Below are 282,322 nucleotides of genomic sequence, written 5' to 3'. Positions count from 1 at the left end.
GCCATTTTATCATCTTCTAAAATCATTCATCCATAGCACAAATTGTGTGGTGTACCGTAAGTTAAGGAGAGGGGGCAGAGGGCCTGAGAAATATTAGACAGGAATTAATTTAGTGGGATGGGAATGCAGAAAAGCAACATTGCGCAAGATCATAACAGACATGCATCAAGACATAATTACACAAGCACCTTCATCAAAGGACGACACGGCTGGGTGGTGCTTGTCTAGTGGTTCAGGGTCTGCTAACAAAACACTAATAGATTTAGTGCTGGTGAGCCCTTTCATTAAAGCTTGAACTTCCAGGTTTTCTCAAGAGAGGCTACTAACAGTCATTTTAATGGGAATCACTTTGAATGAAAAGCATTGAAATTACACATATGACTTCAAAATATAAAAAGTTTATTTGTGGAAGATGTGTGTGTGTACGTACATCATTTGATATCATTTTTATACAAAAAGTCACCATATTGTTTATTCTACAGTTGTCCATTTAAAAAGAAAAAGTGCATATCGGTGGCTAGCAAAACATTTTTTGCTAATGTTCATTTTTGGGACATCTAAGCAAAAATAAATGCTTCTAATTGGCTCATGAGATTTGAATGCGCAGAAGTTAGCTTGTATATTATATAACACATTTCTAAACATAAAGAATGGAAAGTAAAAGTATAAAAACCCAAGTCTGCTGGTATGAAAACAAGATGAAAAGAAAATGAAAATTTGACGACTGATGAACAGATGACTCTTCTGAAGCAAGAGGCCTGCTTTCCAGGTTAATAAAAGTTTAATTAAAAAACAAAAACCCAAAGCTGCCTGGGGGACATGAGCCAAATATGTGTGTAATAACACTTGGAAAAAAAAAAGAAAAACAGGGGAAAAAAACCCTGAAAAGCAGAAAATGCTAAATTCACCCTTTAGCAAATTCAGCTAACAAATCTACAAGATTTACCTTGAAAGGTTGATACAAAAAAATCTGTGATCAAATAAGCTTCATATTTGCACATGCATTTTAATGCTATTATTTTTGCTGAAGCACCATATTAAAATCCCATGAGAAAGCTATGGAATGATAAAGCATATGGCAATACAAATGCAATTAAAGAGAGTTTAACGTTAATTCTATACAATTGAAGGGATTATTAGGTATATGTGACCCGGGACCACTAAACCAATCATAAGGGTCAATTTTTTTAAATTGAGATGTATACATCATCTTGAATAAATAAGCTTTCCGTTGATGTATGGTTTGTTATGATAGGACAATATTTGGCTGAGATACAACTAAATCTGAGCGTGCAAAAAAAAAAAATCGAAATATTGAGAAAATCGCCTTTAAAGTAGCATTGCATATCCACTCACACAAATACATTTTTGATATATTTACTGTAGGAAATTTACAAAATATTTTCATGGAACATGATCTTTACTTAATATCCTAATGATTTTTGGCATAAAAGAAAAATCAATCATTTTGACCCATACAATGTATTGTTGGCTATTGGCCATATGCTTGACTGGTTTTGTTGTCCAGGGTTACATATCTCACAAAACATATCAAGAACATGATCAGGTCACATTTCACCCCCAAAAAAGAAACTTCCTCATTTCTTAAAGTAATACTGAAGACTGGAGTAATGGCTGCTAAAAATCATAAGAATGAATAAAATGTTAAACTATATTAAAAATGAAAATGGTTAAGTTCAACTGAAATAATACTTCACAATATTGTTTTCACAATAATTTGATCAAATGAATGCAGCCTTAGTGAACATAATCTTCTTTCAAAAAAGATTGTCTTTTCATAAAAAACCTTATTGATCTCCAGCTTTTGAACAGTAGTGTATATATATATATATATATATATATTATGGTGAAATGTGAACTGGATGTTTTTGTACGTTTTGTGCTATTATAAGGAGAACTGGCAGAGAATATCCATGATTATATCAACTCCATTAAATTTGTAAAAAAAATGACAACCCAAACCCCAACCACCCCACCACCCTTGATCATATAAACTTTAACTGCACTAGAAAAAGCCTTAATGAAATATTTTCACACAACACTACATACATACATACTACAAGAATATATGCATGTTCATAAAAACATTTTAGTGTGAAATCTTCAGACAACTGGACATATGACATGGTGTTATCCAGTAATACAGCTGTAGACGCACTTCCTTCAAATGAATCCAATGGAATTCAGTGGAAGGATAAGATCTCTGTTAATGCCTCATTCTCCTCCAATGGCTCATTGAAGCGCTCATTATGAATCTCCTCATTATGAAGCGCTTGTGTCCTGCGAAAGGAACCTGTTCTCAATGTTGTCTGCACAGTTAACCAAATACATGTCCCTCAGTGTTTCGATGAACATCTGGATGCGGTGATATGGCAAAACATTGCTCCCTCCTCCACTGCCACTGTCACTCCAAACCTTCAGCATCTGGTATTGGGCATCCTTGTACTTCCTGTGGTCCTGTTCTGCCCTTTCAATGTTCTGCTCAGAAACGCCAAGCCGACGTACAAATTCTTTAAATCGTCCGACAGGGACCTCATCCAGCACAAAATAGAAGAACTCGTGAACTACAAGAGACAGAAATGGGAAGAGAAAGACAACAGTCATGAATCATCTTTAACCGTCATTACTCAAGCCTCAAGGGATTTGTGTGTAGAAACAAATACACACAGACATACTTTTGATCTCTCTTGGGACGCAGTCTGGGAGTTTTCTGTTCTGTTCGGGTTCGCACGGCTGATTTGTAGAAGGAACACTCTCATTTATTTTGTCTGGTGGTATGATAATCAATGTCTGTGGAGAACATAAAAAAGAATGATAATTACTTAATAACATGCATAAAACAATCATTCATTAACCATTTCAGTCATATCCAACTCTTGGTGATTCTATGTCTATACACACACACACACACACACACACACACACACACACACACACACACACACACACACAGTCCAGTCACCAGTCAAATAAGATATAACACATCACATGATCTTGAAAAAAATATACATTGGTTCTATGAAGGTACTGCAGGGGTAATCTTACTCTTTTAAAAAATTTACAATAATTAATATGCATTAAACAAAAATCCAACATTCAAAGTTAACTTCAACCAAAGCTCAAGTTAAAGGATTAGTTCACTTTTAAATACACTTTTCCTGATAAATTTACTCACCCCCATGTCATCCAAGATGTTCATGTCTTTCTTTCGTCAGTCGAAAAGAAATGAAGGTTTTTGATGAAAACATTCCAGGATTTTTCTCCATATAGTGCATTTCAATGGCTACCAACAGATTGAAGGTCCAAACTGCAGTTTCAGTGCAGCTTCAAGGGCTTTAAAAGATACCAGATGAGTAATAAGGGTCTTATCTAGCGAAACGATCTGTCATTTTCGACAAAAATACAACCGTTTATGCTTTATAAACAAAATATCGCCTTGAACGTACTTTCCGCTTCCGCATTCTTCATAACGCTTACGCTGTATGTCCTATGCCTTCCCTATTCTACTTACGGAACGAACGCGGCGCCAGTTTCGTTTTTTACCGTAAGTTGAATAGGGAAGACGTAGGACATTCAGCGTAAGCGTTATGAAGAATGCGGAAGCGGAAAGCACGTTCAAGGCGATATTTTGTTTATAAAGCATAAACGGTTGTATTTTTGTCGAAAATGACTGATCGTTTCGCTAGATAAGACCCTTATTCCTCGTCTGGGATCATTTAAAGCCCTTGAAGCTGCACTGAAAATGTAATTTTGACCATCAACCTGTTGGTAGCCATTAAAATCCACTGTAAGGAAAATAATACTGGAATGTTTTCATCAAAAACCTTCATTTCTTTTCGACTGACGAAAAAAAGACATGAACATCTTGGATGACATGGGGGTGAGTAAATTTATCAGGAAAAGTGTATTTAAAAGTGGACTAATCCTTTAACAAGCTAAATGGTTCATTCTCCACCCAAATAACAAGTTAAGTTAACAACTCTCAGAATAGTTTTAGCATGTTATGTGGCAATGCTAATGCATTTGGTCTTGGGGGACTAGATCTGCTACACTGAATTTGCATTTCCTTCAGCGTGAGGCTTATTCATTTCACTTTTGGTATGACAGGGCCTTTACATTAGCCAAAAATAGAACTTTTTTGTTGTTTTAAAAACAAACAAACAGCCCAGATGAGAAAAAGTAACGCAAAAGCAACATAATGCATTACTTTCCATAAAAAAGTAACTAAGTAACACAATTAATTTTTTAGGGAGTAACGCAATATTTTAATGCATTACTTTTAAAAGTAACCTTCCCCAACGCTGTAAATAGACATACATAAATCCTGTAGCAGATCTAGGCAGGTGGAGCTGGGGGAGGTGGAGGGTTTCAGGGGAACCCCGATAGCATGCTGCAGGACTAGCTTACAGCAAACAATGAACCAGACTATTTAAATATTGAACAAGCAATCTCATTGGCTGCAGGATCAGCAGAGGCCAATCAGCTTGTGTCATGTGGTAATGATGTGATTGCTTGCAGATTGCATGTAAAGGATACAATACATACTTTTATTTAGCAAAAATGCATTAACTGCATATTAAAACTGAGAGTAAAGACATTTACAATGAGACAAATGATTTCTATTTCAAATAAATGAAATAAACTTTCTATTCATCAATGAATCCTGAAGAAAAGGCATCATGGTTTCCACAAAAATATTAACCAGCACAACTGTTTTTAACATTGATAATAATAATAAATGTTTCCTGAACACCAAATCAGCATATTAGAATGATTTCTGAAGGATCTTGTGACACTGAAGACTGAAAATTTAGCTTTGCCATCACTGGAATAAATTATAAGTTATTTTCTTTTAAAATAAATTATCTTATTTATTTATTTAAAAATATATATTTGTATATATTTGTTACTTAATAGAGTAAAATAAGCCTTGGTGAGCATAAGAGGCTTCTTTCAAAAAAGTTTTACAGACCCCAAAATTTTAAATGTTGGTCTGTATGTACTGCATATATAGTACCAGTTTAGCATTATTTATTAAAGAAATTAGTGCTATATTGTTGTTATTAATTGTCTTTATTTTTATTATGGGAAATTAGGTCGGTTGAGAGTCCAAATGTATAGGAGCCTTGCGAAAAAGTATACGTATTAGTATTTATCATGAAAACTGAATCATCTTCTGAGAAAACAGCAGTACAGTAATTTTTGTTTGTGTTTAACATAAAAAAGTGAATCATTCATGCTGAGGAGAAGAACGGTGTGGTGTCTAAGCCAGTGTTTGTCATAGGTTAATCAAGAATTTTACCTGTCCTTCGGGAGCAGGTGATGATTTCTGCGATGACAAAGCATGATTCCTCTTCCTCCAAAGTCTGAGGCCTTCATACAACATAAACACTCCCAAAGCTACTACCGTGATACATGCACAAACGGGAACCAGTATTTGAGGTAATGTGTCTGAAAGAATAATGTGATGAGAAACACACAAATTAAAATTACCTCTCAACATGCCTGAAGACACATGTTGTTTTTTGGACCGCAGATAGACTTTGCTTAGTCACGGCAGGGCAAATTCAAAAGAACATGAACGCTAGGGACTTCCCAAGATTACTCATGTTTTTCAAAGATTTGTCCTGGTTCTCTTTATCGATACATTCTAAATTCATAGTTTCCAAAGAGTTGCCTGTTTGGCATTCTCAATATGTGGAAAGCGCTAACAGACATCAACAACTGACTCATAATTTCTGTCTCTGAGGGATACAAATTTTGGATGGATCGGACATTGATCAGTACTCACCTGATGGAGTTGTTGGTTTGGCGGATTTAATGGGGATTATTGGAGTGCTGGATATGCACAAGTGTTCACAGCCCGTCTGACATCTATAGGGCATAGAGAAAACTTTACTAAACATATTGATTATTATGTTTAATGTTATTCAGATCTCTTCATTTTTCTGTTAATTAGCCTAAAAATATTCTTCATGGGCTAATTCAATACACTTCAGTGCTTGATGGGACATATATGTGCTGGAGTGTATGCGGATGAGCAGCAACGACATGCAGGGAATACTCTAACATAAAATTTGACAAATAAAACAAGTGCCAGCAGGGCTGAAGAGTCCGACTTACTTGATGCATAGTTCACAGGATTTATTATTCTTGGTAGGGTAATGATTTTTTTCGCACTCACACTGTGTATTCTGTTCTCCCCCACCTGACAAAAATAGAAACATTAACCAAGGGTATCCTATAGTGTAAATACAAGATTAATATATAACTTTATTTAATTTATAAAGCTTTATTAAGCTTGAGGAACTTACAATCTCCAGTTTTCACCTGTCCAGGTCCACACACCGGCTTACAGCGATAACATTCCCAGTCCGTATGGCTTAATTTCATTCTGTAATATCCTTTCATACACTCACACCCCCTATTGGTTTTGTGCGTACATTCTGATGACTCTTTGGAATTGTCTGTGGATAAGTCACAGATGAAAGACATATAAAAACATAGCAAAAATCAAATTAATTGGTTGTGTAAAGATTTTAGGTCACCGGATACTTTTGTCAAAAAATGAAAATTCTGTCATAATTTACTCACCTGCATGTTTGTCCAAACATTTATAACTTTCTTTCTTCCGTGGAACACAAAACAAGATATTTTGAAAAATATAGGTTTTTGTCGATAAAAAGTCAGTGGATGTCATGCCAATGTTGCTTTGTACCCCTTTGACAATCATTGTAAGGACAAAAACTGTTACAACATTTTTCAAAATATCTTGTGTGTTCCACAGAAGAAAGAATGTAATGCAGATCTAGTAAATGATGACAGAATTTTCATTTTTGGGTGGACTATCGCTTAAAACATGAAATACGAAAAGTTACAATGGCATTACGTTTGCACTTCTGGCATCTGAAGCAGTTTGGAGAGTAATTTGGTTGATCTAGGTAGGTTCCATCCTCACATTTCACACATTCTGACTTCATGCCTGGTTTAGGGCATTCCGCTTTCAGCTTAAACCCTAAAGTAGGAAACATAAAGGAGGAGAAAAAAAAACATCTATAAAAGCTGAGCAAAAGATTTCATTGGAAAACACACCCTGTTGCTATATTATCCATATAACCTGTTTTAAATGCTAACAGCTTTGATTATATGACAAGTGTTCTTCAGTCACATCATTTAATAATTAATGAAAGGACATAATCTGGACATAAAGAACAGTTCTCTTTACACATTACAGGTCTATAACCTAAAGTGTTGAATTACTTTTGCTTTACCTGCATGACATTTATTACAGCAGAATCCATTCTTACTCAGGTATTCATCTTCAGGACAACTTTCATTCCTGGCTCCACTAATTGATATTATATATGATTGACTGATTAGAATCTGCAGGGAACATAAGATCATTTGGGTTAAGAATGTCAGGGGAAATTACTCTTGCTGTGGTGAATAAACCAAAATCTCACACAATTTTAAACTGCCTTTTTTTTTTCTTTTTTTTTTTTTAAATCATCATTTGGTCAGATTGTGTCTTCATTAAGAAAATAAAAATGGGATAAATGAATGGCTATGTATGGACAGTCTGCAGCCTACACATTTATTTTATACCAATAATGAGTCATGAAAGAGACTCAGTGGAAGTATGAACTATGTGTACAATATAAAGCGACTTCTCTGATTGGTGGATATTTCTTCAGGATTATGGGTACGGTAGTTCTTCATCAGGAAATATTACTACAGATAGTAACCAAGTAACCAATCAAAATATATTTCATGGTTCATGTCGTTTAACCAATCAAAACACCCAATAACGAAAGTCAACCATGATGAAAATCATACCAATACAACCCTTTAAAGAGTTATTTTAGATGATAACCTGGACACTTTTGAAAATGACGGATTACTGCTGAGTAAATGCTTTGCAAATCTTTTCTTACCAGCAATGCACAAGTGCACAGCATTTGACATTTCCTCATGGCCGCTGCAGAGGGCGCTCTCCTTCTTACTTAACACACTATCCGGAGAGGCCGGTGGGTCAGTGGATGAAAGAAGAGGGGGTAAGTGCAGGGAAGAGTTAGTAATTGCCGAATTATTCATTTCACAGCATTATATAGTCAAGTAAAAGCAAGTTTTCATGAACTCTGATTTCCTTGTATATCAAGCAGAGTATCCTTACAGTAACCTGTTGCGAAATAATGCCTATGAGAAACTGACAATCAGATCTAAAGCACACATCAAATATAGATTTATATTGTTAATGGCAGCTGAGAACCCCACGGACATGTAGACTACTAAACACGGCAAATTGGGGAGACGATTTAACATTTTCCCCCGCTTTAACCCTAAGGTACAATCTCTACGCCCACACTTGCATTTGAAAGCGCCACATTAAAGATAGCAGATAACAATCGTTCCGTACGGAGATTTTACAGTGAACAGCGAGTTACCTTACCTCTGCTCATGGCGATCAAACGTTCTCCTTTATTATTCTCCCCAAAGTTTTTATTATCCTTAGTTGAGCAAAAAAAACCATAGAAAAGTGTTTTAAAACTATGAGATTTGTAAAGTATCGCTACCGTCCATTTCCTCGGAGAAGAAGGGCAGTCTCTAACTGGAAATGTCATGCGTCACAAACTAGTCCGTTCCTTCTCGCGTGCCAGTTCTCGTGAAGGAAGGAATTCGAGGATGAAACCGAAAGTAGCCTACTTGAACCTGGCCTCTATTACAACAATGAGAAAGGCACAGGCTTTACGCAGTGATGGCGCCACATTGCATGAAATAAAAGCTAAACGTTCATAGAGAAAGTGTTTAAGCAGCCCTATGCTGTAGTCTCTTGTTGTGTGTTGGAGAATACACTTTAGCCTAATACATAGTCTTTATATCAAACTCTCTGTGCTTCAAACTAGAGTTAAAGAAAAGTCATAATTCACCCAAAAATGAAACTCAGCCTCATGTCATGACTTTCTTTCTTCCCAAAACATTAGAAGACTTTTTTTAAAGAATGTTTTGGTTAATGGTTGCAACTTGCATCTGGGTTACTGATTAAGTGATTTGAACATGAGAACCAGGTCAGATCGAATCTTTAAAAATGGTTTTGTAAGTAGGATCAACCGATTCATTGAAAAGATCTGACTCAAATGCGTCAAGGCATATAATTTGCTGGAATGTCTTTTACCCTGAATAGCAGCTGGATGAGTTGGCTCCGGAAGTTGGAGCCAGCCTGCAGATTTTGAACAGTCAGTGTCGATGATGGACATAAAAAAAATAATGAGCTTCAGACTATCCTGTCCAGTTAAACATGTCTGATATTTTGAGCCAGTTTTGGAACACATATCGTAGTGTATGATGTGCCTGTCTACTCTCATGAAGAGTCACAATATATCTTAAGAAAACCAGTCATATGGAACATTTTTATCATAATTATGTTATGGTGGTTTTGTGTCTTTCTTAAGGCTTGACATCTTGAGTCACTATTCATTGTCAATGCATGCAACGTGGAGTACAGTTCTTCAAAAAGGCTCTTTTTTTGTGTTCCATGTAAGAAAGAAAGTTAGAATGACCTGAGAGTGAGTAAATGATGACAGAATTCTCATTTATGAGTGAACTATCCCTTTAAGTAATGGCACATTCTCATACCACTGCAGACCGCACATAAAAATAAATGCATGTGTCATACATGCTTTTTTGCAATGCATAACAGCTGAGGAAATATTTTCATAGCTCACCCTGTTACAAGTTTTGTCTTTAATTGTAGGTACAATATGAGGTAAGGCTCTTAAGCTGTTCACTGCTTAAAGTTAAAGACTTTTTAAAATTATTATTATTATAGCAGACAGAATGTTGCGCTTAGCTGCTGAGGTGAAGAAAAAAACTTCCTCACCTCTTAAACCACATCCTGTCTCCATTTCCCCTGTGACCTGATATGTAACCATGGAGATTGTAAAAAAAAAAAAAATGCCCACGAATTGTTCTGTAACATGGTGCACTAATTCTGAAGACTAATTAAAAAACAAACAATAACAATAAAAAAAGTGCTGCTACTTGTGTATTAAAGTTAGGTGGTTGAGTTTTTTTTTTATTTAGCTTTTTTTTTTTACTTATCTGTATGAAAAATTAACTATGTATGTGCAGAACCAAAGGTCTGGTGAATAGCATGTTTTTGAAAGGTGAGTTCTCACTTCAGCACATGACTGTATAAATAGCATAACTGATTCCAGTCTTGCAAGGTTGTTTAACTACAGACACTTCCACACAGCAAGATCGTGCTGTTTCATTAGCTTGACCAACAAGGCCACACTGCACCCACAGAGTTTGCTGCCAGAGTACACCATTATTGTTATTTTTAATATTGAAAGTATCTCTGACACTGTTGATGTCACTGAAGCTCCACCCACTGCTGACAGCAGCAGCCTGTTTTGACTCGAAAGTTGAATTAGTGGCCTTAAAGAAGGGCTGTTTCAGTAGAGCAGTAGTTTGCTCTTTGTTTTTGTCTTTGCTGCTCTGAACTTTTCATATGGTGCTGTAAGTTATATTAGTTTGACTTGTCTGATTATATATTGTATAAATTGTTATTTTGTTTTGCAATTTATGATATTGTGGATTTACTTTATATCTTTGTTTATTTATATTCTTTAGGGCTTTTCACACTGCGCTTAACTCCAGGTTATCTTCGTTCTAAACACCACTTTTAACCCCGGGTAAAGGAACATTTAAAAAGCAGCTGTAAAAAGACAAGTGTCACTATGCAGCTGACATCAGTTCAGTGTTGATTCAGTTCATTTAAATAAAGTTAATCAATTATGAAATGAGCTCAATTCAGCTGTAAAGCAGCTCTGGAGACAACAATTGGTGCGTTTACATGGAGCATTGTAATTGGTTTAAAAGTCCAGTCAGAATGAAAATTCTCCATATAAACACTTAAATTGGAATAAAAATGCCAAAACTGAATGAAATTGTAATCGGTAACACTTTACATAAAAATAGCGTGCATAAGAAATAACGGAACTCCATGTTAACAGGAATAAAAGGCAGCAAACAGGACATAGGCTAATGTGCACACGTCACAAAGTCATTCCGATTGAAAGTGCCGGCACATGTAAACACCATATCGACAACAAATAAACAATAAACAACATGCTCAGGGTTCATATATTAGACAAAATTTAATTAGACAAAAAACTTAATTATGACAAAAAACACTTTCGTTTTCTCATAATATACAGTACATTTAATTTCACCTGAGTTTTCAATCTTTTATAAAGGATTCGTTAGAAGTAGTTCAAAGATCAGTCTCTCTAAACCAGGGATGGGCAACTTCAGTCCTGAAGGGCCACTGCCCAGCAGAGTTTAGCTCCAACCCTAATCAAACACACCTGAACCAGCTAATCAAGGTCTTCAGGATTAGTAGAAAGCTATAGGCAAGTGAGTTATTATCAGGGATGGAGCTAAACTCTGCAGGACAGTGGCCCTCCAGGACTGAAGTTGCCCATCCCTGCTCTAAACCCTAGTCTGGCTATCACCAGACCAAGCTCAATTTAAAATTGAACGTTGGTCTGGGGAGTTTGCTATGTATTTCCTACTGCACAAGAGGCGTGATCAACAAGCATTAGTTACGCAATTGGATAGTCCTTCAACCAATCAGATCAACGATCCGGGTGACGTACTTTGCTTTCGCGATGCGAAAACTCCAGACAGGTTTACCGTGTGTCTCAATCAGCTCCCTAGTTCAGTAGTCAGGGCACTGATCAGGGAATCAGCCACATTCACTTTCATGATATACTGATTCACGACCTAGGGAACTAGGGAGCTGATTGAGGTTTAGTTTGTATTGGTTTGTATGGTGGGGCAAATTAACCAATAAACAGACAACAAGATGGGCGGGGTCAAGACAATCGACAGGAGAGCACATGACACAAGGAAACAAATGAAAATGGCATGTGCCATGTGCAAATATTAACACAGAGTGTCAGAGCTCCCAAAATGTGAAAGTATGCATCTTTCAAATCCATTGCTAGAAGCAAGTCCCTGGGTTGAATATGTGCAAGGATCTGTTGTACAATGATCATCTTAAACGAGAATTTTGCCAAAGTTTGGTTTAACGGTCTTAGATCTAGAATGAGACGCAAGGGCTGTACACCAGCTGGCAGCAACTCACCGCTTAACATGGGCTGGGCAAGAGACTGGTTCACAGCTCATAGCCCGGGAACGTTCTCGCCCATCATACTGAACTGCATGGAGCTTGCACTCTGCCAAACACCATCCATAGGAGGGATTTTGCTTATGTCATGCAAGAGCAATAGAGAAGGAAAAGATCTCTGATGTTGATTTATGTTTGGTTTTGCATTACGTTTATTAACTCATTCACATGTGGTAAAACAACACACAAACATTTTTCTCTGCCCACCGCAACTGGCAGGGGGACACAAACTCTGGCTCACATGAAGTGCATTATCATTTGCAACTACTTTTGGGCTTCCTTGATTTTATCAGAGAATGCTCTAACTGCAGGCCTGGGGTTTATAGGGCGTTGAGCAGCAGTGCCTTATCTCCATCATGGATCTCTGTGAGGGTGAGCCAGAGATGCCGCTGTAACACCATGAGCCTGACCATGCTTCACCCAACTCCTTGAGCGACCTTCTTTGAAACACAAAGGGCGAGGTCCACCGCTGTATGCAGTTCATGAGTTCACACTTACAAATAATCGGATAGTAAATAGTATGTGTAATAGTATGCGTATTTGCCATACTGTCCAAGGAGAGGGCTTCGAGCTTGGCATTTGGCCCGAACCCAGAGTACTACCCCCGTATTTCTGGTTAGGAAAGTAATCAGGCGAGTGTGAGGAGACAGGATGGTGGAGAGATACTGAAAAAACTGATGAGGAATATAGGTGAGTCGACTGTCTGTATATAGGCCTTCACTCATGTTGATTGGGTAGATTGCTGACAGCTGGCTGAAATGACATGATTAGTCAGATTATTTGAACGTTGCTCCTTCCGAACTTTGTTAATAAAACATAATTTCACCAGTTCACACTTACAAATAATCAGATAGTAAATAGTATGCGTAATGGTATGCGTATCTGGCGTGCTGTCCGAGGGGAGGGCTCCGAGCTCGATATTTGGCCTGAACCCAGAGTACTCCCCAAAAATTGCAAACCAATGCAGGACACATTACTGATGACCCCCAAAAATTGCAGTGTGCAGGCTGATTGTGCTGTTTGGAGGGTTAGTTTGAAGGACCGGGAGAGTTCTCGCCACATTGGATGAAGACATTACTGCTGCGGCAGTGAAGGTGAGTTTAGACAGAACTGAGCTCCTGCGGGAGCAGAGGTGACATTGCTGCGGCAGTGGAGAAAATATCCAGAAGATCTGAGCTGTGGGAGCCGAGGTGACTTCACTGCTGTGGTAGATTCCACAGCTGTTGAATTTTGTGGGAAGGGAGTGAAAGGAGTTTTTTTGGGGGGTATAGTATTAGTAGGAAGAGAAGCCGGGACCGAAGCCGTTAGCGGAGGCAGCCTCACGCTCGGGTCGGCCCCTGGAGCCTGGGGGGGAACGAAGATGTTAGAAAATGAGGTACTCTGAGAAGGAAAATAATGCACCTGGGTCTGCGCTGCTAGCGGAGGCAGCCTCGTGCTAGGGTCTGATGATGGGACTGCAGGCCATGGACAGGGAGTTCACGAGTTCACATGGAAATTTTGGCTTGGAAATTTTGGCCTGAACCCAGAGTACAGGTACTAATAAAAGTAGATAGAACCGAAGGGAATGAAGTGAGGAGATGGGGTGGAGGAGGGATGCTGATGAACTGTTAGACGAACGGAGGTACGTCTGCTGTATTTATACCTCCTGTCATTGGTTTGCATTGATTAACTGAATGCTCTCCACCTGAGATAATTAGGTTCATTATTTGAACTCCTTGATTATTTCCTCCTGAACTATGTTATAAAACATCATGAGGATTAGAGACAGAATAAGAAAAAGGTTGCGACTGCTGGGCCCGTGCTTCTAACGGAGTTATACTCACGTGAAAGGAACTATACTCACGGATAGGATGCTCATTAGTTTGTCATCCAGAGCTGTGGGAGGAGCTCTGGCCTTTGTAATTGCTTCTGACCAATTGCCTGGTTCAAAGGCATTGGTAGACATTGCATCCTCTTCACCAGAGCCGAAAGATATCCTGTGCTTCAGGGGAAGGGCGGCAGCTTTCATCTAGATAAGACATCGGCTGGGTTAGCTGATCAAGAGAGCCTCCGGATTGAGATTGCTGTGACATCCCAGCTCAATGGTGGCGGGAAGGGGAGGTAAGGGTGGATCATTGAACACTGCAGAAAGCCTAGCGTGGAGAGTTTTTATGAGTTTTTCACAGAATCTGCACTCTGTTATTTTCATTGCAGCCTCGACATGGGCACGGCACTGACACAGCAAACACTCGTTCTGCGAGTCAGATGACTCAAGCAGCATACGCGCCATCCTCGCAGTGACATGCTTTCCTCACCAGATCACAGGAGGGGAACTTCTTCTGACTTCGTCCACTCAGAATGAGAATCCATTCCGAAAGAAACAGGCAATGGTGCTCAGCGCGGTCTGATCTAGTGGCCAGCCTTTTCGTGCTTGAAAGCCATTGGCTATTGCAGGTGCAATAGCGTGATTCAATCAAGAAGAAAATTAGTTTCCCCATCACATCAGCTTAGATGCAGTGTCGAGAGCATTTTTAGATCGGGGCAGCACATCTTCTTCAATGCTGTTACATCTGTACACCACCTTTCATTGATGTAGAAGCATGTCCCGCCACCATGCGATTTCCACGCTAATTTTGCATTGCGATCTACTCTGCACATCTGGAAGCTCACCAGGCTTCCATGAAACACAGAGAAGCAGAGTTTAAAATGTCCTTATTGGTTTGAGACAGCAGAAAAAGTTTGTCCGTTTTGTTGGGTAGGAAATGGAGATTTGCCAGATGGATACTAGGCAGCGTGGTCCTAAAGCTGCGATATCTGAGCTTGACTAGCGTGCCGGCTCGCTTCCCACGGTTGCGCGCCCTGGAGCGCTTCAGCAGCACCAACTAAAATCTTCAGCAAAACGTCAGAATAGTCGAAAACTGGTGAAATATTGGGTTGTGTGTACTGCCAAATTTTCAGCAATTCGTTCCTGGTAAAACTGATTGTAGGGATATAACTAAATACAGGACAAACTAACAAATACAGTAAAACAGCTGAGCAGCAACACACCGAGGCAGCTGTAGCAAATTAGCTCAAAAAGGTAAATATTAATAATAATCATAACTTGCTATAATTAATTATAAATATTTGGATCATTTCATCAATTTAACTTCATGTAGCTGAATTAATATTATGATCAATTCATCTGTTTGGCCGGTAAACACTCGTCTGTCAACTCTTCACAAAGGATATTTTCCATAGCCACAGAAAAATCACTCTTTCTTAGAATGTAGCAATGATCATTAGCAATGGTTTAACTAAGTCACAAATACATAACTATTCTAACAGACACATACACACAACTCTAGCAGAACCGGCGCCAGGACGCACAAACTGAGGGCCATTCATAATTCTGTAGGGGGCCAGCGGGGGCCCCCTACAGCTATATTATAGCTGAGCCCCCAGTATGAGTTTTTTTTTTTTAAGGCAATGCTTTAAGGCTCATTTTAGAACGTTATTTTAGAGCGGCTATTAATTCCTTGCCGATGCGTCATGCAGCCACACTATGACAGGTATCGCGTTTATTTCGTTTTTCCTTTTTTATTCAAAATATTTACAAACCTGTTCACTATATCATGAATTATGATATATTCTGATTGTCAAATATGTGGAAGTGAATGTGTTTTGTCATTTAAACACCTTTATAATGATCATGTTAGTTGATATAACATGCTTTGAGTTTGCATATGTTGGATTTACATCACGTAAATTTATCTATTTTTTCCCGAAATACATGTTTCATACACAATGTATCTGATATGAATAAAACACTGTCAAATTATAATTGTAAGGATTATTGCAGCTTCCATATCAGTGTATTAGAATTTGCATTTAACAAACTATATATGTCTTTTTTAATATATAGCCTATAATTCATTTAAATGTCTATTTAAATGTCTGAAACCTCAAATAAACATTATGGGGTTGAAAACACTGAATAGGTGTGAAATATAAAAATCTCTGAGCACGTCCGTCTCTGGCTCAGCACCAGCAGCGCAAAAGCAGGTTTGATTTTAGCAGTGACGTACTGAACGTTCTAATCACACCAGTGTGACCGTCAAAGCATTAAAATTGATTGAGTTTTGGGGGTGAAGGGAGGATAAATTGAAACTGAGGGGGCACAAATCAGATCTGAGGAGGCAATGCCCCCTTTTGCCCCCATCATGGCGCCAGGCCTGAACTCAAGCATACCTAGGAAATGAGAAAGTGGAGGCGAATGAAACAGTAGCATAACAGAGTAATGGAGCTATGAAAATAGTCATTTAACAACCTGAAAGAACCATTAGTTTTTACTATAAAGCACCTTTGTTACAAAGGGGTTTACAACTTAATCACTGAATCGCTGTTTAGTGTTCAAATATATGATACATGCAAATGCAGTCTCGGGTGAAATTCTTGATGGTTCGGTCCGATGGTGCTGAAGTTGTAATCAATATCTTCTCTGTTGAATGAAGAAATGATGACAAACTTGCGCTGTTAATTTGGCCCTGTTGTGGTCAAGGAAGTTGCGCATGACTTGCTGATGAGGTCAGGCTGAGGGCCTGGTGAGGTCTCATGTGAACAGCAATCAGTAGACACAGCAAGGGCAGAAGGAAGGAACTGTGTGTTGACTTTTAAGTTCCACAGAGTCCACACCTTTGAGTTTTGGCTTGAACAATGAGAAAGGTACAGTTCTCAAGCTGGAAAGTTCCTTTGTTTGAAAGCGAACTCATTTGCCTGAGAGGAGAAAGCTGGGAGTTTGTGTCCATTTATACTCTGATAAATATAACACACGCACTGCATTCTATGAGAAGGTAATGTCCACCAAAGTGTGAATCATTAAACGACGAGTATTTTGAAATGAGACACCACCTAGATGGGCTACATTCTAGTAGTTCTAGCATCGGGCATGCATAACACTATACAATATACAAAAGAACAAAATACAAACAGTAATAATACACAAAATGTACTGGGGAAATACATGTTCATTCATTTAGGCAGATTTGTCAATAAATTAGTGGAAAGGATTCCATTTCAATGGGAATGCATGTCTGTTTCTGTACTTTTCTGAGCTGGCACTATCTCATAAGTGTCTTTGAAATGTATGAGGGGAGCAAATGGTGATAGTTCTAAGTGGGGCAGTCAGACATCACGGAGTCTGCATGGGTGAGGGGTTGTAAATATATGAACTAGATTAAATTATGTGTCTGATCGATCCAGTCGTTACACAGCTGTCCACGGCGCAATCTTGTTAATTTAAACTCTGCCTGCAACTGCATGTATTTGACTATGGAAGCCTCACAGAATGTAACCTTTAGTAATAATACAGCAGATGAAGTAGATCTCCTCAAAGTGTTCTCTGATTGGAGAACCATTCATTGGTTCTCCAATCAGAGAACACAGGCAATGTTCAAGGCCCTGCAGATGCTACATAAGCTTGCCAGAAATTCAGCCAAAGATGAGGATAGAGAGCAAGCTGGAGATCTCCAAAACGTGGTGACGGATAGGGATAGGGTCTCCCTATGTCTTCTATGAGATTTTTCTAGATCCCACCCCCTATTGGAGCTCCTGCAATCCATCAGACACCATCTTGAGGCAGGCTCTTTAAAAATAACTATTTGAAACACATAACACATTAAAAAAATGCTACTCAGAGTGCTGAACTCCCATCAAGCCTTGCCATTTTCTTCTTAAAAAATATGTTAGTAGGTTAATAGGTTCTCTGCAAGAGATGACAATTTTACTAAAATGACACTATAAATGCTAAAAGAAACATTCCAAAAGAAAACATTCCATTATCAGTCAGGGTTTTCATCTTTTCAGTCTTTAACTGAAAAGGACATCAGTTATATCTCAGTTCACACACACACACAAAAAAAATGAAATGTCACTTTTAAAGGAAAGTGTGAAAACATTAAGAGGAAAAGTACTGAAATTCAAAGCACTGCCACACCTCCTAACAGACTTGTGATGGAATAGAAATTCAATTTGATCTAATATGACAGCATTGAAGAGAGGTCTCACTCATAAGGGGAAAAACTCTTTGACTTAAAGACTAGAGTTCTTTAAGGTTGCATGCCTGTCAGCAGGTGATGTTATCTGCATGAGCCGATGTCGCAATATTTTAGCGGTTCTAGCGATGTTGTGGTAAGCCCTCCTTTTACTGTAAACACTAATTGCTCTAGTGTGTGTGCACGTGTGCTGTGGTTGCATTTCTAATTTACAAACTACGAAAAGGACATGACACTTCACTCATTGTGGTATCATCAGTTCCAAAGAATAAAACCAATGAGTTGACAGCTCGTATGTGTGAGCAACAGTTGGGGAGAAAGAGTGTGAATCTGATTAAGATAAGACAAAGTGAAGATATGTTTTGGAAAATAAACCCTATAAAAAACAACATTGAGGCAGATCTCAGACATTTTTGTCTTTGTCTTCATTTTCATTCATCTGAACTCAGGATAAAATGATGAGCTTCATGGATTCTGTGTGATTGGATGTTATATCAGCATCGACCTCACTACTAATCTCATGTCTCAGAATGAGTAGCTGTTCTTTAGTAGCTAGTCTTTTTTTTTACTCATGTGTTTACTCAGAATGAGACCCTTTTCATCTAGAGCGTTTTTTGTGCGCATGTATTTGTTTCAAAGAGAGATGGAGAGAAAGAGAGAGTTTGTTTTGGAACTAGTTAAAAGTTAAAACAAGACAGGAAACATTTAATGGAAAGTTTGGGGTAGAGGAAATTAAGGCATAGGAGAAATATTGACAGAGAGCAGAGCTGCTGCAGTTGGGGGTCCTTAGGGCATAGTCATCCATAAAGTTCGTTGAACGTTATGACTCATCGTGACATTTCTGATAAAGATTTAATGCTGAAATGTTGTCCCCTCATCTTCAAAGTTTCAGAGGGGCCTTACTAATTCACATCTCCTGTCGTTTTCTCATTGACTCTCTGCTTCTACACAGCCTCAAGGTAAGACTTTATTCTATCTCAGTGTGAATTTAAAAGTAGGTATGGTTTAACAGGTATAATAAAAATAGCAAGCTAGTGACCATGTGATGTTGCAGCACAAGCTATAATAATCTTATCGTAAGGGTACAAATGTTTATAAGTTAAAGAGAACAACAATTATAGCTTCAAATATACACACAACTAGGTCAAGCTCAATTTAGTAAGAAGTCAGCGAGGGGCCGGATCTGTCTGGTGTTTATTGTAACCATGCTCGAAATATCGTTGTATAATCATTGAGATTGTTGCACCCTATAATATTATTCCACTCACTTATTTATACAGTAGAGGAGAAATAATGGAGAAATACTAACCTGTTGTTCATTATAACAACATTTTTGTTTTGGAATGAAGATAAATTATTATATCATAATGTAGCAAGTAAAAACACATATCATCTTTTTTTCATAAATCATCAGGTATGTTCAACTTGAAGTGGTGCTGCACAGACTGATCAGTGAATGACATTCAAGTACCACAAGAGTGATTCGAAAGCATACGGAGCCTACTTCTGTTCGCTCTCGCGGTAGCCTACTTTGATGTCAGTCACCGATCAGTCTTTTCAGCTTCGCTTCCAGTCGAACACACCTATTGGTCACCCTTTACGTCTGCCTGTGGGTTTTACTTCACAAATATTTAACCAATGAGAAGTATTAAGTAGAGCTTGTGACTAAGCCTCATAACTCCATTTATACTATCCTCATTACTCCACCCAGCCTCCAAGAAGTGCCGCACGCAGTTTGGTTTGTCTCTGCTTGTTTACAATGCAAGGGTAAATAAAGAACTGTTTGTTTCATGACTTCATCTCCTTAATGAAACCCCCGCGATTCAGCAACTACCTAGTAATGCATTCGGATTCACGTAAAGTGACAAGTTTGGGCGAGTAAAGGCAAAAAAAAAAAAAAAAGTTAGGTGCCACGCAAAATGTAATGTTTACAAAAAGTAGGCTACATTTAGCCTACTTGTTCAGAAATGTAGTCAAGTAGAAAGTAAATGTTGATAATACCTTTGATACACGGTACAACTACAAAGTAGCCAGAGTACAGTTACTAATTAGGCTACATTCAAATACTTTACACCACTGATAAGTTTGGCCAAATGATAGAAAAAAACTGAGCACCTACATAGCTAGCTACAGTAAACTTTAACCTAATGAGATGCACTTACTGCCTCAGACGCGGCCATTCTAATGACGGTCAAATTCTCCGAAATTCGCTGGTCAAAAACCTTGTAGCTTGATTTTGGTAAAATGTTAATATAATGACACATGCAAATGTCTGACCATATATAAAGCCACAATATCAACTTTGCCAATGCTGTGTAATTTATTATTTAAAAAAGACTTTTCTTTTTTCTTCCATTTTCTGAAAAGTAGCGTTTTTGGAGGTTTCCGCCTGACAGCGATGATATGTAGCCTATAAAGTGGTAAAAAATATGTTGTTTTGTTGAAGATAATATTTATGCTAAATGCAATATGTGCGTGTCTGTTGAATTTATGTAATTGATCATAACTTAAGTACTAAACTATGTTGAAATAAATGAAGAACTTTAATATAATGGATAAGATATTTATCAGTAATTAGTACATTAAGCATTTAACCAGTAAGGCCGTCTTTATCAGTCATTTACAGCCAAGTAATGCATTTATGATTTACATACTCTGCTAACACATTTAAAGTCATTCGAGGTGTCATGTGTCATTCTGAACCCTTTTCTCTTCCAGTAAGATGTTTGCCCTGCTCAGTGTCCTCCTGCTTTCGTCACAAGTCCTTCCTCTCGTCCAATCAGAGACGTGCAATGAAACAACAGAGTACCTTGAAGTCAGTCAGTGCTGCAAAAAATGTGAACCAGGTAAATAAAATGCTGCCTCATCACTGTGAGTGCAATAGACGGTTTAAGGGAAATGAGCACAGCTGAGTCAGAGTTGAACTTAAGAAGAGCTATCATCAGATAAGATTAGATAGCCTGATGATAGCCATGATATGCATTAAATGGAGTTGAGTTTAGAGGGCTGCAGTGAGTTAAACAAACATGTATGAATCAAATACATGTGTGATAGCGGAGGGAAATCTCTATGTTTGTAATAGGACCAATCTAATTTTAGAGACAAAATTGATTGCAGACTGTTTATGCAGACTTAATCAAGACAGTTTCAACTTTTTTCATATTTTTGAGGCATATTTCAATTGAAAAAGACTAGATCTACTCTTTCGACATATCAAAACTGATTGCAATATGTACGAATATTTCAGTTGATGTATGGTTTGATGACATTTACCTGATGTCTTAAATGACACATCTTTCTCGTATGAGGATGACTTGTTCTCTGAACTCAACCTGGTAAAGTCTCAAACTAGTCAGCGTTGAATGCCACACTGTAATCATTTCGCCTGTACAGCAGCAGAGTCAGCGTGATTCCGCCACACTCATGTCTCATTACACGTGTTTCTCTGCCTTTGTGTGTGTTTGTACAGGACAGCTTCTGGTAGAGAGATGCAAACCAGGCTCACCTGATACTCAGTGTAAGCCTTGCGGAAAAGGCTTCTTCATGGAAGACTATAATACCAATTTCGGCTGGTGCAATTATTGCAAAAAGTGCACCAAAGATCGTACGTCCACTTCATTTCTTTGTTTGTGATGTCACATGTATATGTTCATACAATGATAAGTTTGGCTGTGTTCTGAATCTTCAGATGAATCAGTAATCTAGAAATACCAAACATGACAGTAAAACAACATGGGGGCTTCCCCTTCAGCAGAGCTTGGTGGGTTTTCAGTACGGAGGTAGGTGGGGGTCTGAGAAACGTCTGAGTGTCTGGTAACAAACATGATATGGGACAGCAAATGATAAAAATACACGTGTAGCTCTGGAAAAAAAATGACACCTGAGCGACGGAATTTATTATTTGGAACGGAAATAACTGCCTACTGAGATGTCTGAGATGTTTGATATGCAGATGCCTGCTAAATAGATTCAATCTCAAACAAAATATTTGTAAAAAAGTAGTAGCAAAAAAAGGAGAGGAAGTGCAAGTAATGTTTGAAGCAACTGAACAAAGAAATGTTGCTGATATATTTAGGACCCTGCTGAAAAGACAAGGATACATTTCCATAGACCAAAGGCAGACTTGCTAGTTAAACTAGATAAACTATGCAGCAGTATCCCATGCAATGCCACTCTTTTTTTTTTTCTTGTTCTTACAGTGGAATTGAATTCTGTACTAATGTTGTTATCGAAGTTACAATATGAATTACTGCTGTATCCTGTAAATTATGCAGAAAGTTTGCACATGATTCTGTGAAACCTGTGCCAAATGATGCTTTAGCTCAGATTGTAGATGCTTAAGGTCACATAACCAGGCTGAGTCTTGTGATTAAAAAAAAGTGATGAGTAGAAATGAAAAGTGAATATCCTGAGGTGACTCAAGAAGTTAATTGTGAGTCAGCAGAAAAAAAAAAAAAAACGTGTGTTCGAGCTTGCTGTTTTATTTTGACACTTGTGTCTTGGTGAAATGACTGTGACTTTAGTAAGCAATCGCATATGGGTACATGGGTACGCTTTTATGTCTTTGGGGTTGGTTTTGTACTCAGACTAACAGATATTTAGGGCCTGAACACCAATGGTGTGAGAACCCTATTGGAATTGCTCAGCCAATTATTCTTCTTCTCCGAAATGAATTGCATTTTTGAGGGCCTAAACTGAGGGCCCTTTCATCGCTGCTTGCAGCTTTAATTTGTTTTTGTATTTTTAATATACTTTTCAAATGTGTTTTGGTCTTGTCCCAGACCTTAAAGGGTGTGTTCACACAAAAATGCAAATAATGTAATTTATTACTCACCCTCATGTCATTCCTCACCCAAAAGACCTTTGTTCATCTTCGGAACACAAATTAAGATATTTTTGATGATTTAAATCAGTTCATGTGAGTTCAGTGGTTCTACCTTAATATTATAAAGCTACAAGAATATTTTTTGTTCGCCAAAAAAAAACAAAAAAAAACTTTTTAACAATATCTAGTGATGGCCACTGTACTCACATGGACTGATTTAAATATGTTTTTAGTACCTTTATGGATCTTGAGAGAGGAAGTACCATTGCTGGCGATGCAGGCCTCACTGAGCCATCGGATAAATAAAGTTTGTGTATTTGGTTACATACGTGGTTAAAGCTTTTATAATTTTACTACTTTCCCAGACCCTAAGTTTAAATTATAGTATGAATCATAGAAATAATATTAATTATTGCATTTTGATCCAAATAAAGAGAAAATCATCAAAAAATCAACAAACTATATTGTGTAAATTTATTTATATTTAGTTTAGATCATCTTTGAGATGAAATGTGATAAAACCAAAGAAAAGTAAAGGCAAATCTGAATATTGCATATTGAATATTTCTATTGTGGGTCATTTCCTGTTAAACTCTGGTTTCTGGCAAATTTTGCAAAACTTGTGAAATGTTTAATTCTGTGTATAAATAAAAACGAGCAAGATAGAAGCAATTTTATGCAATAAAATAGAATAAAATTAGGCAAGATAGAAGCAATGTTATCCACCACCATCATTTCCTCAACAAAAAGAATAGTGATTTGATATAGTCAAACCGAAATGTATTCAGACACCATTTATTCAGACACCAGTTTATTCACTATAGTTTAAACAAATGGTAATAAAATATGAAAAGATCTCAGAATTAAACTGTCAGAAAAAAAAATTATCTTAATTATGTCAGATTACACTTAAAGGGTTAGTTCACCCAAAAATGAAAATAATGTAATTTATGACTCACCCTCATGCCGTTCCACACCCGTAAGACCTTCGTTCATCTTCGGAACGCAAATTAAGATATTTTTGTTGAAATCCGATGGCTCCGTGAGGCCTGCATAGCCAGCAATGACACTTCCTCTCTCAAGATCCATTAATGTACTAAAACATTTAAATCGGTTCATGTGAGTACAATGGTTCAATATTAATATTATAAAGCCACGAGAATATTTTTGGTGCGCCAAAAAAGCAAAATAACGACTTATATAGTGATGGCCGATTTCAAAACACTGCTTCATGAAGCTTCGGAGCGTTATGAATCTTTTGTGTCGAATTAGTGATTCGGATCGCATGTCAAACCGCCAAACTGCTGAAATCACGTGACTTTGGCGCTCCGAACAGCTGATTCGACACGCTGATTCATAACGCTCCGAAGCTTCCTGAAGCAGTGTTTTGAATGTACCACAGTTGGAAAAACACAGATGGACATATACAGTTCTCTATAATCCTTTTCACACTTTCGATTTTGCAGATATGAAGTATAACAAGACCTGTACGCTGACAAGTGATGCCGTGTGTACATGTGATGAAGGCTACAGATGTAGTGGCGACAAATGCGAGACGTGTGTGAAAGTCCCGACAACTACTCTTTCCCATACTTCTCCTACTACTGCTCCTACTACTTCTACTAAAAAAATACTGCCCACCCATGGTGAGTGTCCGAACCCAGATGTACTGTTGTCATTTTGTCTGTTATATTCATTTTATATCCATTTACATAAATTATGACTGTTGTGGTATTTCCAGAAGACAGGCTGTCACACACACAGTTCTCCACTGACCTGTTTACTCTTTCTCTCTCCTTTTCTCCATCCATTTGCTCCCTTTCTATCAACCTCTTCCAGATAATGTGTGGATCTCGGTGAGTCTGTGTTTTGCATGTGTGTGTGTGTGCGTTCTGTTCACCTGTTTCCTTCTCACCAGCAGACATGCACGATCATGTGGAAGGATCATGTCAGCATCAAAGGGTCAGTGTCACTATAAAAAAAGCTCTAATACAAAACCACAAAACTGTTGTTTATACTCTTGCATATAATATAATAATATAATATAATATAATATAATATAATATCAGTGGTGGACTGACCAACTGTTCAGTGTTGTTTATAATATGTTTATTAATAATATAATATAATATAATATCATATAATATAACATAACATAATGATATCAGTGATGGACTGACCAGCTGTTCAGAGTGTTGTTTATAATATGTTTAGTAATAATATAATATAATATAATATAATATAATATAATATAACATAACATAATGATATCAGTGATAGACTGACCAACTGTTCAGAGTGTTGTTTATAATATAATATAATATCAAATAATGATATATCAGTGATGGACTGACCAACTGTTTTTTTTAATTTTTTTATTAGAAATATAATATAATATAATATAATATAATATAATATAATATAATATAATATAATATAATATAATAAATATAATATAATATTGTCAGGACACAGACGGAGACAGAGAGGTGAGTGAAACACACAAGTTTATTAAACAGAGGCACGAACACAGGCAGATGGTGGATGCAGGTGAGTAAATGAACAAGCACTTAAAGTGGAGATTTAGCTGGCTGAATAACAGAACAGTGTCTTTGCAGATGCTAGAGAACACAAGGAATGGAGAACTGGAGATGGAAGACGACAGGATGGGACACAGCAAACTCAGGTGAGTAGCGGGTAAGGAGTCCAGAAACGTTGATGAGACCAGACAAAGGAGTGAGGGAAGTGAATGTCTTTAAATAGTCCATGGGTGATGAGGTGCAGGTGATTAGTATTCAGGAGATTGTGAATGAGTGGGTGGAGCGTGGAGATCCGGTGACGATGCGTGGATGTTGGTGGGCGTTGGCTGTGACTCCATGACAGTACCCCCCCTCCCTTCACGGGCGGCTCCTGATGACCGGATGGGGCGACGACGACGGGGTCTACCTTGACCCCGTGGAGCAGGACGGTCCAGATGTTCGGCATGGAATTGTGAGAGGAGCGAGGGGTCAAGGATGTCGTTACGGTTGACCCAGGAACGCTCTTCTGGGCCATAGTCCTCACAGTTGACGAGGTATTCTAGTTGTGGACCCCGTTGTCGGGAGTCGAGGATCGCCCGTACCCGGTAGATGGTTTCCTCTTCAGCGAGCTCGATAGGAGGAGGTACCGCATCGCCACCAGAATCAGTTGAAGGAGAGGGCATAGGATCAGTGTGGGGTTTCAACAGTGAGACATGGAATGAAGGTAAGATGCAATACTGTGCTGGAAGATTGAGCTCGTTGAGATGCCTCTGTATGGTGAATGAACCTATGTACCGGGTACTCAGCTTGCGGCAGGGCAGTCGGAGACGGATGTCCCAAGTCGAGAGCCACACCTTCTGGTCAGGTTGGTAACGAGGAGTAGGGCCCCTTCTGGCGTCCGAACTGCCTGCTGGAGATGGACGTGGGCTGAGTCCCACACTCTCTCACTCTGCTGGAACCAGGGGTTGACACTTGGAACCTCCAAGGGCTCATCCGACTAAGGGAAGTGAGGTGGTTGATAGCCCAGGATACATTGGAACAGGGTGAGCCCAGTAGTGGTCTGTCGGAGGGAATTCTGGGCGTACACCACCCAGGGGAGAAACTGGCTCCAGCTGTCCTGGTTCCGGTGGCAGTACAACCTCAGGAATCTCCCGATCTCCTGGATCTTGCGCTCAGTCTGGCCATTGGTTTGAGAGTGGTATCCGGACGACAGGCTGACAGACACTCCTAGAAGCTTGAAGAAGGCTTGCCACACACGGGAAATGAACTGGGGTCCATGGTCGGAGACGATATCCTCTCGGTGGCTTCAAATGAGGGGTATAAGTTTGCAGGCTTTGGAGAAACGGTCCACGATTACCAGAACGCAGGTGAAGCCATTAGATGGTGGTAAGTCTGTCATAAAGACAATTCCAAGGTGTGACCACGGTCTGCGTAGTACAGGTAAAGGAACCAGCTTTCCTTCTGGGAGCTTCATAGGAGTGTTGGCAACGGCACAGATTGAGCATCCTCTGATGTAACGGGAAATATCATGAGTCATGGAGGGCCACCAGTAGTGTTGCCACAGGAGCGAGAGGGTACGTGAACTGCCTGGGTGTCCAGAGCCCAGAGAGGTGTGAGCAAAGTCCATGAGGGGCTTACCTCCGGCTTAACCAGTGGAACATAGAGAAGCCCCTCAGGACTTCCCGGCAGAGCTGGTTCAGAGCGGTTAGCTTAAGAAATGCGTTGGTTGATGGACCACTGGATAGGGCTTACGATCAAGGCTGGAGGGAGGACAGGTTTGGAATCTGGATTCCCAGGATCAGGCTGGTACCGACGGGATGAGGCGTCAGCCTTGCAGTTCTTGTTTCCAAGATGATAGGAGACAGTGAAGTTGAATCTTGTGAAGAAGAGGGTCCAACGGGCTTGGCGAGGGTTAAGTCTTTTAGCTTCTCTGAGATATTTGAGGTTCCGGTGATCTGTAATTACCTCGAACCAATGATTCGCTCCCTCCAGCCAGTGTCTCCATTCCTCCAATGCCAACTTGATGGCAAGAAGCTCTCTGTTCCCAATGTCATAGCTTTGCTCCGCCGGGATAGCTTTTTGGAGAAGAAGGCACATGGATGGAGTCGTGGTGGATCACCCTGCCGCTGTGACAATACCGCTCTGACCCCAGTGGCTGAGGCGTCAACTTCGACGACAAACGGGAGGTGAGGGTCAAGATGGACCAGGATCGGAGTGGTGAGGAAGGCTTCTTGGAGCTGATGGAAGGCTTCTCAGGCAGATGGAGTCCAGGACACAGACTTCGGCCAGCCTTTGAGGAGCAAGGTGAGGGGTGCACTGAGGAGGCTGTAGTTGTGGATGAAGTGACAATAGAAATTGCCAAATTCCAGGAAACGCTATAACTCCTTCACGTTGTGGGTAATGGCCAGTTGCGGATGGTTTCCACCTTCCTCTGGTCCATCTGGATGTCATGCTGGTTGATGAAATAGCCCAGGAAATGCACGGAGGTGGTGTGGAACTCGCTCTTCTCCAGCTTGAGGTAGAGATGGTGTTCACGGAGCTTCTTGAGGACCTGGGAGATGTGTTGGTGATGTTAGTACAGAGTTAGTACACAGTACAGACAGAGCTGTAGTTGTACCATTAACTGCTTTATGTGAGGATTCAACCCCTGGCGGAAGGCCGTTATCAGAGCTGTTTCGTTCCATCCACTAGCGGCTGCTAGCGTACGAAATCGGAGGGTATACATACTCACAGTCTCATCACCTTGACCTATGTTGAAGATTTGGTCGTGTACCGACAGATAGGTGGTACTTTGACCGAATACCTCTCGGAAATGGTTGAAGAATGCGGAGATGGTGGCTGTTACTGGGGTGTTGGATTCCCAGAGAGGTTGAGCCCATTGTAGTACTTGTCCTGAGAGTAAGGAGATGAAGAGAAGAGTTGAGACTGGGCTTCTAGATAGAACGACCACTGCAGGAGGAACCCACTGCAATCCTCCGCCGCGCCGGAGTATGTTGCTGGTTGGGCCATGGGACTGACAGAGGCAGCTGGCGAAGAAGCGGTGGGTGCTGGTTGAAGGAGTGCTAGGCGGATGGCATGTACAAGATCATCCAGGACAGTAGGTGAAGTGCTTGTGGATAGTTGTTGTAGTGCTCTGCATGAGGTCTGGTCTTCTGTCAGGGCACAGACGGAAGCAGAGAGGTGAGTGAAACACACAAGTTTATTAAACAGAGGCACGAACACAGGCAGACGTGTGGATTCAGGTAAGTAAAGGAACAAGCACTTAAAATGGAGATTTAGCTGGCTGAATAACAGAACAGTGTCTTTGCAGATGCTGGAGAACACAAGGAACGGAGAATGGAGACAGACGACAACAGGATGGGAACACAGCAAACTCAGGTGAGTAGTGGGTAAGAAGTCCAGGTACACTGACAAGACCAGACAAAGGAGTGAGGGAAGTGAATGTCTTTAAATAGTCCATGGGTGATGAGGTGCAGGTGCAGGTGATTAGTATTCAGAAAATTGTGAATGAGTGGGTGGAGCGTGGAGATCCGGTGGCGATGCGTGGATGTTGGTGGGCGTTGGCTGTGACTCCATGACACATATCATATCATATAATATCATATAACATAATGATTTATCAGTGAGGGACTGACCAACTGTTCAGAGTGTTATTTATAATATAATTATTAGAAATATAATATAATATAATATAATATAATATAATATAATATAATATAATATAATATAATATAATATCAGTGATGGACTGACCAGCTGTTCAGAGTGTTGTTTATAATATGTTTATAATATAATATAATATAATATAATATAATATAATATAATATAATATAATATAATATATGGAAAGTAATAGTGAGAACACATTCAAAACAATATTGTCTTAACTGATCAAAACAATATTAAAGCTTGTTTTTTTGGAAACATTTGAGTAGAACATTGAGTGTGAAGTACAACTCTTGGGGAGATAAAAAAACATTTAAATTTAAAATTTCCAAATGTAGTGAAATTATTTATAATGCACCTCTATAGTCACTTCACTGTAATATGTGATAAAATGAAGAGTCATTTATGTGGTTTGCATATTTATACATTTTGATTTTAATATTTCACTCAATATATTAAAACATGGCATGAAATTGTACTGCATAACAGGAATGAGCCTTTAATAACGTGTACCGTACTGGGTCTTCAGGTTTTTGGTTCTACAAAAAGAGCAACTCTGGAATCAGTCAGTGCACAGAGAAAGATAAGATGCCAGTGCAGGAGATGTGTGGAAAGACAGAGAAAATGGAGGATGTCTGAGAGAGGAGGAGGAAGAAGGCCGCTGATGCGTCTATGGATTGAGTATTTACTCTAGAACAAACCTGCTGCTGCCATATACTCAAGAGAAGAGTGAGACAAATCTGCACTCATGTGGTTCATCTGAAGTATCCGTGAGAATGACTGTCCATCCATCCATCCTGAGAAATGCTGACAGAGAGAGATTTGACTTCCCACTGCACATAAAGACACACTCAACATTCAACATAGAGATAATCTTTTTCAACAAATATTTTCTTCTCTGCACACTTGTTTGTATTTATAATTGGGTAGTTAATGGACTTTAGGTTAACATTTGTATGAATGTACTGTACAAGGGAAAGTGTATATGTTAGGTCATGTGACCGCTCAACATTTCTTTTCGCTTTTTTAATCGCCTTTTAATCGTCATAGAAGCTGCATGTATAAAAATATAAAAGAATTAACTAAATATGTTGAAAATAGTTTTTGATGGGAATATAACATGTCGCACCACGGGCATGTCACTTCCCAGAAGTATTTAATGTATTCAAGTATTTCATCTATCCAGTTGCATAAAATAGAAAAGGGAATTATATTTGTACAGTAAGTCCATCTTGCAGTGAAATTAAGTACTCGGAGAAACATACCAAAAAATAAACTTTTATTGATTTCTATTGCACTTAACAATCCATATCAGGTATATAAAACGTGTATTACAGTAAATATACAACATAATACATGATGACACACGCTCTGAGCGAAGAAACAATGTTGACATTTCCAGACCACCATCAAAATGTCAGGGCTTTTTTCACATCACAATCCATCATGCCTGCCACATAAAAACCAAAGAAATGAGGAAGAACACTGACAACATCAACCAGGGACTTAACATGATTGAACAATGATAAACCGCGTGAGAGCAAAAGCACTTTTTTTAAGATATTAACAGTAACAGAATTAATAACGGTTATAAATAAATAAACATGTTTACTATTTAATAACGGTCTAAGTCAAGACTCAGAATGCCCCATAAGTCAGTAAATTAGATAGATAGATAGATAGATAGATAGATAGATCTAAAGGAAATTATGGGGCACACTGCAGTAACAATAAATTCAACAAACTTTATTAAAATAAATATCTCAAATATGTGAATCTTCTGAGTGTTTTAGAGCTTCTTTTGGCCTTCAAACACTTTGAAAAGAGGCACTGAGATTCCGCTTTGCTCCTGAGGGTCATCCAGCTATCATAAGACCTGCAGTGAACTGAAAGCTTGTGGTAACGACTCGTCACAAAATCAGCATTAGGATCCCACTGCTGTTCTGATGGTTTAGAGTCAGTGGTTTTGCATAAACGTACTGTATGGGTGACATTTGAAAGCTGGCATGAACTGTGAAGCTCGTACGCAACATCTTTGTCATCCATACTTTCAGTCACACAGCCAGGTCTTCCCCTAATGCAGCTTCTCTCAATGAAATCCCCTGCCAGGGTTAGAGTTTTAATACTAGGTACTCATGAAGCATCAGTTAAAACAAACCACACAGCAGTTGAACAGTGCAGACGAAGAATGGATACAAATTTCCCATTATCCCTCAAAGCACCTCTTCTTTAGATATGTGGCACTCTTTCCCTTGCTCCTGAGACGGGAAGAAGATAAAGTCGTTTTCTCTGCTCCGTTCCTCCTCAGACAGATGGACGGGTGGAGACTGAGGGTAGGACGCGGTGCTGTTATTAAGCGATTCTTCTTGGAGTTCGTGTGCTTTTTTCTCTCCTCCATCCCATCCGAACTGATTGAGCAAACTAACAAAAACCGTCTGGGGACCGTAGATGTGGAGAGGGCCTGCGAGAAAGAGAATTTGTGAACTTTCACACTATTTGTGCATGTTTTTCTTTTTTTTCATTAAAAAATGGGTCAATGACAAGAAAAGGAAAACATTTTTGGAAAATTTTAAACAGCTTAAAGTTGTTATAAATGTCTGGTTTAGAAATGTTTATTATCATATTGGTTTCATGTTATTTTGAAAAACCTTTAAAGATTTTCAAAAAAAAAAAAAAAAAAAATGAAAATGAAAATATTGGATAACTAATGTGGTGGAACCGTCAAGTCAAAAGAATGTGTTATACATTGAATACATAAGAGTGTACCACACACACACACACACACACACACATTGGTTTTTCATGTTTTATGGGGACATTCCATAGACATGATTTTTATACTGTACAAACTGTATATTCTATCCCCCAACTATAACCCTACCCATAAACCCACCTATCACAGTATAATACATATAGTCAAACCAAAAATTATTCAGACGCTAGATATAATTTTTTAAATATATTTTTACTAGTGGGTACAGGACACTATAGTTCATTTATGTAAGTGAGGATAGCAAAATAAAGTAAATTGTGACATATTATACCCAAAAATTCTTCATACAGTGGACCACCAGTAAAACTGATAAAAAATTTGGGGCCAAAAATAAAGTGAATAAACTGAATTAATGAATGAAATGTTGGTGTCTGAATGTCTGAAATTTTTTTGGTTTGGTTTAAATTTTGGTATTTATATATATATATATATATAAACATGATAAAATAATTCATTTAATTTTGGGGAGTCGCACCACATGACATTTTACAACCTGGACTATAGTGAATAAACTGAATGTCTGAAGTCTGAAAGGTGTCTGAATACATTTTGGTTTGACTGTATGTATATATATATATATGTGTTTGTATAAATATATAATAATTCATAAATATCATATCATTGAGTTTTGGGGAGTCGCACCACATGACATTTTACAACCTGAACTAACCTTGCTTTGTCATAATAAGGTCAAATTATGTCAAATTATATATTTTAAGAAACTTATTGACCATGTGATGCAGTCATGAAGGTCTGCAGGGGTCCTCTTTATGATATCATTTATTTTTTGTTGTTGTTGTTTTTTTTACTGCATGTTTATACATATTGGTTTGACCACATGACAAGATTTCACAGACAAATCAAAAATATTAATATGCAGTGAATCAGTTTTGTTAAATAATAAAAGATTATGCTAAATAAGGTTTTCTTTTCAAGAATTGCATTCTTTTAATGTTCTTTTCAAGAATTTAATTGTTATGGTATTGTACATATTTTTTAGTGCACGCACTCACTTTACGCCATAAAGCTATGTAATTTTAGGTATTATTTTTTTAAACAAATAAATAGATCTGGGAAAAAAAAAGAGCATCGTGTGTTTGACCCTTTTCATGAAAGACAAAAATCACAAAAATCATCCCTTTATATAGTACCTAAATTTCCAGCTGGAGGCACAGCCTGCTCTGAGCTGACTGGCTTATGAAAAGAGCAGTCTGTGCTGTGATTGGTGGGTGTACTGCCATGTGACAGCATCCCCTGTGGGTGGGGCTGCTCATCTGGTTGGCTGGAAGGAGGTGGGGTCTCGCTGTCCACCTTAAGAAATCGAAGGACTGTAAGTCAGATAATTCATGACATATATGTTAAAATACTGCAAAAATGTGCACTCACTCATTACTTACCTCTATATTACCCAAAGAGCACTGCCTGACAACTGATGAAGAGGAGAAACAATGAGAGATAAGACAGAGATTAACCCAAAAAAAAAATTTAAGATGAAATGTGTTTGTATTCATGTGTGGATGTTACTCACAATGCTTAAAACATTCTTTCTCTTTCTTTCTGCACAGCCGAAAGAAGAGTAAAAGGACGATGACAGATGTCATGACAGAAATTAACCCAAATAAAATCCACCAATTATTTTCACCTGTGAAATAAGCACAAGGAAGCATAACTATTTATGTTGAGATGAATAGGTGAGATGAAAAAGTTGCTATATGGGAAAGAGCTCTGCAAGAAACAGTGCTCTCAAAGGGTGCTATCATTAGTCTAAAATCTAAAAAATAGGCAAAAATGAGTGCCCTCTATTGAATCCTATGAATATCCAAGTTGAAGTGACAGAGACTTACTTTGCCTTCCTTTTAAAGGTGCAATATGTAAAATTTTCTGTCTGCTAGAGGTCGCTAGAGGCCTATTCAAAACAAAGGTGTAGCTTGATGACGCCATTTTTTAGCACGGAATCTTGGGACATGTGGAAATAATCGGGAAAGGACTCGGGAAGAAATCATGTTCATGGATGTGATTATTAACGTTACTGTAGTATGAAGCAGAGCAGGACCGAATGTTGTGGGAGCTGAACGAGGCCGCTGGAGCGATTGCGCAACAAACGCCTCACGAGCTGCTGAACTTTTATTATCCCGCAGTCGCCGGCGCTGCTTCCGTTTTTACGGTCATGAGTATGAGGTAACGCAGCTCTGTTTATCATATTGGATACATTTGAGTGTGTTGAAAATGATGTAATATTACGTTACTCTGTGCGTTTGCTCGGTGGCTGCTGTGAGACACTTGTTTGAGACACACTGAGTGAGCTAGATTGATTTTAGATTATCATATTAAATGCTGGATGGCTTGTGTTGATAAATCGCATGGAATTAATTTTAAAATGTATTGTATGATGGAGAAAATGCTGTATTACTGTTACTAAACATAAAGCTGCATCTGATTATGCTATGTTAGCTACTTCACAAAATAGTGTTTTTCTCTGAGGCACGGTAAAGCATGGTAAAAGAAAATTTGATTTAAACAATAAGAACACAGTTGTTCCCATGTCTATTAAAACATGAAACAGAAACCGCGGGTTAACGCGGGTATGGCGCAATTGACAGGCGACTCCTCACACGTCCCGGAGCCTTGGTTAAAATTGCAATTTTCTCACGATTTACAAATATTTGCAAACATTTGGGATATTGTAAGTACTCAAGTGAACAAAATATATAACACTGGCCTAGTGGTTTTTGGATATTTTACTGCAAATTTCTTACATATTGCACCTTTAAAACAAATAGAGTGCAGCAGGAATAAAAAAAAAAAACAATAAGTCCTAAAAAACCATAAACGAGTTAGCATTTTTCAACTTCTGGTTCCAAAAGATTTTTAATTAAATGCCTGAAATAAGGTCTGTGGTGAAAACAAGCTCAAGATATTTTGTCATGTTTAAAAGGCGGTTGCTAACAAGTGGCTAAATGACAAAATAGAGGTCGTCGGAGACATTAAACATCAAGCATTTTCAAAAAAGTTTCAATAGTAAAAAAATGATTAAAAACTGTAAAAATGTCATGGTGTCAGCTGCTGCCATTTTGCGACTATTGTTTTGTTCACTGTAATGGATTATAAGAAAACAAACAGGTATGTTTTTAAATCAGTTTCATCTCAGATCAATATCTCTTATCCCCATAATTATCTAAGTGGCGAAATGCCGTGTAATATGTGGTATGACTGTACCGTAGCTCTTAAATGTCAGTCTAGTTTGAACTTGCCGCACTAGCAACTACTCTCTCCCCGGAAGCTTTATTTTTCGACAATATTTTATGTCTAAATTATTTACTTATGTGGCAAGTAGCCGTGTAATAACCGGGATAATGTACACCCAGCCAGTTGTTATCTCAAAATAAACCCCTTCAGGCTGATGCAAGACTGATCACCCTGTCGGGGTTTATTCTGAGATAACAACCGGCTGGATGTACATTATCCCTTACATAAAAATAGTCCACCGTACAGAAAATCTACTCACGAGTCTGCATTTACAGGCTTGTTGTGTTTATACTTGCACTCTTGCAAACTTTTCAATCTATTCTAACTCCCACTGGCAGATTTAGAGTATTTATATTTAAATGTGTATCAAAACTTTAGAAGGCAAATAATACTACAAAGAAAACTATATCCAAAATAATCTTCTCTCATTAATGCACAGTCTCACATTCTCAAAAAAAAAAAAAAAAAAAAAAAGACGAGACGAGAAAAAAAAAAGGTGTGGGTAGATTCCTCCACTATACCACAAAAACAACACATTAGATCCTTATCAGGGAAGGTGTTTTTTTAAATATAGATTGAAAGAGTTGGCAGAAGTTTAAAGGTGGTGATGATGAAGTCATGTAAACGTGGTGTAGTTTGTTTACTTTATAACCTAACTTCAATATTTTACTTCAGACGATTGTGTAACTTCCGAGATCTTAAAAGTTGTGAAGATTATCATGATAAACGAAATGTGTATGAATCATAAACTTTCTGCAATAATCTAAAATCTTAATATCTTTTTAGCTTTATGTGGCAGGAACCAGGGTGATGCTAACTTCTGGATTGGCCTACAAAAATAGGTCATCCCTGCAGCACTCTATAAGGATTCAAGCCCACCTCCTGCTCCCCCTAGTGGCAGACCCCTATTTGGCTAAAACACACATGGAAAAGCATGTTTTGATGGGCTAATTTCAGATAATATGAGTATAAATAGCTGAGGGTCCTAGTGATCAGTTATCGACTGTGGGGACTGAGGCTTTGGAAGGCCTTGACAGTCTGAGGCCCTGGGCAACATCCCCATTGGCCCAGTCTTGATTCAAGCATACTACTCTTCCTTAATTTCTTATTTTGGAATGAATTCAAAATACTGCATAGAATACAAGTGTACACACATCATGGTTTGCAAACTTTTTTGTCAGCGAAACTTTTAGATGTAAAATATTTACTTAAAGGGATAGTTCACCCAAAAATGAAAATTTGATGTTTATCTGGTTACCCCCAGCGCATCCAAGACTTTGTTTCTTCAGTAGAACACAAATGATGATTTTTAACTCCAACCGTTGCCGTCTGTCAGTCAAATAATGCTAGTGGATGGGAACTTCTACTATAAGAGTAAATAAAACTTCAGCACTCGGTTAGTGATGTCTGATCGCTCTCTGACAGCGGCAGTGATATCTCGCTCTCTTTGAAGTCTATGCGCGAGACATCACTGCCGCTGTCAGAGCGCGATCAGACATCACTAAGCGAATGCTGAACGCGGTTGGACATAGTGGTGTATTAGAGTTAAAAAATGATATAAATACTGTTCGGTTTATCGCACAAACCGATCGTTTCGTGTCTTAGGACATCAGTGTGTCGTCACGATCCGCAGGGTTTAATTTGGACTTGTCTATGCAAGTTTTATTTACTCTTATAGTAGAAGTTCCCATCCACTAGCATTATTTGACTGACAGACGGCAACGGTTGGAGTTAAAAATCATTATTTGTGTTCTACTGAAGAAACAAAGTCACCTACATCTTAGATGCGATGGGGGTAAGCAGATAAACATCAAATTTTCATTTTTTCATAGTTTTGATTTTGTTTTGGGGTCTACTAGAATAGGTTTTCATGCTTGAATATTAAAAAAACACATTATTTTCCATTCTCTCTTCCCAGTCTGTCAATAACACTCCGTTTAGATTCCTTCCGAAAAGCGCAGTGTGCTCTGATTGGTCAGATGGACCGGTGCGTTCTGATTGGTCAACTGTGTTTCTGAAATCTCACACCCCTCACCATAACCACGAGTTTCAACCATAGACTGTAAAAAAAAAATATGGACGACGCACCTTCACTCTCTTCTATTGTAGTAAGTGAAGCCGCCAGTGTGTCAATATGGCGCTGACATCTTGAGTCTCAAGTCTGCGCATAGTGAACTTGAAACCCGAGTCTGCGCAGTAGTGAGTGCGAAGTGGAGCCGCAATACTCAGAACAACTCATTATTTCGGTGTGAAATGAACAGTTATGGAAATGTAGAAATGAAAGGAAAGCTCCAATCACCTCGCGTCTGTTGACGCATTAGTGACTACTTCAAATCAAGTCAAGTCACCTTTATTTATATAACGCTTTTTACAATGCAGATTGTGTCAAAGCAGGTTTACAGTGATAACTGTATATAATTGTGTCTCCACAGCAGCTCTTAAACAATGGAGTCAATGCAGGCAGACTCAAAGAAGCTGTCAACCTCAGCTGTCAATCATGACGTCACACCCCGTTTTTATAGCATCAAATAACTAACTAAAACCAAACTTTTTTAAAGAACGAACATCTGAACTAACACCAGAATGATAAAAACTGCCTAATATGACAGAAATTATCCCACTGGAATACATGGATGACCTATTCTGCTTCCAGCCACCAGTATAGGTCATAAACCCCGCCCTCTCCATTAAATGTAATGGGACGAGACACAAACTAAAATCAAATTAAACTTAACATTTTTTTTTCCAAAGACAATTTTTAAAGTTTTCATCATGCTGGTGTTAGTTCAGATGTTCGTTCTTTGAAAAAGTTTGGTTTTAGTTAGTTATTTGAAGCTATAAAAACTGGGGTGTGACATCATGATTGACAGCTGTGGTTGGGCGGGACTTTGATATCGCGGCTCCACTTCGTACTCACTATTGCACAGACTCGGGTTTCAAGTTCACTATGCGCAGACTTGAGACTCAAGATGTCAGCACCATATAGACATCTTCAACGGAAGAGAGTGAAGGTGCGTCGTCCATCTTTTTTTACAGTCTGTGGTTTCAAGGCACTACTAACGCAACTCAACCAGGCCTTGCCCCTTTTTTTGCATATACCGTGGGCGGGAATAATTTAAATGAGAAATATTGTGAGGTGTACGTTCTGGAAAAAAGCTCAAAACTACAATCCAGGCGTTTCAGCGACTTCATAAACATACTGCCTTTGATGTGGACTTTGTACTGTGTTACTTTGCAGACCTTTTTCAGGCTCAAACAGCAACATTACACACTTGACAAAGTTGAACATTTACATTTACAATGTAATTTTACTCTTTAATATTACAATAATTTAATGCTCATGGTCCTCTAATGTCAATAATATTATAGTAGTAATAATAATCATACTTATAATAATAATTATTAGTAGTAGTACTATGTTTTAAATTGGAGAATGAATATTTGGTATTTATAATAATGAAAAACTATGAAACATGCAGCGCACCAGACTAGCCTATGCAATTATTTAATTAAAATGCAGCCTTTAATTTGTTTATCGCACTAAGCTATATCACGATTATCTTGCAGCCCCATTTATTTATTTTCATTTAACATTCAGTATAATTCATTATTAGCTTTTCATCAATTCACGAACCCCATGCAGTTTCCCTGCAAATCCCTGTTTGGGAAACCCTGATATAGAAGAAAAAAAGCCATGCTTACCCAGCAAGCTCTGTGCACTTATGGATGAAGTGGTGGATGAAGTGGTGGATGAAGTGGTGGATGAAGGGGTGGATGAAGGGGTGATGGACGAGCTTGTGTTGGTGACAGGATCGCAGTTCTGACATTGTCTTGAGAATGGGTCCATCTTGGTACATTCATATCCCTTCCGACAGCGACACACTACATCTGATGTACGCGTACACTCCTTTTCCACCTCCATATCGAATTCTAAAACACACACACACACAAACGTGTTTTCAAAATGAAGCACTTTTTGCCATACTTCCTGTTTCTATTCTCACTTCATCTTGTTTATACTATCATGGGTAAATTAGGTGTAAAGAGCTTCATACCAGCATTGCAGTTCTGGAAGCAGCGGTGACAAGATCTTTCTCTGTTCTCCTGACTGGTGAAGAAACCAGGGTCGCAAGGAACACACTTACATTCTGACAGGTAATAATATCCTGAGAGATGATGGATGGTCAGGAAGAAAGAGAGGAAAAAGGGGAAATGGAAATGTCACTTACATGACATCACAGCAATAGCAAACCACAACCATCCAATCAATTCCCAACAGACAAGTTCCTCCCTACATTTTTTCTTGTTGGAGAAGTCATTTTTTACATGTATGGCTTCTGGTGTAACCAGCTATTTATTTTAGCAGTCCAAAAATTGTCCGTTATGCTGCTTTATATTGCAAACTGGTATTTGTTATCATGTTATTTTAATTAAGTTGGCTTGAAAAAGCCAACTTACTGATCTGCTATATAAACTTATTATTATTATTCTTCTGACCGAAAATTTGAACACTATCTCCTCCTAGACTGTTCAAGCTACAACCACCAAACTCAGCCCAGACCTTCAGACTGTTCTGACTCGGGTTGCTATATCTTTTCAGACTGATCCGACTTACGGTTTTCCTAAAAATGCTGATCAAACTTGGAAAAAATCCCATTGACTTTCATTGACGGAATGTTCAAATGAGCCAAGACTTTCAAATTCCAACTGTCAAAATTCAAATTTAAACTATGGAAGCCCATTAGACTCAAACCCAATTAGACTCAAGTGCCATTCTATGTACTATTTCTAATCCATTGAAACTCATTCAAAATCATAAACCCATCATCTATCTATCTATCAAACTAAATATCTATCTATCTATCTATCTATCTATCTATCTATCTATCTATCTATCTATCTATCTATCTATCTATCTATCTAACTCATTCAAACTCATCTATCTATCTATCTATCTATCTAACTCATTCAAACTCATCTATCTATCTATCTAACTCACTCAAACTCATCTATCTATCTATCTATCTATCTATCTATCTATCTCATTCAAACTCATTTATCTATCTATCTATCTATCTATCTATCTATCTATCTATCTATCTATCTATCTATCCATCTCATTCAAACTCATCTATCTATCTATCTATCTATCTATCTATCTATCTATCTATCTCATTCAAACTTATCTATCTATCTATCTATCTATCTATCTATCTATCTATCTATCTATCTCATTCAAACTCATCTATCTATCTATCTATCTATCTATCTATCTATCTATCTATCTATCTATCTATCTAACTCATTGAAACTCATCTATCTATCTATCTATCTATCTATCTATCTATCTATCTTTCTATCTAACTCATTCAAACTCATCCATCTATCTATCTATCTATCTGTCTGTCTATCTATCTATCTATCATCACTGGTAGCTGCCAAGCCACTCCCTAGCAACCAAATGGAGTACCCTAGCAACCGTTTTGCAAAATCTATATCTCTGCATCAGAACATCGTACAGACATGGGGGTTGGTTTATATTGTCAAGCAGCCTTTGGAGTATCATCATTGGTAGCTGCAAAGCCACTGCCTAGCAACCAAACAGAGTACCCTAGCAACCGTTTTGCAAAATCTATATCTCTGCATCAGAACATCGTAGAGAGATGGCGGTTGGCTCTTTTGACTCATGCTAGCAATCTGGACTTCCAACATGATACACATGCTAGCAGTGAATAGCTACATGCTAATAGTGATTAGCTAAGTGTTAAACTGGGCTAAGAACATGCTAACAACTCTATAAAAACTTGATAGTAACCATCTGTGACAACTACTAACCACTTAGCAACATCATGGCAACCACCCAGGTTACCATAGCAACCGCCTAGCAACCACCCAGAACACCCTAGCAACTGCCTAGCAACACCTTAGCAACCACCCAGGTTACCATAGCAACTGCCTAGCAACCACCCCGAGTACCCTAGAAACTGCATAGCAACACCCTAGCAACCACCCCAAGTACCCTAGCAACCGCATAGCAACATCTTAGCAACCACCCCGAGTACCCTAGCAACTGCATAGCAACACCCTAGCAACCACCCCAAGTACCCTAGCAACCGCATAGCAACACCATAGCAACCACCCCGAGTAGCCTAGCAACCGCATAGCAACACCCTAGCAACCACCCCAAGTACCCTAGCAACCGCATAGCAACACCCTAGCAACCACCCCAAGTACCCTAGCAACCACATAGCAACACCATAGCAACCACCCAGAACACCTTAGCAACCGCATAGCAACACCTTAGCAACCACCCTGAGTTGCATAGCAACACCCTAGCAACCATGGAGATTACCCTAGCAACCACATAGCAACACCCTAGCAACCACTCAGAACACCTTAGCAACCGCATAGCAACACCCTAGCAACCACCCTGAGTACCATAGCAACCTCATAGCAACACCCTAGCAACCACCCTGAGTACCCTAGCAACCGCATAGCAACACCATAACAACCACCCTGAGTACCCTAGCAACCGCATAGCAACACCCTAGCAACCACCCCAAATACCCTAGCAACCCCATAGCAACACCTTAGCAACCACCCGAGTACCTTAGCAACCGCATAGCAACATCTTAGCAACCACCCCGAGTACCCTAGCAACCGCATAGCAACACCCTAGCAACTACCCCAATACCCTAGCAACCCCATAGCAACACCTTAGCAACCACCCAAGTACCTTAGCAACCGCATAGCAACACCCTTGCAACCACCCTGAGTACCCTAGCAACCGCCTTAAGTACCCTGAATCTATCTATCTATCTATCTATCTATCTATCTATCTATCTATCTATCTATCTATCTATCTATCAAACTAAATCTATCAAACTAAGTCTATCTATTGAACTAAATCTATCTAATAAAACTTAAACTTTCAAACTGAAAAGCTTCAAACTTTTAAAACTCCTTCAAACTTTCTGGACCGGCTTTTTCAAGCCAACTTAAAGTTTGTCTTCAAACTTTTTTATCTAGTTATTATTGTAATCATGAACACATTCGCTTTGTTCGAAATCGAATACGCCAAAAGAGTATGTCCGAACACATAGTATTCGAAAAAAAATACCTCTGCTCAGATTCTGAAGTGTGCATTCGAAGACCACAGGAGAGGATTTATGAATAAAAGTGAAGTGACGCAACTGATGCTGGTAGGTCATGTGACAGTAACAACATGGCGGATGTAGAACATCTGAATTTCATTCATACTACCCATATTCATTCTATTCACACTTTTTTTAATGGTCGGAAAGTAAATTCAAATACAAATGTAGTACCTACTCAGACAGTACGCGATTTCGGACGTAGCAAATCTGACTTCTAGCGCAAATAGATTTAGTGTTATTCCTGTAGTTCTTCACCTATAGCGGCTAATGAATCAAAGGTCTTGCACATACACAACAGCTTACTTTTACATCGAAAAATACGGTGCACTGAAATATAATTTCAGGGTGCAAGTAGCCCACCTTATTGGCAGAGGCTATTTAAACTAACTCCGCCCACCAATGTCTGATAAAAGAAACGGTGGTGACGAGAGTAAGGTGGGTGACTAACTTCTGACGCGACCAACCCAAGATCTGACATTTTGCAAACTCATTCTCTCTTTTCCCATCATACATCAGCTTGCGTCTATTTTAAATATGATGAAAATATTCAAAAAGTGGAATTAAATTGCCTGAAGGAAATTTAATAGTGGGAATAAAGTGTTTAATAGGCATAATACGATTAATGTCCCAATAAGGCAGTATCAATTTATGATTTTAATAAGTATAATCATATACATTAAATAAGTTAGTATTATTATTACATTGTTTACTACAATACACTGAAGTGCAAAAAAGACTATAGAATGGGAGAAGTGCAATGAGCAATATGGCAGAATAAGTCCCGCCTTCTAAATAAGAGCCAATCGCCAATTGACCCTTTGCCTGGAGTTTGATTGATAAGCGATCTAACCAATCATAACGCCGAATCCGCAATTTTGTCCGACAAAGCAGTCAGGAGTTAGAAGATTAGCCTCGGTGGACTTGAAATTGAAAAAGGTGTGTACTGATGTCTTTCTGCGTTTGAAACAACATTCCTTCTCATGTTCATTCATGTTTATGTGATGCTATAAATTAACTAGTAGGAAGAGATGATCGGTTCACGAGCCGCTTGAGCTGAGGCGCTACAGCAATCTGTCACGACACATTAAAGAGCCACAAAACCATTTTTATTGTTCGAATTTCTTTAAAGAAATGACACAATTTGAAAGCTAGGACTTTAATATCATAAGTAACTTGTCTTTGCAAAGAGTCAATTGGTAAAGTCATCACGTCACTGCAGTGGCCGTTAGAAGCTCCGGTTCCTTTAGAAAAAATCAGACACTCGCCTCCGAAATGAGGCACGACACTAATTGCGCATGCGCATTAGGTTAATCCAGCCTGAAAAATACCGTTTTTTGTCATGATTCGAGCGTTTAGAAACAAAATGTATGAGACAGTTGTTGTCAGATTTCATTGGTGATTTCAAATATGAAACTGAATCAAAAGCTTGGTAAAGAGCTTTAGAGAATTTAATGTTTCCCCATTCAAAGAGATAGAAGCTGCACTTGCATGCCCAAGAGGCATTTCAAAGATGGCTGCCGAGTGAAATGACTTGTCTTAAAGGGACTTTGGGTGCAAGTAGTATCTGACACTGTTTGCACTAGGTATAAACAGCATCTAACAACTATTTACACTTAGTGCAAAAAAATTCTGCTATTTTCACTTAATGTAAATAGCATCTATGGCTGTTTGAACTTAGTGTAAATAGCATATTTTTTCTCCTTAAAAAGGTAATTACACCTAACTTACAAATTGCATGCACACATAACTGACAAACATGAATGCACGGAATAGACAGATGTAAAATGACTATCATAACATATTTAAAGGAGTAATAACTAAATTTGTATTTGACTGTGCACAGTCTACAGCTCAAAAGGGCACATTCTGAATTTCTTAAAGGCGGATGTGGGTGCTTGCGCACAGACACACTCACGTACGTGCACACACACACACACACACACACTTATATGCACAAACTCATACTTGCTGACTGAGGTCTCTTAAGGGGAGAGATGAGAAATAGCATCAAAAACAGGACGTTACAAAGACGCTCAAACAGGCAGTGGCATTCTAATGAAGGAAGTGGTTGACGCTTCTGTGTCAGAACATACCATTTCCCATCACGAGAGAAAAAGAAAGAGAGGGAAAGGAAGAAGAAGAAAGAACGATGAAGAAAAACTTAATAAATAACCACTGATTTCTTGAGCAATTTCTTGCTCAGACCACATAAGTAATACTGGGAAGTGTGGTGACAGAAAAGTACGCTCACGCACTCCGCACAAACAGGGATCGAATTCAGAGAAAGTGATGGCAGATATGAAAGGCTCTGAGAAATATAACGCCCAAACATGCGTTCTCACCTGCTGGACACAAAGAGCAGTTTTCTAAGACGGCTCCGGGATTTCTCACTTTTCCGTCCTGTTCAATGCAATCGACAACACCAAAGAAAGTTAGCAATGGATGAGTCCAGTCCAGTTATGCTGTACCTTTAAAGTGCACATTAGAGTTTGGTTCTGTGCTGCTTCAGATCCCACACTGAGATCTGAGCGTGCAGCGTACTAAAAGTCTGCACAACACGGCGTCTTATGTTAACACAATATATCATACACATTATAATGTATAGTATAATCATTTACCATAGGGAGGCCGTATATATGGTGACCTGTCAGCATCACCATGGCTACAGATAACATTGTCACAAGCATCTGTAAATGATAACATTTTATCAGACAAGAAGTGATCCATATACACAACATATCACACACCCTACATCAGTCACTCACTGGAGAACATAAAAGCACACGCAATCAAACTTTTGAAAAAATTAGTGTGATGTTAAGTTTCATATCACTATTCACACGTCCAATAAAATACATTTTGCAACGGCTGACTTTGCCAAAAAATAAAAATAAAAAATAGGGGAAGCGTGAATCTGACGCAAACAGCAAGTAAATTCGTGACTAGCTTTTTGTTTAGTTTACTTTTACCAGTTTTACTAAATTTTACATTTCAGTCAGCATCTTATAACAAAGACCTGCATTTTAGAAAGTGAAAAACACAAAACAGCATAACAATAATTGCAGTATAAATGAAAATAGCCAGTACCTCACAGTTAGTAGAATCCAAAATGTCATTAAATGCTTTCAAACTCAGTTTCTGTGTCTTCTGCCAGTCTGTATTCAGTTCTGCTCAATACATCTCATTGTTTCCTCACCTGCTGTGTCTTCCTGTCATTCTCCTCCCTCTCTTTCTCACACTGCCCTTCACCTGCTTACTGTTTTGGAGAGAGAGAGAGAGAGAGAGAGAGAGGCAATAGCTTCACATACTGTGCAGCTGTCACGGTTTCATTGTTTCATTATTACTGGTTTGATTAAGGCTTGGACACATTCAGAATGTGAGTTCTAATTGGAGTAGTTTTGGAATGCCTCATAAAAACATACACATTCATCTGTTTGCACGAAGCTGCACACAAAATGAAAATAACTTTATTTTATGTAGAACAAACTCCCTTTTAGGAGTACATACCCAGACCTAAAGCTAACTTCATGAAGCAGTTTAAAGACAAAAGGTCAGACTGAGTTATTTTAACTCGCACGAATGTCTGTGGCTTTGATCTTAAATGTCTTTTCAATTTTCACCATTTGGCCTTTTTTTCCACTATCACCTTATTAAGCAACTAAGTGCGTAACAGACTGGCAGATAAACAGATACTTAAGAGGAAAAAATGACCTATAGATTGAAAAAGAAAACGCGCACACTATGACACAAAAACTCCACTCGTCGCGATGTGTTCAGCTGTAACCTTTATTCTGAAATCTTTTTTAAAGCTCCAGTCTTTCTGTACACTTGCAGTGAAGCGAGCAATTCCTGTTCTGCTTTGGGTTACACATACATATTTATATATACATATAGTCCTGTTACTCTTTAAATCAAAATACACATGTGACATTGTTTCGGTCCTCGTCCTCCCCGTAGACACTCAGAAGGGTTCTGCTGTCACTGGACAGCATCTGATAGGCTCAACCACAGTGGCACATGTGTACATTTAAAGAGAACCCATAAAAGATAAACATTCATACAATTCCACAGTAGGAACAAGTTGAGATTCATTCCTGTGAGATGTTACAGAATGACACGGAGATGCTATGAATGACTATGAGATCATTCAAACCTTCTTCCAGACTCTCAATGAGTCCCAAGCGATCATTTCAAATGTTGTAACTCTCTTGTCAAGGTTCAGGACTTGCTTGCATAGCCAGCATTTGAGCATTACAAAGACTCTCCCTTTGACTCTTCTAGGTTACAGTATCATTGCATTCATACATTTATTGCAAATAAGCATTCTTTCGAAGCACTTTTCTCTTTTTATTTTTCTTTTTCAAAATCTGTTATTATTTTGGTGAGGATACTGTGTGGAATTTACTCATTGTTTGTAGCCACTGAAAATCTGAAGAATCTTTAAGAAAAATTCAGTCAGTTCCAATGAGTCATTTTCCTGACTGTATATAACTATTGCCGTTTTCATACAAGACAGGATTTGTGGTTATCGAATTAAGAGAATTCTCGTAAAAGACGTTTGCTTTAAGGTCATATAGCAACAAACAAGAAGTAAATTGGTGTAGAAAACAACCACTTACTCGTTGCAGAAACCTGGAGTGCTCACTCCATACATATACACATGCATACATAAGTCTTACACACATAGTTCAGCTCAGTGCTGCAAAACAAAAACAAAAAACTCAAATTAAAAGATTTTCTGTGGACGAACAATGGCTTAGTTGTTTGCAATGACAACAGAAATGTCACAAACCACCATGATAAGCAATGTTTAGTTCACATACAAAACCTTTTCCTCAAAATCAAATTTTAACATTTCAATGAATCATCCTTTGATTTTTCAGGGCTAATATTTTTTCAATGATTTTTACACATTAATATCATAAGTTTGTACCCATAGAACATCTTTGAAATAATGTGAAATAACTCAAATATTCAGCAAAATCAAATGAATCTGCAAATCCCCGACAGAACTTCACAGTGGTCAGAGGGAAAAACCTAAGGCAGACACACAATGTTGTTCCTCAGTCAGTATGCAAAAAATAGAAGAAGATGAAAAGAAAAACAACCTGAGGATGGTTCATAACATATTGTTCAAATGAATAAATTCTGTTCTGGCTCGTCATAGAAAGTGATATGTGTGATATGTTTATTAAAGCTTTCACTCTTTGTTTTTCAACAGCGAAAATTTACATGCTGGATGTACAGCACCATGTTTTCAAAAGCATGAGGTTTTCATTTTCACTGTGTGCAGTATCTTTCCTGAATGTTTTATTTCACATTTGGCACTGGAAATGTCTTTGTCAAAGAGTTTTAGTCTCTGTTCTTGAATTCAAGCTGTGGTTTTACGCTCAGACTACAGATATGAATGACCAACAAACATAAAGTCGGTTTGCCAGTTTCTTCTAGAGCTACTATATTAGTTCCTGTGGGCGTTTGGTTAGAATTAGAAAGTGCTCTCCCAAAAGAAGAGCTGATTATTACAAATCACGTGAGGTTCTTAAGAACTTTAGAGCTCTCTAGAATCAGATTGCACGTTAATTTGCAAGATAATCACTGAAGGATCATTCTCTAGTAGATCTAACCCAAGGGTATCCAAACTAGTTCCTGGAGGGCCACTGTCCTGCAGAGTTTCGCTCCAACTTGCCTCAACACACCTGCCTGGAAGTTTCAAGTATGCCTAGTAAGATCTTTATTAGCTGGTTCAGAATTTCCCTCCAACTTGCCTCAACACACCTGCCTATAATAAGACCTTGATTAGCTGGTTGAGGTGTGTTTGATCGGGGTTGGAGCTGAACTCTGCAGGACAGTGGCCCTCCAGGAACAGGATTGGATACCCCTCAGGATCTCACTCTTGTAGGTGGAAAGGAAAGGAAACATGCTCATCAAACAAATTCATGGGGTCTTTAGATCATTCTTCAATGGGTCTTCTAATCCATGAGATCATTCTTCAATTGATAAAACCCATCAGGCTCTCGCACTCAAATGCAGGGGTGTCCAAACTTGGTCCTGGAGGGCCACTGTCCTGCAGAGTTCAGCTCCAACTTGCCTCAACACACCTGCCTGGAAGTTTCTAGAATGCTTAGCAAGACCTTGATTAGCTGGTTCAGATGTGTTCAATTGGGGTTGGAGCCGAACATCTGCAGGACACCCAACAAATCTTAATCCTTGTGAATCCTGCAAATATTTCCCATTTCCACCTCAGAGTACAAAATTGAAAAAGATAAGTAACAAAGTCGCAATTATGAGAAATGAAGCGATTGTTAGATATAAAGTCATAATTACATGAAACAATGTTGTGAAATATAAAGGCGCAATTACTAGAAACAAAGCTGCAATTGTGAGATACAGTCACAATTACATAAAACAGTATGAACAACATGAAGTTGCAATACTAAAAAAAGTGGCAATTGTGAGATATAAACTCGCAATTCCTAAAAACAGTTGCAATTTTGAAATATAAAGTCACAATTATGAGAAACAATAGCTGTGTTTACATGGACCCTAATAATCCGATTGTAATCAGACTAGTAGCACAATCGGAATAAAAAAAAGTCAAATGTAACCACATCAATCGGAATGAATTGGCCAGATCTGATTAAAATATCATTCGGATTGCAAGGGGTGGTTTATTAATTTTGTAATCCAATCAAGAGGACATGTAAACACTTGATTGGATTGAAAACCGAAACTGGAGAGTACTGCGCATGTGCAATGACGTAGAAATAGCGTAATGACGTGACGCGCAGAACAAGCTGTTCTTCCCGTTAAATAAAGTGTCATAAATAAGTGTCCTGTTATTCTGAAATTCTCTTTCCACTCATCGTCTGTGAAATGTAGCAAGACATGGAGCAAGACAACTGGTTTTAGGCACAGGAAAGGGCGCTTTTATTGCTTGATAAAGACAAGCAGCATGACTCAAAGGTTCCTGTGCTCGTCGTCGCCTAATTAGGACCCGAAATAGATAAATATTAATTCTGCTTTTTAAATCAAAGAAAAGGAGGATGGTTAGTATGCAACAACAGCGGGAAACTCTGTATATTTGTGCTGTGAGCACACGTCAAAAGATTAAAACCGATCAGAAGCTTGTGACATATAAACGTGCATCTGATCACTTTATTTGGCGTTCATGTAAACAGTACATTCGGATTCATCAATTGGAATAAATTCTTTCAGATTGAAGCAAGTAGTGTCCATGTAAACGTAGCTAATGTTGTGAAATAAGTCGCAATTACCAGAAACTAAGTAAAATTACGATTTAATGTAAAAACAGTAAGAGATGAAATTGCAATTACAAAAAAACAACGATACAAGTGAGAGATATGTCAAAATTTTGAGAAATAACGTCGAAATAGTGAGATATGAACTCATAATTCTGAAAAAAAAAGTGGCAATTGTGCGAAACAAAGTAACAATTGTGAGATATAAGGCTCCATCCACACGGAGACACTTTTTGTGTATACGCACAAATTTTGTATCGGATAGGCGTTTCGTCCACACGGCATTTTCAGAAGGTGAAACCGCTATTTTTGTGTCATCACCACACGTGTCGACCCTATTCAGTCACTACTAACAGCACAAAACAACAACAATAATAGCGTACTACATGCTTGTGTTCGTGCTGCAGAAGCTACCGTGCCTAAAGCTTTATTAAAGGTGCTCTAAGTGATGTCACGCGTTTTTAGGCCAAAACTTTTTTTGTCACATACAGCAAACATCTCCTCACTATCCGCTAGCTGCCTGTCCCCTGAACACACTGTAAAAAAAAACGCGGTCTCTGTAGTCGCCACAAGCTCAGAAAACGGCAACAAAAACAAACTGGTGCAGCCTGGACCACAAATCATAATAAACATGCTTCAGCCAATAACCGACAAGAATGATTTTAAATGCGCGTTCATGACTGTTTCAGGAAGCACAGAGGGGAGGGGGAGGGGGAGGAAGAGGGAGGGTCTAGCTAGCCTCTGTTTTGTTTGACAACACTTCGAACGTCAACAGGAAGTTACTCCGCCCAGGATCACTTAGAGCACCTTTAAAATAAAGCTTTATTTTAAAACTTTACTAAAGTTTGTATACAGCGCGCAAGGTTTATGCGCATGCTCCAAGTCTTCTTCTTTGTTTTTAGTGTATCTCTATTGCAGAATTACAGCGCCATATACTGAGCTTGCATGTATACTACATCGTTTTGAGTCATTTCAGTGGTTTCGTGTGAACGCAGAACGCAGAAAAAAAAAAAAAAGAAGATTGGATAGGGTAAGCTCTGGCTTCGTGTGGACGTAGCCTAAAGTTGCATCTTTGAGATATCTGGCAAACTATCTTTTTTGTTTATTTGCTTGTTTTTTACTCTGAGGCAGAAATTGGTTTCCTTAAGATCTCTCTAATAAATAGATAATATTTAAATAATATTTAGTTTGTCAAACATTTTGTGGGGTCTTTAAGAACATTCATCAATGAGTTTAACCCAGAGGTGTCCTATCCAGCTCCCAGAGGGCCACAGTCCTGCAGAGTTCAGCTCCAACCCCAATTAAACACACCTGAACCAGCTAATCAAGGCCTTACTAGGCATACTAGAAACTTCCAAGCAGGTGCGTTGATACAAGCTGGAGCTAAACTCTGCAGAAGCAGGTTTGGACATCCCTGAATTAACCCATCAGGATCCCTCTTTCTACTGGATCACTGGTAGAATCTAACAAGATGGGTTGCTTAAACTATCATGGACTATCACCACTAGCATGAAAATAACTCTTCAGGGTCTTGCTCTATAAAGGACTCCTCTCATATCACCTTATTCAGTTCCTAACAGAACACAGCCAGTCTAGACTACAAGACTGTTCCCAGTGAAAACAACAGGTCAGACAAATGGGTAGATCTTTGCATCAACCTCAGCCATCAGAGGCACCAGCAAGGTCTTATAGACACAAAACAGAAAAACGCCAAGGGTGAACTACACTGGAAGGATTTTACTGTCCAAAATAGAAATACTAGATACTTTTATGGACTGAGTAGTTCTCATATCTATAGCAGCGATAAATATACAGCATTTTCATGAAATTATTTTTTTCGGAAATGTACCTCCACCGGCAGAGAAAAAGGCTCAATATCATTTATCTTAAAGGAGAAAAATGAGGGGAAAAGTGAAAAGGAAATAACATAGCGGTTGACATGCGTAACGCTCTGACATGTACCCAGAGCCATAACATCCTCGAATCTCACTCGTCTGACCTCACCCATCACTCATGTTTTCCACCCGCAAGAGGAAGTAAAAGAGTTCATTATTCTAAGAGCGCAAACAGCCGAGACTCCAAAGCAGCCTGGCATCAGCACAATACCGTTAGCATGAAATGTCATTTATTTCATGTTCATTTAAGCACAAAGATGGGGGACGTGCAGGCTACAGTTACCTCCACCCTTCACTAGCATAAACAGCCCGGTATTTACAACAGCTCAGACAGGAAGCACAACACACCTACTGACCCACGGCTTACAGCGGCACGTAACGGTACATGCGGCAACAATAAGTGAGCAAATGTCCCCTCAGAGTCTCTAGGAAATGGAAACTTTGTGAAAACACTGTCAATGATTTTCTGCCAGACATACGAAATCAAAAGTGATTGTATTCACTGCAGAAAATATAATGACTCAGACATTTGGGGATGAGAACGGAAAACATGATTGATACTCGCCGGTGGACGGGCTCGCTGAAAGCAGATAAAAGCAAACAATCGTGTGAGGACTCTCATCTTTATGATTATGTAGGTGTGAAAACAGTACCAGAGGGGAAATGTCAGTACATGTTCTCTTTTGGGCACTCAGCACATACAATGTAATTCCATTTCCCACCACTAGAGGCAGTGACTGGGTAGTCTGCAAAAACATGAGCAGGGTTGATCATGGTACTTGATGATGGGTGCCGTGAAGAGATGAGGGGCGCTTTTTCTTCTTCTTGCAAACACCTTCTGCATATTGTCGTCATTATCTTCCTCCTTCCTCCGTTTTATCCCTCTCTGTTTCTCCGTTCGCATCTGTACCTCCTCCAGGTATAGAAGAAGTGGATTTACTGTAAGGTGGTAAAAGGAATAAATCAACAAAATATATTTTCTTGTACTTTGAGAAATAGTAAAATATAAACTGTGTCATTCATGAGTTTTGATCAGTCACACAAACTTTCAGATGCTGTTTAGTTTCAGCATCTGAGCAGAAAAAAAAATGGTAAATGTTGATGAAAGACAACTGTTTTAACTGGAGTGATGAAGAGACAGTATTAATTTTTTTGCTGTATATTTCAGAATACTTAAAGGGACAGTTCACCCAGAAATTACATTTCTGTCATCATTTACTCACCTTCATGTCATTCCAAACGTGCATTTATTTATTTATTCTTTGGAACAGAAAAGATTTTTGAAAAATGCTGGTAACCAAACAATTCCTTTGACTTTCATTGTATAGACATTTCTCAAAATATCTTCTTTTATGTTCCACAGAAGAGTCATACATGTTTGGAACGACATCGACATGAGGGTGAGTAAACGATGAGAGAATATTTGGGTGAACTGTGAACTATGTGTATCTATGTTGCTGACCTCATAAATATGCATATATGAATGTAAATCCATGGTTTACAGCGGTGTAATTTTAGCGTCATGAAGTTGCTATTACAGTTTTTATTAATAGTTTGAATTTGTTTTTGACACAAATTTCACAATTTAATTTCGATTCACAAGCATGCAATTCAATTCTATTCGGCCTATCAGGTATCGGGCTACTTACATTTAAATTACATATAAGGAAGTTTTTTAATAATAATACATTTTTACGATTTTACATTTTTACAATTACACAGATTTCAGTAAGTTGTACTGTATCTTTCAACATACCTTCTGATGTTCATTCATTTTTATTTCATGCTATAACTAGCAATAAAGCAGAAGAGATGATCAGTACACATACACTTAACGCTGCCGCTTGGCTTGAACTGAAGGCGCTATATGATGTCTTGCCACATTAAAGAGCACTGAAACGATATTTATTGTTTAAATTTCGTAATAAGATTGACAGAATGCGATTTAGTAGATGGGTGGCACGCTATGACATGGAGACTTTTGCCTCTGACCTTTGAGGAGTGAGCAGCCTGTTCTCTCTCCTCTGCCTATTTTTCTTTCTTTATCTCTATTTGAGGTTTTGCAAAATTTCTCTACCTGTTTTAACTTAAAACATTTCTTTAACTTGGAAACTATTATTTCAGATACTTTTTATTTGTGTTACTTTTGTGGATTTTCTTCACCTTCTGGACTCTTTCATTTTTACATCAGTCAAAGTGCATATATCAGGCCCCATTTCCACAATCGGATGGGGATGCAGATGCCTCAGTAGGTTGCTATAGGACTTGGCTAGCCTCCACATGTGCTGTTCGAGGCGTTTTGGGATCGAAGAACTCTTTTCAAAGCGGCCGGGCTTCATCCAAACATCTCTAGGACTCAAATACTTATTTCAAACCTTCTCTAAATCCTTCTCTACATCTACTTTTCTGCATCTCTCATCCACCTTTGACAGCTTTAAACAACAACAGCTACAGGACGATTGGCACCACCAACAAGCAGCTCACCCCACTGTCACAATCACCCCTCTGCCCAGTTGTCACTACTCTAAGAAATCTGGCTGAAGAAATGAATGGTATGCATAGGCTTCTAAACAAGCTCAGCAAGTACCAGGTTCTTCTCCCTCTCCCACCACACTTACAGGGGTGTCTGACATGTAGGTAACCGTGCTTCTTTTCTGAATATTCCTGTCATTTGCAGTACTTGATGGCACGGTCATAAAAAACAAGAGGTTCTTAAATACAAGTAAACTAATCAGGGTGAATCATACAAAGATTCATATCACAGCACAGCCTCTTAAATCTGCTATTCTAAATGTAAGGTCATCAACAAATAAGTCTTTTGTAATTAGCCAAATTGTTGAAAACCATAAGCTGGATATCATCTTCCTGGAACATGGCTTGACAGTAATCATAGTTTTGTCCTAAATGAAACATCTCCACCAGGTTTTAGATATTTCAGTGTCCCTAAACTTAATAAGAAGGGTAGTCAACATGTTTATCTGGGAGATTTTTGAAACATCTGAATACCTTGCAGTGCATATGAAGAGTGAACAGTCTGTTATTTTATTAGTTTCGTATCATCCTCCTAGACTCAACAAAGGCTTTCTTGATGATCATGGAGAACTGCTTTCTAGGATTTTAACTGCCTTTGAAAATGTCTTAATCACTTTTAATATCCATCTGGATGTAATTTCTGATCATCGACTGTTAATTTCACAGAGTAACTGAACTCATTTGGCCTTAAGCAGCATGTAACGCAAACATGGTCACACACTCGATCTAGCGATATCATGTGGCTTAACCGTTAGCCACCCGCAGATAACAGATGTTGCCATTTGTCTTTTTTGATATTTCAGTATGTGCCAAAACTGTGAGTGATAAGAAAACTGTCAGTCGGGCTGATTCTGCCGTGACCTTCATGGAGCTCATGTCATCATCTCTTCCTCCTCTCACTTCCCCCTCTGTAGACACTTACGTTGAGAATTTTAGTCTCAGGCTCTCTGAGTGTATTAACTTTGTTGCTCCTTATACTGTCTCTGGGACAATTAAAGCCCCATGGAGACATAGTATATCCATTGTAAAATTAAGAAGACTCCAGGAGAGCAGAAAGTGGAAGCGCACAAGTTCTTACAGTCCACCATGATATCTATAAGACATCTGAAAATGCTATATAATGCAATGAGGTCTGCAAGAAAAGCTTATTTTTCAAGTTTAACTGACCGCAACAAATAAAACCCTAGATTCTTATTCTTCACTATCGACAGGCTACTTAACCCCTCAGCTCAAATATCACCAGAATTTCCCACAAGTGCAAAGTGCAATGAGTTTGCAGAATTTTTAATGACAAAATTACTTCCATAAGACAAAACATTGCCAGCACTTGTAAGGTCACCGACTAGTCATTTGCAATGTACTCCTTCTCAACTGTCAGCCCCAGTACACTTACACTGGTCATACACTGATTCTTCTGTGCTCAGTAACTACAGACCAATCTCTAATCTACCATTTCTTGGTAAAATAATTGAAAAAATAGTATCCATAAAGCTCAATAACTATCCCAATACACTAAATGAGAAATTTTAGTCTGGCTTCCGGGCAAACCAAACCACAGAAACAGCCTTGTTTAGGGTTTTAAATGATCTGAAAGTTCAGGAAACTTGGCAATCCTTGTTCTTTTAGATCTGAGTGCTGCCTTTGACACCATTGATCACGAGATTCTACTTGACCAACTTGAAACAGACCATGCATTTATTATGTCTAGACTTGGCTACTACAATAGTGTTTTGATGGGTTACCAAAGAGCTCTATTAAACACTCACAAAGGGTTCAGAATGCAGCTGCACAAATGTTAATTCGCTCTAAAACTAGAAATCGCATTGATCCAACACTCAGATCCCTTCAATGGCTGCCTGTATCATTCAGAATTAAATTCAAGATCCTTTTATTAGATTTTAAATGTCTTCATAGGACTGCTCCAATATACCTTTCTAATTTGTTGAATAAATATACTCCAGCAAGATGCCTAAGACATGGCTAAAAATTGACTCTGTGCATCTATTTTTGATGAAATCCGAGCGTATCTGATCCACACATTTGCAGCAACGTCATTGCACCTTTTGACGTCATGGTTAAAATAGTCAAAATAATCGTGACTAAAGTGGTTCAACCTTAATGTTATGAAGCAATGAGAATACTTTTGTGTGCAAAAACCAAACAAAAATAATCAATTCAACAATTTGAACAGTTGTCATACCTAGTGAACTCAGTGCAGGCTTCCTTGTTAACGTCCAAATTGGAGTTAAGTTGGATTGGAGCAAATTGGAACTGGAGTTAAGGTTGAACCACTGCAGTCACATTGACTATTTTAACCATGTTTTCAACTACCTTTCTGGACGTCAAAAGGTGCAATGATGTTGTTGCCTATGTGTGGATCAGATACCCTTGGATTTCATAAAAAATGTCTTAATTTGTGTTCCAAAGATGAACAAAGGTCTTATGGGTTTGAAACGACATGAGGATAATTTATGATAGAAATTTCATTTTTGGGTGAACTAACCCTTTAATTACTCACGCTCATGTTGTTCCAAACCCGTAAGATTTTCATTCATTTCTGAACATAACTGAAGATCTTTTTGATAAAATTTGCAAGCTTTCTGTCCCTCCATAGACAGCAACGCAAATGACACTTTGACACTTCAAAAAGTTCATAAAGAGTTTGTAAAACTAATCCATATTAATTGAGTTGTTTAGTCCAAATTTTCTGGGGACACGATCACTTTGTTTGATGAACAGATTGAATTTAGGCTTCAATATCTGTGCACTTTTAAAAAGTATCTCAAAACACATTTGGTCACTATGGCCTTTCCATGATTCATTTTATTGTTGTATTTTATTATCTTATTTCTATTATGTGATCTTATTTTTGGTCTGTATTTAATTTTATCATCTTATTATCTTATCTTATTTCTATACTGTATGTGTATATGTTTTTTTTCTTCTGTGTATTTCTATTCTGTAAAGCACTTTGTAAACACTGTTTTAAATGGTGCTATATAAATAAAGCTTTACTTACTTACTTACTACAAAGTTTTGTTCATTCATCAACAGAAAAACAGCATAGACCAAAAGATCAATTCTTGGGATTTAAGTATCGATATCGTTTTTTTCAAAACAGGAATAGATCCAGCCCTAGTTTTACTTTGAATTAACAATAATAACCCTGTTAAATGTACAGTGTGAAATCTAAAAATCTTTGAACCAAGAATACAGAACAGTATATATACACTATATAACCCAGGGTTTAGAATAACCATGTTAACAGTTTTAAAAATGTCAAAAACATGTAATTTGTTTGTGGATATATGCATACTTGTTTCCACTCTGAGTTATGAGTCTCCTGCAGGTTTCCATCTGCACATCCAGTCCTCTCTTCATACTACACATCTCCATATACTCGTGAAGATGGCGGTTCATGTCCGACTTTGCTGTGGCAAGTTCCAACTACAGAGAAGCAGATCGCATCAGACCAGGCTGATGGACTTCTATACTTACATTTATATGTACATTTATTCAACATAACTAACAAGCAAATAGCAGAGCGATACTATTAACAGTGTGTGTAAAACCTGATTCATGACTGTATGACAGGGATAAAGTACTGTAATGCATATAAACCCTGACAGTGTGTTTTTCCAAAACCCCAGAAGAGTTTGTTTTGTCGTCTGACTGTACATTATCTCACATAATAGAATGTTGCAATTGACCATTCAGAATCAAAAGCTGTGTTATAATCTGATAAATCATGAAATTAAAGTAAACTATTCAAACTTCTCACCTCGATTTGGTCTATAGTCTCCTGATATTCCTTCTCCCTGGACTTAAAAAGACATTCAGTGTCCTTAATCACCTTTTCCAAACACTCCTCCTGTTCAGACAGAAAAAAAGAGAGAGAAATCGCACAGACACATTATCTCACTGCAGAAGCATAAGCACTCACCAGCAGATGAGATTTTACCAGAGGGAAAATAAAATACTAGATTAATGACCCCGCTGATGGAAAACCCTTAACACTTTGAGCTTTCCATGAAATGCGACACACTTCCAGCCCACATCGCATTAACTAATGTCAGTAATGTTTAGTATCGAACCACCCCCCAGCAAACTGGACTGAGTACCCTGACCTAAATATGAGCTGTGTGTGTGTGTTTGCATGTGTCCTGTGTGTGAACCCCATGACTGGATGACCAGTAGTATCCTATTCTCCAGTGGAAAACCTCTTTGACACTATGAGAGAGCATGTGCACCTAAGCTTCATTCTCTGTCACATTTTCTGTGTCTGATTCCTCCTGGCTTCAATTAGAGATGCCCACCCTTTGAGATGAACCAATACTCACCAGTTTACCACAAACATCAGAAAAATACATGAAAAAGAATGTGAGATGGGAGAGACAGGGGGAGAGGAAGAGAGTGCCTGGGTAACGAACAGAATGAAGAAAGAGATAGAGTTACCAAATGACAGAGGTAATATGGTATGACTTATGATATAAAAAGCATAATGCTGGGTAATGCTGAGATGAAAAAGGGAAGCTAAATGGACGTTATGGTAACACTTTATTTCGATAGTCCACTTTAGACATTCTACTAACTATAAGTAACTTTGCAACTACATGTCAACTAACTCTCATTAGAGTATTAGTACTGTCTGCTTAATATCTGCTAACATTTTATTTTGATGCTCCAACAACAGACATTCTACTGACTATAAGTAAATTGCAATTACATGCAATTAACTTATTCTACTAACCCGAACCCTAACCTTTACAGTCTACTATACAATACTCTAAAATGTCAACTAACTCTCATTACTTATTGTTAAAAGAATGTCTAAAGTGGACCATTGAAATACAGTGCACAGCATAAATGAGTACACCCCCACTGAAACTGCTGAAAGTCAGCAATTACTCAATTACTTAGAAGACATGTTAGGGTTCTTTGGATATATAATGTTCCAGCAAGTCTGCTTAATCAATTTCCAAAGAAGCATGTCAAAATTATTCAGGAAAAGAAGATTTTCTTATCAAGGTGATAAAATGTTGTGTAGCAAAAATGAGTACACCCTCCTGAAAGTTACTAAATAAAATGAAATAAAAATGTTCTGGTGTAAGTTTAAGGCAATGTTTGATCAACAGGTAAGTATGTTGAACCAAAACATTTAAAGAGGAGTAATTTCTTGACAATTAAAAGTGTTATATAGCCCACTGAATCATTCTCAGACTTAATTCTCAGACAGAAATGACATGCATGGTTGTTGTTCTCACTGGAACTACCTACTGTAGCTAAAGTACAATAAAGTCAGTTAGCCATTTCCAAAGCCCATATTTACAAAATATAGATTCTGGGAAACAATACTCTGGTCTCATGAGACCAAATCAATCATTTTGGATCTAACAGCATCCAGTATGTTATGGTGTTGCTAGAGGAGGAGTACAGTGAGAAGTGCCTGGTTCCCACAGTAAAGTTTAGTGGTAGTAAAGCTCTTATATAGGGATGTATGAGTGCTGAAGGTGTAAGGAGGTTGTGCTTTATCAATGCTGTCATGAATTCCCACACCACTGTGTAATTTAATACACAAACTTGAAATAGAATGTTACCCTTTCCTCATTCCCTGCATTGTTGGGCATTTTTTCAACATGACAATGAGGGTATGCATTCTCCCAAGGTGAAAAACCTTCTGTGGACATGTATTGCACTCAGTCTTAACACTCTTGAGCACCTGTGGGGGATTCTGTAGAGACGAGTTGAGCAACTCAAGATGTTTAATAAATTTTAGTTTTGCCATATATATATATATATATATATATATATACACATTTTATATATATATATATATATATATATATATATATATATATATATATATATATACACACATTATATATTATATATTTACAAACTTTTATGTTAGATGCGAATAATTGATTTTACATCACTAAAACAATTATATAAATGAAAAATGAAAAATGCAACTCACAAAATTGGGTTAGATTTCTGTAAAAAGACTTATTTCATTTTGCTTCAAAATTAATCTTGTTGTAAAGATGCTTGTGTTAATTTACTGGAAAACAAGACAAAATACTGAGTAAGAAAATTATTTTTACATGAATAAATGAATTTAGATGAATTAGATGAATATTAATTGAGATTTCAATATTTAGTAGGTGCACCTGTCAGATTCTTGGATTATAACCAAAAGTCTTAAAGGTCCTTTCTATAAATTATGCCTCTCATGTTATTTCATTTTTCAAAGATTAAATATTATTCAATTTATTGTACCTACAGTACTTTTAAATGTATGTTTTATGACACTCCACTTACTCTTTTGTCAGTTTTGATTAATTATTATTAAGGGGGTTATAACTTTTTTGTTGAAAATTTTGAAAATGCAAGAATTCAACAAATTTGTGAACCTGTAATGAAGGCTTTGCGAAGATTATTGAAAGATGGGCCAGTGGCAATTATTTTGGAGCTGCCAGCTAATAATCAGTAAAGATGTGCCACTCATTTAACATGCAAAAAGGTTAGACAATCATAACAGACGTCAATCAGCCAAACAAATGTCATTTACATTGAACTGTTATAGGTACGGTAGAAAAAACAGCTTGTTTAATTTTAAGTAGGAAAGAAGGTGGAAAATATTGAAAAAACTAATTTATGTCCCATTTTATTGTCTAATATTATAAGTGAGTCAAAAAGAAAGTATATTATATGGACCCTTGAATTCTTAAAAGGCTTTTAATCATGGGAAAGTTTCCATGTGCGTAAATAAATGAGGAAGTAGTAAACAATAATGTGCATTCAAACACAACCACAAATATCAACCACATATAAACCACATGACCCAGAATTTAGCGCACTAACCTCGCCCTGACTAGTGTCCGCTGTGAAAGTACATCCTGGGAAATCCTCCCACAGAAGGAGCGTTTCTTCTGTCTCTTCCCAAGCCAGAGAGTCACAGTCGTCCTCAAACTCACACTCTCGCCTGGCAAATACACAGTTAATCATTACATTAGATTTAAACAGACTGTAAAAGTACAAAGCAATTAGGATCCAAACATTGCAAGGCATTTTTAATCTCTCACAGTTGGGTTAACATTCTCTGCATCTCTTCATTGATCTGGAGGGTTGAAGGGGTGCACACTTCGTCCTCTCGCGCACCACCTCCATCACTCTCAGAGGTGCTGACTGGCTCATCTGTCTCGCTGCCATTGGCAGGTTGCGAGGTTTGTTTACGGGTACGAGAGGTGATGGCATTTTGAGGGCTGGGAACCTGAGATGGCAAGAGAGAGAGAGAGGGTTAGGCCATTATAAACTTTAACCTCAACATTTTTGACCCAACACAGCATTGAAACAAATATACAATAGAATTATAGGTTCGACCACTCCCTCTTCTACCCATAATGCAATACATAATCAGTTCTCTGTGCCTCAGACACTATAGCAGGCATCAGCAGAAAATCACAGCAGCTGAGTCAGAGACAGAGAGAGGGGGCTGGGGTGTTGTATGAATTACAAGGGTGCAAGACTACACCACACGTATATGACATTCATAGCAGGAAAACATTTTCTTTTTTGTTTTCCGGTAAAAAGATTAAAAAGAACTAAAAACCAAATCACCTGAAAACAATAGGTTTATTTGAGAAGCATCAGGCATTAAATTATTCTTGTATTAAGCATAAAACTCACAAAATGTATAGACATGTATATCCAACTTTATATAAAGAGCTGGGTAATAGTATAGTTTACATTCAGGTAATTAAGCAGTTGAGCTATACAGTATATGCTGCTTTACGTGAGTATACTATATGTATGTGGATAAAGTGGGATATACGTATACTATATATCCAACTTTTTATAAAGCTGAAAACAAGAAAAAAAAAATGGTAAGATAATGGGGTAAGTAAAATGACCTTAATTCAAGACATATTCTTTGGAAAACCATTCTTAAGGTGACTTTGCACTCCATTGGCTGCCATTCAGAACATTCCTGATTAGAAATCCTACAAAAATCACTTTATGATGCATGTCATCTCACCTGTTATTACAACCATTTATGTCTTTAAATTATACACTACCTTTCAAAAGTTTAGAGCCATTAAGATTTGTTTTAAAATAAATAATACTTTATTCAGCACGGACACATTAATTTGGTCAAAAGTGACAGTAAAGACATTCATGATGTTACAAAAGATTTCTATTTCAAATAAATGTTGTTCTTTTGAACCCGAATGTATCACGGTTTCCACCAAATAATAAACATCAACTATTATCAGCCTTGATAATAAGAAGTGTTTTTAGAATGATTTCTGAAGGATCATGTGACACTAGATCCCAGTTCAGTTTCCAGGTACGTTTACAGCATATCGTAATTACTGTAACTATGAGATTCTGGCTCAAAAAAGTATTCACTTCCTCAAAGAGCCCGTTTTCTGAAAGCTCCCACGTGTACCAAGTGGCTGCTGTACCACCTGACCACCGCCGTTGATCGTGGTCCCATTGAAACGCATAATTTCCAGTCCAAGGACGTGAACAGCTCCGAATATAACGTCACGTGTTGTCATCTCAAGATTACGGTAGTTACACAGTGGCGTGAATGCAGCATATTATTTTGTTCATCATTTGCCCTCATGTGTTGCACCTGTGTCTTGTTAAATATGTCGCCTAGTCCCTAGTGTGTCCCTGTGTATTTATAGCCAAACTTTTGAACGGTAGTATATATTGCATATAATATGTAATCCATGCTATAAACTGGGAAATTAAACATTTCTTAAACAGTTTGTTGTTAGTTAGCTTATATTTTGCAAGCTAAATGCTCAGTTTAGCTCACCTGCTCACATTCGCAGTGATGGCTGAATAATTTTTCTTACACACCTATGATTTTCGCTTAAGATGAGATTGATTCATTCACTGGGGTCATATGGATTACTGTCACGATTGCTGTGCGCAGTTTTTCCAAGCATTAACTCAGCGGCACCCATACAGTGGGTACGGAAAGTATTCAGACCCCCTTAAATTTTTCACTCTTTGTTATATTGCAGCCATTTGCTAAAATCATTTAAGTTCATTTTTTTCCTCATTAATGTACACACAGCACCTCATATTGACAGAAAACACAGAATTGTTGACATTTTTGCTGATTTATTAAAAAAGAAAAACTGAAATATCACATGGTCCTAAGTATTCAGACCCTTTGCTCAGTATTTAGTAGAAGCACCCTTTTGATCTAATACAGCAATGAGTCTTTTTGGGAAAGATGCAACAAGTTTTTCACACCTGGATTTGGGGATCCTCTGCCATTCCTCCTTGCAGATCCTCTCCAGTTCTGTCAGGTTGGATGGTAAACGTTGGTGGACAGCCATTTTTAGGTCTCTCCAGAGATGCTCAACTGGGTTTAAGTCAGGGCTCTGGCTGGGCCATTCAAGAACAGTCACGAGAGAGGCTTCCGTTCGGGCTGCTCTGCCATAAAGCCCCGACTGGTGGAGGGCTGCAGTGATGGTTGACTTTCTACAACTTTCTCCCATCTCCCGACTGCATCTCTGGAGCTCAGCCACAGTGATCTTTGGGTTATTCTTTACCTCTCTCACCAAGGCTCTTCTCCCCCGATAGCTCAGTTTGGCCAGATGGCCAGCTCTAGGAAGGGTTCTGGTCGTCCCAAACGTCTTCCATTTAAGGATTATGGAGGCCACTGTGCTCTTAGGAACCTTAAGTGCAGCAGAAATGTTTTTGTAACCTTGGCCAGATCTGTGCATTGCCACAATTCTGTCTCTGAGCTCTTCAGGCAGTTCCTTTGACCTCATGATTCTCATTTGCTCTGACATGCACTGTGAGCTGTAAGGTCTTATATAGACAGGTGTGTGGCTTTCCTAATCAAGTCCAATCAGTATAATCAAACACAGCTGGACTCAAATGAAGGTGTAGAACCATCTCAAGGATGATCAGAAGAAATGGACAGCACCTGAGTTAAATATATGAGTGTCACAGCAAAGGGTCTGAATACTTAGGACCATGTGATATTTCAGTTTTTCCTTTTTAATAAATCTGCAAAAATGTCAAAAATTCTGTGTTTTTCTGTCAATATGGGGTGTTGTGTGTACATTAATGAGGAAAAATGATTTTAGCAAATGGCTGCAATATAACAAAGAGTGAAAAATTTAAGGGGGTCTGAATACTTTCCATACCCACTGTACAATGGCATTACATATACTCATAGAGATTGATTATTTTCCTAAAAATATATCTGAAGAAAGAAAGTCATATACATCACGGATGGCATGAGGGTGAGTAAATGATGAGAGAAATAATAATAATAATTTGTTACATTTATATAGCACTTTTTCTCGGCACTCAAAGCGCTTTACATATTGAAGGGGGGAATCTCCTCAACCACCACCAACGTGTTGCATCCACCTGGATGATACGACAGCAGCCATATTGCGTCAGAACGGCCACCACACACCAGCTTATTGATGGAGAGTGATGAAGCCAATCAGTATATATTTGGGGATGATTAGGAGGCCATAATGATGGATAGAGGCCAATGGGAAAATTTGGCCAGGATGCCAGGGTTACACCCCTACTCTTTTATTTTTAATGACCACAGAGAGTCAGGACCTCTGTTTAACATCATTTTTTGACAGTATAGTGTCCCTGTCACTATATTGGAGTGTTAGGACCACACAGACCACAGGGTGAGCACCCCCTGCTGGCCTGACTAACACCTCTTCCAGCAGCTACCTGGTTTTCCCAGGAGGTCTCCCATCCAGGTACTGACCAGGCTCAGCCCTGCTTAGCTTCAGTGGCCAACCAGTCATGGGCTACAGGGTGATTTCCATTTTTGGGTGAACTATCCCTTTAAGCGTGTAGCACAACAATAATGATAGCATAACAGAGAAATCAGGAAGTGCAGATGTTTGTTTGAGTGTGTGAATACCTTAAAGATCTTGATTGGATCTTCACAGTTTCTTTGTTGGGCGACATCACACAGGCGAGCTGTGATGTCAATACGTCTGCAGATGTCCATGTCCACTTTCATGGCCTTCTCCTGGATCTTACTGTCCAGCTCTGACAGGTTCTGTACGTGTGCAGATTTGTGTGAGTATATGTGTGTCATCTGGAGCAAGAACAACTAGATTATAATTATTAACTCATTTCTATAAAATACTTAGTACGTTTAGTAATCACGGCACTGGAGTTTCAGATGGTGTGAAACTGAAACTGCGCTTGTATGTCTATTTTGGTACACAATGAGGAAAACTGTGATGTTTGTGTTTTTTGGACATACAGCTAACTCATTCTCAAAAACAAGCTATTTTTAACTCTTTGAACTGTGTGATAAAGTCTTTTCTGGGAAGAGTATTTGATACAAAGAAGGGTAAAGTCTCATTTTCAGATCAAACACATTAAATAAACAAAGTGCTAATTGTGGAAAGTGGGGAGGTGGCAAAGTGTGTTTGCGTATGTGGACAAAAGCACAAAGCTCATATTTTTCCCTTAAAAGGGATAGTTCACCCAAAAATGTAAATTCAGTCATCATTTAATGTTACTCACCCTCATTTTGTTCCAAATCTGCATGAGTTTCATTCTTCTGTTGAACACAAAAGAAGATATTTTAAAGAATTTTGGTAACTAGACAGTTGATGGCACCTGTATTTTTGTCTTCCTACTATGGAAGTCAGTGGGTGCCTTCAACTGTTTGGTTACCCACATTCTTTAAAATATCTTCTTTTGCATTCAACAGAAGAAAGAAACTCATACAGATTTGGAACCATTCGAGGGTGAGTAAGTAATGACACAATTTTCAGTTTTGAGTGAATTATCCCTTTCTGAAGCATTTCTCCAGAAAATGTGATGGTCTGCTCTTGACAAATGTTGGTGCTATGAGCTTAGCTGCTATGAATACACATACTGTTCATGGGCTCGCCAGAAACAAACCCCTGAGTGTGTGTGACTTGTTGAATTAAACTCTACATGAGCAATGTAATGAAATCAATTGGCTACTATAAAAAAACAGCTTAGACCAACATAAATTCCTGTGCTGGTCCAGGCCGGTTTGTGCTGCTCTGGTACTGGTCAATCAGTGTGTTCTTGAAAATTCAGTACCCACTATCCAGTACCCATTCACTGCTATTGCATGGAAAACAACTTTAGCATTCTTTTAAATAGAGTGGTGACATATTTTTGTAGGCCAAAACCCGTAAACGAGTTAGCAATACTGGAATTTTAACACTTCTGGTTCCATAGTCCCAAGGTCAATGGGCTTTTTGAATGGGATTTTGGTTAAATGTTTAAAAGGTTTAAAGGTTCGGAATGACATGAGGGTGAGTAAATATTTCATTTTCATTTTGGGTGGAAATTTCCTGTCCAGTCCTGTGTGTTTGGGGCATGTATTTGTTGTTTGAGTGTACTGAGAGTGTGTTTTGCTTCTCACATTGCTCATGAGTCCTTTAAAGAGCACGAGTTCAGCTTTCAGCTGTTGCACCTTGAGGGCCAACTCATCCTGACATACTTCACTCTCCTGTAGGTCCTACACACATAGACAAATGCATATCCATTATCATTATTATTATTATTAATAAACAATTATTTTTCCGTAAATTTTCTTGGCCAAAATCATCACAATGTTACTCATATAATTTCAAAAAACTCTACTTCATGTCTAACAGTATAAAAATAAACCTACTGACCCTTTATAGAGCAAAAACTGTAACTTATAATTAAGTTACTATAGAAGAGCTTAAGAACATAATCATTTTGACAGAGGATAGTTATTTATATTAAATTCTGGGTTCAAAAAATAAGTGGTGTTAAGTTAAGAATAATCAATGCAGCTCTAAGACTGGCTCAAGGCTAGGTTTAACCTAATCAATTGAAACTAAGGATAAACACTAGATTTCAGATATTAAAGTAACACAGAGATAAACAGAGAACCTTTCAATGAAACAATATGTCATTAAGCATTTACACTTCAACATATTTATATAGCCAATTACTAAAGTAAAACTGCTTCTAAACACTGCATCTAAGTAAAACATCTAAACACTGACTATTTCAATATTTTGCAGTCTCGAAAGCATCTTCTGAATCCAAGTTCATCCAAGTAACACTTGATCCCAAAGGTAAAACTTGCCGTAAAAAATCATAAAATGGTAAATAACACTTGATCCCAAATGTAAAACATGCCAAAAACCTCATAAAAGGTAAATAACACTTGATCCCAAAGGTAAAACATGCCGGAAAAACATCATAAAAAGGTAAGTAATATTTGATCCCAAAGGTAAAACATGCCAAAAACCTCAAACTGCTGACAACATCATTTTCTTGATCTGTTTACTCAGTCTCCAGTGATGTACTGTACACTACTGTTCAAAAGTAAGATTTTTTGAAAGAAATGAATACTTTTATTCAGCAAGGATGCATTAAACTGATACAAAAGGACAGTAAAATGTAACATTTGAAAATTGAAATAAATTCTGTTCTTCTGAACATTCTATTCATCAACGTATTCTGGAAAACGTATCATGGTTTCCACAAAATATTAAGCAGCACAACTGTTTTTAACACTGAAGAAATATTTCTAAAATGCACTAAATCAGCATTTTAGAATGATGACAGCTTTGTTGTGACAGGAATAAATTACATTTTTAAAACTGTAATAATATTTCACAATATTACTGTTTTACTGTTTATTGTATTTTTGATCAAATAAATGCATCCTTGGTGAGCATTAGAGACTTCTTTCAAAAACATTAAAGAGATTTTACCAACCACAAACTCTTGAATGGTTATGTATTTAAAGACTTGTTTAAACATTATTCTAGTGAACTTAAAACAGGAATCAAATTAAAAAGCTGTCTGGAAAATGAGGTTGCAATAAAGTTAAATGCGGCAGACACAATTAATATCTACAAACAGCACATGGTAGAGAAGCAAAGAGATGGTTTGGTTTGAAAAGGTGTTCCTCACCTCCTGTAGATCATTCATTCTCTGTTCCATGTCCATTCTCATAGTGTATTCCTCTTCCCATCTGAGAGGAGAAAACAAGAACTTCAGGACCAACAGCAGAGCATGGGACCCAACGACAGGAACTTCTCAATTTAGCTAAAAACGTGAATATATCACATCAACAATAAAAAGTGGCCCATTTGTCAATGAGCCTAAAATTTAAGCCATTATATTCTTTCTACCCTAGCTCTCTCTGGTGCATTCAAAAGAAGAGAAATCAAATCTTTAAGAGAATCAGGTTCACAAAACTGGTTTAAATTATTTATTTAATGAGTCAGTATGTTTCTCACACAAAATATCACATAACTTGACAAGACTTGGAATATAGCGCACAAATCATATAGATAACTTTTATGACACGTTTATGGTGCTTTTACATCCTTTTTGGATCATAAAAACTCCAGCCTCCATTCATTGTAATTGTATGGAGAAATGCAACTAATAAATTCTTCAAAATTTCTCCTTTCACGTTATAAATGGCATGAGGGTGAGTAAATCATGGCAAAAGTTTCATTTTTGGGTAAAACATTTTTTTTTTTTTATGCTATATAAAATCCATAGCAATGAAATATTGCTTGTAAAGCAGGAAAAAGCATGCAAAACATGTATTGTTCCTGTTATGGAAGAAAATGCTGATTTGTAATTGTCACGTGTAAGTGTTTTTGTTTCTGTGAGTATGCTAGCTCAACTTAAGTGCATCTATTCAGTCCTTTGAAAATCCATCAGCCCAGTCAGCTCTACAGTAATTTACTGTGTGGCTGTTCAACAGTAATATTGTCCAGTGCAGTAGTATAGTGCAATGAGGTGGAACCAAACAAGCCCTGTCCTTATGTAAGAGCTAATTAACATTCACAGCATTGCAGAAGCCTCTACATTTATTAAGCATCCTCACTGGACTGCAAGGTTAGTTTGAGGCCGTGCATTACTGCCAATTCAAGGTGCAAACATACAATTACTGAGGGGAAGGACAGATAACGTGAGCGACAGGAGGAGAGAGGGTGGAGAGAAAGAGCTTCTCTGCAGCCTGAGCTCTTGTGTATGTACTGCAATGCAGATATAACAGATCACTGCTGCTGGATGCCGTGGCTGTAATAGAGCGGCTTAAATGAGACAAATGACACAAATAGCAAGTGTGTTCAATTGCAGAAATTTTAATGTGAGTTTAATGTGCTTATTATTGGACCAATCATTTTCCAGAAGAGCACATCATTTCAGTTTCTATCCTTCTACATTACTGTTCATACAGTATAAAATGCTGGGTTAAAAATAACCAAAGTTTTAACCCAGCAAATTAGTTGTTTTAACCCACAGTGGTTGGGTTATGTTTGCCCAACCTGCTTGGTAGTTTTATTTAACTCAACTACTGTTTAAAAATTACTGTATTGCTTGCTTACAATGAACCCAAAATATGTTGGAAATGAACATTTATTAATAAGATTAATGAATAATAAACATTTATTAAATTGCTTATTAATAAATGTTCACCTTTTGATTATTATTTTTGCATAGTAATTATGTGTCTGATTTTTAATTTCCAACCTATTTTGGGTTCATTTTAAGCAGACATATAGTAATTCTTAAACAATAGTTGGGTTAAATAAAACTGCACAGCAGGTTGGGCAAACATTTAACCAAAGACTATAGAATAACACAATTAAAAACAATTAATAATTTAACCCAATCGCTGGGTTAAAACAACCCAATTGCTGAGTTTGTCCATTTTCAACCCAACTTGGGTTGTTTTTTAGAGCGCAAGTTTAGTGTCTGTTAGATGTTTTAATGTTTTTAAAAGAAGTCTCTTATGTTCACTAAGGATGCATTTATTTGATCAAATAAACAGTAAACATAGTGATATTGTGAAATATTATTATAACTGAAAATAACTGAAAATTTTTATATGTATATTAATATATTTTAAAATGTAATTTATTCATGTCAAAGCTGAATTTTCAGCACCATTACTCCAGTCTTCAGTGTCACATGATCCTTCAAAAATTATTCTAATATGCTGATTTGATGCTCAAGAATTCAAATCACTAATTCAATGATTCATTTGCTCAAACATTTTCATTTAAAGGCACAATATGTACGATTTTTGTATTAAAATGTCCAAAAACCACTAGAACAATGTTATATATTTTGTTGACTTGTGTACTTACTTAATCCTAAATGTTTCCACGAATGTTTAAATCCAGAGAAATAAGCAGTTTTAACCAGGGGACGGTCTGTGTCAGTGCGTCGCCTATCATTACCCGCGTTACCCTGAGTTTCCGGTTTTATTTTGTAGAAACCATGGAAACACCAAAGACGCTTTAATATATTATGTGTTTTATTAGACAGGTGAGCAACTGTTTGGATACATTCATTGACAGAAAACTAATCATGTTATATAGCTCAACATAGTACGTCTTATTGTTTAAATCTTGTTTTCTTGATTTACCACGAGTACCATGTTTTACCATGACTAATATCAATCTAGCTTACAGCAGTGTGCAACAAGAGCTTCATAGCAGAGTGAACGCAGAGTAGCATTATAACTTTCAACACACAAATGTATCTAATATGATAAACAGCGCTGCGTTACCCCACATACACTTGACCGGAAGAAGCATAAGCCGCGACTGTGGCATAATAAAAGTTCTGCTGCTCTCGAGCCGTGTGTCGCGCTCGTCTCTCATTACCAATCACTCCAGCAGCCTCATTTCTGCTCGCACAGGACTCGGCCCTGCTCTGCTTCATACTACAGTAATGTTAATAATCTCATCCATGAACATGATTTCTGCCCGAGTCCAATCCCGATTCTTTTCCACCGGCTGTAGACGGCAACACCTCCCATGATTCCACGAAATCAAGGCGTCATCAAGATACACCTTTGTTTTGAATAAGTGACCTCTAGTGGTGAATATTTACCCATTGTGCCTTTAAAATTTTGGGCCCTATCATACACCGGGTGCAATGCGGTGCCAGGCGCGACGCAAGTATTTTTTGCTAGTTTCAGCCTGACGCAGTTATCATTTTCACATCCTGCGCCACATTGTTTAAATAGCAAATGCATTTGTGCGCCATGGGTGTGCTGGTCTGAAAGCGAGGTGTGTTCAGGCACATTGTTGCTGTGTTACTATCTTGAGGCAACTGAAATAGACTGCACCATTGACCAACTGAAACCTAGTCTAAAGTCAATGGCACAATATATGTTTTGTTATTTAAAGAGCGTTAGTAATATGGGCCTATATGCGGGTGCAAAACATGTGTACACTCTGCTTGTGACACACACACAGGGACGCGCACCAGCACACAAACATGCCAAATATTAAAAATAAATGGATCACAATGTAAACGATTATTATTGTGTGCATAAAGATAAAAATGCTTTGGTGGAAGCCGGCTTTTCCCATATATGGTCTGCTTGCATGCTTTAACCTTGCACACGAGCAGATCTGTTTCCTCCACTTGCAAATTCTGTCATGTAAATAGCGAATCCGCCATGACACAAGTGCAACTGGCTTATAAAGGGAATGGGAGATGAGACTTAGATTGGTTTATTGCACGTTACGCCCAAAACATATCCATTACTCATTAAGACAATAGGGACAACCCTTTTAGACCATGCACCGGGCGTGCCAAACATTTTTTCCGTCCTTAAACTTGCAAAAGTGGATTCGGACATGCCTTAAGTGCATTTGCGCCGTGCGCTTTAGACTATGCACTTAGATCGTTAAAATAGGGCCCATACATTGGTAAATGTTGCTGTTCATGACTATGTTTTGTTATATTTGTGGATATGAACAGTGTGCTTTCAGCTGTTCTGAACACTTTTGGGATGAATCGGAACGCTGACTGTGAGCCAGGCCCCATTAATCAACATTACTGCATGACCTTCCTGATGCTCTTGAGTCTGAATAGAAGCAAATCCTGCATCCTTGTTTTAACATCTAGTGGAAATCCCTCCCTGAAGAGATGAAGCTGTTATTGCAGCAAAGGGAGGGATTAATGGTTTGCCACACTTTTGAAATTAAATGTTTTAAGACAAAAGGACATCAGGGAGGTCAGACACTGATGTTGAGTGATGGGACCCGGTTTGCACTTCCAATTCATCCCAAAGGTGCTCAAATAGGATACTAAGTCACAACAGACATAGTAAACAATTTCTTTATGCTCCCTGCTTTGTGAACATGTCATTTTAGAACCTCTTCACTAAACTGTTTCACTAAATTGTCTATAATTTCACGTTTAGATTTGTTTTAGAAAGGGGTGCCCACATAATATTGGCCATATACACTAAAGTTTAAAAGTTTGGAGTAAGTACCTTTATTTATTTACTGTACACATAACATTGATCAAAAGTGACACTAAATACATTTATAATGTTATAATATATTGCTCTTTCAAATAAATATTGTTCTATTCATCAAATAATCCTGAAGAAAATGTATCATGGTTTCCACAAAAATATTAAGCAGTACTGTATTCAACATTGATGATAATATGAAACTTTACTTAAGCACCAAATCAGCATATTAGAATGATTTCTGAAGGATTATGTGACACTGAAGACTGGAGTAATGATACTGAAAATACAGCATTCAGCTACATTTTAAAATAGGTATTTTAAATTGTAATAATATTTCACAATAGTACTGTTTTACTGTATTTTTTATCAAATACATGAAGCCTCAGTGAGACTTCTTCCAAAAACATTAAACAATCTTACCGACCCCAAACGTCTGAATGGAAAAACTATGGAAGAGGATTAGGGCCAAGCAATAATAAAAAAATAAAACCATCTCGAGATTAAAGTTGTTAAATTTCGAGAAAAAAACTTGTTAAATTTTGAGAAAAAAGTCGAAATAAAATGTTGAGGATAAACTCATTAAATTACAAGAAAAAAACTCGTTAAATTACGAGAAAAAACTTGTTAAATTTCGAGAAAAAAGTCAAGATAAAATGTTGAGAATAAACTCATTAAATTACGAGAACAAATTTGTTAAATTATGAGAAAAATGTCGTTAAATTTCGAGAAAAAAGTCGAGATAAAATGTTGAGAATAAACTCATTAAATTATGAGAATAAAGTCATTAAATTACGAGAAAAAAGGCGAGATAAAATGTTGAAAATAAACTCATTAAATTATGAGAATAAACTCATTAAATTATGAGAATAAAGTCATTAAATTACGAGAAAAAAGTCGTTAAATTATGAGAACAAATTCGTAATTTAATGAATTTGTTCTCGTAATTTAACGACTTTTTTCTCATAATTTAATGAGTTTATTCTCAACATTTTATCTCAACTTTTTTCTCGTAATTTAATGAGTTTTTTCTCGTAATTTAATGACTTTATTCTCAACATTTTATCTCGACCTTTTTCTCGAAATTTAACGAGGTTTTTCTCGTAATTTAACGAGTTTATTCTCAACATTTTATTTCGACTTTTTTCTCGAAATTTAACGAGTTTTTTTTCTCGAAATTTAACAACTTTAATCTCGAGATGGTTTTATTTTTTATTATTGCTTGGCCCTAATCCTCTTCCGTAAAAAACAAATGTGGAAAGCATTCCTTGATTATTTTTAACTAGTTTTTCATAGTATTCCATTTTGAATCTGCTTGGTTGAAATGGTGGTTGTATAAATACTGGAATAAGCCGAAACAAATGAGATATAATCTTTTATCACAGATAGATAGAAAAACACTTTTGAGGATGAGAGCCACAGACATTGAAAGGCTGCTTACTAAATTAGAAAGCCAAAACGGAAAATAAATACAGACAAGAAAGTCTGAGAAGAGCTGAAACCATTACCAGAGCAAATGACAAAGCAGTCAGATGGAGAGATGCTGAACACATGATAACATCTGTTGTGAAGCAGGCGGTTTTAAGACAGAGAGCCAAAATGACTTTTGTGCTTTTCAACAGTGTTTTCACCTGTCCTGATGAGTCAACAGACAGTAATGAGTTTGCGAACTGACGGTCCATCCAGCCCTAAATAAAGCTGCTATACGTGACTGACAGCAGGTGGAATGTGCCGCTCAGGCTGCTGCAGGTTTGGACATAAAAGAGCGTGGGACCTTATTTTCCCTACAGCTGAATTTTATCTTCTAAATACTGTACATATGATCTCCCTTCCTTTTGCTTCTCATGTTCAACTCGAGCTTAGCAACTAGGTATATGATACTGTACATGAGTGTCATATGATGCACATCTGAGTCCTTTTTAAAGTCCATTTATCTCCACCCATCCTAAACACCACCTCATATCACCTTCACAGATTACTAAGAGTATATTTATTCCATAGATTTTGCAATAGTCCATTCAATAACCTCAGATTGGTTCAAATACCTTCAGCAGCCGTTATAGTAGATATATGTCTACTTCATGTCTCTGCACATGACTGCCAGCAGCTGATTTATGCTCTATTTTATCCCACAAAAGCTGCAAGTCACAACTTGTTCTCCTTTTTTTAACAGATTCCACTAACGCTTTTTGTTGTGGTCTTAAACACCTGCAGGTTTGACTCTTTTCAGGTTTGAAAAGTAACCACTTCATACAGGAAGTGCAAAGTGACTGCAGTCTGCTCTGCATTGAAACAAGGTTTGTTCGTGACTGAAGAAGCACAGGTTATCAGAGGTCAATGCGAGTCAGGTTCCCCTGAGCACCAGAAGGCCAGAATATGCAGAACATGCTGAAATAGCCCAGTGTACATGTGTCTAATCCTTCTAAAATCCAGCAATAAGGTTTTGGCATTGAGATTTAACAATAAATACAATGGGAAAAGTCTGAATCCACTAGTGAAAATATTGCATTTTTCTAATTCAATACATTTTCATTGCAAATTATATTATCAAACAACTCAAATTGAACCATTTCAATTGTTTCTAGATCCCAGGAGGTCGTTCAATCTGGCAATCATATCTCAAATCCATCATGACTCTCTACACTCCTGAAATCAGAGGGCCCAACACTGAAACCTTTTCTCTTAAACAAACATTTAGCTATAATAAGCATCTATATATATATATATATATATATATATATATTCACCTTCGCTTGTACTCATCCCTCTCCCTTTTGATTTTGGCCAGGACGTTGTAAAGTGCTCTGATCTCTGGAGTGATGGTGTCTATCTGGACACCCACGCCGTCCGGGTGGACCCATGATACTCCGGGACTGGTGACCCGAGTCTCTGACCCGCTTCCCAGTTTTCGAGTGTGGTTGTAGGACCAGATAGTGCCCGGGAGGAAGCGAGGAGGAGGATTTGGAGACGTCCCGATGCCAATGCTGCTCACTTGTGGAGTATTATTAGAGTTGTTGGTGTTGGCCGAGGCAGATTCGGTGGTGGGTGTTGACAGACTAACCGTGATGGTTGGATTTCTGTTGGTGTTTGGGTCAATTGTGGTCCCATCGTCAGCTTTATTAGGCTCAAGCTTGAGGACAGTCGTGAGAGAAGGCATAAACAACGTAGTGGGTCTTTTGGCAGAGTTGTTAGTGTTTTGGAAGGACAGAGACCCAGGCCGAACAGCAATAGGCCCAATAAACCCAGTCTGAACACCAATTTCTTTAGTCTTTCCATCTTCCACGCATCCACCCGCATTGTTGCTGTTTAAAGCCTGCTGAAGCTGTAACTCCAATATCTTATTGCGTCTCTCCAGTTCATGCACTTTAGCCAGAAAGCATCGGAATCGCAGATTGAGGGTCTTCAGGACACTTATATTGGATCCCAGGTCATTTCTCAATGCCATTGCTGTAGGTGGAGGAGGTTGGGACCAGTGGAGGGATGGACTGAAGTGCAGGTAAGAAGATGCCGTAAGGTCAAGTGCGGTCTGGGGGACGCCAGTAGGGCTGGGTTGTTCTCCGAGGAAAAAAGAGGATGGATCAGGAGCTCCGAGGACAGCAGCCTCGGGGAGTAAACCGGAGGGAGAATCGGGATGACCGGGAGCTTCTGGATTCTGATGCTGTTGGTACTGCTGATGCTGCTGCTGATGATGATGATGGAGAGGAGAATTCATGCTACGGTACGGAAAACTGAAGCGCTGCAGATCGGGCATGAACACCAGCTATGTCTGACTTCAACAGTCTGACGTCAAAATAATTAACGGCTTGATTTCAAAGGTCAATGGTGTTTAGCGACCCAGTGACACGACAATATCCACATTTAACTCGTTAAAGCCTTATGTAACGATATAAGAGTATTACAGCTTGCGCGTGAATGCTGAGTAAGGATGAATAGACGCTGATGGAGATGAAGCGACTCTCACTGCAGCAAACGATAAAAGAGAAAAATGTGGAGTAATTACAGAAACATGCGATACCTCTACTCTAACAAGCAAAGTATATTGTAAAAACGTTAATGGAATATGTTTAAAATAGGTCCAAACGAAAGTCTTGCGGCTTCCCTGCCTGGAAACCTGAATATGCTTGAGCGGTCGAGTGTCTGCAGCGCTTAGTGCGGACACAACCGTAATATCAGCAGTAGCTCGCGTCTTCTGTCTGTTTACTTGAATATTCCAGAGCCGCAATACAATATTTGGAAGATGACATTACGGAAAAGTGTATTTATATATAATATATCAGTGTTCAAAGGCGAATAAGCGCTCTCTGTATGCTATTCCCCTTCTGTGTTTGCTCTAGATGGGGTACTTAAGGTAAAAACATATTACCTCATGCATCATAATAACAAAGCAAGGCTGACGTCATAAATCTGCAACAAATAGCCCTTGTAATTCATTGGGTCTTATAGGGCTTTTTTTTTTATTTGCAAACTATAAAATAAACATATCAAAGTCTTTTCATAATCGTAAACTTTATTTACATTTCACATTTATTCAGAAATAGTTGCAATACTTTGGAATGGATAGTGCTCTCTAAATATGTAAAAACATACAATATGAAAATTCTTAAAATATTTGGTTACATAAATAAGTACACTGGATTTAATAACAATACAAAGGACAAAATACATATGAAAATATTTACTATAGCCTCATGTGTCAAAGAACCAGTGTTAAACTGAATGGGCGCATTTGTTAGTTTGTAAAATCTCACACTGGATGACACTTACGGAAAAAAAACAGACAGATAGGCCTACTTTGAGCTAAATAACTGCATTAGGAACTACTGTTTTTGTCTTAGATATCAGCAGGCATCACTCCTCGCCCATCAACAAGCTGCTAAAGGTGGATTCTCAAAATCTTTTTTCTCTCTTTCCGCCTCCTTCCCGCTCTCTCTATCTAAGTTGGCCTGTGTATCTAAGGTTGTAGTATCCAAGGATGCCCACCCGACTGACGCATTGTCCTGACAGGACCCTCTCTTCCCTTTACTCTTCCGTGAGGAATCTTTTTTCACTCGCTCCCCAGATGGCTGCGTAGTAGGTGTGCTTCTTCTTCTCCAGCTGTGAATATAAGTGAGAGTGACGCTTCCACCATGCCCTGCATGTGTGGAAAATACAGAGACAGAAACAGAAATGTGAGAAAATACAGAGAAATTAAAATGAATAAAAATGTATAGATAGATTGATAGACAGACAGTTATGTTATACAGTTTTTCTCAGTCGCTTTGGTGCATTTCTCACATCACTATTTACATTTGCACAACAGTTAGTTCAACCTCCACAACATTTAGTCATTTGTGCACATCATAGTAGCAGTTTCTCATTCCTTCAAACAAATTGCAAATGCTTTTGGACATGCATCAATTGCTTTCATACAACTTTCTGCTGTTTTATAACATTATCATTTGCTTATGTCATGTCAGTCAAAATTAACTATACTTGTGAATGCTGAATAGTCATTCCATATAAAACTAATAGTCCTCATTTCATTGCTTGAGTCATTACATACAAAAATGTTGAACTAGTTGTCAAAATCTGTCAAGCAAATTTTACACATTTTTTTAAAATCTTTTTTTCCTGAAAATGTCTCCTAAATTGAACAATTTCTCTCAAGTAAATCTCAACTTTCACTGATGAGAAGGGGTGTGTGAAGCATTAGTTGCAACCAATGATAAGCCACTTCTCTACAATCACTGTCAGAGGTGAATCCCATAAACCCCCATTTTATACGAACCAAGCAGGACATAGTGTGTACCATTTCTACAATACTGTGACACAGAAGTGGAAGGTCAGCCTCATGGAAGAGGGGTGAGGGTGCGGGGAAGAAGGGGAAGGGGACAAAACAGGGGAAGAGGAAGAAGAGGCCAATAGGCAGATCCCTGATGAAATCAGGGCTACAATTGTGGATCATGTTGTCAATCACGGCCTCACAATGGCTGAGGCTGGTCGAAGGGTGCAGCCAAATGTTGGGAGAACCACTGTAAATTCAATTATTCAAACATTTCGTTGGGAGAACAGGTGTGTATAAATGGACAGTAATTCAGCACTAAACAATCTGCACTGCACTACTGTCATCATGTCATACATGAAGCTTGCAGTGGGACAAGAACTTGTCACTGTACATTTTACATTTAGACGTACAGCTTTACTGCATCACACATTTAGTGTATTGTAGTGTACAGTAGTGTTACAGTAAAGATTTGCCATATGTACTGCAATATTGTTTACAGTTGTGCACAGCTCTACCCAAAGGGAGTTTATGTTTGTTGTAAATAAGGGTGTATTTTTTCTTTTGCACAATGCTGTGAACAAATTAGAATTGCAAAGAGCATATGCAGTAAAAATGTGAAACATACATATTCAGTGTCTTGTACTCAGTTACCTCACTAAATACAGTAATGTGTAACTTTACTGTATTTTTCAAATGGCTGCGCAAATAGTATATAGTGCTGTCTTGAGCATTTTCAGGTAGTGTCACCAAGATCTGACTTTTTTTGCATTGGAAAACATTGACAGAGTAAACTGTCATAATGAAAACATGACAAAGCCATTTGACTATCTTGTTCATAAACAATGGTGTCAGGACTGTTCATCTTGATGACACTGACACTTTCATTGACACGAATACTTGCTTTTGAGGAATGACCTATCCATTTTGAGCAAGTGACACGCTTTTGCAGGTTATCAACTAGGTTTTGCAGTTTGTACTAATTGTTTTGAGAACTGCATTAACTGTTGTGCAAATGTAAATAGTGATGTGAGAAATGCACCAAAGCGACTGAGAAAAACTGTAATATTTGATAGTTATAATATTTGATATTTTCTTCTATTATACAGATGTTTTTATTATTGTTGTGTGTATATATGCTTTGGCAATATTGTATTATTTACAGTCATGCCAATAAAGAAATTTTGAATTGAATTGAATTGAATTGAATTGATAGACAGACAAGCAGACAGACAGACAGACAGACAGATGATAGATAGATAGATAGATAGATAGATAGATAGATAGATAGATAGATAGACAGACAGACAGACAAGCAGACAGACAGACAGACAGACAGATAGACAAACAGAAAGACAGACAGATAGATAGATAGATAGATAGATAGACAGACAGACAGATAGACAAGCAGACAGACAGATAGATAGATAGATAGATAGATAGATAGATAGATAGATAGATAGATAGATAGATAGATAGATAGACGAGCAGACAGACAGACAGATAGATAGATAGATAGATAGATAGATAGATAGATAGATAGATAGATAGATAGATAGATAGATAGAAAGACAGATAGACAAGCAGACAGACAGACAGACATAGATAGAAAGACAGACAGACAGACAGATAGACAAGCAGAAAGACAGACAGATAGACAGATGATAGATAGATAGATAGATAGACAAGCAGACAGACAGACAGACAGACAGACAGATAGACAGATAGATAGATAGATAGATAGATAGATAGATAGATAGATAGATAGATAGATAGATAGATAGATAGATAGATAGATAGATAGATAGATAGATAGATAGATAGATAGATCTAATAGTAATCTAATCATTTAGCTCCTGACCATAAGAATCACTTCCACTTATGCTCCTTCCTCTCCTTCTCTCTCCATCTTTTCCTCTCAAGCACAGGAGAACATAGACGTCCTCCCTGAAGTCGCGGTTCATGATCTGGTAGATGAAGGGGTTTATCATGCAGTGGGACTTGGCAAAAATAGTAGGGATGAGAGTGACCTCTGGCCTCAGGATGGACACAAGATGTGACCGGTGTTCATCCATTCCTCCATGTGCAGAACCCACAGATGAACTGGATCCATGATGCTCTACTGAATGGGAATGATCTGAAGTCATGTTCTTCCAGGTACCAAAAGCATCTCCGAAGTGTTCTGAGGAGGTCCAGTTAATGAGGAAGGGAAACCCAAAGACATCAGAGAACCCTCCGCCATGGCCGACGGCTGCTCCTGATATTCCGCCCGGGAGAGGCGTTCCTCCGTCTTCCCCGAGGTGCTCTTCTCTGGCAGTCAAAGCGGAGTAGAGCGAAACAATAGCATAGGGGGTCCAGGCAATCAGAAATGAGGAACACACCACTGCTGCTATCTGCAACGGAAAGTTTCAGAAACTGTGTACCGTCATACAAGGAGGAAATGAGAAATTGTATGTGAGTCATGAAAAACAGAAATTTGAATAGAAAATGTGGAGGTAAAAGCAGGGGTAGAATCGGGGAGACATCCGTTGTACCAGCCCAGTGAAAAACAGCAGGGCTATTTATAGTTGTTTTTTTTGTTTTTTTTAAGTGTCTTTTTATTTTTACATGGTATTTTCAACTTAATTTGATCTTTGTCCGTTTTAGTTTTTTTTAGTGTTTTAAGGCCTTCAAAGTTGTGCTAACTGGTATCATTTAAAATTTTTAATAGTGTTAAAATTCTCAGCATAGTTATTTAGAGGCATTTTTAGATGATCACAACTACCTTTTCATACCAACTTTAAAGCAAGCAGGTTGTCAAGGTATACCATATATCACACATCAAAAGCTAAAATTAATTTGTAGCCTTTTTTCATTTATTTAATTTAGTTCCATTTGTTTCACAGTAATTTATTTTTCTATTATTTTATTTATTTTTATGTGAACATTAACTCCAAAAAATAATAGTTTGCATCAATTTTTTTTAGTTATGAGAAGTTTGAGTGAATTTACTTTCAACCAACAAGCTACAATGAGTTAGAGGAACTTAATTTGTAGCATGAACACAAATTTTAAAGTTGATTACTTAGAAAAAATTAAGTCAAACCAACTACCAGAGTTGTAGCCCTGGAACCAATTCATCTTATCGATTTCAGTTCAAATCAACAGCTATCATAGCACATACAAACATAACTTATTTAACATGTATATTTATTTTAAGATATTACTGTCACTGGCATCAGTGCAGTCATTGCTTATGTAGTGTTTACCTTCATGTATCTACTCCTCAGCACAATGGTAACCACAAAAACTTTGAAACACCTTTAAATGTCAAACATAACAGCATTAAACACTAACAGGTCTCTCACTTCACTAAAGACAAATGAATTAACACTTAATTTCAACATTTATTCTGCTCAACTAGAAATCCACTGCCTAATTTCCGAAGTTATCAAGACAATTTCATTAAGTTACTACAACCTATTTTTTTTTAAAAGCCAATTAATGCAGATATTTGAGTTTAAATTACAGATGATGTTAAGTTGATGTAATGATCAACATTATTATATCAACAGAACTTTAGAAAATAATGTTTGTAACTTAAAAGTTTTAATTAAAACAATAAATTAGAATTTTTAACTTGCAACTCTGCATTTATTTAAGTTGTGGTAACAGGTCCAGTGAATTACTTTTAAAAGTGCAATACACTTTCATGGCATTTAATAACTATTTTACGTTTTGGCAAATTTATGGCGAATTCATACAAATTTGTACAATCTCATTCATACATTTTTTTACAACCTGCTTACTACACACCACTAAGGGTTAGGTTTAGGACCTTCATAATTACTTTTTTTCTCTCAAAAATGTGTTTTCGTACAAATCAAATTGTATTATTTCTTAAGAAATTGTCAGCTCGTAAAATAGTTATGTCTGAGAAGAGGATCCTTTCCAAAGGTATTATGGGTGATGAGCTTGTACCTTTGTCAGCCGAAGATCTTTGCTGCTGTGAGTAACATTGGATGAAGGGATTGAAGCCAACGTACGACCAGACCAATACACCTGAAATCACACAACACTGTAGCAACACTTTAATTCACCTTAATGGTTCTTCATTCAACATTTGGATTAAACTGTCAAATAACAATTGATCATAAACATCACATTTTTAAATGATCTTGACATGTCTTGACATGTCTTCGTTGTTTTATAATCCTTATTAATAGTGATAATCTCTACTGTTTAACTCACCCTGATGATAATAGCAAGGTATGAAGCGATGATAGTGAGGGTGGGAACTGCAAAGCAGAGTAACAGGATCAGGAAAATATAGACTCTATCATTGAGTGACGACTTCATCCTCCACCTGTGGCCACAGGAATCAATGCATGAACACATCAACACATATTTTCTGTGCTGTGGGCAAGTTCAGCTGGTTTGTGGGTAAAATAACTTTGAGCTGGTTTAAAGTGAAAGCCTTTTGAAAGCCCTAGAGAATGCATTCTGAAAACACCAACAAATCACTGGGGAAATGGTTAGCAACCCCTTTACAGTGCTGTGGTTCATTACCAGTTTATGGTGCAGCTGGTTCCAAACGGTTCCGGGCCATAACTACCAAACCCAATCACAGGAAGTAAGGCCCAGAACAATGTATAGATCCACACCAGAGCGACAGACAGAGAGGCATGTTTTCTCTCAATCCACTGACCTGAGAAAAGGGAAAAGGTACATTAGTATTCATTTGAAAACTTGCTTGATGGCTCCATTGTTAGCCGTAAAGGATTGAAATGTACTGGTATTATTGTATCGATTGTCACACCCTGATTCTGTTAGCTGAGAGAAAGATGCACAGTCCATTCGAAATAGAGATCTCTGTTTTGCACTGAAAATGCATAAATGACAACTATAATCTCTGTGTTGAGTTTGTGCAATGATATACTATACTTTCAAGTAGGGAGGCAAATTGTAATTGGCAAATGTATTGCAATAAATTTCTTAAATCGCAAATCAGCTTAAGTAATCTCATTTTCTCAGCATATGCTCTGTTCTCTCTCTCTGCCTGAAAAAAAAGTGCTGTTGAATGATTTTTTGGGAAAAATTTCAAAAACAAATAAATCTGAAAGCAGCAATTATCGAGGTTCAAGAGCTTTAAGAGCTATTAAGGTGCGTTCACGCAGCATCGTAATTCCTGTAGTTACAAGATTCTAGCTTGTAAAAAGCGTTCACGTCCTCGTAGAGCTCGTAATTACATCTTGTAAGCTGGGAGTTTTCTGAAAGCTCCCAGATGTACCACATGGCCGCTGTACCACCTGACCGCTGTAGATTGATTTATTAGGCGTTGATAGTGGTGCCATGGAAACGCATAATTCCCAGTATAAGGACCAAAAGGACGTGAACAGCTCCGAATATAACATCACGTGTTGTCATTTCAAGATTCCGGTAAATATGAGGTGACGTGAATGCAGCTTAAGTCTGTAACTATCTCCATCATAGATGGAAAAGACCAAACAGCCAATACAGGCAATTTACTATAGGAAGTATATGGTTTTTAAAGCTTTTTAACAGTTATCGAGGTTGAGCCAAAAACCTAGTACTAGTTCGCCAAAGTTGGTTTTTGAAATAATCTCCAATATTTAACGAATGATTTGCTGGACAGCAGTGGACCTAAAGCAGGAACACACCAAGCCAATGCCAACGAACTATTGGCGACGAAAGCAGACTGTGGGGTTGGCTCACGTCGGCAGCGTCTGTGTCCAAAGTTGGCCTGACACACCAAACCGACGCTTGACAGCCGACAGCCAAGTAGCACGTCCGTTCTGCGCCTGCGTAAGATGAAATGCCTTTCCGTACCAGCAGGTGGCAGTAGCTGAACAGCCAATCAGATTGATCAGATGGCCTGACTGACCGACCAGCTCCATCGCAGATTCAACATGTCGAATCGGCCGCAAAAAAGCCAACGAGGATCAACTTCAGTCGACGGTGCGGAACACACTGAGAAAACTTAGTTGGCCGACGAACAAAAACTGCCTGACCGTCGGCTTGGTGGGTCCTGCCGCTAGAGGCAAAGTTGCTCAGAATGAGGTGTGATGTACAATGCTTAACGACCGTGAAAAAACGCTAAGCTGCCCCCCAGTGGTCGATTTTTATCTAATTTCTCACAGGCCTCTAGAGCAGGGGTTCCCAAACACATTCCTGGAGCCTCCCCAACACTGCATATTTTCCATGTCTCCTTAATCAAACACACCTGATTCAGATCATCAGCTCATTAGTCAAGACTCCAAGACAGGGGTGTCCATACTCAGTCCTGGAGGGCCACTGTCCTGCAGAGTTTAGCTCCAACTTACCTCAACACACCTGCCTGGAAGTTTCCTGTATGCCTAAAAGCCTTGATTAGCTGGTTCAGGTGTGTTTAACTGGGGTTGGAGCTAAACTCTCCGACTGTGAATGGAAATTTTTTGAAAAAAACGTTTTTGATAATTATTGACAATCAGACTCCAGAGAATCTTGCTGCACTGGGTTGGTTCTGATCGGGAAAAAACCTACTAGTTTGCAAAAGTAATGCATTTTATCCGTCTTAAGTCAAGGATTTCTACGATACAAGACACTTGAGCTTACGCCTAATGGTTTAGGAGTTATGAGCGATTTCATGCTGCATTTTTTTCATTTTGTCCAACACTGACAACCAAATTCTGCAATTTCATCCTGCTGTGAAAATGAATGACCGGGTAGGCCTTAATTGTACCTTAATCTCAGTAATGTACAAGAATTCTAACTGATGTACAAAATCTAAACAAAATTACACTTCAAACAATAAAATAGGGAGAATTACCATATCGAACGCTACAAATCTTGAAGCAGCGGTCGAGGGAGATAAGGCAGGTGGTGATGAGAGACCCAATACCAAAAACAAAGCCCTGCATCCCATACCACATACATCCTGTTTCCCCAAAAATCCATGCATGAGACAGACTAAAAGAGACAAAATAAGGACAAAAACAATTTTCTTTTAGAACACTAACAAAATCCTGAGCACAGCAAATCCAAAAATATCCAGAAGAACTACATATTTAATATGCTCACATTCTGCAGTTATAAGGGTTTTTCTGAGTTTATATTCACTAAGACTACACTTTAACTGTTTCTTAAAAACTTAGGTTATGTTGTATATGTATAGGCTATATACAAACCGATTCCAAAAAAGTTGGGACACTGTACAAATTGTGAATAAAAAAGGAATGCAATCATTTACAAATCTCATAAACTTATATTTTATTCACAATAGAATGTAGATAACATATCAAATGTTGAAAGTGAGACATTTTGAAATCTCATGCCAAATATTGGCCCATTTTGGATTTCATAAGAGCTACACATTCCAAAAAAGTTGGGACAGGTAGCAATAAGAGGCCGGAAAAGTTAAATGTACATATAAGGAACAGCTGGAAGAACCAATTTGCAACTTATTAGGTCAATTGGCAACATGATTGGGTATAAAAAGAGCCTCTCAGAGTGGCAGTGTCTCTCAGAAGTCAAGATGGGCAGAGGATCACCAATTCCCCCAATGCTGCGGCGAAAAATAGTGGAGCAATATCAGAAAGGAGTTTCTCAGAGAAAGTTTGAAGTTATCATCATCTACAGTGCATAATCTCATCCAAAGATTCAGAGAATCTGGAACAATCTCTGTGCGTAAGGGTCAAGGCTGGAAAACCATACTGGATGCCTGTGATCTTCGGGCCCTTAGACGGCACTGCATCACATACAGGAATGCTACTGTAATGGAAAGCACAACATGGGCTCAGGAATACTTCCAGAAAATATTGTCAGTGAACACAATCCACCGCGCCATTCGCCGTTGCCGGCTAAAACTCTATAGGTCAAAAAGGAAGCCATATCTAAACATGATCCAGAAGCACAGGCGTTTTCTCTGGGCCAAGGCTCATTTAAAATGGACTGTGGCAAAGTGGAAAACTGTTCTGTGGTCAGACAAATCAAAATTTGAAGTTCTTTTTGGAAAACTGGGACGCCATGTCATCCGGACTAAAGAGGACAAGGACAACCCAAGTTGTTATCAGTGCTCAGTTCAGAAGCCTGCATCTCTGATGGTATGGGATTGCATGAGTGCGTCTGGCATGGGCAGCTTACACATCTGGAAAGGCACCATCAATGCTGAAAGGTATATCCAAGTTCTATAACAACATATGCTCCCATCCAGATGTCGTCTCTTTCAGGAAAGACCTTGCACAGACCACATACTGCATCAATTACAACATCATGGCTGTGTAGAAGAAGGATCCGGGTACTGAAATGGCCAGCCTGCAGTCCAGATCTTTCACCCACAGAAAACATTTGGCGCATCATAAAGAGGAAGATGTGACAAAGAAGACCTAAGACAGTTGAGCAACTAGAAGCCTGTATTAGACAAGAATGGGACAACATTCCTATTCCTAAACTTGAGCAACTTGTCTCCTCAGTCCCCAGACGTTTGCAGACTGTTATAAAAAGAAGAGGGGATGCCACACAGTGGTAAACATGGCCTTGTCCCAACTTTTTTGAGATGTGTTGATGCCATGAAATTTAAAATCAACTTATTTTTCCCTTAAAATTATACATTTTCTCAGATTAAACATTTGATATGTCATCTATGTTGTATTCTGAATAAAATATTGAAATTTGAAACTTCCACATCATTGCATTCTGTTTTTATTCACAATTTGTACTTTTTTGGAATCGGGTTTGTAAGTCCACAAGCCAAAAAATCATGCATGATGTTTTTTATCCACATACTGTATTGACCCAAGATTGCAGATGCCCAAAGATTTTTCTATTCATTTTCTTCACAAATGTATTTCTCTATTTCCTTCACCTGAGAGCATGTTTTGGTGGTTTGTGTGAGGAAAAAATACTTTCAGTAATATAAAAGTGAGACCTGTTTGGCCCCTTGAGAATCCATTTCAAATTCTTTTGCTCGATTTTAAAGGATTTGTTTTCTTTTTCCTCAAAAATCTAATGTATAAAGTATTTAGACAGGAATTAAATATATAAAGACATGAATTAAATAAAGCAATAAAACTGATTCGAGAGTTCATCTAAAGTGTTTTCCCTTGACCAAATGTCCCTGTTAAATCCTCTCTAAAATCAAATCAGATCAATATTATTCCTTGTGTAGATGTTCTACATTATGTAATAGCATCATCAATGGCTTATATTCGGACTGTCAATCTTCTTTCTTAACCAACACAATATTTTGAACTTGACTGACACACACACACTCCAGAATATACGGAGGGATAATAACAAGAGCGAGTGATGCAGACGATGTCATAGTCTAATACAGGCTTTAGCAAAGAGGAGCTTTTATATACTTACAATGTACACGACTGACATGCCAAGTAAACTTAGTTTAACCCTTCAAAATACATGTTAAAAATCATGCTCTATGTAAATGTTCCTTCTAAAATTGCACTCAGTACAGTCAGTTGCGGTACCTTGAGATGATGATACACGGCGCCCCCAGCAGGCTGTAGCCGAAATCACACACAGCCAGATTGATTGTCATCAGCTCGTGCGCTCTGAGCTTCTTTCTCCTCTGACCGTAAACCACCAATACCAGCCCATTCCCAACCACAGACACCACACCTGGGACAGAAATGTAGATCATAGTGTCAGCTGTCATCTAATGGGGAGTTCACACTTGCGTTCACACCAGACGCGACTTGTGGTGCGTTCACACCAGGCACGAATGAAGCGTTAAGCGCGAGTGATTTACATGTTAAGTCAATACAAAGACGCGAATAGACATCCTGCGGCGCGATTCACGCGAATGAGGCGGCGCGGATTGAGCGTTTTGGGCGTTTGACGCGCGTAACGCGTGATTCGCGCGAATCGCGCAAGTTGAAAAATCTGAACGCGATTTATTCGCGCAAGTCGCGTCTGGTGTGAACACCGCGCGAAAAAAGTTGGATGCTTGAACATTTTGAGTTTACTCGCTTCATTCGCGCGTGAAATTCACTTCACAAAAGACGCGAATTCGCGTCATGAGAGCGGCTCTCCCGCTCCTTTAAATATGTGTCCCAGATTCTTGTATGTACGTATGAAGATAACTTGTAGTTAAATTAACCATTTATTTAATGGGACAATATAATATTTTAGGTTTTTAAAAGTAAAAAATATAATTAATGAATGTATAATTTATGTTTCTTTTTAATGAACCACTGTTTTTTAGCGTAACAATTTTATGTTCCATTCCAGTAAAATTACTCAGTCTCATCAGGACAAGCAGACTTACCAAACACTGCCAGAAAACACTTACTTTACATAAAGCAAAACAAAACATGATATATAGTGTTACCATTTATTGATGTACCCAGGGGCGTAGTTTGTGGGGGGATGGGGGGGGGGGTAACCCCCCCAATATTCAAATCCATCAGTTACAACCCCCCCAAAACAATACAACCATACCAACATTCAACCCCCCCAAAGTTGAAACCAAATCTAAGCCCTTGGAATGCGCCTCATATGCTTTTTTGAATATTACTTTTCATGTAGTGTGTTATATAGTTGTTTGTGAATGTAAAGGTCAGCAAAGTTTCAATGATCAAAGTGCACGATAAATGGAGTTATTTTCTCCCAAAAGAAAGAACTTATTCTCAACTGCCTAAAACGAGTCTTCAGTAACTTCAGTCTTCCTGCACAAACCTGTTTAGGTTTGTAACGAATTTGCATAATTGCCTGATGGTCTTCATTGACTGCCTGGGAAGAACATCTACTTTGCCCTGCCCTCAAAGATAGTTGTAGCTGAGGCCTGGAAGAGTTTGGTTCGTGTTGTCGACATTTCAAGAAGACACTGTTTTCTGTGCTACCAAAACAAACAAAAAAAAACCCACTGAGGAAGCCTCCTGAGCTGAAATTCAGATATGGTAAAGGGTGTTTAGTTTCCGACATGCGCCATAAGCGGTAGAGCAATCGCAACAGATTGGGCCATCTGACCAATCAGAGCAAAGCAGTCTCTCAGAAAGGAGGAGTTTAGAGAGATCTGAATTTCAGATACTGAGAATAGAGGCAATGTCCCTTTAAGACAAGACAGTCATTTCAAATCTTTGAAACACCTCTCAGGCATTCAAGTGCAGCTCCTATCTCTTTGAATGGGGAAACATCAAATTCTCTGTTTGCCAAGCTCTCGATTAAATTTCATATTTGAAATCACCAATGAAATCTGACAACAACTATTTCATAAATTTTGCACGAGTTTGACTGTTTCTATAGGAACCGGAGCTATAGTCTTTGATAGAGTGCTGCAATTTATGCAATGAGAAAATTAAAGTGTTTTATTTATCTTGAATGTATGTAAACCTATTATACGAGACCTCCAAAACAAAATTAGGAACCTTTAAAAAATATAATTAATAGGTTTTAATATGCAGTTCATGTATGCATTATTACTGTCACATTGGATACAGCGTGGGGGCATACATTATTATGCTAATAATGATCTGTGATGAAAAAATAAAAGAGAATGGACATTAGAAGCATTTGTGGTCTTGCTAATTTTGCTAAAGCCCGCTATATATTAAACAATAATAATATAAAAGATATCTTCAAAATAATAATATAGCATTAATAATGACATACAGTAGAAACAGATAACAGACCCGCAATGATGAGGAAGATGGCTATGCTGAGGTCAGCGGATGAAGAGAGTTGTGAGCGGAAGGCATGAGGGACGGAGGACGGGACAGAGATAGACCCCATCCATGAGCCATTCACTCTCTTAGACATGAACTAACAGAGACATAGAAAGGAAAAGACAGAGACATAATGAGACAGTGCTGCTGTGCCCAGAAACGATGAAATCCATTAACTGAAATGATGGAATTACATGAAAATCAAACAAATCTGCGAAAAATACAGTCGCATATTCAAACATAAGTATTAAAGCTCATGTTCTGATACTGGCTTTATGTTTGGGACTTTAAAGGGATAGTTCACCCAAAAATGAAAATTCTGTCATCATTTACTCCCCCTCAAGTTGTTCCAAACCTGTATAAATGTCTTTGTTCTGCTGAACACAAAGGAAGATATTTGGAAGAATGTTTGTGACCAAGCAGATCTCATTGACCATAGTAGGAAAAAAATTACTGTGGCAATCAACGGGGGCGAGAGCAGGTTTGGAACAACTTGAGAGGGAGTAAATGATGACAGAATTTTCATTTTTGGGTGAACTATCCCTTTAAGACCATAATGATTTTTGTATAAAATTAATAGTAGAATAGTTCAAAATGAACCTGTTTTTCGCTTTAAATTAATTTAAATATTTCAAAACAAATATTTTCGAAGCATTAATTCTTTGTTGCGTGACTGTTGAAGCATGTTATCAAATTATTATAAAAAAAAATATTCATTTGATACCTCAGTGTTAGAGATATTAACTGGGCCTTGTGATAAAAGGCTAAATAACCAAGAAAATTATTGAAAATTATTATGTGTGGCATTTAAAACAGTATCACTTTACAGTAATGTTCTATAACATTAGTTAGATATCATAAACTAACATGAACAAACAAGGAACAATATTTTTTAAATATATATAAAAAAATTAAAGATAGAATTTTATAATGATTTAATTAAAAAAAAATTTATAAATATACATTTCTTCACTGTTAGTTCCTATTATAATTCCTATTTTAATATAAAAAAATGTCTTATTAAAATTAGAAATGGATATTAACAGATAAATAAATGCTGTAATTATCGCATTATTTCAATAAATAGTGTTGATGTATAGCTTGTGTTACTAAAAACATTCTCACTTAGAAAATATTCATGGAGGAAACTATAAAAAATGTTCAAGTATGATGTGTTATTTCACTGAAGCTTGCTGAGTCCAACATAATTCAAACTATTTCATAATTTAAATTCATAATTCTTTAAAGTATCAAATAAAATATGGTCACATTTGAGCAAAGGACAAGGTGAAATTTTTTTACTCACCTTCCTCTTTGTCAATCACCTCTTCTTTGTTTATTTCTGTCTTTTTCAGTCTGCCGCTCTCAGTTAATCTCAAAGTAAAATGCTCGCTTTTCAGTCTTAAGCCTCTTTTGTTTCTGTTGCTCTCTGTTTATACGGCAGGAGCGAATCAATTTCGCTGTGGTCAATCTGGCAGAGGACCATCAGGATTCAAAAGTAACCCTCCCTTTTGAACACCCCCACCTCTCTCTTCATGAGCGCCTCTAACTTCCTCTCATCCCTCTTTTACACTCCTTAGCAGTTTACCTCTGCGATTAGAGGATGCCACAGATGGAAGTTGGTTTTTATAGACAATGGGAGGCGTAAATGATGTCTTAGTGAGATGAAAGAACATCATGGCAGACACAGCACTTGCTATAAGATTAATAATCTGTGTATGTGGGTGAGAGAGAGAGGGGTGAACCTTGCATATGAAAGAGTAAATGTGTAAGTATAACAGCCATCTGAACAAAGCAGCAACTAAAGTCTCTTAATCCTCTATCCGCATTCTTATCAACAGAATTGAACCGCTTTAAAGTACACACACACATAAATGCACAAGCACCATAAATCCCACAATCCTAGAATGTCTCAAGGCTAAATTATGAGTCAACTATATCTAAAACAATTTTGTTAAAAGATTGTTTGGACCCTAGCATTGTAAACAACTATTTCAATTTGCATTATTTTAGAAAACGTCAACTCTAATATGATGCATGGTTAATAATGTTATGCGCTCTTGAGTGATAGAGTCTAAAGTTTTTCCTCCCCTAAAGCATCACTCTCATCATTGGTAAATCTGTGCCATGCTAATGCAATGCATTAATGTTAAAAAGTCTATTGGTCTTCTGACTCCCACATCAATAACATTGATAGACATATTTCATAAAGGCCCATCAGGTGAAATAATGGCATGTCTGTGTCAGGGTGCATTATTCATGGAAAACTACCCCCGATGCACAAATGGACAGAGTATTGAACTAATAGAGTGTGTCAGGGAGCAAAAGAGAATGCAACCGAGTGCTTAAATGAGAGCAGGGAAACTGTATTTAATTAAAAACAGTAAGAGGTTAGAATATTTTAAAATCATTAAACATCAGAACAGGTTTAATAAAACTTACCTGGTAATATTCTCATGATTGGTGACGTCATTGATCGAGGCCCTTTACTGGACAAGTGGAGCACACATGACTGGGCGGTTTAATAACAGCTTTGTTTCAGTCTTGAGCATCAGTTGGGCTTGTATATTCGTTCACATCAAAAGTGATAGCTAAAATGCTCAAGTTCTTTAATTAGTCGAGTGGTTTCTGATTGGTTGTTTTTATTGTTCATCAACTGAAAACAAATACACATTCTGAAAGTGATTCTAATGGCATCGTTCCTGTTTTGTTATTGCCTGGTTTGAATGGCCCTTAAGGGTTAGTTCATTAAATTGAGGTTAAACCACTGGAGTCATATGGATTACTTTAACGATATTTACTACCTTTTTGGGGCTTGAAAGTGGTAGGAGGGACAGAAATCTCTCATATTTAATCAAAAAGATCTTCATTTGTGTTCCGAAGATGAACGAAAGTCTTATGGTTTTGGAACTATATAAGGGTTAGTAATTAACAGAGTTTTAATTATTTTGGGTGAACTAACCCTTTAAGAATGAGAAAAGAAATCTCAAATGATTTCCTCACACGCTGTAATATGGAAGCTTGTTCCCAACCCGGAATAAAATACAAAAGGTATCTTGACTTTCTCACGGTTGATTTTTTTTCCTCGCAATTGCGAGTTTACATCTCTCAATTCTGATTTTTTCCCCCTCAGAATTGTGATATAAACTTGCAATTCTGAAAAATAGAACTGTTGCTAGATATAAATTGCAAATGAATGTGTTCAGTGGTTACACACACACACAAAAAAAAAAAAAAAAAAAAAAAAAAAAAAAAAAGTCAAATTGTTTATATCTTGCAATTCTGATTTGATTATAAACTCCAATTCTGTGAAGACAACTCGCAATTCTGACACACAATTGCAAGTTTATACCTTAAATATCTTTAAAAAAAAAAAAAGAAAAAAAAAAAAAAGACGTAAACTCGCATTTCTGAGAAAAAGTTGGAATTGCAAGAATTACCTTTTGTTTTTATTCAGTGGCAGGAACAAGCTTCCATACAAAGATGAAGTGGCACATTGAAGTTATGGAAACTGCAGAAAGCAAGTGAAAATCCATTAAGGCAAGAGTTGAGTTTACGATAGACCCTTTTCACAGGGATTCTTAGAAGTCATAGTTGGGATAATTTTTGCATTCACATTTGCCCCAATAGCAAGAAACTTCATGACTGAGTTTCTATAACAGTGCACTTGTTAGAATTTTGTGAGAATGATTTAAAGAGCATTGGATCTCCCACCATGACCACCGACCAGCATTTACTCATTTGTTGAACCTTCCCAACATGCTCTTACATCATGCACTTCAAATGAGTCTCCTGTGACCACTTGCAATTCTGAATATGTTGAGACTCTCCCCTTTTATTTCATGACTGATTTCTTATTGAATAAAGGAACCAGTGTTATGCAGCTTACACAAATGAATAGAATTCTGAATAGTTAAAGTGAATGTTTTGAATTTGCAAAAAATTCAGTCGAAATCTACATGGTCCCTATGGCCATGGCAATAAGTCTCAATGAAAGCCAATTAAAATGCTGGCTTCCTTTAAATGAACATTGACAATTTTAGAATGAGTGCTCACTAGAGTCAGATGAAACAAAGACAATAGCTTCCATCCATTTCTCACAAACAGAGGACTTTATTCTGTCACAGGTTGTTAGCAGACAGAAAATCCATTTGAAGTCAACATCCATTTTTAAATCTCACACAAAAACAGAACAGAGCGTCTTCATATAAAAATAACATTGGTCTTCAAGTTGAGCATGTAATTTCCTTCCAGGCATGTGGTGCAAACATCCAACCAGATGAGAGGTGGGTCACGTATCAAAAGTGGCAGAAAGGTCACATCTATTCCTTGGAGGCCATGTGCGCCATCAGGTCACAAACACGGTTGCTGTACCCGAACTCATTGTCATACCTGTGGAAGAGAATGGATTAGTCCCATTCAAAAGCACACAAGCAAAATGTTTCTAAAAATCACCATTTCTTGTGCCCTTCAAGTGGAGTCAGAAATCTAAAGTTGTGAGTTCAAAAGGAAACAAATGACCAAGTGAAGCCGTATTTACAAGAGAGGAAACTGAATTCTACATGATACACAAGTAGCAGAGTTGCGCCACTGGAAAGGGTGGAAAGATGACGGACTTTAACTATTACAGTAAAATCAATACTGAAGGCCTTTCATTCAATAATCAATAACTATAACGGATGCAAAGTGGCACCAGCTGCATTTGTATGAAATGGGAGCGAGTCCGTGGTGTGATACGAGAGCCGGCTTCTGATACCCAGATGAGTGGTTGATTATACAGAGTTGCTATTGACAATCATCAGTGAACAGACCCATAAAAAGGGCAGAATCAAGAACTTCAGAGAGCAGCATAATAAAGTCCTATAAATCTCTATAGAGATCAGCAAGAGAAGTCTACATTGAAGAAAAAAAAAAAAAAAAAAATGAATTTGCAAATTTGACATGGTGCACTTTGAATTGATGTAGTTTTTGGGTTTGTTCAAGACGTGAGTCAAGTATTATGACATGTCACTGAGGTACAAGTTTAGGTCCACTTGAAGGCAGAATCTTACCATGTGACCAGCTTGACAAAGTGATCGTTGAGGGCGATGCCAGCACCAGCATCAAAGATAGAGGAGCGACAATCCCCGTTGAAGTCAGTGGACACAACCTGCACACGCAAAGATATGCTAAAGACATCTCCAAAACCTTTACACCCACAACCTTGACAATGTGATGTGCATACCTGGTCCTCTGTGTAGCCCAGAATGCCTTTCATGGGTCCATCAGCTGCAGCCTTGACCACTTTCTTGATATCATCATACTTGGCCTGCAGTCAGAGTAGACATGAAAAGCCAACAGGTGTCAAATTGAGGTTCAACCGAAACCATTTTTATCATGAAGGTTTGTAAATAAACTCACAGGTTTCTCAAGGCGGACGGTCAGATCCACCACAGACACATTGGGAGTGGGGACACGGAAGGCCATACCGGTAAGCTTGCTAAAACAGGAAGCATCAAGCATCAGAATGTGTTTGGTTCATAGAAAGGGGAAGCAAAAAATGAAAGGACATCAAATATGTTAACTTCCCCAAACAGAACGTTCCACTTTTGAGTAAATATCACAAGACACTTCCATGTGTTGCAGTTCAGTCAACTCTGACCTTTAAAAAGTAGGCATGCAGACTACTTTTGTGGAAGTGGATGTTGGGTTTTAAGTAAATGAGTTTGGGAAATGAGTGAAATTGCAAACTAATAGATGCATTCTTTAAACATCAGTCATGATGGACAGATCGGAGTGTGGCACTGACCCATTGAGCTCAGGAATGACTTTGCCCACAGCCTTGGCAGCCCCAGTGGAGGCTGGGATAATGTTCTGACTGGCACCACGGCCATCCCTCCACAGTTTCCCAGAGGGCCCGTCAACGGTCTTCTGTGTGGCTGTGATGGCATGAACAGTGCTCTAAGAAGGAGAGGGGTGAGAGTTAGCGTTCTGGGAATGATTATAAAACCAAAGCTTTACTTGCATCAATCTAGTGTGTAGCTTGGCCAGGAAAAAGTAGAACAGAACAAGTTGTCAGACGCATCACGGCAGGTCTCAATTTTAGGTCAAAAGGCTTTTTGTTGAGATCGGAAAGGCCATTTAATCTTACCATAAGACCTTCAACGATGACAAAATTGTCATTGATGACCTTGGCCAAGGGAGCCAGACAGTTGGTGGTGCAGGAGGCATTGCTAGAAAAACAGACGGGTGGAATCAGTCACAAAGAACTTGATAAGTCACTTAATGAAATGCAGGGATTTTATCTATGTGGAAGAGACATGTTCAAATCACACTCAAGTTTGCAAGTTTGTTTTAGTACACCCCCTACAGGACATAACCATGATTGCATATCTCTGCAGCATAACATCTCTGGCACAGTATGAAATTACTGTTAATTGTTTAGAAAATGGCAATCATAAACCTGTATAATATAAACATAATGCCAAATTAGTTTAAGTGAAATTGAAAGAGTAAAAAGTTCATTTAAAATGTGTAAATTAAACTGGCAAATTTTTATTATTATTATTATCATCATTATCATTATCATTATCATTATCATTATCATCATTATTATTATTATTATATTATTATAATAAAAAAAAAAAAAAAAAAAAAAAAAAATCTAAGTCAATTAAATGCATTTCATTCAACTGCATATCCTTACCTGACAACTTTAAGGGAATTATCATATTTCTCATGGTTGACACCCATGACAAACATAGGGGCATCTGCACTGGGGGCAGAGATGATGACTCTCTTGGCACCGCCCTTAAGGTGAGCCTAGCAGGAGAGAGCAAAGGTTCAGACACAGGAAGTGCACAGTAGCTTTGATGGCTGACAGCTGATATAGTGACTACAACTACATACAGAAGCCTTCTCAATGGTAGTGAAGACACCGGTAGACTCCACAACATACGTGGCACCTGCATCACCCCATTTAATGTTGGCTGGGTCCCTCCTGCATGGAGAGATCATACAGATGGAGAGATCATGAGCACATTCGAGTATACAGCACTGAACGCCACATGTAATGCTTGTCAGGACAGCACTCACTCGCTGAAGACGGTGATGGCGTGACCGTCAATGACCAACTTGCCGCCTTCTGCCTTAACCTCACCCTTGTACTTGCCATGGGTGGAGTCATACTTGAACATGTAAACCTGTGAAGAGAAGGGAATGATTTTTTGGGTGTAAAATAAAACTCAAACTTCAAAACAGTGTGAAAACGCCAAGTTATGATTCAGGACGTTCAATCCCACCACTCAGAGGAAAACTAAAATTAGGAACTTGCCATGTAATCAAGGTCAATGAATGGGTCATTGATGGCCACAATCTCTACTTTCTTGGACTGGAAGGCAGCACGGGTCACCAGACGCCCAATGCGACCGAATCTGAGAGACAGAAGGAAACTCATTTTAAAACATTTTCTGCAACCGATATTACTTCACAAGTATATGCTACAGTTCAAAGAGCACAATGGAACAAGAGATGTTTCTTGAGCACCAAATCAGCATGTTAGACTCAGTTTCTGACACTGAAGACAGGATTTTCAGCATCATTACTCCAGCATCACAGGAGTAAATTTACACATTGGAATTTCAAATTTATTGTATTTGAGCAATTAAAATTCAGCCTTTGTGAGCAAAGACCATAATCCAACCCCAACAATTCAAAATTTAGGATACTTTTAGAGTTCTTACAAATGAACATTTTCAGTTACAAGCTCCATGTTTCCAATGTTGCACAAGTGAGAGCAAATATCTCCAACAGTTAGTCTGCATCTCATCACTAGATGGCGCACATGTCACATTTCTGAATGGATACAAAACCACTTCCTGTCCTCATGAGTCCTGTGATCTTGTAACCCACGTCAAAAAAAAAAAAAAAAAAAAAAGAAAAAAAAAAAAAAAAAAAAAAGGAAAAGAGCCAGTGAACAGCTCCACCCTTTACCAAAATATAGAAAAATGTCCTAACCTTCCAACCATTCACTATGTGCTAATAAACTAAACCCTGAAGAATAGCTTAGTATCAGTTAGATAAGTGATCCTACCAAAGCATTAGAGAGTTAGCCAGAGTTTTCAAAAGGCTTGCCCTCTGCCATCAGGACTTTGATAAAGAATTTCTGTAGGCCTCCAGCTGTCATTGTGAGCTATTTTGGTACCCATAACACCATTGCTGCACAAAAGACAGATACGGAGGACTGACTGCATGAAATCCTCTTCCATTGCACCACTTTCATCTACCCATTAAAAATCAATAGGCCAAAAGACAGACCGGGATCACAGTACATACTGCTTTGCACTGATAAGACCTATTGATACAGTGAAAGTACAACTTCAAAACATTTGCATGAAGTCTGTTAAGATTGAGAAACTGGCCAAAGGTATAAAGTCACGTAGATACAATGCTCTTGGTAAACTGGGTTGACCATTTGATCAGTGGAGTTAAACTTCAAATCTTCAGGTTAAATCAAAGCTTGCAAAAGGGAAGTTGTAATGTCTATAAAAGAGGTGAATGAGACAAAACACCTTTGAAAAAGTAGCCTATATTTTAGCATACTTTAAAAAACAAAACAACATTTTAATTCACTTGTGTTAACATTAGTAAGATCAAAGAGTTGTTTTATTAGTTAAGACACTATGTGAACATGAATGAACTTTCCCCAGGTAGCATTAAATTGCACAACTTTGCAGGACAGTAGGTCAAGTCCTTCAGAAGGTCTAAAGATGTCACAAAATATTGAGTCTACGTGTGCACGCGTGGACATTGATGTAAGGGACCCATGCATGTCGCTTAAGGATCACATGTCTTGTTGCATAACTCTATAAGCTTTGGAAAGGTCACAGCTGGTGCTGGGGTCTCCCATTGCAGAGACATCAGCTGGTCAGTCAAAGACCTGAATTGATTGTTGGATACTGTATTGTGACAGGTGTAAGAAATGGCTTTTAAGTGCAGACTCGAAGCAAACTCTGACCCTGGAGTAAAAAGGGAGTCAAAGAGGCAAAGTACACAGATAAAACGTGCCATTATTTGACGTCGCGATGACGTAACAACGCACACACCGCGATGGCACAATCCCAACACAGCGGCGCGACTGGCTCGCGCAACCGACGCCCCCCGCCAATCATTCATCAGAATCAATAAGCAGTCCAGTAAGGTGGATATTGAAATCTTTCAAGAAGTTTGAATATTAGGGGTGCTTTCTTCGATTTATTGGAATCTTTACAAAAAAACTAGCCAAAACATTACTATGCAAGTTAGTATGCAAGTCTCTGCTATGAGTGTCTCAAAGTAAACATTTCCAAATAACAAATGTTGATTTCTGGACAGTAACGGTGTTGCATTTATATGTATAGGAGTTCTTACCCGTTGATACCAACTTTAACCATGATGCCTAATTTGGTCTTGTCCTCTGGAGAAGAGAAAAAAAAAAAAAAAAAAGAAAACTCAATTATTTGACCAGCTACATTGCGTCAGTCGAAGCACAAAGTACAGGTTGTGAACTCGCAAAGCTGAATTCCAGAGAGTGAGTGTAAACTTAATACCTCTATAAACTTTAGTAGCCTATAGCGCATTGTGTTCAAAAGTGTCCCTTTAGGCCTAAAACATGCTCATTGAGAAGTCATTTTGAGTTGGGCTTGAACAACCGGCTTTAATGGAACATTGTCGCAATCTCTGCCACACTTTCAACTGTGCTCCACACATATATTGCCTAGTTAAATATTTAATTTATAACCTCAATAAGGAATTCCTGCCACTATGGCTGCATAATAAAACATTCAAATACATTACATGATCTAAAAACAGTGTATTTCAAGCTGGTATGAATGTTCATTTACCGTTTGTGAGAAGCCTCTGTTCGTCCTGACACTTGGTGTGAGTGGGCTGATCATAAGCATGAGGTTAATTTATATCTGGTGCGATAGCGGTGGCCACGCCCCTTGGACTTTAGGCCATAATTGCCACGCCCCCTTAGAATGTCAAGGTCATAAGTTGGATGAAACAACTGCATTTCTTAAATAATTGTAACAAATCCAACCAAGCTTTAACAGAAAGTTTTTACATATTATATTAAATATATTATAGACATGTTCAGAGTTTTCCTTTGTCCCTTTGTGAAAGCAGCAGTGAATAAGTTCAAGTTTAACATCTTCAGTAATAGGCCAGGCCTTTTTCCTGTAACTTCAGGAAAAAGGCCTGGCCTATTAAAGACATTTATGATGAAATGTCCTTGCTAATGGTATTCTCTTAAAAAAGAAAATCTGATTTGAGCATGTCTGTCCACCCTGACCTTCTAACAGTAACTGTCCCAGACTGAGAGCGAGATGAAGCAGGGGATCAAATCGCTCTCATCGTGAGTGTGTGACATTTACAGGAAAGACCATGACCCTTCCCTTTTACCCAGCCATTCCTGCATCCCAGAATCCCTCACATCGATAGGAAATCCACTGCCTTTGCACCTGCAGAAAAGTTGTAAATCCAAGAAAACTAGAAAAAAATGTTTTTTCAGAGAGTGACAGGGTAGATTAATAGCTTGGTTTATAAATTTATATAGTCAGTTTCATCACAAAGTACATTTGATTAATCGCATTATAATCTTTCTGTTATCTGTCAAATTTAGCGTTGGTGTTAATTATTTTTAATGTACAGTAGTTGACTCTTTGTCTCTTTTTCTGCAATTAATCACAGGGTTATACTAGTAAATAACTCTGACATGATCCAGGAGATTAGGTGCTCCATCACTGCATGAGGACACACTGAAAAAAATAGATTCATGCTTTAAAGCAATTAGCTGTCATAGTGCAATCTCCCACAGTAAATCTGCACTTTTGTAGCAAGATATGATCGGTGAACTTTGCAAAACTACAGATTTGTCCTGTTTTTTCCTTTTCACTTTGAATTAAATTAGTCTTGTCCTGTTAAGTATCATTTGAGTTTGCACTGTTGACATTTTGTCATGACTGTGGTCTCTTGGCTTCCTTTGATAGTTCAGGGGTCACAGAGATGAAGAGGCCAAACTGCGTTCGTCACGGGATATTGAAGTGGGGTGTGATAGTTTTAAAACTTCCATCTCACCCTTTAATAATCACCATAACTTCCTTATTAAATGGGGTGGCTGTAATGTATACTTGTATGTACATATTAATTTCTAAATCATTCTTCTTTTGAAAAGAGGTGGCGAGCTCTCAGCAACTGCCCCTCAGAATAGTGTATGCATATCCCTGCTATCTGCTCCCCAGCCATCAGAGAGAATGTGCTGGACTGTCGCCAGGGTCAGGCTAAAAATACACAAACACTCGAAGGCTGACCCCGCACCCTTTTCACTGCAGCTATCTTGTGCTTCTGTGGAGTGACCTGCTCGATCCACTTCGCCCTGTGTCGACTGACTCACATGATTCAGACAGAATCAGACAAGCTTCTGAAAGTAACACTGAGAGACACAAACAGCACGTCTGTCACGTCATATTTCCAGGTTTACCCCAGATAGCTCAGATTCTTCAGCTGGAAGATTTGTCGACCGGTTTGTGATTCGTTGAACTCTAGTGACAAGTAGTTGTTTGTTTAAATGCTGTTCTCCAGTGTGGATCATTCTTTACTAGCTCTGTGCGTTGGTATGTGAGGGTGTTATATATTAACTTCTAACCATAAAGTGGCATAGCTGTTTGAGCTCAGAGTCCAGGATCTGATCTGTCCAGACAAGTCTGGTGTCTCAAGCTTCGTGGTATAGTGCTATCTTGTGGTCAAATTCAAATAATGCATTTAAGACTGTCTGAGCTGATTTTCATCTATACAAATGTTACAATGAGCAAATATATGGATCTTAATAATTGGCAGAATATTGGGTGGAAGATTGATTTGAAGTTAGATTTATGTTATATCAGGGTTAGGAAATTTTTCTTTAAAGTAGTGGTTCTCAACCAGGAGGCTTTCAATTTGGCCTCAGGATGACTTTTAAAATAACCTAACTTAATATCATTCTAAAAACATATCAATGTGTAAAGTGTTTTTAATAAAAATGTAAGTCCTATTTCATTGCAAAATGCAATTAGAATTATTACAAACATTTTTTAAAAACAATATAGTTCTTGTAACTTCTGGAATCAAGAAGTAATCTAGTTAATTAATTTAATATATTGACACTCCCTCTTGTTAATTAAAAAATACCAGAGGAAATATATAGTGAAATATATATGTGTCATGGCATGGTAAACAAAGGCAAGGAGATGAGGATATATAGTTGCAGCAGTAGAAACAAAATACTCAGGATAACCGGGAAATCCTGGAGAAACAGAACACACACATTAACGCAACCAGAACAAACAAAACACAACTCAAACCGAGGGGTATATATGCACACAAGGCTGAATGAGGAACAGGTGAACATAACCAATTAACAAATCAGAAACAATAGAAACAAACTAGCAAAGGAAACCAGGGCTGCCTTCAGCCCCGACAAAACGTTGCAAAACGTTTTTTAAACGGAAACGGTGGTGCATTGAACACCCTGTTCTGATGACGCAAAAGTTGCAACTATGGCAGCTGAGAAGGACATTCTTTGTGTTCTTTTTTAAAGAATTTTCGGAGCCTGATTAAATCGGTATAAATACGTGTTAATACTGCAAAATACGCTCGATGTTACAGTCACTGCCCTTACCCTCCAGAATAAAAGAGAACATCCCAATCGAGATTTGTGGAAACTGTGGTTCCTAAATATTGTGATCCAACATTTGCCTTTATGAAAGTTTATGAAAGTATCACTCCACAATACAATAGGAAAATATATAAGTAGGCTATAGTATTTTTATGTTACATTTATCTACATTACATTACATTGTCTAGCTAGCACACCTACCTTAAGGAAGGATATAACTAAATGATTTAGACAGACTTAAAGAAGTTCCAGATCTATACTTGTGCTCTTTTTATTTAAGTTATTTTGCCATTAATGTAAATAAACATGTGCAAACAATATACTTGCTCTTGTGAATTTATTTTGATGTTAATTACATTTACGAGCTGTTTCTTTAATACCGCGTGGTTTATAGGCTATGCATGTTGATGCTGATTGGGCTAACATTTTTGACACAACCACCAAACAAGAGAAAACGCATCTCAAACCCGTTGCACGCCGTTTCCAGGAAACATCGTTCAACCCGGAAACCGTAGCAAAACGTTGTGCACCGGTTTGAGCTTGAACATGCCCCAAGTCAATGACTGCATCCGAAAACCTAGGTAGCTGTCTTGCTGCCTCACTGTCTTATAAGAGAATGACTTGTACAGCAGCGTTTGTGGATGAAGGTACGTTACCTCACGAAATTGATTTCGGACAGATTCTGAGGCAGCGTAACAGTTTAATGATCTACCGCAAACAAATATTTAATTATTACAGTAGTAATTTCTCGATAGAAATGATATCAAAATTGAAATATGTTGGTCAAAATCGTACATTTATACACAAACTGAGCAGCAAACGCAACTTTCGGACGCCATCTTTATTTTTCTAGATCAACTGTCACAGAATGGTAAGCACAGGATTGTGGGATATCAAAGGCAGCTAAGGATACATCCATGCTTCCTTCAAAAATCGATCAGATGAAGGTATCTAAGGAAATAGGAAGTGAAGCTAACATTAGATTCGGACATGACTTGATGCCTTACCACCTTGAAATGTGTCCTCAGAAGGCAGCATTTTCCAGTTTTCGGACGCAGCCAATAATTATGACAACAGAAACACAGGGAACTGAAAATACTCAAAATAAGGGTGTGTTTACACAACACCAATTTCAACTAAAAACTTTTTATGAGTTTTGGCTGTTTATTTACACGACAATGACATTTTGGTAGCCTGAAAATGCAAATTTTTGAAAAAGGCAAACTTGTAAAAATTGTGTGGTCATGCGCATGCGTAATATATGTTCAGTCTATAGGCGTGTAGTCTTTCTTTACAAAGTGACATCGCCAACTACTGGCCTGGCAGCATAATACAGCGTTTTTAGTCGTTTTTGTGGATTTTTGTCATCTGTACATAAAACATTTTTCCATTTTTTAGTACATTGTGTAAACGTACCCTAAAGGCCCCAATATAATCACTGCAAAGTTCTTTTCATTCTTTGCTTTGGGGTAAAAAGAAGTTCGAAAAACATGAGCAGTGGTATACTGTTAGCGAACATCCTGATGCCACCCACACTGCTGAGAGCGGCGTTTAGATAAAAATGTAAATGTGCTGCGCACTTTCCTTTCAATTAAATAAACACAACAAAAAAAAATAACAGCGATGAGAAAACACAGTTCTTTATATACCACTTTATACAATAGATAGTTTTAAAAGCAGCTTTACAGTATTAAACATGGGAAAAAAAAGTGTCAATGTCTCTTTCAGTTAGAATTACAACTTCATTTTCTACTATAAAGCGGCTCTCCAGTGTGTTCACATCTTTAATTGTGAACGTCCGACCTCAAGGGACTGAACAGAAGAAATTAACTTAAATTAGATTTCCATGTCAAACAAGGCTGAGCCTTAGAACTACATCTTACATCTTCCACAGACCAATGGAAGGTGTTTACCAGCCAGAGTGAAAGTTCGATTTGGCAAGCTGTTTTGAACTCTTGGAATGAACACAATATGAACTTTTGGCCTGATTTTGTTTGAAATGACGTCACACTGTTTGTTCTTCGATTTCGCTTAAATTATACAGAAACAGAGAATCTGTGACAATATGAGGGACCTTTGAATATTGTGTTGTACAATGGGATGCCTTTAAAGGGATAGTTCACCCAAAAATGAAAATTTTTTCATAGGTTGTTCCAAACCTGTATAAATTTTTTTGTTCTGCTGTACATAAAAAAGGACGATATTGAGACTCCCTCATGTCATTCCAAACCTTTATGTCTGTCTTTCTTCTGTTGAGCACAAAATAAATTATTTAGTATATTCACTTTTTTCTATCCATTGTAAGTAAAGGTTGACCATGGCTTACATATGTACATTTAAGTTGTTTGGGCAAATTTTATGGAACTTTTTTGTCATTTTTGCTTCATTATTCTCAGTTCTAATTCTCAGTAAAAGAACACCTATAAAAACACCATGGCTTTATACTCACTTTGGGGTAGTTTAATGATATTTAAGAGTAAAGTAGAAGTAAATGACTTTCATATTACTGGTAAATCATATACTGTAAAAATAAAGAATACAACAGAGGACAGAGATCTTCATAATAACAGGCCAGTATTTTAAACATGGATAGTGCCAGATACTTATGGCTGACACAAAACACTAATCAGTTCTTAGAAAGAGAATTTATTCCTATTCTAATAAAATATGTAGTTCAAGTTAAGATTTTATGGCTAAACATAGTAAGGATTTTTTTTTCATACAAGCTATAATCCTAACACCCACACATCCATTTCACAGGCTGATTTAGTGGTAAGAATTGAAGGGATTTTTCATGCAGTTCCCAAATGATTTAATGGTTATGGATGTATGTGAGACTACCAATTGCTTTTCAGCATTAAAAGAGGATTTTTTTTTTAATCCATGTACAATAATTGTTAATAGTACATCACATTGTTCAATAAATTGTTTCTATGAGTACTTATAAAGTTTCTTAATTAAGCTTGCACCTCCCATAGCCACCACTAAACCCTAGACTTCCCACTAAGATGTGGATGTGTGTCAGCCGGCATATTCTTGTTCAATGGGAGCTGATTAAGACTGTGAAAATCCTGCCACGTTCTTCCAATTTGCATATTTGCAGCCCAGTAGAAAAAATGATGCAGAAACAGGTGGAACTCCTTGATTTGCAGTGTGTGGGAGAACACATTGATAATAACCTGCATTGGTTTAGAAAAGCATAATAAACCACTTTATGATCAGGGAACGCAATTAAGATATATGCAGAATGCAAAAAGAAACATGATGGGAGAAATTTTATTCATGCAAAAAGTACAGAAGGAGAGCAGTATATGTTTACGTTCTTTAACTCATGCATTTTTGAGACATTTCCATTACTTTCCATAACTTTTGATGACTAGTAAACTAGCAGAATATCAAAATGAAGGTCATTGTAACTCATCTACATTTCAAGGAACAAGTAAAACACTTTGCTACTTTCATTAAGAAATAAATATACAAATACAGCTAAACAACATGTTACATTAAATCCAATGTAAAAATAAGTATATTGAAAGACACCATATAATGAATTTGTCCACCTAACTTTGTACAACTTTTTTCATATAGGGTCCAAGACAAGAGTTTGGTAATGACCTCTATACCTAAAGCTAAGCAGGACAACAGTCATTTCATCTTCTTGGTCCGTCTCTCAGTTCATTATTAGCAGCCGAGGCCACTCATAGAGCCGATCCGATCCAGTTTCAAGCCAAAACAGCCGCGATTCCATCCCCCCCTCCGCAACCGGTCCGGTGGAGCTCGCTTCTGATTGGCCAAAGCCCCCTTCAAGAGGCGGAGCCAGGCATTCTCACTCTGCACAGGTATGTCAATCCACTTGGGATATTCTGCAACCTTTAGCCCAGAGCTGAAGGTCTGCATAGGCTCTTCCGACTGGTCACTGGTGAGGTTCTCAAGATCATCAAGGGTCAAAAGGTCATTGTAGCGCTCAAGAAACTGCTCAATGACCTGCATTGTAGAGAAAGGAAATATGTTTCAATGACTGTTTATGACTTTAAATATATATGAATACAAGTACCGAGGAAGCCCACCTGCATGGCTTTGTCAGGGGTGTGCAGGGCTCGGGTGTGGCCCGGCAGCGGATTGGCCAGAAGGACTAGAAGCACCACAAATACAGAGGAGCACAGCATGGTGCAAGTGATATTGGCCCCAGATACACCACTAATGCGAGGTATGGACAGATTTAGATGAACAGATTTAGATGAATACACTCAAACATGGATAAAGGAGAGAGACGCATGGAAATAAAAACAAAAAAACATTCTGCAGAAAATACTACACAGTACATACAAAGAAAACACAAAACACAGAAAGAGGTTAGTTTGTGTTAATGTCATGCATTAAATCATTTTGAACAAACAGATATTATTCAGATTATAAAACAAAATAGAATCTTGGAGTACACTATGACATTATAGTCCAAGAGTACTAAAAATAACAAAAAAACAATTTTATAAAAAAAAACAAAAAAAAAAAACAGGTCACACTGCATCCATATGCATATAGGAAATAAAGTCTTTTTTTGGGACAAAAAATTGTAAAAATATTTCCCCCTCAAATTCTGTCTGAAGTTTATTATTATTATTATTATTATTATTTATTTATTTATTTACTATTACAAAAATTATTCTCATTAGATTAGTTTAATGCAGTACACTAAAAATGACAATGATTTTCTATTTAAATCAGCATAAAGACAGTACAAAAAATACAACTATTATGTATAAAAACCTCTAATGTCATTAACTTTTTCACATTACAGGAATAAAAATGATTTAAAAAAATTATTTATTTGTTTCTTTGTGCATTATAGTAATGAGAATTTAAGGGAGTGCTAAATTTTCATGAAAACACAATATAACATGATTAACAATGCAAAAAAAGTTCCTTAAAGATAAAAAATAGCCTTCATTTTCTATAAACATATATAATATTATTTTTATTTTGGGGTAAAATATGACCCGGACATGTTCTTGGCAGGTTTTATAAGATTTACCCATATGCTGTGCAGAAAAAATTGCTTGCAAAATTATTTTATAATTTTAAAGTAATGGAGTCTGAATGCTATATATCTCAAAAAAATATATATAGTTAATAAGTTATACAAAAATAATAGTATTCAGTAAAATTCATAGTAAAAATCTGAAGTGAAAATAAGAAGATAAAGTTTTGTTTTACTCACCAATAACAGTTCGAGGATCTTCTAAAACCTGACTGAATGTTTTAGTCCTGCTCCATCCCTCTCTCTCTCTCTCTCTCGTCTCAGTTTTTGGCACCTGCTAAGAGCATCCCTGTCTTTCCCTTTCCTCTCTCTTCCTTCCTCTGAGCGCAGGAATTTGATTTAATGCGAGTGGTGTTTGTATGTCAGTGTGTGTTTGTGTGAGCTTGGTAAGTATGTTAATAGTAACGATGAGGTGTCTATATATGCTTTGCTGGTCCCCCCTTCCACTCATACATCACACACCTCTTTTCCCTCCCTTTTCTCTCTCTCCTTATCTTAACGTCTCTCGGGTGATGTCAGAGGTACCGAGGGGGTGTTTGATGTTGTCTGGGTGATCAGGCAGGGGGATGCCACCTTCTGCCTGGAATATGACATCATATGCACGCACATCGCAAAAAAAGTCGTGACACAAACGCAGGGCACCACAACCAGGTGTTGCCTATCTCCATTCTCTACTTTAAATGATCTCATCCTTCCTTTTTTCATTCCTCATCCATCCATCTCTTGACTCCTCGCATCCTACTGTTTGCAAGGTGCGACTTTGGCTGCCAAAAGCACCACAGGCTGGCAGAATATTGTGTCTGTTGAGAGGATGCCAACACTTTTTTAGTGGACTTAACTCAAGGAGATATATAGAGCTTTCAGTGTCTGTTTGGATAGTAAAGAGACATTTCTTGCTGTTTCTGTGTCATACGCACATGTAATGCAAATGCTTGAGTCCTAAAGTCATGGTCGATGTCCATCATCAGAAGTGCATGAGAATAAAGCTCATTTTTAAAGTGCATTTGCATTGTAAGTCATTTATCGAATATGAAACTTTGATTTTTCCCCTATTAATCTGCTCTTGTGGGTCACCGTGAGAAATGTCTTTGTGTCTTTCCTTTTATTTTTTTTCTCTCTCTGTGGGTGCCATCACAGACTGCCAGTGCCATCTGCTTACTACTCCCCCCGGCCTCAAGAACATGATACAAGAGCCTCACACACACACACACACACACACACACACGCATACAATGATTTTTATACTGTACAAACTGTAAATTCTATCCACTAACCCTGAACGTACCCATCACAGAAAACTTTCTGCATTTTTGCATTTTCAAAAAACATCACTTCGTATGATTTCTAAGCTGTTTTCCTCATGGGGACCAAAAAATGTCCCCACAAGGGCAAGGATTTTGGATATTGTCATCTTAGTGGGGGCATTTTTTCACCATAAAGTATAGGACCACATACACATACAATCTTACATGTGTTTCACAAGAATATAACTGAAAAACTGTTTAGCATACAGTGTTTTACTGTGTCATGACATAAGCATATCGTATAACTGCATCAATAAAGTATTCCCGATCACCATGTGCATTCAGATATTAAAAAAGTAATCGTGCCTTGCGTCATTTACACATCATTTACAGTGATTTACTGTGTTACAGCATACATATATGTGGGTCATTCTCAGGAAACTGTTTATTTATTTTATTTTTTTTTGTAAATTTTTGTAAATATATTTTAATTTCAACAAAAGAAAAATGAAGGAAATTTTAAACTATTTATACATCCAATGTTCCTCAATCATGGGGCCGAGGCCCCAAACTTCCAAAAGAGCCTCATAATGATTCAAATTAAGATCAAACAAGCGTTGAAAATGAGCTAAAACTACTATAAATCAAAATATTTCTAATTTTAATTCACCCCTTTCAACAACTGGTTGTTTGAAGAAGCAGGAAAATATGGATGTTTGAGGTAGCTTGATTTTAGAAGTGTGATTTCAAGACCTGGAAAAGACACAATGAAATCAAACACCATTAGTATAAAGAATCTTCGAAAGGACAATGGAGGCCTTGGAGTCAAAAGGTTGAGAACCACTGACTTCCATCACAAAGACAACCTTAAACACGTTAATATAATGCGATGTCACAACCCAACACAATCATTTCACTTTACCATAGCACAAATGCAATGTACGATTAATTTATGATCCAACTCTCATCATACAGACACAACAGTGGTCTAACACAATAATAGTCTGACAAGAACACTTCTAGAAAACCACACACACACACACACACACACACACGCACGCACGCACGCACACACACACACGCACACACACACGCACACACACACACACACACACACACACACCCTGAGGTATCCCTGGCTTCATAAAACATCAGCGTCCAGAGAGGGGCTCTTGTGTTTGATCAGGTTGAAGCCAGTGTTTTTACGGTTGTGTACCCTGTCTGAGTTTCTCACACTGTGAAGGATCGCAGGTTTATCCAGCCAGCTGCTGCCACTAGCAACCAATCCAGCAGGAACCTAGCAATAGAGCCATTTAAAAGATCTAATTACTTTATTTACTTTACAGTGCTTATTTTCTCTAATTACAGATATCAGTCAAATTAAAATGCACCACATATATACAAGTTGTCAAGGTTTTTCTATTTAAAAAGTCATAATTTAGTATTTGACCACTTTCAATAATAATTTAAACTTTTTTTTTTTTGCTGCTTTCCCTTTACTTTTCATATTCACACATGCTTTTAAATGTGTAAAAGCACTTTGCAACAATTTTCTATCCAGTTTGATATACATCCTCCTGTAACAGCCTCTGTAAAACTAGTATTACATTATGACAGTTTAAAAAACAATCCACACACTGCAACATATCACACCAGATTGTGAAATTTTGACCAAAATGATCAGGGATCTTTAGTTGCTCATTTCTAACAGTGGGATCCTTCAGAAGGATATATGCAGAGCTGTAGGTGCAACACACATCCCGGCCGACAGAGGTAACAACAGACATGGCCTTGGCAGACCTTGGCAAAGTCGGTGCGCCTGAACACAATGATGGAACCGCAGGGAAGGAGGAGAACGGCGGAGCCAGAGGGCTGGAGGCTCAAGGCACAGCTGAAGACTCGGAAGTCTGAGGAGGAGCCAGAGCAGGGATAGACCAAGGTGGAGCCAGAGGGCTGGAGGCTCAAGGCACAGCTGAAGACTCAGAAGTCTGAGGAGGAGCCAGAGCAGGGATAGACCAAGGTGGAGCCAGAGGGCTGGAGGCTCAAGGCACAGCTGAAGACTCGGAAGTCTGAGGAGGAGCCAGAGCAGGGATAGACCAAGGTGGAGCCAGAGGGCTGGAGGCTCAAGGCACAGCTGAAGACTCAGAAGTCTGAGGAGGAGCCAGAGCAGGGATAGACCAAGGTGGAGCCAGAGGGCTGGAGGCTCAAGGCACAGCTGAAGACTCAGAAGTCTGAGGAGGAGCCAGAGCAGGGATAGACCAAGGTGGAGCCAGAGGGAGTGTTGAGCCAAGTTTGAGCCGATGGGTTGTGGGGTTATGGTGGAGTCCAGGGCCAGAGGCTTGAAGTGGATCCACAGGTCAATGTGGAGCTGATGACTGGAAAATCCCAGGCAGATCAGAGTAGCTGGGTGGATCCACAGGAGGAGCCTGGGGGCTGAAAGGAGACAATGGAGGCAGGACAGAGGAACTGGATGGATGAGCCAGGATTGTCCAATCTTGCTCCTGGAGGGCCACTGTCCTGCAGAATTCCTCTCCAACCCCAACCCTCAATGAAACACCTGAACCAGCTAATCAAGGTCTTACTAGGCAAACTAGAAACTTCCAGGCAGGTGTGTTGAAGTAAGTTGGAGCTAAACTCTGCAGGATATTGGCCCTCCAAGAGCAAGTCTGGACACCTGGCTTAGGCTGAGGTGAAGGGAGAGGGAGGCTGGGTGCAACCATCTGTGATGAATGAGACTTGGAACTGAGCAGTGCCAATTGCGACGAAGGTGACTTGGAGCTGGATGAGACTAACGGAGGTGGTAGAGCAGGAAACATTTCATAATCCAGCAAAATGTTCATGTGGTGTGGTGTGATGAGTGTGTGATTAAGACTTAAAGACAACTTAAGACAGGTCTTAACCAGCAGAGACGAGGATGACTTTGGACTGAGCTTATCTAGTGGCAATGAAGATGACTTGGAACTGGTCTGAACCAGCAGAGACGAAGATGACTTGGAATTGGATGAGACTAATGGAGATGGCAGACCAGGAAACATTTCGTAATCCAGCAAAACGTTCATGTGGTGTGATGTGATTTCAGGCTTTATTAACGTCCAAACCTACACCAAACCCTACCCCTAAAACAATGCAAATATAGTGTTGGTGGCACAATCTGATAGGTAGCATTTTTTGTCAAGCAGGGTTTTTCCTGCATAGAGAATTACAATGTGGCCGTCAAATTTCGTGCCGCCTCCGGCTGTCGAGTGTCAACAAAATCAGACAAGCAGTCACATGACCAGAAACCCCTTTACCACGGTTCCGTTGTGGCTTCCCGGCCTGTGTCCATTCTCTCTGTGTCCATCCCCACTGCAGAAAATGGGGTTCCGTACTGAAAAGACCACTTTCACTCCGGCCCAACAACTTGCTGGCCTTGAACAGAGCTGCTCAGGACATTCTGTGAGAGCACATGAAAGTGATGCGGGGATTGCGGTTATATCCGCATCAGATAATCCGCCAGGTTATAGGGAGTAAAACCTGTGTTTATAGGCTATTAAGGAAATTTAATTTTGCCAAAGAAGAACTTTTTAGACATTTATTTAAAAACAGCCTACTTAAGTGTCATATGTTATTATATCATCATGCTTAACACTGAGAATTTGAATAATTATTTTGTGATGATCAGGTGCAGATATCTAAATCAGAGAATATTGTAGGTTTGGAAAGTCGGGTGGGTGATTTATTTTTAATAGTGGATTTGGGTGATGTCAGAGCTGATCCGCATATCTCTAGCGCACAAGCCCTATAGAGTCCCCTTTAAAGTTCAGGTACAAGACTTTTTCTTTGTTCAATGTGCAACATGGGTTGGAGCTCTTAATTTTGAACTCTCAAAGTGCACCAGATTAATGAATTTATCTTTAAAATGTACAATTTTCTTCCAGGGGAGCATGCCCCCGGACCCTCTTAGGGACAGAGGTACAACCACCACAGAAAACACACAATCCTGTTGGAAACACTGTATATATGATAGTGTTCTCAAAAAACAAATCTTATTCTCTTTATATTAAAATATGTGCTTGTAAAAGTGTTTTTTTTTTTCTGCCATAATCAGGATTTTACCACCTCTGCCTCATTTTGAGCCAGGAAAAACCCTGTCAAGACACCAGCTCACACACCTGAAAAGACTCTGCAATGGGCTCGGGCTCCGGGATGAACGTAGCTTCTGGCAAATGCTCTGGCTCTATTCTCATGGCGGACTCGGGCCCAGAGTCAACAGTGGGCTCTGGGTTGTCATCTCTGGCGGGCTTGGCTGAAGGTGAGCTGGGCTCCGACATTGTCTTCAACAGCGTGGCAGAAGGTGAATGGTGAGTCATTTTAGACCAGCACCCACTCCACATATGCAGCAAAGCTCCCTCGAGGACAATCCACGGGGAGGTGCATAATGAGCGGTCGGGATAATGAGTGAAGCACGCCAAATCTAAGAAGTCCCTTGTGTGATCTTCAGGGAACCAATCTCCCTGCTTGAGGAGAAGCAGGCAGACTGCAGGTATATCCACACTTTTCATTTGTATAATATCTAATCAGGGTTCGTTGTTCTATGACGGTTAAGTGTAGTATACTCCAACAAAGAGTATAAAGATCTTTCTCCCAAAAAGCCATTTATATTGAGCATGAAATATTCTAAGCATGATTTTATAAACACATTTCCTTAAACAAAATCCTGATAAAACCCTTTAAGGTTCTATAGTGGCCCTATGATATCCCAGACCTCAGATTCTGCATTTCTCAAAATGCATCAAAGCAGACAGGAAATTCAAACACTCAAGAGTGCAATAATGAAATAAGGCAATTTTCCCCTCTACACTTTATGTATTTAATCTTACATCTTTATTGCAGGCTTCCAGTAGTACTCCTGCAATGAGAATGATGTTCTTCTCATGAATGTTCATGCTACTGACGTCGTAGCTTTCAAGTTTTGAAGAATGTTGGTAACCAAACAGGCTTCCATTGTGTGAGGGGAAAAAAACCTGAAACATTTATCAAAATATCTTCTTTTACATTCCACAGAAGAAAGAAAGTCATACAGGTTTAGAATAACCTGAAGGTGAGTAAAGGATGACAGACTTTGTAGCATCCTTAGGATGTACGAGTTTATTCTTTGAAAACCTCTGTATTAGAGCTCAAAACATCAGCTATAAGGCCCCTTTAAATTCCAAACTAATACAAAGAAATATTATAGGTGATTTGAAAAGTTTAGCCAAGTAGCGGGACGTGAATGCAGACTCGCACACAGAAGTAGAGACGTCTGCCTCTTACAGACAGCAGAAGGTGCTCTTATTTTATATAACACACTCACCAAAACAGCAGAAGAGTAATTGGCCTCTACAGTCCTCTCTGACTGTCACTCAAGAGACAGAGAAAGAGCCAAAGCGAGACAGAGAGATAGCGCTAGAACGAGAGAGAAGGTGTGTAGGAGGACGGGTGGGCGAAAAGAGAGGGATGAGACAAGGATGAAAAACGAGGGTATGGTAGGATACTGCGAGAGCCCACCAGCGTGTCACCTCTGAGTGAGAGAAAGAGGCGAAGGTGGTACATGTGAGTGTGTGCATATATGGTGTGTTTTCTGAAGTTCTGTAGGCAGGGAATCTAGCAGTGTGTGTGTGTGTGTGTGTGTGTGTGTGTGTGTGTGTGTGTATATAAATAAGAGTGGGCAGATTCATCTGTGTAGGCGTGTGGGTGGGTGAGAGGACAACAGACCCTGAGAAGAGCACTAAATTTCAAAATAAAGGTTTTTGAGGTCAGAAAGTTTGGAGTGAGATGGAGAGAGAAAGAAAGAGGATGTGATGGCCTGAGATGGGTAGTGATTCTGTTAGATGATTGACAGACCTTAAGGCTTCCCTGTGTGCAGAACAAAATTGAGCAAAGACAGATCAACAAACTATGCTGTACATTTTAATGGCTACAGGCAGCAAGCAGAAACATTTTTGGGAATATCATTTATGACACGTTACTCCAGATATTTTGCATTCATTAAAACCAAAAATTTTAATTTTGACCTAATTTTGTATTTAATATCATTTAATATCATTAATATCAATATCATTTTGTGGGGCACAAAAGGAGATGTTTTGCATAATGTTGCTGCTCAGTTCCATAAAATGAAAAGTGAATTGGGAAAAGGGCTCTCAAGCTCTTTGATTAATTGTTTTCTCTAATTTCTATAATTATCCTGTTGCTATCAAAATTGAATATCTGTTTGTTGTGAAAATTGCAAGGTCGTGACGCCAAGCCGACATCAAAGAACTAGCAGTGATGAAAGCCGACTGTATTGTTGCCTTGTGATGCCTCGTGAAAGATGACAGCCAACAACCATCTAACGTGTACATGAGTGGTCACAAACTCAGCTCCTAGAGGGCCACAGTCCTGAGTTTAGCTCCAGCCAGCTCCAACGTACCTGCTTGGAACTTTCTAGTAATCCTGAAGTCCTTGATTAGCTGGATCAGGTGTGTTTAATTAGGGTTGGAGCTGAATTGACCCTGCGTTCCATTCAGAAGGGCTCATCCCTATGCCCTAATCCCTTCAAAGGGTTTACCCTCCGGAGTGAGAGCTTCGAAGGGATGAAGGGTGAAGGGATCAAAAAAACTCTTCTTTTGGAATGCACTTCTGCGTCATCTTAACGAGACAATCAAGGAGGAGTAGATTGTGCAAGCTGCGCCCTTTATTTAACGTTAGTTTATTTATTTATTTATTTTAGGTTTAGCGCATGTAGGCTATATTGTATTTATGTATTTTAATCATTTGAATGGACTGATAAAGGGAGCTGTAAAGTATTTTTGTTGAAGTAGAAAGTCGTTTTGACCATAATAATGTACCAAATCTAACTCATATAAACATTAGGCTACAGTAGTACAGAAAAATATTATATATTTAAAATATGTATAAAATATTATACATACCTTTATAGTTAATCGAACTCTGAGCCTCCTGTACCCATTCTGTGACGTCAAACTTCCCTGTGCAAAGGATCATGGGGGCCCGAAGTGTCCATCAGTTGTTCCCTTCGAAATCCTTAATTCCGAAGGGCCCTTTGAAGTGGCCAGTTTTGAGCACTTCGGTTTGGAACGACCCTTCAACATGGCGGCCATGATTATTTTCACTCCGAAGTGCCCTTCGGAGGGCTATATATCCCGTTTGGAACGCACTGTGAGTTTTAGACTCCTGATATTCTGCGCCTGCATGAGACGAAATAACTTTCCATACCAGCAGGTGGCAGTAGTCTGACCATTGCAAACTGCAAATATGCAAGCCATTAACAAAGCAGCGCTTTCTTACTATTTTGAATGTGAATAATGCTGATCAACTGGTTTTTACTTTCTTCTTTAGAGGCCATGTTGTTATAAAAATAATTGCATACTGGAATTTTGTCACTTTTGTTTTTCCTTCTTGTGCACTAGTTCACTGAACAACCAGTCAGAGTGATCTCTCACCGATGGCTTCAACACCAGTTCAATCTGTTTAATTGGCCAAAAAGCCACCAACGGTGATCCGACTAGTGTCAACGGTGTGGAAATCGCAGCAAAAACTGGGCCTAAAGCTTCACAGATCATATTGCTACAACGGCCCGGTCCTGCAGATTTGCCTTGTACAACATCAGGAAGATTAGACCCTTTCTATCGGAGCATTCCACACAAATTCTTGTCCAAGCTCTTGTTCTATCCAGACTGGACTATTGTAATGCTCTCTTGGCTGGCCTTCCAGCATGTACTGTCAAGCCTCTACAACTGATCCAGAATGCTGCAGCAAGACTGGTCTTTAATGAACCGAAGAGAGCACATGTCACACCTCTCTTCATCAGTCTGCATTGGCTGCCAATAGCTGCTCGCATCCAATTCAAGGCTCTGATGTTTGCCTACAGAACGACCGCTGGCTCTGCACCACTATACCTAAACTCACTACTTCAGACTTATGCGCCCTCCAGAAGCTTGCGTTCTGCAAGTGAACGGTGCCTTGTGGTGCCATCACAAAGGGGCACAAAATCACTCTCGCTGACCTTCTCCGGGTCTGTTCCTGGCTGGTGGAATGACCTGCCACGCTCTATCCGAGCAGCTGAGTCTTTAGCCATTTTCAAAAAAATGCTAAAGCTGTATCTTTTTCGTCAACACTTGACCCAGTAATAGTAGCACTTACTTTGATTTCTATTCTTTTTCCATCTATTTGTGTATTTATTAAAAAAAAAAAAAATCCTTGCTACGAGCACTTTACTGACGGAACTGTGACTTCACACAGCACTTACGTACTGTAGTACTCATGTTGATTCGATTGCTTCTACTATTCTCATTTGTAAGTCGCTTTGGAGAAAAGTGTCTGCTAAATGACAATGTAAATGTAAATCCAAAGACTCTCAACGACAGCTCAATGGCTGACTGCCGGCTTGGTATCTTTAACAATACTTTTTTAGAATAAAAGTGAAAAAAGTGAAAGTGATGTCTAGCCAAGTATGGTGTCCCATACTCTGAATTTGTGCTCTGCATTTCACCCATCCAAGTGCATACACACAGCAGTGAGTATTAAACACACACAGACCATGAAACACACCTGGAGCAGTGGACAGCCATTTCTTCTAATTCGAGAGCTGCTATTTTAGAACACTGTGTCAAGCGCTAATCACTGGAAAATACACAATATGCAAATGCAGTGGGTAAACTTCAGTCTAATGCAGTGGTGGTGAACATCGGTCCTAGAGAGCCTCAGTCCTGCAGAGTTTTGCTCCAACCCTGATAAAACTCACCAGCCTGTAGCTTTCTAGCAGAGATCATATTATTACAGGGAATTAAGAGGGTCTGTACCATTGGAGAAAGTGTAACGGCTAACTTAATTACGTGCGGCATCTCTCAGCCTATTGTGTCGCCGTTCAAAACTCCTCCCTGCGTACCGCCAATGTGTACCGCCCGCACCACCAGTTAGCATTAGCCGTTACACTTTTTTGGCTAAAGGTTGCAGGCTTGCCTTCCAGTTGCTTTGCTTTCTAGCAACACTTCAGACCTTGATTAGCTTGTTCAGGTGTGTTTGATTAGGGTTGAAGCTAAACTCTGCAGGACTGTGGCTCTCCAGGGCTGATGTTAACCACCCCTGGTCTAGCGCAGTGTTTCCCAATCCTGTTCCTGGGGCCTGTACCATGAAGCTGGATTAGCTGGCTAGCCAGGTAAGTTTCAGATTAGTTCGCGCCAATCCTGGGTTTTAGGTACCATGAAAGTGACTTGACTTTTAGCGGTGTTCATCGCCATGGTAACTTACGCTCCACGGCTAACCTGCTCCAGGGCAGGTTATGTTCTGGTTCAGAGATCAAACTGAAATTGGACCAATCAGATGTGAGCAAAGTGACACTGACACACCCAACGCAATAAAGTCACTCCCCCAGTTTCTCTTCCTCCAAATTAAAGGTCATTATATAGTAAAAACAAATATTTAATGATGAAATTGTCTGTTTTTAATGATAATTACTTAGAATTATTTTATGATTTATATATGATTTGTATAATTATATGATCTATATTTTTATTAATCCATTACACACGCAAGATTAGTTTAACAGTTTTTATTTAGCATTTAGTTTCAATGAATATTACTATATATAGATCATATGTAATATAAATAAGCTGTAAATAAACTTTAAATATGACTACATGTGACCTTGTATGTTTGAGTCTCTATCGCTATATATTATCAACTATATAAACTAACTTCATAACTTTCACTTGCACTGATAGAGAAAGATCATTTCTTTTATTTGTCCTCTTACACAAGTATTTTCCATTAGTGTAAATGCGTTTAAATTCTTCATTTTCAGCAAAAGAGTTTTGAATGGTGCTGGCTCTCTCGCGAGAAGTGAATCAGAGTTTATCTCTGCTGCAAGGCATATGATTGGCTGTTCACCACTGATGTCACAGATTCATGTGCATGCGCTCCACAAACTCAGGATCAAAGCCTGAGTTGACAGAAAAAGTTGATGATCAGCATGGTACCAACAAAGCCAGATTGGAGTGGATTGGTTTTGTCAACTCGAAACTAATCCTATAACCCTGAGTTTGTTCATCTACCATCATGGTACAGGCCCCTGGAAGCACACTAACAGCACAATTTCCAAATATTCCTAATCAAACACACCTGATTCAACTCATCAGTTCGTTAATAGAAACTCCAAGACCAGAAATATATGATTCAGATAAGGGAGACATTCAAAATGTGTACTGTTGGTGTGCCTCCAGGAACAGGGTTGGGAAACACCGGTCTAGCGCATGTTTACATATAAAAACAAAGGAAAAAGATGCGCAGTAGAATGCAAAAACAATAAATGGAATTTTAAAAATGCAAGGTCTAGAGACATTTTTTTTATTTAACTTTTAACTTGACACAGCATTCTAAAAACTGAAAAAAGCTGAAAAAGATGCAAGATGCGCATGTTTACATACAAAAAATGTTAGCGTAGTGCAATACAAAAACACATGAACACCCTGGATATTCTGCCATAAATAATACAATTAAATAAAAGTTTTTGAAAAGAGGGTGAGCAAAGATTTTTCTTTTTTTGGCTGAACTATTCCCTGACTGAAACTGAGAGGTAAGGTTTAGTTGGGTTTGACAGCTGTGTCTCGCAGGTACAGACTTCAGCGAAGGCCTACACGTTTCTGCAGTCATTTCTCATATAGGTAGCTGGAGGATATAATGAAGACTCTGGCGCATTTCCCAGCTGTGAAAGGATTAACTACACGGTCAAATTATGCAGTCACGACAAGAAACAAACATGCTCATAGATGCACTACAGAGAGGCTGAGGCAATGGGAAATGTAGCGGAACATAAATTAAATGGGCGGATGGGATGGCACATTTACATATCGGCAACACCCCCATGCACCATGGAAATGCTGTTAATTAAGTATGTTTCATGTGCTAAATTGTTTGCTCAAGCCAAAATAACCCACCTCCAAATCTCTAAAATATGGACCTTCTGTCAGATTTTCCCACTTTTGGTTCAACTAATGTGCAAAAACATAAAAAAAAAAAAAAAAAAGAAAAACAGAAAAAAATTATATCAGAGAAAACCACTGCCAACACTCATGTGACTATTGCTGGTAGTAACTTTAGTCCATTACTGACTGCAAATTACATGATGTAGTTAGTAATGTAATCAATTGCATTACACAATTTAGGTAATACATTGCCCCCCCCCCCCCCCCAAAAAAAAGAAAGAAAAAAGTGTGGATTTAAATAGGCAAATGCTTAAGAGTCTATGATTAGTTCATTATTACAGTGATTATGTTTCTAAAATGTTATATGTTTGGCAAAAGTTCTTCTAACCATGATTGATGGAATGTGTAGCTTTTCATTTCTCAAACAACCATGTAGGAAGACACGTTATGGCCATATCCCAGGACGACAATGTCAAGATTCATCTGGCTCAAATTGTGAAAGAATGGTTGGGAGGAGCATGAAGACTCATGTTCACAGACTTCACACATGAATTGGCACCTCTGAGTCCAGACCTTAAAGGTACCCTAGATTGTTTTTTTACAAGATGTAATATAAGTCCTAGGTGTCCCCTGAATGTGTCTGTGAAGTTTCAGCTCAAAATACCCCCTAGATTTTTTTTTAATTAATTTTTTAACTGCCTATTTTGGGGCATCATTAACTATGCACTGATTTTTTCAGCGCGCCGCCCCTTTAAGAGATGCGCTTCCTCTGCCCCACGAGCTCTCGACTATATATACATCGCATAATCAAAGTTCACACAGCTAATATAACCCTCAAATGGATCTTTACAAGATGTTCGTCATGCATGCTGTATGCATGCTTCGAATTATGTGAGTAAAGTATTTATTTAGATGGTTACATTTGATTCTGTGTGAGTTTGAGGCTATGCTCTGTGGCTAAAGCTAGCATTACACACTGTTGGAGAGATTTATAAAGAATGAAGTTGTGTTTATGCATTATACTGCACGTGTTTAAAAATGAAAATAGCGACGGCTCTCTCGTCTCCGTGAATACAGTAAGAATACAGTAAGACAAAACGATGGTAACTTTATCCACATTTAACAGTACATTAGCAACATGCTAATGAAACATTTAGAAAAACAATTTACAAATATCACTAAAAATATCATGATATCATGGATCATGTCAGTTATTATTGCTCCATCTGCCATTTTTCGCTGTTGTTCTTGCTTGCTTACCTTGTCTGTGCACAGATCCAGCCGTTAATACTGCCTTTCCTTGTCTAATGTGTCGAATGGGCTGGCATTATGCAAATATTGGGGTCGTACATATTAATGACCCCGACTGTTACGTAACAGTCGGTGTTATGTTGAGATCCGAGTGTTTTCCGGAAGTCTTTTAAACAAATGAGATTTACATAATTTGGAGGAAACAATGGGGTTTGAAACTCAATGGTCTTTTCCATGTACTGAACTCTTGTTATTTAACTATGCCAAGGTAAATTCAAATTCTGATTCTAGGGCACCTTTAATTTCATTGAAAGTGTTTGGGATGTGCTGGAGTAGACTTTACAGAGTGCTCACCTCTTGCACTGTCAATACAAGATCTTGACCAAAAATTGATGCACCTCTTAATGCAAATAAATATTGTGATGTTATTTCCATCAAGAGGTGCATTAATTTTTGGTCAAGATCTTGTATTGACAGTGCAACAGTATTGAGTATGCCACTTACTTTGCAAAAAAGAAACAAAAACAACCCTAGAGAGTGCACACTTTCACTGCGTGTCAGGTGTAAAGCCCCAAAAATGTAATATTTAGTCGATTCTTAAAATTGGTAAAACTTTGCAAAAAGTTTGTGAAAAGAGACTACACTCATCTGTATTCAATGTATAAGAAAAATGTTTTTCTTATACCTTGAAAAAGTCACTTTTTACTTGAGGATTACATCACACGACAATTTTAGTTATTAGTCTAAACTTCTTTTTTTCCAAAACCATTTCTAAGAACTTGTCATTGACCATTTATGATTACAGATTTGTTCAAATGAACACTACTTACCTGTCTTAGTAAGCACCATTAACTAACCTGAAAATGTTAGTGTGGAAATACTGGCGATTCACAGTAAGTGAAAACTCATCTGTACAGTACAAAATGGGAGAAGCAGTTCTTATTAAAGATAGATTGGACGCTCATACCCCTGCAATCATATGTGCAGGTGATCATGATAATTACCCTTCTACAATACCACTTAATCAGTGGGGTGTCAAACTAGTCTGATCTAAACTGCTTTCCCTACAGGCCTGCTGAATGGCTTCGTTTACCCTTCAGGCACAACCTTAAATTATCTCCTTGCATGTAATCACTGCAATGTGATTAAAATAAACGCTTTGCCTACACATGCACTACATTTCAACAGAATTAACAGCTTTGGGAGGAACAAGTGGTGATAATTGTGGTGTTTTGGGCCATCTTTTGTGGAGAAAGAAGGATCTCATGCAAGCACAGAGAAAACGTCGCAGTTCAGAGGGTATGAGCTCAGGGCGACGCACAATACGATAAGAGCGTTACCATGGCTACACAGGCACTGGGCCAAAAGGGTGGGAAGAAAGATCGCACATAGCTGAAGTTCATCTACTGAGCGTTTTAGCCATTTGAACCTGAAGAAAACTTTTTGCGCGTTGATAAATGTTCTGTGGCGGGAGCTAAGCGATGTGAAAAGTGAAGTCAATAGGCTTTGCTTGTATAGCAGTCGTGATGCACTCAGGCTCAAAGGAAGATTTCACTTCTACCTCAACAGTTTTTGATCTGATTTCTGAGGTGATGTTCTGAAAGGCTGAAAGGAAAGGTCAGGTTAAGACAAGCCAAGAAACGTCATTTCAGGCACTCTCTTCCAAGGAAAGCAATAACCAAAGTACGTTAAGGTTTCAGACACCATACCTCTCTTTTGACAATTTCTTTTTAATAGACCATAGACCAAAACAGACCACATACTCACATTCAGTTAAATGTTTCTTTTTCAAAACAAAATCCATTAAAATGGACAATATACAGTTATAAAATACCACAAGATTGAAGAAAACCTCACAGTAAAGCAATAAGGTTGACAAAAATATTGAGAAGCAAGATAAATACACAAAATCTCTGTGTACATTTCTGAAGGATGATCTTATGAGTCAAGGTGGGACTGATTTAACTTCCTGTCGTGTGTCAAACCACAGACAGATCCCAGTCCTGAGCATATAGGTCCATGTCAATTCATAGCAATGAATCTCACTGGCCACTTTCTTGTTGTCCAAGCATCTTTTTTAACTTCTTAAATTTGTTTTTCCCCATTCTTTTCCTCCTTTTACTTTTGTTTTTCTTCTTAAATTGGCTCCCCTTTTTCTTCTCCTCCTCTTCTACCCCTTTCGTTGAATCTCCATTCTGTTCTGTTACCTTCTGCTTTTTGTCAGGTTTCTCAACCTTTTTGGATGCTTCACCATCCAACTTGGCAATTTTGGCTTTTTTGGGACCATCAGCTTTTTTATTCTGAGATTCCACTCCGGCTTTCTTCGTGGGCGGCTCTGATTTTTTCTGTTTTAATTTCTGATTCTTGCCCATGTTGCTTTTCGCTGGAGTTGAAGCAGGCTTCTGTTCCTTAGATTCTGGCTTTTGGATCTGCTTCGATGAGGCTGCAGTCTCCATTTTTGTAGATTCTACTTCATTTTCTGAAAAATAAATTTGAAATGCTAAAATCAGATAGCAAATAAACAAGTTGTGGAAAACATGGGAAATAAATACGTACCTGTGTTTTTTGGTGCTGTAGGGATGGTGTTAGACAGCTTCTTTAGCTTGGCCACAAAAAATCCATCCATGTTGTGGGAATGAGGGTAGAAACGGCGAGACAGTTTCAGAGAGGGATGGAAACGTCTCTCTTTGAATCTGTGGAAAAGAGATGTTTTTTTCTAAGTGCACTTCATAATTTATTATGCTTTCTCAGGCAAACTCACTCATGTAACTCAATTTCTGGGAGAACAGCCTTTATTACTGTAGATGGATCTCAAATAAGGCCTCATTACCTGGTGAATCCCTCCTTGCCAAAGTCTAGTCCAGTGGGGACCAGCTTAACATTTCTCTTCTTCAGAGCGTAGTCCACCACCCACTCATTCTCCTCCACCTATGGAGAAGACAAAATCAAACCTTAATAAGAAATTCACTTTAAAAAAATGAGCATATTTAGGAGGACATAAAATGCAATCATCCAGACATTTCCGTAGATTTTCATACAATTACTCCCCATCAATCTCTTCCACCTTTCCTCTAAAATTTGCATTATAGAGCTGGTTTAAAAAGCAATATCTGGGTCAGTCCATGTCAAATCAGGCAATTAAAAAAGGTTTTTGCTGCACCAAACTCAGATTTAGCTCATAGGTTGCTTTGTTGTAGGTGGTAAAAGTAAGGTCCGTCAAATATTTCTTGTAGATTCTAACACTTTCAGGCCCCTGAAGTATTCATTATTTCCAGGCCAAAAGTCTCATGTGGGAAGCCATGTTCAGGGTATGACATCTCAAGTATTGTGATTCTGGCCTCTATGGAATTGGTCATTTGTTCCAGTCAAGCACAAATGGTTTTCAGTCTCCTCTGAGACAAATGTTTTCATAAAATGTGAGATATTAACATTTGGAGTCCTTTGGAGAATCTTGGAAAGCTCCAAGGACATACATTACTGTTCAAAAGTTTGGGGTCCATATAATTTCTTTTTAAAGAAATTGATATTTTTATTCAGCAAGGAAACATTAAATTGATCAAGTGTGACAATAAAGACATTTACAGTGTTACAAAATATTTCAATTTCAAATAAATGCTGTTCTTTTGAACTTTCTACTCATCAAATCACCCTGAAAAACATCTCATATGGAAGCATATGGGTAGCAATATTCAATTTGAAATGTAATATGCAAAATTGCAATGCAATATGTAAAATGGCAATGTATTTCTGTATTTAATTTTACATTTTCCATACGTTCCAACGTTTGGAGCAAAATGATCGTTCAAATTCAATATAAATTATATATATATATATATATATATATATATATATATATATATATATGTTTTATAAGTTGCAAAATTAAAATGTATTACAGAAATTATTAGATATGTTTAACACATTCAAGCAAAAATTATAGCAAATGTATAACTTTTTTATTATTTTTTTTTTCTTAAATGCATTTACATTCAAGTTAAAGACATGAGATTGCATTTTTATTAAATATCACATGAAGTGGCAAAATTTAATGTGGATTTGAAAACGCATTTAGAGCCGATCATGCCCTTTTACTGTATTTTTGCTCAAATAAATGCAGCCTTAGTAAGCATAAAAGACTTCTTTCAAAAACAAAAAATCATACCAACCCCAAATTTTTTTTAGTAATAGTTTACATCTTCAAACCTGAATGTTTTATATATTAAATATTTAATATATAAACCTAAAATTGTTTATTGTATTTTTATTAAAATTACTATTCTTCAATTACCAATGTGCAAAAAATAAAACTATTAAAAATCAGATATGTTCTGCATACTGGGTATCAAACACTAAAATAATTAATAAATCATTTTTTTAATTAAATTACTTAATATGTATTGGTCATTACAAAAAAAAAAAAAAAAAAAAAAATGTACATGTTTTACATGTAAAACTCACCATAATAGAGCATGTGCAGTAAACAAGGTATCCGCCAGATGAAGAATCAGCATTGATAGAGTCAATAGCAGACAGGATGAGCTCCTTCTGCAGGTGAGCCGACCGAAGAATATCAGCCTCATCCTGAGAGAAAGAAATATTTCAGAGTTCTATATGTGCAAAAACTAAAATCCTTCAGAAAAAAGGCTGAAAAGAATGAAAACAGGTGACATTCAGAACAATTACCTTGCTAGTTTTAACTGCTGGATCTTTGGAAATGACTCCTGTACCTGAGCAAGGAGCATCCAAAAGCACTCTGTCAAAACCTCCCATCACCTACAATACAAAATACAACACCTCAGATTAGACACGCTTATGGAAATGTACAGAAAACTAATACATATACCAAAAACAAAACAGAATATTTCATTCTCAGTTAACCATGTTGTCATTAAAAATGCTTTTTTCAAAGAAAGAACATGGAAAAAAAGGATGATGCGGACCTTTGGGAATTGTCTGCCGTCATAGTTACAGATGACAGAGTTAGTGACACCGAGACGATGGATGTTTCCCACCACACTCTTCAGTCTGTCTGCATTAGCGTCATTAGCCACAATCATACCCGTGTTCCTCATGAGCTGAGCTGCATCACACAAATGATACACATTTTGGCTTTACACGCACTCCAAAAACATTTCCTGATGCTTACTTTTTCACAATATGTAGAAAGGCAATAATGTGCATTATTTCTAAATGACTTTTATTCTTTGGTGTAATTTGTGCCAATAAAAAAAAAAAAAAGACACCGAGATGAGCCGCTTTACAAAAACACAGCAGTTGGCGTGACAGCCATGGAGAAGCATATGCTCACCCATATATGTGGTCTTGCCTCCTGGAGCGGCACTCATGTCTAACACTGACTCCCCCTCCTGGGGAGACAGCGCCATTACAGGAAGAAATGATGATGCACCTTGCAGCATGTACTGGCCTGCCAAATATTCTGGAGTTGCTCCTGTATGAACGAGAGAATTACAATTAACACTTATAGTCATCAAAAAAAAAAAAAAAAAAAAATCTTATTTGGAAATTACGGTGGCGCATTGCTGCCACATACATATTTTTCCACTCATTTATGTCGTTCAAACGACATCTTTTCTCGTTCAAACGACATTATGTCGTTCAAACAACACCTTTTCTCGTTCAAACGACATCTTTTCTCGTTCAAACAACAGATTTATGTCGTTCAAACGACATCTTTTGTCGTTAAAACCACATTTTGTAAGTGACGTGTACGAGAAATACCTTTATCTGATCTAGAGAATTTATATAGCCTAGATCAGTGCCTTTATCACACTTCCGCACTCGAAAAGCAGAAGCAAATATAGTGTAAAATAGGCCTACCTTTCGATGCCTGGATCGATGGCAGTGCAAAGTAATGAACACAATATTATTGTTTTATTGGCCTATATGCAGTTTCTAATAGCCTAATAAAGCACAATTTTATCATTTAGCATTCCTTATTTTCTGGAAAATATAGGTTTATTGGCCTCAATGAGTCTGAGACTCCCGGTCAGAGATTGTGTCTCAGACGACATTAAATATTTTGTGAATATTTGTAAATATTCGTGACATAACAGGTGGAAAAATGACTGTACTGCAGTTCTGTGGATGTTTTGCCTAGGCAAGGTTATTAGCCTTTAGTTAACTAAAATAAATAAACAAACTATTAAAAATATTTATGCTGCAATATGAGAAAATAAAAATATTAGTTGAAAATGCTATTTTTAATATAATTTCGTTTTTTCCCCCTGACCTTCAACCGATGCGATCCTTTCATTAACCAACAAGATTGTTAAATTAGAATTAAACGAAATTACAATGAAGAAAAAAAAATCCCATAGTTTTAGGCTATAGCCTATAGATGAAACAACAAAATATGAGGATTCTTGCATCATATGTAGTGCTTCTGTGAAAGGAATAAATAGCCTATTCCTATATAGCTAGGCATACACAAAATATATTAAACCTAAATAATGAACATATTAATAAAATGAAAGAAAAAAAACTGCGACAAGTAGCCTAGGCTAGACCATCGATGAGTTTCGATTCATTTTTGAGAAGCAAGTCCACGGAAATGAATTGCTTGTCTTTATTTTTCAAGCAATGTTATTGTGAGTGTACAAAAATAATAGTTATACCTGCAGATTCGAATGGTGTTACTCTTATGACCATAAATGTCTGAGTATTTTAATTGTTTCCGCTTTTATAAGAAAATTCAAATGAACACACCGGCGCCTCACGCGCACACACAAGGCTCAGTTTTAGTAGCTACTTGACATCGCAGCCTGTTTATTGTCAAAATAAAATACAGTCAGCCAAATACAGAAAAAGTTACTCTGTTAATTTATAGTCTGTGTATAATCAGAACGTTTAGCTAAATAATAAATAGGCTATTTAACATCCAAAAACTGCACATTTGGATTTATGCCAAATGGGTTTCTATTTCAGTTTAGCTTTAAATTAATTCGTTTTGGCTTGACGTTTATATATTATATTTTTCATTCTTGTTCTGTTTTTCTGAATACCATTAAATTGAAAAGATTTGTAGCGCAAGGGGAACTAAAATAGCCTGTGTAGTGATGCCCCCTATGGGATTAAAATGCCAACCTGGAACCGGGCCTGCCGGTAAAAACGAAATTTTTACAAAAAATATGCAAAACATGAAATTTAGGCTATTTCCACAACAAATCCTTTAAATTGTTCTATGCAAATAAAATTAATTATATTGGCATTCATTAACCTATATTTTAAGCGAAACAACAACAGCCTAAAATTGCTAAATTTTGTTATAATATTCATTCAAATTAATTTTACTGTACAAATGCAGAGTTAAAAAAAATAGTGTTTAAAAGATTACATATATTGGAAAAAATGGTAAGTAAATGTTAGCCACATAAAATATAGGTTAGCTAATGAATGCAAATATAATGTTTATTTTGACAATAGGCTGCGATGCCAAGTGCTACTAACTGATGGTGTGCGCGTGAGGCGCCGGCGCGTTCATTTGAATTTTCTTATAAAAGTGGAAACAATTAAAATACTCAGACATTTATGGTCATAAGAGTAACACCATTCGAATCTGCAGGTATAACTATTATTTTTGTACACTCAACATACCATTGCTTGAAAAATAAAGACAAGCAATTCCTTTCCGTGAACTTGCTTCTCAAATATGAATCGAAATGGTCTACTTGTCGCAGTTTTTTTCTTTCATTTTCTTAATATGTTAATTATTTAGGTTTAATATATTTCGTGTATGCCTAGCTATATAGGAATAGGCTATTTATTCCTTTTATAAGATTTCATCTTGTTTTTTTCTCCGTTCACAGAAGCGCTGCATGTGATGCAAAGAATCCTCATGTTTTGTTGTTTCATCTAGGCCTATATGTATAGCCTAAAACTAAACCCATGGGATTTTTTTCTTCATTCTAATTTCATTTAATTCTAATTTAACAATCTTGTTGGTTAATGAAAGGATCGCATCGGTTGAAGGTCAGGGGAAAAAAGTAAATTATATTAAAAATAGCATTTTCAACTAATATTTATATTTTCTCAAATTGCAGCATAAATATTTTTAACAGTTTATTTATTTATTTTAGTTAACTAAAGGCTAATAACCTTGCCTAGGCAAAACATCCACAGAACTGCAGTACAGTCATTTTTCCACCTGTTATGCCACGAATATTTACAAATATTCGTCTGAGACACAATCTCTGACTGGGAGTCTCAGACTCATTGAGGCCAATAAACCTATATTTTCCAGAAAATAAGGAATGCTAAATGATAAAAGTGTGCTTTATTAGGCTATTAGAAACTGCATATAGGCCAATTAAACAATAATTTTGTGTTCATTACTTTGCACTGCCATCAATCCAGGCATCGAAAGGTATTTTACACTATATTTGCTTCTGCTTTTCGAGTGCGGAAGTGTGATAAAGGCACTGATCTAGGCTATATAAATTCTCTATTATAGATCAGATAAAGGTATTACTCGTACACGTCACGTACAAAATATGTGGTTTTAACGACAAAAGATGTCGTTTGAACGACATAAATCTGCTGATTGAACGAGAAAAGATGACGTTTGAACGAGAAAAGATGTTGTTTGAAAGAAATGTCGTTTGAACGAGAAAAGATGTCGTTTGAACGAAATAATATGTCGTTTGAACGAGAAAAGATGTCGTTTGAACGACATAATTGAGTGGAAAAAATAATATGTATGTGGCAGCAATGCGCCACCGTAGGAAATGACACTGGAACTGACCTATGGGAACAGAAGAGTCATAGATAACCAGCCCCACTTTGGACCATTTCCCCAGTGGATCCAGGTTTACTCCTCTGTTAATCAAAGCCTGTGTTAAAAAACAAGCTATTAGAACCAAAGGCAATTTCTGAACCAGACATGTGTAAATGGCATTTTGGGTTTGATTACACCTATTAATAACGTCCATTTCAAGTCTTCCAATCAGAAGTGGTCAGACAGTCACAGAATGAAAGGTACATTCTTAAAAAATAAGATTTCAAAAAGGGGGTTTTGCAGTGATGTCATAGAAGAACCATTTTTTGGTTCCCCAAAGAACCTTTCTGTAAACAGTTCTTAAAAGAACCTCTTTTCTTAGTGTAAATAACATTCTAAAAATCTAAAGAACCTCTTTCTTCTATAAAGAACCTTTTGTGGAATAAAAATTTATGAAACCATAGATGCCAATAAAGAACCTTTATTTTTAAGTATATATTAAAATGAGTCTCAGACGCATCTCATGTGACCACGCGTCTCAGATTTTGTGACTGTATATAGTATTCCAAATGAGTGTTGAAGTTGGCATAAAATGAAAATTCACTATTTTGCAAGTAGATCTATTACGAATGATTTGTCTAGCACGCCTTTTTTTTTTTTAAACTTGTAATGTTAAATTAAAATGTCACAACTGGACAAAGTCTTCTCTGATGACGTATGCTGGACTTGTCCAATCATTTAGTCCGATTAAACCCCACCCCCCATAATTGACTATAAGCTCGCATTCATTTTTCAGTGCAACATTCACATCTCAAAATCAAATCTATGACTGATGCACAGAACCAAGTTCCCGCCCTACATTTTTTCTTTTTCCAACAATCCATTATCAAATCCAATAAAATATCTCACTACTTCAATTTCATTGCGACTTTAAGGTGCGATGATATTTACCTTTGCACTGTAAAATTTCATGAGCGAAATCCCATTAATGGGCATCCGTGTAACCAGAAATTTAGTGAGGGCAAAATTTCCCCCATGCAGATTTTGTATTCGGTTCAAGTTCATTGACAAATTCACCGCGTTGACCAACAGAAAGCAGCTCGATTTAGAAGTGACCTCTGTGTGAGGGGTGCTTTGCACATTGTTACATTAACTTTGTAATAATCACAAAAATGTGATTATTTCGAGTGAGAGGCTTGATATTGTAAGCCAAAGTTCTATTTTAATAAAATTTTGGATCTGCACGCTTCATGTGAGAAAACATGCGCTTGCATACGGGTGTACCATTTGTTCTGAGAAAAAAAAAAAAAAAAAAGGCTAGGTGGTCAAAAGCACTCTATAAAGTAATTTGTAGTCGCATATGACATTTACCCTCAATGATCCAACAGCAGCCTTCAAATGTGAGCAGAAGCTATGGTGAAATACTGTGAATTTGAGTTATCCTTGATAAACAAATATATTTTGGTTTGTATTGGAGAGCCTCTAACAACAACAAAAAAAGTACTCATAATGTTCCCTCTCTTAAAATGTAAACAAATGTAAGTGTCAGCATTATTGTATATGTCTAATGTATCGAAATCTATGAGGTACAACAAGCTTATCGATGAAATTCAATAAATCTGCCATTTCATTCTAACCGTTACTCCTGGTTGGATGCTTCCGTAAATATTTATTAAAATCAAATATTTTTCAACTAAGTTTAATGGTGCAAAGCATCAAGTTATAAGTAACTTAGTACTTGTTTACGTCAAAACTAGGCTTTGTCCAAAAAAATCCTCTTTTGTGTGGTGTCATTATGATTATTTAACTGCTCCTGATTGAGACGGAGCATCCCCGATCTCAAACTCTTGATCTTGAGCCAATGAGAGTGAGCAAGTGTCACCTACCGGATGTAGGATGCCACCGGATGCATCTTTAGCTAAAACTTAGCCACAAACATGCCTCGAAAGTGGAGTATTGAGAAAGAAGTTAACCCATTTTCTTTTTATCCATTTTGTTTTTGTCAAAAACATTGTCCTCCATTTGTTTTTCTTCTCAAGTCACGTTTGATCTCGCGAGTCTCCGTGAGATCTCGGGTCACTGTGAAATAATTCCGGCAATCAACGGGTGTGTGGTCTCGCAGTCCGGTCAAATCATTTAGTGTGTGCATTCAGAGGATTATAATGCTAAAACTCGGTTGAAACTGTCTTTGGTCTCCTACAGTTTTAAAATCGGTTAATATTTGAAAATCGTCTAGTGCAGGGGTTCCCAACCACATTCCTGGAGGCCCCCCAACACTGCATGTTTTCCATGTCTCCTTAATCAAACACACCTGATTCAGATCATCAGCTCATTAGTAGCAAACAGTATAGAACCTAAGAGGTGACGTTTTTGAGTAACAGCCACTAGTTGGCGCTCTGGTAGGGCGGCCGCCATTATGGGGTGAAAATACCAACTGGACCATAGAATCCTTCACATCTTACCCAAAATCGGCGAATTTCACTGCCAAATCAGAAGTGCAATATAACAGTTTTTTAAAATTAAGTCACCAGTAAATTGTATGGCTCCTACAGTAAATGTTGCATTGTCTTATATATGTATTATTTTACCAGTTGTAAAATCCAACCATTCATCCATCTGAGGTAACGTAGTTAGCCTACTTTATTGAGTATTTGCATTTTATGCAACTTTACACATTTATTAATAGTAAATTAATAATTAATAAATTTAAGATCATCATGTTTGCAGCGAACAATACATTTCAGAACTAGTGGAGTAACGGTAATAATATCTAGGTCTCAATTGAAATAGGCTATATTGCACGTTTTAATGGATCACGCTACAAACAATGATCTTATAATACATGATGCATTGCTGTGTCCATTATTGCATAATTCCCACTTTTGGACACTTTTGCTTTAACGCACATTAGAACACACTGCAAAATCAAGCTGTTATATTCATGTATTTATTGTCCAACATTCCTAATTTTTCTGATGCATGTCCTTAATTTAATTTCATATGTTGGTATTAATTCAGTGTTTATAATGCTAATACTTGAACTTCAAAGAATTTTAACCCAAACTGACTGGGTTTCTAGAGAGCAAAAAGGTTTTGTGAAAAAAGTGGAAGACTTAAACACAAAGTGTGTAAAATAAACTACATTTGATGATCACTAGTGATAGTATTTTATTCTGTGGTGTCATCATTCAGGTTGGATTTTAGCTTTAATGTACTTTTTTTTTTAACAAAGCAGCTGATATTGCCATAGAAACTATTGGGCTACTGAGTCGCTTTCACCACAAAATAGCGGAAACGCAGGGCTGCTGCTGGGCGCCGGTGTTTCAATGGAACGTTTTATTGAGTGTCGCTTCTTCTTAGTGTATATTCTTTGTTAGTAGAGACTCCAAGACCTGAAATGGGTGTGTCAGACAAAGGAGAGATACAAAATATGCAGTGTTGGGGGGCCTCCAGGAGCGTGGTTGGGAACCACTGGTATAGTGTGTCCTAGGCCTTATCGGCATTAACTTTTCCAGATGCATCCGGATGCAGAAGCATTTAACAAATACGATGCATTTTCCAATAGCTCTAATGAGGTTTCTGTAATTGGATCACATTTTGGAACCCATATTTAGCACAATTCAATCACAAACCAGGCATAAATTAGACCTCTGATACAAAATATCACATTTTGGAAAAAGAAAGAAGACTTTCCAGACCTGAGCCAAGTCTCTCCTTCTGGTTTTCAGGGTGTTGGTTCTGATGGTGACTGGCCGGTGAATTTCATTGGCCTCAAGAAAATCAATCAGCTGAAATTGAAAATTGTATTTGCATCTCAATCAACATACAAAACCTTTCCAAAGTTTTACAAAGAATTATTTTCTGATATAGATGTACTGCCAATTCATATAGAGGTGGAGGGGGTGTGACCATCCACCCCTTCAGATCTTGACAGACAGTTACTTTATCCTGTTAGCATAGCCACACACCTTGTGAGGAAGCAGATGGGTGGTACTAATACAGGAAGCATCTACACTTCAGCAATTTCACTTGTAATAAAAGCTGTCAAAGACTAAAGAGACTAAAAAGCAAGAGCACATACACAAACACACCTCAGAGAGAGGGAAAAGGTCCATGAGTTTGCTGATGAGGAACTCGTTGTAGCTGTAATAGGTGCAGAGGTCAGAGCGCAGCAGAGAGAGATACTCCGATCTCTCCTTGCCCTCCTCTCTCTTCTCACTGAAGTGAGACAGCACATCCACATTATCTTTGATCCTCTGATGGATGGTCTGTAGGTCCATCAGTAATAGACCTACATACATGTGAGATGGAGGGTTAAAAATACACCTCTAGATCAAATAATCTGTAGTTTGATGACATAATAAAGTTGGACTCACCCTCCTTGGCTCTCTCCGCTGCAGCAGGGAGTTTGAATTGTTCCGACTCGTGAAAATTTGCCTGCACAGTATCCTCTTCCTCCTCCCCCTCATCATCTTTCTTTAAATCATCCTGTTCCTCTTCTTCTTCATCATCATCATCATCATCATCATCACTCTCTGGTTTCATGCTTGCTTGTTTTTTCTGTTTTTTTGCAGCTTTTTCTATTGGCAGAAGCTGACAGGGCAGAGGATGATGGGATACAATAAGGAATTGGTCTATGCTGACCGTTTTTTAAATATATATAGTATAGAACAGTATGTAAAGATAGACATTTCAAACAGCAGTCTTTGTCATAACCTCTCTACGTTGTATACTTCTGAAGTAAATAATTATTTTGCATTTTAAAACCAATTTTGATTGCTTAAATCTTGGCAATCTGATTAAACAAGTCAAGAAAGATGTTAAAACTTGCTCTTGAGATCACTTGCAGTTAAATCACATGGAAATGGAAAGTCAAGCACACTCCACTGTGGGATACAGTATTTTGTGCTCCAAACTTCACATATTTTTTAAAAAGTGGTAGGACATTCATATGTTTAATGGAGAAATTGTACATACTGTGCAAAAGTAGTATACTACCGATTTCGTTTCATACCTCTTCTCCATCACTGTCTTGTTCATCCCCTTCATCAGCACCATAGTCGTCCACCATATCTTCATCATCATCATCCTCCTCCTCCATTTCCTTGTGATCCAAGCCTTCTACAGCATCATCATCATCATCATCTTCCCATTGGCTGTCACTGTCCTCATCTTCCTCACATTGTTCTATCTTTCGTTTCCTCTGTGCTGGTTTGAGCCATTCACTATTCTCATCTGAGAATCCTGCAATAAATGTGAATTAAAATATTAATATTATAAAAGCAACAAGAATATTTTTGGTGCACCAAAAAAAACACATTAACGACTTATATAGTGATGTCTGATTTCAAAACACTGCTTCATGAAGCTTCGGAGCGTTATGAATCAGCGTGTCGAATCAGCGGTTCGGAGCGCCAAAGTCACGTGATTTCACCAGTATGGCGGTTTGACACGCGATCCGAATCATGATTCGACACACTGATTCATTTATGCTCTGATGCTTCATGAAGCAGTGTTTTGAAATCGGCCATCACTATACAAGTCGTTATTTCGGTTTTTTTGGCACACCAAAAATATTCTCGTCACTTTATAAAGTTAATGTCATTGCTGGCTATGCAGGCCTCACTGAGCCATCGGATTTCAACAAAAATATCTTATTTGTGTTCTGAAGATTAATGAAGGTCTTACGGGTGTGGAACGGCATGAGGGTGAGTAATAAATGACATTATTTTGATTTTTGTGTAAACTAACCCTTTAATTTACAAATTCGGTGGTGTATAAACATTGTTACTCCATTTTAGTTTCATTTTGAAACCTTTATGTACCTTTTTTGGGTGTTTCCTCTTGTTTGGGTTCTTTGGTCACTTGAGTTCTCTTTACAGCTCTGTCAAAATGTAATAATAATATTAATAAAAATAATAATAATAGACAAGTTATCATCAGAGAGCTAAGAAAAAAGGCCCCCCCCAAACAAAAAAAATAATTTTACCGTTTTCTTGCTCTGCTTGAAAGTTTTTTGGGTCCATCATCTGTGAATAGAAGATAACCACAGTTATAAGTTATATGAAACATTGTAATAATGGTTATGAATATATTAATAATGAATTAATGAATAACACCACAAAGGCCAGTAAACAAATCACTCCAAGTATGTTTATGTATGATTTACCATCAACCAAAAACTTGGACAGCTCAGTTTCTGCTCCCTTCTGTTTCCTGGCCTTGCGTCCAGGTCCTCTTTTCACCTTAACGGTGGGATCCAACCTCCTGCCCATGACTGACACCTACAAAGTTGTTCTGGGGTAACAATAAAAGTAACAAATTGAACAGATTTCACCAGAAGTAAAACAATAAACAAAACAAAAAAGATAATTATAATGTTAGAAGCACATAAACCAGTCCGGCATGTGGGTTGCCATGCCCCATGTGGCTTTCATACTGTATGATAACACTTTAATGAAAACATACTCATCTACACAATTCAATGCTATCATTGTATTAAAATAGATGTCTAACTTGTAATCGTGACAAATACTACTTTTACTTGGATAACTAGTTGTTTGATTGTCAGATAGGAGCGTGATGCGGCTTCCACTGTTTAACACAGGTTATGCTCACATTCATAAGGTCAATAATATGCAGGACCATTGTGCTTATAATACTGAAGTAAATTCAATGCCATGTTAACATAGCATACATTATGTTGTATTCTGCGCACCATTCACTAGCACGCTGCAAACCACGAGACTAGCTTACAAGCGATTAAGACACAAACAAATAGTAACTGTAAACCAAACAGATACTCACTGTTTAACAAAGACGAGTTCTTGCGATTATCCAGATCTTCTCTAGAACACTCCGAGAAATTTTAGTTTTAATTTGCTAAAGTTGCCAGAGTACATGTGACTCTCATGCTGCCGTGAACTAGCGCACATGTGACTTCAGCTGCACACGTTGGATTTCCGGAAGTTGTTAGCGATGCCCGATTGGTGAACGATTCATTCTTCGGAGTCGGATCTTTTCTCAATCCGTTGATTTTTTTTTTCTTAGTATTTTTGAGGTAAACCGAGGTTTAAATTAATGTACTTTAATAACAAACAAACACATAAAACACAGTTTTGATAACATGCATTTTTATTTATTTATTTCGAGCCAAAAGATGTAAATTAAATTTAGTACTGATGTTCAAAATGTCCAAACTGAATTATGGTTGCAACAAACTTAAGTGGGACACATGAAGATCTTTATTTAAAAACTTTTTTCTTTTTCTTTTTTATTGAAGTATAACAAAAATATTACAAATTGGCATACAACTTACACTTAACGTAACTTAGACTTTTTTTCTTTTTAAAGAAAAAGTCTTTAAAAAAACATATTAATAAATATAGATTAAACACAGGGGATAAAATAAAAACATTATAATAAATTAGATTTATCAAATAAATCTAACAAAATTCCAGATTTTTTATTTGTTTTTAACAAAGTTAAAAAGAGTATTGTCTCAAATAATACTGTAAACAATCTACATACTGTAAAAAATCTGCATTTGTGAATAAAATTCTTAGCTAACAAAAGTAAAATATTAATTAAAAAAATATTTAAAAACTTTAAACCAGCAGCGAGTGGGATTTTGATTAATCGCTTTTGAACCGGTTCTTTAAACCGAACTGTTTGAAAGAATCGATTCGCGTAAATGAATCAGACACCCGATTACTACTTCCGTCGCGCACATTCTGCGAAAGCAATTCGCTATTTGAAGTTGTCGGAGAGCTTCAACTCAAGAAAGCTGGCAACTTTCGAAAACTAAAACTAAAATTTCTCGGAATTTGCATGAATACAACTACCCCTTCAGCCACTGCCATGGAGGACGAGTGGGAGGAGGAGGAGCAGCTGGTTGTGGCGGAACTGTCCGGAATGATCAGCTCTGATCTGCTCTCCAGTCGCCAGAGCACCTGTAAGATAGTGGACATTGACAGCGAGCAGCCCATGATGCAGGTGGGCCGGTATCTGTTCGCCGGAGAATACGAGGACGCCATCGGCACATGTGTGATTTTCGAAGAGGATGGTGCAGACTCTAAACCAGCCCTTAAATACAAATGTCACACAATGAAAAAACTGATGCTGCAGCGGACGTTTCTGTCCGAGAGGAAAGAGGACGAGCCCGTCTCTAACCGCATAGAGGTGCTGGCTCTCCACGATGAAGAGTCGTTCGGCCGGAAGAGTGCAGTTTGTCACTACCTGGATCCGATAGACACAGAGAAATCGGTGCTAGACGAACCTAAAGACTGCGATGACCCAGAGATGAGCGACGAATCAGCGGATGAAGTTGAAGAGACTGAGACTGACGCGGGAGCCACGCTTTTGGACAACTCCTCTGAGGAGGCGATGAACGCCAGCAGCTCTTCTGTACTGACGGCTACACAAGAAGGGGACGATGGCTCTTAAAGACTGCTTGATTTCTGACGATGTACATTCTGCGTCGTGTAAATATATGCTCACTGGTTAATAAAAGTTTTGTATTTTGTAGTCCGGTATGGATATTTGTCCTATTTTCTATAACTGTTATAAATAATAGTTGCATAAATAATTATGCACAACAGAACTATCTATCTAATCTGTCTGCTTTTCTATCTATCTATCTATCTATCTATCTATCTATCTATCTATCTATCTATCTATCTATCTATCTATCTATCTATCTATCTATCTGTCTGTCTGTCTGTCTGTCTGTCTGTCTATCTAATATCTCTGTCTGTCTGTCTGTCTATCTATTATCTAATCTGTCTATCTAATCTCTATCTGTCTATCTATCTGTCTGTCTATCTAATCTATCTGTCTATAATCTGTATGTCTATCTATCTGTCTATCTAATCTGTCTATCTAATCTATCTGTCTGTCTGTCTATCTGTCTATCTAACCTGTCTGTCTATCTATCTAATCTGTTTGTATCTCTAACCTGTCTGTCTATCTATCTAATGTTTGTATCTCTAATCTGTCTATCTATCTAATATATCTGTCTGTCTGTATCTACTATCTAATCTGTCTATCTATCTAATCTGTCTGTATCTATCTGTCTGTCTATCTATCTGTCTGTCTATCTAATCTGTCTATCTAATCTGTCTGTCTATCTATCTGTCTGTCTATCTAATCTGTCTGTCTGTCTATCTGTCTGTCTATCTAATCTATCGGTCCATCTATCTAATCTGTCTGTCTGTCTATCTAATCTGTCTATCTATCTAATCTGTTTGTCTGTATCTCTAATCTGTCTATCTAATATATCTATCTGTCTGTCTGTGTCTATCTACTATCTAATCTGTCTATCTATCTGTCTGTCTATCTAATCTATCTCTGTCTATCTAATCTGTCTATCTATCAATCTAATCTATCTAATCTATCTAGCCTATCTAATCTGTCTATCTATCTGTCTGTCTGTCTGTCTTTCTATCTATCTAATCTATCTATCTATCTGTCTGTCTGTCTATCTAATCTGTCTATCTATCTAATCTGTTTGTCTGTATCTCTAATCTGTCTATAATATATCTATCTGTCTGTCTGTGTCTATCTAATCTGTCTATCTATCAATCTAATCTATCTAATCTATCTAGCCTATCTAATCTGTCTATCTATCTGTCTGTCTGTCTGTCTATCTAATCTATCTATCTATCTATCTGTCTGTCTGTCTATCTAATCTGTCTATCTATCTAATCTGTTTGTCTGTATCTCTAATCTGTCTATAATATATCTATCTGTCTGTCTGTGTCTATCTAATCTGTCTATCTATCTGTCTGTCTATCTAATCTATCTCTGTCTGTCTATCTAATCTGTCTATCTATCAATCTAATCTATCAATCTAATCTATCTAGCCTATCTAATCTGTCTATCTATCTATCTGTCTGTCTATCTAATCTGTCTGTCTGTCTGTCTGTCTATCTAATCTGTCTGTCTGTCTAATCTATCTATCTGTCTGTCTATGTAATCTATCTAATCTGTCTGTCTAATCTATCTGTCTCTATCTAATCTGTCTGTCTATCTATCTGTCTGTCTAATCTATCTGTCTATCTAATCTGTCTGTCTGTCTATCTATCTATCTATTTATCATCTTTCTTTTATTTATTTGATATTACACACCTTATTGTTCTAAGACTTTAAAGAGGTGGTTGATTATGAGTTCACTTTTTTAACTTTAGTTAGTGTGTTATGTTGCTGTTAGAGCATAAACAACATCTGCAAAGTTACCATTCTGTCATGTTACGTCGGACTGCTTCACAAACGAGGGTCAATTCAACGCTGGATTTGCACAAAACATTAACATGATGGCACATGCTAGTCGATGAGTTGAATCAACACCGGGAAGTGCGGGAAGCGTATCCTTTAATAGAGACATCTCACCTCATGAATATAATAGCAATGAATGCACTGAAAAGCCCTAGCGCTCATATACGTCGGATATCAATGAGAGAGAGGGAGAGAGATGCACAACGCTGCACGATTAATCTTTAAAAGATCGCGTTCTCGATTTCATCACCCACATGATCTAATTCCTAAATGACAACGAAAATAAAATCACGACATTCAAATCTGCGTTCGCGCTGCCGTGGATCTGAAGAGAGTTGTCATGTGTAACGTTAGATATAAACGTTAAGCTTCACAATCTTTTCAAACACACAGTATCACTATTTCTGTGTGACAAATATTCCAATTATCACAGAAGTATACAAAAGTTTTTTATTCAGATAGAAACGCCGATGTTACCGATCAAAATATAATAAATCACCACCTGAAAGTAACTGGACTTCAAATGACGACTGTATTGATTGCATCGTTACGCCACGAGGTGGCAACAAAAATCACTGAATCATTCTTTCAGAAACAAGTCTTTCTGAATCCAACTTACAAAAATATTGTTTCTCCTGTCTGGATCTTACATGTGTAAAACTTTACAATAAGGTTCATTTATGAACTAACCATGAGCAATACATTTGTTAATGTATTTGTTAATCTTTGTTAATGTTAGTTAATAAAAATACAGCCATTCATTGTTTGTTCATGTTACTTCACAGTGCATTAACTAATGCTAACTAATACAACTCTTGATTTTAATAATGTATTAGTAAATGTTGAAATTAACATTAATAAAGATTAATAAATGCTGTAGAAATGCAGTTCATTATTAGTTCATGTAGTTAACTTATGTTAGCCTAACTAATGAACCTTATTGTAAAGTGTTAGCGAATATGAGATTAGCAGTCTGTTAAATTCATTTTACAAGAATAATAAACACAAAAAGGACTGTTTGAGTAGAGTATTGTGCATTTTTCCCTTGCTACCATTTTTTATTAGTTGTTTAATTATTTTAATGGAACCGGAATCATTAGGCAGAACCGGAATCGGAACATTTCTTACGATTCCCAACCCTAGTGCCATCTGAAATTGTCTTCTAAAATAATCATTTTTATCAGACTCCTATGTTAAGGTTCAGTAAATTCATTTTAACGGCAATCAATAAGTCTTTTTCATTGGCATTTAAGTGAAATAACTGAACAATCATTGGAGCCTGATAAAAATTATCATTTTAGAAGACAATTTGGAAACACTTTACAATAAGGTTCATTAGTTCACATGAGCTAATAATGAACAGCACTTCTACAACATTTATCGATCTTTGTAAATGTTAATTTCAACATTTACTAATACATTATTAAAATCTTGTTAACATTAATGCACTGTGAACTAACATAAACAAATGTATTTTCATTAACTAAAGTTAACGAAGATGAGTAAATACAGTTACAAATGTATTGCTAATGGTTAGTTCATGTTAGTTAATACATTAACTAATGTTTAACTAATGAACCTTATTGTAAAGTGTTACCGAAAATTTCAGATGGCACTTAAGAGGTTTTTGCAGTGGAACTCAAATATTCCATGACTTTTATATTATAACAGATTTCAGCTCACTGTTTAAGGGTACTAATTGCCAAGTTCTTTTCCTGTGTGAACTGAACTTATGAACATTTTAGACTCCTGAATGTAGAAATAACGGTGGTATAATTTTGTGTAGCATGTGGAAAAAAATGTCCCAAATAATAGAAAAACTGCAAAAGCAACTTGCCAAAACGTACAGATGGCAAAAAAAAAAAAAATACAAAATCCGCAGTAAATGTTTAAATGCACTGAAAACTGAAATGAAAAAAATTGAGTGAGCCTGAGTCCTATAAGGCAAGGTGCCAAGTGTGGACAAAGAACAAGCAAAAGAAAGAACAAACCCAGTAGGGAGAATCAACAAACTGTATAAATAACATCTAAAGCACAGTTCAGGATAAAGGAAGCTAAAGGGGCCAGAAAGACTTAACACAAGAGGAGAGACTGTTTTTGAAGTTGTGTAGACTCATAGTGAGAATATAAGGATAAAGCTGGAGTACAACATGGTTTTAAAAGAGAATTTTAAACATTCATCTTAGTATAGTGCTGAATAAAACCAGTTCTTATTGTTTATTGTAAGGAGAAAAAGTGTTGTTTTACATTTCAGGAATAGATTTAAATGCAAATCTGGGTTTATTACTAATGTATAAACTTATACAAAAAGACATTTAAGTTTAATACTCCACATTTTAAAGAGTATAACGGTTTGCTTCAGTGTGTGTTAAAATTGTTACAATTTTGACATGAAATGTTCTCCTCTGTTGTGACGTCACATAACAATTTTTGCTCAAAGGAATGAAACGCATACACACAGAACGCAATCCAAAGGTCTGTTCCTCAATCAGGCATAAACATGACAGTTCATAACAGTTTGGTTTTGTCATAACACTCCCCAGACCTCCTCAAACGCCGAACACATCTTGGCACAGGTCAGAGCTGCAGATAAAGGATAGTTACTGATGGACACCGTCTTCTCTGTGTAGTCGGCATTCACCTACGTCAGGATGGAGTGACAGAGTTTAGTGATGACATAATTCACGTTTATGAAATAATTTTCTATGCATGGAGAGTGTATTTCAGACTCACTGTTCCATGTGCAAACGCTCCAATAACAATAGCGGCAGGTCCATCTTTAGGGACGATTGTTCTGGGACATACAGCATCTCCTGCTTTGAACGATGTGGAAAATCGGGGGCATCCAGGTGGCAGGTGGTCAGACACTGGATTTCTAATGAGCTTCAACAAACGTTGAGAGCCATCAGCTGCTCTCACACTCATCTTGTGCAGGAGCTGGACTATAGGAGGACAAATAGTAGGAAACTAAACTTATTCTGAATTCAAGATACAGCAGGGGGTTTTTTTGCATTACAAGGTAACACTACTTACTATAGTAGCAATAATAGTAAATTATGTATAATTACAAGTAACTAACCCTAAACATAACCCTATAGTAAATAATTAATATTATTTGTGTAATTACACTGTAACAACCTTAACTAAAATAGTGTAACCCATTACAGTACTGATATTAGAGTCAATGTGCAAATGGAGCCTCCATGTGAATTTACCCATGAGTCCACAAAATCGTGCAAAGGTGCGAGGAATTCTTGTCTGTGGGTTGATCTCGATCAAAACGTTCTGCTCTGTGTGAATGTACACTTGCAGCAGTCCAGCTCTGTTCAAAGGACTGTCCAATAACATCAGCAGGCACTGTGGGAAAGCAGACATGACATTCAGAGGGCAGACAAAAAAAATAAAAAATCTCATGGTTTCAAACCAACACCAATGGTCAAAATCACCAGAAAATCCTGAATCCAGAAAGATGGCTTGTTTTCTTCATTTAACTTCATAATGTATTCAAAACCTGCATACCATTTGGACTCCATGGAATGTAAGCTTATAAAACAGTCATAACTTTGTATTTTTCAAATAAAACCATATTGTATCTCATCAATAACTTCATTGATGAGTAAATGTGCAAAAATGTTAGCTTGTTATTACCATATTATTACTAAATGTACCCCTTTTAAAATTCTTTAAAATGTCAAATGTTACATTAACTACAGGAAAAACACTGTAATATAAGAAATTTAAATATTTAATATTCATACAAAATATTTGAATACATATGAAATGTATAAGAACATAATCTAAGAATGAACCTACTCAGCTTCAAACAAAACAATATCAGCATTACTCCAGTATATTTCAAAACAGAATGTATTCATCTTACTTGCATAAACTTTCAGTTTCAGATGAAAAGAATATCAATTTGTCACGCTGCATTGTTTATCAACAAAATTCAGTCCCAAAAGTATGTGAGAGATATGATAGATGGGATAAATATATATTACAAAAGTATTTTGAGACAAAAATCGAAACCATGTTTATATATATATATATATATATATATATATATATATATATATATATATATATATATATATATTATACAAACTGCCCTCCAAACACCCCTGGCTGGATGATATCAGCATAAATCCTTATTTTTTGGTGCAAATACATTAAAGTAACTTAACATTATCACTGAAGACCAGCAATCATAATTTTCATTTTGATTACATAATAATTGCAATATATACATGTCAAAGTCAGACATGCCCCTTTGCCAGCTGTGATGCCTGGTTACTGGTTTAAACTTGGCCCAGGTTTGTAAAAGATTTTTGGGTCAGCACACCTTAAAAATCTAAAATGTATGTTTTTTCTATGTATAAACTGTTTATATAATAAAATATGTTTTTGTAGTTTGCGTTGTCCCTTATCAGTGCAAAATTATCCCAAATTAAAAAGGATGTCAATATATATATATATATATATATATAATACACACTGCCCTCCAAAAGTTTGGAAACTCCCTAGAAAGGTGGGGTTTTGGACAATATTGGCATATTGTATATATATATATATATATATATATATATATATATATATATATATATATATATTAGTCTGCATAACTGACATCATTTTGTAAAGCCTCAGTTGATGTCTGGGTCCAAATGCAAACGCAGAAGGTGTAACTTTATTAAAATAGATATCTTAATAACTATCTAAAACTATGCTTTACTAAAACTATACAATTTGTATGTATCTCTAAAAAAATAAAAATAAAAAAATGAACGAACCCCAGTGCATTATGGGGTTAACATGGGCATGGTAATGTTGAAATAAATTGTTTAGATGATGAAACTAAATACATGAACGCGCATTTCAAACACTTGGATCAGACGAGTTTACCTGATGCGTGATATCGGGGCGAATCTTTCCAGGGTCTCTTCCATTCTTTATTATCATACTCTTATGCTGATCACAGTTCAGCAACTCGAATGTCTTTCCAACCTGCACAGACATACGTTCATATTTAACTGCTGAAACATACGGTTATGACAACTATTAGTGGCAATCCAGTGAATAACACCCGCTTCTACAACTTTAATGTTTCTATCTTTACCGAGCCTCGTTGCCTTTTACCTTTACGGTTTCAAGCGTCGCTCCTTCTAAAACAACAACAAGACGCTTTTCCGTCATCTGATCGTGCAGACTTTTTTGCTGTTTGGCCGGTTTTGGTTCATATTCATCTAAATGCTCCAGACCACGCTTGTCTCCAGCGCGTGCAGCCATGTTGACACAGAACTACGACACATCAAATGTACGTCACAACAACACGTTTGTTCAGAGTGGCGCACGCTGATGACGGTCTCTCTGTATAGTTAAAGGTGCCGTAGAATGGAAAAATGAATTTACATTGGCATAGTTGAATAACAAGAGTTCAGTACATGGAAATGACATGATACAGTGAGTCTCAAACACCATTGTTTCCTCCTTCTTATATAAATCTCATTTGTTTAAAAGACCTCCGAAGAACAGGCGAATCTCAACATTTTCGATTTTTTGCTAGTGTTATCATCAAAGCAAACCTAGAACTTTCACAGCAGAAAAGGACACAAAACACACCTCAGCGTTTTTTTCAAATATAAGAGTGGCATTTATGATACATTCAAACCTCAGACCACAAACTGTATTTACACTAGAGAGAATAAAAATACAAAATAATCATCATTAATGAATTACTGAATTGTAGTAACCAGTTTAACTGTGGTATTTATAGTAAGACTATAGTTACCACATATTAAACCAGTGTAACTTTGTAAACAAACTAGGAAATGCTACTGCCATAAGTGTTATAAAAATGCATGAGATTTCCTCCCTCCCCTTAAATATATTAGTTTGCATGAATCTACAACATTTTCCCCAAAATCCAATACTGTAAAAGCATGGTACATTTTCATGCTTTTGACTGTTTGAATGAAAATTTTGTTTTTAACTGTTCATCATACTGTACATCACTTGTCAAATGTGATAATATTGCCTAAATGTATATGTGGCATTTCTAAATCCATTACTTATCCAGTGAATATAAAAAGGTTAATGATCTCTGAAATGACTTTCTCATATTTTCACTAAACATTGAGCAGCTCCAATGGTTCAACAGTCCCAAACCAGCTCCAACAGGTCTCAGTGGAGAAGTGTTCCTCGCAGATTCAGTGCAGCGTTCGACTCTGACACATCTCGTGAGGAGAACTCTGAGATTTATTCAGGCAGGTCAGCGATTTGGGGCAGAAGCCTGAGCTCGAACACAGGACAGTCACCAGGAAGGAAGGTTCAAAGGGCATGAACTCGCGGTAGGAGTCAGCGTCACACGTTACCTGTAACATTTGATTTGAATGTTAGATTAGCACACATGCTTGAGTGCCTGTGTAATTCTCTGTGTAAAACCTCTCTGTACCTTAGTAAAGGATGAGAGGAACAGGTGAATGTAAGAGAGGCCTGATAGAGATGAGTCTGTTGGATGCCTTGTGAAACTCATCTTATAAGCCTGTAAGGAACAAATATGGAATATAAAAGGTTGACAAAGACAAATGTTGGGTTGATTGCTAAATAACAGTAAAAAGAGTATTATTGTAGACTAGAGCAGAGGTTTTTCAAGTAGGGGGCCACAAGAAAGTGCTAGGGGTCTATTGAAAAGTAAAAAAAAAAAAACAGTGGAAAAAAATGTCAAATTAATTAATTTAGTTAAAAAATTATAAGATTAAAATAAATAAAAATTTGATTAAAATAAATGAATAAATAAATAATAAATCTAACACCACAGTACTAAAATGAGTAGAAAAACATCATAATTTGAACATGGTTTGTACAGACGCTATAAAATTAAATTCCAGGACATTCAAGGACTTCAAGCACTACTTTTTTGGCTTTCAAGGACTACAATCAGAGATCTCACTTATCAAAACAATATCTTCAAGCACTTTAAGCACCTTGTAAGAACCCTGTTAATAGTACTTAATACTCAGCTAACAAAATTATATTCTATGAACATTTTTCTGACGTTCTTATCAAGTATGAAAACTTTATTTCTGAATAATCTATGAACATCCAAAATGTCAAGTATTTTTATTGTTTTATAAGCTTTTCTTTTTTTTTTGGATATGCGAACATTAAAGGATTAGTTCACTTCAGAATTAATTTCCTGATAATTTACTCACCCTCATGTCATCCAAGATGTTTATGTCTTTCTTATTTTAAGTCGAAAGGAAATTAAGGTTTTTGTGGAAAACATTCCAGGATTATTCTCCTTATAGTGGACTTCAGTGGGGTACAACGGGTTTAAGGTCCAAATTACAGTTTCAGTGCAGCTTCAAAGGGCTCTACACGATCCCAGACGAGGAATAAGGGTCTTATCTATCGGTCATTTGCAAAAAATTAAGAGACCACTGCAATTTTTTATTAAATCAGCATCTCTACAAGTATGGAAGCCATTCCATTCCAATGTCCGTTGAATTCCAACACAGGCACATCCGGTGATCACCTGAACCAAATCTTATTTAATAAGGAAAAGTATAAAAAAACACTTTGTGCTTACACTATCCTCTTGCAGTGGGACCAGCTGGATGGCAAAAACAGTGCTAGTAGTACCTCAAAAGTAATTGGAATCAAAAAATAACTATTGACCATGCCAAAAAAAGTTGAAAAGGAAAGTTTTGAGTGAGGAAAAGAAGGGTTCAATTCTGGCTTTACTGGCAGAGGGATACAGTGAGCGTCGGGTTGCTTCCATCCTTAAAATTTCAAAGATGGCGGTTCATAAGAACAAGGTCAAGCAGCAGACATTGGGGACAACAAAGCTACAGACCGGCAGAGGGCGAAAACAACTCTCCACTGACCGGAATGACCGCCAACTCATTCGAATGTCACTCAACAACCGTAGGATGACATCAAGTGACCTACAAAAAGAATGGCAAAGGGCAGCTGGGGTGAAGTGCACGGCGAGGACGGTTAGAAACAGGCTCCTAGGGGCAGGGCTGAAGTCGTGCTATGCTAGAAAAAAGCCCTTCATCAATGAGAAGCAAAGAAGAGCCAGGCTGAGGTTTGCAAGAGACCATAAGGATTGGACTGTAGAGGACTGGAGTAAGGTCATCTTCTCTGATGAGTCCAATTTTCAGCTTTGTCCAACACCTGGTCGTCTAATGGTTAGACGGAGGCCTGGAGAGGCCTACAAACCAGTGTCTCGCACCCACTGTGAAATTTGGTGAAGGATCGGTGATGATCTGGGGGTGCTTCAGCAAGGCTGGAATCGGGCAGATTTGTCTTTGTGAAGGACGCATGAATCAAACCACGTACAAGGTTGTCCTGGAAGAAAACTTGCTTCCTTCTGCTCTGATAATGTTCCCCAACTCTGAGGACTGATTTTTCCAGCAGGACAATGCTCCATGCCACACAGCCAGGTCAATCAAGGTGTGGATGGAGGACCACCAGATCAAGACCCTGTCATGGCCAGCCCAATCTCCAGACCTGAACCCCATTGAACACCTCTGGAATGTGATCAAGAGGAAGATGGATGGTCACAAGCCATCAAACAAATCCAAGCTGCGTGAATTTTTGCACCAGGAGTGGCATAAAGTCACCCAACATCAATGTGAAAGACTGGTGGAGAGCATGCCAAGACGCATGAAAGCTGCGATTCAAAATCAGGGTTATTCCACCAAATATTGATTTCTGAACTCTTCCTAAGTTAAAATATTAGTATTGTGTTGTTTAAAAATGAATATTTTCTTTCCATTATTCGAGGTCTGACAACACTGCATCTTTTTTGTTATTTTGATCAGTTGTTGCTTTCGGCAAATAAATGCTCTAAATTACAATATTTTTATTTGGAAATTGGAAAAAATGTTGTCAGTAGTTTAGTAGAATAAAACAAAAATGTTAATTTTACCCAAACACATACCTATAAATAGTAAAACCAGAGAAACTGATAATTTTGCAGTGGTCTCTTAATTTTTTCCAGAGCTGTATATATATACACTTCTTAACCAGAAATGCTCGTCTTGCACTGCTCTGCTCTGCAATCATCACGTCAGTGGAAGTACTGAGCAAGTGTTTAGTAATCAAACGTGCAAAGTACAAAAAAAGGTAAACCTACGATGTCTGAAGTTAGAGGAGAAAATGAGATGGAGTTTTTCGCCCTACAGCAGTACTTCCGCCTACATCACGCGTGACCTTTCCAACATGATTACGTAATGTGTGGAACATCACAGAGCAGTGCAAGACAAGCATTTGTGGTTAAAAAGTATATTTATTATTTATTTATTTATTTTTAGAAAATGATTGATCGTTTCGTTAGATATGCCCCTTATTCCTTTGCTGGGATCGTGTAGACTAGAGCTCTTTGAAGCTGCACTGAAACTGTAATTCGGAACGAATTCAAGTCATTGAAGTCCACTATATGGAGAAAAATCCTAGAATGTTTTCCTCAAAAACCTTAATTTCTTTTCGACTGAAGAAAGAAAGACAAACATCTTGGATGACATGGGGGACGACATTTTATCAGGAAAATTTAATTCTGAAGTGAACTAATCCTTTAAGGGAACATTCCATTTTATAATTTTACAGACATTATGAAAACGTTAGTTTTGAACATCCTCTAACAATCTGAAACAAGTAGTAACATTTAAAAAAAAAAAACACATTAGATAAACGTTTCAGAAAAAAAAAGTTCTATGAAGGATGTATATAAATTACATTTTTGTGCTAACATTTTGAGAACATTACTAAAGAACAAATAACTTTACAGTTACTAGAAGAACATTTGTTCATAACTTTAGCCAAGAGAATGTTAGCCACAGTTCTGAGAACGTTCCCTGTTAACTGGGTAGAAAACAAAAAATTCCAAATTTTTTTTTGCAATTAATTTTTGCACAATATAAATGGGGTGTTTTGTACAAGAAACTATTTAAGATGTCTGGTGAATTTTAGTATGGGGTGATCATATTTGGGGGTGGCATCTAAGATTGAAAACCCCCAGACTAGAATAATCTAACTTACATCCAGTGCCACCTGTAGAGCAGAGTACTGCACCCAAACCTCCTGCTGTTTAGAGGGGGGAAGAGAGAATGTGCCAGCCTGTCCCGAACCCTTGGTCACACTCAGATAATGAGACCACACGCACATACTCTCTGACTCTGGGTTGTCGGCCTGTGTGTGGACTAGTGACGAGAAACATAGAAGAGGATTAAAAACACTCAAAAACACATTACGCATGCATATTCATATTGAAATCCATACTAACTTACTATCAGGAAGCAGAAGGTGGAGAAGATCTTTAGCCATCAGAGATCCCAGAGTCCCATAATTCAGTGCCCTAGAGAATATTATAATTCTATTATAATATAATATTAGAATATAATAATCTCTCTCTCTCGATAGGTTAATTAATTCAAATAAATGTTATAATTCACTTTGCCTCCACGTCGTGCATTTAAATCGTTTAATGCATAGCTAACTGTGGATTATCCCTTATGTAAACATTTTTATCTAACTTTCATACATTCATATTTATGCATCATACATCCTTAGCACATAAAAACTAGAATAGGATAACTAGAGTGCATTCTAAGAATGAGGAATAATCGCAGTAAAATTACACATAACATAATAACATTTTACTAACAGCGGTGCAAAGTATATCAAGATATACCCATATTGATATTTTTACCACTGACTACATATTCTGTGTTTATGTTGTAAAAAGATACCTGGGATATGAAGAATGGAAGAAAGGCAAAACAAACATTCCAACAGGGATGATGATGTCATTACCAGAGATGGATGGAGTGATAGACAAACTAGAGGAGAGGAAAGACAAATGTAAAATGGATGATGACTTAAAGTCAGCATGAAATGATTATCCACCCTATCTATTTTCAAAATGCCTTTTATTGATCTTATTGTAAATGATTCATCCCTGTACATGTTTCACTTTATTCAAAATGTCATAACTTGATCTGACACAATGACAGATTTTTCCAATCATTTAGTCAACTTAAACCCCAACCTTTTTTGCAATCAACCTCAAGCTCACATTCAGAGCTTCCTCCATCCCTTTAACAACCGACAGATAGATCCAAGTCCCAGCCCTACGTTTTTCTTCATTTTTGTTAATCCGTTTCACTCTTATGTATGCACAATACGGAAAAAAAGATGTTGCTCTATTACATAGCGACTTTAATATCAGAATAGTGGTAATCCAGTAAAAAAGGATATAAAAAACAAAAAGATGAGACTAAAAAGTACAGTTCAGTACAGTACAGTACGGCACGCAATTTTTGTTGTGAATGGTTGTGAATGGTACCCAAATTCCGAACCGCTCCGTACCACTTTTTTGGGACCCTTCCGTTGGGGTAGCACAATAGTACCAATATTACTGGTACCAAAAGGGAGGAGCTACACTCACTGCAGAACGTTGATTGGTTGACAGAGAATCGTCACTTGAGCGTGCTACAAAGGGAATGACAACACAATACCGTTGCAACACAATGTGTATTTTTTGGCTGTTTTTCCTTGCAGAATTCAGCCTTTGCTCAAACAAAGCTGCTGTATGTCCTCCATTGTTGTTTACTGTCACTTCTTCACACGAGAATGATGTTGATCGCTACTTTCTGACATACACCACGCCTATCAAGTAAGGGTACTGTTGGCGGTGGAAACGCAAGCTGGTTCAGGGTTTACCGTCCCAATTCATACTGGACTGTACTGAACTGAACCGTACCACTCGGTGGAAACAAGCCATTAGATAAATGTGAAATTAAAGGTGCAATATGTAAGAATTTTGCAGTAAAATATCCAAAAACCCCTAGGCCAGTGTTATCCATTTTGTTCACTTGAGTACTTACAATATCCCAAATGTTTGCAACTATTTGTAAATCGTGAGCCAATTGAAATTTTAACCAAGGCTCCGGGACGTGTGAGGAGTCGCCTGTCAATTGCGTCATACCCGCGTTACCTTTGGTTTCCGGTTTTATTTAGTAGAAACCATGGAAACACCAAAAACGCTTTAATATTTACATGTTTTAATAGGCAAGGAAACAACTGTTTTGATATAATTCTAGACAGAAAACTAATTGTTGTTATATAGCTCAACACGTTTAGCCTTATTGTTTAAATCTAATTTTTTTTACCATGCTTTACCATGCCTCAGAGAAAAACACTATTTTGTGAAGTAGCTAACATAGCATAATCAGATGCAGCTTTATTTTTAGTAACAGTAATACAGCATTATCTCCATCATACAATACATTTTAAAATTAATTGCATGCCATTTATCAACACAAGCCATCCAGCATTTAATATGATATTCTAAAATCGATCTATCCTACTGCAGTGTGCAACAGTGTCTCACAGCAGCCACTGAGTGAACGTACAGAGTAACATTATAACATAATTTTCAACACACTCAAATGTATCTAATATGATAATCAGAGCTGCGTTACCTCATACTCATGACTGGAAAAGCGGAAGCGGCGCCGGCGACTGCGGGATAATAAAAGTTCTGCTGCTCGTGAGGCATGTGTTGCGCAATCGCTCCGGTGGTCTCGTTCAGCTCCCACAACACTCGATCCTGCTCTGCTTCATACTACAGTAACGTTAATAATCGCATCCATGAACATGATTTCTTCTCGAGTCCTATCCCAATTCTTTTCTACCAGATGTGAGGTAAAGACCACATGTCCCAAGATTTCGTCCCTCAAACTTGGCATCATCAAGCTACGCCTTTGTTTTGAATAGGCCTCTAGCGACCTCTAGTGGACAGAGGATCTTACATATTGCACCTTTAATGTTAAGTTAATTAGCGATTTAGTTAATGTGAACTAAAATTTGACATTCAGATCAAATTAGTTGAGTCTTTTGAAGATAAACACTATTTGCATAATCATAAATATAAAATAATATGTACTGCAAATAACAGGTCACGTGAGCATTATAATGTATTAATTTTGAGTTTTTCAAATGTTTATTTTGGGAGGAGGGGAATTAATTGATAATTAAAAAATAAAAGTATATTTTAAAGTATATTAGTTAAGAAATAAAAGTAAAACCTTTGTATAATATATAAAATAAAATAATTATAAATATAATGATAAATATAAAAAATAAATATAATATATTTATATTACTGTAAAAAAAAACTATACACATAGTTATATGTATAAAAACTGTGATTTTAAATAGACTACTATGAAATAATATAAAAATCCAACAATTTTTTTTTTCATATTTGGCATTGTGACAAAACATTACCTTAAAGTTCATTGCTAATATGCGAGCACTCACCCTTCAGTCCGTGTGCTGTGTGAGAGCAGTCTGCACCTGATCTTCTGCTCCAGCACCAGCATCTGCAGGTAGTTGGAGAAAAAATCCTCATCTTTCAAATCCATCTAGTGCGAAGAGGAAGAGAAACACAGCTAATGAAGAATATTTCATTCACACATCCCACTACACCGATTGTCCATTTATGTATCTTCAAATAAGGCTACCTCTGCATAGAGATGGTCGAGTTCTGTATGACTGAGGTTATTTGTTATAGTGGAGAGTCTTGGATTAAGAGATTTTATCTGAAAAAGATAGAATTATCAGAACAAAATCCACACACAGTTTAATTTGGATATAGTTTTGAATATGATTCACAACATACTTTATTCAAAATAAAGCTTGATGATGTTTTGTCCCTCCAGCTCAGATCTGTTAGTTTCTTCTTGAGGGATGAATAAACATCATGAATCAACTCTTCAGCCTGGCAGAGAGAAAAATACATGTGTCATTGCTCTATTAAATACATGTTTGTGCATAATCAATCCTTTATTTCTTCATGAGTCCAACCAAAATGTACCTCTTTCTGTGCATGTCTTTCTCTAATTACATGACTGAGTAAGACATCAAATCCTCGCTCCGTCTGCTGAACACATCGCCACCAGCGTGGCATCTCCTAAAATCACAGACAGTGTAAGCGAATGAAATATATAATGCAGTCTGAGCTGAAAATTCACTTCGCACAAATAGGCTTTGTGAGGAATCAATTCAATGCCGACCCACCTCCTGCATGTCTCCAGTCACAATGGAATAGTTTCTCATTGTTTGGAAGAACCTCGAGTCCAGCGCAGGGATGAGTGTTTGCAACAGACTAAAGATCATGTATGTGTGAAGAGGACCACTGCGGATTTATACACAGGCACATACGGACAAAAAAACAAAAAAACATTTGTATCATTTATCAAGATCCATCAAATTTTAAGAAATCATGCCAAAAAGTGACTTACGTGCCCATCGTCTTATGCTGGAATTGCCATTGGCTGATTGTCTGGGACATGTGGATAATGTACGGGAGATTGTGGACTAAAACAATATCTGATTGGCTGATAGGAAGTGGCTGAAATATGGCTTGTAGGCAAGCAAGCCAATCAATGGCTGAAGCCCGAGTCTGTGAGGCACAGGAAAAACAGCTCCTTTAGAACACAGTTCACTTACAATACATTATTTGGGTTAATGACATTTATCCACATCTATTCTATGTACTTAATCAATTTATTCACACAATAACTTGAATCACATCTTCTATGATGAGCATGTTTTTAATTTCTGAAATAGAATTTACATATTTTGATATTTTTGGGGGGCAAATTTTTTTGGGGAAATGTGTAAATGTGTGATATATGGAAGAGGATTATGGCCAAGCAATAATAAAAAAATAAAACCATCTCGAGATTAAAGTTGTTAAATTTCGTGAAAAAAGTCGAAATAAAATGTTGAGAATAAACTCATTAAATTACGAGAATAAACTCATTAAATTACGAGAAAAAAGTCGTTAAATTACGAAAATAAATTCGTTAATTTAATGACTTTATTCTCAACATTTTATCTCGACTTTTTTCTCGTAATTTAATGACTTTATTCTCAACATTTTATCTCGACTTTTTTCGCGAAATTTAACGACAGTTTTCTCATAATTTAACAAATTTGTTCTCGTAATTTAACAACTTTTTTCTCGTAATTTAATGACTTTATTCTCAACATTTTATCTCGACTTTTTTCTCTAAATTTTAACGAGTTTTTTTCTCGTAATTTAACGAGTTTATTCTCAACATTTTATCTCGACTTTTTTCTTGAAATTTAATGAGTTTTTTCTCGTAATTTAATGAGTTTATTCTCAACATTTTATCTTGACTTTTTTCTCAAAATTTAACAAGTTTTTTCTCGAAATTTAACAACTTTAATCTCGAGATGGTCTTATTTTTTTATTATTGCTTGGCCCTAATCCTCTTCCGTAGTGATACAACTGTCCTGATATATAATAATGAAGAAAAAAATAAAGCCTAATTAAAATTTAATTCTTGAAAGGAAACAATTTTGTAGTTTGGCCTAAACATTTATTATTTCTTCGATTTTTTTTTTTTTTTTCAAATCTTCACTGCTTATTAATATTTTTTTTTTTAATTGTCAACCAAATCCAAGTCATGTGGTCAACAAAATCATAGGACCAGCCAACATTATTGTTATTGTTAATTAAAGCTGAAATAAAAATATATGAAAGCTATTTAAAAAACAAAAAATAAAAATGACAACAAATTTACTAAAACTTTAAAATTGAAAATTAAAAATAAAAGCCATTTCAAAATATGATTAAATTCTATAATATATAAATAATACTAAAATAAACTCTGTGTGAGGTCAATGAGTCTTTTAAAATATCAAACGATTCAACCTTTTTATGACAAGGTTAGTTGTACTGTAATATAGTGCTGCTGCCCAAAATAGTTAATTAATATAAGTAAATAATTTATGATATTTGAAAAAAATAAAAATAAAAATTAAAGACATTTTTGAAAATAAATCTTGTAATAAGTTGTAAAGAAAATACTTTTTACTATTTATATCACATAATATCTTGAGTCATTCAATTTAAGCTTGAAAAGGAATAAAATCTTGAAAAAGGAATAAAAGTTTTTCCAAAACCATATGAAACAAACATGAATACAAAGAGAACATTTCAACTGTTAACTGTCAGTGTAGTGGAACACATGGTGTGCTTTAAAAATACAAATTTATTCAACAAGCTTTTTATTTCAAAAACTTTTGGCATTAATTTACTTCCATAGTGCTTTTTATTGCTTTTTTTCTCTATGACATACAGTAATCATCATAAATTATGTATTATTAGAAGGCTTAAACACTCAAAATTCCCTCATTCTGTGGAAACAATTTTGAAATTGTACATTACTATGGAAACGGTTCTTTAAAACCTTTTAGCAGCCTCAGTTTTTGGAATATCAACTTCAAATTTGGAACACAATTTGGTTAGACATATGGCATTGATTTTCTAGCAATTTTACTTTCACTTACAATTTTGCTTTCACTTCTGCAATAATCTGCTGAGTGTCGTCTTTAAAAAGAGACCAACCTTAAGTCAAAAAAAGTGTGTGTGTGTGTGTGTGTGTGTGTGTGTGTGTGTGACAATTAACAGGTTAAACTAGATTTTTTTTTTTTTTTTAAGATTTTTGTGATCGTGAACACTCTTATTTGTTATTGACCCATTTATATATGTCAGACAGGAAAACCAATTTACACAAAAACACACAGACCTGTAGCTCTCGGATGGTAATTCTGTGGTAGAGCAACTTCTGACTGAGGCGGTAGCGAAGAGGAGATGTGGCCACAGCGAGAGTTGTGGACAGAGATATGTAAAGACCACAGTGCTGAGTGGTTCCATTGGAGGGAACACCCAAGAGAGCCAAATACTGACCACAGGACGAATAGAATGGACGCAAATACTGAGAAATAGGAACAGAGACAGACAACAAAAGAGATGTTAACAAAATACCAAAGAACCCTGTATAATAATGCATTATGAACATTAGCCGCTAGTTATATGTGAAATCTGGTGCTAAGCTGAACAGGAAATACATACCCGAGTACTAGCTTTGGATTTATGTGTCTCGCTATTCCAGTCAATAGGGAATTGAAAATGAGGCTCATCAATCTATGGAAATGTAAACAGCAATGTAAACACCCAACAAATGTAAACACCCAACAAACACACTTAAAGCTCATTAAAAAATGACCTGCAGATTTATGCAATATAAAAATGCATTTACAAAACAAAAATGTTTTGAATTCACTGCAATATGTTACATGATCCATTTTTCCATTACAGTACAAAATTAAATAAAAGTATAAAACTAAATTAATTCCTTAATTTTTAAATTCTTAAATTGACCTCTTTTTTATAGATGGTAATGAAATTGAAAGACTAACACCAGTGTAAGTGTTCAGCTACATCTAATTGTTTTGATAGCTTTTTAATTTTTTAGATGTGGAATATATTTTAATATGCTATTATTGTAGAAAATGCTGTCTTGTTCAGTTTAGTATTATGTTAGGTTTTGAACTTAAGTTTAAAGAGGTCAAGAATTGAGAAATCACATTTTTTTGACATGTAAGAGGTCATTGTACTATAAAAACATCCTGTAAGTTTCAGAACTCAAAACTTCCTTAATAATCCAAAAACAAGCTCCGAAAATGACTAGTTTGGGATTTCATCACATTATGACGTAATAGTGCGACGAAAGATCGCCTCTGCAGAATATAATTAACGCATACTTCATCATCATTACATCTTTGGCCCCACCTACTGGCACGTTAGTGAGAAGAGAGATACAGGACCACTGGACTAAAAATAACATTATCTTCCAATGGATCCTAATGCTAGGAAAGTGGTTATTTATTTTCAACTATGTGAATGTCTCAGTAGAACATTATTTGTTCGTACTGTTCATTTCACTGTGGATTCTTCGGTAAATCAGTCGCAATTTCGGCGCAGGCTTTGCAAACAGACTTTCACTGTGATATATGGAGCTGACAGTAATGCCTAATATAAGTAACCGTGTTACTTCTAATGTCTGATCGGTGATCAATGATTTCAGATAATGATTCATGTACAGTCAGACGTTCTTTGTCTCAAAATTGTTTATTGTCAATGTTTATGCGTCCGTAAATCAAGCCAGTGACTAAACAGTCAACTTCACATTGTTTCTTGACTAATTGCTTCACATTAGTAGCATAAATCTAAAATTAGCCAATCACAACAGTGGTGGTTTACACTGAAGTCTCACAGCAGACACGCCCCTTAAAGGTGCCCTAGATTCAAAAATTTAATTTACCTCGGCATAGTTGAATAACAAGAGTTCAGTACATGGAAATGACATACAGTGAGTCTCAAACACCATTGTTTCCTCCTTCTTATATAAATCTCATTTGTTTAAAAGACCTCCGAAGAACAGGCGAATCTCAACATAACACCGACTGTTACGTAACAGTCGGGGTGTACGCCCCCAATATTTGCATATGCCAGCCCATGTTCCCAACATTATGAAAGGCATTAGACAAGGGCAGAACATCTGGATCTGTGCAGAGCTGAATCAACAGACTAGGTAAGCAAGCAAGGACAATAGCAAAAAATGGCAGATGGAGCAATAATAACTGACATGATTCATGATAACATGATATTTTTAGTGATATTTGTAAATTGTCTTTCTAAATGTTTCATTAGCATGTTGTTAATGTACTGTTAAATGTGTTCAAAGTTACCATCGTTTCTTACTGTATTCATGGAGACAAGAGCCGTCATTATTTTCATTTTTAAACACTTGCAGTCTGTATAATTCATAAACACAACTTCATTCTTTATAAATCTCTCCAACAGTGTAGCATTAGCCATTAGCCACGGAGCACAGCCTCAAACTCATTCAGAATCAATGTAAACATCAAAATAAACACTGTACTTACGCGATTAGACATGCTGCATGACGAAAACTTTGTAAAGATCCATTTTGAGGGTTATATTAGCTGTTTGAACTTTTTTTATGTTGTTTAAGGCAAGCGCGAGCTCTTGGGGCGTGAAGCACCAGATTTAAAGGGCCACACACCCTGAAACGGCTCATTTCTAATGATGCCCCAAAATAGGCAGTTAAAAAAATGAGTTAAAAAAAATCTATGGGGTATTTTGAGCTGAAACTTCACAGACACATTCAGGGGACACCTTAGACTTATATTACATTTTTTTAAAAAACATTTTTCTAGGGCACCTTTAAAACAGAGTGTTCAGATAAGAGGGCTAAAATCAGGGTAGAAAATGACCATTTATTTCTAAATTATGACATTTTTTAATGTGAAAAATAATTCTAACATTATAAGTGCACCTCAGGAAAAATACACCAAAACACACTCCAAACCCATGATCGGCAACTGTTTTTTCGTTCTATTCCGGACTTCCCACTGACTGCATTGCAGTCATTTCCCAAAATGTAATTTGTGTGGAAATATTATGAAGTCTGTAAACAGGACATTAACACAGGCCAGAGACGGAACAAGCTGAAGATGGGTGCAAAGAAAAGAACACAGAGACGCGGCAGCAGAGAAAATACTGTACCAGGCACAGCAAGCTCACCGTTCATGATGCCCAAAATATTGGAAGAAAAATATAAATATTGAATTGCGGGTGGGGGTTTATATGAATGTATCTCTATAGGGAACTGACTGTCTTCAGAAATGTTTTGATGGCATTTTCTTCTCCTCTAACCTCCGTATAATGCCGGTTTATAAGCGCAGCACTGCTTTGTGTACAGCGATAACAAAGGAAACACTATATTGCTGCTGTTCCATCTAATTAAAAAAAAAGAGTGAAGCATCTTTGTTTGGATCATGATTAAATTCAGTGTTCCAATTTCAAACAGATATTTTTGTTTAAGGTCAGTTTGGCCTGTTAAGGCCAATTCTCACTGCACAGACAAACACGTTTGTTGGGTTTTGTCTGATCAGTGTGTTACCCTTGTTGGCATCTGTTAAAGTTGGTCGGTGTTTGTTTTCACCTGGCTGACCATGTTTAATCAGTGTCTGTTGGGGCAGTGTGAACATGACAGTGATTTTTTTCATAGAATTCTAAATCCAATTGCCAACTTGTTTGTTGGTGTTTGTCTGTGTGGTGTCAATTGGCCTTTATAGAGCAAGTAAACAAATATCAGAATCGGAATTAGAATCAAAAATAAAAAAAATCATGATCTGTGCATCCCTAGAGTATGTAAACGTGCAAACTGACCTGTAGGTACAGTACATAGAATTATGGTGGTGGTTGTGTCTGACTGAGAAAAGAATTCATGTAAATTGAAAGATGTAGTCAGTGAATTCATTTTGTGTCAAAGCAATGGAAAATGATCTACAGTTTAGCCCATTTAAACTGCTTAATGCTCACTGTGTGAAGAGTTTTGAAAAAGTGACCTAAGCATTGAGAAATAGTTTATATAATTATTTTTTATATAATTTAGCATTAGTGATCACCTGTATGTAGTGTTTATTGGAAGCATTTTGCTCTTCACCAGAGTCTGGCCCTACATACACACTGAAGAAAGGAAATGTTGAGTACTGGCTCATCAGCAGGGTGAGGGTGGTGTTAAAATCTTTCTGATTCCATTCACCCGATACTGCCCAGCCACCTAACTACACACAGAGAGAGAGGGAGAGAATAAAAAAACACTCAAGCAAAATACACGATGCAACATAAGAGTTTTTTTTGTACTTTCTGTTATCCTAAAAAGTGTGTGTACCTGCTGGAGTAGTGTGAGGAAGCGTTCTGGACCCACTTTCTTTGGGGATTCTGCATCCATGCAGGTCTTGAAGAATTTCTTTGCTTTCTGTTCTGCAGCACTCATAGAAACACCCTCCTCAGGAGACTCTGATCACACAGAGATCATACAGATTGAAATAACCAGTACTTCGGTACATTGTCACGTTGATCAAAATATATTATATGAGTTCAAATATTCTTACCCCCCAAAACATCTAGACCAGGGCTTCTCAACTCTGGCCCTTGAGATCCACTTTCCTGCAGAGTTCAGCTCCAATCCTAATCAAACATACCTGAACCAGCTAATCAAGGTCTTCAGGATTACTAGAGACTTCCAGGCAGGAGTTTTGGAGGTGGTTGGAGCTAAACTCTACAGGACAGTGGCCCTCCAGGAGTGGAGTCTGACACATGTGGCATTAAATGCAAAAAGGTTGTCATAATCTGTCAAGCATATTTTCCATACATTTCTATTTGATTTTTTTTTTTTTTTTTGTCCTGAATTGATGAATTGCTCTCAGGTGAATCTTGATTTTCACCATTTAAGGGGAATGTGTGAAGCGTTAGATTTTTCCCACGCTGCATTGCAAGGGAAGGTGTCCGATGTGGATGAGAATCTGTGACCCCACAGACCGGGACACCAGGAGGTGTAGAAAGACTTCACTGTAATTCCCCATATAGTTCTGCATGTACAGTTTTGCCTAAGCGGCACTTTACCTTTCTCATTTTGTGTTGCTGTAATCACAAATAAATTGTACTGCAATGTGTTGACAAACAAACAGTAAAAGCATAAATGTGAATCCTGTCCAATCTCTTTCAATCAATATCCCACATACTGTATGCATATTTTTGTACTATTGAAATTGATACATGCCAAACAGAACAAGTGTGCAATCGTCATCAAAACCGTAGCCATAATTTTCATCAGGAAATGGGTAGTTGACAAATAGGCGGTAAAAAATGCTTTTTTTGTAAAACACCAGTTTTGGAAAAAAAAAAAAAAAAAGTCTGATGTTTGAGAAAATATGAGGGGTCACTAACTTTATCAATTCTTTCACTGTTTTTTTTTAAACATTTTTACTGAACTGTACCGTAAATGTGTCCTATGGTGTGACATAGCAAAAATTAAGAAAAAACTTAATAATATACAAATAGCATGAGAGAGATTTATCTTCATTGTTAAACAATTATTTTCATGAAAAACATTATTTTTTCCACACGACATGTTAGACTTGTTGGACATTTTCAATAAATATGAGACAAAGTTTGCTGTCAACCTTTCAAAACTGCTGAAAATTATACCATTTTAAGATGAGTGATGATTATACCTCCCCTACTGCAATACTCAACTTCTAAGATATTTTGAGATAAAGACAAATCAGCAATTCTTTTATGTGTGTCACAGCATAGGACATTAAAGGACAGAAATGGTAGATATTGCATTAAAGAGAGTGAGGGGTATTACATTAAAGTATTTTTCATTTAACCTTGAATGTGTCAAAGAAAATTACATTTTGATACAAAAAAAAATATTAAAATGTTTTTTTTTTTTTTAAATCAACAAAATGAAACCATAGGATGTTTCAGCCTTTAGAGTCAGTTAATGACCTTGCTATTTGTAGCTAACATGTCGTTAGCAGTTAGCAAGACACATCTGCATAATTTTCCATGATTATGTACTTTAACATACATTTTTAATTAAAAATATAATTTAGGGGTGTCACACCAAAGGACAAGAAAACTTAAAGGTGCCCTAGATTATGTTTTTAAAAGATGTGATATAAGTCTAAGGTGTCCCCTGAATGTGTCTGTGAAGTTTCAGCTCAAAATACCCGATTGATTTTTTTTAATAAATTTTTTTAACAGCTTATTTTGGGGAATCATTATAAACGCGCCGATTTTATGCTGTGGCCCCTTTAAATCCCATGCTCTCCGCCCACAGAGCTTGCGCTTGCCTTAAACAGTGCCTTAACAAAGTTTACACAGCTAATATAACCCTCAAATGGATCTTTACAAAGTGTTCGTCATGCATGCGTTGGATTATGTGAGTATTGTATACTGTTATATTGTTTACTTCTGATTTTGAATGAGTTTGATAGTGCTCCGTGGCTAACGGCTAATGCTACACTGTTGGAGAGATTTATAAAGAATGAAGTTGTGTTTTTGAATTTTACAGACTGCAAGTGTTTAAAAATGAAAATAGCGATGGCTCTTGTCTCCGTGAATACAGTAAGAAACGATGGTAACTTTAACCACATTTAACAGTACATTAGCTACATGCTAACAAAACATTTAGAAAGACAGTTTATAAAAATATCACTAAAAATATCATGTTATCATGGATCATGTCAGTTATTATTGCTCCATCTGGCATTTTTCGCTATTGTTCTTGCTTGCTTACCTAGTCTTGATGATTCTGTGCACATCCAGACGTTACTGCCTGCCCTTGTGTAATGCCTCGATCATGGGCTGGCATATGCAAATATTGGGTCATACATATTAATGATCCCAACTGTTATGTAACAGTCGGTGTTATGTTGAGATTCGCCTGTTCCTCGGAGGTCTTTTAAACAAATGAGATTTACATAAGAAGGAGGAAACAATGGTGTTTGAGACTCACTGTATGTCATTTCAACTCTTGTTATTCAACTGTGCCAAGGTAAATTCAATTTTAAATTCTATGGCACCTTTAAATATTTAAACAATTCTGAGACAAAAACTAACCATGTGCACATTTTTTATTATTATTTATTTATTTACTTTACTAACCATGTGCACATGTCATGGGCTTCACAAGGGGCTTCAGTAACATGACCTTGAATAGGGTCCTTCAAATAATTAAATTTTGTCCGTGGAATTGCCCAGTTTAATATCAGGATATGGCGTCACTCCAGAGGACATGGTTTTCAGTGACAAATTGTATCAAGATCGTACGCGTTTACAAATATATGGATGAAAAAAAGGATTGCCATTTACTAAAATAGACACTTGTAAAATTATGCCTGATGTATTTATTATTTTTAGGCTTTTCTTTTTAATTTATAAAAGTTGTAATTTATTGAACAATGCTTGAGACAGTCAAACCATAGGACAATTTTGAGATTTGGCTCAAAAATGTAAAAAATCTGTTTTTTCAACAACAGGTCCCTGTAAAACAAAGAAATGTTTAACCATTTACTGCATTTTAAATGATGACAATACTAATTATATTCATTTTTGTCATGTGTAACAGTGAAAATGCCATGTAATGTCAACAACCCAAATACTGACAAAGTTCACAGCTATATTAAGCATCTTGATTGTGAACAATGACACAAGGACTTGTCATTCTGATGGCAATGATTTTTTCATTAGCATAAATATTTACATTTAACTTTTGAGAGATGGAGCAAGGACTTGGAGCAATATACAGGCTTTTGCAGGTAATCCATTGTGTGTAGATAGATAGATAGATAGATAGATAGATAGATAGATAGATAGATAGATAGATAGATAGATAGATAGATAGATAGATAGATAGATAGATAGATTCTGTTTTAGGTACAAAAGATATAGTGGAATTTCACTCACCTAGTATTTCTTTAATGGCTTTCAGTAAAGCAGTCTGTCTGTCTGGAAATTTATCTAGCCGTCCATCGCTTTTTCCTTGAACATCTGCCTCTCTTCTCATCCTCACTAGTCCACCCATGCCCACTTCTCGTTTTTTGTCCAGTTCTCCATTGTCTTCATTGGAGAACCCACTGACTCTCTGTCTCCTCTTGTTAGTGGAAGATCCACCTGCTCCACAGGCATAGAGGAAGTAGTCACAGGGATCCACGTCAAGAGAAAACTGCTCTGATGCTCTTAGACAGGCGGGAGAAAGGCAAGGAGGAGCAGCTGAAACACAAGAGATAGAAATCACAACCACTGTTACCAATGAAATTAAACTATACCAGAATAAAGGCCTAGTTCCATAAGCTTGCACCTGATTTCCACTGTGATTCCTTTTGCAGGTGGGAATAGATAGCCAAACCTAACGTAGTTGCAAAGAGAGAGGAGGCAAAGAGAACCAATAAGAGACTGCAGTACTTGTTGCAGCCCATTGGATTTGGCTCATCAGAACGAGGCTGTTCCTCTGCTGTCGTGACCATTTCCTGTGGGTACATATTGAGATGAACGTGTTGTACAGAAATTTAAAAGCACAATTGGGAAAAGCTGGAATGCATAAATCATAGACTTTATGATGGATTGAAATTACATTGCCAGTGAAACATCCAACCACAATGAGAGCAAGTCCAATAAATGTTCACTAAAGGACAATGAAAAGTTAGAGAAGTGAAAATTACGCCAATGACTCATGTTTTTAATGTACATTTTCCACTTAAAATAGCTAACAGTTAATAATTATATTAATTAAACATGTGGACATTAAATATTTATTTGAGTTGTTTTATAATCCTTCATGTAGGCTATTATATTGTTTGTGATTTTTGGCTTTTATTATATCGTTAGCCTCATAGCATAATTGCCTAAGTCGTTTTTGGCCAAATTGTGATATCTGCCTTTGAAATATGATCTGGGCAATTATGAGGCTAACGATATACGTTAGTTGCGTAACTGACAGGAAGCTTATTGGGAAAGGGAAGGATCACAAACCGGGATGGTTTCATGGTTTCAAGTTGCCTGAAAAATAGTCCATTACAATGTAGAAACATCGACCAAGCAATAAGACAAAGTCGACAACAATATTACAGAAATATATATAAAAAATTATCTGAGGTATTTCGTTACAGCGATAAAGACGAAATGGCGGCAGTTAGGTTTTAACGTAAGAAGAGACGCGGATTCACATTATCGAAAGGTCAGTTTTTCCATTGTCAATAGATATATAAAACAATCCACAGAGGTCACTATTATCAAACCAGCAGCTTTTCACACGTGAAATTTCGATAAATTTGACCGCACATTAAAGAAGCGCCGATTTCAGTTACCTCAAGTGCCATGGACGACGGTACGAAATATCACACTAATATCACAATATCTTGTGATTGACCAATCAGAATCAAGTATTCCAGCGAGCCGTGTAATAGTGAACTTCCATCGCAACAACCCGAGCATTATGTTGGTGGAGGACAGTGAACCAGGAGTCTCTTAACCACACCACACCACTCATTATGTAGGCCTACTAGAGACCTTTCTGATATTTAAAGCAAGACTTCACCATTTAGGCAACAACTTAAATGCATATACAGCCTAGATACAAGAGCGCAGTGGTACTTAAGTGGGTGACTAGAGTTTGAATCTGATTCATGGCATTCCCTGATCCCAGCCCACCTTCTTCTGTCATTTCCTGTGACTACCACTGTCATATTAATACAACTGGCTAACGCCCCAAACAATGAAAAATTGGGTGTATCTTGAAAGCCTCACCTGATGAACAGCTGGGTTCTCGTCCATTCTTCTTTTGTGGCCGTTTGATCAGAATTCTTCCAACATGTTGGTCTTCCAGCGAAGCTTTCTATTTCGTCACACCGTTCCTCTTTCTATCTCTTCCTCCGTCAACCACAAGTCATCCAACTACTATCTTCCCTCATCACGTTCTCTGTTCACTCTTTCACTTACTGATAAACATGTAATGACCCGGCTTCCCACAAGACCCCTCTCTTTTACACATGCATAAATGGGGCATTTCTGGATGCATTTCCTGAACTTCACCATTTCTTAAATTTATGAGGGCCAGAAGATGATTTTGCTCCAAAATCCATCAATTGGATCAAGTCACCCAAGTCAAACTTGGGAAAACACAAACACTAAATGGGAAAAAAAGCTGCAAGTAAATTTTTAAAGCTTCGTCAGTGTAGGAAGTGTCATAGTTAATATTCATAAATATTCACATTTTTACATACACAGACGTCGACACTCCTGACTATCAGTGGCGTGTGTGAAGCTGGTGCGGGCTGATAAGAATTGAGGGGGTGTGAGAGGAGCAAAACCACAAAAGAGCACGTCACACATTGCGTGGGAACGAACATGTTTGGAAGCTGTCACATGTGAAAACGTAAATGCATACGGACCATCAAAAATACACATTACTATAAGAAGAAAATTAAACTGAAAAAGATGGTAAACAAGAAACATTTTCTTTTAAATCCACTGAAAGATAAAACAAAAAAAGTCTTATTTTTATAGTTTTATTAGTTCAGAATACAGTACAAATATGGAAGAAAAACAATGATAGCAAAAATAACACATTGGCATACTTTCAACAGTAAACATACACACATTCACATATTAAGAGAGAAAATTAGATGTTGCGTTTACAAAAAAGGTAATGTTAAATGGTAAATACATGGAGGCTAAACCACGAGTGTTCAAATGGTCCTTACTGAATTCAGCAGTATTGTGATACCAGCATGAAAATGAGGCAACTGTGAAACATGATGTATAAAAACACTAATAACAATAACAACAAATCATGCATAACGTGTTAGATTTGGTCATGTAATATTTTTATAATTAGAGCCATTGTTTTATTCGATTGCATCAAATACTAGAATTTCTTGGACATAATATAGTCAAGGGACGAGGCCAAGAAGAGAAACACACAGATGCAATGCAATATTCAAAATACTATGAGTGCTACCCTAAAGCCAAAATGAGTGGTCTTAGTTAGACAGTAGCTGCTATCGTAAACAACAACTAAACAAATGAGCTAAAATGTCAATGTTGGAAAACTGGAATTCTGTGCATTAATCACAGGGAATGCTGACTGTTAAAAATTTAATATTTCTGAGAAACGTTTAAGAGTTCAGTTTGCTCATGTTCGTTTGTCTACAGTAACACTGTTGCGTGATTTTGCTGAATATAACCAGGAGGCTCTAGTTAAAGGGTTAGTTCACCCAAAAATGAAAATTCGGTCATTTATTACTCACCCTCATGCCGTTCCACACCTGTGAGAACTTCGTTAATCTTCAGAACACAAATTAAGATATTTTAGTTGAAATCCGATGGCTCAGTGAGGCCTTCATAGGGAGCAATGACATTTCCTCTCTCAAGATCCATAAAGGTACTAAAAACATATTTAAATCAGTTCATGTGAGTACAGTGGTTCAATATTAATATTATAAAGCGACGAGAATATTTTTGGAGCACCAAAAAAAAACTAAATAATGACTTATTTAGTGATGGCCGATTTCAAAACACTGCTTCAGGAAGCATCGGAGCACAGAAAGTCACATGATTTCAGCCGTTGGCAGTTTGACACGCGATCTGAATCATGATTCGATACGCTGATTCATTTATGCTCCGATGCTTCCTGAAGCAGTGTTTTGAAATCGGCCATCACTAAATAAGTCGTTATTTTGTTTTTTTGGCGCTCCAAAAATATTCCCGTCGCTTTATATTAATATTGAACCACTGTACTCGCATGAACTGATTTAAATATGTTTTTAGTACCTTTATGGATCTTGAGAGAGGAAGTGTCCATTGCTCCCTATGGAGGCCTCACGGAGCCATCGGATTTCAACTAAAATATCTTAATTTGTGTTCCGAAGATTAACAAAGGTCTTACGGGTGTGGAACGGCATGAGGGTGAGTAATAAATGACAGAATTTTTAATTTTTGGGTGAACTAACCCTTTAAAGATATTCTGAAGCTCTTGTGTAGACAATACTATCTTCTCCACAATCCAGACGTTTTTAAAAAAGCTTTAGCTACGATGTCATAGACTTATTACAATATTAACAAAAGGCTCAGTGATTGATGTTCTTTTCTTTGGAAATACTTAATTGTCAAATCGACCAATTGTGCAATCGCTAAATACCTCTGGCAATATATGGAATGAAAAACAACTGAACTGAAACTGGCAATGATGATCAACGCAAACTTACTTAACTGTATCATCACATTTTGTTCGACATGTTTTAGGACAAAACCAATGTGCTTTTTTGTTCATTTACAGGTAAGCAGTTCTATAAGTAAAGCATGCAACTTTCCCTGCCTTTGTTTTTGCTTATTTTACATTTGTTATGACTACAATTTCACAAAAAGCCCTTCTCATCAACTACAATGTATGTTTCGGAAAAGCCTTATTGAAAGTGCATGGATGGCTGTGGATATACAAACTATACGTCTTGCCTCAGTAGTCAGCTGTGGTACAATTTATGGATGTTCTGAGTTTTTTTTTTTTTTTTTTTTTTTTAAAGGCATGCTGGGAGTTGTACGTCTCGCTGAACTGCGCGGTTCAAACGGCAGTGCAGTACATTACCTCTGCACAGAGTCAGCCACTACAGTAAAAATTCAAGCCACAAAAAAAAAAAAAAAAAAAAAAATCCTAAAATCACTTCTCTGACACCTTACATATCAAATAACGTAGGGGTAAAAATTGTGTCGTATGTAACGGTCAACATGGAGGCACTAACGTTGTGCTTGCACACATCAGGCCCTAGCAGAAAGACGCCAGGACAAACAGGGCAAGCTATGGGCTGGGCTCTGAATAAGGCCATTCAGAAAAAGCAGCAGAGCTTTGTCGAGAAAAGGCGCTAACTGACTGAGGAAACATGAGGAAAATGAGAATGTGAAACAGAAGAGAGAATTACAACACATACATTTTCAAAGCTGAGCCAATTATGTGTCTTAAATTTGGTTTAGGTTTTGTAATAAGTTTCCACCAATCACTGCTTGGCCTGCTTGGCACGTTGGGCGTGGCACTTCATGCACAGAATTCTGCCATCCAATGGGTAGCAGCCATCAGCGTCTGCCTCGATGGAAAGAGGACGAGCGCAATCCTGCAATGAACGAGCAATTTCTTATTTTAAAACGTGACTCTTCTAATTGGAGGCTAGAACACATAGGTAAAGATAACAAAAGGAAGAGTCTTCGTACCTCACATCGGTAGCACTTCAGGTGAAAGTTCTTCTCTAAAGCAACAACCCTGATGGTCTCTTCACTTCCAGGGTCGGGAACAATCGGCTCATTGCAGCTTACGCAAAGTGGAGAGAAACGGCTAAGAAACAGAAAAAGAAGGAGAGAGGGTCAGATAAAACATTGACAATAAGGTCTCATTTGTATTAACAATGAGCAATACACTTGTTACATCTTTGTTACATAATTATTTAATAAAAATACAGTACTTCATGTTAGTTCACAGTGAATAAACTGTGCAATAACAGCTTTTGATTTAAAAAAATGCATCAGTAAATGTTGAAATTAACATTAAAAATGGGTAACCAAACAGTATGGAAAAAATACTATGGAAATCAATGGGGCCCGATTTGTTTGACCAATTGTTTGGTTACCCATATTCTTAAAAATGTGTTCGTTTCTGTTCAGCAGAAGAAAGAAATTCATACAGGTTAAGAACAACTTGAGAATGAGTAAATGATGACAGAATTTTCATTTTTGGATGAACCATCCCTTTAAGTAAGATTAATAAAGGCTGTAGAAGTAGGCTATTGTTCATTGTTAGTTCATGTTAACTAAAGTGGAACCTTATTTTAAAGTGTTACCAACATTTTTTAATATTATATAACATTTGTATAATTTACTATCACTTTATATATCAACTTCATTCAACTTTATGTTTCAAGTGTTAATTTCTATTAAAATATATGATATTATTAAAATACTATTAAACTTTTTTTTTTTGCTATATGACAATTTCTTTTACAATACATTATTTTTTCTATTTTTGTGTATAGATTTTGTTCTCTTATCCTAGTCAAACTTTAAATCTTAAAATATGAAAATTCATCATAACATAACAATAAAACAAACCCATGATAACACAAAGTGAAATATTCATAAACCATTTCGATATATATTTTTTGTGGGAATGATTTATATACAGTTTTTATACAAATTACAACAATGCCCAAGTTGTGGATATTACATGTAGTTTCTGTAGTAATAACTATAAATTATGCATAATTACATGCAATTAACCAAACCCTCATCCTAACCCTAACCCTATAGTAAGTACATTAATTATACGTTAATTATTATTACTACTCAGTACTTAAATGTATAATTATAAAACTATTTTATAAAACTATTTTGCCCCCAAAATATTCTCTCAAAAGTAATGCACTTTACAAGGATGCAAAAAGCATGTTAAATAAAAAAATGTTATTGCTTGTGAAAAAAAAGAAAAGAAAAAAAAAAAGAGCATCATTTTCCAGTCAAGCTGTTATTAAATTACAAAAAAAGTATGAAAATATTATTTAATTGTGTGTATTTAGGATACATAAAAAGCGGTTACACTTTATTTTAAGGTGTTCGTGTTGCAGTGTAATTATACATTTAAGTACTGAGTAATAATAATTAACTACATGTACTTACTATAGGGTTAGGGTTAGGATTGGTGTTAGTTGCATGCAATTATGCACAGTTTATAGTAATTACCATAGTTACTACATGTAATGTGTAAGAAGAACAGTGTAAAATAAAGTGTTACCAAAAAAGCTAACTAAGAAATGCCTTAGCAAGACAAAAAGTGTCTGAAATTAAGATTTCAAAACTAACCCCACTTTAAATAAATTAACTGTGAAACTTGTGTTGTAAGGAAGTTTCATTTTACATTGCTAAAAGTGTCCTTAGTTGAAGAAATCCCCATATAAAATACCACTTTTTTGTTCATTACACTGATAACTGATTATTATTTAATAATTAGTTAAAATAATTAGGATAATTAGTTAAAAATGCTCTAGAATATACAGTACAACTGAGTGCTTTGATTGGTCTGTGATTAGTGTGATGGCTCACCGATGGTAATCTTTGACACAGTAGGGGTTGTTGTTGTCATCGGTGATGAATGGAGCGCCCTCCAGTGTGCAGCTGCAGGTAGTGCAGCGGAAACAGTGGGAATGGAAACACTGGCCCACCGCCTTCAGGACGCGATCTGTGATCCGCTCCCCACAGCGAGAACACACAGTCAGAGAACTCTGGAAACACACAATCACACCCGGTAAGAAAATGCAATGGAAAAAAGTGCCCACATGTTCATAAAAATCTGTAATATGGATAACATTGACTATCATTAAAGTTTGTCTGATACCAAAAAAAGGTGATGTGTCAATTCTAAAAATGAAAACTGTGACTGAAGTTTCACGTGTCTAAACCTGTCCATCTCACCATGTAGCAGTCCTCACACTGAGGCGTGCCGTTGTGGTCATAGAACTGCATGCCCTGCAGGGGGCGCTGGCAGGTCATGCAGCAGAAACAATGGGAGTGGAAGAGTTTCTCCATCGCTCTTACTGCTGGCTGAGATCTAGATAGAGCTTCTCCACATTTACCACACACTTCTGAAAGGAAAAAATGTGTTTATATTATTAGGAAAGAGAAATAGAGATTGGGGATAATGAGAGATTTATGAGATAAAGAGAAGTTCATTATGGAGCAGCAAACACAGAGATCGTCTCCAGGGTGATAATTGGGTGACTAGTCTGGAGAGATTGTACTATTGTACTCTAAAAGGTCTCAGTTCAACAGCACAGCCTCACTAATTGATCCTAAGCCCCACCTTAAAAGCAATCCTGACCAATCCTACCTTAGCAACTGTTGCCATAATGCCATATAGAGCTGATTTTTATCTTTTACCTTTAAAGACAGACCTATGAGCTACAAGGTTAACTGATGCTATATGCTTTTGTTAAAGCCATCAGCCAGCATTGCTTTAATATGTTTAAAACAATCATCTTTAACAGTGAAATTCTTGGTGAAAGACTACATTACCCATGATTCTACAAAAAACTCCACCAATCAAAAAATCCCAACAAGCAAAGCTCACCATAACTTTAGCACCAGTTCACTCCCATTTAAGTACTGCGAATGATGTAATCGAGTCAATCTCCCTATGCTCTCAAATGACTTAAAGGGTTATTTCACCCAAAAATGAAAATAATGTCATTTATTACTCACCCTCATGCCTACTATCTACTATATTAAATTTAAAAATGTAATTATTCTTGTGATAACAAAGCTAAATTTTCATCTTTACAAAGGGTCAACACAACAAGCCGGACAATAAAGAAGTAAATCAATCTATGACCAAGAATATATCAGACTTAAAAATAAACCATAAAACACAGAACATGAAAACACAAAATCAAACTGTTTATTTCTGATCAAAAAGTATTTTTAGTTTTCACCTGTACACACATCTAAGCTACTAAGAAACCTAAAAAAAAAAAAAAAAAAAAAAAAAAAAAAAAACCCTCAATGCTGACAAAGACAGAGTGAGATCATTACAACACTCATCCAGAGAGATCCAGACACGGGAGAGGTGAAGCGCCTTGGTGTTTAGACACTGATAATAGAGTAATAAACTGAGATGGAGAAGCTACATTGAGCTAAACACCTACACAGACAGATAAAGAGAGAGCGAGACAGAAAAAGAGCAAAAGAAGCCTGGGACCATTACACAGTCAGTGTTTATCGCAGCTTGTCTGCTGTGTGTTAAACAAGAGCCATATGGATGTCTGGGACTAAGGCTTAAATTATCATCAAAACCATGAAATCACTGAAATTAGAACAGATGAAAAAGACCAATCAAATCTTAAGGGTGTGAGTGTGTACACAAGGTTAGGTGGAGTTAAGTTTGTGTAAATGAGGTCATAGTGTGTTTGTGTACCTGTAGCTGGAGAGGTAATCACAGGAGGATGCTTGTCCATGTCTTTGATAAAGTCCTTAGTCATTTTCTCCAGCTCTTCTACCTCCCTCATAGTGAGAGGAGCTCCACCAGAACCAGACACCTAAAAAAACAACAGCATATGTTTGCCATTTTCCAGAAATGACTCAGACATTGAGACATTTTAGTTTTATATTTGCATATGAACCTCAACTGGCTGTTCTCTAGAAATCTTACATCTATTTAACCATCTATAGCTGCCTTTAATCCGCACAGACAATGTTGCATTATGTCGATTGCTCCACACAGCTCACAGTAAAAAAGATCATGCAGAATATATGCATATGCAAAAACTAAAACCTAAGCTGTCCCAAAACTATAAACCATTGTTCCTCAAATCCAGGCCACGGTCCTGCAGTTTACTAGTAACTCTGAAGACCTTGACTAGCTTGTTCAGGGGCGTTTGATTAGGGTTGGAACTAAACTCCAGGACCGGATTTGAGGAACCCTGCTATAAACACTATACTTCCGCATAAGCTTTAGGTGTGCTTTATTTTTATTTATGATTTTATTTATCTTATGACTTACTGTACCATTCAAAATGTTTTTGAAAGATGTCTATTATGCTCACCAAGCAGAATATGTAGTAAAAACTACAGTAAAAACAGTAATATTGTGGAATATTAATACAATTTAAAATAATTGTTTTCTATTCTATATATATTTTAAAATATAATGTATTTCTGCAATAGCAAAGCTGAATTTTCAGCATCATTACTCCAGTCTTCAGTGTCACACGATCCTTCAGAAATCATTCTAATATGCTGATTTGATGCTGAAGAAAAAAAAAAATTAATGTTTTTGTTTTTTGTGGAAATTATAATACATTATTATAGATAAAATAAAGCATTTATTTGAAATAGTCTTTTCTGAATAAATCTTATTGACCCCAAACTTTAGAACTTTTGTACATTGACAAAATGTTTGCCATTTCAAATTTGTTTATGATGTAGCATATCATGTGCTGTGATTGTCATGACAACAGCTAAATTTAAGTCAGCATTTCATTTACCAAACTAAAGCCTTAAACTTAAAGAGTTAGTTCACCCAAAATTGAAAATTCTGTCATTAATTACTCGCCCTCATGTCGTTCCACACCCGTTAGACCTTCATTCATCTTCAGAACACAAATGAAGATATGGATTTGGAACGACATGGGGGCGAGTAATTAATGACAGAATTTTCAGTTTTGGGTGAACTAACCCTTTAAGCTTAACAAAACTAGTCTTACGTCAGGAAATATACGGTCCCACTTTATATTAAGTGGCCTTAACTACTATGTACTTACATCAAAAAATAAGTACAATATACTTATTGGGTTCATCTTGAATTGCAAAACACTTTTGCTGCTATTGAGGTGGGATAAGGGTAAGGTTAGGGATAGGTTTGCTGGTATGGGTAGGTTTAAGGGTAGGGGTAAGGTGTAAGGGATGGGTCAACAGTGTAATTATAAATGTAATTACAGAAATTAATTACAGATGTAATTACATGCAGGTGTTTTAAAAAAAATAAGTAATGTAAAAACATGTATGTACACAATAAGTGCATTGTATCAAATGATTAATTTAAATGTAAGTACATAGTAGTTAAGGCCACTTAATATAAAGTGGGACCAAATATACATTTATTTCCACAGTTATTAGCATTCATTTTAAGATTTATTTTTTTGCCTTGTTACCTTATATTACCTCACGTTAGCTTTATTTAAATTATTGCATCACATTATAATCAAAGGCGCACCCACCTTTGGTGGAACAGTGTTTCCTGCTGGTCTGCTGAATGATGAGATGGGTGACTTCTTAGGTGCAGCAGCAGAAGGCGGAGCAAAGCTCTGCTGACTGCCAATGGGAGATGTTTCAGAGTGATTGAAAGCAGGTGTGGGGGCGGGAATATTCACTGGTGGAGCAACAGGGGCAGGTGGAGCAACAGGGGCAGGAGGAGCAGCAGGAGGAGGTGGTGGGAAAGAGCTTTGGGCGGGGGTTTTAATGGCATGGTTAAACACTCTTGCACCGCCAGAAGGTGCAGGGCTAACCGTTTTGGAACCAAAAGTTGAATTCAACTGACTGGGAGGGAAGTTGGTCTTTGGAGCAACAGCTGGGCCTTTAGCAAATGACTGTACAGGAGCGGGGGCAGAGGCTGTGCTCTGATTGGCCGGCCGTGTTCGGGCACGGAGCTCCTCAGCCCAAGGGGCGGGGGGAGGACGATCCTGCAGCTCAGGAGGGGGCAGAAAGGAAAGGGCCGGCTTAGGGGCGGTTGGTGGTGGTGCTACTGGCTTCGGAGCTGGTGCTGATGAAAACTGGCTTGGCAACTGAGCAAACAAACATACACAGAAGTACGTCATACATCAGATGGGGAAAAGGGAACTTAAAAAAAAGTCTTACAAAATCTCTCAATTGTGGAATCAGAATGTTGCAAGATTAAGATTGTGAAAAATAATTGTTCCTCTATTATCCAGTTATTAGTCATGGGAACTTGAGATAAAACAAAATGCTTAGTTTAAGGGTTATTTCACCCAAAGATTAGTGGATTATTATTTTTTTATTATTATTTATTTTTACTTTCCTTTTTTAACAATTACTTTATTTATGAAAAATACTATAAAAGGATTACAGAATCAAGAAGGATGTCTGCATCAAGTTCAAATGTGTTTTCATATTGATTAATTTTCAAATTATTTATTCTTAATGTAAGAATGTGTTATTTACTGTTTTTTTGTGTAACTGGCCACCCTAGAAATCCCTAAAATATCGGCATCTGTCATCAAAAAAATGAAAAGAGCAGCTCTACCAAAAAATAAAAGAGCAGCATGAACATTAGTCAAAACATCTCCTTTTGTGTTCTTCAAAAGAAAGTAAGCCTTGGAATGGCATTAGGGTAAGTAAATATTGACAGGATTTTAATTTCGGGAGAACTATTCCATTAAAGTTGAAAAATTAAAGGGAAATTAACTGAATCATGAAGGTCAAGATTAAAACATCAGAGGTTAAAGGTTGTGTGTTTACCTTTGGGTTGAAAGGTCCACTAGTCTCCATTTCTGATAACATATCGGTCAAAGAGCCCAGCTGCCTGTCAAAACTTGTCTGTTTCTCGAACAGCCTCTATGGAGAACAAAATGAGAGAAATTTAGGGAAAAAAATATGAGACAAGATCAGGAGGAGAGGTTGGAGAGGATGTGGTTTAGGAGAGGAGAACGACAAGAAAGGGTGAATCAGCCATGAAATCAGATGTAGTGTTGGAAAGAGTGCGAGAGTATATAAATGTGAGGCAATAAAAGGGTGGGATAGAGTACAAAGCAATAAAAAAGGAATATGTGAAACAGAAAATGACAGGGTCAGAGCTGAAAAACAATCCAAAGAGCATTAAACATGTGAAGAACAGATAGAAAAAAAGGAAAAAGTGTTTGTAGATTATAATTAATGCCTAGTTAAAGTAATTTGATCAAATTATATGAGAAAATAAAAGCACAGAATGTGCGTGTGAATGAATCCACAAAGCTCTTAGAAATTTGGAAGAGCTGAGAAAGACAAACAAATTACAGTCTTGCTCTCAGAAAACCGCAGCACTGTTCAATCACTACACAATCTTCAAAGAAGCAGCATTCACTTTCTATAGTTTCCATCCAAAGTTGCGAATTTGTGAATAAAGCACCATTTCCATGCCATGTGTTCAAGAGAACAAAAGTGTTACTTCCTGGAAAATTGGCGCAAAATATCTGTAATAAAAATGAAAGTTGCTGCAATCGGAGATGCCACTGTGGCCATTTTTTTCATATATCATTAATTACCTGTGCCTCAAAGCTCGAAACTGAAACGCAAAAAATGCAGTCTTGTTATCTTGCATTCAGAGGCGGATTGCCTGGTGTTTGGGAACGCAATCGTGTTATACAGTTCTGGGAGGTCATTATACCAAATCATTTTTATGACTCATGATGGCTCAGGCATTTGAGAATGATCAAAGCAACATTTGAGATGCTTTGTAATGAAATTGGTCCACTTGTTAGTCCACTTATCCAATCAAAAGTTTTTTGTTGTGCATCAAGGAATTTATTCTGTAAATGTGTTTCCATCATAGTTTATGTGCATGTCTTATTGGAGAAAAAAAGCGCCTCAATTGAGTGCATATGTTTTTTATGCAGATTTTTAGAATTTATGCGCATCTTTGTGTTTCCATCCAGTGTTGTTTTTTTATGCGATAACCCAAAACAAAAAAGATAAATAAAATAAAATCTCAGGGCGGGGCCGAGAGCCATGGGAGCAGATTTTCTCACAGAGGAGCTCCGAGAGGATAAAAGGAGGAAAGATGACAGTGAAGGACGAGAGAGGACCAGGCCTGGATTATTTATGTTGTTGTTTTATTATGTTTTATGAGGCAGACGTCCATGAGGTGCTGCTGCTTTACTTTTGTATTTGTTGTTTGTTCATTTTTGGTTACTAAAATTACGTTGAACATTCACTGGTTCTGGCCTCCTTTTTCTCTGAACTTTAAACCTTGTTACAATTACCTAAAGCATCTTATCGGGGTCAGGTCACCACACAGCTTTCTTCAGACAAATGAGTAAACTAGTAAAGGCAAAAGGTCAGCGAGTTTTGTCCATCCGTAAAAACTTCTATAATAAGGAAATATTTCACAAGAAATGTTTATGCAGTGTATTTTCATTGCTGTCAGTAGCAACAGCATGTCTGTTTGATTGAACGAGGCCCTGTGAGAGTGATGATGTAGCCCAATTACATCGCACTCACCACAATAACACATCCATAAATAGAGCCAGGGCTTATATGGGCATGTCAGCAGACAGCACGCATAACTGTGTCTCACAGTACAGAAGAGTTTACTGCAGCAAACTGCTCAATTCCACTTAACCATCTTCTCTATTTACACAAAGAGAGTCACTAGAATTACAGAAGACTAAAAAATATGGCATGCCACATCAGCCCATAAAGAGTAAGAATTAGTGATGCACCAAAATTTCATCAACTGAAACTTTCAATCAGAAAAAAATTAAAAATTAAAAAAACCATTGAAATCATTAAAGGTGCTAAAGAGGATGTTTTGTTTTATACATTTTTGCAATATTACTTGAAACTGTCTTTAACTGATAAAAGACTATTTATTAGGTGCACTGAAAGTAATAATATTAATATACATCATCTGTGCACGAGGTAGGGCCTTAAAAACATCAGCCAATCGTTTACGCGATCATCGCGTAAACGATTGGCCCTCTGGCTTGTCAATCACTGCCATGACGTTCCATGCGAGTTCCAGTAACTTTCCACACTCCACAGGCGCTGCATGCAATGTTTTTGTCAGGAGACACCTGCAGATTATGAGTCACCTGCAGTGAGTCCGACATAATGAATCCACGGCTTTAGGTCGCGCACACACTTAACGATTGTAAGGCCGATTATGAATGTAAATTGATACTTAATGTCTGATCGCGCTCAAACGCGTCCAGTCAGAGCCAGTTGCGTTCAGTCTGCGATTATAGTCGGTGTTCAAATTCCATGTGAAAGTATATAAATCTGCTTCAGGAGCAGGAAACAAATCGCTGTATGTTGAGCACAGTCTTAGAATGTTTTAGCTAGTCGTTAAATGTGTGCCCGGCTTAATAACACAGCGAATGACGGTGGTAAACACTCGTGTTCCGATACTCGTGCACGAGTTTTGGGAGGCGTTCCCTCTAAATGAGCTGTGAAGGAGGGGGGTTGTTCTTACCCATGCGCTCATTTCAAAAACTCAGTCGACAAAAAGAACCTCTTTAGCACCTTTAACCAAACAGTGATGTTTAATGATCACTTCTCAGACCTTTTGTCTGTCTATTTTGTGCACAACGTCAACGATGATAACACCAGGTAAAAATGTCAGCTGAGTGGACTTTTGATATGAAATTGTCAATTTTATGATGAAATTCAAACAATACAGTGATGACAGATCGCTGTAGCCGACAGCGCGGAAACGGACGTTAACTGATCATCTTTACTAATAGTTACAGCACAAAATAAACATGAATGAATATCAGAAGTTATGTTGAAAGAAACAGTACTATTACTGAAATGTATCATGTCTCATGTGTTTCAACCGTGGAAAGACGACGTCAATACAACAGCTTGTAAACAATGTCACATATCGTTGCATTTACCTCAGTTTATATTAAACGTCCATAGCTCATTAGCTGAAAAAAAAACCAACTCAAGAGGAGCATTTTGCTAAATATATGCACTATATTACATATACTTAACCTGTTAGTGATGTCTTTATTATTTAAAGTATGTTTTAATTAATCTGTCATGAAAGTAAGTTATTATAGCCACTGTTTAAATGTTTATATTTCAATAGGAGTGGAAACATCATTACATCATTAATAAAACTGATATAAAAACTGCCTACTGTCCAATTCAAATCTAAAGTTTTTATTTGAGTGCTGATTATTAAATAAATTTGATGTATTATTAACCTTTATTTTTGGTTTGTGTGACGTTTTTAGTGCATTGTTAGTCAAACTCGAGTTTTTTGTGGTCGGTAGTGCGAAAGCTTAAAGGACCAGAAATAAAAAAGTTATAAAGGCTGGGAATGACATAAGGGCATGTAAAGACTCGTTAAGATTAAAATCAAATTGAAATGAAATCAAATATTGGGTAACCTACCTGAGAGTTGACACCTGCACCGGTCTCAGGGAGAGGAGGTGGTGGTGGTGGTGGTGGGGTTGGGGGGAAGGAGGCAGAAGGTACAGAGATAAACTCCTCGGGAGGTGCAGGGAGGTGCAGGTCTTCTGCAACTGGGGGCGGGGCTGGGAATGCAGGAGGAAGGGCATCAGATGCAGGGGGTGTGATTTGGCATTCTGGAGGAGGGGCTGGGAGCTCGGCATCGTCCAGCGGAGGAGGAGGAGGGGGCGGGAAGTCTAATGAACGGAGGCAGTGAATTTCATTACACTCGCACCAATTCACAATGACAAAATCCCTTTCTGTATTGTTCTCTCACCTCAACACAAAGCATGATAGCATAGCTTATCTGCATATACATTAGCATACATTGCTTCTCTCACATGTGAAAAACAACTCTTTAAATCATCAGGACTGGCATTTGAAGGACAATGCAGATATTGAATATGCCACATAGCAGTAAAGGCAGAAATGCAATTCAGTTTAATCCTTTATCTGCAAAACTCTTTCAAAACTTGGCACAAAAGCGAATTCTTTAACAGTCATGTCTGAAAACGCACTCTGTTGCCAAGCGCATATGTTGTAATTCTGGTGAGGAGAGAATTACTACATTTGCTACAACAAGCAGAGTGAGCTTTCTTAAAAGAACCTCATGTTCAATGATTAATGAAGGATCATTGACCCACTAGTGATGTGATATAATGAAAAATATAGCCTCAAAAATATTTTGAGATATTAGTTTGGCATAATCTTATTTTTCATTGCATTTCATTTGTATTTGAAAAAAGAAAAAAAAAAATGTTTTAACAACTGCTTCACTGCTTATTAACATTTGAAATCAATGCCATGTGGTGTAACTAACATGATGAAAAAACATGAAACAGGAAATATCAGAGAGAAGACCCCTGTAGACCCTCATGACTGCGAGTCAAGGAGAAAAAATTCTCTTAAAATATCAAATCATTTCACATTTTTATGATAAGGCTTGGTTAGTTTAGAGAGTAAAATCACATGTGGTTCAACTCCCTGAAATGTTCAAATATTTTTGAATGAATAGATTTATGAAATTTGTAAAAAATAAGATGTGTACACTAACATGTATTAAAAGGTGTAAGGAAAATATATTATTACTTGATGGCTACACTATGACATTTTTACGGTTATTGCAATAAAACAACAAAACCATATAAAACAACATTTATACATTTTAAAGAATGTGCCACATGTTCTAAAGTTTTTTTTTTTTTTTTTTAAATGAAAGACATATCTTGTTTTTTATCATATATTGTCTCATATTAGAAACGACATGCTTCATCTTTCATTGAAATGGCCTTACCCTCACAAACAGCTGAAGGGGGCGGGGGCATCTCTCCAACTCGTCCAATCACACCAGTGCTTGCAAATGATGAGGGCTGTGATGGGGCCATCTGTACTTTAGGCCTTGGAGGGGCGACGGATGCAAACTTTTTGGGCTGGTTGTAGAAAGAAGGAGCGGTAACTTTGAGGGAGACAGAGGAAGTTACCACAAGGGGCTTGCCGCTACTGGAGTCAGACATCTTGATCTGAAAAATACAACATTATGTAGTCAAAGAAGTGTTACGGTTCAGATTACTATTTCTGAATTGCAAAATTTCCAATGCAAAAAATAAACTAATTCAAGACCAGCAGGACTGATCTTGGTTGGTGGATAGCATATGGAAAATCTTAACGTTGGTCTGTAGCTTTGATGCCTGAAACCGCTTTGTTCATGCAGAATCATTTCTCAAGAGAGCCGCCCACCTGTATGTAGGTTAGTCAACCATCTGGGTTAAATTTGAAAGACCTCTCCTACATGTCTCCAGCTTTGAAACACCCTGAACATGAGCAGAAAATTTCTCTTTATTATTTTTAGTATTATATAATAACATCTGGTCTGGCTGGTAGACGTTTAAAATCACCATCGAGTGATATTAAAGATGCGGTGAACATCTCAGAAATTACAGGGAAGTAAATACATACATGTTGTTCCCCATTTTGTCATAACTAAAAAACATAACTGGTTTTAAGAGAAGTTTTTTAACTTCTGTAAACTAGCATGAAAAAGCTACAAACGGTGCACAGTAACAAAAAGTTATGTGTACCTTATGTTTGCCCCAACTGTTTTGCATCACTTGGGTGAGGTATAACAAGGAAATCCTTCACCAAAATATTGGAAGAGGGAATTTCATGAATTGAATGCAAAGCATTTCACTTCCTTTTACGTAAATTGCATTCTCAGGTACTTCCATGTTGTCTATTTTGGCTTGTTTCATATCCACTCCTTGTTTAACTTGGTTTCATATCCAGAGAAAAGTCTCACTCTCAGAAATCAGCTTTCAGCTGTTCATTTCTTAAAGGGATAACACATTTTTTTTATTAAAATCATCACTTGTAATGATATCATTGTAGCATTTTCACCCTTTATCTAAAGCTTTGGATTTAAACAGTCACAGCCTTCAAATGTGAAAATGAGCAATACATTTTTAACTGCACCATCCATCAATAACAGCCTCTTTGCAAATTATAGGGGATTTCACACCAGGTAGTTATAGGAACTTAGTTATAGGAACTAGCTACCAGTCTCCCAAGAACTAAATGTTCCCCTAGTCTAGGACCATTTTCCTGGTTGCATTCACACCACCAGTTGGAAATGGCCTAAGCAGTCACTTCCTGCCGCTCTGGTTGCTGTGCGGGACTAAGTTTGCAGAGCTGAGAATGACTCTCATTCTTCATCTTCATTAGTTTACGCTCTTATACATTATTAGATAGAACTGTTAAAGAAAATAAATGGTATATGAAAAAGTATGATAGCGTTTGCCGTGTGGTTGATGCCCGTCGCTAGCTGAGCAGAAATAAATAATCATCATGTTTCGTTTGGTCCCTTCAAAGTCGTGCTAGATTTCCTCCTTATTGTAAAGGTTGAGAAGTGCCTGGACTAAGGCGTCGATCCATCTATCAATGTTTTCTATGATCGTGGAGTAAATATATAAGCTTTTTTTGTTGTTGTTTTTTTGCATGCTTTCGGCCAATCAACGTACACTTCCGCCACTGGTAGTTCCTATAGTGTTGGGTTAGACCATACTCTGAAGTAAGAGCCAATTTAGTTCCCCCAAAAGGCGTTCCTAGAACTAAAATTGTTTCCAGTTCCATTTGTCTGGTGCCAAAAAGCGGGTACTTCCACCATTGGTTATAGGAACTCTGAAAAGTTCCTACCATTTAATGTACAAGGATATACACAACCAGTATTAGCACAAAGTTTGGCAAATTTTACACATTTAACTTCATTAGCTTAGTTTATGTGGTGTTTATGAATAATAGTATCTATCTAGTGCTGTCAAAAGTAATGGTACTTTTGTATAAAAAACAATAATAGCCTTTCTGCAGTACTAGTACTGAGTACCGACTCTATTCAGTATCCGCAGATAGGTGCTGCTTTCGTGCATTTGTCCGAGCACTCCTTGAAGAGCATCAGAGGTTTCTATTTACAATGTGTTTTTTGAAGCGTTGAGCTTTGTAGCCAATTGCAGACACGTCTGTTGATCATGTGAACGCAATGACCAACCAGAGGTTAGGTTAGTCAGAATCCACTCAATACGACTGAGCTTTCGATTAGCTGACCACGCCCATAAACCCTTTCATTATAACCAACAGTGTAAAAGTGTTTATGATATATATGAGATTCTTTGTGTGGTGTGTTTTTATTATAGCATTGTTTTATTACATTAAACGTTCAATTAATATCTAAAGACTTAACTTTGGCAGCCATAAAATCTCATTTTGTAAAAACAATTTGCAAACAACAACCCATGGATAGAACCAAGTCCCACCTTACATATATTTCTTTTTCAATAATCCATTTCACTCAAATGTATGAACCAATAAGAAAGAAAAGATCTGACACTACTTCTGATTCATTGTGACTTTAAACCAATAGTTGTTTGTGTAGAGTTTTCGATTATAGCGTGTTTTCGCAAGAGTGCAGAGCTCAGGTACGGGAATTGATATAGAGAACCATGAAATTTTACTGGTATTTGTACAGACTACTGAAATTTTTTGACAACGCTAATCAATCCTGCGTTCATGTTATCTCACTGTGAATAGAAGCATAAAGTTTCTGATGACACAACAGGTATCACAGACATGCAACTTTGAATCATCGTGTTCATGAATTCATCAGTATGACATGACAAAGTTGCGAAGTTGAGAACGAGTCATTTTTGCAGCTTAGTTTCGAAAGATGTTTTGCGTTCTGAAAGTTGCGATACGCTTTCAAAAAAAGAAATTGTCTAAAGATCAAGGAAAATCCAATTCGTCATAACAGGACCCCTTAAAATTATGTACTAACAGGACTCAGCAGAACACAGAAGGTCAGACACAGTACAAAGATACAATGTTCTCTTGTTGGAGGATATAATTTCTGTTTTGATTTTGCGTGCACACAAGCAAGCTCTCCAAACCGAGGTTATCAGGGCTGAAGTCATACCATGACTTTCCCATTACGAGGCCTCAGGGTACAGTCAACTGAGCTTCTTCTAGAAACAGTTAAAAGTGCTCGAGACATGTGGATGTGATATACCGCAGAAGTGCTCTCATGGCATGAGCTATGTGCAAATATTTACCTCAAGCATGTTTGCCATTAAAAATGACGGCATTACCTCATTTCCCTCCTCCTGCTGCAGCTGCAGCTGAGCCAAGTCTCATTTGACCCTATGACTAAGTCATAACTTTTTTTTCCCTCTATAGTTCTCGTAATACAGCCAGTGAACCATAAGACTCCTACTTTGAAACTATGAATTACGGATGATGGCAAACACTTTAAAGGCATCAAATGTAGCCTGGTCTGTCCTTGCCAATTAGCTCTCTCTACTTCAACCCACTGTTGCTTTCTGAGGCAGATGATGTATACATGGATTTCATGACAAAGGAACATCTTTCATTTCTAGCTTTACTAATTGGAGCCACATTTTTGTTACTCTATCCTAATTATATTCTTTCCTGTCGAATCATGTTATACTAAATCAGGTAGGAAAGAAACATGCAATGCATGTCATTGCCAGTCCTTTCTCATTCACATTGTTTCAGTTCAGCATCTCAAAATGAACTGACAAATTCTCACTTGAAATGTGCTCTGTAGTACAAGAATAAGAGAAATTAAAGAAAATAGTCAAATTAAATCATCCAAAAAGTTATGTAAAAATTAGTAGAACTTGTAGTACAGTATGAATGAGTCTGCAAAATATTATAAATTATAAATATGATTAATGATTAATCTCATGATTTTACCATCCTGCCTTGAATGAATAAAACCAATTGATAAACATTCAATTACTAAATTAAAGATTCAATTAATTTCTAAAGTTAACGATAACTTTGGCAGCCCTAAAATCTAATCTGCATTCTGTTGATCTGCCTCCATTTAAATCAACAAATGATGGACAGAGTCACCCTACATTTTATTTATTTTATTTTTTTATATATAAAATATCTGACACAACTTACCAATAGTTCTGACTAGGGCTGCAAGATTTATGGAAAGACAACAAAATCGTCACTTCCTGAAAAACTGGCACTAAATATCACTAAGAAAAATGGAAGTTGCTGCAGTAGAAGCCAATGTATTTAATACATTTTTGTATATAATAAATTATTTGGGTCTCAGAGCGCTCAGACGAAACGCAATAAACGCTGTCATGTTATCTTGCATTCAGATGGTGAAGCACCTGGTACCGGACCACTTTAACGACAGGCTTTGCTCGGGCATTACAGAATGACCAAAACAGCATTTCAGTTCAGTTTCTGTGCAACAAGATCCAATTGGTCCAGTTATGCCATCCCACTGTCACGTCTTTTTTTATGCACATCAAGATATCAAGTGTTTCCATCGTAGTTTATGCGCATGTTTTCGTAATGCATAAATGTATGCGCCTATGTTTTTTTTAGAATTTATGCGCATCTTGGCATTTCAATCCAGCGTTTTTTTATGCAATCCCAAAATGCACATAAAAATAGGTGAATGGAAACAGCTAGTGATGTGCTTCACTCTGAAACACACAGCACATATTTAATTAAACCACACCCTTTGTGATTTGATAGTCACACAAAGCCATATCCTGATTTTGGATTTCTTTCAATTAATCATGCAGCCATAGTTCTGACTGTAAATTCTGCTAAAATGAGCCACATTCAAAGACATTGTAAAAATGTTGATATACACAATTTTGACCGCACATAAATTGAATGCTACATTACTGAAGCCACATTTCTAAGCATCCATAAATAACTGTTAACACTTCATGCTGTGCCATCCAACAAACAAACACCCCTTAATAGCAAGTTCCTCTTCACCTTGTTTGGGCCACATCCAACTCAATTTCTTTGTCACATACAAAACAAGTGTAAAGACTGCAAAGCAGCCATACAAATCTACGAAGGTGAATGATTTTATCAAGAGGAGTAATTGTGAATCGTTTAGCAGTTGAGGCCCACACATAACCACAACCACAAACTCCAGCAGATTCCATGTTCTTGCATGAGCAGAAGAGCTCCAGTTCACACAAATATTCCCTAAACGCCAGACAAGTGGTAAAGATCCCTTCTGCCCTACCTTTAAGATGCTAACAGTTAAAGATGCTTTGAAGCTCTTAGCGGATTCTGCATAACCATAAGTGGAAGCACAATTTAAGGCCAAAAAAAGAGAGGCTAAGTATTTTTAGTTCCCAGTTCTGAGTGTGCCATGAGAGGCAGTGACATGTAAAGTGCAAATTCTTCACCTTTCTCCTCTGGTTCAGATGTAGAGTTTAATAATGCAGAGGTGCATGCTCTAATGAAATATTCACAAAAGGACAGAAAACAAGCCATAAACCTTGAGGTTCAAAAGATGATTTATTCTCCTCATGGTCCCCATCTCCAGATCAATACAAGCTTGTGGGTACTTACAATAAACTTGCATGAAACGTTCCATTGAGCTGTTCCAGTAACCGATCTTCAGCAGAGCACACGTGACATTGATACTCAAAACAAACAGCAATGACTTACTTTTAAGAGTGCCCTCTGCAGCAAAATGGAAAAGATGATCACATCCTTAATTCTGAGTTCCCTTTCAAGCAAACAGAACAAGAGGCCCACAAGCTGGCCACATCTTCTGTTAGCTTTGGTGTTGGTACAACCATCCATCCTTCTATGACAATCAGCGCATGTTCGGAAAAAAGATTCATTCCTTTATTCCTGATTTCCTTTAGTTCAAATTAGGCCTTTTCAAAAATCTACTTTACAAAAGACTAAGCCTAAAAATCATTTTCCACAATGATTTTTTACTAAAAGGACAAAGAAAGAACATTAAAGGTGGGGTAAGCCATTTCTCAAAACACTGTTTGCAAGTTAGTCGGGCCGACACCAACAACAAACGTTTAGCCAATCATCATTAGGGGACATATGATGGTCGAGGAGAGAGAACGAGCAAGAGGGAGATTTGAAGAAAGACAGCAGAACGAGAGCTGAGACAAAATACAAAAGAGCTCAAAAAAAATATCACTGGAATGAAGGTTTATGACTGGGCAAGCGCTTTAGGACCCGCGTTAATATTAGAAAAGCGTTCCAGCGCTGGAGAGAGCCAAGCGGGAAAACCTGAAAACAGACACGGAGGCTGCTTCGATTCCGCTTCACACATGAGTAACACTGGGTTTGAATGTCATTGATTGTCTGGAGATGCTGTGCTGTTGGCGACTAACAACAAACTCTTGTTTGTATATACTCTTGTGTACTATACATTCATTTTTTGTGCTTCCTTGTCGTTCATCTGCACTTTATTTTTCATGAAGCATTATTTTGTTGCGCATCAGCTGTGATAAACAGACATCTACTCGCATTGCATGTGTAACAGTGGCCAGATAGTGAGAGCTGTGCAGGTAGACCACTGCGCACTGATGACCGCTAGAGAATGCGATGTTTAGCGCCATTGTTAGTGCCCTGACCTCACCTGTCAGCAGCGATCGGGGTTCGAGACCAACTCGGAGCAGGGTGGTTAGGATTGGAGGCGGAGCAATTAAGAGAGGGGTGGGTTTGTTTGGGTTGAATTCAAATATAGAAATATGACTTACCAAATCTTTAAATAAATTTTTATTTAATATAAAATACACTGTTAACATACAATATTTATCTTCATACAGTATTTTTAGTATAATTATAGAAAATGTATTAAAAAATAAAAAATAATTTCTGTGAAAATGCTTCAGTAATTTTGTGAGTTTTGACTCACGATTAAATTACAGTAAATAATTATTAAATAAGTATTACATATATTACATTAACAAATTTAAATTTTACATTTATTACAATTATTAATTGCATGTTTATATGCATATGGGACAATACACATTAAAGCGGAACTCAGTAAGATTTGCGAAGCTCCCCCTACAGGTTGCTTCAGTGAATCACGCTGTCATAAATACTCCAAGCGCAGCTCTGGACTACAACGACTACAACACTCACCAGCACAGTAGTTTTGCAAATATAGTGCAAGAAATCTCGATGGAGGTGGGTAATTTTCTAAATTGTCTTATAAAGTCATAATACATTGTTTTTGAATTACCGTAAAGCATTTTGTCACTCTCGCGTGAACGTGAACATGAGGCGAGATTGTGTCGGGTCGGCGAAGCTCAACTTGCAAGTGCCGTTTTTTGGCATAGATGTGCCAGAGGGGGTTAGTGCACGCCACAAACACACCACTACAAGTCAACCATCGTAAGGACTTAGAAAACTATTTATGAAGGTAAAAAAAGTTACTTAGTTCTGCTTTAACATCATATTGATTGCGTTTCTGCTATAAGTTTAAATCAAGACTATACAATTTTTTCCAACAGATGAATGATTAAGAAAAAAAAAAAAGCATTTAAAGTGGCAAATGACATAAAAGCAACACGTGCTTATAATAAACAAAACTTAATTGTGCTTTGGTGTGGACACTGATTCTTATAGTTATCTTTATAGTTATTGTTCTTGGTGTGAACTATCATTATCGTTATAGTTCTTCTGTGTCTTAAAGACACTTAAAGGGTTAGTTCACCCAAAAATGAAAATTCTGTCTTGAATTACTCACCCTCATGTCGTTCCACACCCTTAAGACCTTCGTTCATCTTCAGAACATAAATTAAGATATTTTTGATGAAATCCGAGATGGTTTTTATCTCCCATAGAAAGCAACGAAATTAGCACCACATTCAACATCCAGAAAAGTAGTAAAGACATCGTTAAAATAGTCAATGTGACTACAGTGGTTCAACCTTAATATTATGAAGCATTGAGAATACTTTTTGTGTGCAAAAACAAAAAAAAAATAACGACTTTATTCAACAAACTCGTCTCTTCCGTCAGTCTACTATGCAGTTGATGCAGTGCAGCGCTTCTGCGTTTACATCCAAATGCCGGCTCAGTATTGGCTGACGCTGTTCACATGAGCACCACGACGCATGCATGTGATGCTGATGAAGAACCTGAAAGCGCTGCACTGCTTTTACTACATCAACTGCATAGGAGACTGACAGGTAAGAGAAGAAATTGTTGAATAAAGTTGTTATTTTTATTTTGTTTTTGCGCACAAAAAGTATTCTTCTCGCTTCATAACATTAAGGTTGAGCCACTGCAGTCACGTCAACGATGTCTTTACTAATTTCTGGACCTTGAATGTAGTAATTCCATTGCTTTCTATGGGAAATAAAAAAAAAACCTCTCAGATTTCATCAAAAAATATCTTAATTTGTGTTCTGAAGATGAACAAAGGTCTTGCGGGTTTGGAACAACATGAGGGTGAGTACTTAATGACAGAAATTTCATTTTTGGGTGAACTAACCCTTTAATGGTCAAATAAAAAGAACACTAAAAACATCCCAAAATTCATGAAGTTGCCTAATTTTATCTCACCAGCAAAACCACTGCGAATATATTGTGAATCATTTTTTTAACCGTCCTGCCCTAGTTCAAACTAAAAGCTATACTTGCTCGAGCCCTAGTACAAACTAAAAGCTCTGCTTGTTGAGGTCACCAGCTGCCAGTTTGGCTGGTGTGTTTGGTCTCTATGGAGACTGTAATGGTTTGGATACACTACTACACACTCTGATAATGTGAAGAAGGTAGACAATACATTAGTGAGAGAAAATCCATCTCATGCAAAATAACAGTCTAACTTTAACACAATGTAGTCTAAACCAGTATAAACACTATCCAGGGAAAACACTCTGTGACTTTCATTACCGCTATGGAGTTCCAACAAAGGATTAGATCTGATCGAACTAGGACCTTCTCACAGTGTGTGCGCGCCATGGAAAGAGAAACAGCTGCAATATAAAGATTCCAGTGGCCTTACGCATGTGTCTGCATTTCATCACTTGATCAGAATGACTATGTCATATAGGGAGTCTGGGTCTTTTTTTTGTGGAAAGGAGAAGCAGCTGATCTGGCTCCACGAGGCCTCCTTGTGCAGCGTTGATGGATAATGTGGCCTGTAAACGTTACCCTCAGAGGGAAACAATGGGAACTATTTGAGGATCATTGCATGAGATATGCAAATTCTTCAATATTTTGTTTGCCACACTGGAGACGTTAAGAAATAAACAACAGGACATGTTGAAATTACAGTGAGAAATGTTCTACTGCGACTGCAGATGGGCAAATAGCTCTTTATAAAAAGTCCATCACATCAACTATAGACCAAAGCAAATGTGTCATAGTACCTCTCTAGCTGCAAACGCAGTATTTTTCTGCATTGCAGTTTTCTGGCTTCCTCTACAGATTTAATCTCAGGTCCAACAAGTCACAGAGTAGCTGCAACTATCACAGTATATTAGATAAGAGTTCACAACTATATTAAGAGTGTCATGTGCCTGAATAGCACACTGATCTTGATAACTTGTATTTTTTGGGAAGCGAAATAGCTCTTGACAAACAGTGAGCTGTCAACTTACCACACGGTATGACACCGCAACAGCAGTATGTTTCCAAAGATAATGTCACCTATGACATCACATCACTAATTATAAACAACTCTTATCACAATGCTTTGTCTACAATGACTAATAAGACAATCATTTCCTTTCCCAAATCCAGTTTAAAACATGTACAAAGCCACTCGGTTGGAATTTGGTACAGACAACTCTAGACGCAGCAGGATTCTATTGTGTTGGGTGACTGTGGTGAAAAGCATATGGCACGCCCACAGCCTGTCTGGGTTACGCTTGGCTCACATAAAGCTCACTCAGATCGCATAATTACATCATGGGGGGTGCGTATAATGTGGGCGATTACGTCATAAGGTCTGTCAGTTACATGCTTGCTTTCTATGGTGGCTAAAAACATTCTCAATATGAAAATAATTTGTTTTCTTGATACTAGTACATAAAGTAAAATGTTAATATGATTAAGACACCAATGAGTAGTTCAATTAAAGGGATAGTTCACCCAAAAATGAAAATTCTGTCATTAATTATTCATCCTCATGTCGTTCCACACCCGTAAGACCTTCGTTCATCTTCGGAACACGAATTAAGATATCTTTGATGAAATCTGAGAGCTTTCTGTCCCTCCATAGACAGCCTAAGCAACTGAAACTTTAATGCTTCAAAAAGTTCATAAAGAGATCGTAAAACTAATCCATATGAATTGAGCGGTTTAGCCCAAATTTTCTGTAGAGACTTGATCGCTTTATATGATTAACAGATTGAATTTAGGCTTTTCTTCACATATAAACAGAAGCTCAAACCAAAGCTTCTTGACCTGCTAGAACAAACCTCTTGTGGAACCTCAAACGTGCTGCATAACACGAGAATGAACCTCATTGGTTCTTTCGTGTCATGTGAACATTCTTGAGCTTCTGTTTACCACAACTGATGTGTTAGTTGATGAATGTTTTTGTGAATAAAAGCCTAAATTCAATCTGTTCATCATATTAGGTTTTAAGGCTGGGCGATATATCGCATGCGATTGTCACGCGTAGTTCACTGACAAGCCACGCAATATCGCGTTCATATCGCAGATGAATCGCCTTCGATAATGAACGCGATATTGCGTGGCTTGTCAGTGAACTACGGCTCTGTCTATTAAATGCCGCTCCATTAGAAAGCAGGTGATGGCGATTTAGCGGTAATCAGGGAACCGGTTTTACTGACGAAATGCGCGTGACAATCACATGCGATATATCGCCCAGCCCTATTAGGTTTCTCTTCAGAAAATTTTGGACTAAACATCTCAATTCATATGCTCAAAGCTTTAGTTGCAGAAGATTTCGTTCTGAAGATGAACGAAAGTCTTACGAGTTTGGAATGACATGAGGGTGAGTAATTAATGACAGAACTAATCCTTTAAGAAATTTATTAATACTTAATTTGCAAACGCATTTACGACGTCATCGAAATCCAGTCATTTCAAAACGACTCCATGTGTTTGGGAGTTTTCCGTGAAGATGAAAAAGTTTCCAATGCAGATTTCACTGATGTTTAAAAGGTGCAGTAAGCGAATTCCGAGAAACGCTGTTGAAAATGGATCGGACCGAGCACCAAAACACACTTGTAGCCAATCAGCAGTCAGGGGCGCATAGAGGGTATGCATCGACGTCACTTTCCCGCCAGAACACGCTACCTCAGCTGGACTGAATGGCAAAGAACCTGCTGCATGACTGGATTTAATAGGGGAAACTGCGAAAACGCGAGTGAAACAAATGATTACACTAAAGGTTGGACTCAAAATTGTTTCTTACAACTTGTTAAATAAACCTAATCCATGGATACTGACATGCAACCAGGAGTCGTGTTTCCTGACAATATGTGTCATATTGTGCCTGATTTGATGCTGGGGAAATACATAAAGCAAATCTGCCTGTGAATATTTTATATAACTACAATATTGGTAGGTTTAAATACACGTAATCACTTATATCAATGTTATATCGTCATATTGTCCAGCCCTAAAACTTGTATAGTTTTTGTCAGTGTGTATTGAAAAACACCCAATTATGCAGAATATAAGATGGTAAATATTTAAAGGTGCCATCGAACGTTTTTTTACAAGATGTAATATAAGTCTAAGGTGTCCCCTGAATGTGTCTGTGAAGTTTCAGCTCAAAATACCCCATAGATGTTTTTTAATTCATTTTTTAACTGCCTATTTTGGGGCATAATTAGAAATGCGCCGATACAGGCTGCGGCCCCTTTAATTGCTCACGCTCTCCGCCCCCTCCCGAGCTCTCGACTCTATCATTGCATAAACAAAGTTCACACAGCTAATATAACCCTCAAAATGGATCTTTACAAAGTGTTCATCATGCAGCATGTCTAATCGTGTAAGTACAGTATTTATTTGGATGTTTACATTGATTCTGAATGAGTTTGATAGTGCTCCGTGGCTAACGGCTAATGCTACACTGTTGGAGAGATTTATAAAGAATGAAGTTGTTTATGAATTATACAGACTGCAAGTGTTTAATAATGAAAATAATGACAGCTCTTGTCTCCGTGAATACAGTAAGAAACGATGGTAACTTTAACCACATTTAACAGTACATTAGCAACATGCTAACAAAACATTTAGAAAGAGTTTACAAATATCACTAAAAATATCATGTTATCATGGATCATGTCAGTTATTATTGCTCCATCTGCCATTTTTCGCTATTGTTCTTGCTTGCTTACCTAGTCTGATGATTCAGCTGTGCACATCCAGACATCCTGCCCTTGTGTAATGCCTTGAACATGAGCTGGCATATGCAAATATTGGGGGCGTACATATTAATGATCCCGACTGTTACGTAACAGTCAGCGTTATGTTGAGATTCGCCTGTTTTTCTGAGGTCTTTTAAACAAATGAGATTTACATAAGGAGGAGGAAACAATGGAGTTTGAGACTCAATGTATGTCATTTCCATGTACTGAACTCTTGTTATTTAACTATGCCAAGGTAAATTCAATTTTTAATTCTAGGGCACCTTTATTTGATGAGTTGTCAACACAATATATAACAATACAATATATACGGTATTATTTTACCTCAAGATCCAACAATTTGACACAAAATGATTCTGCAAATCCAAAATGTTTCTTTGCCTGGAGTCCAGCTGTTTCTGTGAATTGCAGTGATCCATTTGCTTCTTTTTCTGTTGCTTTCGGCGGTCTTTAAATATATACCCCAGGTTTTGTGTCAAAGCTATTTGCACAGTCAATCACAAAGCTCTTTCCCGTTTTGGATGTGTTTTGTGTGTTTTTCGCAGCATTCACGCTGAAAACCAATGCTGCCACTCAGTCTTTGTGCCACTCGGTGGGCGTAACCGCAGTCGTAACGGTCGACGTTGACGTCACGTGCATACCCTCTATAGACTCATGAGATGCCTGCGTTGCATAGCTTGTGTTTGCTTGAATTTGGGGGCAGAGCTATCAAGGTGTGATCCTTCTGGGTAGGGGCGTGTTCGTTTTGGTGATTTCAAATATCAACAGCGTTTCCAGAAATCACTTACAGAAATCACCACACTGAAAACTGCTTGGTTATGTGAGTTCTGTGTGAGCAGTGCTTCATGCACTGCCAGTGGGGGCGCTATGGTTTCTGGGCCCCCCAGGACAGTTTATTGTCCAGAGCCCCGGTTGAACTTGCTTTCCCATTACACCACCCCTATACCTCGCTACACTATTGACAACAGACTTTTTTGCATGCAAAATCTTGGTGAAATATCACTAATGTGACCACACCTTTACAGTTATTTGGCAAATTTTCAAGGGCAAAATCCAGAATCCACACAATAGAGGATTTTCATCTGAGGGGAAAATATTTTCCCACGCATATTTCGCACAGGGTGGGTCAAATGGATTCACCATGCTGACCAACAGAAAGCTGCTTGTTTTGAAAGTGATATAAATAATATAGTTCACTATCCTAACAGAAGGGTTGCCAATCTATTAACTGCAGCTTATCCAATCAGAACTCAGTGGGAACGATCCGTTTTATAATGAAATTAACACCAACAAGGCTGCACTCCTCATTACAAACTCTTGCATTGAATATTCGTATTTTATATTGAACTATAATGGGAGAGAAATAGCTTTAAAAACATGACAGTGCATTTTTGAAGGTATCATGTTGTTATAACTCGCGCTGATTATATCATTCCAGTCCTACAGCCGCATTTAGCACATATTCTTATCGAAGAGGAAAATCCTAAATCACTCTGGCGTCGCCTAAAGGCCAGTAAAACCTTTTGTCATCTTTAGGGACAACACCCAGAGAAATCCCGCGTTCATTCTCGCCTTAAATACTCAATTGACACATATGTGTAATTGCGGTCTCTTTCTTCAGACGCGGAAAAGTTTGTGTAGTTGTTCCTCATGGTCGCTTATCAGACTCGAGAGAAGGACTACGAGCTAAAACAAGTTGCTTTAACCTTATATGGATATCTGACTGAATACCCAGACAGTAACAAGAGAGGTAAGGCTATCAGTGAATAGTATAAGTTATGAATCAGGTCCTACGTGACAAACTCCAGCCCTGAATCTTTAGGTAGACGCATATTATTAAGATTTAGTTAAGATTGCATACATCCGCCCCACCCCTCACTTTACATCCATGGTAAGACTATTTTATAAAACAGTTTTCAGTGAGGACGGAATCGTTTTCAAAAACACTATGAAAGATGTTTAGAGTCAAAATACTTAAGCCATTCAAACACATTAAGATATATAGGCTACAATACTAAAACCACTGTGAATGCAAACATGGTTTGTGGTTTTGATGCGAATACAGATATCAGTTTACTATGTGACAAACGTGTCGTTACAGTTACACATTATAGAAAAGGTGAAATAAAGGCACTTACTGTTCGTTTTTCTCTGGAAAGGTGCAGTTATGGCAAAAACAGTCAGACAACTCGTCTAATTTCAATCCCTACTGTTTTATGGATAAATACCGTCCTTTCTTAATTTATATCACTTTACGGTGCTGTGTTGGCGTTAGGCAGCATTCTGTTAGTACTGACAAGCTCTCGTGGGGACGATCATCAGCGAATCTGATCTGCCCGCATGAACTTTTTCCAAATGTACCGACTCTAGTCACACTTCCGGTTGACGCTTCCGCATTCTCCTGACCGCTGGAGGTGGGACAAAATCTGCGGCCAATGATGACTACACTGCTGTTAGAGATCTGCACAGTATTTATTCATTTAGTTAATACGTTTTTAGAGTTTTATTCACCTTTTTGCCTTCTTTAGTAAACGGTTTAACTATTTTAAATGCTGTGACAAATTAATTTTAGCAGAAAAATGACTATCTTCTCAAATAATGGGCTCATACAACAACATAATAGCAAAAGCACATTTTACAAGCAAAACATTACACCAAAAACATTGTTAGGTTTTGTTATAACATCTAAAATTATACTATAAAAAATAATTTGAAAATTGGGTTTCAATAAAGCAGCTGAACAAAAAATCCCTTAAAACTCTCTAAATAGCTTCAATCATATTGATACCCCCTGAAATTTGAATATATAATTTGCTTTATGTATTTCAGTGTTATTGTATGTGTGTGTATATAGGTTATGTGTGTGTGTGTGTGTGTGTGTGTGTGTGTGTGTGTGTGTGTGTGTGTGTGTGTGTGTTATATATATTCTTTTTCAATGCAACTTGGATTTATTGTTTGTTTAACAATGATAATGCCTGTTTCTTATATGAAGAGGTTTAATAAAGGTGAAAAAAAGTACACTTCTATAATGAACTTAAGGTGCTCTATTTTCGTGCACTAATTTTGTACTTAATATACTAAAAAATCTTCTTTAGTACTTCTTAAGATAATCTTAAGAACATCAATGAACTAAAATGTGCTTTTAATATACTATCTCTGCATTTAAAAAAATATATTTAGTTACCACTTGTCGTACACTATGGGTTAAAATTTACTATAAGTAGTATCTAAATACAATTTTTAAATACAGAGATAGTATATTAAAAGCACATTTAAGTTCATGTTTCATGGTGTCTCAAAATAGCACAGTTGAGTACACTTAGATGTTCTTAAGATGATCTTAAGTACTAAAGAAGAATTTTTAGTATATTAAGTACAAAATTAATGCACGAAAATAGAGCAATTTAAGTACGTTATAGAAATGTATTTTTTTTTTCACCTGGGCAGATATGCACATAAGCCAGGGGTGGGGAACGTTGAACCTGGAGGGCCATGGTCCTGCGGAGTTTAGCTCCAACCACGAAAAAAACACTCACCTGCCTGTAACTTTAGTAATCCTGAAGATCTTGATTAGCTTCTGGTGTGTTTAATTAGTGTTGGAGCTAAACTCTGCAGGACAATTGTCCTCCAGGATAAACGTTCCCCACCCCTGACCTAAGCCATTGGACGAAGATGTTTAAACAAGCTACAGCCGTCTTGTTGTATTGAAAACAGCTTTGACTTACCTGCCTATTTGCCTGCCTCCTTCTTGTTTCTCTCTCCGTAAGCCTAAAAAAACGGTGTGTTTTCAATGATAACTTTTTCTGCAGTCTCTACCCCTGTTCCTTTCAGATTCACAGCTGTTGAAACCTCCCCCTACATGTCTCTTAAAGGAATGACACCATCCCTCCATCTAAACAAGTTCTTTCTCGTTTGTCTTTCGCACAGGTCATGCGTATTACAATCCAAACACCTCTTTCTGTCTCTCCCCCCTTTGGATTCTTTAAACATTCTTCAGTCTATGACATCAACCCTGCCTGCCTTTCCTTGTAAGGGCAGAGTGGGTGAGTAAGTGACAAGAGAGCCAGAAAGAGAGCCAGAGGGAGAGAGGGAAAGAAAGAGAGAGCGAGATAAAGGAGGTTGGGGGTTTATTAGATACAGACACATGGAATGGTTGGCAGGACACAGAAGGAAAGGGACGGGAACACGTAGTGCTCAGTTAGACGAATCAAACTGACACAAAACCTTGAGCCTCACTCAAAAACAACACTTACAAATTCAAGTTAGTTTTAATAGTCGTGGTCAACCACTAACTGCTGCACATACTATTTTCCACTGCCGGTTCCAGTTTAATTCAAAGCAAACAGGGTCATCCGAAAGGCATTAAAGGTATAGTTCACCTTTAAAAAAGTGAAAATTCAATCATTATTTATTTAATCTAATGTCATTAGGTTGACTCATGACTATCTTTCTTCCATACAACACAAAAGAAGTTTAGCACAATGTGTGAGCTCCTCTCTTCCATTCAATGAAAGAGAATGGGGACCAGGGGTTGTCAAGATCCAAAAGGGTCTAAAGCACTATAAAGCATCATAATATTAGTCTGTACAATATATGCACATTCAGAGAAGTCTGAAGCCATATTAGAGCTTTGTCAGCAGAACATCTTGCCTGACAGCCATGGTCACATTGTGAAATAGAATTGTGTGCTCAATTGCAGTATTTATTACAAGGGTAATCCACAAAGTAATCTTAATCCAGGCAAAGGTCAAAACACAGGCAAACAGTCCAAACAATAACAGAATCCAGGGTAGAGACAGAACAGAAAATTCAGGGGAACAGGGAGAGATAAAAAAACAACAACCAAGAGACATGAAATGAGGGAGAACGCTCAGAAATGCAGCACAAGACTGACAGAGTGAACATGGTTTATATAGGCTGGGACTAACAATGATACACTGCTGTAGACAATCAGTGATGATGAGACCATGCAGAGGATTATGTGGGATGTAGTCCATGCGTGAATGGCAATGAAAAAGAGGGGAATGCCCTCTGGTAGACAACCAGGGCACTCCAGCTGGTGATCTTGACATAGCACGACCTCAAAGAAGCAGCTTCCAGACACTCCTAAAAACAAGTCCAGGAGAGAGGTGCAGTGGAGGCGGACCTGGGGGTGGGATGGCGGGCCAGGCATGTGTGGTGAAAGTAGTGGAGAAGGAGGTAGTGCAGAAGACCAGGGCAGAGAAAGCAGAGTAAGAAGCCAGGGCGGAACATGCCAGGCAAGTGGTCAGGGTGAAGCAGGCAGTGCAGGTGGCCAGGACAGAGCAGGCTGAGCTGGTGGCCAGAGTGGATCAGGCTGAGCAGAAGCCCAAGGTTGAGCAGGCTGGACAAGTGGCCATGGTAGAGCAGATGACTACCACAGCAGATCAGATGGGACTGAAAACCCCCACTGCGAAGCAGACCTCTGCGGTCATGTCGAAGCAGGCTGAAATCTCAGGGATGACCTCCGTGGTTGTATCAAGGAAGACAAGAAACACTGGGATGACTCTGTGACTAGCAGGCTCTGGAGCAGACTTGCTGAAGTGGGCTCTGGAGCAGACTCATGGGCTGGAGCGGGCTCTGGAGCAGACTCATGGGTTGAAGCAAGCTCTGGAGCAGACTCATAGGCTGAAGCGGGCTCTGGAGCAGACTCATGGGCTGGAGCGGGCTCTGGAGCAGACTCATGGGTTGAAGCAAGCTCTGGAGCAGACTCATAGGCTGAAGCAGGCTCTGGAGCAGACTCATGGGCTGGAGCGGGCTCTGGAGCAGACTCATGGGTTGAAGCAAGCTCTGGAGCAGACTCATAGGCTGAAGCGGGCTCTGGAGCAGACTCATGGGCTGGAGCGGGCTCTGGAGCAGACTCATGGGCTGAAGCAAGCTCTGGAGCAGACTCATGGGCTGAAGCAGGCTCTGGAGCAGACTCATGGGCTGGAGCGGGCTCTGGAGCAGACTCATGGGCTGAAGCGGGCTCTGGAGCAGACTCATGGGCTGGAGCGGGCTCTGGAGCAGACTCATGGGCTGGAGCGGGCTCTGGAGCAGACTCATGGGCTGGAGCGGGCTCTGGAGCAGACTCATGGGCTGGAGCGGGCTCTGGAGCAGACTCATGGGCTGGAGCAGGCTAGCGAGTGGACTCATTGGCTGGAGCGGGCTCTGGAGCGGAGTCATGAGCTGAAGCAGGTTGTGGACTGGATTGGGTTCATAGGCTGGAGAGCAGTGTGCGGCCCAAACACACAAAATGGCCATCGCTGTAACGAGGAATGCAGTCGACAGTGGGACCACCTCTGAGATCCCCACACTTGACCTCACTGCAGAAATGCCAGTTGCTCACACCGACGTAAGCGGTGTGTCCTCTAAACTGGAAGCCAGTCTCAAATGTCAAGGAATCGCCTTGATAGCTTCAGATGTGATGTTCATGACGACCAGAAACATTGACGTGGCATCCATGATGGCTGAAGACTCTAGTGTGGTGTCCATGACAGCTGGAGGCTCTGGCATGAGGGCACACCCCTCTTGTTCATTGCCATTTTGACTGAAAGCTCAGGTATGGCAGCCATGTTATGATCAGGCTCTGGTGTGGAATTATGGGGGGATGTAGTCCATATGTAAATGGCAATGAACAAGAGGGGAGTGCCCTCTGGTGGACAACCAGGGCACTCCAGCTGGTGATCATGACAGTTTTAGTTTACATAAATACATTTGTCAGTACACCACATTTCAAAGAAAATCGAAATATAAAATTACATACAAAGATGTCACGCAGTTAATCCAAAAGTCCAACGAATACATAGGGGAATCACAGGGAAACACATCCGCATAACAACGAGACCAAACAATGAACTCAGGAAACACAGGGCTTAAATAACAAGGATAACTAATACGATTATTAACAGAGCAGGTGAATGGAATCATTGATCAAACACACTGGGAAACTAGGTCAAATGCAGACAAACAAGAACAAAACCAAAAAACAATGAAACAGAACAAAACTAACTATAACTGATACAGTACTTAAGTAGGACAAAGAAGCACTAATTTTACTGCAATTTCGTTTAACCCTTAACCACGTTCCTTCATATTAACGTATATCAATGGCATTGTTGTTGTTCTCTGTTAACCCTGATGAAAACCCTGGGTGAATTAGTGAATCAGCATATAGCCATACTGTTTTAAAAGCAAAAAAAAAAAAAAGCTAGCCAGTCAAAAAATTCTTTGGTCTAGCTGGTTAAGCTAGTTAAAAGACTGGTAGGGACACCAGCACACTAGCATCCCATCCAAAACACAACATGTGACTAACAATACTGAACATTTTAACAGGGAATTTGCTTAATATACTCAAGGTCCATTATAGAGAATACTGCTCATGTAAAGATGTGGCTGTTCTTTGACCACTCTTCAGGAAGGCAATTCCACCCATCCTGCACATCTGTTTGTTTTAATCTCTCTTGCTCTCTCTTTCAGTCTCTTTCTCTCTAACACTCTTTATCCTCCTGAGGCCTATTAATGATTCAGGTGCATTATGTTTTTTTCTTTTTTCACACAGTGGCCTGGAAAATATCTGCTGTTCATTCTGACTGCACAACTCTCCATCGCAGACTCTCTTTAGCTTTTAGACACTGAAGGAACTATCAGGGGAATATACGGTATGGTCGTCACTGAAAATCAGTGCTTCAAAACAACAACAACAGGATTTTGTTTCTAGGGAAAAAGCCGTCATTAAACACAGTGCTTGTTTTGATACTTCAAATCCCAGTCAACATCCGGTTTGGTTGCTTGGTTATGGAGGACAGTAAAATAACAGTTTAAGCCATTTAAAAATAAAAAAGACTGAGTCTTTAAAAAAAAGACATCATGCTTAATGTCTGTAGATTATGAGGTTTGTAAGAGGTAAACGTACTGGCTGCTTTCTGCAAGCCTTCGGATCCCTCAGTGTGAAGGTGAGTTTGCACAGAAGGATACCCTCTGGCATCAAAGTGGAGTCTGGAGTTGAGCCAAGACTTAGCATGGAACAATCCCTCTCCCCCTCCCTCCTATGAGTCACAGTGTGCACGTACTGTACAGCAAAACTTTAGCGTGCAATGCATTCGGTGACATACTCAGCCTAATTTACTGGAAACAGAAGAGTCATATTACTCTTTGGCCTCATTGCACTGCCTTTTCTTTTAGGCAGAGAGACTGTGCATTCAGAAAAACTGTTTTGTGTGTGTGTGTTCTTTAATAGAAATGTGCATAATCACATAATGTATACAACAAACAAATGCACTTACAATTCCCATCAATCATAGAAAGTAGATGGAAACTTGCTTCACATATTCAAAGTTTACAACAACCAAAATTTACACTTCAGTTTCGCATACCATGGCACTATTGTTCACATTTCGGGGAATTCCAATCCCCTAATCATAAGTATTAAACTGCGCAACCCGTCCCACACTGTGTTATAAACATAATTGATATCTCAAATCCTGCAGCTTGTTGAGAAGTGACATGCCATAACTTTTCTAATGTAAAAAACTTCCTGTTAAATTAACTGATAAAAATCGAAGCAGTGGTTGCCAGAAAATCACCATAAAAAATACAGTGACAATGTTTCATTTCATTTGGATGGTATATTGGTACCTGTATATTTTACAGCTTATAGCCATACATTTCATTAAGTGATGTAATGTTATTTTCAAGTCCACTTGAACAACTAAAATATGATTACCTTAAAATGTACTAATAACCAGCATAATAACCTAGGTAGTAAAATAAAATGCCACAAATGTTCACCATACGTTGCCTGTCCATAAAACATATCCAATACTTATATATAGATGGCGCACATGCAGGGTCATACACACAAAAACAAAACACTATCAGGGTAACACATAAAATAATGCAATAAACAGTAATTAAATAACAGAAAATGAAACGCCCTAATGTACATTATTTATTATAGTAATGAGAAGAAACAAAATTATTTATACAAATTATAATCACAGGCTATGTGATGTCACACAGGGACCTTTTACTGTTTTTCACCATAGATGGTAGTTCATCATTTTTTTCTTGCAAAACCTATAAATTTGACATTTTATAGTAAAATTACCTAAATTCTTGGGGAGAAAAAAGGTTCAAGGGTTTATACAGAACCCTGAGGTTCTTAACTCAATTTTAAACATTTATGCCAAAAAGGTTCTATATGGAGTAATGCCTTAACTGATTACATTCATGGATTTAATGGGCTATTTAATTTTTATAATATTAATTTTATTTAATTCTTATAATAAAACGTTTCATTCATAAAATGTAAATTAATTCATAAAATTAATTAATTAAATCTAAATCCATAAATTGATCCAATGATGGGAATCCCTGAAAGGTTTTATATAACCTTTTCTTAAAAGTGTAGAATGCAATGTTAAACCATTTACAGTTTTTCGCTATATATCATACAGTTAACCAATTATCTGGTTTTTACTGTAGTATTTCTTTTTCTGTCTGTCTGTCTTTTTTTTTTTTTTTTTTGCAGAGGATTTATCCAAATAACATATTGCAGATTTATTTAAAGGAACTTACCATGCATGTAAAGTATTTAATTAGTAGGAATGTCACCTGGGAATCAAACCCATAACCTTGTTGCTAATGCCATTCTCAACTAGTTAAAGGGATAGTTCACCCAAAAATGAAAATTTGATGTTTATCTGCTTACCCCCAGGGTATCTAAGATGTAGGTGACTTTGTTTCTTCAGTAGAACACAAATGATGATTTTTAACTCCATCCGTTGCCGTCTGTTAGTCGTATAATGCATGTCAATGGGAACACCATCTATAAGAGTCAAAAAAACATGCACAGACAAAACCAAATTAAACCCTGTGGCTCGTGACGACACATTGATGTCCTAAGACACGAAACGATCAGTTTGTGTGAGAAACCGAACAGTATTTATATCATTTTTACCTCTAATGCACCACTATGTCCAACTGGATGAGATGGATCGATGGATGAGATGCCTAAATGATGTGGTGGAGTTGGGGAGGTGGAGGGATATCGAAACAACTGATGCCAGAGCAGGGTGAGTAGCTGCTTATATGCTCTGGTCGTAATTGAAAGATTAGGGTTCCCTCCTCTTGAAATTATGTTTGAATTTCACTAATTGAAAGATTAGATGGGTTCACTCCTCCCCAAATTACGTTGTGAACTTCACAAAAATTTTCCTGATAATTTACTCACCCCCATGTCATCCAAGATGTTCATGTCTTTCTTTCTTCGGTCGACTTCCCTATTCAACTTACGGAACGGTGCCAGTTCCATTTTTTTTTTTAATGTAAGTAGAATAGGAATGGGTAGGACATACAGCGTAAGCTTTTTGAATAATACGGAAAGCGGAAGCACGTGCAAGGTGATCATTTGTGTTTATAAAGCATATACAGTTGTATTTTTTTTTAGAAAATTACTGATTGTTTCTCTAGATAAGACCCTTATTCCTCATCTGGTATCGTTTAAAGCCCTTTGAAGCTGCACTGAAACTGTAATTTTGACCTTCAACCGTCTGGAGGCCATTGAAGTCCACTATAACGAGAATAATCCTGGAATGTTTTCATCAAAAACCTTAATTTCTTTTTGACCAAAGAAAGAAAGACATGAACATCTTGGATGACATGGGGGTGAGTAAATTATCAAAAAAATTGTAATTGAAATTGGACTAATCCTTTAAACTATACGCCAGAGCGCGTACACACCTCATGCACCAGATGCCGTGCGCAAGGCAGTTGGACATAGTGGTGCATTAGAGGTAAAAATGTATGTAAATACTGTTCAGTTTCTCGCACAAATCCATCACTTCGTGTCTTAGGACATCAATGTGTCGTCACGAGCCGCAGGGTTTAATTTGGATTTGTCTATGCATGTTTTTTTGACTCTTCCCATTCCCCATGTTCCCATTGACATGCATTATACGACTGACAGACGGCAACGGTTGGAGTTAAAAATCATCATTTGTGTTCTACTGAAGAAACAAAGTTACCTACATCTTGGATGCCCTGGGGGTAAGCAGATAAACATCACATTTTCATTTTTTGGTGAACTATCCCTTTAAAGCTATTGGAAAAGTAATTGGATTTCAGTTGGTATTTATGATTTTCTTCTAATGGACAATAAAAATAAATACATAAATAACATAGGCTTAAATTGAGAGACGTACCCAAGCCATATCTAGTACAATATCTTAGAGACTTGGCCACCTAGGACACCTTAGCAACCATCCATAACAGTGAACGTGATTTCACCAAGTACAACATGTTCCTGGATCAACATCTTTGTTGATCCTGGAACAACATTCCAATCAACCAATCAGATTTGAGGGACAAAATTACAGTTTATGTCAAGTTTAGGCATAAAACCTGGGTTAGGTGCTTCTACCTCAGTGTTATTTATCATTTACCTCTGATTTTAGGGATAAGTTGTAGGGTTAGGGCTACATTTTCAGACAGGAATCATGTTCCAGGATCAACAAAATATGTTGATCCAGGAATAGGGATAGATGGTTAGTTTCAGCCTGCTGGTAGGTGCTGTAATGACATCATTCTATGGGTAAAAAGCTGGTTTCTCCATTGACAACCAATAAAAAGTTTTTGTTGTTTTTTTGCATGTTGAATGCAATTTAATATTTCTTTACAATATAACTGATGTTTTACAGCTTGAAATTGTGTGTTCTTGTGTTGCCACCAGCCAATCAGCATCAGGACGTCATTTTCGTTCGGTTCCAATGTCATTAGTCACAAGGCATTTAAGATTAATCTGACAGATAACAGATAGGGATGGCTCTCTACGGTATAACAGACCTCCTTGAGTTGACATATTGCTGCTTTAAATCATAATAGTTAAACATGGTTGTATTACCATCACTGTCCACCAGATGCCAGCACACAGTCTCTGCTTAAAGTTCAGTTTTTTCAATAGGGCAAGAAGAAACAGAAAAGAAAGATGTAAAGTGGTTTTGCCGTAGGGAAAGTTAAAAGTAAAACAGATACACCACAGGAAATGTTTGATGGACAACAACGTTTAGAGTATGGACAGTTGACAAGTCTTATACATGAAACAGTTCGGACAGATACATGGAAGTGATGATGATGAACAGATAGACAGGAGACTAGACAAGAAGGAAGGGAATGTAGGTTAACTTGAAGAGAGAGGGAACATCTAAATTATAAAGGAGGGATGGGAGCTCTTTGAGCATTCCAGTTAGTGACACAGAGACAACAATTTAAAAAAGCATTCAGAAAGACTACCTTTGAATATGTCCTCACGATTAGATCAAATAATGAGTCAACCTTCATCTCTAGGGTGTTTAAAACACAAGATTTTACCTTTATTATATCTATCAATGTATGGTGATTTGCTTTGCATGCATGTGCACACGTATGTTTACATGTGCATGAGTTTGATAAATGACATCCATCATGCTAATCACAGCTGTCTAAATCTAGCACGCACCTCGTGCTTCAGAAGGGTATGCTATCCACAGCTGTGTGCTTGTGTGTGAGGATCAGTATGCTCACCGCTAAAGATATAAATCAGTGCCCAGAGTTGTATCAAACCAGCCTCCTCCTTTGCTCACTTTCAAAGTAAGTAGAATTGAATGAGCACTGTCAGAGAGAGCCAAACAAATGCGTATCGATCCAGAGACCCCTTTCCATTTGTCTTTGTGTATGCACATGTGCATGAGAAAGACAATTGAGGTCATAGGATTCAGAGTCCTACATTATTACGTGCAAAGGTGTGTAAATGTGAGAGAGATGACGGGTGGTCTAATTATCTCAGTCTCATTATCCAACCACATTTGTGTTAAGGCGCAAATACAACAGAGTTCACAGAAAGATCACTCACAGGACAACAACACGCCACACTGAGGTAATGACCAACCCCGTTGTGTATTCCACATCCTTGCCTAATTAAGGGACATTCAGTTTGTTGTACAATTGCTTGTCATATTCAAGAGCTGGGAATACTCAACCATGCGGTTTGTTCTCGATCTTGGCTTATAAATGTTGTGAACTGAACACAGTGAATGCTGCAAGTGAGAGTATCATCCCGGCTCTATTTTTCAGTTGTGACTAAATAATAAATGTGAATGGGATTATTAAAGTTGGCATGAAATGAAAATTCGCCCCAACCTTTTCAATTTTGTAAATTCATGTTATAGATCTTATTGTGAATGATTCGTCCATGTATATCCTTCATCTGTTTAGCTCAATAACTCTATATTCCTGTCTGATAATGTATGCCGGACTTCATTTAGTCCACAATAAACCTTTGCCTTAAATTGACTGCAAGCTCGCATTAAACCTGCTGTCCTTAATTTTAGTCCATAACCTTAGCCTGATTCACAACGGTAAACTTGTAATAATGTTTTATAATTTGGGTGGTACTGGTAGGTTTTCGTGAGAAATTCGAGCATGTCGCCGTTTGTCTTTGCATCATTACGTCACATCTGTAAACAAAGAACAAGTCCCAGCTAGTATACTACATTGCATGTGAGGTGGATCATTTATAGCCTTTTCTTACAGCAGCTGCAATAATTAAACTTATCATTTTGATGGCAGATTGTATGGTATATGACAAATTAACTTTAGAAATTAGACTGTACAGAAATTGAAATCTACAGGTAACGCTAATACCCACTAAATACACATAGTTACACAATGCTGAACAATTTGAGAACAAAATAAAACAATAATAATAATAATTTGCACGGTTTGACATGATATGAGCTAAGCGATCGTTAGATTTAATCATCATTGGCAGCGCAATTTACTGTAATGCTTTTTTTCCCTCAGTTAGTCAGAACAAAAGTAGCAGACATGTTACTTACTTGTTCAGATGACATTTTCTGGTAAAAATTCTTATTTTGGTCACACTTCCAAGACTACAAACTGTAATTCTGAAGTACAGTATCCACACTGATGTGGTGATTGACTTCAAACATTCGATTCATCCACGCTGAGGAGCTGTGCCGATGCACAATGCACGTAAAGATGATAATTCCACAAATAACTGCAATTGCAGGTTTCAAACAGAGATGGCGACAAAGAGGCAAAATTACAGACTGCAGCTTTAAAGGATTAGTTCACTTTCAAATGAAAATTTCCTGATAATTTACTCACCCCCATGTCATCCAAGATGTTCATGTCTTTCTTTCTTCAGTCGAAAAGAAATGAAGGTTTTTGATGAAAACATTCCAGGATTTTTCTCCATATAGTGGACTTCAATGGAGCCCAAACAGTTGAAGGTCAAAATTACAGTTTACAGCGATCCCAGATGAGAAATAAGGAAGAAACCATCTAGAGAAACCATCGCTCATTTTCTAAAAAAAAATTAAAATTTTTATATGTTTTAACCATAAATGCTCATCTTGAACTATCTCTCTTCTTCTTCTCTATTTGAATTCCAGCAGTGTAGACATTGCTAGGTGTATTACTGCCCTCCACAGGTCAAAGTTTGAACTAAATTGTCATATATAATATGCTAGTGCAAGTATATAACATCCCATATAATATCCCATTTTATTTTCCATAATTCCATAGTTTCGCTCGGATGTAATAAAAAAGAAATGATCTGTCGCTACTTCCGTTACATCGCAAATTTAAAGGTTAACTGTAATATAAATGATCAAAAGAGGATAATATGAATTACATTACTACTTTTCTTGTTGGTGTCAGTCCATGAAGACAAGGCCATGTGAGGTATAATATGATGAAGCTATGTATAATTGAGTACACCAGTTTTGAAACTGGGTCCCTGAGAGCCACCAGCTAAGTGGAAAAACCCACTGCACTACTCTGAGACAAGCTTCTTTTAAAAAAAAGTTATTTGCAAGATATATACACTTACAGACACACTCCATTCAAAAACAATACAAGTCCAGACACAAAAAAACAGATAAGAGAGGATGATACAAACCAGCTTGAGCAATGATGGTGTTATGTGACTGCTTTTTTTTTTTGTTGCCATTTTTGGGGGGTACGATGGAAACAAACATGGGTTGCACATACACAAGCACTCCCATTTCCATTTATTCATTGGCAGATGCTTTTATCCAAAGTGACTTTGGATAGCATACAGTAAGTGATTCATCCTAAAGAGGCAGTAACATGAGATGTGCTGCTATACAAATTTCTAGATTAGTCAGAGAAGTACAGGCCAGAGTAGAGATGAAAGTGAGACATTAAGTTGAAAGAATAGTTTAAGAGTTTTTATTTCCAAGCATCAGTATCTTGAACTTGATATGAGAGGAAACTGGCAGCCTCTGGAGCAAGACAAAGAGAGGTGTAATATGCACTCTCATTGGCTCATTGAAGACCAAATGCGCCTCTGTGCTCTGCATCATTTGCTGAGATTTGATTGTGCATGACGGAAGGCTAGTTAGAAGAGCACTGCAGTTAACCAATCTAGAGATTATAAGACCCTGGACAAAGTGCTATGCAGCATGCTTAGATAGGAATGGCCAGATCTTCCAAATCTGTATGACCTGGCTGTCTTTGCACAAGAGTACTCTGTCTTTGCTAGATTGAGTTGGACATATTGTTCAATCATTTAGGCCAAACTGTCTATCCATGCAGCTATAGGGGTTGTCAGCCTGGAGCTCTGTGTTATTTCTGTAACAGCTGTAGGAAAAAATATGTACCTGGATAATAAGTCCCAGCAATGCTGTGTATATTGAGAAGAGAAGAGGTCCTGGGAGCGAACCCTGGGGTACTCTGGTTACAGGTTGATGTGACTTAGACACTACTGACCTCCAAGATACCCAAATCAACACTATATGGTCAAAATGATATAGTCACCCTTACCTAATTAATGAGTTTGGCAATTCCAGTGATTTCAGTGAAAACAAATCTTGATCAAATGTCATTCTAGAGAACTGAGTGCTTTCAAATTTATTGCATCAGCTTGTGTTGGGACTTTTGTGTTCCAAAATAGCAGCCCACTGTCCATAAAATAAATGGTTTACTATGTCTGATGTGGAAAAAACGTGATTGGCTTGCAAAAAACCTGTAGACCTTCGGAATTAATTGAAACAGCCAACTTCAGTATCTGACCTCACTGATGCTCTTGTATCTTGTTGAACATTTAATTTCAAAAGCATGGCGAAAAGCATTAATCCATCCCTTTCGCTGCTATAACAGCTTCCACTCCTCTGGGAAGGATTTCTACACCATGTTGGAACATGGTGGCTGTCAGGACTTGCTCCCATTCAGACACGAAAGCATCAGGGAGGTCAGGCACTATTGTCGAGCGATGCGGTTTGGCTCGCAGTCAGCAGTAAAATTAATTCCATAGGTGTTCAACGGGTGTCAGGTCAAGTTCTTCCACACTGGACTCAGTAAACTTTTTCAATATGGATCTCACTTGTGAATTAAATGGACCCTGTTGCAAAACTTTGTAATCACACACTTTCATAATGATGTTGTTTAAAGATGTCCTCATCCAAATGAATCGAATTTAACTTAATCAAACTTCAAAGGGGGTGTCCACATATTTTTGGCTATGCAGTTCTGTGCAATGTCTACTGGGCCACATCACTGACTAAGACTGGTTTGAAGAATATTAATAGGATCCTACTTTAAAGGTGCCCAAGAACGTTCTTTCATAAGATGTAATGTAAGTCTAAGGTATCTCCTGAATGTGTCTGTGAAGTTTCAGCTCAAAATACCCCATAGATTTTTTTTAATTAATTTTTTTAACTGCCTATTTTGGGGCATCATTAACAATGCACTGATTTACACTCGGCGCCACCCCCTTAAATCGTGTGCTCCCTGCCACACCAGCTGTCGACTATATTACAGCACATTTACAAAGTTCACACAGCTAATATAACCCTCAAATGGATCTTTACAAGATGTTCGTCATGCATGCTGTATGCATGCTTCGAATTATGTGTGTAAAGTATTTATTTGGATGTTTTATTCTGAGTGAATTTGAGGCTGTCCTCCATGGCTAACGGCTAATGCTACACTGTTGGAGAGATTTATAAAGAATGAAGTTGTGTTTATGCATTATACAGACTGCAAGTGTTTAAAAAATAAAAATGGCGACAGCTCTTGTCTCCGTGAATACAGTAATAAATGATGGTAACTTTAACCTCATTTAACAGTACATTAGCAACATGCTAACGAAACATTTAGAAAGACAATTTACAAATATCACTAAAAATATCATGTTATCATGGATCATGTCAGTTATTATTGCTCCATCTGCCATTTTTCGCTGTTGTTCTTGCTTACCTAGTCTGATGGTTCAGCTGTGTGCAGCTCCAGACGTTAACTGGCTGCCCTTGTCTAATGCCTTTCATAATGTTGGGAACATCATGGGCTGGCATTATGCAAATATTGGGGTGTACACCCCGACTGTTACGTAAGAATAAAGTATATTATGAGTTCATGGTTCTGTGTACATTTGAATTGAAATTGTTTTGCTCATCCTTAGAATGGGCCCGTTGGGTGGCCATGTTAGCATGAGATTACACACAGTGTGGGTCCTTCCTTTCCTATGCTGACAGAGAACAGACATTAATCATAGCACACTGAGAGATTGTATGCGTCTTAGGTTACTGACATATTGTATGTTTGTAGACGGGCACTAGGAAATTTGGAAAGAATACTAGCAGATAACACTAGCAGATAAGCAGATAATGGGGACTGTTGGCTGGATCCCAAAATGTAGGTGATTGTTTTTTTTGTTTTTTTGCTATCCTTATAGATTGATGCCTTATAGGTCAGTGTGTACTCTCCTTGACCTGTGTAGTGAAGGTTGTAAATCTGTGTAGTGTTAACATTTCCCTTTTTATGAGTGTCATTCACAGTGTCAAGTGAACATGCACTACATAACACAAATGAAACAGACGTTTGTTGTTCTGTCATGGTAGGGACATCCCATTAGTTTGGTTATGTATTTTTACAATAATAGATACACTTTACAATAAATACCCAAAAATGAAAATTCTGTCATTAATTACTCACCCTCATGTCGTTCCACACCTGAAAGACCTTCGTTCATCTTCAGAACACAATTAAGATATTTTTGATAAAATCCAATGGCTCAGTGAGGCCTCCATTTACAGCAAGATAATTAACACGTTCAATGCCCAGAAAGCTACTAAAGACATATTTAAAACAGATCATGTGATTACAGTGGTTCAACCTTAATGTTATGAAGCAACGAGAATACTTTTTGTGCACCAAAAAAACTAAATAATGACTTTATTCAACAACATCTAGTAATGGGCGATTTCAAAACACTGCTTCATGAAGCTTCAAAGATTTACGAAGCTTTTGTTTCAAATCAGTGGTTCGGAGCGTGTATCAAAGTGCCAAAGTCACATGATTTCAAGTAAACGAGGCTTCGTTATGTCATAAGTGTTTCGAAATTTCAATGGTTCACCACTGGGGGGGTGGGACTTTTGCAGTTTGATACGCGCTCCGAACCACTGATTCGAAACAAACGATTCGTAAAGCTCTGAAGCTTCATGAAGCAGTGTTTTGAAATCACCCATTACTAGATATTGTTAAATAAAGTCATTATTTTGTTGTTTTTGGCACATAAAAAGCATTCTCGTCACTTTAAGCTTGAACCACTGTAGTCACATGAACTGTTTTAAATATGTCTTTAGTAGCTTTCTGGGCATTGAAAGTGTAATGACAGAATTTTCCATTTTTGGGTGAACTAAGCTGTATACATTTATATTAAACTATATGTATTGTGAACGAAAACAAATTAACAATAAACAATATTTATTTTAATATTTATTCATTATTAATCACATTGATCATTAATATTGTTTTATAATATTTATTAATTAATGTTTACTTAGATTAACAAATGCTGTAAAAATGTGTTCATTGTTAGTTCATTACTAATGCTAACAATTTAAAGCTACTGTAAATGGCACATTTTCATTGAGAAATGATTTTACATTGTGAATATGTTTATTATTTTAGATTTTTAGATATGTTTATGAATTTGTTTTCTTATTCTTGAGAGGCATTTGGTCCTCACAGTCTATTTAACATCTGACACACACACACACAAACACACACACAGAGAGAGAGCGAGCGAGAGAGTGGTTGAAGAGATCCTGCTTTCACAGTCTAGCAATTAACATATATTATTGTCTACAGATCCAATACAAAATTCTAATTGATTAGATCAGGACAAATTCATTGGCTCATACAATAGGGCATGCTGATTTTCAAAGCCATACTGCATCACATTAGAACACACACACAGATAGTATGAGAGATGATAATCTATAAATAGCCAGGGCACAGTCAACTCTCCAGGATTGGGTAGATTACAGCTGGACTGCTGCGTCTAGCCGTCTTTTTGTGTACATACAGAATTAACCATCCCCCTCCCTCCCTCCATCTCTCTCTCTCTCTCTCTCTGCCTAAATTTCCTCTTATGCCTCAACTCCCTCCCCCACCTCTCATTTTCTCCTCCTTTGCCCCTTTCTCTGACTCTCTTCTACTTTCAGTCTCATTGTTTCACTTTGAATACTAATTTACTCATCTCATCGTTAAACAGTTCTGTTTGAAATCCTCAATCCCTCCATCTCTCCCTGGCTGAACTCAAGGAAAAAAGGATTGACCGTCCCTATTTTATTCTACCCAGTCTGCATGACTGAGCTTATGACAAATACATAGAGAAACAGCCCAGTACATGTATTATACATGAGAAAGAGAGAAGCAAAGATAAAGACATCACCCCATGGTAATTAAACGAATATGCCGGTCAGGATGGAAAGAAGGACAGGAAAAAGCGATAGAGTGGGCGGCGGTGATCTCCAGATAATAAAGCCACTCCTCCTGTGTGTGTTTTGCCACCAAGACAGAGGGAGGGACCAGAATGAACAGAATGACAGGAGAGAGAGCGCTTTCAAGTTTTGAGAGCCTTACAGGAATATCCTGTGGCGAGATCTCATGATTTTCCAGTATTGCGGTAATGAGTGTTTGTGCGAGTTTGGTTCAGTGGTCAGGGAAAGAGAAAGAGAGAGAGAGAGAGAGAGACATCTGTACTGCATTGTGAGAGCTCTAGTAAGCCGAGAGAATCCCAGCCAAGCAGGAGTGCACACTTGCGGCAATAACAATGGAAACCTGCGCGACACACAAGCATATGATAATACATACACTTTCTTCACATTTCTCTGTGAGGTTATATTAAGATTTTATACCATTGTCTAATACAATGCAATATTTATTTTTTCAAAGTTGTACATGAAGCAAACATTACTGGACTATGTTTTAGAAGAAAATCTTTCTGCTTCAAAATTTCATTTTAATTCAATGATTCTTTGTAATTATTTGTGGAATTTACTAGCATTTTTTTTTTTCAGTGTACAAATACACCTAAAAAAAATGTTTACACATTTTCCAAACCTAATTAATTGAATAAAATGATTATGATACCCATAATCTGTGATTGTAACTACATCAGTGTCATAATAAGTGATAATATTGTTCATTTCCGATACATTGACTTACAGGCTAAAAGGTAAAACTGCACAGACAGAGAGAGAATGAGAGGAGGAGAGAGAGAGAGGGAGAGAGGGAGAGAGAGAGGGAGGGAGGGAGCAGCATGAGTGGAGAGAATCAGCAGCCAGAAAAGAGAAAGGAGAGAGAGGAGGAGAGAATGTATGGTGAAAGGCTAGCGCTTCCTTGCTTGTATCCAGGGCCTTTGTGAATAAACCATGGGATGTATCGGCTCCCGAACCCTCAGTAAGACCCTCTTCTTTTCTTCTACTTTCTGGCAGGGTGCACGTGAACGGGTGTATCAAGTGTGAGGGGTAATTATCGTGCCGGAAAGGGGGTTGCTGGTGTGTGGCTGGCGATTTTTGCTGCACGTTCAAGATGTGTGAAACGAATTTGGTGGAGGGAAACGTCAAACATCCAAGCTGTCACATTGTGCGTTCGCTGGCGTGTGCGGGCTTGCATGTGTGTTTGTGTGTGCGTGAGGATTCCAACCCACATCTCTTGATTTATGCTACTGCAAGGTCTCTGTGTGTGGGAGGCAGAGATGATGGAGGGATGAAATGCAGTGATAGAGCTTGTTTACGGCGATTACAGAGAGTGAAAATTTCTATTCTTGGAGATGCTCTTGTGGTATCGTGTTGCACACTGAAATCAGCTGGAAAGTGAGAGGGAGAGATAGGAAACTGAATTTCATTGCAGTGAGAGGGAGATGGAGAGAGGGGTGGAGGGAGGGGTGGTACATGCAGGAGAACTGAGAGAAATGTGTGAGGGAGAAGAGGGAATCAGGTTGGGACCATCCTGAATCCGAAACACACTTGACGAGTAAGTCAGAATTATCAGTCCTAGCTCAATCGGTGGTAAGGGGTAGTTTACAAAGAAATTAAAATTCTGTCATCATTTACTAACCCTTGTGTCGTTCCATAACATAAAAGAAGGTATTTTGAGAAATATCTTAAATACTTGTTTTTTTGTCCATTCAGTGGAAGTCAACTGTTACCAAAACTGTTTGGCTTCAAAATATCTTCTTTTGTGTTCTGCAGAAGACAGAAAGTCATATACAGGTTTTGAACAACATGAGGGTGAGTAAATGATGACAGAATGTTCATTTTTGGGTGAACTATCCCTTTAAATACAGTTTAAAGTCAAATATAATCGTATTTAGAAAGAAATAAAGTACTTTAAAAATACGTTAGGGGATTCTTGAGGAGAATGGTTGGTAAATGTAGGCTTGACATTAATAGAATCATTTATTTTCCACTTAGTATTTCTTACAGCCTGCAATAAATATGCTTTTAAACCAGATCACAGCATTGATTTGGTGCTTTTCCTTAAAAGGTTTGTGGCATCAGATTCTATATTCTATTGGTCTAATAGAAAATTTTTCAACAGCAACCATCCGTTTTTTGCCGTCCAAGAAATATGATCTAATATATGCTTCAACTTTTCATCTAATATATACCTAAACTTTAATTCTTGTTATGTAAGTTTTTTACTAATACTTTTACTTGGTCAGACTTATTGATGAGAGAAGGTGAGCAATATAGCAGCTAAATTCTTCCTAAATTTGTTTAAAAGTTTACATTAGAGAATATGAAAATATATATATAGCTTATTATAAATATAATATATATTTTCATATTCTCTAATATATATATATTATATATATATATATATATATATATATATATATATATATATATATATATATATATATATATATGTATATATTGAATTTTAGTATTTTTCCAGTTCCTTTTAATGTGGGTAATGTGTACACGCAAGAGAACACTCATAACTATGTTGTTTATGAATAAAAGAGTTAATATTATTGTACATTTAATTTATAATATTTTAGAACATTGTATCATATTAATAATATTGTATAATATTAATTGATTATTAAGGATAATGATTAATGATATCCATATAAGTAAGCAATAAGGTATGAAAGGCTGTGCTGTATCGTGAGTAAGACACGGCTGAATGGAGTTGTTAGGCTTCGTACCTTATTGCTTTTATAAAACGGTTACCACACAATATAAATATTAAATCCAAAAAATATATGTATTAATGCAACTTTCATGAAGTAAAATCACTAAAAGCCTTCCTTCCATCGGAAAAAATTGTCCCTGACCGTGAACAGCAACAGAAGTTACATTATTACGCCATTAGATGGCAGCAAAGACTGTCTTTATGAGTGTGTCAGTCAGTAGCGAAGACTTTTATATTGAAAAGACTGAATTGTTGTGAACACGGAACAAGACGCAACTGACAAATGCTTTGACTAGTGCTGTCAGTCACGGGAAAACCCCATAACTGTTAAAAGGACAAGATATTGCAGCAGACATTTAAACAGATTTTTTTATTATGAACATAAGACTGACCTGAAGGAAAATGCTACATCTGAATACAGGTAATAAACTCGCTCACTCCATCTCTTTCTCACAACACTCTAATATATAATACAGTAAGTTTCAATGAACAATATCAATTGAGAACACACAGTTTATGTTGCTAAGAGTGGTTGTTAGGATGTTGTGTAGTGATACACAGAGCCGTTGGGTGAAACGGTCATGACCAATCAGAATCAAGGACAGGAACTACCATTTTATAATATGATTTAATAGTAACATATTTCCTATTAGATGTTGACGAAGGGGAACTTGAGCCTTATTGATGGAGCTGTGGATGGGAAGAACTGCTTTAGACACGTTTTGACACAGTTTGAGTTTCAGATGCATTGTATCATGAGAAGTGGTGCAGAACAAACTAACTTTGTCCCAGAACAGTCACGCACATGTTCAACATCAGCACTATAGTACATTAAACCTCAGATGCAGAAACTGTGTCAAACTTCTCTTGCTGGGCCACCTGCCTCACATCCATGCAGAGAGAAGGAAAGAGAGCGAGAGAGAGGCAGGGGGAGGAACGGAAGAGAGGTGGGAGGGTTTGATAAATAGTGTTTATAACGCAGCGCAGCACTAAAATGGAGGTCAACACGCTGTGCGGGAACGGTACACATTCTGTTTTGAGGTACATAATCAAGAGCCGGAATCAATTCAGTCGCACTACTTATGACATACTGTGAACCTCATTTAAATATGTGTTTCTGTACTGTTACATAAAAATGCTTTTTCCACAAACATTAATGGGTCTAAGGTTGCAAAAGAGGCTTCTGCATTAAATTTCACTAAAAATCATAATCTAAACAACAAAACGGTCATCATAACTTTTAAAATAAAACAACGAATAAAAAATATTATACACACACAGTTATGTACAATGCCTTGGCGAGTTTTCACATACAGTAAACACAGTCGGTTGTCTTAAATAAATGTTAAAATAGTTGTGAGAAACACAGATGTACATCAATATATTGGATCAATGGGTCTTAAAGTGACAGCAGCCTAATAACCAGTATCTGCTGCTGTCTTGTTAATGTTAATCAAACAACAAAAGACAAAGATAAATTAATTCACTGCTCTTGGCTGAATAACTTTTGAAGCTTTAAAAAAGATTAATGTATATTAATTCATACAGTGAAGTGTTTTATTTTACATTTGATTTTTCAATTGAATCTGTACTAAATACTTAAAACACCTTAACATAAAACACTTTTTATTGCATTTGTATTTTTGACCTATTGTTTGTAATTTGCTTCTTTGGTCATATTTTGATAAACAAACAAACAAAAACCTAAAAGTTGTGTAAGACAATAATAAACAAGCTTTCACCATTTTTTTTTCTTCTGTCTTGTATGACTTTTGTATATCCAGTGTCATATATAATATGGTAAATGTGGTATCCTAATTATTAAAAAACATTGCAAATTTTCTGCAAAAATTCTGGAAAAATAAGTCATTTTAATGGCAAGGAAAAAAAAGTGAAATCCTGGTGGGATTGACTGTATAAAACAGGGAAATTACAGCTTATGGAGAGAATTCTGGGTCTAATTACACTTGGACACCTGGACAAAAGTTCAAGATCAAGTACTCTTTGGCCAGAAATATGTCACATGTGTATATGTCAGTTAAAGGTGAAGTATTTTTTCTTTTTTCAGTGTTAAAATACTTTATCTTGTCCTAGCTTAATATGCTGACTTTGCGTTAACTAACCTGACACAGCAGCACTGGCTCACGAACCCTGGGGGTTTGTGGGGGAACTGCAGGGGATTTGATATTTGATGAAAAGCTAATAATTAATCAAATCATAAAAATGCTAAATTTAAATAATTAAAACATTTTTTTAACAATTTGTTTGAATTAATAAACAATTAAAACAAAACACATACTAAAAAATATTCGATATTTTATTGTCATGTGACCAAGGCATTAGGTCCTAGAAATGTGGTCCTGAAACTTCAGCCTCCAGTACTCAACATAAACATACAAGACCAGACCAGAGTATCCAGTAAGAAAACAAACACCCGAATCATGTGCTCAAGACACAACCTGGAGCATGAGAATCCGGATCCAGACACTGAACCGAAACTACTCAAAGCCGCAAACGCACACAAAGACAGTAGAAGGCATGAATGTCAGGATCCTGTCACCAAACTAAGAATCAAGACCAACCGAATTGACAGGACCCTGAAAAGAAGTAGTAAACAGTATGCAGTATTTGAGTAGGGGCGTTTCCTCCGAGGAGGCAAGGGAGGCAGTGCCTTCTCAAAAAACTGGATGAGTTTTATGAAGTGTATAAATATCTTCTTTTTTTTTCTAAAGAAACACTGTCCAACAGCGACACCACAGTGGGAGTCTGTGTCTGTCTTGACTCCCCTGATCCCATTGATTTTAACAGACCCCCTAAAGTGTGTGATGCCTTTGATGGGGGGTAATTGAGAATGAATGGGGGAAAGTCATGTGAGATGGGGTAATGCCTCCATCTTGCTATGATTGGATGTGATTGGTTATGATTGGTGAAATTAAAGGTATATCTTCATGTCATTGACCGGTGTTTACCGAGCTTGATAACTGATCAGAAAATATGTTGACCATTAAAAAGAATAGTTGAATATCAGTTCACAAATAAAATATATTATTTAAATTGCTACTGCCTTTAGTTATTGTTTTGGAATAAATGAAAAAATACTTAAAAACACTAACTTGAGATTTATACTTGGTTTTAATAAATAGAACATTGTTTATGTAAAAAACTAAATAGATTTTTTTTTGGATGTAATGTAAATTAATGTTTATTTAACCAGGAAAATATACATAAAAATATATAATATATAGAAACAAACATTTAAACATCTGAGGACTAATTTTAGAACACCTACATGAATAACTACATGAATGTTTACACAGGTACTTTAGTAATAATGAGGTAAAATCTGAACAGAGTCAACAGAGTGTGTGGCTCTTCACACACTATTACTGGGTTGAGTAAAGCAGACAGAATAGTATGAGACATCATCATCTGTATCAGTGAGTGCAGTGTAGGATTCTGGGTGTTTACCACTTTCTCTGTCCAGCTCTATAGCCGAATATCGATTTGTAAAGTGAAGCCTTGTGATATGAAGCCAGTGGACGCCATAAAAGACTGGACACACTCTCATCCCGGATCCTGCTGAGATCACTGTAGTAAATGATTCAAAACAAACAAGCAAATACAGCTTAGTACTGCGATAATGCGAATAATGCTTCACAATTTTGTTGCAGTAACAGATTTGGAGCAGAAATGTGTGGGATTATGAGCTGCCTTGAAAAGAAATGCTTTTTTTGCATCCATTATCACAGTCTCATCACAAAGGCTCAAAAGCAATAATCACTATTCATCATGGTACCAATAAATTAGGTTTTCATTTATTTCTAAGATATGTGATCACAAAAAAACATTGTCCTGGGTGCTTATTGATTTCATCATTTAATAGCACAGCAGTATTTCAAACATGCAATTATCTTTGTAACAGAGAGCAATAACTTTTCATTACTTTGAAAGCTTGTTCAATGGCCATTTTGCATTCGTTTCTGCATCATCTCTGGCTCTAGTTTATTGTTATGCCTAAAATCACTTGACAGTATGTCTGTCTCTCGGTTACGTTAGTTTCTTTGTGTTTTACTTTGGTTTCCCCTGTTTCTGTTCTCTTCTTATTTCTTTTGTTTCTATGGACACTGATTATGTTATACACCTGTTTCGAATTCTGTTCATTAGCTTCCTTGTGTATTTAAGTCCTTAGTTTCCTCTGTTCATTGTTCTGTGTCATCTTTGAATAACGTGGTTGTTATTCCTCACGTTTTCCTACGTGTTCCCTTTGTGGATTTATTATTACAGACTTTTCTTGAATCTCTGTCGTCGTGCACTCACAACAAAACTTTAAATGGACTTACCGGCAGTCTGCCTGCTCTGCCTAGAGCAGGAGCAGTGTAACCTCGAGGACCACACAAGGGACTTCTTAGACCTGGCATGCTTCACCCACAACCCAGATCACTCACTTTGTGTCTTCTACTTAGAGCGATCCAAGGCATGCCTGCCTGGTGATGGTCATCGGGGGAATTTCACCGCATTTGTGGAGTGGGTGCTGGTGAAACAGATCTCCGTTACCATCTGCCCTACTGAGGAGGACATCACCAGCCCCACTCCAGACCCAGAGCCCAGCCAGACTTCAGCCACGCCCACCACAGGCAGAGGACATGAAACCGACATGAAGACAGCACCAGAGCCGTATACTGATGCCATCTTCGTCCCACATAGTGACTGACCAGGTTTGTGAGCCGACAACACTGTCCTGTGAGGTGGACATTTTAGTGGAGTACAAAGGGCGTGGGATGGAGCCTTGCCCATACTCCCACCACTGAGGATGAGCAACATTTGACTTCTGGGAATTTTTTTGAGGATTTGGAAGAGGATATTCCCCTAAGTCTCCCATTGCAGATGGTCCTGCATCTCCGCTGGTCCCGCCCAGCTCCAAGTCTTCTGCTGATCCAGCCCAGCTCCATGTCTCCTGCGTCGCTGCTTGTCCCGCCCAGCTCCAAGTCTCCTGCTGATCCAGCCCAGCTCCAAGTCTCCTGCATCACTGCTTGTCCCACTCAGCTCCAAGTCTCTTATGTCTCTGCTGATCCAGCCCAGCTCCAAGTCTCCTGCGTCGCTGCTGTCCCGCCCAGCTCCAAGTCTCCTGCATCTCTGCTTGTCCCACTCAGCTCCAAGTCTCTTGTGTCTCTGCTGGTCCTGCTCAGCTCCATGTCTCCTGTGTCTCCATTGGTCCTGCTCAGCTCCAAGTCTCCTATGTCTCTGATCCCACCCAGCCTCCCTCTCCCACTTCTTCTACCAAAGACAGCCAGTCTTTCGGCCCTGGCTCTGCTAGTTCTGTTGACTAAACTTTGCTGCATGGATTTGCCTCAGGTCTTCCAGTCTCCAGCTCCTCCTTGGCAAAGGGATCCCTTGGCTCCACCTCCAGGTGCCGAGTTCATCACTCCACCTCAGACTGTCAACCAGTCAGCTCCACTTTGGCTCCTCCCTCCCTTGGCTCCACCTTGGACCATTGTCCTCATGGTTCCACCGGGTTCCCCTGTCTCTCCGGCTACACCTTGGTCAGTCACCACTCTGTCTGCTACACCATTGACTTCCAGGCCTTTAACTGCACTTCGTTTCTCCACCCCTTTAGCTATGTCTTCCCTCCAGCTTGGTCCCCAGTCCCTCTGGCTCCGCATCAGTCCTCTAGCACCAGGGCTCCACCTCAGATGCTCCTTGTTGTGGCTTACCGATCAATCACTTGCTCCCATCAGCTCTTTGGCTCTGCCTCCACCTCCATTAGCTCTGTCTCTGTCTGTCATCCCCCTGGCTCTGTCTGCCAAGTCTCCATCATAACTCCTTCTTCCCTCAACTCCACCATGGTCCTGGCTGTCTTTTGGGTCAAATGCATCCTTCCTCTGTCATCGCCTCCCTGGCTCCTCCCTCCATCATCTCCGCATTTCCCTCTGCCAGCCCCTCCTTGGTTTCATCCTTCATCAGCTCCATGTCCTCCACTGGAACCCTCTCTGTACTCTATTGAACTATTATCAGCAGCACGAGGACACGCCTTCCAGGAGTTTGTTTCTACATACACTGATTATGATTCCTTGTTTATTTCAAATTCTGTAATTTAGGCTCCTTGTGTATTTAAGTCCTTAGTTTCCTCTGTTTATTGTTCTGTGTTGTATTTGTATCACATGGTTGTTTTTTACAATATTCTTGGTGTTCTTCTACGTGTTCCCTTTGTGGATTTATTATTAAAGACTGTTTCTTGAATCTCCATCGTCATGCTCTTATAACTACAGCCACAACATATTACAGTCTGGTTTGTTCTTTGGCATCAAATAAGTGTGCTTTCTACAATAATTCTGCACATCCTCAGTTGTGACCCAGATGTCAGATCGTAAGGCTGGAATCACACTGGAAAGGTGCTTTATAAAACAACCAAATCAGGCTGAAAAAACACATTCCTCCCTCTGTGAAATAACTCGCTCTGATACTCAAAATCTTTTAGTCAAAAGCCATTTAAGTTATTGCCAAAAAGTGAAATCGCATAGTAAAATCATATTGCATGCTACACGATAGTTAGAGACACTTGATTTTCCACTTGAATCAAAGGCATGGGAATTCTTCTCAATTTCTATTTGCACTATGGATGATTTTAGGGTAAACATTAATAAAATTATATTATTGAATGAGCGAACAGTGTTCAAAGTTCACCAAGGCCAAAAATAATTATTTATATTTTGAGGTCAGGTCATCCTTTCATGTTTGTCATGTCCAAGAGTAAAGACCATTTTTGTCTTGTATGATTTTCTTCTTAAGCTGCAGCAAAAGCACTGGAGTTCTGATGATTTGTGCTACCTGCTCAGATTGTTAAGTTAGAATTAAAACAGTAGGTAGCACATTTTGACAAGGAAAAATGCTACCTCGCAGATTGTGCTGTCTGGTTTCAGGAAACCATTCAGGCTTGGAGTCAGCATGGTGAGTACCCCCGTAAGTACGCAGAGACCTATCATAAACTACAGGAAATTTGCTGACCGCTAAAATTAACTTTTGCACTACAGGATAGTGACAGATCATGCGCTCCCTTGACTTTACTCCTAATGGCTGTCACTCCCGAAAGTTGCTCTTCATTTGCATTGAGTTAAACATATAGTATCTCAACTTTGTCACATCGCTGGACATGCTATCATCCTGTCTCCAACTGTTACTGTTACTTGTGTTGCCTGAAATCACCAGCTCTCCATTGAAATAAATGGAATCATGTCGCTTTGTCACTGTGTGATGCTGGTAGTGTAGTGTAGTGTAGTAGTGCACCATCAAAGTGATTGAGAAACATCATTCGCAACCAATTTTACTTTTGTAATGTGGAGTGAAACTGGGTATTTAGCAAGAAATAATGAGTGGGGCTTGGTTATATTCATGAGGAACTGATTCAGAATCAGTTTGGAGTTAGAATGTGGATTTGATAAAGCAGTACTTTGGCTATTGGTTCAGACAAAAATGAAAATTCTGTCATCATTTACTTACCCTCGTGTCATTCCAAACCTGTCTTTTTTCTGGAGAACAAAAAAAGAAGATATTTTGAACAAATAAGATTGGAACCCAAGTGACATCAGGGGACAAGGAGTTAAAGTTATTTCAGAGGAAGGTGTATTAATGAATCATACAATAATATTAAGAAAATAAATCATGTTAACTTAAACATGAACAAAAACAAAGCATGGAAACAATTAGCTACATTAACAAATTCCTTTATACATTACCAATTTAAACAACAGAAGCCTACACAGAACTAATACGTTTTAACCACATTAGATGATACCTGAGACTTTAATGTATAAATGAGCAGGGCTGAGTGAGTGAGGCCTGTTGTGCATCTGGCAGGTAAGCTCAGCAGTTTCTGAACTCAGTGCAGCATGCCGTGGGCTTTGGCATGAGTCCTCAGCGAGAGCTTCATAATGATCCCCATGCTGCTGTGTCTCCAGCTGCCTGACTCAGCAAATAATAAAGCAAATAACACACACACACATTCAAAACCCAGACTGGGAATATGCTTTGTGAAATGTTTACTATAGTAAATAAGTGAATGAGTGTGACTCGGGTATGGTGCTTAAGTGACTGGTCATATAGTAATGTTGTACTTGACATGAAGATTGTGGTTTATTCCCAGGACTAAACTCTCTGCAAGAGTGGCATTGTTCCTCAGGGAGTGTTATGACTCCTGACTGGGTTTGCATGTATGTGTGTAGAGGAGGTTTTTATATTAACCCTGTAAAGTCTGCCAATAGTCAGAAAAGTCAGAATGGCCTTTTTTTCTTCTTAATTCTTCTTCTTTTTTTACATTTTAGACAAAATATTTTTAAAATACAATCTATAAAAGTTATATGTGTTTGTTGTTGAGTATCATGTTTGATACATCAGGCTTTATGGCTCATAGTGAGAATATGAACCTCATTCTCAGGGAGGAAAAAGCACAGTTTAGTTTTATTCAGAGGATCAAACTGAGAAAAAATATGCAATTTAGCAATTGCTGATATATATATATATATATATATATATATATATATATATATATATATATATATATATATATATATATATATATATATATTGCCAAAAAGTAATATGAAATCGATAAGATCTTTATATCAACTATCTATTTACATAAAATGCATATAATTTGTTATAGGCACGAGACAATCCTTAAAAGCCAGAGTTTATCTTATTCTATAGTTAATCTTATTCTATACATTATAAGGTGGACATTTTTATAATTATACTAAAAGGCCTTTTACTTGCTAAAAAAGTATAAACTATCAATCACAGGACAGAAGCCATGTAAACTTGTTTCAGCAAAGTTTGTAACATATATTGCTTTGCTGAATTTAGAGACCTTAGAATTTTTGTATCAAATATAATACAGTAGGTTTCATAGGGTTAATTACAGGAGCTTTCTAAGCCATTAATTATTAATTAATTAATTTTTACCTGTTTTTGTGAGTTAATATTGCTGACTTCTTCACTTTATGGTAACATATAGCTTTAGAGGCATTCTACAGTTGTGTTTGCACCTCAGGAAGTAAAAAAAAAAATGTTGTCATGTCCTGATGAAGCCATGAAAAGCTAACATGAAATGCCCTTCACAGCCCAATTAGCTTCTGACATGTGGATTTTCAACTAGAAAAAAAAATATTTATATTGGGGAGAACTTTTATCCATTGTGAATTGATTGGATTGTGAAATGTGAACAATGCGTGAATAGAGCCAGGTGGCTGGAGGGGAGGGGGTGGAAAATAAGAGGGATTCTTAAAGGGATAGTTCACCCAAAAATGAAAATTCTGTCATCATTGTACAGGATCATCATCAACCCTCAGGTTGTTCCAAACCTATATAAATGTCTTTGTTCTGCTGTACACAAAGGAAGATAATTGGAACCAATAAGATCTCGCCCCCATTGACTTCCATAGTATTTATTTTTCCTACTATGGTAGTCAAGGGGGGATGAGATCTGATTCGTTACTAACATTCTTCCAAATATCATCCTTTGTGTACAGCAGAACAAAGACATTTATATAGACAACCTGAGGGTAAATAAATGATGACAGAATTTTTATTTTCTGGAACAACAGGAGAAACTTTAATAATTTGTCACGCTTCTGATCCATCCATAATTGTCCTGAACTGAATCCATGAAGTCTGACCTTTTCTTGACAGGTGACTGCTTGATTTAGTTGAGCAATAAAATCAGCTATGGGATGGGGTATGCGCTAAAATCGGCTAATGGGGGGTGGGGGATGTATCACGCTCAATAAATTGACAATTGGAGGTCTCTGATAAAAGGTGGTTACAGAAATAAATTGTGTAGTCTAGTATTTGGCTGTGATCGCAACATGCCAGTCACCCTTATATAGGCCTACAGTAGAATGAAATTGCTTTTTTTTCTTGAGGCCACTGATCTCCATGTGAGAGCAAATATTTTGCACAACAATTGTTAAACTAAAGCAATAATCCCAGAGAAGCAGTGGTTTACAGTGAATTTAGAACAGCTAAGGGGCGTTGTTCGGAATGGATTGACTAAACCCCCCTTTAGCTGTTCTAAATTTACTGTTAATCACAGCTTCACAGGGCTTATTGCTTTTATAAAATGGTTATTCCACATACCTGGCAAGGTTTATTTTCTTAAACCTTGCAGTGGCGCAGTAATACTGATGTAATGTAGTCATAGGTGTATGTTTTTAGAGTAATTTACAGCGGCTTCGAACCCGCCTCAACCAATAATAATCAAGGACTGGAATTACCCATTTTATAAACTGTGTTATACAAATATTATACCTTAAAGGTTTAGTTCACCCAAAAATGAAAACTATGTCATTTATTACTCACCCTCATGTCGTTCCACACCCGTAAGATCTTTGTTAATCTTCGGAACGCAAATTAAGAAATTTTTGTTGAAATCCGATGGCTCCGTGAGTCCTGCATAGGGAGCAATGACATTTCCTCTCTCAAGATCCATTAATGTGCTAAAAACATATTTAAATCAGTTCATGTGAGTACAGTGGTTCAATATTAAAATTATAAAGTGACGAGAATATTTTTGGTGCACCAAAAAAACAAAATAACGACATATAGCTAGTGATGGCCAATTTCAAAACACTGCTTCATGAAGCTTCAGAGTGCTATGAATCAGCATGTCGAATCAGCGGTTTGGAGCGCCAAAGTCATGTGATTTCAGCAGTTTGGCGGTTTGACACGTGATCCAAATCACTGATTCGACACAAAAGATTCATAACGCTCCGATGCTTAGCAGTGTTTTGAAATCGGCCATCACTATATAAGTCGTTATTTTGTTTTTTTGGCGCACCAAAAATATTCTCGTCGCTTTATAATATTAATATTGAACCACTGTACTCACATGAACTGATTTAAATATGTTTTTAGTACATTAATGGATCTTGAGAGAGGAAATGTCATTGCTGGCTATGCAGGCCTCACTGAGCCATCGGATTTCAACAAAAATATCTTAATTTGTGTCCTGAAGGTGAACGAAGTTCTTACGGGTGTTGAACAGCATGAGGGTGAGTATTAAATGAAAAAAGATTCATTTTTGGGTGAACTAACCCTTTAAGTAGCATATAAATTTACATCATAAATATATTTGAACTAAGATTACACATATCTGAATTGTTTGAAGGTTTTATCTTCTTATTTCTGCTATAATTATGACAAAGCTGTTGTTTCAACAGTTATTGAGTGGAGGAAATATAAACATGATTTCTTAAATTTATGTATAATTTTAGTTTGATTTGTTTAATGTATTAATAATAATATATACTTTTGAATAATTTTAAGTCATCATAGCTTTTTGTGAAAGAACAAAGGTCTGCAAAGGTACAAAGTGCACAATAGATGTTATTAAAGTTATTGTCTCCCAAAAGAAAGAACCGATTCTGAACTGCCTGAAAAGAGTTGTCAGTAATTCCCGTCTAACTTCCTACACAAACCTATAGGTCTGTAACAAATTTGCATAATGGCAGCCTATGGTTTTCATTTGCTGCCTGCAATCAACGTTTACTTTGACCAGCCCTCAAACACTGTAGTCGTACCTGAGACTGGAAGAGTTTGGTTCGTGTCGTCAGCATGTCGAGAAGATGCTGTTTTCTGCACTTTCAAAGGATGAGGACTCCGATACGGCAAAACCAACGCTATCATTACTGTTCATATCACTGTGTAAACAAGTGACGAGGAAGCCTCCAGAGCTAAAATTCAGATATGTTGATGTGAATGAGTTTCATTTCCAACATGCACTGTAAGCAGTTGACCAATCACAACAGACTGGGCCATCTGACCAATCAGAGCAAAGTATCTCAGAAAGGAGGGGTATGGAGAGACTGAATCCTTTATCGAGCCATTTCAGACACTGTTTGAAAAGAGGTGCTGTATATTATGATAAATGTATTATGTTTTTTTTTTTACCTTGAATGCAAGTAAACCTATAGAGGACCTCCAAAACAAAATAACAAAATTAAGAACCTTTAAAATAGCTAGGGGCACTTTAAGACTATATATATATATATATATATATATATATATATATATATATATATATATATATATATATATAAATAAATGCTTGTTTGAACTAACTCAAGCACTCAGAAAAATAACAGGCAGAAGTGAGTGGCCTTTAACACATCTCTGGCCTCCATTTGGTTCGACTGTATGGCATCTGTGATATTATGTTACTAAGGGACACCCACTTGATGATATATGATTACTAAGAGCACTTTCTCTCATAGACACACAAAACTAGCCCATCATTTCTATTGTTGTCAGCATTGAATAACAATGCCCTTACAAAAGAAGCTTGACTTAAACCGTGATCCTTGAGGATTGAGGCAATACAAAGAATGAGTTCCTCAAAAGAAGACTCCAGTATTCCCATCATTAAGAGCTGCAGTGCTCTTCTGCAGTCACACATACATCGCGTGAATAACCCGCAATATGTTGTTTAAAGAAATAGATTAATCGTTGTGTTAGTATGCTGCAGAAATAGAGCCTGCTGCAGACAGACGGACAGACATTAATTACACAGGGTCACACCCCTCGCACGGGTCGCGTGAGGAAGCTGATAATCATCAGCAGCAGCAGCAGCAGCAGCATCCAGTGCACGAGCACAGCATCCATGAGCAGCTGGAACCGCCGCTTTCTTTCTCAAACACACACTTCAGTGCTGAAATGAGCTGACAGTCACCGAACCGTCCCATGTTGAAGGAATTCCTCTCAGTCTTAGGGATATTCATAGATTGGCAGAGGCGGATAGCGTCTTTCTTTGCGGCGGTTGTCATAATAACTACAGCTGCAGGAGACGCGATGTGGCTGATGCGGGTCCTTCGTTACGCACGGCCGCGTTTCTCTCTCTCGCATTCTTCTTTTTCTCTCTCATCCCTTCCTCTCCTCTTCAGCTTTGCGTCGTTACTAGCAGAGCTGCGCCATGGTTTGGCCGCAGGGGAGGTATCAGAGAAAAAGAGATGCGTTGGGGAAAACGAGTCGGTTCATTGTACAGGATCATGTGCTCGCATGTTATTGCTCCATATGCAGCAACTTTGTGCAGATTTCATTTACAGATTTAATCCCGATTTTATTCTTAGGTGAGGATTAAACTGCACTAAAAGCAAAAAAAGAAAGAAATAGAGGGAAAAGAATGTGTTTTGGATGTCAGTTAATGCATAAGTGGGAATTTGTTGCAGTAATGATGCGGGGAATGCTTTAGATTGGATATCATTAGCAATGGGGAGACCTCAAGCAATGGTGTTGTTGATAACACTGGGAATCCCAGTGGAGGCTGGTAAATGAGAATATAGAAAGCAATTGATTTGTTTAAGGTCTGGCTGTGGTTGTTATGGAATAAAAGAATCCTGTATGTAGGTTATAAATGCGGTCACACTAGACTCCATTCACTTCCTTTCTAATGCAAAAGAGTGGAAAATGCAAAAATTTATTAATTAAAAGTGCATTTGAAGTTATAGGTGTTATGGGCATAGGCACCGATTTATGTTTCTGCTGGTGGGTGCCTAGTACATATAGTACACTACATTGCCAAAAGTTTTGGGACGCCTGCCTTTACGTGCACATGAACTTTAATGACATCCCATTCTTAATCCGTAGGGTTTAATATGGAGTTGGCCCACCCTTTGCAGCTATAACAGCCTCAACTCTTCTGGGAAGGCTTTCCACAAGGTTTAGGAGTGTGTTTATGGGAATGTTTGACCATTCTTCTAGAAGCGCATTTGTGAGGTCAGGCACTGATGTTGATGAGAAGGCCTGGCTCACAGTCTCCGCTCTAATTCATCCCAAAGGTGTTCTATGGGGTTGAGGTCAGGAATCTGTGCAGGCCAGTCAAGTTCCTCCACACCAAACTCACTCATCCATGTCTTTATGGACCTTGCTTTGTGCACTGGTGCGCAGTCATGTTGGAACAGGAAGGGGCCATCCCCAAACTGTTCCCACAAAGCTGGGAGCATGAAATTGTCCAAAATGTCTTGGTATGCTGAAGCATTAAGAGTTCCTTTCACTGGAACTAAGGGGCCAAGCCCAACCCCTGAAAAACAACCCCACACCATAATCCCCCTTCCACCAAACTTTACACTTGGCACAATGCAGTCAAGCAAGTACCGTTCTCCTGGCAACTGCCAAACCCAGACTCGTCCATTGGATTGCCCAACAGAGAAGTGTGATTCGTCACACCAGAGAACACGTCTCCACTGCTCTAGAGTCCAGTGGCGGCGAGCTTTACACCACTGCATCCGATGCTTTGCATTGCACTTGGTGATGTAAGGCTTGGATGCAGCTGCTCGGAGATGGAAACCCATTCCATGAAGCTCTCTATGCACTGTTCTTGAGCTAATCTGAAGGCCACACGAAGTTTGGAGGTCTGTAGCTATTGACTCTGCAGAAAGTAGGCGACTTCTGCGCATGTGCTGACCCCGCTCTGTGATTTTACGTGGCCTACCACTTCGTGGCTGAGTTGCTGTTGTTCCCAATTGCTTCCACTTTGTTATGATATCACTAACAGTTGACCGTGGAATATTTAGTAGTGAGGAAATTTCACGAATGGACTTATTGCACAGGTGGCAACCTATCACAGTACCATGCTTGAACTGAGCTCCTGAGAGCGACCCATTCTTTCACAAATGTTTGTAGAAGCAGTCTGTGTGCCTAGGTGCTTGATTTTATACACCTGTGGCCATGGAAGTGATTGGAACACCTGAATTCAATGATTTGGAGGAGTGTCCCAATACTTTTGGCAATATAGTGTATATACAAAGTCTCAGACCCATGCTAAATCTTCATATTCCCATGTGGTCTAGTGGTAGAACATTTGCTATGCGAGTCAGACATTCCTGGTTTTAATCATCAGTGGTTATAATCCGCCCTCGTTTAGTTTTTTTTTTTTCCTCAATAAGACCAAAGATGTTCATTAATGATTGTATATAAAGAGGCAAGAACAGGGACACGTTTGTGAGTATTTTGTTAATGATTTCATTGGAAAGAATAGAGAGTTGCCACAACACCATTAGCGGTCGTTTGAAGAAGTTTGAGTTTGAGTATGCGTCCAGTTGTGTGCGAGAGTGAAGGAAATCTGCCTGCGAGCTGAAAGATTTGTGCTTGTGCATTACTTGGATGCGCTCTCTACATTTTTCATTAACATAACGCAATAGAAACAGCCTCAAATAAAATATAAACAGGTGAAGATAATCGCTTCTGAAAGCTGCAATTGATTTTTCATTGTTTAAATCAATGGACAATATCTCGTATTTTTCCGTGGGCACTCGACCATTTCCGTGGGTGCTCGAGCCCTTGCACCTTAAACATTAATGACACAGATGGCAGCAGGTATTATTAGGCTGCTGTCACTTTAAGTTCTCATGGACAGATCCAATAAACTGATACACATCGGATTTTCCACCAAATGTTTATGTGGATACTTCGCTCAATGGGCATTTTGACATAATAGTGTGTGTCAGCGCAAGTACCACATCAAGTTATTTTTTATTGCCTACTTGTGCTTAATAACTCTTTTTAACATCATATTCGCTGTCAGGAATCTGGTTGTTTGTGAATGGAATCTGTTAGTGTATTGTCTTGGTCACATTGCAACACTCCACACACTATAGGAAAAAAACTGTTAAATATGATTTATTATTATTATTATTATTATTATGTTAGTAGTCTCTAACATTTTGAAAATCAGATAAGATTTTAAAAATCTTTTAGTGTGGGCCAGCCTTCAGAGACAAAATTGGTGACAGTGTACAACAAATCATTTATTATTTCACTGTTTTTTTAAACCTTTTGTTTGTGAAACAAGAATTTATCAAGTGATATTGGTTGATTATGAAAAAAGGCAGGCCCTGTAATACTTTTTATGCATCAAAGATGGAATGCTATGGCAGGAAAAACAAAATTTAAAAAAATTTAAAAAATCTTCTGGATTGTTTCAGATCTGACTCATGACCTTTAACTCTATCTTGCAATGGCTGAAACAACTTTCATTAGTATTTCTCCTATTAGCTCTGAGAACCTGTTGGCAGAGGCTGATAAAATTCAAGTTTTTCTGTAACAAGAACAATACAGTATATGCCTGGAGAGGACATGAGGGATTCAATCCACTTATGTTTTTGTCAAATCCTTATAATTGCAAGTGAAATGTTTGCTGACAGGACCATTTGTGCATTTGAGCTGACCACACATAAGCTTTATTGAAAACGTGTTTTTGAAAGGATGTTGCTAAGGGTGCTAATCTCCTAGTATTAACTTGTTTGCTGCCTACAGTAACTCATCCTGGACTGTTGCTAAGGACATGAATGACACATCAAATAATAAGTCTTTTTGAGGAGAGGTTGCTTTCATATAGCTACAAGACGTCTACAAAAACTAAAGAAGTTGGAGAAAAAAAAAAAAAGGCCCATCCAAAATGAATAAGAGCTGACTATTTCAAAAACAAAATAGACAAATAGAGTATATATATGTATGTGTGTGTGTGCTTGAAGTGGGCCGGTACTCTTCTATGTTTTAATCTGTAGCGTACCCTCACTTTTTCTTGCGTACCAGCACTTCTCACATGAGTGGCACGTTAGGCTCGTTCACCAGCGCGCTCCAAAAGTGTGATAAGATTTGCTCGAGCTGTTTCTATTGTGACGCTGATGATAAAATGTGCAACTAATTTGAATTCTATTGAGAATGCACTGTAAAAAAAAATTCCTGTAAAATTTACGGTAAAAAAATGGCAGCTGTGGTTGCCAGAACTTTACCGTAAAAAATAGGGTAGCAACATTATAGGTTTTACAGGACCGCACTTAGTTTACTGTCTTTTTTACAGTATAATTTAAAGGTTTATATTATAATAATTACAGTTCATAACTGTTTATTTTACACACTGTAAAAAAAAATTCTGTTAAAAAACCGGCAACTGTGGTTGCCAGAAATTTACTGTAAAAAAAATACGGTAGCAACATTTTAGGTTTTCCAGATTTAACTTAATGTTAGAGTAAAACAATGTATTAACTGATATAATCAGTTATATTAGCGCGCGATTTAAAGGGGACGTGCGCTGAATCGGTACATAGTTAACGATGCCCCAAAATAGGCAGTTAAAGAAATTAATAAAAAAAAATCTATGGGGTATTTTGAGCTGAAACTAAACAGACACATTCAGGGGACACCTTAGACTTATATTACATCTTGTAAAAACTGGTTCTAGGGCACCTTTAAATGTACCATTAGATCTATTACAGTTATTCACCGTATATAGTACGGAAACTTTATGTAAACCAATTAACTGTTTTTCACTGTAGCATTTTTACAGTCATTTTACATCATTTAGATAATCTGTTAAGGGAACAGATTTTTCACCAAAGATTTATATTGCAACTGTGGAATGTTGTAGCTATAATTTCTAAATGTGTAGTTTGTTATTTTTCATAACAATGTGTTATTGGAATGAAGTGGTTACTTGGTACCTACCAAAAGTGTTGCAAGGAAGGACAACTGGTGAACCCACTAACCTGGCAAATCCAGCTGTACAATGACCTGGTAAACATGACTTCAGAGGTTGCATAACATCAGCCAATCAGATTAGAGCTTGCCAGATCAAGAAACTGCTTTCCAGTTTTGGGTACAATATAGCAGACAGCTAACTTTTCACCAAGTTAATGATAAAATGTGCAAAAAAAGATCCTACACTCTAAAAATGCTGGGTTAAAAACAACCCAAGTTGGGTTGAAAATGGACAAACCCAGCAATTGGGTTGTTTTAACCCAGCGGTAGGGTTAAATGTTTGCCCAACCTGCTGGGTAGTTTTATTTAACTCAACTATTGTTTAAAAATTACTGTATTGCTTAAAATTAACCCAAAGTATGTTGGAAATGAACATTTATTAATGTTCAATGAATAATTATTAAACAATAAACATTTATTAAATTGCTTATTAATAAACTATTAAACTATTACATTTATATTAATAAAATATTAAAGCTTATTAATAAACATTCACCTTTTGTCTATTATTGTTGCCTCTAATTGCATCTGGTTTTTAATTTCCCAACTATTTTGGGTTCATTTTAAGCTAGCCATATAGCAGTTTTTAAACAATAGTTGGTTTAAATAAAACTACCCAGCAGGTTGGGCAAACATTTAACCCAACCGCTGGGTTAAAACAACCCAATCGCTGGGTTTGTCCATTTTCAACCCAACTTGGGTTGTTTTTAACCCAGCATTTTTTAGAGTGTATAGTCTTATATTGAATTGATAACACCTAGCAACCATTCAGAATGCCCAAGCAACCACACACAAAAATCCCTTCAGAAAACCTTAGCAAACACCACTCAGGGTTCATTTCCATGATTTAATGGAATAAGGTGGAATTTTTTTGGAAGACATGGAATGATTTAAATTGTTTAGCCATACAAATAAAAGAGAGTGGAGACATGTTTCCCTACAGTACTGTTTATGTGATTGTATAATTTGTACCTTTGTCAGGATTCTCTGTCCAGTGCAGACATTCAGTAAAGCAGCTTACTAAAATACACATTGTGCCAGGAAACCTGAAAATTGCTCAGTAAGCTGCAAGTTCCAACTCTGTTTGGCATGATTAAAAAAAAATCTAACACGGAAGCTTAGAGAGATTTACAAAACCTCAACCTGAGCACAGTGAAAACAAAACAGAATGTTTCTTGCAACCGATGGATGTGATCGTGGAGGCAATGTAAATCCACAACAAATGTATGGCATATGGTTGATATTAATCCAATTTGCAATGCTCGCAAATACAAACGCGTGAATGCTGAGTAACACTATGAGGTGTGCAGTCACTTTTGTTTAGTCTTTATCCAGATAGCTGAGCTTTAGGGCCATTGGATAGGCAGTGTGTGTGAGAAAGGTGTATATAATTTCTATGAAGTGTTAATGCTGGCTAAATGAATCCCAGACGTGTGTTACTGTGTGTGTGTGTGTGTGTGTGTGTGTGTCTGTGTGTGTGTGTCTGTGCTTGTATTGTTATCCAGGGCACACACTGCCTTGGGCACCTTAAGATTTACGTCAAGAAAATATGTTTTATCTGGAAGAGGTGATTAATTCAATGCACAGGTGAAAGGTCAAAGGTCAGAAGTCAAGGAGGAACCAGAAAATCACACTCGCTATGTAATGAGGAAGAGATGAATAGGGATTAAGTGCTGAGAGAGGAGAAGAAAGAGAGCTACTATAGACAGTCCTGCAGAGTCAACAGACTCATAATGAATATTAATGCTTACATTTATGTGGTTTTGGGTGAATGATAAACAGTCATCAGGACTGTAAATACCATGGGAGTTTAGTTATTTTTCTGTCAGACATCCAGGTCACAAAAACAATGGGACAAAAAGTGATCGAATCATCATCCTGGTTTAGTGCAGGTTAGCAGAGTTCCTCCAAGGTCATTAAGGGCATCTGCCGCATTCACAGCTTGAACTGAATTGGCTTCTGTATTCTAGGATGCTGAGTGAATGGAGGCCATTAGATGCTGCAGGACTCTATTATCATTTTTTCAACTTCAGTGACATTTAATAATAATTGCCAGTCATTATCAAATCAGTCATACGGTCAGTAGGAGTTGCTTAGTGTGTTTATCTTCAAAGAGCATTTGAGTTAGATCAATTAAAAGCATATCATCAGGGGTTAAATTATATTCTAAAAAGAAAAAATATCAATTTAGTTGTCAATTTATTCAATTTCCTGTATGCTAGAGTTTCTGTTTGATCCAATACACACATTCCATTTCCATTTTGATGGAAGTCTATTCTGCCTCAGAGCTTAAAAAAAGGTAATGATGACAATATTTCTCACAGTTGGGACTTTATTTATTGTAACTGCGACTTCATATGATTTAATATTTTACAATTGCAACTTTGTTTCTAGGAAATGCGACTTTATTTGTCTTTATATCTCACAATGGACCCTTATCATGGACTGTGATGATGCATTTTTACGGTCATCAGCATCGTAAATCTTGCAAAGTTTTTTATATTTTCATTTTTTTAAAAATGTATATACATTTATAACACTATACTTAGTATTGCATTACCTTTTCATCAAATTACAAAAAACTAGTTAATGCTGCTGTTAGGGTGTTTCTAATACAGCGGCTGTGGGAGTGATGGTAAAGTTGACATCTTTCTCTCTTCTGACTGCCGTTATCAATCTCTCTCTATTTCTTTTCATCTTTTTGAAAGTTGTGAAAACACTGTTGTTGAGTTTTTCTTTTGCTATTTAACCATTTTAACTATTTCACCCCTAGATGGAGCCAATGAAAAAATTATTTTTCTTAAAATTCTTATTATTGAACATATAAAAAATGACCTCAAGCTGGTTTTTTTGTCAATTTATGTTTTTATCTAAAAGATATAAAACTCTACCGTACGGCTGAGATGTCAGTTTATGGTAAATCTTTTTACCACATTTTTTACATTTGTGGTACTATTTTATGGGCTTTTCTGAATAATAAACATACCTGTAACAGTGTTAGTATGTCTTAGATACCTTCCATAATTATTACACAGTAAAAAACGTTGGGTTATTTTATTAACCCAACCGTTGGGTTACACATATTGGGTCACTAGGTTGGGTTATTTACCAAAAATGTTGGGTCATTTTTAAAATCGTTGGGTTATTTTTATTAATAACCCATCTGTTGGGTTAAAAATAACCCACAGTTGGGAAGGTGCTATGTTAACCCATAGTTGGGTTACTTGTTGGGTTATTTTTAACCCAACATTTTTTAGTGAGTAGGGTTCACATTTAAAAAAAAAAAAAAACATTTATACACTACATATTGTCTTGTGGTGGTCGATATAATATCCAGTCCATTTTCAGTGAATTTAATTCATAACCATTTCAATAAATTCAGCAAATTTCAGTAAATTCAGGTAATATGGCAATTTAAAGCATTTTTCACAACAGGAATACTGCAAGTTTTGTAAAATATCTAAGTCTATTTATCGTCCATAAATTCTATTTTTAGTCATTTTACTTGAGCTCCTGAATGTTCAAACTAGAGTTTTTCTAATTTTTTGGTTTGGTTGTATAAAAGCACTCTGAAATGGTTGGTTGTTTTACTTTATAAGCACTCTCTAATGCTCTGCTGAAGCTTGCGGTGTGAAACAAATCATACCATATGTAGAAGTGTGAATGCAAATATTAGCTACACTTGCTTGATTTCACACATTGTGAAATGAATTACCAATATTTGCAAAATGGACACTATTTCTGTTGCCATAATAGTCTTCTTCTTCATCAGTTTTCTCTAAAAACTTGCAAAATCTCTGTCAAAGTACTACAGTTGAAGAAGAATTTAGTTCGCCACTAATATAAAAATATGTTCTATATAGTGGGCAAACACTGGAGGGCCACTGCCCTGCATAGTTTAGCTCTCCAACCCTGATAAAACTCACCTGCCTGTAGTTTTCTAGTAATCCTGAAGGCATTGATTAGCTGGTTCAGGTGTGTTTGATTAGGGTTGGAGCTAAACTCTGCAGGGCAGTGGCCCTCCAGGACCGAGTTTGCCCACCCCTGTTCTATATGAATGCAATCCAGACATGCTATATCTGCCATTTTTGGCATTGCAATGTAAATTGTGTTGCTTCCATGCAATTTACAAGTCCTCTTCCAAGGCCTCATGGGATAGTAAAGTGTCTTTGTATGTATGTAACACTCACTTTTCATTACCCGATCAGTTCCTTTCCACTCGCAAAATAAAATACTGCATAAATGTATGTGTGAGTAACATTTATGAAATTGTATTTTATATTCCATTAAGTTTTTACTATGTCTGCTTGAGGAAAAAAATAAAAAATATCCCCATGGACATCCTCATAATCCACTCTTAGATGACCCTATTGTCACACTTCAGTTCCTACCATCTGGCTATTTTTACCCTTTACAGACATATCAACCGTACGGTCACGCATAGTTTTGGAAAGTCATGGCAAACAGGTGTTTCTCTATTTCTCTTATATTTTTCCATATTTCTATTGTTTAGACTCTACCCTACTAACTACAACATTGTGGTTTGATTCCCTCCTTAACTGATACCATGTTTGACCCTATTATTCGATGAACGATCAGCAACTTCATTCTTTCGTGAAAATTTAAAAGTCCCATCCCTCCATGACAAAAGCAGATAATGGGGTGGGACAATAGAGCTGTGGTAGATTTTTGTCTCATCTCCTTCATTTGACTGATTTTTTTCACACTCAAAGTAAGGTCTACCGTACTGTTGAGAAATCAGTTAAAGGGTTTTAAGAAAATAGGAACACAAAAAATATATTTAATGAAGTCTCTCATTCACCACTATAGAATTTTACCCAACTGACTACTTCCGCTTCCTAGAAACCCGGAAATGTGAAAAGGGTCTATTGCAAATTTGTTTTCATTATTGCAGCTTTATATCTTGCATATCTTATCTTATGTGTGTTCTGTCACAAAATACGATAAAATATAAGCCTAATATATATTGAAATGTGACTTTATATTGTTAAATTTTATCAGTATTTCTCATAATTGCAACTTCATATCTCCCAGTATGCATTCTCGCTCACACTTTATAGTTCACTGCAACTCTTTTTCTAGGAATTTCAACTTTATTTCTTACAAATAAATCTTATATCTCACAGTTTTTACTTTATTATTGTGACTTTATCTCTCACAATTGTGGCCTTATTTCTCACAATCGCAGACTTACTGTATATCTCACAATGCAACTTTATTTTAAACTATCTCACCATGATAATTTCTCCTCTGAGGTGGAAACAGGCTTTCATATCATATAGCAATTGTGCTTCTCAACAAAATAAAAAATAAAAATTAAAAGTTAAATTAAACCTTTATTATGTGTGCGCAGATCCCCACACTCCTCTTTTAGACATGTGCTCCACCTTACTTTGCAGCCAAGTTTCATTCCGGTCAACCTCTGCATATTCACAGCAGTAAATACACATATATGCTTAACAAGAGATATATATCTTCATAATGTCTGGCTCCTGATGTTGACAAAGACAGTGAGTGATCACTAAAGGGACAGAATAAAATGGCTGACGTTAGTGTATCAGTAGGTCAGTGTGTCACAACGTTAGCCATCACTCCAGAGACCACAGAGCTACTCTGTCATCCAGACAGAGAGATCAACTAACAGTTCCCCTCTCAAATATCTAATTGCACTGCTTTCTATTTCTTCATCCTCATTGTATAACACAAACATCAGGCATATCTTTGGTTGCACTAATTATTCTAGTAATGCATGAGACCTTCATACACAAATGAATTTAATTACTTAAAAAAACACACACACAAATAAAAATTAAGGACAGTTTTATTTATTATGTTGACATTTTCTGTATAGTAAGTTGGGGTGGGACATATCAAAAGGCTAATCACTTTTTCAAATAGCCAATAGTCTTTCATTTTACATCACAGCTATGAAACATGATTTGTTACTTTGCTATTTGCATTATACTTTTTTACATTTTCAACTTTCACTCAAAAAAAATGAACTTTCATTGTTGTTAGTTTCACTCAAACCATCCTTGTTCACATTACTTGAACTCATGTACCTACATGAACTTAATTTAACTGAGTTGTTCCTACTAAAATGCGTATTGTCAGCTTTACTTAATAAGTGTTTGTTTAGACAACTTAACATTGCTGAGTGAAACGCACAAATTAATGTTGACATAACTAACTGGGTGGGTCTGTAGTTCCCAGCATGCTTTGTAAGGGACTGCATTAAGAGAGTAAATTTAGGGGTTAAAGTGTTATTTTATGTGTTTTTCAGTAAAGGGAAAGATGTTGTTAGTTTATGTTAGTGTTTAATGTTAAGCTATGTTGGACATTTAGAGGGGTTTCTGTAATGTTTTTGAATTTTGTGGTTATCATTATGCAGAAGAGAGACGCCTGTGTTTAGACTGTGAGCCTCATTTACGCATGTTTATAGGATTAAATTCCTGCTCTCAATTCAACTGAGTTTGTTCAATGAGTTCTTTTTTTTTGAGTGCATTTAGAGCAAATATTTTTTGAGTGCATTTTGTAGAGCAAATAGTTCATTTAATAAGGTAAATTAAGTCAATACGTGTTCACCTTAAACTGCTGTAAGGCTTGATTTTCCTGCTAAACGAAAACTGAGATCAAGCATCCTGCAATAAAGCAATAAAGCGTATCTGGAGAGAAGATCTTAAAAGAATAGCATAGGACAACGCCTTGCCCCCACATATCTACAGTATGCAACCCCCCCCCACACACACAAACTCTCCTTCCCCCTGCCTCAAGTCACTGAAAATTTATGTATAATGTAACTTGTATATATATTGTTTTTCCCTTTCATGTTTGGTATCATTTTAAATGTCTCAGTGCGATTGGTAAAATGGTCTCAATTTCACAGCAGTCACTGGTATTATGAAAAAGATTGAAAACTAAGGAAAATTCTGTCCTCTTTTTGGGTGGTGTCTCTTCTCCTCTCCCCTAAAACAGGTGTTGGTGTAATAAACATTTACGATCCTTTTGTTCTGGTCCTGGTATAAAAGGTAAAGAGCAAAGCAGTCAGGGGGAATCATCTGTAGCCAGAGGCCCCCACAGAGATGGGTGAATGTCTGAAGACATTCACGCATCACTGTGTGTATATATGCATTTCTTTGAGTAATCGATGTTATGCATTTAACATTTCTGAATTGGCTTCTAATTGTCTAATTGTAATGTAATTGGCATGATATATTTTTACTTGACAAATAAAATGTTATATTTGATTTACTCTGGATTCTTCTGAAATCATTATGACCGGTAGATTATTGGAGTCCATATTTCCGCAAATCTGCGTCAGGATAGATTAAAACTAAAGGTTCAATGAAAGGAGCATGTTGCACATCATGGGACCTTTTGATTTTTGTTTATCAACTGGCTTAGCAAGTTGCAGTATCGTGACTAAGAAAACTGTGTTTTTGTATGAACAAGCATGTGGCGGTTCGACTCAAATGCATTAGTAAACCCTGTACCCTCTGACTAAGATCAGAACTGGCGAGTTTGTGATCATGAAAAGCACTAAAACGGCCGAAGTGACTTTTCTAAGTGATATGGGTCCGTAATGAAAGAATAATTGAAAATAAGAGATACCCAGAATAATCAAATATCTAAATTAATACATAACAAATGATTAATTTCTAATTGGAGACACAACCTAAGAATAAGAATCATTTGAAACTGGAGTCAGATTAAACGAGTGAAATTAAGTGAACTTCACAGAGACGCTGAAAAGGCATACACGCATTAACCTTCGCCCAACGCCGTCGGACTCTGTTTTTGGGCCGATGGGGGGGTTCCTTACACTGCACATATAAATATTATGTAACAGTGACAAATTCAAATGATTCATATTTACTCAAAGAAATTTCAAAATTGTCAGCTTTACTTGAATTTCTTTTGTTTATACGACTAAATTGTTATTTGTACATATTACTCAATTTAGTTGCATGGAACCACTTGACACTGCTTTTTTAAGTAAATCCAGCATTTCTTTTGAGTGTTCTTAAAGGGGTTAGTTCACTAAAAAAATGAAAATTCTGACATTAATTAATTACTCACCCTCATGTCATTCAAAACCAGTACAACTGACAGTCTACGCAACTACCACTTTCAACCCCAGAAAGGTAGTAAAGACATCAAAACGTATTACCACAAGAGCAGATGTTGTTAAGTGATTGAACATTAGAGATTAATATTTTGTAAATAAAGTGGTAAATTATGGTTTGTTTGTTTTTTTTTTGTGCAAACAAAGCACTTGCGTCACTTCATAAAATTGAGGTTAAACGATTGGAGTCACATGGATTACTTTAATGATGTCTTTACTACCTTTCTGGGGCTTGGAAGTGGTAGTTGCATAGGCTGTCTACGGAGGGACAGAATGCTCTCATATTTCATTAAAAAGATCTTCATTTGTGTTCTGAAGCTGAATGAAATTCTTTGGGGTGTGGAACGACATGAGGGTGAGTAATTAATGACAGAATTTTCATTTTTGGGTGAACTAACCCTTTAAGTGTGTAATGTTTCTGTTTGAGCATGAAAAAGGTCTGCAAAGTTATAAAATACACTCCAAAGGGAGTTATTCCTCTATCAACAAGACAGCAAGCACTGTTTTGGGACTCCCTGAAATGCCTTGGGAACTTACACCACACAATATCCCTCATTTAAATAATTCCTGCCCAATATGCAAAAAAGGGGGTGAGGCTTTGCTTTAACAGTGAGTTGAAACTCATGATTATTTCCTAAACATGAAAAGACCAATCACAACACAATGGCCCAGCCAACCAGGGGCTTCATAGAGACTGGTACTGTCTCAGTGTTTCAGACAAACTGGGAAGAGAGGTGCTGCAATAATGTAAAATATGTGAAAAATAATGTGTTTTTTTGGAAAAATCAAGCATGCACATCTGTTCTAGTAGACCCCCAAAACAAAATCAAGGCTTTAATTGTTTAAGGGCATAATAGGTCCCCTTTTAGGAGGATATCATCTGCTCTGAAATCAGTTTAATAGCATATTTCAATCTCATATTTATCCACAATGATTAATTAATTCAAATGAATTAGTGCAACAAGTGCATCTACAACCATTACACCATCTCTGAAAAAGAAAGGTCACCAACACCAAAATCCTTTGTAAATATCCCACATAATTAGCACAGTGTAAGGTTACACACTCGAGCCCATGTCAGGGCTGACTATGAAAGAATATTACTCATTTAATAATGTGAGAAATCACCCTGAGACCAAAGCTGTATTTAAGCTTAATTAGCACAGGGCCTTCAGTAATTAAGTTTCTGTGGAATCAGGATTAGTCTGTGTAAGGAAGGAGAAAAATAAATAAATAAAAGGATAGGATTCGTTAATCATTCAGAGAGAGGCCTGAATACAGGTGACCTGTTTTCCACTGAATCTGTTTTATCCCATCATTTTTTAAGTGATGGACTGCATAATTATTTAATTCTGTTATTAGGGCACTTATGAAGTGGGCCAATACATGAGAACTAATGGAATCTATAACAATGTTATGCTACAGTGGTTGGTGGATAGAAAAATTAGTTTGTCGCTTTCTTTTCTGTTTACTTGAATTCCTGTTTAACTCTCCCTTGCCACCTCCACATGTAGTCTCCTTCTCTCTCTTTCTCTATTGTTGTAGTGTTTTACCAGTAGGTCAAGCTGCGCTTATAATGAAAGAACAGCATGAACGTAGGCAGGTGAATGGTGTTGGGATCTGATTCAATTATGCTTTCAATGCAGTCATTTTCTGTTGTTGATGGCTCTAACCATTTGCTCTCATTGCTAGTGTTTCTCTAAGTTGCCTTTCGATCACAATAATCTTCACAGTGAACAGTAGCAGGAAATGACTGTGATGGAGCATAACGTCTTGTACCTGTAGAGATTAACTGTAATAAGGATGTCCAGTGATATGTGTTTAGGTTCCCAGGGTGCACTGCAGCAAGTTTTTTTAATATATATTATATTACACACACACACACATATATATATATATATATATATATATATATATATATATATATATATACACTATTCACTGGTTTATTTTGCTGTTGCATATATACACTCACCGGCCACTTAATAAGGTACTCCGTGCTAGTAACGGGTTAGACCCTTTTGCCTTCAGAACTGCCTTAATTCTTAGTGGCATAGATTCAACAAGATTCTGGAAACATTCCTCAGAGATTTTGGGCCATATTGACATGATAGCATTACGCAGTAGCTGCAGATTTGTTGGCTCCACATCCATGATGCAAATCTCCTGTTCCACTAAATCCCAAAGGTGCTCTATTGGATTGATATCTGGTGACTGTGGAGTCCATTTGAATATAGTGAACTCACTGTCATGTTCAAGTAACCAGTTTCAGATGACTTCAGCTATGGTGCATTATCCTGTTTGATAGATTGGTACACTGTGGTCATAAAGAGATGGACGGCATGGATGGTCAGCAGCAATACCCAGGTACGCTGTGGTGTGTAAACAATGCTCAGTTGGTACTAAGGGGCCCAAAGTTGCTGAGGGGCCCATTACACCACCAGCAGCAGTCTGAACCACTGATACAAGGCAGGATGGATCAATGCTTCCATGTTGTTTACTTCAAATTCTGACCCAAATGTCACAGTAGAAATCGAGACTCGTCAGACCAGGCAATGTTTTCCAATCTTCTATTGTCCAATTTTGGTGAGTCAGTGTGAATTGTAGGCTCAGTTTCCTGTTCTTAGCAGACAGTAGTGTCACTCGGTGTGTCTTCTGCTGCTGTAGCCCATTTGCTTCAAGGTTCATTCTTCATCAAGGCATTTTTGCCCACAAAACTGCCACACACTGGATATTTTCTCTTTTTTGGACCATTCTCTGTAAACCCTAGATTGTTGTGAATGAAAATCCCAGTAGATCAGCAGTTTCTGAAATACTCAGACCAGTCCACCTGGCACCAACAACCATTTCACCTTCAAAGTCACTTAAATCACCTTTCTTCCCCATTCTGATGCTCAGTTGAACGTCAGCAGATCATCTTGGCCGTGGCTGTGTTCGAAATTGCCCACCTATACACTCATTCACTACTCCCTACATTACTCCACAATAGTCCACTTGAAGGAGTGAATGAAAACAAATGAGTGAATTCAGACACTGAGTGTGCTTGAAGGGCTGCTACATTTGCATAGCGAACACTCAATATTGATCGTCTATCAACTCTTCAGAAAGAATATTTTCCGTGGTCACAGAAAAAATAACTCTTTCTTAGCATGTAGCTGTGATCGTAATCGTTATCATTGACATTGGTTAATAAGCAGGTCAGAATCAACTCGCAACACATGTTTTATTTAACTAAATCACAAACACATAGACTAAACACACACAGACATTCACACATCACGCATACATACGAAATGAGAGAGTGGAAATGAATTTGAACCATAGCATAACAGGGGAATGAAGTTATGAAAAGAGCCATTTAACTAGCTGGAAGAACCATCAGTTTCTCACTATAAAGCACCTTTATTAAGAAAGGTATTCACAACTTAATACTAAATCACCGTTTAGTGTTCAAATGTATGATACTTGTAAATGCCTTAGCTGTTGAGGAGCATCCGGACCTGCAGGCTCAGGAGAAATTCTTGATGGTTCGGTCTGATAGTGCTGAAGGTGTAATCAATATCTTCTGCATTGAATGAGAAATGACGATGAACTTGCACTGTTGAAGAAGAACAAAAGAGCCGTGCGATCTGCGTGGGGGCTTTTTAACCTCTACAGAAGTCACACCTTTGAGTTTTGGCTTGTTTCTTTATTTGAAAGTGACCTCATTTTCATGAGGGAAGTAAGCTAGCAGTTTGCGTCCATTTATACTCTAATAAATATAACCAACATACAATGCATTCTATGAGAAGGTAATGTCCAACTAAGTGTGAGTCATTAAACAAGGAGTAATTTGATATGAGACACCACCTAGATGGGTACATTATCTAACAGTTCTATTATCAGACATGCATAACACTATACAGTATACAAAATAACAATATATGAACAGTAATGAAACACAAAAAGTACTGGGGAAATGCATGTTCATTCATTTAGACAGATTTGTCAATGAATTAGTGGCAAGGATTCCATTTCTATGGACCGAATGTATGATTTTTGTGGGGGCGCATTCCAGAGTCTGCATGTTATGAAGACTGACTTTTACAATTGTGTGTTTGATTGATTCAGATGCTACATCTGCTATATATAAGGGTTATCGATCAATTAAAGTGTTTAAATGAATAATTAATAATTAATTGCACCTAATACTAAAATTTGTAATCATAAATGTTTGCACATTGAACCCCCAAATGAATGTAGATATCAACATAATAAACATAAAATAAATACATTTGTTTAGTCTTTTTACCAAGTACTATCATGAATAATATTGTATATATCAACACCAATACTGATAATGGTTCCTCAATTAAATGGATTTTCAGATTCTGTGAATAATTATAACTGATAATTTAGTAACAAATATTACAGAACATGATCAATCTTACAACTTATATAACAAACTTCCAACAACCTATTATAATAACGGCTGTATTAGCTAATCTCTGCTAATGTTGAATGTGAAATAATTGCTGAAGATGCTTTTCTGTTTTTGTCATTACTGTATTTGCTCTCTTTGTGTGAATGAGAGCTGTCTGTTTTTTATTACATCAAAGATTATTTTGTGCATTCATTTTCAAGTTGCAAATGGATAAACCCTTAGATAATTTTGTTATATGCAACATCAGTATTGAACATTTTGTTACTTATTTCTGCATTCTGTTTAATGGGTTTCTCAGTAATGGCTGTGTCCATTTGCACTTGCGTGCACCCATTTTCCTTAACTGTTTATAATAAGGTTATATTGTTTCTGTACTATCACATATTAGATTGCCATATAGTGTAGATTGCATGTTATGATCATGTTTAGTCAATCTAATGATTAGCTTATTTTCTCCTTGTACCACAGTGCAACCCATTAAGTTCTGTAACAATATTATATTGGCTTGGAAAAATTCTTAGCAAATTCTTAGCAACACTAATCACCATAATGGTGACTTCTAATTAAACTTTTTTCCCCTAGTAATTTAGGAAGTAGAAATAGACTGCATTAATTAAATTAGTAAATTCCTCAAATTATTTTTGCATTCATTTTTTTTTATTTTTTATTTAGATTGTAGCCACATACTCTTCCAATAACAACATATATGCACTGCTTTTACTTTTCCTATTTGAGTCTCAAAGCATGCTGCTATAATTTCCTTGTATCTCCTTCTCTCTCCAGCAGCAGATGGAGTTCCCGTGCAGAAGGATGGGGAACAGGTAAGAGAGCTGCCGATTACACCAACATTCATACTAAATTAACCAAATCTCTCAACAGCGCTGACACTCTATGACACCCCACACCACAAATTCCTGTTTAGGGGAAAATAGCATCCTGCTCCAAGATGGAGGCCAAGGTGTCCAGAACAGGAAGAGATTATCTCAGTTAGGGAAGTGAGCCAGCTCTCCTCCGTAACCGCAGAAAAGCATTGCTAGCACATTAGCCTAGTTAACAACATGTATGCTTACCAGAACTGGCTCGTAGTTTTTTTCTGTTCTAGTCGTTAGCATTTATTTTTGGTTTAAGTTTGCGTGTTCCAATGCCTCACATTCTTAAGAACTGACCCAGAAAGCAGGCTTATAGTATTTGCCTTCAGCTGCAGTGACACTGACTGATTCTGGGTCTGTGCTTAAGGGTAAGATGATTTTGTTCAGTGGATGCTCAGTATTACAAATGACACATCACATTGCTTGCTTTTATTTCTTCATCTACTCTTGCCTCTGTCTTCATACATACTATTTGAACGAGTAAGCACATTCATTTTATCTCACACAAAGCATACATATGAGATTTCCTCCCTCTCTCTTTTTTCTAAGCTTTGAAGCTGATTCCATTATCAGACATGAGGTTTGCTACATGAAGACAGAAAATATGAAATTCTAAAAGGTCTCGTCATGAGCATGTTCTTATCAATAAATAAATACACACACCTCTCTGTCATCTGTGTCACCCCTTTCTGGTTCTGAAGAACATGACTGAATTTAAAAATTAGAAAACAAGTGATATTAAGTGTGTTAAGCAGATTTTACATGCAGACCTAATGACAACAAACAAATGACTTTAGATACGTAATGTGACTTATTTCTGAATGAAACACAATATTAATTTTATATCCTACAGTTATAGTTAAATACTTACATTGTATACGATGATATTGGCAGTCATTTTGTCTATCTTCGCTCCATTAAAGATTAGTTCACTTTCAAATGAAAATTATCCCAAGCTTTACTCACCTTCAAGCCATTCTAGGTGTATATGACTTTCTTCTTTCCGATGAACACAAACAGAGAAATAATAAATATCCTGACGCATCCGAGCTTTATAATGGCAGTGAACAGGTTTCACGAGTATGAGCTGAAGAAAGTGCTTCCATCCACATTCATCCATCATAATCCACACGGCTCCAGGGGGTTAATAAAGGCCTTCTGAAGAGAAGCGATGCATTTGTGTAAAAAAATATCCATGTTTAACAAGTTATGAAGTTTAATATCTAGCTTCCGTTAGACCGCCTTCCATATTCAACATACAAAGAAAGTATAAAACTCTTGCAGTTCAAAAACACTTACGCTACATTCTACGCATTCCCTATTTAATTTACGGAAAAAGAGTAACTGATGCGACGCCAGTTTACACTTTCTTCGCGTAACCTGAATACGGAAGGCGGTCTGGCGGAAGTAGATATTTTACTTTATAACTTGTTAAATATGGATTTTTTTTTACACAAACGCATCGTTCCGCTTCAGAAGGCCTTTATTAACCCCCCGGAGCCGTTTATAATGGATGGATGTGGATGGAATCACTTTCTTCATCTCATACTCGTTGATCCCGCTTATAATGCTCGGATGCGTCAGGATATTTATTAATATTTCTCCAATTGTGTTCATCAGAAAGAAGTCATATACACCTAGGATGGCTTGAGGGTGAGTAAAGCTTGGGATAATTTTAATCTTTAACGAAAATAGTTCCAAACGAAGCCAGAGCAGAATCAACCGTCGTGCATCACTGACCAACACAGTCACAGTGCTTCGTTCCCCAATGAATCATGTGTCTTTGAACAAATCGGAAGCGGCGCTGCGCAGACAGGTTGGTGTATGACATCAAAGTGCCATGAGACCAATTCTAAAGCATACAGAGCCATATGCTTTCTATTTGCTCTTGTGGTACTTTTATGGTATGCACCGATCGGTCTGCGCAACGCTGATTCGAGTCGAACACACTAATGATTCAAATGACGTGTCGCTGCCTACTGGTGTAATAATTTAACCTACAAAAAGAATCATTTAAAAGTGTGGTACACCAGAAGCTGTTTCAGTATCAGAGATATTCTAATCATACATTTTGAAGAAAGAATATGAAGCAATTTTTCCTTTGGAGCAACACGTAGGCTACTGATTAATCTGTTGATCAGGAACATGTTAAAGGGTTAGATAACCCAAAAATGAAAATTATATCATTAATGACTCACCCTCATGTCGTTACAAACCCGTAAGACCTCCGTTCATCTTCGGAACACAGTTTAAGATATTTTAGATTTAGTCGGAGAGCTTTCTGTCCCTCCATTGAAAATGTATGTACGGTAGACTGTCCATGTCCAGAAAGGTAATAAAAACATCATCAAAGTAGTCCATGTGACATCAGAGGGTCAGTTAGAAGTTTTTGAAGCATCTAAAATACATTTTGGTCCAAAAATAACAAAAACTACAACTTTATTCAGCATTGTCTTCTCTTCCGGGTCTGTTGTATATCCGCTTTCACTCCACAGTGACGCTGCTTCTTCTTCTTCTTTCCTGTTTTACGGCAGTTGGCATCCAGCTTATTGGTGCATTACCGCCCCCTTCTGCTCCGGACAGTGACGCGATTAGGACATCCACGACATGCACACCTACGCACCATTTAAAAAAATATAGCAATACAAACAATGTAGAATAGCTTGAATACAGCGTGCGTCTCCCTCAGACTGTAAATGAAGCTCGGGCGCACTAGATAACACGTCATCAGCGTCACAGTCCGAAGCAGAAGGGGGCGGTAATGCACCAATAAGCTGGATGCCAACCGCCGTAAAACAGGAAAGAAGAAGAAGAAGCAGCGTCACTGTGGAGTGAAAGCGGATATACAACAGACCCGGAAGAGAAGACAATGCTGAATAAAGTCGTAGTTTTTGTTATTTTTGGACCAAAATGTATTTTAGATGCTTCAAAAACTTCTAACTAACCCACTGATGTCATATGGACTACTTTGATGATGTTTTTATTACCTTTCTGGACATGGACAGTCTACCGTACATACATTTTCAATGGAGGAACAGAAAGCTCTCGGACTAAATCTAAAATATCTTAAACTGTGTTCTGAAGAGGAACGGGGGTCTTACGGGTTTGGAACGACACGAGGGTGAGTCATTAATGACATAATTTTCATTTTTGGGTGAACTAACCCTTTAAGAAAGTAAATAGTGTTCATTTTAAATTTGTTCTCACCAGGAGTCTCTCAAATTATTGTTTTTATTTCATATTACTCAGCATCTAATTCAAATCCACAAATACCTTGACAGCACTGAGAGTAAATCACCCCCTAAGCCAGTGGTCTCAAACTCAATTCCTGGAGGGCCACAGCTCTGCATAGTTTAGCTCCAACCAGCTCCAGCTCACACCTGCTTGGAGGTTTCTACTAATCCTGAAGACCTTGATTAGCTGGATCAGGTGTGTTTGATTAGGGTTGGAGCAAAACTGTGCAGAGCTGTGGCCCTCCAGGAACTGAGTTTGAGACCACTGCCCTAAGCACTACAAATATCCTCCTGTCGAAAAGACAAAATATCCACTGGCGTTTGTGCAAGAAATACAAAACATCTCATCTGAAGCAAGTAAGCACAGCTCTCTGGGACTGATCTAAGCCCTTGAACCTTCCTGTCTAGTGTATCTCTTTACCATTGACACTGGTAAAAATAGTAAGTTGACTGTACTCGACAGTCTATTACAGCATTCACTCTCTGCCCCACTATGTCTGCAACACAGACTGACTAAAAGTGTTCTTTTTCTTATAAAATGACCATACAAGAGTTTCTTTTTTTATAGGCTATATAGTAATAGTCTTGCTCTCAGCATAAGCTCTGCTCATTTCTTTTATCTGTCGTCCTTTAGTCTGTCTGCAATGGGTGTGAAGCTGTAGTTTTTCATGTAGATTTTTTTTTTTTTTTTTCTAGAATGCTTCTGTGTCTGCCAAAGCAAATTTCACTATTACTATTGCTCATACTTTCGGTTATGGATTTGAATAAACCCTAAACCTTAAGTATTAAACTTTGGCATGTAACTCATTCTGCACAGTTTCTGCTACTACAAACATGAATGAAATGTCAAATCTTGCAGTTTGTTGAGGAGAGATGTGCTGTTACTTTTCTAAACAATGGGATGTGTGAATTTCACCTGGCAGACAATGAAAATGATAAATAGACTTATTCGAGGAGGGACCTGAGCCATATCTAGGGACCAGGATGTCATAAAGACTTTAAGATAGGCTTTTCTGACTTGGACCACCTAACAACCATCCAGAGCATGCTACTAACTCCATAGCAATCTGATGAAATAATTCAGAATAACTTTGCAACCACTTATAAACCCATGCAACACCTTTGTGGCTGTGATGTTTTAGCACCGCTCATATTTTCATTAGCAAATGTTAAAATCTAGTTATTCTCTGGCCACTATCAATCTGCCATTGATAGTACATAAAAACAAAGACAAATTAAATGAAACATTCACCCAAAAATAAAAATTCTGTAATAATTTACTCACCCTCCTATTCCAAAAGCTCTTTTTTAAAACAAAAAAAATAATCTTCTGGTTGCTCTTTTCCATAAGCCATGGACTGAAGTTTTCAATGATGTATCATCTTTGTGTGAACAGACCAAAATATGTTTTTATTCACTGAAAATCTTGACATTTGCTCTAGCTTTCTTTGGCGCCTCCTTGAAAGGTCATGAAAGAAGTTATTTTACGTTTCTTTTGAGTCTGATCTTTTCAATGAATCAATTGACTCAGTTCACAAAACCTTTTTGAACCTTTTTATCTCATTGACTCTGATTTGGTCACTGGAAAGAAAGTGAATACATTTTGGTGTGTTCCTCACACAAAGCTATCATGCAAAAGACATTTTAGACAGTTGTATGGACAACATTTATGATACTTTCATGGTGATTGAAAGCTTTAGTTCCAGTAACTCATTGTAACTGCAGCGACCAGTACGTTCTTCTGAATTTCTTGTTTTGTACTGTAAGGTTCAGATGAACCTGAAGATGAGTAAATAATGACTGAATTGCCTTTTTTGGCTGTACTATTCCTTTAATCACTGCTTTATTCCACCTCTAATCCGGCCAAGTATTGGCTTCTCAGAATTTGATTTCCTCTCAGTTCTTTTTTATTTCTCTATTTCTCCTTCAACTTCACATGTTTTTAAAATGCCTTGTTCTGTCACGATCCCCTTCTCTCTCTTCCTTTCTCTGTGGCCGTCTCTCTTCTCCTCTTTTCCCCAACTCTGTCTTGCCCCATCCCTTTCTTTCCCCATCCCTCCTTCCTCTCTCTCTCAGCATGGCCGAACAGACTTTTCATGGGATGGAATCAATGTAAGTGTTGTGAATATCATTCCTCCATTCCTTTCCTTTTGTTATTTCCTCTGAATCACAGTAGATGTCTTCTATCTCACACCCCATTCCTTTGTTTGATCTGTCTCTCTCTTGCTGTAGTAGTTAGATGTTATTGCGGTCGTAAATGACAAAAGACTACACTTCCCATCATGCAAATGGACAGAGATTTAGGCTGTTGGGAAATGTAGTTTCACCACCTTAAGCAACCACTGTGCTAACTTTTTACCTAATTTCTCTCGTCACCTCTTTCCTTCCCATAAAATGCCACGCTCAAAATTTTGCATTTCATTTCTGCTCTGGGCGCCTCCTGCTCCACCAAAATCATCTATTTCTTCACCTTTCCTGTTTTCTGTCCCATTTTTCTCTCTTGAATGCCTTCCTTCATTTCAGTTGTCCATGGAGGACACAACCTCAATCCTCCCTCGGCTGAAGAAGCGGAACTCCAATGCCTATGGAATCGGCGCTCTGGCTAAGTCCTCTCTGACAGGTGTGTCAGGTGTGTGTCTGTCCTGTGAAATGGTAAACTGACCCCATGTTGACTCCAGACTGAGCTGGAGGAGTTGGAGCCAACATGGACCCTTGTGGGTTTCCCTTTTCACCACCAGTTTCCATTTACAACACTCTCCAATGGCTCGTGCCATTGGTGAATTCCAAGCTCCAAATAAGAATAGATCCCTGACAAGTAAGCGATATGCTTCCCACAATGCATTGTCACATGGCTTTCCATTTTACCCTAAGCGGTGGTTGATGGGAGAGGCAGGTTTTCTTATAAGTGTATAAGTGTTTGTGGAGTGAAGTGCGGAGATTCAGTCAGTGTGTTGTCTTTTTATATCGCCGTTCTCAGATTTTTGTATCTGTGTTTTTGTACTGTTATGTGCAGTGCAGTAGACTTCTCTGAAAGATCCTGTTTTCGAACATTAATAATTCATGTTCATCATTTCATTAGACATTACCTAAGAGGTTGAGAGATCTCTGTATTAGCTCTGTATGTTTGCAGTAATGCACTGGTTAAAAATATGTATACATACACTCTGTTCAAGTAGCAAAGAGCAATTGATTTTTTTTTTTTTCTCTCTTAGTATCTTATATAAGGTCTCCACACAGAATTTACTGGTTATCAGACAGATCATTACAGTCCAGGTTTAGTCTATTACAGATGTAGCTTCATTTAATAAGCTGGAACTAATAAAAGAGAAAACGCAGGGGAGAGTGTAGGCTATTATTGTCTGTATCTTCATTAGTGTGGAAAGATGTCATTTCCAATTCCCATTCCTTTCCATTGTCACTAAAACTTGATTATTTATTTTTCCATACCATAACCATCTACATCTCATTATGGAAGTCATTGTCATTTCCTTAACTCAAACAAAATTCTACACATATTTATCACCAGCAGAAACATTATAACAGCACACTGAGAGACTGTATTGAATGTAAACATGTTTGTCATTTAGAACATGCTTTTTATCATTTTAAAAGAAAAATGTAGCAAGTCATTTTACAATTAATATCTTTAACTTACCTAGTTTTAAAAGTGAGATTTCTAGACATTTCTAGAAAATTCATGTAAATTAATAAAATCTTAAAGTGCCATGGACATTTTTATAATTTATATACATTTTTCTAGTTACGCCAAGGTCTAAAATATTTTAGAAGAGAAAATATTTTAGGGTAGAAATTGTGAATGAAAATATTTTCTGAAATTCTTATACTTAATCCATATCCAGTAAATCAAAAGACTGGAAAGTCATGCAAACTCATGGGTTAAAAAAGTGGCATACCTGATGAATGTATGGTCTTTGCCTTTGAAATTTAATTTTTAATTACTGAAAATAGTAACATTGGTTAGCCTATATCTGTGGTTTTCAATCCTGATCCTGGGGGCCCATCGCTCTGCACATTTTGCACGTCTCTCTTATTTAACACACCTGATTCAGATAATCAGTTCATTAGGTGAGAGCTTCATGAACTGAACTAAGCGGGCGTTTACACTACACCGTTTTCAACTAAAACTGCGTTTTGGCCGTTCATTTACATAACAGCGTTTTGGGGGCCTGAAAATGCAAACTTTTGAAAACGGGTTTTTGAAAACAATATCGTCTCCATGTAAACTACAAAAACTCGAATTTGTGAAAACCGTGACATCATGCGCATGTGTATTACATGTTCAGTTTATAGGCACGTAGTGTTTCTTTACAAAGTGACATCGCCAACTACTGGCCTGGCAGCATAATACAGCATTTTTTAAGGGCCCTATTTTAAGGATCTATGTGGATCAAAATCTCGAAAAAATAGGCAGCGCTCTCTGCTCTCAAACGCTGGGGGCGTGTCCGCTGTCGGCGCTGAAACCACACCCACTCGCGAGAGCTGCCGTCTCAACTTACTTGTCTAATGAGTCAAACATACTGATGCATATAAACAAAAGAATCACGTTAGAGGGTTGCACTTTTTAGTAGAGTTACTGTGGACTACCTGCTAATTATAACATAAGCACACACGACAACTTACACTCATTGGGCACGTACTGCCGACTGTTGTCGAGTCGACAAATGACGGTGCCGCGAGACGGGAGGATGAAGGCCGGGACGGGAGAGACTCTGTCCGGCCCCATATGTCATCGGTTATTGTCGGGACGGTAAGAAGGCCGAGGCGGGAGGGGGGCCGAGGTCTGTTCAGTCACATTCACCACATTCACAAACCCATTCACCCAGCTGTCTTATGAAAGTTTGTAAAATTATCCGGTGTAGAACGATCACTTTAGAATCCTTCATATCATCGTTTTAGGAAATTTAAATAAGGAGACCGAGCATATTGTATATTATAACAACCATGTAATATGCATTTGCGTGACGAAGGCATTACTAGCTAAATGTGCAAAGGGCTGTATAACTGTAATGACACTCGAGATTGAGCGAGTGAACCGCTGTAGAGGCGGCGCCACGCTCGGTGCGTCATCGACAGTTATATAGTGTTAGGGGAGGGGCTATGCTCGGGGGACGATGTGCGTCATCAGACCCCCGTTATAGCTCCGCCCAAAAAATCCTGAGCAGAGACTTGGTGAAAAACTGTTTAACGTTCTAACTTAACAATTAAGCATTACACAATTCACAGTCTTTGTAATGTGTTTCAGCAATACATTTGTAACATTTATAAAGTGTTTAGAAAGAATTCTCAGAATTGACTTTACAGGGACTTTAACGACGGGAAAAATGGTCGGCGCGCCCGGCGCATGGTCTAAGTGTTGTCCCTATTCTCTTAATGAGTAATAGGTTTTTTGGGCGTAACATGCAATAAACCAATCAGAGTCTCATCTCCCATTCCCTTTAAAAGCCAGTTGCACTCATACCATGGTGGATTCACTATTTACATGATGGAATTTGCAAGTGAGAAAACTGAATGCTTCTCTAGCGAGGAAACGCGACATCTACGGGACAAAACGTATTCCACCAAAGCATTTGGGAGCCCTCCCCTGGACAGTACACCAAATACGCATACTTTTTATTCTATCTAACATCTTAAATAACAAAAAAATAAATAAATAAATTGCGCCATTGACTTTCAACCAGGTTTCAGTTGGTCAATGGTGCAGTCTATTTTAGTTGCCTCAAAATAGCAACACACCAACAATGCACCTGAAACTAGCAAAAAAAACACTTTGCTGCCATCGCATTGCGCTGGGTGTATGATAGGGCCCAAACTGTTTTTGCCGATCTTAGTGAACGGGGATCATTTTGACAACATTGTCGTCTGTACGCGAAAAACTTACTTTTCAGTTTTTAGTACATCATTGTCGTGTAAACGCACCCTAAGTGTGTCAGATAAGAGAGACGTGTGCAGAGTGGTGTGTCTCTAAGACCAAGATTGAAAACCACTGGGCCAGTGGATGACATACTTCTATATAATAATCAGCTAAACTAAAACAATCATGACAGATAAAAATAGATAAAGACAGGCACTTTATAACTCAGTCCTTAAGAGTGGCTAACAGATCATGATTATTTGTAGTGCAACCTCTGAGCATCCTATTCTATTCCCAATTTCCATGTTACATCAACCCAGATACCTACGCTGTGTCCAAACATGCCTATTTACATGTTATATAGTAGGCGAAAAACAGATTGTGATCCAAGTAGTATGATGAATTCACAGTACTCAGTAAAAGTAGTAGGCAAAAAGTACCCGGATGACCTACTACTTCCGGCAAGATTCTGAAGTATGCATTCGATGGACACTTTACTATCCCATGAGGCCACAGGAGAGGATTTGTGAACGAAGATGAAGTGACACAACTGATGCCGTAGGTCACATGACAATGACAACATGGCACATGTAGTACGTCCGAATTTCATTCATACTACACACATTCAAACTGTATAGTACTATAAGTACTTTTTTAACAGTTGCGAAGTACATTTCAGATTAAATGTAGTAGCTACTATACAGTATGCAATTTCGGACGCAGCACTAGTCTCTGAGTAGGTGCGATCTTGTACTTCACTTAATTTCCTCTATCTTGTTTTTCCCCTCCCTCTCTCCCTAATCTAAAACACTTCCTCTCGCTGTCTTTTTATCCCATCATCCACCCTCTGTCTATTCGTCCACTTCAGGAGTGTCTCGCTCCATGAAGGACAAGGTTACAAAGCCGACAGCGATGGCCCAGGGGCGCGTGGCTCACATGATTGAGTGGCAGAGCTGGGGCATGCAGACGGTGGGCGCGGGGGGTACAGGAACGGGACGCACCTCCAGTCTGCACCTCCAACAAGAGCGCAAGCTGGAGAATGACGCATACAGCGACCTCAGTGACGGAGAGAAGGAGGCTCGCTTCGCTGCAGGTGAGAGACAGATACAGACATAGTTTTTATTGAGAGAAAGAAACTTTCATTTTTGGTTGGACTATCATTTTAATCAATATATACAGTATATTGCAAGTAATTTAGAGAGTTGTATGGCATTCCTTTTTTTCAGCTGCTTTAGGCATAGAAATAAAATTTTCACATAATTTTTAATTACCACAAAATATTGAGCAACTTTAAAGGTGCCCTAGAACCCTTTTTCACAAGATGTAATATAAGTCTAAGGTGTCCCCTGAATGTGTCTCTGAAGTTTCAGCTCAAAATACCCCATAGATTTTTTATTATTAAATTTTTTAGCTGCCTATTTTGGGGCATAATTAAATATGAGCCGATTTTGTGCGTGTCCCCTTTAAATGCTTGCGCTCCCTGCCCCCGAGCTTGCGACTCTATAATACATTGCATAAACAAAGTTCACACAGCTAATATAACCCTCAAAATGGATCTTTACAAAGTGTTCGTCATGCAGCATATCAGATATAGTAAGTATAGTATTTATTTGGATGTTTACATTTGATTCTGAATGAGTTTGATAGTGCTCTGTGGCTAAAGCTAACATTACACACTGTTGGAGAGATTTATAAAGAATGAAGTTGTGTTTATGAATTATACAGACTGCAAGTGTTTATTAATGAAAATAACGACGGCTCCAGTCTCTGTGAATACATTAAGAAATGACGGTAACTTTAACCACATTTAACAGTACATTAGCAACATGCTAACGAAACATTTATAAAGACAATTTACAAATATCACTAAAAATATCATGTTATCATGGATCATGTCAGTTATTATTGCTCCATCTGCCATTTTTCGCTATTGTTCTTGCTTGCTTTCCTAGTCTGATGATTCAGCTGTGCACATCCAGACGTTAATACTGGCTTGTCTAATGCCTTGAACATGAGCTGGCATATGCAAAATTTGGGGGCGTACATATTAATGATCCCGACTGTTGCGTCACAGTCGGTGTTATGTTGATATTCACCTGTTCTTCAGAGGTCTTTTGCACAAATCAAATTTACATAAGAAGGAGGAAACAATGGTGTTTGAGACTCACTCTATGTCATTTCCATGTACAGAACTCTAATTATTTAACTATGCCGAGGTAAATTCAATTTTCAATTCTAGGGCACCTTTAACAAATATACATTTGTGTATATACAGTGTCACTGTATATACAGTCCCTGACAACTGCCATATCAACATAAATATACAAAAATACTGAGTGCACCTTTTATAAATACTCTGTTGTAAACCTTTACGCTTCTTTTGACATTGCCATAAAAGGATGCTGTGTTGAATATGTAGTCTTGTTATTTCCTACAGCATCAGGTGTGAGAGGCACTATCCACAGTTCACCTGCTCCCATCTGCTGCTGAATGCAGTAAATCAGCCTGAATATATCATCATACCTTATTTATGACTATGAGAATGCTGGAATGTTTGCCACTATCTCTTATTCATGACGCCATTTGAGATGATGAAGCTTCTTTCTCGCCAAGGCTGAATTTATTTGATAAAAAAAAAAACATAAAATCAGTAATATTGTGAAATATTACAACAATTTAAAATAACTGTTTTCTATTTTAATGTTTCTTGCATCATTTATCAAGTCTTCAGTGTCACATGATCTGTGCTTCTTAACATATATATATATATATATATATATATATATATATATATATATAAATATATGAAAACCCTTTTTCTCAAGATTCTTGGATGAATGGAAAGTTCAAAAGAATTTTTATGTAACAATGTCAAAGTCATTATTCATTTTTGATCAATTTAATGTGTCCTTGCTAATTAAAAGTATTAATTTCCTCAACAAAAAAAAAAAACATGACCCCAAACTTTTGAACAGTAGTGTACATTTTAATATTTATAAATTACTAAATTATGGCTTAAGTACAGCTGGTTTGTGTTCTCACATATTCTTACTTTAAACCTTTCAGGTGTGCTTCAGCAGTTTGCTATCTCTGAGGCGACGCTGCTGGCCTGGAGCTCTATGGATGGGGAGAGCACAAGCGTCGGATCTAATCAAGGGAGCGTAGCCCACCTGAGCGAGGCCAACCAGGAAAGCATCACCAGCCGAGGTACTCACTATTCCCAGCATGCACTGTAAGCTCAGACAATAATTGTACCACTTCCTACTGTGAAACTTAGGAATAAAATCAATTTAGTAACAAAACTTCCATGTCACATTGTGAGCCCTGATGAGTGCTGTAATTATTCAGACAACTTGCTGTCATAATCTGCAATTAAACACTTTCTTTCAAAAACTTTGCCCATCTTTCCATCTTAGCTCAAAGAATATGTGTAGAGGATATGGTTGAAATCCCTGACTAATTCCTTAACGACTAAAAAAATTAGACATTTTCTTTTGTTTTCTTTTATTTAGGCCTATGCTAAAAGGTTTCTCCAAGAAGAAAGCTTTCCATTGAAAGCCCCCTAGAGTGAGGGTGGGATTATTATATTGCAGCTTATTTGGAATGCAGTGCACATTGGGTTTTGAATAAATGAATAACTAAAGGTCAGGGACCCGTGACTCTCAGGAGAACAAGAACTAATCCACTGAAGAGTTCAGTACAGCCGTACAGACTCACATGAGAGCTCAGAACAATGAAATCCATCTGCATGCCAAATGACAACATGTTACAGACAGATAATGTGATAATTATGTCATATACTATGGCAGAGGTGTAACAAAATTGTAACTATTTCACAGCCCTGGAGGTTTTGAACATATAACAATAAATAACCAGTAAAGAACCAGTCATAAAAAGGCCTGAGTAAAAAGGTGAATCTTGAGATGAGATTTAAAAGTATGGCCTCTATCACTATTGCGAATATCAAGGGGAAGAGAGTTCCATAAACGAGAGGCAGCATAACTAAAAGTTCTAGCTCCCATGGTGGTCGGGCGTATATGTGGTAAGACAGAGAAAACGAGAGTGCGCGAAGGGATGTAGATGTGAAGAAGATAAGTAAGAGAGGGATGAAGCGATTAATATTATGTAGATGAAAGTATGCAGCACGCATAATGTTATTAACATGGGCTTCGAAGGATAGAGTGCTATCAAGCATGAAAAACTCTTAACCTGCGGGGAAGGAAAAATTGTAGAGTTTTCAATAGCCACAGAAAAGCAATCAGATTTTGTCAGAATAGATTTGGGAGGGCTTCAGTTTTACCGCTATTAAGTTTTAGAAAATTAGCTGTAAGTCAATCTTTAATTTCAGCTAAACAGCTGGACAGAGAAAGTGGAAGATAGGAACCTGAGGGCTTGGAAGACAGATAGAGCTGGTCATCAGCATAGCAATGAAAATGGATACCATATTTCCTAAAAATATAACCAAGAGGAAGTAAATAATGAATAGAAGAGGACCCAACACAGAACCCTGAGGAACACCACTGGTGATTTTAGATGATTTTGATCTGAAATTTTTAAGTTGAATGAACTGAGTGTGACCAGAGAGATATGATCTAAACCAAGACAGCAGGTGCCAGTAATTCCGACGGAAGGTAACCTGTCAAGGGCTGCTTCTAAAAACTTAGGCAGCTGACTTGTTGCCTCGCTGCCCTATCAGGCAATGACTTTGCAGATAGCGTTTGCGCTCAAAGGCACCTAATGAAACTGATTTCGGACAGACTTCTGAGGCAGCGTAACAGCAAAATACAGTAGTGTGAGCTTTGGTGATAACTAAGCAAATATTTAAATATTTCTCACTAGAAATGACATCAAAGGTGGAAAACAATTGTCAAAAACATACATTTACACACAAGCTGACCACCAACCGCAATTTTCAGATGCCATCTTTATTTTTTAGCTTAACTGTCAAAGGCAGCGAAGGATACATCTATGCCTCCTTCAAAAATCGATCAGATGAAGACATCTTGTGAGACAGGAAGTGAAGTTAACTTTGGATTCGGGTGTGTCTTGATGCCTTTCTACCTTGGAATGTGTCTTCCAAAGGCAGCATTTTTCAGTTTTCGGATGCAGCCAAGGAGAATGTTATGTGAGATGGTATCGAAGGCTGTACTCAGATCAAGAAGGACAAGTTTAGTTAATAAACCAGAGTCAGCTGCCAGCAACAGGTCATTGGTGCAGTCTCAGTGCTATGGTGGGGACAAAATAGTAGTGAGAATAGTTGGGATTGCCCCACTGATTTTTAGAGCATATAATGAGTAATCCAAAAGAGAGATTGTTTTTACCAGCATTGTTGCCAGCCAATCTGACACAAATCAAAAAATATGAAAATGTAACCTGATTTCCAGCACCAGATAAAGACTAAAAAATTATGTGTTAAATATACACTCACCTAAATGATTATTAGGAACACCTGTTCAATTTCTCATTAATGCAATTATCTAATCAACCAATCACATGGCAATTGCTTCAATGCATTTAGGGGTGTGGTCCTGGTCAAGACAATCTCCTGAACTCCAAACTGAATGTCAGAATGGGAAAGAAAGGTGATTTAAGCAATTTTGAGCGTGGCATGGTTGTTGGTGCCAGACGGGCCGGTCTGAGTATTTCACAATCTGCTCAGTTACTGGGATTTTCACGCTCAGTTACTAGGGTTTACAAAGAATGGTGTGAAAAGGGAAAAACATCCAGTATGCGGCAGTCCTGTGGGTGAAAATGCCTTGTTGATGCTAGAGGTCAGAGGAGAATGGGCCGACTGATTCAAGCTGATAGAAGAGCAACTTTGACTGAAATAACCACTCGTTACAACCGAGGTATGCAGCAAAGCATTTGTGAAGCCACAACATGCACAACATTGAGGCGGATGGGCTACAACAGCAGAAGACCCCACCGGGTACCACTCAACTCCACTACAAATAGGAAAAAGAGGCTACAATTTGCACGAGCTCACCAAAATTGGACAGTTGAAGACTGGAAAAATGTTGCCTGGTCTGATGAGTCTCGATTTCTGTTGAGACATTCAAATGGTAGAGTCAGAATTTGGCGTAAACAGAATGAGAACATGGATCCATCATGCCTTGTTACCACTGTGCAGGCTGGTGGTGGTGGTGTAATAGTGTGGGGGATGTTTTCTTGGCACACTTTAGGCCCCTTAGTGCCAATTGGGCATCGTTTAAATGCCACGGCCTACCTGAGCATTGTTTCTGACCATGTCCATCCCTTTATGACCACCATGTACCCATCCTCTGATGGCTACTTCCAGCAGGATAATGCACCATGTCACAAAGCTCGCATCATTTCAAATTGGTTTCTTGAACATGACAATGAGTTCACTGTACTAAAATGGCCCCCACAGTCACCAGATCTCAACCCAATAGAGCATCTTTGGGATGTGGTGGAACGGGAGCTTCGTGCCCTGGATGTGCATCCCACAAATCTCCATCAACTGCAAGATGCTATCCTATCAATATGGGCCAACATTTCTAAAGAATGCTTTCAGCCCCTTGTTGAATCAATGCCACGTAGAATTAAGGCAGTTCTGAAGGCGAAAGGGGGTCAAACACAGTATTAGTGTGGTGTTCCTAATAATCCTTTAGGTGAGTGTATTATTCAAAGATTTGCGGTCGGTAAATCTTTAAATATTACTTATTTAAAAAGGCATACCTATTTTAATTTTAATAAACATTTATTATTACATATTAAACAGTAAACATCTATGAAATATGATTACAATAATATATTTCTTATTATTATCAATGTTGAAAACATCTGTGCTGCTTTACTTTTGTGGAAACTGATAGATCAGAATTCTTTGATGAATAAAAAGTTCAGACAAACAGCATTTGTCTGAAATAGAAATATTTTGTAACATTATAAATGTGTTTACTGTTACTTTTGGTCAATTTAATGCATCTTTTTGATGGAAAAAAATTATTAATTTCTTTAAAAAAAAACTTTTATTGACCTCAAACCTTTAAATAATATAATATAATATAATATAATATAATATAATATAATATAATATAATATAATATAATATAATATAATATAATATAATATAATATAATATAATCACAAAACAGTGTGGCTTTACAACACGCATGGCACATGACAAACTCAATGATCAGAAAAACCAGAGGAGATATAAACAAGTCTTACCACACTTAACATAAACATAAACAAGACTGAACCAAGAACTGAGGAAACTAAGGGCTTAAATACACTGAGAGATAATTAACTAGAAAAGAAACAGGTGTGGGATTAATTAACAACCAGGAAAACCAACCAGGGAACAGAACTCAGGCAAAGCAGAACAGGGAACAGAGTGAAAATGAAACCAAATGTCACCTGTATTGAAATCAGTGCTGCCAATTTAGTGATTTTGTTGCTAGATTTAACGACTTCCCCGCCCCTTTTGAGACTTTTTCAAAAGCCTAGCGACAAATTTAGCAACTTCTTGGACAAACCTTACCTAGATTCCATGATTTGCCCACTGATCTGTATTTATATTAATATAGATCAGTGGACTCGCCAGTATGATGTCATATCGAAATTTTGCGACTAGTTTTAGCTACTTTCAACTGAAATCAACTGGCAACACTGATTGAAATCATTTGAGAGTGAAGTTGGTAGCTGTTGAGCACAAATCAGTCATTTATGAAGTTCCATTCCAGTTAGGATGCTGCCATAGAAGGTCCTATAGAGAGAAAAAGGGCAAGAGAAGAATAAACTCAGTGGGCGGTCTGTGTACGAGTGAGTGTTGCTATGATACATTACAAAAGCCATTTCCTCAGTAAATAAAGAACCTCATTTCTGCCCTGCCAGAGGGGTGAAATGAGTGAACACTCATTTTAATTTCACAATGATGGCCACGGGGTATGCTGAAGCCAGAGATTTCAATGACAGAAATAGAATGTGCAGTTATTATTATTCAACATTGTTTTATAATCAGACATAATTTAGATAAAATATCATGCTGTTGCATGCAGATGAGGCTGAAAAGTCACAGAATCGGACTCAAAAAAAAATTTAAATGTAAATTTCAAGGGTTTGTTATGGGCTCAAATATATTAACTTCTGCACATTGTGTCCTATCGAAGCATCATAAAAGTTATGACTATAAGAGCTTTGACTATAATATTAAAGTGAATCTTAAAGCAGCCAGATGATGAATCTTAAAACAATATTATTGATTTTACATCTTTGGTGACAAAACCTTTATTAAGAATATATTACTTTCCTTTGAAGATGTTCATATCTAATCTATTTGTAAGACACTCATCAATAATGATTATAACACCGCTCTCTGGAATACTTCGTCAGTCGTGACATTCTGCAGTTGTAAATATTTTTGTATAATGACCACTAAACCTCAGCAAGTCATTTCCTTCATACTGTAGCTGTGCTATAGTCTCATTTCTCTCATGTCACTCTGGGCTCTCTTTCTTCTGACATAATAAAAGAATTTCAACTCAGATCAATATTTCATGTCCATTTATGTATTTATAAGTACCTGTGTAATAATCACCAGATGACAACTCAAATCAGCACAGGCTGTGTGAAAAATGATTTTGTGTGTGAAAAATGGTGTGAAAAGTTTTCATTTGTAATTTCTTTCTCTTTCATTTATATGTTCTTACAGACCAGATAATGCACCATTCATCTGCAGAGGTTTGGCCCCACAACTACGTCTCCCAGGGTCTTTACTGCCTTTCTTCCTCTGATGCTTGGGAGCCAATTAGTAATGAACAGTCAGGTGTCGCCTCTCCTGCCACTGGTTCATATGTCATGGCAGTCGGGAATGAGGGTGGATATGACCCAAATACTGCAGCTCACTTCCTGTCCCAACAGCAACAGCAGCAGTATCAGAACCAGTTACACCAGTTCCAGCAACTGCAGCAGATGCAGCAATACCAGCAGCAACAGCTCCTGCAGTATCAACAACAGCAACAGGTGAGTGAGAAAACTACAGCTGCCGTAAGCCTCTGGAACAACTGTAGGCGCAGTACAGGTGAGTCATCAAACTACAAATCCCATGAGGCCCGTTTCACACTGCACACATAAGCGGTGCTGTGCATATCTATTTCATCATCCACATTAACAGGTGCAGAAGTGGCGGTGGGTCAAAATCATGACACTTTTTGTCCAGATCTTTTAATTTATTAAAAAAAATGTAAATTCACTGAATGAATACATTTCTTCTGTAATCAGAATGTTTTTCATTTCTGAATTAAAGTTCATTTTGATCATTTTTACGAGGAATAAAGCCAAAAATATTAGTGATGCTACTCTCCTGATAAAAATACAACTTGTTAGTTCATGTTAGCTCATGTTAAAAGGTTAGTTCACTCAAAAATGAAAATTATGTCATTTATTACCCTCATGTCATTCCACACCCGTAAGACCTTCTGTCGTGGAAGCTCTGAGATTTTAGTTAAGATCCAAGTGCGATTTAATAGGAAAATCCTAAATCGTAGTACAACCTAGTGATGTTACGTATGACACTGAGGCTTCGATGTGCGTATCGCGCATTCGACACAATTTCTAGTGAAGCCCCGTATCGGGGTGTGTATTGGTCACGTGATCGATGACAAATGAAGCCTCACTTTCAATCCAATCACGTGCGTGTTTCGCTTTGCGTGTCAGAAGGTTCGAACCCCCTACTTTATGAGTAGGTTTTCATTCAGACAAATTTTTAGATACCCAGTTATACAAGTAACATGAATAATACAAATTATTTTAGGAAAATACAATATTTGCCATATGAAATTAATTTGCGTACATTTATTCCTCTGTTACATTATATTGATAATCATTCTGGTATTAAATGCCATAGTTTAATGGGTACATTAATTTATCACTGTGATAATTTCAACACACATGTGCACGCACTATCAGGCTTTTATTTGAGCGCATAACATGAAACTGTGTGGTGGCTGCTTCGTCCGACGAAGCTTGTTTCACAGGGTTTTAGCTGCATTATTTTTTACTAAACACCAGATGGCGCTGTTCTCGACACTCTCGAAGCTTTGAATCTTTTCCCGAAACAATGAGGGAAAAGCCTCAGTGCTTCATGAGGCTTCATTTTCCCATCACTAGTACAACCAGGCAAGAGTCTAAATCCATAAATACATTCCATACATGAAACAAGAAAACAAAAACCAATACAGAGTGCTCAGTAAAGCAGGTGACAATAGATTTAACATCCATGAAACTGACTGAAACAAACCTGGTATAAGAAGGCAGAAACAAACGACTTAAGTGGAACCAGCTGTGAGCAATGAAAAGTGATGAGTCCGGAACAAAGGGTTATGGGAAATGAAGTCCTATGAGTAATGCAATAATCCGGGGTGGAGTGCCCTCTGGTGGCTAACCAGGGCACTCCAAACTGGTGATCATGACATTACCTACCCCCCCACCACCCAAGGAGCGGATACCAGATGCTCTAACAGGGCAAAAACACAAAATAAAAATAAATAAATAAAAAATATATATATCAGGAGGGAGGTGGACTGGAGGAGGATCAGGGGGAGGGATGGTGGGCTACATCCATGGAGGGGCAGGTGAACCAGGGGTGAATGCTTTGCAGGCAGCCTGTGCTGATAGGCTGTCACCACAGCAGCGCAGACGGGCTTGAAGGCCTCCACGGTGGAGCAGACGACAACCACTGCAAAGCAGACGAGCTTGAAGACCAGCACAGCGGGGTAGACCACCACCACAGCCGTGCAGATGGGCTTGAAGATCCCCACGGTGGAGCAGATGACCACCACACTCAACAGAACAGGCAGGTATCTCAGGAACGCCCTCCAAGGCATTGCCCAGAGTGACCTCCAGTGACCTGGTCGTATTGAAGCAGGCAGAGAGGTCAGGAAAGATCTCTACAGTCGTGTTGAGGCAGGCACACAGTTCAGCAACGACTTCTATGTTCGTGTCGAGGCAGACAGGAAACTTAGGAACCACCTCTGTGGTCACACAAGGGCAGACAGAACACTCAGGGACGACCTCTTTGGTCTTATCAATGCAGACAGGGAACTCAGGGACGACCTCCGTGGTTGTATCAGGGCAGACAGGAAGTTCATAGATCACAAGGCTGAGCTCTAGGACAGAGGCAAACTCTGGAGTGAATTCATGGACTGGAGCTGATGTGTGCGCTGCCCAAACACACCAAATGGCTGTGGCCATAATGCCCAGCGCAGCCATCTCAGCTGAGGGCTCAGGTGTGGCAGCCATCTCGGCTGAGGGTTCTGGAGTGGACTCACGGACTGGAGAGGGCTCTGGAGTGGAATCACGGGCTGGAGCGCACTCATTGGCTAGAGTGGGCTCTGAAGTAGAGTCTTGGACAGAAGCAGATTTGGTTAGAGTGGACTCTGGAGCGGACTCCAGGCTGGAGCAGGTTCATAGTTTGGAGCAAACTCACCGGCTGGAGAGGGTGCTGGAGGTATCCAAACCTTCCTCTTCTTGCAGAGGTACAAGTAATTGGAGAAATTTCAAAGGTTTCGAGTCTTTAGTAGGTGCATCTCCCACTGTGGCAGAGGGTCATATAAACAATGGTTGAAAATGTATTTAAGGACCTCATCAGAGTAATTAAACCTCTCTGCCCTGGACCAAAACCTTTGGGTAAAGGTCTTCACCTCCATTCCTCTTTGAGCAAGGGTATTCAGATCTTGAGGACAGGCCTAACCTTCCTGAGCCCCAGCAGATGGACGGATTCTCCTGCTGCTGGATCTAAACATGATGGATGTTTATGTCACGGAAGCTCTGAGACTTTAGTTAAGATCCAAGTGCAGTTTAATAGGAAAATCCAAAATCGTAGTACAGCTAGGCAAGAGTCAATATCCATAAATACAATTGTCACGATCCGTCCAGTCTAGGGGATGGATAGATCAGTGACAAAGATAAAACTGAAATAATAAGGGACCTAAAGTTATCGACAAATCCTCCTCTCCAGTCCCAGCTCACAATAACCACCAATTTTCTGAATCTCAAGTCTTTTCTTTATTTTCTTCATAAACCAAATATTAACAAAAGCATTTTTTCGGAAGGGGGTTCAGGCCAAAACAACAAACAAAAGGGGAACTAACTAAGGGTTTAGAAAATGTTACCTTACCTGACAAAAAAAAAATTAAAAATAAAATACAATAATGTGCCCTAGCTCCCCACTTAAACAAACAGGAGAAAACAAGATTGCACAAATTAAAAGTTGCACTCCCCCAACCTACAGCTTGAAAATTAAGAAATAATGGGTTAAAGAAAATAACTTAATCACAATGTGTAGAATGAAATAAAGAACGATATGAATGAATTCTCACTGAGTACAGTTTGGTAATGGATCTCCGTGACACGATTCTTACGCATTCTGACAACAACAGCATCGGTCACACAATAGCAAAGTTGTCTGGAAACAAATGATATAAGTGGAACCAGCTGTGAGCAATGAACAGTGATGCAATGAAAAGGGCTATGGGAAATGAAGTCCTATGAGTAATGCAATAGTCTGCCTTCTGGTGGCTAACCAGGGCACTCCAAACTGGTGACCATGACACTTTCGTTCATCTTCAGAACACAAATTAAGATATTTTTGATAAAATCCGACGGCTCAGTGAGGCTTTCATTGCCAGCAAGATAATTAACACTTTCAGATGCCCAGAAAGCTACTAAAAACATATTTAAAACAGTTCATGTGAGTACACTAGTTCAACCTTAATGTTATGAAGCGACAAGAATACTTTTTGTGTGAAAACAAAATAACGACTTTATTCAACAATATCTAGTGATGGGTGATTTCAAAACATGCTTCATGAAGATTTGAAGCTTTACGAATCTTTTGTTTCGAATCAGTGGTTCAGATCGCATATCAAACTGCCAAAGTCGCGTGAACTATTGACATTTCGAAACATTTATGACATAACCAAGTCTCTTTTACTGAAATCACGTGACTTTGGCATTCCGAATCACTGATTTGAAACAAAAGATTCGTAAAGCTTCAAAACAGTGTTTTAAAATCGGCCGTCACTAGATATTGTTGAAAAGTCGTTATTTTATTTTTTTGCCGCACAAAAATATCTTCTGGGTGTAGAACGACATGAGGGTGAGTAATTAATGACAGAATTTTCATTTTTGGGTGAATTAACCCTTTAATAAAATAATATTAACAGATGCAATGTTTGATTTTAATAATGCATTGGTGAAATAAAACTAAGATTAATAAATGAAAATCTTTTTCTTTTAACAGTTTTTCATCTTAACAAATGTAACCTTATAAAATGTAACCGAAAACACAATGACCCTTTTATAAATTATGCCAATGAAATTCTCAATATGGAATCCCTGAAATCACATTATTTTCTGTACAGAGCCATAGCTTTGTAGCAGAAACACTGTCAGTCTGAAAGTAAAATGTGAGGCTTCATCATTTACACACTGCTTCTGCGTGTGGCATAAAAGCAGGAATTAAATCTCTCTACCATCATCTGCTGTATTAGTGACAGAGGAATCATAAAATGAATCCTCCATATGCCTCTGCAAATACAGTTCTTGGCACATTAACATAAGTCTCCAATAATAGACTATGTTAGTATCAACAGGTGAGTTACAAAATTACCATTCCAATTAGCTCATTTTCATGTTCTGTAACAACATCTCTTGCTCTGATGGCTATAACATCATGTTGGTGTTGAAATAGTACAGGTCCCAGTGGTCAGTTCAACAACGGCTTCAGTATCAGCAGCAAGAGCAGTAAAAACTTAATCAGGTTCCGTCATCCTGCCATTAACCAGAAGCCATTGATCGTTACAGTAATTGAGGTCTCACTGGAGCAAATGGGCAATCTAATACTACACATCCCATCAGCCATTGCAGGGGGGTGGGTTGGGCATTGTTGTTTTAAACCACAATAAATCACAAGTCAGGTTCTGAAATTAAATTTCCTACAAGATTTACGATTATCACTTTTTTGCTGTAATAAATTTTTTTAATTTTGGTTGCTGTTTGCTTTGGTTCTTGAATTAGAATTTATAAAAAAAAAAAAATAAATAAAAAAAAAATTAAAATGGAGAAAATTATTGGGAAAACAGAGGGAGCTGAAAGAGTGGGCTGTCATTGTTGCGCTCTGTTACTGCAAATGGAAACTTAAGCTGTTTTTCTCTCTATTTGCAGATGTTGGAGCAAAGACTACACAGTGCCACTCATTCTTTACAAGCTACTCCCAACAGCACCGTCCACAGCCTGCCTTCCCGTACTCACCCCCCATTAGTGGATCTGTGGGGGGCAGCGCAGACAGAGACCTATCAGGCAGACTTGGTGGGCTACATGGGCATGCCTGTAGCAGTAGATGGAAATCTAACAGTCCCCACAGAGGAGGTGACGACAGATCACTCACCTTTACTGGAAGCCCAGGAGGAGGAAGAGATCAAAGTGAGTGGGAAAGAAGTGAAGTGGCCCTTAAGACACTTCAGCCACACTTAAATATCTCTGAATGTCACTGCACCAAAAGTAAAATAGCAAGTGATATCTACAAACAACTGATGTTAGACCTTTTCTCAAAAATAACTTCATTTTTCTAGTTATTTGGAAATGACTTTTAACCAACTGGTCCCAACATTTAGTGGATGTATGAAGTCAAGTTCACACAGGTGCAGAGTAACCACAGGTGTAGTTCATCACATTAACTATAAACATGATCCACTTACAACTGACAATCACACAGCGTCTGAGGGTACATTTTCACAACAATGAAGAACTAAAAATGGAAAAGTTTTTCCTTTGCGTTTTTCGTGTACAGCCAACAATGTTGTCAAAATAATCCCGTTCACATGGATCCGAAAAACGACTAAAAACACTGTATTATTCACACCAGGCCAGTAGTTGGCGATGTCACTTTGTAAAGAAACACCACGCATCTATAGACTGAACACGTAATGCGCATGCGGATATTGTCACCATTTTCACAAAATTGTGTTTTTGCAGTTTACACACGATAACATTTTCAGAAACTTGCACTTTGAAATCTGTTTTCAAAAGTTTGGGTTTTTTCAGGCCCCCAAAAGGCTGTTCTAATTTTGGCCCCTAAATCAGTGATTTTATTTATAAAACTGAACTCAAATAACTGAAGGCATGATAAATAAACTGAACTGACCCAACTAATGACGCAACGAGGACACATTTATACAAATGGACTAGTCTACATTACACACAAGAAGGGAAACAAAACACAAAGTACAAAGTACAATAACAAAATAAACAAACTACTTAAATGATTAAAATAAAGATTAAATGTAAATCTTGAAAAAAGAAAAAAGAAAATGAAATACAATTAAAGAAATGAAAAATTAGAAAGAAAATGCTAACTTAAACATTTCAATCCTCCCTATAATTCATCTGTCTGTTGGTACCGGCTAGTAGAACTAAAGAGCGGTGGAAGCAGCATGCCTGTCCTTTAGATGAACGGACCCCACGATGGAAGCTCTGAAACCTCCACTATTCTCCATACAGGCCACACCACTGTAACTTAAACTCAAAAGAAAACAATAACAGAAATATATAGCACAGCGAACTAAATTGTATGGATTCCAACTAATTAACATGTACTGATATTTAATAAAATATTCTGGATGAAAAATAAACTGAGACAGTTGGCTGTAGTCCTCTCGGTGTGTTTAAGTGCAGCTCTGATGTCGCTAGTTTCTTGGAGACAGTTTGGTGTGTCCCTACCTTTTAGACTAATGGTTGATTCAGTGTTGCTGCAGGCTGGGTTATGTTTGTTACTTAAATGTTTGTAAATTCCGTCATCACCAACATAGTTTCTGAATTTTCTGAAACCATAGTTCCATGTAATTTGTGTGGTTGGAATGACAACTCTCGACCTGTACATTATATATCTTTCATTCAATTTGAATATATACAGTGCATCCGGAAAGTATTCGAAGTGCTTCACTTTTTCCACATTTTGTTATGTTACAGCCTTATTCCAAAAGGGATTAAATTCATTTTTCTCCCCTCAAAATTGTTCAAACAATACCCCATAATGACAATTTGATTTTTTTTTTTTTTTTTTTTATTTTTTTTTTAAATCTTTGCAAATTTATTAAAAATAAAAAACACATGTACATAAGTATTCACAGCCTTTGCCATGACACTCAAAATTGAGCTCAGGTGCATCCTGTTTCCACTGATCATCACTGAGATGTTTCTACAACTTGATTGGAGTCCACCTGTGGTAAATTCATTTGATTGGACATAATTTGGAAAGCCACACACCTGTCTATATAAGGTCCCACAGTTAACAGTGCATGTCAGAGCACAAACCAAGCCATGAAGTCCAAGGAATTGTCTGTAGACCTCCGAGACAGGATTGTATCGAGGCACAGATGTGGGGAAGGGTACAGAAAAATTTCTGCAGCATTGAAGGTCCCAATGAGCACAGTGGCCTCCATCATCCGTAAATGGAAGAAGTTTGGAACCACCAGGACTCTTCCTAGAGCGGGCCGCCTGGCCAAACTGAGCAATCGGGGGAGAAAGGCCTTAGTCAGGGAGGTGACCAAGAACCCGATGGTCACTCTGACAGAGCTCCAGCGTTTGTCTGTGGTGAGAGGAGAACCTTCCAGAAGAACAACCATCTCTGCAGCACTCCACCAATTAGGCCTGTATGGTAGAGTGGCCAGATGGAAGCCACTCCTCAGTAAAAGGCACATGACAGCCCGCCTGGAGTTTGCCAAAAGGCATCTGAAGGGCTCTCAGACCATGAGATCAACAAAGATTCTTTGGCCTGAATAGCAAGCACCATGACTGGAGGAATCCAGGCACTGCTCATCACCTGGCCAATACAATCCCTACAGTGAAGCATGGTGGTGGCAGCATCATGCTGTTGGGATGTTTTTCAGCAGCAGGAACTGGGAGACTAGTCAGGATCGACGGAAAGATGAATGCAGCAATTTACAGAGACGTCCTTGATGAAAACCTGCTCCAGAGCTCTCTGGACCTCAGACTGGGGCAAAGGTTCATCTTCCAACAGGACAACAACTCTAAGTACACAGCCAAGATCACAAAGCAGTGGCTATGGGACAACTCCGTGAATGTCCTTGAGTGTCCCAGCCAGAGTCCAGACTTGAACCAGATTGAACATCTCTGGAGAGATCTGAAAATGGCTGTGCATAGACACTCCCCACCCAACCTGATGGAGCTTGAGAGGTCCTCCAAAGAAGAATGGGAGAAACTGCCAAAAAAATAGGTGTGCCAAGCTTGTAGTATCATACTCAAAAACACTGGAGGCTGTAATTGGTGCCAAAGGTGCTTCAATAAAGTATTGAGCAAAGGCTGTGAATGATGGCGGACAGAGAGGCAGAAATGTGTAGGAGACAGTTTGGCAGGTGCTGTTTTTGGATTATCCTACAAATATTTCTGCAGAAAACCGTTTGATCCACATCCAACTAAAGCTGGTTACCGAGTTCCTGCTTATTTTACAAATTGGAAATAGCCCACCATGTTATATACGTGTGTTTTATTGACATGTCTGTTGATGATTGCGCTACTGCCAGCGTGTGGTAATTGGGCTACAGTGTTAGCTCGCTCACGACATCAAGCTAATTGTAAGACACGCTGTTCTGATTTTTTAATTTCATGGAGTCAATACACATTTTATGCCCACTTCTTGAAACATGGACAAGTCACAGCTCAAGGCAAGCCCACTAAATCTGGACCGAATAAGGCGAAAAACTGTTTACCTCGGATCGGTGGGTTGGCTTATTTGTACTGCGTGGTCCTGATGCTCAGCGGTGACATTCATCTGAACCCTGGACCATGTTGTGTGGTGAGGTCTCCGACCTGCGGCACTGGAGCCGTGGCTAAGGGGTTGGCCCGGACGGCACGGACTACAGGTGTTGTGGCGAACGTGGTGACGGATCTGCCGTCTGCCGCGGGGGCACTTGGAGGAGGTGCAAGTGAATAGGTCCAGAGGGTGGCAGTGGAGACAATGGTGGATTGGAACCCGGTTATGACTGCGGCGGTGACAGCGAGCCACGCGATGGACAGGATCCCGGCTGTGACGGCGAGCCGCTTGGCGGGACTGTCGGCGAGAGCGGTCTGGAAACTGGCTGTGATGGCGGGGCGTCCGGTGTTATGGACATTCATGCTCTGTGTGTCTGTCTTCTGTTGTGAGCGCACAGGATGAGCATTTGCTCATTCTCTGTGCGCTGTCTTGTTGCGTGAGCATGCAGTCTCAAGTTTACTCAAATGCTCTACCATCATCCCCATCCCAAAGAACCCCAAATTCACAGGACTGAATGACTACAGACTTGTTACTTTAACGTCTGTTGTCATGAAGTCATTTTAAAGACTGGTGCTGGACCACCTGAAGGATATCATTGGACCCTTGCTGGACCCCCTGCAGGTTGCTTATCAAGAAAACAAGTCTGTGGATGATGCAGTCAACGTGGGACTGCACTACATCCTGCAACATCTCGACAGACCTGGAACTTATGTGAGGATTCTGTTTGTGGACTTCAGCTCAGCTTTCAACACCATCATCCCAACACTCCTCCAGACCAATCTAACCCAGCTCTCTGTTCCTAGCTCCATTTGTCAATGGAGCACCAGCTTTCTGACACCTAGGCAACAGCTAGTGAGACTGGGAAAATTCATGTCCTACACCTGTACAATCAGCACTGGCGCCCCCCAGGGATGTGTGCTCTCCCCACTGCTCTTCTCTCTGTACACCAACGACTGCATTGAAAAAGACTCCTATGTCAAGCTCCTGAAGTTTGCAGATGACACTACACTCATTGGCCTCATCAAGGACAGTAACGAGTCTGGTTAAATACAGGAGGTTAAAGAGCTGGCTGTCTGGTGCAGTCACAACAACCTGGAGCTGAACACGCTCAAAATAGTGGAGATGATTAATGAGTTTAGGAGAAACCCCCAGCACTCCCCCCACTCACCATCATAAACAGCACTATGGCAACAGTGGATCCATTCAGGTTTCTGGGCTCTACAATCTCTCAGGACCTAAAATGGGACACTCAGGCTACATTAACGACAGCCCTATTTTGGCACCACGGATGATCCTGTCTTTAGTTATTCTTCTACAATCAGCTTCACCAGGGAAGAACTGCTGAACATTCACCAGTACACACCACCCAATCTTTTACCGTTTTTTTATTATTCTGACGTTTTACTGGACATTGTAGCTGGAGGGGCAACAGTGCTGCACAATAACTCTAAGATATGCAAGTGTGGGAAGCAAGCCGGCGCACTAGTCAAGCTCCAACAGTGCGGCTTTAGAACCGAGTTGCTTAGTATCCATCTGGCAAACCTCCGCTCCCTCCCCAACAAAACAGACAAAACTTCTTCTTCTGTCCTGAACAAATAAGGACTTTTCAAACTCTGCTGCTCCGGAAACCTGACTGAATGATGCCATTCTGGAAAGCATGTTGCATCTGCCGTGCTACCAGCTGTTCAGAGTGGACCGCGATGCAGAATGAGCAGGGCTCTGACACTGCTATTGTCTTGTCTCATCTTAGTGAGCATGTGGTTCCGAGCTTTCTTGGTTCATGCGCTCTTCTGTTGTTTTGTGTGAGGAACATGGAGTTTGGATCCCGGCACTTTAGTCTAGTTTGGTTTCGGTTCTGTGTCAGGATTCAGACATTCATGCTCTGTGTGTCTGTCTTCGGTTGTGAGCGCACTGGATGAGCATTTGCTCATTCTCTGTGGACTCTGTCTTGTTGTGTGAGTGTGCAGTCTTGAGTTCACTTGGGCCGTATGCTCTTCTGTCCACGTGTGTTGTTGTGGACATTGTTTCTGCATCCTTGAGTCCTCACCCCATCCTTTCACCCAACCCTGACACTGCTGCATCACAATAAAGGATGCATATCACTTTGTTCCATGTGCAGCTTTGGGGCTCTCTAATAACTGTCTGGTTCATCTTATTAATACCTACAGGCAGAAACTTAAATCATCTAAACCTGTAGTAAAGACTGTAAAGAGATGGACATTGGATGGAACAGGCATTACAAGCTTGTTTCAAATGCATGGCTTGGAGTATTTTTGAAGCTGCTGCCACCAATCTGGACAAGCTCACTGATACTGTAACATTATATATCAGTTTCTGTGAGGATATGTGCATTCCTCCAGGACTCATTTAACATACAACAATGACAAACCATGGTTCACAGATAAACTTAGACACCTTGGTGGACTTCAGCTCAGCTTTCAACACCATCATCCCAACACTCCTCCAGACTAAACTGATGGAGATAGACATTGGATGGAGCGGGCATTACAAGCTTGTTTCAAATGCATGGCTTGGAGTATTTTTGAAGCTGCTGCCACCAATCTGGACAAGCTCACTGATACTATAACATCATATATCAGTTTCTGTGAGGATATGTGCATTCCTCTAGGACTCATTTAACATACAACAATGACAAACCATGGTTCACAACTAAACTCAGACAGCTTTGTCACGCAAATGAAGATGCCTACAGAGGTGGGGACAGAATCTTGTATAATCAGGCCAAAAACACACTGACAAAGGATATCAGAGTGGCTAAGAGAAGCTACTCTATAAAAAAAAACTGCAAAAAATACGTTTTCAGCCAATGACCCTGCATCAGTGTGGAAAGGCCTAAATAAGATATCACCAATTACAAGACACCATCCCCCAGCACTGTGTCAAAACAACAACTGTCTGATGACCTGAATGAGTTTTATTGCAGATTTTAAAAACCAAGTTTTACACCCCACACCCATTCTGACCTTCTCTCCATGCATTCATCAACACCTCCAGCAACCCCCTCTCCCTCCCTCCTGCACTTACCATCTGTGAAGTGGATGTGTGTCGGGTCTTCCCAAAACTAAAGACAAGGAAAGCACAGGCCTAGGCAGCATTTCAACAGCCTGTCTGAAATCCTGTGCTGACCAGCTGGTCCCTATCTTCACGAAGATCTTCAACAGATCACTGGAGCTATGCAAAGTCCCTTCCTGCTTCAAAAGCTCCACCATCATCCCCATCCCAAAGAACCCCAAAATCATAGGACTGAATGATTACAGACCTGTTGCTTTAAAGTCTGTGGTCATGAAGTCATTTGAAAGACTGGTGCCAGCCCACCTGAAGGACATCAATGGACCCTTGCTGGACTCCCTGCAGTTTGCTTATCGAGCAAAGAGGTCTGTGGATGATGCAGTCAATGTGGGACTGCACTACATCCTGCAACATCTCGACAGACCTGGAACTTATGCGAGGATCCTGTTTGTGGATTTCAGCTTGGCTTTTAACACCATCATTCCAACAGTCCTCCAGACCAATCTAACCCAGCTCTCTGTTCCTAGCTCCATCTGTCAACGGATCACCAGCTTTTTGACAGTCTGGGAAAATTCACATCCTACACCTGTACAATCAGCATTGGCACCCCCCATGGATGTGTGCTCTCCTCACTGCTCTTCTCCCTTCTTGCAAAAGACCCCTCTGTCAAGCTCTTGAAGTTTGCAGATGACACTACACTCATTGGCATCAACCAGGATGGTGACAAGTCTGCCTAAATACAGGAGGTTAAAGATCTGGCTTTCTGGTGTAGTCACAACCCCAACCACAACTCCTTCCACTCACCATCATGGACAGTACTTTGGTAACAGTGGAGTCATTCAGGTTTCTGGGCTCTACCATCTCTCGGGACCTAAAATGGGACACTCAGGCTCAATTGTGAAAAAGGCCCAGCAGAGGTTGTATTTCCTTCACCAGCTGAGGAAGTTCAACCTGCCACAGGAGCTGCTGTAGCAGTTCTACTCCGCTCTGCTACAAATCAGACCTCAGAAGACTACAGAGCATAGTCCAAACTGCTGAGAGAATCAGTGGAACACCCCTTTCCCACTCTCCAAGAACTGTACTTATCCAAAATGAGTAAAAAGACTGGCAAAAAGACCTCTCACATCCAGGCCATTTCCTCTTTGAACTGTTGCCATCTGGTCAGCGATATAGCGAACTGAGCATCATCAGAACAGCCAGACACAAGAAAAGTTTCTTTCCTCAGGCCATCTACCTCATGAACAGTTAAATGCCCCAACTGGGCAAAAAATGTATTTATTTAGCATACCATACCTCTTGTTCACATTCCCTTGCATTGTATATAACATATGTATATTGTGTATTTTTTATATATTTATTTTTATTCACTTTTTATTATTTGTACTGTCGCTGTTATTCTTTCTATGAACTGGAAGCTTCTGTCATCAAGACAAATTCCTTGTATTTGTAAGCATACTTGGCAATAAAGCTCATTCTGATTCATTCTGGTTCTGATTGTTGAACAATGTAGTTCAAACCATGTAGTGCAACCATGTTACTACTTTTTCAGGAACCAGTCACTTGTTAATTTCTCCAATGCATCAAACTATGGCGGTTAAAACCTTTTCATGGAAAACAACGTAAAAATGAATTAACTGAACTACTACAAGTAATAATAAAACAACTTTAACATTGGGATGTTTATTTGAGTCAAAAAAAAAACAAAAAAAAAAAAAACATTTGTTTTGCAATTTCGTTTAGTGAAATGACACACCCAGACTAATGTCCAGCCTCTTTTCCAGGAGGAAGATATAACGTTATGTATGGAACCAGAACAAGTGACATTAATTCCATCTCCAGTGACGCAGAGAGAGGAAGTGACCTCAATGGGAGGAAGCAGTCCAGGTCAAGCCCCTGGAGAATTTATTACAGAGCGGAAGGCGTCTGATGTCTCACCATCTGTAATTGAAGAGCTTGAAGAAAAGGAGGAGGAGTCAGAATCCTCAACTGTAGACATCAAGACAACCAATTAAGTGGCCGGCGAGAGACTTGAGCTGGTTTTGACAGACATTTCAATCAGCATAATCAAACAATAACAACTCCTATTTCAGGAATAACACTATTGTGATGGAATTCAAGTGACTGCTCGAACCCAAAGTGGAAACGCAGAACTGAAAGTTACTGCACTGCGTACGTGAACTCTGATTTTTTTGTTTGTTTGTTTTTTGTTTTTTGTAAGCCTTATATTATGGATGTCTGAAAAAGGAAGGCACAGAATGGAGTTGGGAAGTCCTTGGGACTGAGAAAGGAGAGAATGAGGAAAACAAGTTTGGAACGGAGCGATAGAGATGGAGGTATGTAATTCAGGAAGATGAATATAAAGAACATTCGGTTAAATATGTGCATGCTTTTACAAGGAGTGATGGCACTCATTATTCAAAATAAAGACAATAAACTATAGTTAATAAACCATAATGATGATAATAATACAATTATTTTCCAAGAAAACAACAAAAAAAACTAAACATATAATTGTAAAATAGGCAGTAACACAAGCTTTTTCATGTCCTTCATGCCCTCAAGAACTTCAGTTCCCACACAGACACCATAAGCTTTTAAAAATACTTAAGTGTGCTTTGACAACACAAATTCTCTCTTTTCCTCTTCAACTAGATTTGACCTTTGTTGAAAGTGTTCAGATTATGACACTATTAGGAGGAACACAAGATCAGTGTTTCTGTGCTGTGAAATGTGGAAACCGTTCAACTGAAACAATTCACGGCACAATCTACGCAAATCTGCCTGCTGTTTATATTATATGTAAGGTATTCAAATACAATACAAACAAGTGCATACACAGTAAAATCCCCAGAGTTAAATCAACTCTGGTCAGAGTACATATGGTCCCTCTCTAAACAGTGTTAAAGTAACACTGAAGCAGAGTTAAAGTTAATGAGATAATTAAGCAATTAATAAGGCTGTGATTGAAGTCTGTTGTAGTTCTTGTGTTTCTATTTTCTTCAGTGATTCTGCTTGTTAACAGCAGGTGTTCATCACTAATGCACAATCATCACTTACTTAATTGTTTAATTATCTCATTAACTTTAACTCTGCTTCAGTGTTATTTTAACACTATTTAGAGAGGGACCATATGTACTCTGAGCAGAGTTGATTTAACTAATTTTGCTGTGTAGAGTTCAAAAGTTTGGGGTCGGTAATATTTTTTTAATGTTTTTGAAAGAACCCTCTTTTAGTAACTAAGGCTGCATTTATTTGATTAAAAAATACAATAAAACAGTAATATTGTGGAATATTATAACAATTTTAAATAACCTTTTTCTATTTTTATATATTTTAAAATGTCATTTATTCCTGTGATGGTAAAGTTGAATTTTCAGCATCAGTACTCCAGTCTTCAGTGTCAACATGATCCTTCAGAAATCATTCTAGCTGATTTGTCTGCTAAACTGTTAAAAAGAGTCAATATTTTTGTGGAAACGGTAACAGATTTATTTATTTATTTTTCAGGATTCTTTGATGAATATCAAGTTAAAAACAGCATTTGTTTGAAATAGAAATCTCATTTACTGTCACTTTAGTTCAATTTATTTACTTTAAATTGAACGAACATGGTATACTGTAGTAGCTTATACAATAGTAGGAACGGAAGACACATACAAGAGAAGAAAAGAAAAAGAAAGAGAAAAAAGTCAGCAAAATATATAGATATAGTAATGTGTTAAATAGATAAATTTAAGCAATAGATTATTGAAGTGTATTAGTAATTATTATTATCATTATTTCTGTTACATTTTTCTGGTAGTTTATTTAGTGTAATATAATAGTGATTATTATTATTTAAATTTTTTCTGGTACATTTATTTCTGGTTATGTTATGGAGAGAAAAAAATGGATATAGATATTAAAAAAATCTTACTGACCCCAAACTTTTGAACGGTAGTGTATATACACAACTATACTTGTGCTCTACAAAGGCCAAAATGCAGTAACTACACCAACACTTGACCCGAGAAAAATGAAATTGACAGATTGATTTGATTTTCGATTTTAATACTGTTTTGCCTTTGTATGGCAGCAGACTATCCTATTGTTCTTAAGCTAATTATAATTATTAAATCTTATCGCTTGATTCAAGTAGTACGAACTGTCACAAGTTGGTTTTTAGGACATTTTACTATATGTTATGAAGATTTTTTTTTGACTTCACAAGTGTAATGAAACAAGCTTTTTCATCCACGTACATACAAACAGATATATTTCATACTGGATTGTAACATAGCGTGCTTCCTTCTCTGTGTGTCGTTAGGCATGCATGATGTCTGTCATTGTACTCTGGAGTCCTATACAACACTGTATAGATATTTGCACTGGACCTCAGTACTCTGAGCTGAGCCTGAGACTTACTCTGTGAGCTCTGTGTGTTTAGCAATTTGATTTGCTGCTTAAAGGAGAGAAACGATTGAAAAACCTTTTTGCACTTGCATTGGTTGTTGGGTGAAGGACGTCTTTTAGATTGGAAACTAATTATTTTATGAGACACAGTCACTCCTCCCACTGTTTTTTTTTTTTTTTGGTTTAGTCAAACCTTGGCTTTAGGATGGTTTTGAATTATCTAGATTAAATCAACGTAAATCAAATTATGTGTTAACTTTAGCTTGTTTTCATTATAAATGACACTGAGAGGAGAAAGATGGATAGGTAATGCCTCATAACCTCAAAATAATAATTAGAAAAACACTAGAGAAAAGGTTTTTTTTTCTTTTTTTTTTTTTTTTTTTCTTTTCTTTCAGAGCAGTCCTGCTGGTGACTTATACGCATAATTTTTTGGTGCCATTTGCACGAGCAGTTCTTGATGATTATTTTCTTTATAATAAAGCATGGCATAATTTCTTTTTTTTTTTTTTTTTTTTTTAAATATGTATTCCATTGCCTACAATTCTTTTCACTATATATCAAGGGGAGAATAGAACAGGACCTGGATCCACATACTGTAAATATCCTTTATCAAGATATCAAGGAAAAATGTCTCCGCAGAATGAGAATGGAAATGGACGTTGATCCGAGTTGAAAGTGACTTTATGAACAACTCAGGCCATTTGGAATTTTGAACTGCACAGGCGTCTTCCTGTTTGTCATGGTCACTGATTATTACAGTCACTATGACGCTACAAACTTTGTGTTGACTGTGTGTTTGTATGTAAACGGACGTGAAGCATATGCATCCCAAAGTCGGAGCAGTC

The 282,322-nt window shown here is 37.8% G+C and overlaps 13 protein-coding genes and 1 non-coding gene across 34 annotated transcripts; 3 read left to right on the top strand and 11 right to left on the bottom strand.

Moving 5' to 3' along the window:
- Nucleotides 1–1,401: 1,401 nt before the first annotated feature.
- Nucleotides 1,402–8,672, bottom strand: tnfrsf1a (tumor necrosis factor receptor superfamily, member 1a). The gene is made up of 10 exons (XM_048154299.1): nucleotides 8,471–8,672; nucleotides 7,956–8,032; nucleotides 7,293–7,404; nucleotides 6,911–7,036; nucleotides 6,336–6,488; nucleotides 6,145–6,229; nucleotides 5,813–5,895; nucleotides 5,324–5,472; nucleotides 2,697–2,811; nucleotides 1,402–2,585 (listed from the first exon to the last, which is right to left on the bottom strand). Exons 2-10 carry the CDS (start codon nucleotides 7,992–7,994, stop codon nucleotides 2,284–2,286), a joined length of 1,164 nt encoding a protein of 387 aa, XP_048010256.1. The 5' UTR covers nucleotides 7,995–8,032; nucleotides 8,471–8,672; the 3' UTR covers nucleotides 1,402–2,283.
- cd27 (CD27 molecule) lies at nucleotides 7,780–30,313 on the top strand. Of its 7 annotated transcripts, none has more exons than XM_048154304.1 (7): nucleotides 7,780–8,075; nucleotides 19,112–19,184; nucleotides 20,944–21,071; nucleotides 21,695–21,829; nucleotides 24,517–24,696; nucleotides 24,890–25,012; nucleotides 29,765–30,313. In XM_048154304.1, exons 3-7 carry the CDS (start codon nucleotides 20,948–20,950, stop codon nucleotides 29,872–29,874), a joined length of 672 nt encoding a protein of 223 aa, XP_048010261.1. In that variant the 5' UTR covers nucleotides 7,780–8,075; nucleotides 19,112–19,184; nucleotides 20,944–20,947; the 3' UTR covers nucleotides 29,875–30,313. The 7 variants fall into 7 exon arrangements, with proteins under 7 accessions (XP_048010261.1, XP_048010262.1, XP_048010260.1 ...); XM_048154303.1 differs by lacking the exon at nucleotides 7,780–8,075 and adding an exon at nucleotides 11,737–14,314 and having other exon boundaries at nucleotides 14,408–19,184; XM_048154305.1 differs by lacking the exon at nucleotides 19,112–19,184.
- Nucleotides 30,314–30,499: 186 nt separating this feature from the next.
- si:dkey-260g12.1 lies at nucleotides 30,500–45,731 on the bottom strand. Of its 2 annotated transcripts, XM_048154300.1 has the most exons (9): nucleotides 45,499–45,731; nucleotides 45,030–45,098; nucleotides 44,754–44,811; nucleotides 39,310–39,420; nucleotides 38,957–39,184; nucleotides 33,537–33,650; nucleotides 33,406–33,437; nucleotides 33,160–33,319; nucleotides 30,500–31,696 (listed from the first exon to the last, which is right to left on the bottom strand). In XM_048154300.1, the coding sequence occupies exons 2-9, from the start codon at nucleotides 45,096–45,098 to the stop codon at nucleotides 31,449–31,451; spliced, it is 1,020 nt and encodes a 339-aa protein (XP_048010257.1). In that variant the 5' UTR covers nucleotides 45,499–45,731; the 3' UTR covers nucleotides 30,500–31,448. The 2 variants fall into 2 exon arrangements, with proteins under 2 accessions (XP_048010257.1, XP_048010258.1); XM_048154301.1 differs by lacking the exons at nucleotides 44,754–44,811; nucleotides 45,030–45,098; nucleotides 45,499–45,731 and adding an exon at nucleotides 42,375–42,480.
- A 4,870-nt stretch (nucleotides 45,732–50,601) lies between these two features.
- iffo1b (intermediate filament family orphan 1b) lies at nucleotides 50,602–76,784 on the bottom strand. The gene is made up of 9 exons (XM_048151925.1): nucleotides 75,137–76,784; nucleotides 68,063–68,123; nucleotides 66,528–66,623; nucleotides 65,031–65,171; nucleotides 61,183–61,370; nucleotides 60,962–61,082; nucleotides 57,879–57,968; nucleotides 57,414–57,544; nucleotides 50,602–52,504 (listed from the first exon to the last, which is right to left on the bottom strand). Exons 1-9 carry the CDS (start codon nucleotides 76,138–76,140, stop codon nucleotides 52,420–52,422), a joined length of 1,917 nt encoding a protein of 638 aa, XP_048007882.1. The 5' UTR covers nucleotides 76,141–76,784; the 3' UTR covers nucleotides 50,602–52,419.
- Nucleotides 76,785–76,878: 94 nt separating this feature from the next.
- opn9 (opsin 9) lies at nucleotides 76,879–91,699 on the bottom strand. 2 transcript variants are annotated; one of them, XM_048151926.1, is made up of 9 exons: nucleotides 91,117–91,699; nucleotides 89,778–89,907; nucleotides 87,615–87,765; nucleotides 84,959–85,098; nucleotides 82,699–82,837; nucleotides 82,381–82,495; nucleotides 82,111–82,191; nucleotides 80,012–80,543; nucleotides 76,879–77,520 (listed from the first exon to the last, which is right to left on the bottom strand). In XM_048151926.1, exons 2-9 carry the CDS (start codon nucleotides 89,902–89,904, stop codon nucleotides 77,252–77,254), a joined length of 1,554 nt encoding a protein of 517 aa, XP_048007883.1. In that variant the 5' UTR covers nucleotides 89,905–89,907; nucleotides 91,117–91,699; the 3' UTR covers nucleotides 76,879–77,251. The 2 variants fall into 2 exon arrangements, with proteins under 2 accessions (XP_048007883.1, XP_048007885.1); XM_048151928.1 differs by lacking the exon at nucleotides 91,117–91,699 and having other exon boundaries at nucleotides 89,778–89,919.
- A 2,204-nt stretch (nucleotides 91,700–93,903) lies between these two features.
- On the bottom strand, nucleotides 93,904–99,780 carry gapdh (glyceraldehyde-3-phosphate dehydrogenase). The gene is made up of 12 exons (XM_048151929.1): nucleotides 99,671–99,780; nucleotides 99,198–99,243; nucleotides 97,123–97,222; nucleotides 96,885–96,991; nucleotides 96,699–96,789; nucleotides 96,496–96,611; nucleotides 95,941–96,022; nucleotides 95,599–95,750; nucleotides 95,211–95,289; nucleotides 95,035–95,118; nucleotides 94,862–94,959; nucleotides 93,904–94,202 (listed from the first exon to the last, which is right to left on the bottom strand). Exons 2-12 carry the CDS (start codon nucleotides 99,218–99,220, stop codon nucleotides 94,133–94,135), a joined length of 1,002 nt encoding a protein of 333 aa, XP_048007886.1. The 5' UTR covers nucleotides 99,221–99,243; nucleotides 99,671–99,780; the 3' UTR covers nucleotides 93,904–94,132.
- A 5,959-nt stretch (nucleotides 99,781–105,739) lies between these two features.
- wu:fj39g12 (C-type natriuretic peptide-like) lies at nucleotides 105,740–108,074 on the bottom strand. 2 transcript variants are annotated; one of them, XM_048154244.1, is made up of 3 exons: nucleotides 107,702–108,074; nucleotides 106,551–106,794; nucleotides 105,740–106,467 (listed from the first exon to the last, which is right to left on the bottom strand). In XM_048154244.1, exons 2-3 carry the CDS (start codon nucleotides 106,647–106,649, stop codon nucleotides 106,165–106,167), a joined length of 402 nt encoding a protein of 133 aa, XP_048010201.1. In that variant the 5' UTR covers nucleotides 106,650–106,794; nucleotides 107,702–108,074; the 3' UTR covers nucleotides 105,740–106,164. The 2 variants fall into 2 exon arrangements, with proteins under 2 accessions (XP_048010201.1, XP_048010202.1); XM_048154245.1 differs by having other exon boundaries at nucleotides 106,551–106,680; nucleotides 107,702–108,071.
- A 14,595-nt stretch (nucleotides 108,075–122,669) lies between these two features.
- On the bottom strand, nucleotides 122,670–136,658 carry nop2 (NOP2 nucleolar protein homolog (yeast)). The gene is made up of 16 exons (XM_048153136.1): nucleotides 136,501–136,658; nucleotides 135,863–135,990; nucleotides 135,683–135,722; nucleotides 135,519–135,577; nucleotides 134,708–134,937; nucleotides 134,070–134,286; nucleotides 133,785–133,984; nucleotides 133,392–133,481; nucleotides 129,721–129,808; nucleotides 126,268–126,408; nucleotides 125,900–126,039; nucleotides 125,643–125,732; nucleotides 125,418–125,540; nucleotides 123,790–123,887; nucleotides 123,516–123,652; nucleotides 122,670–123,438 (listed from the first exon to the last, which is right to left on the bottom strand). Exons 2-16 carry the CDS (start codon nucleotides 135,966–135,968, stop codon nucleotides 123,002–123,004), a joined length of 2,196 nt encoding a protein of 731 aa, XP_048009093.1. The 5' UTR covers nucleotides 135,969–135,990; nucleotides 136,501–136,658; the 3' UTR covers nucleotides 122,670–123,001.
- LOC125244277 lies at nucleotides 133,558–133,699 on the bottom strand. The gene has a single exon (XR_007179287.1). It is a non-coding gene; the product is annotated as a small nucleolar RNA SNORA29 (small nucleolar RNA).
- A 741-nt stretch (nucleotides 136,659–137,399) lies between the features above and the next one.
- gtf3c6 (general transcription factor IIIC, polypeptide 6, alpha) lies at nucleotides 137,400–138,219 on the top strand. The gene has a single exon (XM_048153137.1). The coding sequence runs from the start codon at nucleotides 137,524–137,526 to the stop codon at nucleotides 138,136–138,138; it is 615 nt and encodes a 204-aa protein (XP_048009094.1). The 5' UTR covers nucleotides 137,400–137,523; the 3' UTR covers nucleotides 138,139–138,219.
- A 3,931-nt stretch (nucleotides 138,220–142,150) lies between these two features.
- emg1 (EMG1 N1-specific pseudouridine methyltransferase) lies at nucleotides 142,151–145,296 on the bottom strand. The gene is made up of 5 exons (XM_048152841.1): nucleotides 145,105–145,296; nucleotides 144,871–144,972; nucleotides 143,184–143,325; nucleotides 142,702–142,910; nucleotides 142,151–142,609 (listed from the first exon to the last, which is right to left on the bottom strand). Exons 1-5 carry the CDS (start codon nucleotides 145,252–145,254, stop codon nucleotides 142,496–142,498), a joined length of 717 nt encoding a protein of 238 aa, XP_048008798.1. The 5' UTR covers nucleotides 145,255–145,296; the 3' UTR covers nucleotides 142,151–142,495.
- Nucleotides 145,297–145,480: 184 nt separating this feature from the next.
- Nucleotides 145,481–167,616, bottom strand: kel (Kell metallo-endopeptidase (Kell blood group)). Of its 2 annotated transcripts, none has more exons than XM_048152838.1 (18): nucleotides 166,043–167,616; nucleotides 164,598–164,766; nucleotides 164,204–164,509; nucleotides 160,617–160,744; nucleotides 160,351–160,509; nucleotides 156,926–156,997; nucleotides 156,600–156,788; nucleotides 154,281–154,441; nucleotides 154,057–154,174; nucleotides 153,854–153,949; nucleotides 153,659–153,757; nucleotides 153,501–153,578; nucleotides 153,298–153,401; nucleotides 150,723–150,812; nucleotides 150,261–150,328; nucleotides 150,013–150,173; nucleotides 146,420–146,509; nucleotides 145,481–146,339 (listed from the first exon to the last, which is right to left on the bottom strand). In XM_048152838.1, exons 1-18 carry the CDS (start codon nucleotides 166,067–166,069, stop codon nucleotides 146,175–146,177), a joined length of 2,280 nt encoding a protein of 759 aa, XP_048008795.1. In that variant the 5' UTR covers nucleotides 166,070–167,616; the 3' UTR covers nucleotides 145,481–146,174. The 2 variants fall into 2 exon arrangements, with proteins under 2 accessions (XP_048008795.1, XP_048008796.1); XM_048152839.1 differs by lacking the exon at nucleotides 166,043–167,616 and adding an exon at nucleotides 165,604–166,002.
- Nucleotides 167,617–168,747: 1,131 nt separating this feature from the next.
- Nucleotides 168,748–197,570, bottom strand: zyx (zyxin). Of its 3 annotated transcripts, none has more exons than XM_048152322.1 (10): nucleotides 197,400–197,570; nucleotides 181,290–181,515; nucleotides 179,939–180,192; nucleotides 176,300–176,395; nucleotides 175,042–175,605; nucleotides 173,241–173,361; nucleotides 171,743–171,912; nucleotides 171,374–171,552; nucleotides 169,496–169,616; nucleotides 168,748–169,398 (listed from the first exon to the last, which is right to left on the bottom strand). In XM_048152322.1, exons 2-10 carry the CDS (start codon nucleotides 181,507–181,509, stop codon nucleotides 169,285–169,287), a joined length of 1,839 nt encoding a protein of 612 aa, XP_048008279.1. In that variant the 5' UTR covers nucleotides 181,510–181,515; nucleotides 197,400–197,570; the 3' UTR covers nucleotides 168,748–169,284. The 3 variants fall into 3 exon arrangements, with proteins under 3 accessions (XP_048008279.1, XP_048008280.1, XP_048008277.1); XM_048152323.1 differs by having other exon boundaries at nucleotides 197,404–197,570; XM_048152320.1 differs by lacking the exon at nucleotides 197,400–197,570 and adding an exon at nucleotides 195,813–196,108.
- A 16,750-nt stretch (nucleotides 197,571–214,320) lies between these two features.
- Nucleotides 214,321–279,325, top strand: fam131bb (family with sequence similarity 131 member Bb). Of its 9 annotated transcripts, XM_048154071.1 has the most exons (9): nucleotides 214,321–214,443; nucleotides 247,065–247,102; nucleotides 252,460–252,495; nucleotides 252,907–253,012; nucleotides 257,124–257,348; nucleotides 259,322–259,462; nucleotides 264,933–265,243; nucleotides 270,446–270,703; nucleotides 278,864–279,325. In XM_048154071.1, the coding sequence occupies exons 1-9, from the start codon at nucleotides 214,416–214,418 to the stop codon at nucleotides 279,092–279,094; spliced, it is 1,374 nt and encodes a 457-aa protein (XP_048010028.1). In that variant the 5' UTR covers nucleotides 214,321–214,415; the 3' UTR covers nucleotides 279,095–279,325. The 9 variants fall into 9 exon arrangements, with proteins under 9 accessions (XP_048010028.1, XP_048010030.1, XP_048010029.1 ...); XM_048154073.1 differs by lacking the exon at nucleotides 252,460–252,495 and having other exon boundaries at nucleotides 252,907–253,003; XM_048154072.1 differs by lacking the exon at nucleotides 252,460–252,495.
- The last annotated feature ends 2,997 nt before the right edge of the window (nucleotides 279,326–282,322 follow it).

Source organism: Megalobrama amblycephala, linkage group LG13 (assembly GCF_018812025.1).
Source record: "Megalobrama amblycephala isolate DHTTF-2021 linkage group LG13, ASM1881202v1, whole genome shotgun sequence".
Lineage (NCBI taxonomy): Eukaryota > Metazoa > Chordata > Actinopteri > Cypriniformes > Xenocyprididae > Megalobrama > Megalobrama amblycephala.
The sequence above is the reverse complement of the archived record's forward strand: the minus strand, read 5'-3'. Positions and strand labels throughout refer to the sequence as shown.

Excerpts from the sequence above, each read along its gene's own strand:
- tnfrsf1a (XM_048154299.1), bottom strand. The coding sequence starts at position 7,994 with ATGAGGAAATGTCAAATGCTGTGCACTTGTGCATTGCTG. Across the intron at positions 6,489-6,910 it reads CAGATGCCAGAAGTGCAAAC|ACAATTCCAAAGAGTCATCA; the intron begins GTAATGCCATTG and ends ACTTATCCACAG. Across the intron at positions 5,473-5,812 it reads CAAACCAACAACTCCATCAG|ACACATTACCTCAAATACTG; the intron begins GTGAGTACTGAT and ends TTATTCTTTCAG.
- cd27 (XM_048154305.1), top strand. The coding sequence starts at position 20,948 with ATGTTTGCCCTGCTCAGTGTCCTCCTGCTTTCGTCACAAGTCCTTCCT. Across the intron at positions 21,830-24,516 it reads CAAAAAGTGCACCAAAGATC|ATATGAAGTATAACAAGACC; the intron begins GTACGTCCACTT and ends TCGATTTTGCAG. Across the intron at positions 25,013-29,764 it reads GATCATGTCAGCATCAAAGG|GTTTTTGGTTCTACAAAAAG; the intron begins GTCAGTGTCACT and ends CTGGGTCTTCAG.
- si:dkey-260g12.1 (XM_048154300.1), bottom strand. The coding sequence starts at position 45,098 with ATGCTTGTGACAATGTTATCTGTAGCCATGGTGATGCTGACAGGTCAC. Across the intron at positions 39,421-44,753 it reads CTGCTCTTTGTGTCCAGCAG|GATATTATTACCTGTCAGAA; the intron begins GTGAGAACGCAT and ends ATCATCTCTCAG. Across the intron at positions 39,185-39,309 it reads CTTCCAGAACTGCAATGCTG|AATTCGATATGGAGGTGGAA; the intron begins GTATGAAGCTCT and ends TGTGTGTTTTAG.
- iffo1b (XM_048151925.1), bottom strand. The coding sequence starts at position 76,140 with ATGCCCGATCTGCAGCGCTTCAGTTTTCCGTACCGTAGCATGAATTCT. Across the intron at positions 61,083-61,182 it reads CAGAGAATGTTAACCCAACT|GCGAGAGTGTGAGTTTGAGG; the intron begins GTGAGAGATTAA and ends TGTATTTGCCAG. Across the intron at positions 52,505-57,413 it reads ATAACTCAGAGTGGAAACAA|TAAATCCACTTCTTCTATAC; the intron begins GTATGCATATAT and ends ACCACCTTACAG.
- opn9 (XM_048151926.1), bottom strand. The coding sequence starts at position 89,904 with ATGTCTAAGAGAGTGAATGGCTCATGGATGGGGTCTATCTCTGTCCCG. Across the intron at positions 82,838-84,958 it reads GATTTGTAGCGTTCGATATG|GTCAGTGGATTGAGAGAAAA; the intron begins GTAATTCTCCCT and ends CCCTTTTCTCAG. Across the intron at positions 82,496-82,698 it reads ACCAGCTGCACCATAAACTG|GTGGAGGATGAAGTCGTCAC; the intron begins GTAATGAACCAC and ends CTGTGGCCACAG.
- gapdh (XM_048151929.1), bottom strand. The coding sequence starts at position 99,220 with ATGGTTAAAGTTGGTATCAACGG. Across the intron at positions 97,223-99,197 it reads GTTAAAGTTGGTATCAACGG|ATTCGGTCGCATTGGGCGTC; the intron begins GTAAGAACTCCT and ends TCTGTCTCTCAG. Across the intron at positions 96,023-96,495 it reads AATTCCCTTAAAGTTGTCAG|CAATGCCTCCTGCACCACCA; the intron begins GTAAGGATATGC and ends CTGTTTTTCTAG.
- wu:fj39g12 (XM_048154244.1), bottom strand. The coding sequence starts at position 106,649 with ATGCTGTGCTCCTCTGTATTTGTGGTGCTTCTAGTCCTTCTGGCCAAT. Across the intron at positions 106,468-106,550 it reads CCCCTGACAAAGCCATGCAG|GTCATTGAGCAGTTTCTTGA; the intron begins GTGGGCTTCCTC and ends TCTACAATGCAG.
- nop2 (XM_048153136.1), bottom strand. The coding sequence starts at position 135,968 with ATGGGCAGGAGGTTGGATCCCACCGTTAAGGTGAAAAGAGGACCTGGA. Across the intron at positions 123,653-123,789 it reads GGCAAGGAGGGATTCACCAG|ATTCAAAGAGAGACGTTTCC; the intron begins GTAATGAGGCCT and ends TCTTTTCCACAG. Across the intron at positions 123,439-123,515 it reads TACAGCACCAAAAAACACAG|AAAATGAAGTAGAATCTACA; the intron begins GTACGTATTTAT and ends TTTATTTTTCAG.
- gtf3c6 (XM_048153137.1), top strand. The coding sequence starts at position 137,524 with ATGAATACAACTACCCCTTCAGCCACTGCCATGGAGGACGAGTGGGAG.
- emg1 (XM_048152841.1), bottom strand. The coding sequence starts at position 145,254 with ATGGCTGCACGCGCTGGAGACAAGCGTGGTCTGGAGCATTTAGATGAA. Across the intron at positions 143,326-144,870 it reads GCCCCGATATCACGCATCAG|TGCCTGCTGATGTTATTGGA; the intron begins GTAAACTCGTCT and ends GCTTTCCCACAG. Across the intron at positions 142,610-142,701 it reads GAGCGTTTGCACATGGAACA|GTGAATGCCGACTACACAGA; the intron begins GTGAGTCTGAAA and ends ATCCTGACGTAG.
- kel (XM_048152838.1), bottom strand. The coding sequence starts at position 166,069 with ATGGACGAGAACCCAGCTGTTCATCAG. Across the intron at positions 160,510-160,616 it reads TCCTCACACTACTCCAGCAG|TTAGGTGGCTGGGCAGTATC; the intron begins GTACACACACTT and ends CTCTGTGTGTAG. Across the intron at positions 154,442-156,599 it reads TTACCATCCGAGAGCTACAG|ACTCGGGCTTCAGCCATTGA; the intron begins GTCTGTGTGTTT and ends TGTGCCTCACAG.
- zyx (XM_048152322.1), bottom strand. The coding sequence starts at position 181,509 with ATGTCTGACTCCAGTAGCGGCAAGCCCCTTGTGGTAACTTCCTCTGTC. Across the intron at positions 173,362-175,041 it reads GAAACACTGTTCCACCAAAG|GTGTCTGGTTCTGGTGGAGC; the intron begins GTGGGTGCGCCT and ends TTGTTTTTTTAG. Across the intron at positions 169,617-171,373 it reads TGTGTCAAAGATTACCATCG|CCGTTTCTCTCCACTTTGCG; the intron begins GTGAGCCATCAC and ends TCTGTTTCTTAG.
- fam131bb (XM_048154067.1), top strand. The coding sequence starts at position 252,331 with ATGCCTTGTTCTGTCACGATCCCCTTCTCTCTCTTCCTTTCTCTGTGG. Across the intron at positions 252,496-252,906 it reads TTTCATGGGATGGAATCAAT|TTGTCCATGGAGGACACAAC; the intron begins GTAAGTGTTGTG and ends CCTTCATTTCAG. Across the intron at positions 253,013-257,123 it reads CTCTCTGACAGGTGTGTCAG|GAGTGTCTCGCTCCATGAAG; the intron begins GTGTGTGTCTGT and ends CGTCCACTTCAG.